Raw genomic sequence first — 266395 nt, 5'->3', positions numbered from 1 at the left:
ACGTCTGTATTTGAGTGCTTTTCCCCCCCGGCACTTTCGCTGCAAAAACTGCTCTTTACAGCTGAAATGGAGCAAATGGAAATAAGCAAAAAATCTGAATTGCCGTTTGTTCTGATTCAGCATTAAAGAGTGGGTTTTCCTGCCGAAAGCGGTGGGGCAAAGAAGAACAACAACTCAGGCATCAAGTAGGTATATGTGCTCCTGTGCCTAGAAAGCACAAGGCAAAAGGTTAAGTGTGGGGGAGCACAGAGTGCAAGTCACTGGGTTCAGTTCCAGTATCATCTCAGTCAGTGGCTTGTCAGCTAATAGCTTCCGGTAATTGTCTTAAGATTGCTTCCAGGTGACCTCTTTATTGAGCGCACATGCTGATTCATTTACACCATTGTTGCAAGGAGGATAGTCAACATCAGCTGCTGACTGAACAGCCATTCTGATTTGTTTGTGGGGAAGTTACAGGACTCTGCATCAAAACAATGCTTACCCCACACTTTCCAAAGCATTTCCATCTGGTTGATTGGGGTAATGGAGAGAGGCTTTGTTATGGAAGAGTGCCAAATGAATGTTCGATGTGCAATCAGAATTCCCTGGCATGCAGTTGGAATCTCACCCCAAAACACGGACAGTCTGGAAGTGCTCTGTGTTCCCCAATCAAAAAAGAAGGGGAAACCAAGTCATGGCTGACCTTATACCACAGCCTTCCTATGATCATATGATGAAATGGAGATAGCAATCAGCCTATCTGCATTGCTGCAGAAAATAAGTCGCGTGAGAGGAACAGGATGCTTTAATTCCAGCAGCATATAATTAATTTAAAGCATTAGGAAATGCAATTCACACACACACGCACACCACTTACTGTACAGTTCACATGGAACCATCCTAACTTTCAACAGGGCCTCTTCTTCAGAGTCTGAATTTTTCCATGAAAATTTAGGAGAACTATCAGCACAGTAACTGTGTGTGGCCAGCATGATAAAGGAAATAGAGTGGCAGAAAGATACAGAGGGAAGTGGTGGTTTTAAACAACAACAGAGGTTTGATTGACGCGCAAAGGAAGGAAAGAGAGGAGGGAAAGAGACAATTTCAAACTGTTGTGTAAGCTTGTTTTGTGTTAGCTTCTGTGTTGCACACATCTCTGTTATTTCTCCTTGTTGAGATTGGTTTGCTTGCTTGTTTGCTTCTTTATTTAATTTTTTTAAAAAAACCTTCACCATCCTTCCAAGGCTGGATCTAAACACATCAAAGAAGTGTTTCAGTTAAACGCATTGTAAACTTTGTATGAATAATCGGGTTGGCAAAAATTGAACTCCACAGCGGCATCTGGTGTCACCAGTGTTATAATGAATACAGTACACAACACATACTGTATAAAGCACTTTTTTTTTGCCAATGTGGCTGAGTTCCAAGCCTGCTTTACTCAAACCTCTGCTGTTGCTTAAAGCAACAGTGTTTGTCTCAGTGTCCATCCAATCGCTTTCCTCAAACTTATGCCCTTGTTTGAGTACAGGAAGAAGGTAGACACTGAAAGGGAAAATGAAGACTGTTTTAAATTTCTCCACTGCCTCATATTCCATTGTATCGTCCCACAATATATTTCACTCCAGATACCACATATTCTATTCAAAGTGAAGTTCCAGGTTCACAGTATTAATTTAGGAGAGCTATTTTGTTGACAAGCAAACACCCATATATGTATGACATCCATCAACTGAATTTAACCTTCTCTAACTGAACAAGCTACCGTAACCAATATTTGCAGAGCATAATTCTTTCTGAGATGGAAAATGCAAGATCCCTTTTCATATACAGTGGTACCTTGGTTCTCAAACGCCTTGGATCCCAAACGCTGAAAACCCAGAAGTAAGTGTTCTGGTTTTCAAATGTTTTTTGGAAGCCAAATGTCCAATGCGGCTGTCAGTTATTGTTTCCGGGGCACCTGCACCAGTCAGAAGCTGCACTTGGGTTTTCAAACATTTCAGAAGTCAAACGGACTTCCAGAACAGATTAAGTTTGGCGCCTTTGTTTTTGCTATTTATTTTTGTGGCTTTTTCAGTTAATTTGTTTTTGTGACTGTGTGGAACCCAGTTTGGCTACTGATTGATTGATTATGTGACTGCGGAAATGGATAAAAGCCCCCCCATCCAAACAATGACTATCATCAGTGCAGGTAAGAATTTTTTTTAATTTTGGATTTGAAGAAGAAGAAGAGTTTGGATTTGATATCCCGCCTTTCACTCCCTTTAAGGAGTCTCAAAGCGGCTAACATTCTCCTTTCCCTTCCTCCCCCACAACAAACACTCTGTGAGGTGAGTGGGGCTGAGAGACTTCAAGGAAGTGTGACTGGCCCAAGGTCACCCAGCAGCTGCATGTGGAGGAGCGGAGACGCGAACCCGGTTCCCCAGATTAGGAGTCTACCGCTCTTAACCACTACACCACACTGGATATTTTTTAAATATCATCTACAATACTGTCTTATTTATTTAATAGTGCAGTACATTGATTATTGCTTTCATTTTATGGATTAATGGTCTTGTTAGATAGTAAAATTCATGTTAAATTGCTGTTTCAAAGGTTGTTTTTAAGTCTGGAATGGATTAATCCATTTTGTATTACTTTCTATGAGAAAGTTTTGGAACCCTTGGATTTTGGAGCAGACTTCCAGAATGGATTAAGTTTGAGAACCAAGGTACCACTGTAGACAGATGCAAGACTGACTCCCCTTTGATTTGCTTGATTCCAGTTATACAATGCTTGCTAGAAACTTTCTGAGCCACAGGCAAGCCAATAAGAGAGGTGCTTTGCTATGCTGTTGCTTCTATAGGATGGTTAAGCATACATTTATTAAGAAGTCTATGGTGGGACGTGGGTGGCGCTGTGGGTTAAACCACAGAGCCTAGGACTTGCCAATCAGAAGGTCAGCGGTTCGAATCCCCGCGACGGGGTGAGCTCCTGTTGCTCGGTCCCAGCTCCTGCCCACCTAGCAGTTTGAAAGCACGTCAAACTGCAAGTAGAGAAATAGGTACCGCTCTGGCGGGAAGGTAAACGGCGTTTCCGTGCGCTGCTCTGGTTCGCCAGAAGCGGCTTAGTCCTGCTGGCCACATGACCCGGAAGCTGTACGCCGGCTCCCTCGGCCAATAAAGCGAGATGAGCGCTGCAACCCCAGAGTCGGCCACGACTGGACCTAATGGTCAGGGGTCCCTTTACCTTTACCTATAGGAAATGGTTAGCTATTGTGAGAACACTTTATTGTTTACATGCCTGTATAAAAGGGGTTCGGAAAACCCCAACTTGGGATGAAGCTCTGAACAAGCTTTTCTGGCGGCTTGTCTCACTGTCACCTTTCTCGTCTGCAGCTTGATATTAAAATCTGATTCTATGTCCGTTTGAAAGACGCGCTTCCTGGTCTCTCATCATTGCTGGGACAAAGTGACTTGGCTGTGCCCGGACCTCAGGTGGACTTTTGCCCACATCACTTCTAACACCTGGCTGCCCTATCACATCCATGCCACTGAGCCCAGCCCCTTGCCTGCCCTCCGTTTGGCCGCCATGGCACACGGCTATTGGCTTGGCACATCTGGCACCACTGGCTCCGTCCCAATGCAATTCCAGCTCAGGGACACTGTGGACGCAATTAAATGACAGGGCAGTTTGTTTGCTCTTGTGAAAGGCATTTCCCTCCCTTTAATGTTAATGTCTTCTTTTGTAAAACAAATTGCCCACCCCTATCTTGATCCACTATCTTTGTTGACTTAGGTTTCCTCAGTTTAGCAAGCAAGATATTATATAAGGCTGAATAAATAACACGAGAGCACAATCTCGCTGGCAGTGTGCTACATGATAAGGGGGTCGTCGAACTTTTCCTGAAAATGCAGATTGGGATCATGTTGTCTTAACTTTCTCTTGGCTAAATCGGAATATGCGTTCTCCCCATAATCACCCCATGTTGCTTCCACAAGCTCCAGCTCTATTAAAATGTTAGATGTGAGGTCAATCTTTGGCCGACCTGGTTCCCCTTCATAATGTAGGTATGTTATGGGTGCAACCTAGAATTATGGCCTGGCCAGTAGCACTGTTTCAGTTAACAAATGTCTTGGTGTCACAGAAAATTTGCAAACCTAGCTGTGTATCTTGCTGCAGCAGAGTACAGAAGGACCTGAGATTTAATTTGGAAGGCTTTCAGGTGGTGTAAGATAGGAAAATACGTCCCACAGGACAGTAGACTTTAAAAATAAATGCCTAAGTGTAAAGGTAAAAAAGGTAAAAGACCCCTGGACAGTTAAGTCCAGTCAAAGGCAACAATGGGGTGTGGCACTTATCTCGCTTTTCAGGCTGAGGGAGCCAGCGTTTGTCCACACACAGCTTCCCGGGTCATGTGGCCAGCATGACTAAACCGGAGGACTGTGACGAGTGCCAGAGTGCATGGAAACGCCGTTTACCTTACCACCGCAGCGGTACCTATTTATCTATTTGTGCTGGTATGCGTTCGAACTGCTAGGTTGACAGAAGCTAGGACAGAGCAATGGGAGCTCACCCTGTTGTGGGGATTTGAACTGCTGACCTTCCAATCAGCAAGCCCAAGAGGCTCAGTGGTTTAAACTACAGTGCCTCAGGGTAGGGAGTGTAATGGTGTAAAAGTGACCCTTGATAATATGAATGCATGCTATACTTCACTGTCAAAAGCACTTGTTCAAGTAAGAAGGGTTGATGTGCTGCATTCAGTTCGGAAAAGAAAAGCAGATGGTTTAAAGGTGGGCAGAAGGATGGATAGAAAAAACATATGTTGATGCCTGTCCTGCATCCTCCTTTGAAACAGCAGCAGAGTCCAGAATCTGCCATTTAAATTCCCCAGAATGCCTCTGAGTTACGCTATTCTGGGAGCAGCATTGTGGGAAATATCAGGCCCTGCCTCCAAGGAAACAGGACGGCATCCACAGCAGCCTGCCAGAGGGCAACTTGCCAAGGGCCTCGTCGCGCCTGGAGCTGGACACTCCTGGAGAAGTCTTTCTAAGATATTTTGCTGGAGAGAGGCTTCTTCGTGCAAAGTGTGTCTCCCATTGACCTGCCATGGCCCATTAATTAGCAAACAGTTGGAGGAAACTCACACACACACACACCTGCCTGAGGACCACATTCCTGTGTCAGCAACCAGCCAGAGGCAAAGTGTGCAGAGCAATAGATGTGACCTGTACCTTTGTACAGTAGGTTACGTTTCTGCCTTGCAAAAGACGGAGATTTCTGTACACACCTGTCTCCTCCTCCCAGGCAAACAAAAGGCATTACTACAGTTCAGGTGGGTTAAAGCACCCAGGGGAATGTGGGATGGGGTTGTGGTCTAGGGAGAGTCCTGAAGGCTACACAGAGACATCTGGAGGGTCCATGTTTTCTATGGGTCTGAGGTTCTCCCCACCCCCTGAATGAGCAGATTGCCCCTTTTCATATGTGTATCCAAAAGCTGTGTAGAAACCATGAAGCATCCTTAAAGCCATATTGTGATCCATATATTCCAACTTCCTGTTTTCCAAGTTTCCATTGCTCCTCTTTTTCACACATCTTTGGTGTTTTCTTTTGGAAGGGAAACCTTGTTAAAATTATCAGTGTGGAGAACTAGAGTTGCTCTTCCTCAGGGTTCACAGGCTGTCCAGGAAGTTAAATCCCAGAGCAGGGAGTGTGGGAGAGGGAAATGTATCATGGCTTCAAATTCCTATGGACGTAATGCACATGCAGACGCCTGCCTTCTCATACATTGAGGTCTGCTGTGAACTGTTGACAATAACCCTTTCCCAAACAATGATGTTTGACTAATGTGCATGTAGTCAAGGGAACAAACGGCAACACCCTCTGGGCTTTTAAATCCACAAGCGATAATAAAGGTCTGTTGCACAAGAGCAGTAGCCATGAAACGGGAACCAGAAATGAGAGACACCGAGAGGGGGAAAGTGGTGGTTCGAAAGAGAGATTTTAGTAAAGCAGGGATGGAGGAAACTGAGAGGAAAATTGGCTATTAGTCCCTGGGCCATAGATGATGACAAAGTAAGCATAGATGCTCTCACAATGAACAGCATGAACAGACAATTCAGAGATGAGAGGACCCCAATGGCAACTGCTCTTTCAACTGAACCAATGGAGCAGGTGGAGTGGGCTGTCTTGCCTCAGCTCTCCCTCTGCTGGATCTTCTCAATTATGGATCTTCTCAATTTTCTGCCCCCTTGGCTCGGCACCCTGTGCGGTGGAACTGGCCACCCTCAATCTGGTGCTGTGTGATGATGGACAAAATGGCTGTGATCCTATATGTCCATTGGTTCCAAGCTTCTCAAGTCACCATGCGGGGGCACTGTGCCCCACGGTTTGAGAACTGGCTCTAAAATAAGAAACAGCCCCAATAAGGTTTGAGTGGGCAATCCTGTGCAGGAAAAGGCCCAAAACATTTTGCTGCCTGAGGCAAAGGACAAATGGTGCGCACACCCACCCATTCCACCCACAGAAGCCAACAGAACTGGCAGGTGCACCTCACTGGAACACAGCCAATGGGAACAGCATTCCCCACCACATCAGGGTAGTGTAAGGAGACACAAGCAGACTGCGTGGCACACACAGCTCAGTCCTCCAATAGCTCTCCGCTCTTTGCCACCCAACATCCCATCTGCAAGGAGCTCAAGGTGCTGTTCCTGATTCTCCTGCTCCTCATTTAATCTTCACAGACTCAAGCAGTGGCGTAGCGTGGGGGGTGCAGGGGGGGCCGGCCGCACCGGGCGCAACATCTGGGGGTTAGGGTTAGGGGGCGCAAATCCACGGGTTAGGGGGCGCAAATCCACGGGTTAGGGGGCGCAAATCCAAGGGTTAGGGGGCGCAAATTACTTGCCTTGCCCCGGGTGCTGACAACCCACGCTACGCCACTGGACTCAAGGTCATACAGTGAGCTTCATGACAGAACCCTGATCTTCAGGTCCTCATCTGACACTCTAAACATCACACTGGCTCTCCATGCTGTTATAATAAACATACAGTAATAGCCATGCAGTTGACAGGCACAGATGCCTGTCTACTTTTTTGCCACCCTGGTGGACATGTGCAAGAAGGTGGCTAAAGAGCACGTGTTTGACCTGAGATTTTTCTCTCTCTATCCAAGATTTAGCTCAGGCTTTAGTTCCACTGGGAGAAAAAACAGGGCAGTTCCAGCTCTGGCTACCAGGTTTTAATCAGGTCGTTGACAAAAAAGAGGGTATTAGGGGATGGTGTAGGTTTTGCAAACTCAGTGCAGGTTGAAAGGGCTGAGCCTGTTTAGCCTGGAGAAAATTAAGAGATGTTGGCAGCTGCCTCCAAACATCTGAAGATGGAGCAGACTTGTTCTCTGTTGCTCTAGTGGTCAGAACTAGAATAAATAGGTAGAAATCGCAGAGATTTGGGCCAAAGTTTTATGGGAAACTTATTAACTGTAAGGGCTCTTCTACGGTGAAGCAGATTGCCTCGGCAGGTGGCTGTGGACTACAACTTCCATCATCCCTCACTGCTAGCTGCACTGGTTAGGGCTGATGGGAGTTGGAGTCCAATAGACTGTGCGCTGTTAACCCCTTTCAAGGACCTGAAATGAAGGGTTCTCGCCTTGATCTCGTCTCCCATCTGCGGGAGAATTATTGCACGTGTGAATCTGGGACCTCCGGGGGCCCTGCCTCCTCCTACTAGCGTTGCGGAGCATTTGCTTAGCGTAGCGCACTGGGAGCTGCGAAGAAGAGGAGCAAAGGAAATAGCCAGAGGCGGGCTTACAATCTCTCCCCCCCCCCCAGTTCAGAGGGTGGCGATGGGCTCCACGTGGGTTCTCTGTCTCCCCGCTTCCGTGTCTTTGCCCTGATCCAAGTTTGCAGCTGCAGAAACTCAAGACTGCGAGATGATGATGATGGTGATGATGAGAGGAAGAACCGGGGGCGGGGATTGGAGGGGGAAAGGCGGGGGGGGGGAGAGAGAAACTCCGGAGAGATTTAAACTGCAGCGCCTCCTCCTCTTTGATTATAGGCAACGAGAAAGAGGCAGAGAATCTAGAGATAGAAAAAAGGCAGCCAGCTCTCGACTTCTGGTTTTCATCCGACCACCTCTATATGCGGAAGGAACTCAAGCATAGGCATTTTAATAACAAATTTTAAAAAGCATTGCTTCTCTTTAAGAGCCTTGCTGGATCAGACCCAGCACCACATTCTTATCCCACAGAAGCCAACAGAACTGGCAGGTGCACCTCACTGGAACACAGCCAATGGGACAGCATTCCCCACCACATCAGGGTAGTGTAAGGAGACGCAAGCAGACTGCGTGACACACACAGCTCAGTCCTCCAATAGCTCTCCGCTGTTTGCCACCCAACAGCATCTGCCACCTGAGGTAGAGCCAGCCCCAGTCCTGTTGCCCAGCTTTGTCCCACTATACCCATCAATCCTCTTAGATTGCATACACACTATACATTTAAACCACATTTAAAGTACATGACTCACTCTTCCCAATAATCCTGGGTACTATAGTTTACCCTCACAAAGAGCAGCACTCTTAACCACAGTTCCTAGGACTCTTTGCAGAAAGTCATGTGCTTTAAATGTATGATGTGTATACAGACTTGCATTCCCAAGATGTTATTTGCCTTCTCTCTCTCTCACCATCTCTCATTCCTTTCATGCCACTGTCCCGGGCCTTCTTCACCCCAGTTTGGCCTTCCGTGCAATTCCTGTTGCCCCCCCTACCTTTTTCTCGAGGCGCCTCTATGTCTCCTTGTCTGGAGAGAGCAGACATTTCTATATCACACAAAGCAGAGTCATCTTGGGTGGGTTTCTCAGCTTCCCAAAGGGAAAGCCCAGTTCTCTGACCCATGGTGTAGGGAGGCTGGAGGATCTCTGACCAAAGGAGGACCTTCAGAGACTATAGTGCAACAAAAAAGCATTTAGTATAGACTCATTGAGCAGGGCTATAAGGAAGTGGCAAGCACACAGGTTAGCAAATAGCTTCTGAGGGAAGGAACAGCCACTGTCATCCATGCTGGGCAGGATCAGTCATCCCATTCCAATATCCTGTCTATTCCAGGAACCAAACACCTGATGAAGCCACAAATTCTCATTACAAGACTGAATCACCTGACATGATTCTGCCAGCCTTTGATTTTGGAAGGGCATTTTTGGTCTAATATGGGCCCAGATGATCCCATCAGCCACCAATTTGTTTGAAGCCTTCAGGCTATCTTCTCATCTAATTACACGCAGCAAAGTACAGTACAAAGAGGAAGGCAGAAACTGAATGCACGTGGAACAGGCCTTGTCCGGGGCAGTAGGAGGGTTAACTTTTCATTGTGCTGTCAGAAGTTCATGATGCGTTTAAACTAATTTGCTTCCCAGGAAACTGTTCCTAGTTATGAAGGGGGTGGGGACACACACAGCCTGTCGGATTGCCTCCTGTAATTCTCTACTCTGAACATAAAGGTAAAGGACCCCTGACAGTTAAGTCCAGTTGCAGACGACTTTGGGGTCTCAACTTGCTTTACAGGCCAAGGAAGCCAGTGTCTGTCTGCAGACAGTTTTTCTGGGTCATGTGGCCAGTATGACTAAGCCGCTTCTAGCGCAATGCAACACCGAAACCAGAGCAGTGCATGGAAACGCCGTTTACCTTCCTGCCGGAGTAGTGCCTATTTATCTACTTGCACTGGCATGCTTTTAACTGCTAGGTTGGCAGGAGATGGGACCGAGCAACAGGAGCTCACCCCGTCATGGGGATTCGAATTGCCGCCCTTCTGATCAGCAAGCCCAAGAGGCTCAGTGGTTTAGACCACAGCGCCACCCGTGTCCCTTATACTCTTGGACATACACAGAGGTAAAACAGAAAATAAGATCATGCATCGTTCTAGTCATCATGGACTCTCCATGCCTAAAGCTGAGCTAAGAGGTGACCCTTTCACTCCAACTGCTCTATTTGTAACTTTTATTTTTTAAGCACCTAGCATCCTAGGGCAGCTGAGGCCCAGTACCCTGGGCCTTTCAAATTGGACAGCCAAGACTCTGAGCATCCATTTAAATTTTCTATAATGCTCTGGATAGCACTATATCAAATGTTTCACCTGGCACTGAAAATACCATAAAGACAGGACCGTGAGGAGGAGGAGGAGGAGGAGGAGAAGAAGAAGAAGAAGAAGAAGAAGAAGAAGAAGAAGAAGAAGAAGAAGAGGAGGAGGAGTTTGGATTTGATATCCCGCTTTATCACTACCCGAAGGAGTCTCAAAGTGGCTAACAACCTCCTTTTCCTTCCTCCCCCACAACAAACACTCTGTGAGGTGAGTGGGGCTGAGAGACTTCAGAGAAGTGTGACTAGCCCAAGGTCACCCAGCAGGTGCATGTTATAAATGAGGGGTGGATAAAGACTCCAACACTGGACATCTGCCCAACTATAGCACGGGATATAGTTTGCATGGTCAAATTGACCAAAAGAGAGAGGGTACAGTCTTACAAAACTGAGTGTTTTTATCACATGCTGTGCAAGTAAATACAAATCCGCACTTTTTTTGGGAACATTGTGAAATTTTCATTAATGTGTTAAACTAATCAGTACTTGTAGTTTTAGTTATATTTTGTAGTATATAAAGTTAGTGAACCCCAAGCTTAGGCTCAGCTTGTATATATGTGTGTGTGTGTTTGTGTAAATAAAACTGTATTTCCCCCAAGTCCAGAAACCTCACAGGAAACAGAAACTAAGTATGAATAAGAGCCACAAACATCTCAGTGATTAGGCTGAACACGTTACAAATGAAAAGAGGGTTACTAGAAATGTTTCAGCTTTGAGTATCAAAATGGAAAAGGGACATGTACAAATTGGTTTTTTCGTATATACATTCCTAAGAGGATGGAGAAATATCTATCCATTTCAAGAAAACCAAGGCTGGAAGTTTTCTCAAGGTTCCAGCTTCCATGGGTGACTTGAAAATATTTGTATACACAAATTATCAGCGCTTTTGATCTTAATGAAATCTGAGTGGAAATTTTTAAGTGATGGAAGGTTTGGATGTGATAGAACAGAAGAGAAACAGGAGGAAAATAGCAACAGAAAGTTTGTTTGAAGTCTGAGGAATATGAAGTCCAAACTGTTGTTAACATCTATTATTCCTCCAGTTTGTATAATAAATAGTAATAATATTCTTATATGTATACCACGCATCCAACCAAATTGTCTGTACAGTTTACACAAACAATGAAATATGATTACTGAAAACCACAGCCAAGCACAATATAATAACTTGGACAGCAAAAAGAAAGTTCACACACACACAAACCACACACAAAACTAAAATCACCGTCTGGAAGACGATTCAAATTCCTGTTCTGCCATGAAGGTCGCTGGGTGACCTTGGAACAGTCAGTTAACCTAACGTACCTCACAGGATTGTCGTGAGGATAATAAAATGAGAGAGAGGAAGAACCATGAATGCCACCTTGATCTTCTTGGAGGAAAGCTGGGACATAAATGGAGGAGAGAGCTATCAATGGGTACTAGCAGGGCAGGCCCAAGATATTTGGGCACCTGAGGTGGACCCAAGCATGGAACAAGAGAAAAGATAGCTGAATAATAATAATAATCAGTGCTTTTTTCTGGGAGGGACGACGACGACGACACAGAGGTACGCATACCCCTAAACATTTTCTGAATCTTTGTACTTTTGTCCATTTACTGTATTTATTTTTTCCCGATCTGAACTATAAAATGGTGATTTTCTTGAGTCAAAATGAGAGTATCCCCTAAACATTTTTTTAGAAGAAAGCGATGATTACAGTACTAACAAACCAACAACCTAGCAAGGGGAATGAACACGTTGCCAGGGGAATTCCCCCGCGACGAGTCCTAACGTTCAGTGTCAGGTGTACGCGTGCATTCCTTCCGCTTTGTGTGTATTCACTACCCTCCACCCTCATGTCACGAGGAGCTTTGTCGGTGGAAGCCGCTTCCTCCTCTCCCCTGGTCTCCCGATCGCCACCCCCACCCAATACCCCCGGGGCCCCAGGAGCCGCCTTCGCCCCGCCTGTCCCTTCCTCCTCCTCCGCCGCCCTGGAGGGGAAGCCGGCCGGGGAGGAGGATGCTGGTGCTGATGCTGCCTCCTCGGGTGGGCAGGGCGAGAGCGGTCCAGGGCCGTGACGGGCGCCGGAGCCCCGGCGTTGCCAGGGGCAACCTTTGTGGCCTGCCTGCCGGCGGGCACACGAGCGGGCGGGCCCTCGGCAGAGGCTGGCGTCCCATTGGCCGGCGTGCCCGTGACGACACCGTCGCTCTCCCCGGAGGCCGGTAAAACGGCCGCCTCCTGCAGGGAGAAGCGCAGTTCTCCCGGGAGAAGAAAGAGCGGAGGGTCCGGACGAGGAAAGCACCGAAGCCCCCATCAGTCAGAATCCGACATGGAGAGAAGCGGAGATGAAAGGTCAGAATGATCCCGGTTGCGCTATATGTGGTATTATACACATATATGCACAAACACACATATATATTGCAATATATATAATATGTGGATTATGGAGTAAAACCGGGGAGATCGCGCCTGCACGTGGCTCTCCTTGGATCGGTTGCTTTGCAAAGGGTCAGGCGAGGTGGGGCGCGATCCCCCCATCTTTTCACCACCCTGCCTCCCCCCCCCCCCGAAGCCAGGAATTTAATAGCATGCCGCGTTTTCTACCTCGCATCTTTCTGTGTAGGGCTTTTCATTTTCTCTCTCCCTCCTCCCAGGGTCCTGCTCTCTTAGCGACGGCCCCGAAAGGTAGGGCGGTTTTAGTGTTATCCCACCCCCGTCCCATATTGTCGAAATAAGCTGAGGGGCTCCTTCAAGACGGGTAACAACGAAGCAGGGGAGTCCCTGATCTGCCAGCCTCGTGTCTCCTAGCGGTCAACTGGAGGTCCCCCTTTCTCCCTCCACTCCCCCCAATCCACTTTTGGGGGTTTTTCCAGATTTTTCCTTCCTTCCTCTCCTGGCATTTAGGGCTGTGGATTCTAGTGATGCCCCCACTGTCTGTGTTGGTGGGTGCTGGGGTGCCAACTTGAATAAAATTTTGGGGTGGGGGTGGCAAGCAAGCCCCACCACATATAATCGATAACAAGACACAGCGCGCGCGCACACACACACACACCCCATTTTAATGGCAGCAATGCCCATCAACTTGGGGGTGGGTGGACCCCGCAAATATTTTATTTGGGGGGGGGCAAAGGGACCTCAGTCCCTAGGAGTGGGCAGGGTGGGGGGTCTTGTAGGGAAGACCGAAGCTCGGACTATGGTTATGGTATTTGGGACACCTAGATGCCAAAGATGTTTGGGCCTGAAGCTCTTGGGACAGAGGAGCTGAAGGGGTCTTTTGTGTATACACAAGGGAGAGCTTGGACTGGTGGGGTCCAGTTGGGGGTCTGGAATAGGGATTTGTACTGAGAAATGGGATGAAGTGGGAGCTGATAGTTTACATAGTGTTTTAATAGGAATGCTTAGGGAGATTTGCACAGTTTTCCCTCACTCCAAAAAAAGTACTCCATCTCTCTCTCACACATACTCACACTCTTGCTTTCCTGTCTTTGCCCCACCCAGCCTACAAACTTCTCAGGTAGGTCTCCTCTTCTCACTTCTGTTTTCACAACAACCCTGACAGGTAGGTTAGGCTGAGAGATAGTGACTGAGCTCAAGGTAACCCTTCCCACCTGTGAGCTTTGTGACTGAGTGGGGGGATTTGAACCTGGCCGTCCCTGGTCCGCGTCCAATGCTCGAACCCTTAACAACAACCCTTTAAAGTAGGCTAAAATGATTTCCCTCCAGATTTCTGGGGGGTGAGGGAAAGAAGGGCTGAGATAGTGCTCAGTTTACTTAATTCCGCTGATTTCAAGGCTCAGGATTGATTGAATGGCATCTTCGTACTTTACACTATTAATAACTAGAGGGAAGGGTGAACAGGTCATGATCAAGAACACTAGTGCCTTTCTGAAGAGGAAAGGAAGTGGCTTTTTTACAGACACTGCATCTGGAAAGTGAGGTGTGGGTTTATAAAACGTCAGATCTAACTTGGGAAAGACCTGGACATAACACCGCTCGAAAATGAAATACTTTACAGCCTAGTTTCGTCATGACTCATGTTCCTCCAGCCATCTGCACTTCAAATGTTGTCTCATCTCACCCCCTGTGGTTTAGAAGCGTGGAGACTGCCTTTCCCCTTGTGGTTGTGGGGAAGCACTCTGCATGAGCTCTAAAGCACTGCTTCCCCCACATTCCAGGGCTGAGCTTTGCTATGGGAAAGTTGGATCTTATGGCCAAAGCCTGGGTGAAGTTTGATTCAATTCAGACTCTGGTTGTCCCAACCTCTGGAAGACAAATTTAAGGGGTTATCTTGCAGCAGTGGCTGGGGGTGGGGGCAGAGGTTCAGAGAGAGAAGCAGGTGAGAAATTGGATTTATGGGTTAGGAAGCAGGAAGGGTACATGACCTTCTCCCTGCAACTGTTGGCAACCTCTTGATTTCTCATTACTTCCATTTCTCTTACATCTCAGCTCATCTGTAAGTTCCTTACGCAGCCACACCTGTTTCCTTAAACGCCTTCCACTTTTTCTTTCAGAAGCAGAACGTCTGCACTGAATGGTTGTCAAGAACGACCATTTATTTTCTCTTTCATAAGTTCATTAGGAAAGTACACCAATGGCAAATTCAATAGTAGGCAAGCCTAGTGGTTTCCATATTGTTTAACTTGGTTTACCCAAATGAAAGTAAAATAAATAGGCTAATTCAGATCACTCTCTAGGGAAGAGGTAGCCAACATCTGCCACAGACAAAAAAACAACCCATCATCCCTGACCACTGACCATGCTGGCAGAGGCTGATAAAGGGTTGTAGTCCAAAACAGCTGGAGGGCACCACCTTGGCAACCCCTGCTGCAAGACATGAAAAAAAATATCAGGTGCAGACTTTGGCTACTGCCCTATGTACTGTATGTATGCTGCTTAGTATGGAAACATCTCATTGCGTTTCTCATTTCTCATTTCATTACAATGAAATCCACTGAAATCTAGCAACAGCAACATATTTTTTGGGTAGGTGGGTGGTGAGACCAGGGGGGAGAAACAGCTATGGTAATTCAGAGACAGCTCCCTTTCTTTGGTAGCAGAGCTGCTAAAGAGAGGGAGAGAATATATCTGGGTTGCAATATGGCAACTCTGCTTCCAGCTGTTCTTTTGAAACAGGGATGAGGAAACTGGTTCTTCAAATGTTGCTGGGCTATAGATCTCATTGTCCCTGGGCACTGACTGGGGCTGATGGGAGTTGTAGCCTAACAATGTTTGACGGGCAGCCAACTGATCTAGATAAAGACCACAGTGCTAAGAATGTAAGAACAACTATGGTGGGTTAGGTCAGGGGCCCAATCTAGGACCCCCTCCCTCCCGCCATTAGTTTCAGAAGTATTAATATCTCCAACTATGGAGGCAGAGCAAAGCCATCATAGCTGAGTGGCCATTGATAGCCTTGTGCATGCATTTGTCTAATCCAGGGGTCAGCAAATCTTTCCAGTAGGGGGCCAGTCCACTGTCCCTCAGACCTTGTGGGGGGCCGGAGTATTTTTTTTTAGGAAAAAAAAATGAACGAATTCCTATGCCCCACAAATAACTGAGAGATGCATTTTAAATAGAAGGACACATTCTACTCATGTAAAAACACGCGGATTCCCATACCGTCCTCAGGCCGGATTTAGAAGGCGATTGGGCCGAATCCGGCCCCCCGGGCCTTAGTTTGCCTCCCCATGGCTCTAATCCTCCTTCAAAGCCTTTCAAATTGGTGGCCATCACTGCCACTTTTAGAAGTGAGTTTCATAGTTTAAATGTGTGAAGAAGTACTTTACAGTGGTACCTCAGGTTAAGTACTTAATTCGTTCCGGAGGTCCTTTCTTAACCTGAAACTGTTCTTAACCTGAAGCACCACCTTAGGTAATGGGGCCTACTGCTGCTACCGCGCCACCAGAGCACGGTTTCTGTTCTCATCCTGAAGCAATGTTCTTAACCTGAGGTACTATTTTTGGGTTAGTGGAGTCTGTAACCTGAAACCTCTGTAACCTGAAGCATATGTAACCCGAGGTACCACTGTATTTCATCTGTCCTGAATCTTCCAGCCTTCAGCGTCATTGGAAGTTCTGGTGTTATGAGAGAGGCAGGACACATTTTCTACATTCACTTTCTCCATGCCACGTATAATTTTATAAACGTCGTATCATGTTGCCTTTTGCTCGCATTTTCTCTAAACTAAGAAGCTCCCCCAAGACTGCAACCTTTTCTCCCAGGAAATTTCCTCCTAAGACATTTCCTTAGGAACCCAATGACGTGGGAATTGGTCCCCATTGAACTGACTGGAAATGAACTCGCCTACAGGCATGTATAGAATTGCGCCATGAGGAGAGGCACACTTTAGTCCCGGGGGGGGGGGGTGGAGGGGACAAGTACGTTGTCATTTGCATGGAACCAAAGTGTGACTAATATAGCCTGGATCGTATGCAAAACGTACAGTTTGCATCATTTAGTGTTGGGGCCAGAATTTAGCACAGAGGATGCGACAGAAAGTTGTACGGTGTCAGTGTAAAATATTATCTGGATTGCACAACCTGGCTTACTTAAGAGGAGCTGACACAGTTCCACTGAAATTAGTGGGGGAAGCTAGTCATGATTAAGAGTCCTCTTGATTTGAAGGGATACTAAGTTCAACAATTTGTGCCAGAAACAAACCCAATAATCCATGGCTGAAGAGTCTTGCAAGATCCGTAAGCTTGCAACATTTTACGAGCAACCATTAGATAAGTAATAAATGTGAAGTTCTTCCATTGGAGAACAACATATTGCTGACTCAGTAAGGGCTGTTATTGTCCTACAAGGAAACAGATTATTGGACGCTCTGTCACCCTTTGGGGCAACTAGTTTAGTTTTCTTCTCTACCAGACATTGTTAATAAATAAGGAGACCTCATTTTCCTTTTGCACAACCTTCAATTCACTTCCAGAATGTCTTCAGTGAGTGAGGGTGGAGTGTTGGGTGAATGTACCGTTATTTATGGATTAACAGGTTTTCTACCCTGTTAGTCATAGTCGCTGAATAAGAAACCAGTTTTCTTTGGACTCTGCTTGGTAGGGCGAAGGTGATGGAAACTGCTGATCTGAGGGACCGGAAGGTGGGGTGTGTGTCTTTTCCAGGGGTGCTGTTTTGTAGAGTTTATATTATTGTAAGCTTGATCAGGGATGGCACACATGGGGAAAACAGAGGGGTTCAGCAAAAAGAATTTGGCCTCAGTATCTGGATGTGCCCTTTCCCCATAGCCTTTCCTGTGGTATATTCTTCAAAATGCCGCTACCAGTTCTTATTTTTTTGAGTGGTGATTCTTAAACATACAAGAAACAGCATAATGGAGTTTATGATTGTGCAGGAGGTCTGTGCAGTAGTCATTAAAGTGGAAACCTGTTTCTACAGCAGTAATTGTTGTTGTTTGTTGGCATCCGTCTGCAAGACAATGGAGGAGTGTGCCTTTGTGGGTGAAGTCAAATCAGTTGGAGAGTTGCAGTGCCTACAACTGTAGAGACCAATGCAGGAGAGACAAGTTTTGTTGCAGCTGGGGCAGATGAAGGCATCCGGTTGTGCTGCTACAGATGTGCCATGATGATCCTTCTTTCTGTGCTGCTCCCAGCAGTCATTTTTCCTCTGTGGAAACATGATCTGACTATCTGTCTCCAGGCCCTGTGGTTGTCTGCAAGGGTTTCCCACATGGTGGGGTTGATATTTCCACCCTTCCCTTCTGGTTTGCAGACATCTTTGTAACACACAGTTGATCTGCCTATAGGCCTAGTGCCTGAAGCCAGCCCCCTCCCCATAAAGCACATATTTGGGGCACATCCTGCCATCTTCCATTCTGTGGACATGACCAAGTCAGCGTAGCTGTCACTTGGATAGGAGTGCAGACATGGGAATGTGAGCTTGGAGGAGAACAACTTGACACGGAGCATGTGGAGGGCGTTGAGGTGTTGCTCCTTGACAGTTTTAAGTTACTTACAACTGACTTCCACAAAGCAGCATGCTCAACACACAAGCCTAGTAGATCTCCATCTTGGAGGCTTGCCTGGTTGAACAGACCCCTGTTGCTCCTTGAATGAATGTTCACACCACCTTCAGTTCAGCTGAAGGCATATGAGAGCCTTGGGGAGAGGAATATGCCAAAGAGAGTCAGGGCAAGAACACAGCCCTGTTTTACAACGCTGCTCTTTATAGGGAAGGCGTCTAAGGATCAACAGTCATACCGAACGGTGCCGTGCTTGTCCTCTTGGAAGGACGCAGTCATCTTGTGGACCTTTGGTGGGCATCCTATCTTGTGGAGCAGTGTAAGGGTCCTTTTTGGCTGATGAGGTCAAATGCCTTTGTAAGATCCACGAAGGCGACGCACAAGTGGCGCCCCTTCCCCCTGGCATTTCTCCTGCAGCTGACGCAGTGAGAAAATCCTGCCAACTGTGGACCTCTGAGCTCTAAATCTTCATTGTGACTTAGGTAGACCCTGCCAGCAAGTGACTGCAATCTGTTGAGAACTACGCAGGCACAGGCTTCCCCCACAGTATTCAGCAGGGAGATCCCGCGGTAGTTGTTACAGTCATTAAAGCGGAAACCTGTTTTGACAGCCGTTAATGCTGTGTAAACACAATGTGGGCAATGTATTGCTCATTATCTATCTGGTGTTTCTCCAGCACAAATCAGGCAGGGTTATATATATATTCCAGATAATTTTGAAAGGCAGTAACATTGTCCCTGCAAATAAAGAATTCTGAAATATGACTCATTTACACATTTGAAGGATTTTGAATATATTTGCTTCCTACTCATGTTAAATGCTACTTCTTGTTGTCATATGGGAGGGGCAAAGAATTATGCAGGTAATGGAAACACCACTCCCTTTTCCACAGAATCCTGCTCAGATCCTTGTCCACCTTCCCCTCCCAGCTTCTGAGATTTCACCTCTCTTGCCAATTAGCCTTGAGGACTAGAAACTTGCTGAGAGAGAGGGAGAGAGGAAATGGAAACAATTATTTTTCCAGCCTTCTCCACCTGGAACCAATTCCTTTCTGTTTGACAGGTTGCAGTTAGGAAATGGTACGTGTACATTCAACCTTGAGTGTGCAACTTCCTTGTTCCTTGTAGCTGTTGACTGACTAACCCATCGCTCTGATTGCAACCATGTTCATAGTAACCCTGTACGGTAGCAGTTTCTTACTGCACACTCATTTTATGCATTGTAAAATTAGAGGCTGAGAGATAATGATTGGCTCCATTGCATCTGATAAGAGCTGGAACTTGTGCCCATCAGTCTTTCTGGTGGATTGCGTTGGCTGCAGTCTTGCTTCCGCCTCACCTCCATCATTGCAGAGTCAATCACGTATGGTGTAGGAAGTTGCGTGTGAGTAGCCCATAGGCCTGAAAAGCCGTATTGGTGGGTGGGTGTGACCTGCTAGGTGCAGTTCTGACCGGATTCAGCAAAACAGTTCTTGTGTTCTTATGATTCCCTGGGATGCCCACTGTGGGCACAGGAACATTGTGTTTTCATTAGCAGGCAAAGGAGAACAGCCTTCTCCCAACCTGAAGCCCTACAGATGCTATTGAACAATACCTCCCATCACCCCTGACCACTGGCCACGCCAACGGCCCTTTGGTTTGATCTAGCTCTTACGACCTTTACAAGTGGGACCTGCAACAAAATTCTGCAGTACATTCTTAACCCTCTTCAGGGTGCCATCCATTCCCTTCTCCAGGATTCCGTAAGCTGTAAGACAGTCAAGTAGGCCAATTCCATCTTCCCTCCTCCCCAGTTCCTGTTTCCCAAATGACATTCAATATTATGTGGCTCAACCATGTTGTGCATTTCTGTATATCTTGGGCTTGCATGCTGATGCTACCTCCCTCTGGATTCTCCCGTGACCTGGGTTTGCTATTGGAGGGAACAATGGCTATTATTTGCTCATAAACTGGGTCCTCCTGGCATTCATCTCTTCTTGCTAAGAACAGGCTTGTTGGATTAGACCAAAGGTCCACCCATGCTCAGCATACTCTCACTGCCCTCCAACTATCCAAAGCAGACAATGAGGGCAGCAGGAGTGGTGCTGACGCAGAGATACAGCCTGTAACGCCAGCCCCGTTGGAGCAGGAACAATACCCCACGTTCCTGCTCCTTCCTGCTCAACTTGAAACCGGAGCATGACTAATGTCCTGGGCAAGGATGGCATTGCAGTTACAGTCATGGCGAAGGACTGCTTTGCTCCATTGAGCAAGCACGGGAAGCTTCCTGATCTGAGCATTCACATCCTCTCTCTGCTGTGCAATGGCACAATTTCCTGCTGGGCTCTCTGGCTTCCCCCTCCCCTTTCAATTGCATCACAGGCAGGCGGCCAACGAGGAGCTTCCCTGGCTCACACACCCCTCCTGCGGAGAGGCCAATCAGAAGCCAGAGATACTGCCGCAACCCCTTTCCTCCCCCTCCCTTCCAAGGCGAAATGATGATGCAAAGGCACTCGGATCTTGAGTCCTGATGTGAAGACATAACTTCCTGCAATTTCTTTTTGTTCTCTGACCCCACATTCCTCCCTAGTTTCCCTCCCCTTTCTGATGCCCTCAGTCTGAACCCACTGCCTCCTCTTTCTTCCCAGTGCTCTCGAGGCTTGTTCTGTAACCAGCCAAGCATGGATATTCCCATTTCCCCCATTCTGTAGAGACAGCCCCAGGCAACAAACTGAGCTACACGGGCCATTGATCTGACTCTTGCTATGGTTCTATGCCTTTGTGATGAGATTTCGGGAATGCCTTTTGGGGAAAAAAATGTTCCCAGCATGCTTGCTTCTTTTCCGCTGCCTCTCCAGAAATCTATTTTTTGCCCCTCCCCCCTACCTACCTCCAAAGAGGTTGGGGAGCCTTATGTGGCTCTCCCTCAATAATAATAATAATAATAATAATAATAATAATAATACCCAAGACCGGGCTCAGGGTGGCCAACACCAGGTATAAAAACAATTGATTAAAATACAACTTAAAAACAAGATTAAAATATAACATTAAAATGCAGCCTCATTTCAGTAGAAACTCAAATAAAAAACTTTTGGGGGGGATGAAAACATCAAATCTTCACCAAGGCCAACTATCCAGACTGGTCCTACGTGGGCCAGAAAAAAGCCAGGGAAGTCCCCAAATAGGAGTTCCATCACAGAAGGAGAAAGGAAAAGGGAAAGAGGGGGAGGGGGTCAACCTCACAACGACCCTGTAAAGTAGGCTACATTGGGAAAGAAAGAAAGAGTGTGTGAGCCTGGCTTAGGGTCCCCAGGGAGTTTTCCCCTGAGTGCGCCTGGCCACACTCACTGCTGGAAAGCGGCCCTTGACAGCTTTCCACTCGGGTAATCCAGCCCTCTGGTTGAACAAGAGCCCTGCTGTAACACAGCCTTCCTTTCTGCCATTGTGATTGGCAGCACACACTGGATCTCCTTCGTGCTTTCCCATCCAGGCACTGACCAGACCTGCTTAGCTTCAGCGAGATGAGACGGTGCCGTATGTTTATAGAGCATGTGCTGAGAATCAGACATAAAATGTTCCTGACTGGATTTGCAGCTGATTGGTAAGGTGCAGAGCCTGTTTGGTTTGCTGTGGCCCTTGCCCCCAAAGTCCAGGAACAGGCTGTTGTAAACAAGCAGGTGAAGGAGAGCTTTCTGTATTGTGTAAGGGACAAAGGGATATTGACTGTTGCTGTGGACGTGTGGGGTGAGGTCAGGTGTTTCCAGCATGTTTCGGTGGGTCCACCTGACTTGCTCACTGCGTGACCAGGAATGCACATTTGTGTGCTTTCATTTGGTTGTGTACTTTGAGATCTAACAGACCCCGGGATTTTCTGGGGAGCCCTTTAGGCTCTCTGGAGTAGTTTGGATTCATTCTGGCCACGCAACACGTCACCTGCTTCTGACTCCCTTCCAAAGAGGAGGCAATGACCCTGCAGTGTGGAGCAGAGTGTCCGGGCTTCAAGTTTGTGCGCAAAAGGGGCGGATCAGTCACGGCCGGCAGCCAGCCTCTGTCAGTTATTAATCTGGAAAGACACTGCGGAGGGAAGTTGAGTGATGAGCAGGTCTCTGTGTTGAACCAGCCCTGAGGTTAATGGGAAATCAGCTATGCCTAAACGGTGGGTGCAGAAGTCCTTGGGGTGCCCCCATCCCAAAGGCATACACCCATCGCCCCCTAGACCTCCCCTTCAGTGCTGGTCAAGGCATTAACTAACACACCTTAACTAGAGTTGACATTTGAAAAAAACGTGCTGGTCCATTTGGGCACCAGCTCCTGCTTTTGTCCATCTCTCCCCCTTGGTGATGCCTGAAGCAGGTTAGGACCATAGGAAAGGTAAAGGGTAAAGGTAAAGGGACCCCTGACCATTAGGTCCAGTCGTGGCCGACTCTGGGGTTGCGGTGCTCATTTCGCTTTATGGGCCAAGGGAGCCGGCGTGCAGCTTCCGGGTCATGTGGCCAGCATGACTAAGCCGCTTCTGGCAAACCAGAGCAGCGCACGGAAATGCCGTTTGCCTTCCCTATTTATCTATTTATCTACTTGCACTTTGACGTGCTTTCGAACTGCTAGGTTGGCAGGATCAGGGACCGAGCAACTGGAGCTCACCCCGTCGTGGGGATTCGAACTGCCGACCTTCTGATCAGCAAGTCCTAAGCTCTGTGGTTTAACCCACAGCACCACCCGTGACCCTTCGGACCATAGGAAGCTGCCTTCAAAACATTGGTCCATCTTGCACTGTCTACACACAGACTGGCAAGGGCTCTGCAGAATTTCAGACTTAGGGACATTCCTATCCCTGCTTGGAGATGCTGGGGATCAAACCTGTGACCTTATGCATGCAGAACAGATGCTCTACCACTGAGCCACCACTCTTTCCCTTTCTACAGCCTTTTTTTTTAAAAAAAAAGAGAGAGAAAAGCCCACCACCACATCCCGTAGCAGTGAATATCCTGCTGCTGCTCTGCAAGGCTAGCCCTGTTCTCTCCCCGCTCTGCTCTGCTAATCAGAGACACTTTGCACATGCTCAGAAACCCAAGGAAGCATATGATTTGGAAAGCTGGCTGCCAAGTAAATCCCTCCCCACCCCCAGCTTACTCATTCAAGCAAGAAGGACGGCCAATTCCTCCCTCTACCCACAAGCAGGGCACCTGTGTTTTTGGCAGGTGTTCAGCAGATGAAACTTTTTTCGGTTTGACTATGCCATTTCCATTATTTAGCTGAAACCCTGCCAGAAAATAAAACAGATTGACAGTCCTATGAGGAAGACAATAAACCAGAGTTACAAACTGTCATGGCCAGATAAGCGTTTATCCTTCTTCCTTTTTCTGTGTTTGCTTTAATCTGCCTTTATCCTCAAGGCTGCCCTATATTACCCTGATCTCATTACACGGCTGTGATGATCGGACATGGCTGTTCGGCGAGAGCCTGCTATCCTTCTGCATAGCTCACTGCAGCACGGTGGCTGACAGCGGGCCGTTCATTTCTGCAAAAGGGCGGGAAAATTATTCCCTTACCTAAAATGTTGGAGAAATTCTCCCAGTCAGTGTTTTGTAGACGGTAATGAACTAGATGGAGCAAGAGTCTAGACTCAGTGTAACACAACTTCCTTCCTATGTTCCCAAGCAACACAAAGCAGAGGAAGGTTTTTCCTCTCCTGAGACACTTCTGCCTCAGATGTGTTGCAGCCTCACCGTTTGTCAACAATTTTTTTTTTTTTAAATCTGCCTGTGCTCTTCTGCCTTTAACAGTGTGGCAGATCCTAAGCAGGTGATAACACTTAGCTCCCTGCCCTGAAATATGTCCAGTGCTGATTTCTCTGCAGATCAAACTGCCCTGAAAGGTACAAGGACAGTACAGACTTTCTTGTTGTCCCCCCACCAGTCAGTTTGTAAGCCGAAATGACAAGGATGATGGAGCTAACACACACAATTTTTACAGGTTCCTGGCACAAGTCTCTCTCTCTCCCCCCCCCCTCCCCAATACTCTGTGGTGTGTCAGCTGTTTAAACGGGTGGGAAAATGCTCTGCCCTTAGCAGGGGGAAGACATCAGTCACAAGACGTGATGAGCACAACTTTGCCCCCGCTACACCCCGGCCCGCCGGATTTCCTTTTGCAAAAGCCCAGCGCTGCTCCTGTACGTGATGTATCGTGAAAACATTGCAGACATCCTTTTTGAGAACTGTTTATGACTGTGTTAGGGACAGACATGAGAGCGGTGGGGGAAACGTAACATGCGGTTGGCAATCACTTCCTGTTGCACTCCTCCTTCCCCAGGTTTCTACATGAAAGCCGTGCTGCAAATCACTTTTCCGTTTATGGTTGCTGAGAAGGGCTTGTTGTTGTTGTTGTTACTGTACAAACCTATGAGTCAGCTGAGTTGAAGGTGCTGGACGTTTCCTTCGCTGCCTGTCAGGGATTCTCTAGCTGTGATTCCTCCACAGCAGTGGGTTGGACTTGGATGAAACCCTTTGGGTGTCCCTGACAATGGTTCTACGTGACTTTCTGCAAGTAGAGTCCATTCAGATTGGGCTCCTTTCATGCAACTCCACCAGCCGACTCCAGAGGAGAAGAAAAGGGAGCCCATCTAAGTAATACAGGGCAATCAGCTGGAAGAATAGCATACCCTTCAAGGGTCCTGGTTTTCCCAGGACATTCCTGGAATTGCAGAAGCTGTTCCCTGAAAAGTTAAAAAGAGTTGAGGAAGGGGGCACTTGCTATAAATAAAGGGTCTAGCTCTGCCCCTCTTATCAGGTGTCACCTGCAGTCTAAGTTCACACCGTACATTTAAAACTCTATCGTACCACTTTAACAGTCATAGCTCCCCCTCAAAGGATCCTGGGAATTGTATTTCGTTAAGGGTGCTGGGACCTGGAGCTCTTTGAGGGGTTAAACTACAGCTCCCAGGATTCTTTGGGGGAAGCCGTGACTGTTAAAATGCTATAAATGTGGTTGAAATATACGGTGTGACCTAAAATGGTTTGGCCCATCCTCAATAGTCTTTTTTTGCTGCGTGTGTGTGGATCAGGGTTCAGTTCTGCTTATTTGGGGGCTAAATGTCACTGTATGAGGCAGGTGTTCCTGCGCTGCTTGGCTTTCTAAGTGGGACAATAAGGCCGGCCTGTAATTTAAACCCCGTTTGAATACATCGAAATGGATACGTGTGTACAGAGCAGCTTAGATGGCCCCTAAATCCCATGTGGCTTTGCAGGAACATGTGAGAAGATCTGTTTGTGACCACGGGCAGAGCATCATTGTGGCCTCCTGGGACACATTGTTCATATTAAATTATAAAGAAAGGGGGAAATATCTCTGACCCACACTTAGTCATTGTCCCTTAACCACACACTCAATGTGGCTTCCAGGAGCCCCTGCCATGGATGTTCTGTTGGGTTGCCAATTTTTCTGTCTGGTTTCTGTGCCTTTAATAGTAACAAGAAGAAACATGCCGGGGAGGAGAGTTCTCCTGAGAAATCTGCCCGGGAATGTGGCCTGTGTCTGACCTTGCTTGATGAAATCTTGTTTGGAGAACTCCCGTCTGTTTTGGGGTTGTGTCCCTGCCTGAACCTGCTTCTTGCTCGAGATGCGTCAGGAATGCTGAGGATTCCAGGTTTTGGGTCAGGCAGGCAGGATTCCTGGGTCCTTCCTTCCCCAGCATGGTTTAGCAGTCAAACTTTCTTCCCAGGGAACCCTGGGAATTGTCTCTCTCTGAGAAGAAGAACAAGGGATCTTCTAACAGATCTCAGCACCCTTTGCCAACTACAGTTCCCAGGATTATTTTGGTGGGATCCATGACTATGCAAAGTGGTGTGACACTACTTTAAATGTGTAGTGGAGATGGGGCCCCAGATAATATAAAAAAACAAATAAATTATCATTACAGTTCATTAGGCCTCAAGTACAGCCATGTGTTTATTTCAGGTTTTTCTTTGCTGAGTGTCAGTGGGAAGTTTTGGCTGCGGCTGACTGTGGTTTGGGTGAGAATATCATTTGCCGTTAAAAAGGAATAGGAATATATATATATAGCAGGTCATAAGAGGCAGCAAAATAAAAGATTTTGAGTGTGTTTAGCCATTAGAGCAGTGGTGCTCTTGAGTTATCTGCAGAAGGGGAGCTTAGAACCTGAGACCTGACACAAAAAGGAAAGGGTTGGGGAGGAAAAAGGGAAAAAACCAAAACTCCAGGCACTGTTTCTTAATGACCAGCATTCCTGCAATAACCACCCAGAGCAGAGAGACTTTGAGGAGAAGAGGAGACAAAGGTTGCTGGTCCTTTTAGGAGGTGATACAGAGGCAGACTTTGGTCTTTCAAATTTCAGAGGCGCCCTGTGCAAGGATCTCTCTTGCCTGTGGGATTCCCCTTAGGAGGATGCTTGCCTGTGCTGTGAGATGCCCTTCACCTGCCTTCATAGGATGGTGCGAAGGGAAAACTTCAGTTACCCTCACAAAGAGACGGTAAATGCACAGGTGGAAGAAAGAAGCAGAGTCTTTCCAAGATCTGCACTGGGGCCAATGTGTGCCTTTAAAAACAAACAAAACAAAACTGGTTCATAAATGAGCGGCACCATTGTGTGCGTAGATGATGACGCAGTTAGTCTTTGGCAGGAGCCCCATGGAAGTCTGCCTCTTCAGAGAAAGGATCTTCCGCCATCCCTTAGGCTTCCCACTTTATTGGGCGTCCGCGGAGGGCAAAATATTTATACGAGATCTTGGGAGAAGCCAGAGGATAGCCACGGAGGGTGGCTTGCCAACCTGAGAAGTGTTTCTGCCCAAATAGTGCATTAACCTGCTGAGCAGAGACAGAAAAACATATTACTGTATAAAAGGCGCAACAGCGTCCTCAGGCAAGTCTGGCGCTGGGAGTTGTTAAGAGAAAGCTTTTTGTTTGCTTAGTCCTTTCATGCGATGCTCAAAGAATCAGTCACCTTGTCGTCGTCTTCTTCTTCTTCTCCTTCTCCTCCTCCTCCTTCTTCTTCTTCTTCTTCTTCTTCTTCTTCTTCTTCTTCTTCTTCTTCTTCTTCTTCTTCTTCTCTCTCTTTCTCTCTCTCTCTCTCTCTCTCTCTCTCTCTCTCTCTCTCTGTGCTGTTGTTCCCTGTTAGCTCAGTAAAGTTTTGGAGGGTGAATCCCTAAAACGACAACAAGATGGCATCCTAAGGGTTAGGGATACAGATTTCCCAAGCCAAGAAGGATCCCCAAAGAGGGTTGAAGCTTACAGTGAAAAGTGAGCGGGGCACCTGTCCTTTTTAGTTTGATAGGTGGTATGTATTATATTTATTTATTGCATTTTCTGGCCCAAGGATCTTTTCCCCCCCCATCGGCATCTCTCCCTGGAGACACCGTTCTTCTGAAGCAGCTGTGTGTGTTCTTGCTGCGGCTTTGTCCTAAGGCTTGGCGGGTGGTACTGAGAAGTCCTGCCAGCACCAAAAAGGCATTTAAATAGGTTTAAGCAAGCAGATTAGGAGGTGACGTCAAGGAGCAAGGCACGTGGATTTTCCCTTGTCTTTGAACCCTTTTGCCCAGGCTCCCTGGTCCTTTGACACAGCTCCACGACCCTTGTAGGTTTCAGGAGGGTCTTTCCTCATTTTTGGTTCTGTTTAAGTGGCTTCCTGGCCCAGCTGCTGCCAGGGGCTGGAGGTAGAAACCCAGGTCTCTTCCCTTGGCCTTAGGCTCAGGTTGCCAGGATTGGGCCCAGAGAGAATCCTAGTATGTTTCCAGTGCTGTGGAGAAGGGAGTAAGTTGTGGAGAAGGGAGATCTTTTCCATCACCACAGGTGATTTCCACCCTGTATGCACACAGAAAGGCATGGAAGTTCCCTTTTCTTATGCAGATGTTCAGGATCCCTAGAAGGGAAAATCAGTGGTTCGGAATTGTGGTCCTCAAATTTTATGCCATAATTAAAATGTAAGGTGCCGCAAGGCTTTTTTATTTTGCTGCAAAGGCCGTAACTGCTCTGAGGAGGGTGCCCAAAGTGTTGTTTGTGTGGCTGGGACAGATTTGAACCTGTGGCCCTCCAGAAATTGTTGGACTCCAGCTCCCATCAACTCCAGCTAGCTTGACCATTGGGCAGGGAGGGCCACAGGTTCTCTGCTGAGAATTGGTGTGTCACAAGCACGGAGCCCCACTCCCCCCTGGGAAACGTCAGCCGATGCAGCCAAAATGTTCCCCCGGAGGTTAAAATTCAGGGAAGGTTTATCTTTGGAGAGTTCTGTTTGCAGGTTGTCTCCTGCAATGGAAAGCTACAAAGGAAATTGCAACCTGGCCGGTTTGCCAACTGGAATTTTTTCAAAGCTATTGTGGCGCAGCTTAATTTGCAGGAATGGCCTGAGGGGAAGGGCGTTGGCATCGGCAGAGGAAGATGTGATTTGCGTGGAGTTTCATTGGCATATTTGGAAGAGGCTGGCACTGCCAGCTAAAATGGAACTCCCTTTAGATTATGGTATGGCAGCCCAAGATCTACATTTGGATCAGAGGAAGGAACTGTATATTCTCCAAAAAGTGGGGACTATTTGGTGGGTGTTGCCAAGGGCGCCACCAAATTCGCAAAGGGGACATGAGGAACGATAGAAGCACTGGGCATTCTTGAGAGTTGTTTGGGTTTTATTTTTGAAATGGAGTTTGGGAGGACAGTCGCAGAAAACTTTGTGAAAAGGATATCTGAAAGCAAACGGTAAACTTGCAAGTAAATTGATCAATGGTGTTTTTCATTTTTGAAAGCCAAGGTGGCCCGGTGGCTGGAACTGTGAGCCATGGTGTCTCGAATTCAAATTGCACACCAATACGAGAGCTGGAACAATGTAGTGGTTATGACTTTTGAATGAGGAGGGCTGGGGAGACCCGAGTTGATATTTTCTCAGCAGAGCCTACCCCACAGGGCTGTTGTGCAGTATGTGTGTATCTGGCCAGTTGTGGCATTCTGTCTTCCTCTGACGAAGGATGGGATGCAAAGATAGTATGTCAATCCATAAAAAAAAATTGGTCTTCAGCCATGCCCAACTTGGTGCCCTCTGGGTGTTTTGTATGTGGTGATAAATATTGTTCTACCTTCTATTGGAAGGATCCCTAGAGTTGTGTAGGCGAGGTGCCTCAAGCATGCAGTATGCAAATGGATTATGAATTAATGCAAATGCAGATTAATAATTAACAATAGGAATTGTTTGTTTTGTGTTTCTCCCATGGAAAAGGAATAATTTTGAAGGGGGCACCAGTTAATTTATTTTACTTCACTTTATCTCTTTCCCCCAGTGCCGGATTTACGTATAAGCTAAACAAGCTATTATAGCTTAGGGCCCCCACTCTCTTGGGGCCCCCCAAAAAAATTGAAGGAAAAAAAGCTGGATATACATTTCCAAAATAAAGATAAAAAACAAATAAAATAAAACCTACATACAGCAACAGTGTTTTGTGTTGTATAGGCTCATATTTTGTTAGGTGCAAATGGCTTTAGATAACTATTAGGTCCATAAATTACCATATAGCATATATTCAACACAAAAAAACAGCGACAATTTGTTGTGGACAAAGGACAGCTGGACATATAAAGGGCCCCATTACCTTCAGTAGCTTAGGGCCTCATCAAACCTAAATCTGGCCCTGCTTTCCCCCCAAGAGCTTAGTGCAGCGTGTACATCCTTTTCCTCCTGACCCATTCCACTTTATCCTCACAACAACCCTGCAAAGGTAGGGCAGACTGAGAGTTAGTGACTGGCCCAAGGGGACCCGATAAGCTGCATGGCTGATGTTTGTGCTTGGCAAAGCTTCAGGATTAATCTGTTTCTACTTTTTGTGTGTATTTAGTTGCTGCCCCCTAGTGGCATGAAGTCTGCCCTGCATACCCAGCCCTGCCAACCATGTGCATATGTGCATCTCTTTTTCTCAGGTACACGTATGAAGACTGCAAGCGGACGGCCGACTGGCTGCTGTCCCACACCAAGCTGCGGCCCAGGGTCGCCATCATCTGCGGCTCGGGCCTCGGAGGGCTGGCTGACCTCCTGAAGGATCAAGTGGCCTTTGAGTATGGCAAAATTCCCAACTTCCCTGAGAGCACAGGTAAAAATGCCACAAAACCACAGAACCAGGGATGGGGTCAGATGTACTGTACGGCAGCCACTAGGGGGTGCTGGTAAGCAGCAGCTGGAGGATGCGCTACTGTACAGCACAGTGGCCAGTAGGGGGCAGCAGCGAGTCCTTTAACACTTTGCTTGCCTCATTCCAGTTGTCGGCCATGCCGGAAGGTTGGTGTTTGGGAGCCTCAGTGGAACTCCGAGCGTGGTGATGCAAGGCCGCTTCCACATGTACGAAGGGTACCCCCTCTGGAAGGTGAGTCGCTACACAGAGCTGCAAACCTTTCGAAACTCGAGAGGTGTCCAGCTGATTACAATTCCAGGAGTGGGATAGTTAGTAGTAATGGACAGTGATAAAGAAGATAGTGCCTCTGAGCCTATGCAAAGTTCCTCTTCGTCTTCACTGGCCCAACACATCTGGGAATGGGATGACAGGTGAAGACGGTTCCACAAAATTCAGCCAAAATTTAGCCTCATCAATCCCTGTTTCATGGTTCCTTGGGCATGTGCAGAGTGCAGGGGGATCTGAGAGCTGAAGGGGAAGAGTTTTGGCTTAGGACTGGGTGTAAGGTCTGATTTCAAATCCCCGCTCAGCTGAGTGACTTTGAGCCAGTGATGGCCTCATCCTAGCCCGCCTTGCAGGGCTGTTGTGTGAGAATTCCATTGAATGCAGGAGGGCTGGCACTGCCCGGCAGCGTCTTCCCCTGACATCACAGTATTGGGCTTGAGGAACTCAGCAGAGAAGAATGCGGATGAAGCTAGAAATTTTTGTGTGTATGTATATTAATGCTTTATTAGAATTTCATTTATAAAAAGAAAGAATGATAAAAAAAGAAAAGCGTGAATGAAAATAGAAATAAAAGAAAAATACAGTGGTGCCTCGCAAGACGAAATTAATTCGTTCCGCAAGTTTTTTCGTCTAGCGAATTTTTCATCTTGTGAAGCATGAAATCCCATAGGAATGCATTGAAATTCAATTAATGTGTTCCTATGGTCAAAAAAAGTCCAAACAAAGCCAAATTTGGTACAACAAGAGTTTATTAAGTGCTCTTTAAAGTCACACATACTGTAAAGAGCATTTCAAAAATTGAAGGAACAATAAATTAAGTTTCTAAACATGACAGAAAAACATTTAAAAATCAACAAAGTGTACAGTACATTTTCTAAGACTCTGGGGGACAACTCGAAGAAGGTTCCTTTTCCACTCTTTGCTTCTTGCTGAAGAACCCCCTCCTCAACTGTTCCCCCAGCCACCCACCACACAAAAATTCAAATCCAGAATTTTTTTTAAAAAACAGCAGAGTGGCCCAATGGTCACAGAAAATCATAAAAATGCAGAAAAAACCACACAAGCTTCCAGATTCTTGCAAACCCCTCCCCAACACCAAGTCCTTGAATTCCAAACACTCCAACCCAAAATCCAACCCCCCCAATTTTTTTTTAAAAGTTTAACTTACCAAATGGCTGCAAAAGAAGTTTTGGAAAAGCTTAAAAAATCACCAAAGTCTTCAAAAACCTCAAAAAAGGCTACCACATGAGTTGCTCCTCGAAGTCAAATCACAACTGTATTAACGGTGTTAAGAAAAAGGAAACAAACTTGCAAGACGTTTTCGTTTTTCGTCTTGCGAAGCAAGCCCATAGGGAAATTCGTCTTGCAAAGCAGCTCAAAAAACACAAAACCCTTTCGTCTAGCGAGTTTTTTGTCTTGTGAGGCATTCGTCTTGCGGGGCACCACTGTACTCAATACCATTTCCATTCATTAATATACAGATATGTATAATTATCCTAGTACAAATATCTTTATCAATAACCTAATACATTCTGTGTAAGGTTGTTCCAAATATCACATTTATCCAAAGAAAGTCTGTGTCTATATGCAGTCCGTACATAAGTTGCTAGAATTTGTTGGTCCCCGCCCGTCACTGACTCCAGCTCCACCTACTGTACAGGCCCCAATGGGCACCAGCCATGGCTGGTCCCAAAGTGCCCTTCTACCTCTCCTGAGTGCTGCTTCTGTCCCTCCCTCCCAGGTGACCTTCCCGGTCCGGATCTTCCGTCTGCTCGGCGTGGAGACCCTCATTGTCACCAACGCGGCTGGGGGGCTCAACCCCGAATACAAAGTTGGTGACATCATGGTGATTCGCGACCACATCAACATGCCGGGCTTTGCTGGGCAGAACCCCCTGGTGGGGCCGAATGACGACAGGTAAGGTGGGGCTCTTGTCCTTCCTCTGTGAGGTTGGCCCCAGTAGACTCTAGAGCAGTGTTTCCCAACGTCGGGTCTCCAGCTGATTTCGGACTACAATTCCCATCATTCCTGACACTGGTCTTGCTAGCTTAGGGATGATGGGAGTTGTATTCCAAAAACAGCTGGAGACCAAAGGTTGGGAAAAACTGCTCTAGAGGCTCCCTTTCCCTCTATTATGGTGGTTGTGGAGAACTTGAGAGCCTCCCAATGCTGCTGGACTCCAACTCCCAGCAGCCTCCAACCAGCATGGCCCACGGCCAGGGATCATGGGAGCTGAAGTCCAGCAATATCTGGAGCCTTGCAGGTTGCCCACCCTTCCCTTCATAGCAACATGGGGGAGGGGGTGGTCCTCCAAGTCCATCTGTTTGAGCTTCCCTCCCAGAGGATGGGCTTTTAACTCGCCCAGCGCTGCTCCCGCTCACAACAAGTCAGGCTGTTTGGGAGGCAGCATAGCCCAATGGGTAGAGCTCATGCTCTCATGCAGGAAATTCTAGGCTCAGTCCCCAGCTGCTGTGCACAGTGGTTGGCTGCTGTGACAACAAGATGGTGGACTAGATGGGCCATTGGCTTGATCCAGCAGGCTCCAGTTATTATTATTTTTTAAAATAATTTTTGGGTTAACTGGCCAATCACATCAAATTAAATCATATCACATAAATTCCGAATTACAAAGCCGAATTTTAAATTTTGTTGGGGGGACCCATATTTCAAGACCCGAAGGGGGATTCTGATCATCTTCTTGCTGCTGCGTTAATGTCCCAATCAGTCCAAATCGGTCCAAACAAAGTTCATAGTTCTATCCCATCTTATCTTGCTGTTTCCACATCACATCTTGTTCATATATTTTCTCTTTTTTCTTTATGATCTCTTCTGATAGTCTCCTTAAGCCGATAAACACCAATAGTAATAATAGTCCTGTGTGAATTTTCCGTTCTTCCAATCCTCAAATCGAGATGGTTTCCATATATCGTCTCCTTCATAGATAACATCACTCTTTCCATCATAGTCTCGTAAAACTGTCGCTCTTAAGTCCCACTGAGGAGTTTAACCCACAATAAATAAACAGCTCTATTTCTCTCTTTCTCCTCCCAGACTCAAGACCTCCGACAGAACTTCCCAATATGGCGACAGCATTTTTAACTGCGTCATTCCCAAGCTCTTACACATTCCACGCTCTTCTTAAAACGTGCTTTGGTTCGAAAGTTTATGTCCACACAGCCTTAAATCCACAGCTTAAGTCCTTAAAACGACATTTCTGACTCATGAGGGGAGGGGATTCTTGTTTAATCACATAGGGAAAGAAGGAAGAGCAGGCTCCAGTTATTTTTTTAATGTTCCTTCTCCTCCCTCCCCTCGTCCACAGGTTTGGGGTACGTTTCCCGGCCATGTCGGATGCCTACAACGAAGACTTGAGGAAACTGGCCCACACGGTCGCGTCGGAGATGGGCTGCTCCGGGTCGGTGCGCGAGGGAGTCTATTGCGCCTTGGGGGGTCCCAACTACGAGACCATCGCCGAATGCCGCTTCCTTCAGCGCCTGGGCGCTGACGCCGTGGGTCAGTTGGGGGCAGAGCGAAAAGGGCTTTGGGGGGGGGAGAAGATGTACGTTGTGCCATTTTGAAAGGAGGCATTCTCTGGCACCGCATGCTGTTGGCTGCCTCTAACATGGGGTAAAGGTAAAGGGACCCCTGACCATTAGGTCCAGTTGTGGCCGACTCTGGGGTTGTGGCGCTCATCTCGCTTTATTGGCCGAGGGAGCAGGCGTACAGCTTCCAGGTCATGTGGACAGCATGACTAAGCCACTTCTGGTAAACCAGTGCAGCGCACGGAAACGCCGTTTACCTTCCTGCACTTTGATGTGCTTTCGAACTGCTAGGTTGGCAGGAGCAGGGACCAAGCAACAGGAGCTCACCCCGTCGTGGGGATTCTAACCACTGACCTTCTGATTGGCAAGTCCTAGGCTCTGTGGTTTAACCCACAGCGCCACCCATGTCCCATGGGGTAGCAGAGCCTATACTTGTGTTTGCCGTGGGCAACCATTTCCATGACCCCCTTACCCATGAAACAGGCAGCAATTAAGCAGGTGCAGTTTTACTTGGAGCTGCAGCAAATGGTGTGGGAAAGCCCTCTCTAGGGTGGGGCTGTGCAGAGCGCAAGTTGGGGTGAGCTGGCATGACCTAATGCACCCACATATTTAAATCCCCCCCTGATGTTGTTGGACTACAGTTCCCGTCATCCCTGACCAACCTGCCAGGGGGCTGATGCAACCTGCAATCCAATAACATCAGGAGGGCCACTGGGTGCCTGCCTCTGATGCAAGACCCCTGAGTTTTTTCACTCCAACCCAGGGGTGGGGAACTTCAGGCCTGGGAGCCGTATGCGGCCCTCAGGCCTCTCAATGTGGCCCTCAGAACTCTGCCCAGATGCAATTGCGGCCCTCTGGCTGAAAATTATTTTCTTCCCCCTGCTCTAACTTCTCAACCCCCCACTTTATTTCCACCTCAGGCATGAGCACCGTCCCCGAGGTGATCGTTGCCCGCCATTCCGGCATGCGCGTCTTCGGTTTCTCCCTCATCACGAACAAGGCCGTCCTCGACTACGAGAGCACGGAGAAGGCCAACCACGCCGAAGTGCTGGAGGCCAGCCGCCAGAGTGCCCGCACCCTCGAGAAACTGGTCTCCCTGATGGTGCAGCGCATTGAGCGCAACAACAACTTGGCCTAGTGGCGCAGTTTGCGCTGGCCCCCTGCCGATCTCTCGCCAGCAACGTCTTGCCAAGTGGGAGACCACACCCCGCTTGCTGTCTTGTGACGGAGGATTGTGCGCGGACCAGGCGGGGAAAGCATGATGACTGCCCCGTCCTCCCTGCCCCCCGAAATATTCTTCCTTTGTCGAATCCTGCTGCTGAGTCCTCTACTGTCCAGACGGTAGTTGGAAACATCGTTCCGCCGCAGTACCTTGACCGTCTCTGGCCGCCCGAGGGCTGCGCCTCTGTTTGTGTTTCTGATCTCTAGCCTCTGAGACGGTGCCGGTCCATCTTTGTGTGTTTGAGTGTGAGTCTTTCTCTCGTCTCTCCCCTCGTATTTCAGGATTTTGTGTACAAGCTCTTAGGTTTCCCTCCTCGTAATCCCTGCCAGGGCGGGAATAAGGTTGCCAGTTCCGGTCGTCTTTGATCTTACGGGCCTCTTACTAATTTACCTCTTTCATGGCACTTCGCTTTTTAAAGGTTGAGTTACAGAGAGCGGGCTTCTGAAACCCTGAAAGCTTCCGTTTCAAAATGGCCGCTCTCTCGTCAGCAGGTTCCTCAGGTAGAACCTAGCTAATACTGTGCTGCTCGCTTGATCGTGAAGGCCAGGATTTCAGTCCCTTGGATGTCAGGATGCTCACTTTGCCTTGAGGCGTCCTTTGTAGGATTTCTGGTTGAACTCGATGGGCCTTTGGCCTGACCCTGCAGGCTCTTAAGTTTGCTAGGAAATGGCGTCTTTGTCCCCCTCAGAGATCAGTACTTCCCCTCAGATCAAGCAATGGCCATTTCTCCTTCCAGAATATGTGTGTGTTTGTGTCTTCATTTAGTCCCCTTGTTCGTCTGTTTGAAGACTCTTTGCCTCTCCATAACTGTTGCCTCTTCTCGGCTTCCTCTAGAAGGGCTTTATGGATGGAGATGGTAAGGAACTTTTGTTCACTCGGAACACATTAAGGGGCAACCGGTCTTGCTTTGCCCCCAAACATATCAGCCCCAAAGGTGGCTAACGTTTGGACTCTCAATATCCAATGAATTACTCATCTGCGCACAATAAACCACCAAGGCCTCAATCTCACAAAGAGCAGCAGATTGGGGTAGCAAGCTTGTGTTTGGATCAGCTTCAAACGGCAGGTGCACAGCTGACACGACAGAATGCCCCTCCATGCGTAAACAATCCCTGCATGTGGAAAGCTAGCTCATCATGGAGTTAGCCGGCCTAGAATCCTGACCTGCTAGTTTTCTATATGCAATGATATTTTTTATTTTTTATTAGTTTGCACAGAGGAGCATTCAGTGACGGAAGCCTGAAACAGCTTTGCCACCTCTATCCCTTTGTGACAAGTTACTCCCAAGGTCCTGCAGTCTCTGTGCCCATCTCCAGCCTCTTTTAAACAAAAATATTATTAAGTGAACAGAGTTGGTTTTATGTTGCCACCCCTCTAGGAACCAAAGGAGCAACATTGTATGTGCTTCTCTGTCAACTCCAAAACCCAACAAACATTCCCATCTGGGTTTCCTCTGAAAGTGGCCAGTGGTAGTGTGGGAATGGATGATTGATTTCCTGCTATGACCCATGGGATTGACCCATGGATATTCCCCCCCCCAAAAAAAATCATTCTTTGGTGGAGAACATGGTTGGACCATTGCAAGCCTGCTGCAAGCGATGGGGTTCTGAGACCAGTCTCCGAACACTGGACATTTTGGCCTTTGAGACAAACCAGCTTCTAATCTAGAGGGTGACAATGTCACACACACACACACACACACACACACACACACACACACACATGTTCTTTTGGTGCTGGGATCAAGGATCCTCCTGGTCGCTGGCCGCCTCCATGCTGAGGAATCAGAGTACTTGTGAATGTATACTGTAGCCCCCTGGTAAGTCTGAATTTGGCTGCATTCAGAGCTTTGCTTGTGCCTTGCCACACAGATTTGTGGCAGCTTGGTGTTAGTGAAGGCGATCCCTTTATCTCTCCTTTCGCGTTCCAGGCCGGAGTGGTCCTCATTTTGGGCCTGATGTTATTCACATCTCAGTGACACCAGAGCAGTTTTTAAATTGGAGCGGATGACTAGAGGGCTTCGTAGTGCGGCTTGTGAGGGGTGTGTGTGAGTGAGCGAACAAACAAACAAAGGCTTAGTGCTAACTCCACAGAGGCCAGAATAAATCACTTACGCTCTCCACTCCTGCCAAGACTTGCCCAGGGCCCTTTTGGCAATAGCTTTGCTGCCTTGGCACAGTAGTGAACACCCCAGCTGCTGTTTCTGGTTTGAGAGAGAGTTGTTCCCGTAGCAGGAGTCAATTGCTTTCCTGTATTGCTTCCTGTATATGGTGTACTCCAGATGTTTTGGACTACAACTCCCATCATCCCCGGCCAGCACAGGCTGATGGGATTTGTAGTTGGCAAAAGTAAATTTGCATACTCGGTGTGGGGAATCTGTTGGCCTCCAGATGCTCTTGGACTACAACTCCCATCATCCCTGACCATTTGAACTAGGACTGGGTGGGGAGGAGCTGGAGTTTGACGACATCTGGAGAGCCATAGGTTCCCATATGCCTGGTTTTGGTGAACTTTACCCGACACCACAGAATTTTCGCAGCATGGAACCTTTCATCCAGTTTGGATGAAACCTTTCATCCAGTTTGGATGATTTGTCGGGCCTCATTTTGTCCTGTCCATTATTTCCGGTGGGTCTACTCTGAGTAGGACTAACGCCAGATCCCAACCCTCCCATCTCACGTCAAATTCCTGTTTTAAGGCCCAGATGAAAAGTTGCCCACAGCCCTCGGTCCTGCAGAGCAGAAGCCAGCACAGATGAGCTTTTGGTATCTTACATCTCTGCATGTGGGCTGCTTTAAAAGTTGGTTTCACTGGCCCTGTGTTAATCTGGGAGCTGTCCAATCCCGGATGGGCTTGATTTCCACATAAAGCGATACATGAACTCAGGTACAGCTGCTGTCCTGCTTTGCTGACTGCGCTCAATACTTCCTTCCTGGTTTCTGCTTGAAAGGCCTCTTCCTTGTCTCTCTCTTTTTAATTATTTTATTAGCAATATCAGTCCACGGACCAGGAAACTGCCCCCCTAAACCCTGTAGATGCTTGATGAGGCAAAGAGGAACTCTGGTATGAAGGACACAATGATTTATATCCGTTCATCGGCTCTGAAGGATTGGAAATGATATATAAATATATCTATATATTTTTGTAGAGCATTCTGCACTTTCTTTGTTTTATTTAAATGAATGAATGAATGGGCCTCCCTGTTTTAATTATTAAAACGACGTGAGTAAATAATAAAAGCTGGAATGAACAGATCTGACGTGCCTGGCTTTGTGCTTTTTTGTTGGATCAATTCACTGTGGGCAGCCCTGCAGTAAGACGGACGGAAGGAGAATCTCGCACCAAGTTTTCACAAATTGAGTCACCTACCTTGAGGAATAGGGAATCTTATACACAAGAAGTTGGCCAAATGTGAAGCTGGGATAAAGTACACCAGATCCAGACTCCATTCAGGAGACAGGGCTATTGTTGTTTTATTTTTATTAGGTATCTTGTGGTTTTATATACTGCCCTGAGACCCCCGGGTATAGGTCGGTATATAAATTCTAATAATAATAATAATAATAATAATGCTGCTGGCTGAGCTGGCGGAAGCCTGGCAGAGGTCAAACAAGAGTTTGAGTAAAGGGACCCCTGACCCTAATGGTCCAGTTGTGACCGACTCTGGGGTTGCGGCGCTCATCTCGCTTTATTGGCCAAGGGAGCCGGCGTACAGCTTCTGAGTCATGTGGCCAGCATGACTAAGCCACTTCTGGCGAACCAGAGCAGTGCACGGAAATGCCGTTTACCTTCACGCCGGAGTGGTACCTATTTATCTACTTGCATTTTTATGTGCTTTCGAACTGCTAGGTTGGCAGGAGCAGGGACCGAGCAACGGGAGCTCACGCCGTCGCAGGGATTCAAACCGCCGACCTTCTGATTGGCAAGTCCTAGGCTCTGTGGTTTAACCCACAGCGCCACCTGCATCGCCTGAGTTGGAGTTAGGCCACCCTTTTTTCCAGCTTACCTTGCACCATGGTAACAAGTCACATGACCATGCTAAATGGGCTTAGGATCTGGTCTAAGTCCTCCGTGCCACATCCAGTTTAAAATCCACCAGCCTTGGCTCAGCCAGCTGGATCTCAGTTCAGCCAGGATATGCCTAGCTGTGTGCCAGGAACCACTTGGCTCAGCTGGAGATCCACTGGATCATCTCATCCTGGTAGATCTTGGTTTTCTAGGTTTTCTCCCTAGATTTATTCCCCTCTACTTCATGGTGGATTTGAGATCTCTCTATGTCTGTGAGGTTCAGGAGAGATAGGGGGAGGATCATAGCATTGGAAGGGTCTGCGAGCGTCATCTAGCTCAACCCCCTTTTGCCCAACGTGGGGCTTGAACCCGCAACCCTGAGGTTAAGAGCTTCATGCTCAGTCTAGCCTTAACACATCAGAATTTGAAAGTTCCATTTCTTCCCCACCCACAAACCTCACAGCTATGAAACGACGGCAGTTTGGCCCTTAACAGATTTATCTATTGGGTGCACCACTGGTAGGCAATTAAAAACATTCTTAAGTTTTGTATATTGGATATAGGATTATAAATGTTGAGCGACAAAGTGTAACTTCGAATCTCGAAATGAAATAAAATATTAAGAATTAAAAAAGTAAAAGCCTATTCAGTCCAGCATCCTGTTTCTCAAAGTGGCCAAACCGGAAAGCAAGACCTGAGAGCAACAGCACACTCCCCAGTTGCAATTCCCAGCAGCTAGATTTCCAGGGCATTCAGTCTCTGATCCTGGTGCAAATCCTGTCGCTGCAGCAGCATACTAGGAGGGAAACACCACCGGTTGGATTTCAGCCTGTTTGCTGCACACATCTCTTCAAGGAGACCTTTCCCAAGCAAAGGGTAGCTTCTCTTGTTTGAAAAGGCACATCGGGGCGGTAAGAATCACAAAGTGAGGTTGGTGGAGGCTTTGGCCAAGTGTAGCTATATACTGGTGTCTTCCTAGATTAAGAAAATAAGATAAACTAAGCATTTCAGGAAAAAACGAAATCTTTCTCTTAAGTGCAGGATCAATATGTATGGGAAAGATGCGGGCTTGAGGCGAAAAAGTTTTGAACTATATAGTCTGCACTTTTTATACAGTGCAACGTATTTAAAAACAATTCAACAATTATTCCGAATATAGAAAGTAACAGTCCTCTACCGCTAGATGGCGCTGATCAGTCGTAGAAGCCAACAAGATGCTCAATGTCCTACAATTCCACGTGGCACATAGTGACAGAGGTTGGTAGATAAACTTTTTACGAACCCAATGCTCACAGCTGGCTCGTTGGTCTAGGGGTATGATTCTCGCTTAGGGTGCGAGAGGTCCCGGGTTCAAATCCCGGACGAGCCCTATATTTATTGCAATACTAAACCATGAGTGAACGTTCCTATAGTGTCGGTTTATCTCTTTTCTCCTAAGAAGAAAGTTGCGTACTATAAAAATTCCTTAAAAAACAAAGATTGATCCTGGGCAAAAAAATTCTGTGGTCTGTATTCTGAATCTCTGTAATTCTGTAACATTTTCCTGGTGGCAAGTCCCATGGAACATCTAAATAGATGTGTCTAGGATTGCACTTGAATGCTGTTTTCAGAATATCATGGGTTGAACAAATGAATGCATATTAACAGCATTAATAAAAATAAAACAAAATGTTCCTGACTTCAACTGTTATTAAAAATCCCCACCTGAGTTGTGACCGCCCACCAACTTGCTTTTCAGTTCTTAAACACAGCACCAAAGTGTGTGAAAAATAATAAAAGAAGAACCCCGCAAAGCATGTGCAGAGTGTTTTCCTACCCAACCATGTGAGACGCATCAAGGATGAAAAGAAAGGGTTTGCAGGTCGGAAGTTATGACCCCTTTTAAAAAATTAAAAAATAAACACACAGAGAATTATGCATATATTGCAACTCAACCAATCCTCCATTTCTTAAAAGTGTTATTAAAATCGGCGTCCATACATTATGGCATTAATTTAGAACCATGTATCTTCTAAAAACACACACACACAACACTGGGCATTTATTTTATTTCCTTAAAAACGTTATTTTCAGACAGTCAAATTTCTCAGGCTTTTTTTTTTTTAAGCAATAACAAACACATGATGACTCTTCTTCAAGCCTCTCCCTTCCTGCATGTCAGTTATGGAGTGGGTGGGTGGGCAGACCCTTTTCTGAAGCACTTTTAAAAATGAGCTTTCTGTGGCTATTCATACACTGATTATTATTATTGTTGTTATTAGCCTACACCAGACATGCTTTTGTGGTGGAAGTGGAGAAGGTTGATCCTCTTGGAGGTGCGGTACTGTGAGTGTCAGGGTTTAACTCTGGTCTCAGTAGTGTTTGGCCCCCCCAGATAGAATCATGGAGTTGTAGAGTTGGAAGGGACCCGAGGGCCATCTATAGTCCAACCCCCTGCAATGCAGGAATCTCAGCTAAAGCATCCATGGCAGATGACCAGCCAACCTCTGCTTGGAAACCTCCAAGGAAGGAGGGTCCACCGCCTTCCACGGGAGTCCATTCCATTGATACTTCCAATAGCCTCAGCTAGCGCAGCCAGGGAAGCTGGAGGCTAGCAACTTCTACAGCAGGGATTCGGCAACGTGCGGCCCATGGGCAGGGTGTGGCCCACGAAGACCGTTTTACGGGCCCACAAGCCGTCCGCAAACCGAGCCACCCGCTTGGCAAGTCCCCTGCGCACTGCGCTAAAGCAGCGCAGCGCGGGGACTCGCTGAGTGGCGCCAGAAATCGCGTCTGCGCATGTCCTGACACCGAAATTCGCTTCTGCGCAGGCGCAATTTTTGGCGTAGGGGCATGCGCAGAAGTGATTTCTGGTGCCACGGATGTGCGCAGACACGATTTTTGGCATTGCGCTGCGCCAGTCCGGCCCACAGACAATCTCTGTGGGAGTGATCTGGCCCATGGCCGCTAAAGCTTGCTGACCCCTGCTCTAGAGGGCTGTCGGTTCTCCATTCAATGGTTTAACCCTCTCTCCTTCCCTTGCACCCCCAATTTAAATAATTGATTGGGGGGCAACAGCAGTGGGTCCTGGCAACCGTCAAAGGAAGCTAAGTACAGTGGTACCTCGGGTTACATACGCTTCAGGTTACAGACTCCGCTAATCCAGAAATAGTACCTTGGGTTAAGAAATTTGCTTCAGGATGAGAACAGAAATCGTGTGGTGGTGGTGCGGCAGCAGCGGGAGGCCCTATTAGCTAAAGTGGTGCTTCAGGTTAAGAACAGTTTCAGGTTAAGAACGGACCTCCGGAACAAATTAAGTTCTTAACCTGAGGTACCACTGGCCCTATGTGTGTCTGGTGGGAACTGTCATCTCTACCAGATCTGGTCCTACCATGAGGTTGTGTGAGGTGACCTGCAAACACGCAATGTTTAAGATCCCATTCAAAGTCAGCAAGCAGTCAATTCTTTAGTTTTATTGTATTATTATTATTATTTAGTTTTTTACTTATACTTTTCAAATTTATACATTTAATTAATTTTACAATCCATTTAACTTTTCAAAATTTGACTTCCTTCCTCCTCTTTCTCCAGTTCCTTAAATTTATTTTTAAGGAAATAAATTTAAATTTATTTGGATATCTTATGCGTATCCAAATTCATTTAATTTACCCATTTGGTTATCAACTGCAAATATATACTCTTATAAAACTGCAGGTTATTACAATAATCCTGCTAATGTTTTTATCCGTCTACAATTTATCTGCAAATATTCAATAAGCCATTTCCATTCTTTTATAAAGTGTTTGCTATATTGATTTCTTATTCTTCCGGTAAGTTTCACCATTTCTGCATATTCCATAAGATTTTGTATCCATTCTTCCTTTGCTGGGACTTCTGCTTCTTTCCATTTTGGGGCAAGTACCATTCTTGCTGCTGTTGTAGCATACATAAATAAAATTCTATACAATTTAGGTAGCTCTGACCCTATAATTCCCTAAATAAAAGCTTCTGATTTTTGTTTTGTTTTTTTTATAAAAGTTATTCATTCACTTTTTTATAAAAGTTATTCAATTCATGATATATAATGGAAATGAAATGAGAAATGAAATGATTTATTGTAATATTTTTGATCACCCATGAGGCTATTATTGGTGCTTCTCAGCTGGGACATCAAGCCGTTTTGTGTGCAGTTCCGGCAACCACTTGGCTAAAACCCATTCCATTATCACCCTCTGGAGAAATCCCAGTGTGATCATTGCCCCTTCATTAAACACCACACCCAATGACCCAATACTTGGGGCAGGGATGGCATTACCTCCCCACCCCCAATGTCCTCGGAAAACCAGGACATACTGTTCTTTCACGCGAGAGCACAGCGATCATTGGAGGCACTGTGATTTCACATGATTTTGCCCTGAGATCTTGTCCTGAAAAGAAACTTTTTGGGGTGCCGCGATCTTGCACGGTGCCCCAAAACAAGCATTTTCAGATGCTGTGCTCATGTGTGAGAGTGTGCAACCCCAAGTGTGTCTTTTGGGCACTGTGATCTCGCCTGGGTCAAGTGACTTGTGCAGGAGCACAGCTGGGAAATCATGCGTCCTGGTGTTATAAGAAAAAACTGCTCCTTTATCCCTTATGGGTATCCTAGAGCCCGTATAGAGTCCTTATGTAGGTAGGAGAAAATAACAGAGGCCAACTAGAGGATACTAAGAAGCAAAGCAGCTAGTAAGCATGATCTTTATTAAAACTGTTGCAACAGGGCCCCCACTCACCACACGCAGGAGGGAGGAGAGGAACCCAGAACAATGGTGCGCAAACCCTTATATTGTATAGACCAAGGGTTGGCAAGGATTACCTCGCCTGGGCCGGTTCACTCCAGTGGAGATCCCTCTGTGGGCTGGATCGTGTGCGCATGAGCACGCGCACCTGTGACTTTTGGCATCTGCACATGTGCAGACACGATTTCTGGCTCCGCAGAAGTGAATCTCCGTGACGCACTGTGTGGGGGCTCACCAAACAGGCGGCTCAGTTCGTTGGAGGCTTGTGGGCCAGTTAAATGACTCCCGTGGGCCGCTTGTGGCCCATGGGCCTTAGGTTGCTGACCCCTGGTATAGACTTTTGAAGTTGCTCACCCTGTAGCCAGTGACCACCCCCCAAAACATCATACATACATCACAGAAGGAGGTGGTCCCCAGCAAAAAATTGAGTTTGTTGCTTCTCTCCTGTCTTCCAGGATACCTGATAATGCCTTACCTGGCTGCATTTTCTGGGTAGCCTGGCCATTCCTTTGAGATGGTAAATATAGTTCCTGAATCTTTTACTCATATTGATAGTGTGCTCCGCTTACAGTGGTGTCCAAACTTTTTTCAAAGAGGGACAGATTTTATGAAGTGAAAGGCCAACCAAAGTTGCTTAACTTTTTAAAGGATTTTACCCAAGGGGCCAGATTAAACCAACTGGTGGACCAGATTAGGCCCCCAAAACGGACTTTGGGCATGCCTGACTTAAAAGATACTTGCCAGACTGTATTTACAGGGAGGTGTAAGCCACTACAGTCCAAAGACAATTGGAAAGCTTTTCCAATTTCCTTCCTCCTTGCAGAGAAATATTTGAGGTCCATTTGGGAGAGTCAAAATCACTTCAGGATTGTTCTCCTGTACTATTCCAGACACGTGGTTTATATACTTATGCATGTGTTTGCCTTGTACATTTATGAACATTTATTTTTTACATATAAGACCTTAGAATTCCTAAAACACTGGTTTTTGGACTCAGCATGTTGGAGAGTGTGGGATGGGGACCCTGTAGCCCTCCAGTCGTTGTTGAACTTTCAGCTTCCAACCAGTGTGGGCTGATGGCCAGGAATGATGGGTGTTGTAGTCTAGCGACATCCAATTTCCATTGGCTCTGTTCCTGCTCCTTGACCAACAGCCTGAAATTAGCCAGGTGATGTTTTAACCATAACTTTATTTCAGGGCAAGGAAAGCTTCATAGGTTACATTTCCAGGCTGCAAGGCCTAGGATGATGATGATTATTTTTAATGTTAGCTATCCTGCTTGAAAGACAACCAACTAGAAATTGTTGCAAGGATGTCTTCCTGCAGCTCAGGGGATTTGCACGCTAATCTCGTAAACACGAGGCCATGTGTTCAAACCCCACTGGGGGCTGCTGTGGTGTTGTCACTGTTGCGCTGCGATTGGCTTTTGCTGTGGGAGACCTCCATGGTTTCCTGGGGAGGCTTTCTCCCGCCCCTTCTCTGTCCACCTGCTGAACAATTCAATTGTTCCTCAGCCCTGCCATTAGCCCAATTACAGATCCTGAGGGACAGAGAGGCGAGAGAGGGCAGAACTGCAGTGGCAGAGCCATCTGCGTGCACCACAGTCTCTGCCGCTAAGCAACTGGCCCGTAGTTGTGGGAAATGTCTGCTGAGCATTTTCAGCTTGCTTGCCCAGGCCTGCCCATTCAATTACCGGCCCCTGGGCTTTATTTAGCTCCTTTGCCACAGGTGGAAGGAGAAATGTTGCTGTTTTCATCTTGCCAGCCAGGCTAGACAAACTGTCAGTTCAGTGAACTCATTAACCCCAACTTTGTGTTAATGAGAAAGGAATTCGAGCAAAACTTCATTGGTTCTGTCTGTGGCTCACGCTGTGCAAAAAGGGAATCATCTATGCCAGGCATAGGCAAGCTTTGCCCCTCCAGATGTTTTGGACTACAATTCCCATCATCCCTGACCACTGGTCCTGTTAGCTAGGGATCATGGGAGTTGTAGGTCAAAACATCTGGAGGGCCGAAGGTTGCCTCTGCCTGATCAATGCTGACACACATGGCTCTGATCACAATTACTCAGTCATGGGCATTGAACATGTCCCCCACAAATAAAAACAATAAAAGTGTTTTAAAATGTGTGCTCGTAGCTTGCATTTGGGCTTGCAGTGCATTCCTGCAAATATAAATAAAAACTAAAATGAAATGTTTGCAGCCGACAGAAGGTCTGCACCATACATTTAAAGGACAACTGGCGCACATTTAAAGCACGTGACTACCCCTAAAGAACCATGGGAACTGTAGTTTCCCCCTCACAAGTTTCAATTCCTTAACAAACTACAGTTCCCAGGATTATTCGGGTGAAAATGATGTGCTTTAAGTGTATTGCATTGATCTGCTCTGAGCCACAAACATGAGGGATTATCTAATATTAGACACATTGAAATAAATGGACAAAAAAGTCCATTATTTCCAATGGGTGTACTGTGGATGCGGCTAACATTGGACATCAACTTTTGAAATTCACATTTCAGTTCCATGATTGAATCAGGCTGAAAGTTAGCTGTGTAGCCCAAGCAGAACATTAAGGCTGAACAAGCGTCTGAACCAGGGACAGGCGGGGGGGGGGGAGGGAGGGAGGTTTTTACAGACAATTTAAAACAAAATAAAAAACAGCTTTTCTCTCTTGTTTTTGCGCCGTTGTCATGCTAGCATCATCCAGCCGCAGGTGCACTCCAGCTCATATCCAGGTAACAGACGACAGCAGGAGCAGCGACAATTGCAGCACACCGTCTCAATTGTCTGTAATGATATTCATTTCCTCTCCCCAGAGAGTCGTGGGAACTGGAGCTTAGTGAGAAATCTGAGGCTCTCTAACAGAGAAATTCTCACCACCTTTGTCAGGCTATGAAGATTCCCAGGATTCCTTGGGAGTGGGGAGGCCAGATAGTTAAACTGCTATAATACAAATGAAATTAAATGAAACAAAATACAATCCTGCAGTAAAGCTGACCAAACTCTATAGCAGGCATAGGCAAACTCCGGCCCTCCAGATAATTTGGGACTACAACTCCCATCATCCCTAGCTAACAGGACCAGTGGTCAGGGATGATGGGAATTGTAGTCCCAAACATCTGGAGGGCTGGAGTTTGCCTATGCCTGCTCTATAGTGTAGAGTGGGTTGCAGGGAACCTCTAGCCTTCCAGATGTTCCTGAGCTACAACTCCCATCAACCCCAGCAAACATACCCAATAGCCAAGGATGATGGGAGTCGTAGTACAGCAACATTTGGAAGGCCAAAAGTTCTTCACACTGGCAGCTCACTGAGTGACCTTGTGCTAACCACAACCTCTCAGTCTAACCCACCTCTTAGGGTTGTTGTGAGGATAAAACTGGGAGGGACAGAAGCGTGAACACCCCACCTTGAGTTCCCTGCTGGTGTGATATAAACGGAGCAAAGAAATGATTTTTTACAAATGTGCCGTAACTGGCTGAACCAACTGTAAAAAAAGTACTGAAAAACCAAGACTGGGTGGGTGAGATGGGAGCACTGCATTTTAACCACCTAGAAATATTTTTTGCCAAACAAGGGCAAAGTTGCCTTCATTATATGTTTTTAGGCACCAGGTGAAAACATTCCTCTTCAGCCAGGTTAATACTCCACAGTCTTTTAAATGTGTCTGTGGGAAGGGGGGGGGCAATTATTGTTCTGGTTTTTTGTTTTAATTATTTATTTGTTTTTATCCTGTATTTTATTCTGTGAACTGCCCTGAGATCTTATGATGAAGGGTGGTATATTATTATTATTATTATTATTATTATTATTATTATTAATAATAATAATAATAATAATAATAATAATAATACTATCAGAACAAATCAGCCTGGCCTGTTCTTGTGCTTTTAACTGCAGCTTAGAAATCAGCAGCACCTGAGGGCATGTTGACAAAATATTCCCACTAGTTATTGCTGGCACATATCAAGCCTTTAAACCAGAAGGGGGGGACTTTAGCAGTCCAGATGTTCTGGTACTACTAGCCTTATCATCCTTGTCCCTAATGACCATGCTGGCAGAGTATCTATCTATCTATCTATCTATCTATCTATCTATCTATCTATCATCTATCATCTATCTATCATCTATATCATCATCATCTATTTATTCTTGATAGACAGATTACACTGTCTGCCAATTACCGTATTTTTTGCACCATAACACTCACTTTTTTCCTCCTAGAAAGTAAGGGGAAATTGCGTGTTATGGAGCGAATGCCTGCGGGTGGCGGGGGGGGGGGATCTGCTGCAGTCGTGAGCAGAGAATCCATCGTTCCCCTTCCTTCCCTCCTCCGTGGTTACAAAGCATGGATCCACATGGATCCTCAGGATTTTTGCATTGGGCTACTCCAAATTCACTGTCACATCACATGTCTGTGGCCACAGCATGAACCACAAAAATCATATATCCACTATTTCGTTTAGAATATTTTTTTTCTTGTTTTCCTCCTCTAAAAACTACGTGCGTGTTATGGTCTGGTGCGTGTTATAGAGCGAAAAATACGGTAGTTTATGGGCCCAATTCAAAATGCTGGTTTTCACATATAAAGCCTTAAACTGCTCAGGACTGCAATACCTCAGGGAGCACCTCTCCCCATATGAACTGATCTTGATCCTGTGGTCATCCTCTGAGACCCTTATTTGTGTTCCCACTCCATGAGAGGTCCGGAGGGTGGCAACAAGAGAACGGGGCCTTTTCTGTGGTGGCTCCCCATTTGTGGAATGCCCTCCCTGGGGAGGCTCACCTGGCGCCACCATTATACATATCTTTAGGTGCCAGGCAAAAAACTTTCCTTTACAACCAAGCCTTTGGCCTTTAACTATCTGTGGCCTTTTAGAAGTGGGTGAGATGTTTTTAAATGTATTTCTCTTTTCTCTTGGTTTTAATGTACCTATGTGGGGCTTATTGTCTGCCTGTCTGCTTGTAAGTCATTTCGGGTTGCCTTAGGATAATCTTTCCTGACCAGTAGTGGAAATACCAACACATTAGAAGACAGATAAACTGCACCAATAATTTGTTTTCTTATAATAATAATAATAATAATAATAATAATAATAATAATAATAATAATAAATTTTATTTATATCCCGCCCTCCCCAGCCGAAGCCGGGCTCAGGGCGGCTAACAACAATCAAATAATCAAACAGTCAAATAGTCACACAATCTAAAAATATTTCATTATAAAAATTAATTAAATCAAATTGATGGCAACCAATTAAGCAAAATTCTGTGCAGATTGCCAGAGGAGGGAGTCAGGCTGTGCCCTGACCAAAGGCCTGGCGGAACAACTCTGTCTTGCAGGCCCTGTGGAAGGATGTCAGGTCCCGCAGGGCCCTAGTCTCTTGTGACAGAGCATTCCACCAGATTGGAGCTGCAGCCGAGAAGGCCCTGGCTCTAGTTGAGGCCAGCCTAACCTCTCTGAGGCCTGGGACCTTAAGGATGTTATTATTTGCAGACCGTAGGTTTCTCTGTGGGGCATACCAGGAGAGGCGGTCCCGTAGGTACAAGGGTCCTAGGCCGTATAGGGCTTTAAAGGTTAAAACCAGCACCTTAAACCTGATCCTGTACTCCACCGGGAGCCAGTGCAGCTGGTATAGTACCGGATGAATGTGATCTCGCAGCGAAGACCCCATAAGGAGTCTCGCCGCGGCATTCTGCACCCGCTGGAGTTTCTGGGTCAGTCTCAAGGGCAGCCCCACGTAGAGCGAGTTACAATAATCCAGTCTGGAGGTGACCGTCGCATGGATCACAGTGGCTAGGTCAGGGCGAGAGAGATAAGGGGCCAACTGCTTAGCTTGGCGGAGATGAAAAAATGCCGCCTTTGTTATAGCTGTAATCTGCGCCTCCATAGAGAGGGAGGTATCGAAGATTACACCCAAACTCTTAACGGATGGTGCTGGCACTAATTGCACCCCCACAAGAGATGGGAGTTGCCCCCTCGATCCCATATCGTCCCGCCCCAGCCAGAGGACCTCTGTCTTCGAAGGATTTAACTTCAACCGGCTCCCACGTAACCATCCAGCCACAGCTTCCAGACATCTGGTCAGTGTGTCTGGGGCCGAGTCAGGATGGCCATCCATCAACAGATCAAAAGGCTTTTATAGCATCCACCATTGCTGCAGATCCCCCTCTCCCCAATTAAAAATGGATTTTATCTGAGGCTGACTGATAGCCTCTTCTAATGCAGCAGGTTTAAAAGCCACAGTTGTTGCTGTTTGTTTATTGTTAATGGAAAAGTGGCCTATAGATATTCTAGATATAGTCAAAGGGCAGAGAGGGTTGCCAAGTTTTGAACAATGCCCTGAACAATGTATTGAACAAAGGTTTGAACAATGTTATGCGACTAAAAGCGATTTGATGCACTGCCCATTTGCGGGTAGTAACATATCTTCTCACTCTGGCTTCATGTTCCTCATTGGCTGGGAAGTTGGGGTTGGGATTGATGGCCTTTGAGTACCCTTCCAACTCTGTAATCCTGGCACTGCTAATCTCTTATAAAGAGAAGGTTGAATCTGGCGCCTGCCCCCTTTTTTTCATGCCAGGTTAATACTGAAATGGCTTTACTGGAACAGAAACAAGAACACCAACTAATTCAATAAATAATAATTTATTTTTGCTGAATCGAAATTTATATTAAGTTAGGACAATGGCTCATGAGGCCAAAATGTCACAAAACAGTGTGCAAGCTTTTGAGTTTTCCAGAATTCTTCATCAGCATAGATGGCAAAAAAGTAGAAGTCGGAGGGAGGGGGAAGGGGAAGGGGGTGTGAAGCATCAGAGTCTGTCATCTATCCTGCTGAAGAGTTATGGGGAAGACAAAAGCTTGAACACTAGTATTTTATGATGTTTTTGTTAGCTTAACAAAGATATTGTCCTAATATGGACTTTGCATTCCTGCCCCCGCTTGGGCTAACACGACAACTTTTTGCTGGGAATATAACACTGCACAAAGTTTATGCAGGACACCCTCAGCTGAAATTAAGAACATCCTGGAGAGCAGAAGAACACGATTAGGGGCTTTAAAAAACCCCCCACTCTCTCTTAGTTTGGGTAAGCCATAAACAAGATTGCCAGCTAGCTCCAAAATAAAAAGTTGAGCCAGCTCTTGTGCCTTTAACCACAGCTTCCTATGAGGCTCTTCTGAGTAGGGAGATGACCACCTCTTTATGACCATAGACCAAGTTGTTGTCAAAGGCACTGCAAGCGGTCAGAAAAGTTGGCAATCCTGCCCAGAAATCAGTTGACCAAAGGAATTCCTCCTCCTCTGCAGTACTATAGATTCTTATTTCCCCATCTCACTCATGTCATTAAAGCTGGGCTCATCGCCAGTATTTCCCCAGGAGCCCAGAGCATATGATCAGAGCTCAGTGAGAAAGAGCAAAAGTCACCCCCCTCCTCCTTAGAATATCCCCAGTTGCGACAAAGTTTCCTGACTAACTTTTGCAAGATTTAATGAGGTCTCTGGGCTGGCATCAAAGCACCTGTTTGGAAGAGGGAACAATGATTGAGGGCCTGGTATCCCGGGGGGGACGCGATTCACAAGAGTACCAATTATCTCTCCTTGGTGCACTCCAGGGTGTGATTAAAGCCATGCGGCCTGTTCGTTTCCGTTGGGAATTAGGGGAATTGAGGAGGATAGTGGCTAGATTGTTAGCTACATAATTGCGCCTCTCTTGGGGTGTGTGAACCTGACTGCTGAGGTTAAAACAAACACACATACAGTACACAACTCAACTACAAGCAAGAATTGGGATGCCATGAACATTCATTATAGGATTATAGAAAGGTGACTTTAACAGAACTGGCCTGCCTAGACCAATACTTTGACTACTCCAATGGGCAGTGGTTCTCAAGGACACACGATCTATCTACATCTGTACTGCCTGCACGGACTGGCAGAAACTCTTCAGGGCTACAGTCAGGGGGGTCTCCCAGCACTACCTGCCAGGGGGTGAACTCGACACCCTTCTGGCATGCAAAGCAAGATGCTCTCTCGCTGAGCAACCATGGGCAATTCTTGGGGGGAAAGTGACTGGGCTTGGGAGCCGCCATTTAAATTGCCCACAATGCCCCAGTGTGATGCTACACTGGGAGGAATTGTGGGAAATGCAAATGGTAGTCTCTGGACCCTGCTGCATTCTGCCTCCAAGTAAGGCAGAGGGGATCCGCCGATGGAGTGAAGCCACTTTGCCAAAGGCCCCTCTCAAACCTGTGTCACATCCATCCCAAACATTTAACACACATGATTTCTCCCCCAAAATCCTGAGAACTGTAGTTCAGTAAAAGTGTTGGGAACTGTAGCACTGTGAGGGGGTCAACTACAATTCTCTATATTGTGGGGGGGGGGCACGCCACCACTATTTTAGTCAATGAAGACACAAGCCTAATCACTTAGTCCCGGCCCAGATATAAATAAGCTTTCCCCCCAACTAATGAAATCTTGCTCCCTGAAATATACTCGGAGTTGAGTGTTGATTTCATGTTCTTTATTTCAGCTCATGGTAAACCGTGAGTGCGTGAGTCCTTTCCCCCAAATCCTCTGGCTATATATACATTATTTACACAATGGGTCCTTTGTGATTGGCTGATTCAACTCCTCTCCTGGAGCCTGATTGGGCTGCTGATTCACTTCCTCCTGGACCCGGATTGGGCTGCTCCTGCAGAGCAATCAGGTTGCTGCCTTCTAGGATCTTACTTGTCTATTGTTCTAGGATCCAAGCTCAGTACATAACACTCCCACACCATAAATGTAAGCATAAAACACAGGGCTTCCACCAATGAATCCTGTGAACTATAAGCATTCCTCCCATCCACCCCCAGAAGTACAATTCCCAGCACCCTTAGCAAATAGTTCCCAGGATTATTTTTGTGTGTGTGTTTGTGTGCTTTAAATGTTTGGATGCCAATGCCAAATTTACAAAGATCCATAGAAAATAATTTGGGGGTGAGTCCCTGGGCAACCCGTGGTTTAATGTGTCCGTCCAAACTGTATAATGGCCCATATATAACCAACTCTCCCTATTTATCAGGGATAATCCTAATTCTCTGATCACTGTGTACATCATTATTCCCCCTCTTGCTCCTTTATGGAAGCCTCATTGAAATGTTGCCAGTGTGAACTGCCAGAGCTTCCCAGGTTCCCGAGAACCACAAGTTGGGGAAACAGACACATCATTTCTACCATCAGCATGTGCACACCCCAAGGTTGCAGGTCCGATCCCCATATGGGACAGCTGCGTATTCCTGATCCTCAGGGTCCCAATTTTACAATTCTCTCCCCCCTCCCCGTAAATACGACACCTAGGCTTTTATTATATAGTTCAAACAGATAACATGTAAACACATCCGTAAGCATACAATGGATAAATGTTTATTTCCCAAAGTATTTTGAATTGAAAGAGTATCAGACTATAATATTCAGAGCTGGGAACAAACAAAATTTGAGAAATAAAACAATTCTAAGGCACCACTCAGCCCATAGCATGTAATCAGCATTGGTTTATTCACGTGCTAATTCTGTGGTAAGCTGTGGTTGATAAATGCCTCAACATCCGAGGAAGTTTACATAACAAAAGCCAGCGTCTTTTCAAGGTGATTCACTAACAATTACCTAAATGGCTACTCCTGACTCAGCGGCACACAGCTTAGCATTTCATCATCAACAACATCATCACTTTTCCAGGGTAAGCTGTGCTCAGAAGTAGCTCAAAACCAGAAAAATGTTTACATGACGAAAAACAGCACCAATTCAAATTGATTCACTAACAACTACAAGGAATAATATATTGTAAATCGCAAGCAGAGGGTCCCCTGGGCATCTTATACTACAACTCCTATCAAAAATGGACCATGTTGGGTGATGGGCGTTGGAGTCAGCCCCCCCCCCCAAAGCTGATGGGCATCGCCATTCAGTATGCACGCGCCACATGTCATGTGATCAGTTATGTGGGAGGGGCTTACCTGGGCCCCCAAAATATTTCATTCAAGTTGGCACCCTTGATGCTGGTGATTCACACATGGGTGAGGGAGTTGTGCTCTGGACGTCCCCAGAGACACAATTCTTAATTACCGTTTTACAGGCCCTGAGTTGGGGGAGACGAACAGGGTTCTGACTCCCAGTTTGCTTAACAACAGCAACGGCCACAACAGACGGACTTTCCCCACCTAAATTAGGCTGCTGTAATATAGCTCAGTTGCTGGAAAGAGTGTCTGCTTGTGGACTTCTCTGCTTGGCCACTGAGACAAGATGCTGAACCAGATGGGCTACTGACCTGATAACACAGTGCTCTCCTGATGTCCTGATGTCAAACTGTCTCAGTGAGTTGCTGTGAGCCGCTACTATTTGTGTGGCTACGTAGGATATTGAGCAGGGGTCAGCAACCTTTTTCAGCCGTGGGCCAGTCACCGTCCCTCAGACCATGTGGTGGGCCAGACTATATATATATATATTGGGGGGGAATGAATGAATTCCTATGCCCCACAAATAACCCAGAGGTGCATTTTAAATAAAAGGACACATTCTACTCATGTAAAAACACATTGATTCCCAGACCGTCCGTGGGCCGGATTTAGAAGGTGATTGGGCCGGATCCTGCCCCTGGGCCTTAGTTTGCCTAACCCTGATATTGTGGAAGACCCACCAGGAATTTGTAGACAGGGTGATATCTGGCTGAGGGCACCAGAAGCCCGTTGGGTCATTCATTGATATGGGGAGCAGACAGATAATTGCAGGTACCATTTAGTATCTATAGGAAATTCAATTCAAACTATCCCATGTCCAATGGGAAGATTGGTTTCCATGCACCCCAATTTCTACAATTTTTTTTGCTCCATTTGTGCAGGGCTGAATGATGTGTGTGTGTATATATACAGTGGTACTTCTGGTTGCGAACGGGATCAGTTCCGGAGGCCCGCTCGCAACATGAAAAGAGCGCAACCCGCAGCGGTGCATTTGTGCACATGTGGGTTGTGATTCACCGCTTCTGCGCATGCAGGCGACGTCATTTTGCGCTTCTGCGCATGCGTGAACGGCGAAACCTGGAAGTAACCTTGTCTGGTACTTCCGGGTTGGCATGGGACATAACGTGAAAGAACATAAGATGAAGCGGACGTAACATGAGGTATGATTGTGTGTGTGTGTGTGTATACAGTGGTACCTCGGGTTAAGTACTTAATTCATTCCGGAGGTTCGTACTTAATCTGAAACTGTTCTTAACCTGAAGCACCACTTTAGCTAATGGGGCCTCCTGCTGCCGCCGCGCCGCCAGAGCACAATTTCTGTTCTTATACTAAAGCAAAGTTCTTAACCTGAAGCACTATTTCTGGCTTAGTGGAGTGTGTAACCTGAAGCGTATGTAACCTGAAGCGTATATAACCCAAGGTACCACTGTATATATCTGTAAAAGCAAGACCCCTAATTGTCAATTAGCCATATCCAATACTAATCCTACTGAAAGCAGACCCACTGAAGTTAATGGGCATGGCTAACGTTGACTCCTGACTTTCAATGGGTCTACTCTGAGAAGGATGAGTGTTGGCTACAACCCCACTGCCTCTTTATCTTACAGATTTGTCCAAGGACGGTCTTGATTTTGCAAATCATCCTCATGTGTTTGATTGCTGCTGGACAATATTTACATGCCAGGCCGATTTACAGAGGTAGAGCTAATCGAGCTCTTCAAACGCAGCGTTTATCTCTGTCCGCTCTTCTAGGTTGAGCTCCAAATTCCCACCAGTAGGCGGCGTTGAAGTTCAGTTCTCATAAGAACAGCAGCATACACGTGGAACGCAACCAATTTTCCAACTTTAAATAAAGGGTGCGGAACTTACTCGTCAGCTGGCTCGTTGGTCTAGGGGTATGATTCTCGCTTTGGGTGCGAGAGGTCCCGGGTTCAAATCCCGGACGAGCCCAACTTTTTCTCACGTTTAACAAATCACTTTGACATGGTGGCTGGGGGAAATAGCATAAAATCACTGGTTATGGATGGTGAACAGAATGGGTGTTTTCTCCCTGTTCTCTACAGAGGTGGGTATGGAGTTGAAAGAGAGTTTAAAGAAAAATAAAATAATTGCAATTTTAAACTCACGTACGAGGGAGCAAACTCTTGAACGAAGTGGCGCTTACTTCCGAGTAAGCCTACATAGGATTGCGCTGAAAGCAATGCTAGTCCACAGATCTGAGTATTTTTACACGTTTTTAAGGCAAGTTTTATAAATCTGTACTAAGCAATACTTATATACATGACTGAGCATATTATAATTTGCGTGTGTGATATTGTAGAAGATAGGGTCTCGGCTCTGGTGTGTTTTTGCTTTTATCAATTAGTTTGCATTAGCTTTCCCTTCCCGATTCAATCCCCCTCCTCTCCGCTGCTGTTTATCTAGGAAGTTTTAATTAAGTTATTTTTCTATTGTGGTTTTGAAAGTTATATTGCTAGCCTCCCTGGGGAGCAACTGTGTGTCGCGGGATCTATCATCCGAGTGATAAAAAAAATGTGCCAGAAAAATATTTGGAAGATTTCCTTCTGTCCAGCAAAACCCGGAAACCTCTAGACTCTAACCTTTCTAGAGCATTGGACTAAACAGTTTTTATGTACAAGGCTCCATAGCTCAGGGGTTAGAGCACTGGTCTTGTAAACCAGGGGTCGCGAGTTCAAATCTCGCTGGGGCCTTTGTTATGCTTGCACCAGCAATAAACTTCGTAAAGTCTCCAGCCATATCTATATAATCCAAATTGTTGTGCTGCTGCTATATTCGTCGTCGCTTCCAGTCTTTTGAATCTGGTTAAATGGGCTCTAATCTGACGGTCTTTTAAAAGGGCAATATAGTAACTTCCTTTCCCATAGTCCTGTGACAAGGCAGCTGGATGGTAAGACTGGGTTTTGGTTTTTTCACGATTTAGATCGCAATCCTCCCACCTCTTCTTTATTGTGGGGTTGTGTGTGTGGAAGGGAAATTAGATCCCGAGAACTAAAACCAGGAAAGAGAAGTTGATAATTTTGTGTGCTCTGCAAAAGGAACTGGAGGACGACTTACAGTGTTAAGTAGTGTGCATGTTTACTCACAAGTAAGGAGGATCGCTGAGTTCAAGAGCCAGCCCTGTTGACCCGGTGCAACGCCTATGCATGGTTTTACTCGGAAGTAAGGATCACTGAGTTCAGGAGTAAGCCGTGGTGAAGTCCCAGGGAATTTAAAAGGATTTACTTCCGTGTAAATATGCACCGCCGGATAGGCTTGCCCCGTTAAACCATTAAAAATATAAAAGGATCAGGCGTGGCATGGTCTCCTAGTGTGGGGTGGGGGGAGGCATTCTGTACATGTTCAGAGAAACTCATTTTTTATTTAAAAAAGTCCTAGGGTGAGTCAGTGTTATGATTCAAAACACATCCGGGAGTTTAAACTCAGGATTTCCAGGATTCATTGTATTTTTCTTCTGCATTCCCCCTACCCAAAATAGGCGTCTTGCTTTTCTACAACGGTGGAGGAGAATATCCAGTTCAATCTCATCCCTAAATAATCATCTCTTGTCCCATGCAGATAGGCTCGCATTTCTCCCACCTCTGTTACAAATGGGGGGGGGGGGGAATCACGGAGCGGAAGAAAGTTTTTGATCTAGCAATAGGTTGCTTTTTAAAAGCGACGACAGCAAAAAGTTGGCAGCAAACTCGCAGAGCAGGAAGGAGAACACGGCTGTTGCCACTAGGAGGCACCAAAACAGAAAAAGACACCTTCAGAGTTTTCGGCAAGTGGCCGGCTCGTTGGTCTAGGGGTATGATTCTCGCTTAGGGTGCGAGAGGTCCCGGGTTCAAATCCCGGACGAGCCCTGTTTTTTTGAAGTACTATCAAGAAACCTGCGGGAAAGGCATTAGAACCTCGGAATGGTGTTTTCATCAACAGATCGCGAGAGTTCTGCGTGCGGGAAAACTCACGCCTGGTTTACTCTAGAGATACAGAAATTGTAGGGAGCTCCAGGGACCTCCTGAGTTCCACCTGAGGGAGAAATGTCCCTAGTTTACTCTAAAGATGTACATTGCAAGGGGAGTCTTCTTTTTATGCTCTTGAAACTACTCATTGTCCAAAACTTTGTTGTTGTTGTTTTTAACCCCAATGCAATATTGAAACCAAAGAAAGGAAGCAAGTCAATATCAATTTCAGCTTATTTTTTTTATTTTCAACATAAAATATGTGAAAAGCGAGAATTTTGTTCTTAGCTAATGGAAGAAATGGTAGGAGGGAAACGAGAAAGAGAGAGAGAGAAATCTGAAGACTACATTCGATAAATTAACTTTTCTTCTCGAGGTAAAAGTGGAATAGGTGAACTAAAGTGAGATTTTCTTTTCAGTTAATAGAAGAAATGGTTAGGAGGGAAAATGAGAGAAATTATTTATATATGTGTGTGTGTGTGTGTGTGTGTGTGTGTGTGTATATATATATATATATATATATATATATATATATATATATATGGAGATACATGGATTGTTTTCCCTGGCTCCACACATCACAGGTCCTCCTGCCCCACATCAGCTGGGACTTCGGTTTCCAAATGGACAGGATATCCCCCTTCACAGGCTATGATGATCCTTTCCGTGTTATCGGTCCCTTTGTAACTGCAGTCTGGGGCCCAGGAGCCCTTCTGAAGTTGGCACAGCGTGAGGGGGAAGCTGGCATTGCTTTCCCGGAGGTCCCCTGTGGTGGGTACCCCACCCTCGCCACAAACAAGCTGGATCTTGGAGGTGTCCGCATGGACGAAAGTGTTGAGGTGCTTGCAGTGGTGGGAGGTGGCCAGGTCGCGGCGCTTCATCATAAGGTTGCAGTAGCTCCGGGGGTCGGGAGCCTCCGTCGTTGGGAAGTCAACGTGCTGCCTCAAGAACTTCTGGTAACTTTCCGCGCTGGCCATGGCCAAGCAGGCCGCCAGGAAGAGGAGTGGCGTGGTCAGCCCTGGACATGGGCCTCTCTCTGCCATTGCTGTCCCCTTTGTTGTTCTTTGTCAGGTGATGGATGGTAGCCAAGTGAGGTAGGAAGGATGGAGGTGGTCTCAAGAGGCTTGGTTCCTGAGGTGGGAAGAACAATATGGCACCCCCAAGGATGGTAAAAAATAAACTGGCAAATTAATGACTTGACAATGCCCCGATCTTTAATGCTGTACATGGCAATCTTGACCACCACCCATTTCAAAATAGAAGCCCCTTCTCACTGGAAAAACCAACCACCATAAATAATACCACATCATTGCCTGTTGTTGTCAGGGAAATTCTCAAGGGGTCCTTATAAGAGGGGCCTGCTACATCGTGTGGCGAGGTAGGTTCTAAAGCAGTGGTTCCCAACCTGATTTTGGCCATGCCTCACCTAAGCATCTCTAAAATCCTGATGCCCCTCTGTGACATATAATAATTATTATTCAAAAAGTGAAGTTCTATTCACGTGAAGGAAGCCTAAAAGGCCATTAACTTGGGCTAAAGAAGCTTCCAAATTGCCCCCCCATAAAATTCAAATTGCTCCCCCTGTGGGGCGTGTGCCCCACATTGGGAACCACAGTTCTAAAGGTTATTGGGAAGTGGAATTTGCCCTGAAGTGCTTATTTGAAATTTATATTTTAATACAGTTTTATCTCCATAGAAAGTCCCGAAGGCGCTGTGCTGCAATGTGCAATCCCTAGCAGGTGGACTCTGAAGCAGCTTCCTGATGATCAGTCAATTTAATAAGAACATAAAAATATTTCTGTTGGATCCAGCCAAGGGTCTTTCTCATCCAACACTCTGTCCTCACAGTGGCTGACCAGATGGCCCTTCAAGAGGCCTGCAAGCAAGGGCTGAGTACAAGTATTCAGAGGCATATCACCCCTGACAGTAGAGGCAGACTATAGCCATTGTGGCTAGGACCCTTTTCCTCCAGTCTAACCTTCTCACATGCCTTTAATCACTGTGATGGGCATAATAATGCCACCTCTAACTTTGTAAATAGTGGGACTGGAGACATCCCAGATTTCCTTGCCCCAAAATGCTCTACCCAGGTTGACGCTGAAGCTTTGGCACAAGCCGTGGCTGAGTTTTAAGATGTGGCCCGTCTGAGGACTCTTACATTGTTTCTGTCATGGATCAAGTCGAAGTCCGAGCCTTACCTGAGTTGGAGAACTGGGCCGGGCTCCCTCTGCCAAGAGCAATCTGCCCCACTCTGCTTTTATACAGAGAGCCCAGCATGACAAGGAATCAAGGACACTTTCAAGGAAAACTTTGCAGGTGACACAGGGAGGAACAAACCAACCTACATATTTCCAGCCTCTGACTCAACCCTGGCCTGGGGTGATTTGTAGCACAACATCTCAAGTGTGGCTTAGTCAGCCTCCACTCACTGACAAGTCAGTTAAAGTTGGTATCACTGCTTTTACATCATATTAGATCCAGATGGGTTAACACAACCAGGAATAGAAATGGTCTGGGGATCTTTTCCCTGCTTAATATAGGCAGCTTTCAAAACTGCTCCTCAAAAATGTTAACTGAGAACACAGCTGGGGTCTAGGCTGGAGCTGCTGATTTGCCACCAGCAACATTTGTGATTTTATTTAGTAAGAAACAAACAACAGTGGAGGCAGAACATACTCATCGTGGCTAGTTGCCATTGATATTCTCCATGAATTTGCCCAATCCTCTTTTAAAGCCACCTGAGCTGGTGGCCATCAAATCACTACCTGTTATAGCAAATTCTGTATAGCTGTCATGGTCTTTTGGCTGAAAAAAGTAACTCATGGATTTAGTTTTTGGTGTGCAGGGTTATGGGAGAATATACCATGCTGCTGCCCCCCCCCCCAGCATGGGTTAGTACTTAAAGGATTGGGAGCACAGACCCATGTCACATAATTGTATGAGTTGACTGTGGGCAAATTAAGGGGGTGTCTATATGGGATTTTACTGGCTCTGCACTCTGGGCGCACTCCCAGCTACCTTGTATGTGAAACCTTTTGAAAAAGCGTTTGTTTTTAAAAAGAGGAGGGATGGGGCAGTGGAGATGGGGTGAAGCAGGCAAGACCTGGGTCTTTGGCCCCTTGAGCCAGCCCCTAACAATGTTCCTCCTGCTCCCACCGTGGGAACTAACATCGGGGTATAGGAAGCATCACAGACAAACTGTGCATTGTATCCCTGTTGTATGGTGAAAAGTCATAGCTCAGCAGAACAGCATCTACCTTACATGCAGAAGATGCTATATTCAATCTCCAAGTAGGACTAGCAATGTCCCCTGCCTGAAACCTTGGACAGCTCCTGCCCTGCTGTGCAGACCATGCTGAGCTAGGTGGATCACCTTCCTATGTTCTCTTCATCCTTGAAGTGATGGAGTTCCTTCCTTCTCTCCATCCCTATCTATCAGCAATGCTTCAAGGTATTTCTTGTTCTGGAAGGCTTGTTTTGCTGGACACATCCACACCATCCATTTAAAGCAGTTTTGTACCGCATTAACAGCCACAGCTCCCCCCGCAAAGAAGCATGGGAACTGCAGTTAAGGGTCCTGAGAATCATTGGGAGACCCCTTAAAAATCACTGTTCCCAGCATTCCAGAGAGGGGAGGGTCATGATTGTTATCGTGTATAGGAGTGCTTTACATGGATTGTGCGGATGAACTCAGTTGTTTTTCCAAACCACTCTGAGTGCTTCCAGACTGTCACTATTCTTGAGTGGGATTGAGTCAAAAACCAGCAAGATCAAGTCACACAGTTATAGTGGATTGGGAGGTCTTGTGCCACAAACCAGCTTCCGTCAAAGATTGGACTTTTGGCGTGAAGGAAAGTGATGGGGAAAATGCTCTGGAAAGTGTGGGATAACACTTGCTCCAACGCAATGCCATCTAACCTCCCAGCAAACACATCAGCATGAATGCTCATTGGTAGCCAAATCTGTCTGGTTTCCCTGTAATCAGATCATGATAAATACTCAATAAAAATTATTATTGGAAGCACACCCTGGTCTGACATACATCGTTAAGCAGTTCCATTTCTTAAACCTTCTTTCTGAGTCTGCGCACACACCATAGAGATAAAGCACATTTAAATCACAGAGCTTCCCCCACAGAGCTTCCTGGGCACTGTATTCTATCCCTCATAGAGATATAATTCTTTTCTACAGCATTAGCATCCCACCCTTCCTTACCCTAACTACTTGGTCCTAGGACACAGGGCACTTTGCACCACAAATACACATTTTAACCCCTGGAGTTCTCAGTACTCACCTTGTGTCAAGATGTCTCCCGTCTGCTCTGACACCATCGCTGGCTATGAAAACAAGGAAACCAATAGCGCAATGGGCGGGGAGTGAGAGAGTTAATGACTCACGAATCGGCTGCCAAGTCAGAGCAACCGGAAATACCAGGGATGGTTCCTGAGACAGCAGCGCAGAACATTACGAAATCACCGAAGGTTTCCCCACCTTGTCAAGCATCTCTTTCTCAACATGAGGACTAGAAACTTTGTGTGTTTGTGTAAAATAGAGGCTAAGGCGAGGCTTGTTGATTTCCTAGAATTAAAGGGATGTCTAACACACAGCTTAATACACACGAGTCTTGATTAGAGTCTTAGATGTGGAAGTATGATACGCGGCTTTAACACACAAGCCTTAATTAAATTCTAACACTAGCTTGATCCAGAATTTAGTCTTGCACCCATGAACTCATTACACTATCTTTAGTAAATAAAAAGTAAAAAATAAAATACAAAATAACTCCCAAAGGGCAATTGATTGTGTGTGGAGAAAGAAAGAAAAGGGGGGGGGGAGGGGGGAATGAAATGGAATGTCTGCAACCCTCACAGTGCACATTTTATTGTTTATAGACCTGTCCATCATAGCAGACTCCCAAAATGAAGAACTGATTAAGTTTACTGGGATTTTATATGCAGCACAGAAAAGGCAAAGTTCCGCGCGCGTAAGGAAGAGGACAGAGACTATAAAAGAAAACAAACCTGTCTAATCTCGCCATTGGTTACCTGGCAAGATAAATGAATTTCAGCATGGATCCTAAAATAAAGGATAAGCTGTTTTACTTTCAAAACAGCAGCAAGCAAGCTTTCTTAGGGCAGGTTCTCTCTCCTTCTGCTCGTTAGGCAAACCGGGCAGGTAGAAGAGGGAATGCGCTTATCCAATCAACTTCCGGGAGGTGGAGCTAGGGATCCTGCTTCTATCCAATGGGCGACTGGTTTGCCCAGAGCCTTAACGTGATCAATGCAATGCACAGCCGAGGAAGGTTGTGTATCTGTCACCAGCAACTGATGAGCCTCGACATCAATCCGAAAGGAAGGTGGGAACGATCACTACCGATGGGGAGCAAGTTTCAGCGTCTGGATCTGGGACGGTTCTGGCCAGGCATATCTCACGTCTTCTGCTGGAACCTCCTTCACTGGAGGTGTTTGATCAGAGGTTGGATGGTCATCTGTCAGGGATTATTTAGCAGTGATTCCTGCACTGGGCTAGATGTCCCTTGGGAGTCCCTTCCAACTCTTTAATTTTATGATTCTAGGATGAACCAGTAGCTGATGGGAATAGGGAGGCAATTTACCCAGAAAGCACCTCAGGAATCAAAATCTAGGACATAAAACAAGAGTCTTTTTTATATAAAAAAACTTAGTTACCTGCTAGGGACTTTCTTTCTTTCTTTCTTTCTTTCTTTCTTTCTTTCTTTCTTTCTTTCTTTCTTTCTTTCCTTCCTTCCTTCATATTAATGATAATTAATAATTTTATTATTTATACTCCGCCTATCTGGCTGGGTTTCCCCAGCTACTCTGGGCGGCTCATAGAATATATAAAACATTATTGAATAATCAGTCTTTTGAATTATCAGTCTTTGAATTGTCTGTCTTGGAACTGAGAATCTAGTTTTGGACTGAATTTTGAAATGGCTATTGAAGGGATTGTTGTATTTTATTTCTCTCTCTCTCTCTCTCTCTCTCTCTCTCTCTCTCTCTCTCTCTCACACACACACACACACACACACACCCCTTCTCTCCCAGGACAAAACTAGGTTTTGGAGATTTATGATCAGATGTCCTGTCCCTTTAAATAACTTTTAACCTACCCGCTGCAATGAGCGCCCCCTGCCCCACCGCGCGTCATTTTAACATTGAGAGAGCACATCGCTTAATTTCAGTGCATGAAATTCGGATACACCCTCAATCCCAGTGATTCCGAAACATGCCAGCAGGGGAAGCTATTGCTTAAGCGTGCTCTGGGCGGCCGCACTTCCCTGGAGGAGAAAGTTTGAGAAAGTTGCTGTCTTCTACAGAGAAAGACCACCGGTCCGCCGGCAACCTCTGTACCGTCGACATTGACTGGCACTGGTTCTCCGGAGTTTCAGATATGTTGAGCCGTCGGGACCGTCTGCGTGCAAAGCAGATGCTCTACTACTGAGCTAGGACCCTTCGTTTCCCGAAGTCTGCATGTTGATTCATCCCAATATTTGGCAGGCATTTGCAAGGTTTTGAAAAGCTTTCGCGGTGGTTGTGGTGCATATGGTGTCTCTTAATGCAAAAGAAGATGCAAAAAAAGTGCTTTGGGGGCAGAATAAGAGCAGCAGACCTGATTCACCTCCCCATGAAAAGAGGGCACAAATTTGCATCTGGTAGCTAGACAGCATCTTAAAAAGCAGAGACATCACCTTGCCAACAAAGGTCCATATAGTTAAAGCTATGTTTTTCCCAGTAGTGATGTATGGAAGTGAGAGCGGGATCATAAAGAAGGCTGATCGCCGAAGAATTGATGCTTTTGAATTCTGGTGCTGGAGGAGACTCTTGAGAGTCCCATGAACTGCAAGAAGATCAAACCTCTCCATTCTTAAGGAAATCAGCCCTGAGTGCTCACTGGAAGGACAGATCGTGAAGCTGAGGCTCCAATACTTTGGCCACCTCATGAGAAGAGAAGACTCCCTGGAAAAGACCCTGATGTTGGGAAAGAGGAGAAGGGGACGACCGAGGACAAGATGGTTGGACAGTGTTCTCGAAGCTACGAACATGAGTCTGACCAAACTGCGGGAGGCAGTGGAAGACAGGAGTGCCTGGCATGCTCTGGTCTATGGGGTCACGAAGAGTCGGACACGACTAAACGATTAAACAACAACAACAACAGCTTATATGTATAGGTACAAATTTGGTGTGGTGGTGGTGGAATTCAAAAGGAAATACTGTACAGCCCGTCGTCCTGGGAAGATGCCAGGTGTCTTCTGTGCCTGCGTTGGCAATGCATGCATGTCGGGTTGCAAATGCACAAGGCTCATTGGGTTTTTTTTGCAGAGCGCTTTTGCACAGAGTACTTTGCAATTGTACATCTAACTTTGTGTGATAGTGTGGCCTGTTGTTACTATCCAGGGAGGAGGGGAGAGGGGAAATTAGGCTCTTCAGATGCTGCTGGACTCCAGCTCCCATCAACCAGTATGACCTACAATCAGGGATGATGGAAGTTGGAGTCCAATGCAATCTGGAGTCCCGCTGATTCCTTGCCCTGCTTTAACAATTAAGAAGAAGGAAATTCTAGCATTGTGTAGCCCAGGGTTAGCCAATGGAGTGCTCCCACAAAAGGTTCTGGACCTCCAGCAAGGCCAACAGCTGATGGCACGATTGTGACTACAGGTGTAGCATCCTGTGCAAGAGAGAAGGAAGCTGCAGTACCTCTCCAAATTCTCTCAAATGCACAAAGGAACGGAGAGTTTGTTCCTGCTGACCTCTTTCCCCCATGTGGCCATCCTAGAGGAGGCTGAGCGAACTGAGAGCCATCTGGAATTATAGGAGCATGCCAGGAAATAGAGATGCGCAAGAAAGAGTTTATTAACATTACACTGTACCTGCAGAGATACACTCACATACACGAAAAGGGTAAGGGAAAGAGGCAGAGAACAGAAGCAGCTCCTCAGAGATGGCACTGGAAACAGGATGAACAGGAGGAGCTGGTCTTTGGCTTTGTGGAAGGAGGGAGAGTAATGGCATCAGAGAGACACATCCACCAAGTCAGCCAATCTCTTGTAGCCGGGTCCAGTTCCATCCCGGCAGGCGCAGTCGGGCGATACAGTCTTCCCTACAGTTCATGCTTGCAGATGTAGGCGTTGAGTTTCCTGCAGGGGGCGTCGTTCCACTGTTTAAAGTCTAGGAGGCAGAAGATAAGGCTCAAGTTAGCCCTTTGGTTTGGCGGTTCTGTAACCTGAACTGAAGAGACCTGCAGAATGTTGTCAACCTCCAATTAAATCTCAGCTTTCACGTGAGCTTCTAGTTCCCACGATTAATATTTTTAAGGGGAAAAGCAAATAGAACTGATTCTAATGTTCAAACGTGTGAAGGCAAATAAAACGAAGGAGTAAGGTTTCAGTTTGTTTTCTGTTCTGTGTATTTCTTCCCCGAGAGTTTTTCCACATCTGAGGCTAGATATTTTTGCTCAAGAGCACTCTAGGAGAGGGGTAGCTAACCTTGTGACCTCTGGATTTTTTTGTACAATGACACTCATCATCCCTGACCCCTAGCCATGTGGACCAGAGCAGATGGGAGTCATAGTGCACATCTGAAGGGTGTCATGCTGGCTACCCTGACTTTGGAAAAAAAGGAGAGCATGCCTTCTCTGTGGTTTGGGTGTTATTTGTAGACACTGTGCGCACACAGCACATTCAAAGCACATCCCCCTGAAGAATTTTTGGAACTATGGTTTGTTAAGGTTGCTAGGAACTGTAACTCTGTGAGGGGCAAACTACAGTGCTCAGAATTATGTGAGGGAAAGAATGTGTTTCAAATCTGGCTTAAAGGTATAGTGTGTATACAGGTGCAAGCTATGGTATTCACAGGCAACTGAATTGCATAGATCAGTTGTAGCTCTCCATCTCATGGTATACAGTGGTACCTCAGGTTAAGTACTTAATTCATTCCGGAGGTCCATTCTTAACCTGAAACTGTTCTTAACCTGAAGCACCACTTTAGCTAATGTGGCCTCCTGCTGCTGCCGCGCCACCAGAGCACGATTTCTGTTCTCATCCTGAAGCAAAGTTCTTAACCCGAGGTACTATTTCTGGGTTAGCGGAGTCTGTAACCTGAAGTGTATGTAACCCGAGGTACCACTATATTCAGAACATGGCCAGCCATTGTGTCCCTAAATCAGGAGTGGTGAACCTTTTCCAGCCTGAGGGTTGCATATCTATCTGGACAATTTCCTGAGGGCCACATGCCATTGATGGGCAGGGCCAGAGGCAAAAGTGGGTGGAGCAGTGAATGTTAACTTTACCCTTGTCCAATAAGCTGGTTCATAGGCGCCGACTCCATGGGGCTTGAGGGGGCCCGAGCCCCCTCAAAAAATCGTTTGGGGGGGCTCTGCCCCCCCAATAATCTCCGGCGCCCCTCCAGCAGAGCGCCATCGCCGCCCCTCCCCCAGCCCAAAATGCACAGGGTCGGGCTGCATGCCTCCTGCCCTCCCTCCCGAGCAAAAGCTCCAATCAATTTCCTTCGGAGCTGATTAATAGGCGCAGCACGCTCTCCCCTATTCGCTCACGAGGAGGCGGCGCCACTTTATTTGCATATTCATGAGCTTATTTATTATTCATGAGCTTTCCCGCCCCCCCCCAATATTTTTTATAAGTCCGCGTCCCTGAGCTGGTTTCTACACACACACACTCCCACCTCCCTCTGCCTGCTCTATCCATACAAGCCAGAGTTCAAGGACACAGTCCAGCCAGGCACAAACACAAAGCAAGGGCATGGAGCAGAGTCAGGGAGGGTAGTCATGGCCAGGGGAGAGAGGATATGGCTGGGAAGAGTTCCAAGGGCCAGACAAAGTGGCATATTTGGCCCCCCAGGCTTGAGTTTTCCTATCCTTGTCCTAAAATGCCCTTGTCGTTTCTCAGACACTGAGAATGACTTGCTTACCTGTGGTTCGTCTCAGCTCCACACAGTACTCGGCGTTGCGGTAGTTGTCTGGCTGGTGGTTCATCCAGGCCTTGTAGTTGTAGGTGGATTCGTCAGCCCACCTCCATTTCCTGGTCTGCAGAAAAGAGACAGAATACATCATGTGATGGAAGGGGCCAGATAGAGAAACTGGATGAAGCCAACTTGCTGGAGAGTTTTCCCCATGGGGATCTGTTAGCAGCAGAGGAGGACTCTCGTGGAAAACAATGGAGAAGCAGCGGCGTGGGGGGAATAAATTTGGGAGATTGTTGAGGTAAGAGTGGGAAGGCATTGCCATGGAGCCACCAAACCATCAAACAGGAATGGAGCACCATTCTACTTGATCTGCATGAAAGAGACGGAACAGATCATGTGGTTAAGGAAGTGGGAGGAGCCCAGTGCAAAAGCTGAGCTGGAGAGTTCTGGTCAGCGGGCAGCTATGATGCAGGAAAAGAGAAGGACTCCCGTGGAAAATAACAAAATGGTGTATTTGAATTTAAGGTGAGCCTGTTGGATCAGACCAATGGCCTATCATAGCCCATCATCCTGTTCTTACAGCGGCCATCCAGATGCCTGAGGGAAACCTGCAAGCAATTAATCCAGAATGAGGCAGCTAGACTGGTGACTGGGGGCGGCCGCCGAGACCATATAACACCGGTCCTGAAAGATCTTCATTGGATCCCAGTATGTTTCCAAGCACAATTCAAAGTGTTGGTACTGACCTTTAAAGCCCTAAATGGCCTCGGTCCAGTATACCTGAAGGAGCGTCTCCACCCCCATCATCCAGCCCGGACACTGAGGTCCAGTGCCAAGGGCCTTCTAGTGGTTCCTTTGCTGCAAGAAGGCAAGTTACAGGGAACCAGGCAGTGGGCCTTCTTGGTAGTGGTGCCTGCCCTGTGGAATGCCCTCCCAGAAGATGTCAAGGCAATAAACAACTATTTTACTTTTAAAAGACATCTGAAGGCGGCCCTGTTTAGGGAGGTTTTTAATGTCTGATGTTGTATTGTTTTTAATATTCAGTTGGAAGCTGATCAGAGTGGCTTGGGAAACCCAGCGAGATGGGTGGGGTATAAATAATAATTTATAATTTTTATAATTTATAAATTTATAATTTATAAAATTTATAAAATTTATAATTTATAAAATTTATAAAATTTATAAAAAAATTTATAAATAATAATAATAATAATAAACGTCCTTAGGAGGACAACCAAATTTAAGCACAAATTCGACCCACAGCTGTGAGGCATTCGCGAGCTTTTTTGCGGAGAAAGTCCTGTTGCTCCGCCGTGACCTCCCTGCCAATTTAGATACAGTGACTGAACTGGAGGCCCCTCGACTGACTTCAGGTCCAGTGTTGGACCATTTCGATCGGATACTCCCTACTGATGTGGATAGATTCCTCCAAGTTGGTAGGCCCACCACCTGCCTCCTTGATCCGTGCCCGTCTTGGCTGATTAGGGAGTGTCCAGATGTTGCGCGGACCCCCCTGGTTGAAATTATCAATTTGTCCCTTGACACGGGGACATTCCCAGGGGAACTGAAGGAAGCAGTGGTGCGTCCACTCCTAAAGAAAACTTCATTAGATCCCTTAGACCTATCCAATTACCGCCCAGTTTCAAATCTTCCATACCTGGGTAAGGTAATTGAGAGAGCGGTTGCTGAACAGCTTGGTAGGTTTCTGGAGGAAACATCGGCATTAGATCCATTTCAGTCCGGTTTCCGTCCTGGTTTTGGGACGGAGACGGCTCTGGTTGCCCTAACAGATGATATCCGTAGACAACTGGATCGAGGCGGGTCAGGACTGCTGATCCTTTTAGATTTGTCAGCAGCTTTTGACATGGTCGATCATGATCTTCTGGACCATCGCCTTGCAGACGTGGGGATACAGGGCATAGCCCGTAACTGGTTGTGCTCTTTTATCTCTGGTCGGGGACAGAGGGTGGCACTAGGGAGGGAAATGTCGTCACGCCACTCCTTGGTGTGTGGAGTGCCGCAGGGCGCAATTCTCTCCCCAATGCTTTTTAACATCTTTATGCGCCCCCTTGCTCAGATTATCCGGAGCTTTGGGCTGGGCTGTCATCAATATGCTGATGACACTCAGCTCTACCTACTGATGGATGGCCACACCAACTCGGCCCCTTACACACTGACCAGATGCTTGGAAGCTGTGGCTGGATGGTTTCGTGGGAGCCGATTGAAACTAAATCCTTCAAAGACAGAGGTCCTATGGCTAGGTCGGGATAGCATGGGGATGAGGGACCAACTCCCTTCTCTTGCGGGGGCCCAATTAGTGCCATTACCTTCCGTTAAGAGTTTGGGTGTAATCCTTGACGCCTCCCTTTCCATGGAGGCGCAAGTCACAGCAACAGCCAAGGCGACATTTTTCCACCTTCGCCGCATCAAGCAGTTGGTCCCTTACCTTTCCCGCCCCGACCTGGCCACAGTGATCCATGCGACAGTCATCTCCAGGCTTGACTACTGTAACTCGCTCTACGCGGGGCTGCCCTTGAAGCTGTCCCAGAAACTCCAGCGGGTACAGAATGCTGCAGCGAGGCTCCTCACAGGGTCTCTGCCATGGGAGCATATTCATCCAGTGCTTTTCAAGCTGCACTGGCTCCCGGTGGAGTACAGGGTCAGATTTAAGGTGCTGCTTTTGACCTTTAAAGCCCTTCACGGCCTAGGACCCTCGTACCTACGGGACCGCCTCGCCTGGTATGCCCCACGGAGAGCCTCAAGGTCCATAAATAACAACACCCTAGTGGTCCCAGGCCCTAAGGAAGTTAGATTGGCTTCAACCAGAGCCAGGGCCTTTTCAGCACTGGCCCCAACTTGGTGGAACGCTCTGTCTCATGAGACCAGGGCCCTGCAGGATCTGATCTCTTTCCGCAGGGCCTGTAAGACAGAGTTGTTCCGCCTGGCCTTTGGATTGGAGCCAATTTGATTCCCTCCGCCCCCTTTTTCTTTTTTCTTTTCCTTCTCCTGCAATGAGGCTCCATTTTAATATTTTAATGTTCCATTATTTTAATGTTGTATTTTATTTTTGTTTTTAAGTTGTAATCACTCATCTTGTTTTTATTATTGCTTGTAAGCCGCTCTGAGCCCGGCCTTGGCTGGGGAGGGCGGGGTATAAATAAAAAATTATTATTATTATTATTATTATTGTTATTATTATTAGCAGGACCTGAGGGCAACAGCACATACCGTCCTGAAGTTTCCGGCATCTGGCATTCAGAAGAATTACTACCCCAGACTGGAGGCAGAGGATGGCCGTCAAAAGCCTTATCCTCCAGGAATTTGTCCAATTTGGGATTCTGCCTGGGAGGATATTGGAATAAAATTGGAGTGGCAATGCTAAGGAATCCCCACTCAGGGCTGACATGGACCAGGAATGGAGCACATGGGAGAAGCTCACCTGACGGACATCGTGGAGCCCAATCCAGACGTCGCTTATTTCTTGCTGGTAAGTGGAGATGTGCTCGGCCACCAAGAGTGTCTCTGCCTTTGTGAGGACAGAGGCGAGGTGGGCTCCACGGCCATAGCTCTGGCACTCAATCTGAGGACAGAGAAGAAAAGAGAGATGTACCGTATTTTTCGCTCTATAACACGCACCAGACCATAACACGCACGTAGTTTTTAGAGGAGGAAAACAAGAAAAAAAATATTCTAAACGAAATAGTGGATATATGATTTTTGTGGTTCATGCTGTGGCCACAGACATGTGATCTGACAGTGAGTTTGGAGTAGCTCAATGCAAAAATCCTGAGGATCCATGTGGATCCATGCTTTGTAACCACAGAGGAGGGAAGGAAAAGGAACCATGGATCCTCTGCTCACGACTGCAGCAGATCCCCCCTGCCACCCGCAGGCATTCGCTCCATAACACGCACAGATATTTCCCCTTACTTTCTAGGAGGAAAAAAGTGAGTGTTATGGTGCAAAAAATACGGTAATATCCTATCTTGTCCTACCCTATCAGCAGGGCTGGTGCAGAGCTGAATCCACCCACACTGGAATTTAAATTTTGTGGATTTTTTTTAAAAAAGTCACTTAACACCCCCCCCCCGGTTTGAGGGATACAGTGGTACCTCGGGTTAAGTACTTAATTCGTTCCGGGGGTCCGTTCTTAACCTGAAACTGTTCTTAACCTGAAGCACCACTTTAGCTAATGGGGCCTCCTGCTGCTGCCGCGCAATTTCTGTTCTCATCCTGATGCAAAGTTCCTAACCTGAGGTACTATTTCTGGGTTAGCTGAGTCTGTAACCTGAAGCGTATGTAACCTGAAGCGTCTGTAACCTGAGGTGCCACTGTATGTCTAAGAAACACAAGTCTTGATGGTGAGTTTTAAGGTAACATTGTTACTTATCAGCTTGTCATATTCAATATTTTTATACTAGCAGGTAGAGATGGGAGAGAAATTCAGGTCAGTACTCATTTTGAGGTGAGAGAAGGAGAAAAGAAAACTCCCCCTCCGATCCTATCCAACCAGCTGGATTGGTGCAGGAGCAAAACTTTCCAAATCATGAGTTCTGCTTTGTACAAGTTTCAATCATTCTCAAATTTTGCTTGCAAAATTGCAGGGATGTAACTGGTTGGGTGTCAAATGCTCCTTACCTCGGCCTCTTGCCATGTCAGTTTGGCATCAAAGTATGCGTAGCAGTTGCCCTGGTTTTGCAGCCACTCCCTGGCGCAGGTGTCGGCCTCAGCTGCATGGAGAGAGAGACAGAAATGGTGTTGGTATTGGGCAGATAGATTGCTTAGAAGTTAGCAGGGTGGATAAAAAGCAATGGTTTTTTTTTAAAAAAATAAAAATAAAAATGGATTTTTAAAATTAAAATTGGTTTTTTAAAAAATTTAAATTGAATTTTTAAAACAAAATGCTTTTGGAGGAAAAATCTTTCTAAAGATAGTTTTCTTTTTAAGTTACATTATACTCCAAAGGCTATTCATCAGGAAATAAGGATTTGTTTTAAGTTTTTCATTTGTGCTAAAACTTAGTCTAAGTTTTTTTTAATTGTTTAACCACCTCAGTTAACAAACATGGCTATATATGCTATAATGTTATTGTTTTAGTTAAATAAATTGCTTAAATTGTTATTAAGTGGCAGTTCCCTGACGTTAAGGAAATGAGTATTTTTCTCCTTCCAATAAAGTACAGCAGAAAGGTTGTCCAAATATAAACTACTCTGAAAATTTATTATTCCAAAAATGAAACCTTCATCTGGTTGTCAATATTAAGATTATACCAGCAAGAATGAGTCTTTCTGTAAAAAGAGAGAGATTTAAATCAAGTCTTACTGACTAGTGATTTAAATCAAATCCACCCTGGAAGTTAGGGGAGAATGTTCACTGTAAGGAAGAAAACCCTACCTCACCCCTAGATGACAGGTGGCATAGACTTGCCCCACAGAACTGTTTATGGAAGGGTATTCCAGGGGTAGGAGAATATCAGGCCTGGAGCCAAATATGCCCCTCCAAGCTTCTCTATCTGGTCCTTGGAACTCTCCCTAGGCCACGCCCCCTCTCACAGGCCCTGTTTTACACCCTAAACGTTTTTGCTTGTCAGTCCCTGAACTTTGATATTACATCTCACTTGCCTTTCGTTGATATACCACCAGTCCTCTCAGGAACTTGACGTGGCACACATGCCTCTCCCAACTACACAAGGATCATGCAAGGCAGGTTAGGTTGAGAGACAGTGTCCAGCCCAGGGCTGAGCTTAATGGCTGCATGAGGATTTGAACTTGGGTTGCCCCAGCCCTAGTCCAACACTTTCCATCCTACCCCAACCTGGTGCCCTCCACATCATTGGACAACCGACTCCCATCAGCCCTACCAAGCGTGGTCAACACTCAGGACCGAGGAGGAATGGAATTGCTCGAAAAAGATGTTCAATTATTTTTGTATGCCACTACGGTGGCAAGACTGCTGTTAGCTAAAAATTACAAATCTCAAGAAATCCCAACGTTGGAAGAATGGCAGATGAAGATGTTGGACTTTTTGGAGCCAGCCGACCTGACGGGAAGAGTCCATGACCAGAAAGAAGAGGAATATCAAGAAGATTGGAAGAAATTTAAGGATTATTTGAATAAATATTGTAATATAAATAATTAGAAGTCACTTGAAAGCACCAGATAGGCCTAGGATTAAAATAGGATTTAATTGTAAGTAAGCTGGATTTAGAACAGTAAGAAAAGAGAACAGGATAGTTAATTGCTGGAAATAATTTTAGTTTAAGAATGATATTGGAGAGCTGTTACACGCAGATACAATGAAATTCAGAAGGGAGGGATCTGAGGAAGTCAATTAACAATGTAAGAGAAATTGGGTTTTCAAGGGATATGTGTTTAAGATTTCTTTTTTGTTTTTCTTTTTTAGTAATGTGTTTTCTCTTGTGTGTTTTCTTCTCTTTTTTCTATGTTGTATTTGTTATAATTGTGGAAAATTTAAATTTTTTTAAACAAAAAAACAAAAAACAAAAATCCCCCACAACACTCAGGACCGAGGAACATTGTAGTCCAACAACGCCCACTAAACCACAGAGACCCACTAATGTTAAGGACTGCATGAGCCAGATGGAGATTTTGGGTTAGCCTTACCTCCAATATCTTTTGGAAAGACTAAAAAGATCTGGTGATAGGTATTCAGTCAAGTCCGTTTGTTAACTGATCATACGATGTCAGTATTTGTTAAGGGGAACTCACCTCCCAGGAAAGGATTTGTGACCAGGATGCCCAGGAGACAAAGGCTGAAGTAGGTGAAGAGTCCCATCTTCTGGTTGACCTTTGAGAGTGGAGAGTACAGTAAGTTTGAAACCTTCAATATGCAACTACCACTGAGCTACAGCCCTTGCTGGTACAACTTCCTGCAAGAACACATCATTCCTCCATGAACACATCATCTCATCTCAAAGTATTTGAAAGTTCCCCACACTCTAGGTCTGCGGTGGGAATCCTGTGGCCCGGGTTTGATCACATTTGACCCACAAAGCTGAGTAGGAAGAGGAGGGAGAGCTGGGGTGGCAGAGAAAGAGATGGGGAATGCTGCAACCAGATGTTTCCCCTGAATGACTTTCTCTATGTATCAACAACCCTTCAAAGGTAGTAGTAGTAGAAGTAGTAGTAGTAGTAGTAGTAGTAGTAATAATAATAATAATATTAATAATAATAATAAATACTTTTATTTATACCCCACTTTCCCCAGCTCAGGGTGGCTAACACCAGGTATAAAACAATTGATTGAAATACAACTTAAAAACAAGATTAAAATACAACATTAAAATGCAGCCTCATTTGAGTAGGAACTCAAATCAAAAACTTTTTTGGGGATGAAAACGTCAAGTCTTCGCCAAGGCCACCTATCCAGACTGGTCCTACGTGGGTCAGAAAAAAAGCCAGGGAGTTCCATCACAGAAGGAGAAAGGGAAAAGGAAAGAGGAGGAGGGGATCAAGTTGATTCCAAGCCAAAGGCCAGGCGGAACAACTCTATCTTAAAGGCCCTGCGGAAAGAAATCAGATCCCGCAGGGCCCTGGTCTCATGAGGCAGAGCGTTCCACCAGGCCGGAGCCAGCGTTGAAAAGGCCCTGGTTCTGGTTGAGGTTATTCTGACTTCCTTAGGGCCTGGGACCTCTAGGGTGTTACTATTTATGGACCTTAAGGTCCTCCGTGGGGCATAACGGGAGAGGCTGTCCCGTAGGTACGAGGGTCCTAGGCTGTAAGCATATCCGTACCCTTGATCTGCTGCCTGCAGGAACCCTCTCATCAAGACTTGGGGATCATCTCCCCAGCTACTCACCTTGTGTTGCTGTTTCCCTGGGTAGACAGATGTGGTCAAAGCTGAGCCGGGTTCCTCTCTGATGGTCTCACCTTTGCTGGACAGCTGTTATATAGGCCATTGGCAGAGATGGTGTAATACCAAGGTGAGATAATTGCTTTGAGGAAGTCCTGGCCCAGAGTCTCCAGTTTTGCATAACCAAAGACTGAACTTGTGGAAAGCGGCTTTTATCGCTGTTCATCAGCACTGCAGAAAGGACATCGTGCATTGAAATTTTTCTTTAGATGGGGCAATGTGTATTGAAAAATGTCTGGCCTTTTCAATCTGTACCCAAATTGGATGGGGAAATAACATTCAATATCAACCATGAAAACACTTGCTCCTTTTCTTAAGCTTTACATCCCAGGTAGCTGACTGGTCGTCTTCCATGAAAGTGATAATAATAAAATAAAATCCCTGCATGTTGCGTGTAGAAGGTCTTCACATCAAGGGAAAAGAAATTAGTTTGTTCTGTAGCCTGACATGTTATTTTTCAATCTGAAGTGTTCTCTCTCTCTCCCTTCACCCCAGTTTGATATTCAATTCATTTATTGCTCACATTTTCTCAAGGGAACTCAAGGTAGCATACAGCAATTTTTGCAGGTATTTATTCCATCTCTGCAGGGACAACACCCAGACTACTTCAACAAGCAAGGTGGCTGCATTATGGACCTACAGACTATGCACTGACCGGCATTCAATTGCAAATTTATTTACATTGCTCCTCTGACTTTATTCTGCCATGGAACCCTATGTGCATTGCATGTGATTTTTAGGTGGTCACCCATCCGCTCACTGTCCGAACTGAGGCCTGCTTAGCTTCAGCAAAGTGGTAACCTCATGTGCCTTTGGAAAGGGAAGGTAGCATCTTCTATGCCATGCACTTGCATGTTAGCGAAAGTTTTTAAAGGGTATATGTTGCCCTCAATTTGCAACAAAAGACTGGGGCGGGGGTAAGCAGAAGGGGGCTGGTCTTCTTACCTTTTGCGACAGCTCCTCATTTTTATTTGTATTTTTTTTCTTTTTTAAAGTCATTTTTATTGGTTTTGCAAATGCAAAGTACAAATAAACACTAACTAGTAAAAAGATATATGTATCAGGAGATTCTCCGAATCTCGAGACTTCCCCCCATCCTCTCCATGGAGTCTTATTTTAAACATCTACAACTGCATATTCATCCGTACTCCAATTTTTATATCAAACCTTATTGTCCATAGTGTTTTTTCCACTGCAAGTGAATCAAAATCCTGCTCTTGTTTCCATCTGCTTACAGTGGTCTCCTAAGTAACTTACAATTTCCCCCCATTCTTTTATAGTTTTTATCCTCTTGGTTTCTGAGTTTTCCGATCAGCTTTGCCTTCTTGGTATAGTCCATCAGTTTGGTTTGCCATTCCTCTCTGGTAGGGACTTTGTCTTCTTTCCAGCTCTGGGCTAATAACATCTGGGTGCCTGTTGTTCCATACATAAAGAGTATCTTCTGCTCCTTTGGTATGTCGGTACCTGTAATTCCTAATAAAAATGCTTTTGGTTTCTTAACAAAGATTATTTTAAGCATCTTTTCATTTCATTATATACCATCTCCCAGAAAGCTTTTATTACCTTACAAGTCCACCACATATGATAAAAGGTACCTTCTTTTTCTTTACATTTCCAGCAGATATTTGAATTTGTCTTATACATTTTTTTGCTAGCTTTGTAGGAGTCAAATACCACCGGTACATCATTTTTATATAATTTTCTTTCAATGTACAACATGCTGTAAATTTCAAATCTGATTTCCAAAACCTTTCCCAATCTGCCATCTGGATATTATGTCCCAAGTCCTTTGCCCAGTGTATCATTACCGACTTGACCTTTTCATCTTTTGTGTGCCACTCTAAAAGCAAGCTTTACATTTTAGATAGTACTTTAACCTTAAAGGTAAAGGTAAAGGGACCCCTGACCATTAGGTCCAGTCATGACCGACTCTGGAGTTGTGGCGCTCACAGTGGCGTAGCGTGGGTTGTCAGCACCCGGGGCAAGGCAAGTAATTTGCGCCCCCTAACCCATGGATTTGCGCCCCCTAACCCGTGGATTTGCGCCCCCTAACCCTAACCCCCAGATGTTGCGCCCGGTGTGGCCGGCCCCCCCTGCAGCCCCCCCGCTACGCCACTGGGCGCTCATCTCACTCTATAGGCTGAGGAAGCTGGCGTACACCTTCCGTGTCATGTGGCCAGCATGACTAAGCCAGAATCAGAACCAGAGCAGCACACGGAAACACCGTTTATCTTCCCACTGGAGCAGTACCTATTTATCTACTTGCACTTTGACTTGCTTTCAAACTGCTAGGTTGGCAGGAGCAGGGACTGAGCAACAGGAGCTCACCCCGTCGCGGGGATTCGAACTGCTGACCTTCTGATCAGCAAGTCCTAGGCTCTGTGGTTTAACCCACAGTGCCATCCGCGTCCCTTTAACCTTATTTTCTAACAAATCTTTTTGAAAAATTGAAATACCAGTAAAAATATTGATATTTCACAACCAAAACCTTTCTTTTTATCTATCCCAATTAAACAATATGTTTAAGATGAAAGGTTTTAGTTGTGAAATATCAAGATTTTTATTTGTATTTCATTTTTTCCAAGGCTACAGCAGAGCATGGTTTGGATAAAACTTAGACGGTCAGAAGGTGGAGCTAGGAGATTTTCTTAAGGGGTTCTCTACCTTTCCCCTCTGCTGCCAGAAAAAAACAGCAAAATAGGGACAAAATATGGGTAGCGATTTAGCAAGGAGCCAGAAAACAGGGGCTGTCCTGAAAAAAAAGGGGGACAGGAGGACATGGTGATATTTCCGCTTTCTAAGATGGCATCTGAAAGCTGTGTTTACCTGAACAGGATGTGAAGAGCATTAGGTCATTGTAACTACGCACTTAATGTTTTAAATGTCACACATCACTTGTAGTGATGATTCCTTGATGCTGCTCTTCTTAGGAAGAGCCCAAGGACATGCACACGTGTCTCTTGGGATCATCTGCTCCTCCAGGCAGCGTATTGGGTCAGATCTGCTTAATGTCAACAGAAGAATGGTGCCACCTGGCTGCAGAACCATTTATTATATTATTAGAGTGTACACAACCGCCCTGTAAGGGAGGCAAGATAGATAGACAATTTATTACAGTCAAAGACCAGCTCACGTAACATAACACAATAAAAACAGCGTTCATAAAGATAAAATATACAATCGGAGCAGATTGCAGCAATAGCTCATGAGTTAAAATTGAGATATATACATACACCCGTACAACGGAGATTTGGGCTACCATAAAAAATCGACCCTGAGGCACCCCAAAGAGCGACTTCAGCATTTCCCTAGTACAGTTGTACCTCGGGTTACATATGCTTCAGGTTACATACGCTTCAGGTTACAGACTCCGCTAACCCAGAAATAGTGCTTGAGGTTAAGAACTTTGCTTCAGGATGAGAACAGAAATTGCGCGGTGGTGGCGCAGCGGCAGCGGGAGGCCCCATTAGCTAAAGTGGTGCTTCAGGTTAAGAACAGTTTCAGGTTAAGTACGGACCTCCGGAATGAATTAAGTACTTAACCCGAGGTACCACTGTAAGCTATTTTATTCTAGAGGATGATCTGTGCCTACAAATCTGGGCGCAGAATCTGGCTACCAGCCAGGTCGTCTTGTGATCTTTGCCTAAGAGGAGAGAATTAAGTTTAGACTTGTCTGAAAGATCGGTGAGCCTTTCAGCAAAGGATCAATGGTTTCTCTATGGATCTCAACATAAAAAGAACCTCTAAAAAATATATGTTTGGGGCTTCCTAATGGGCAGGTGTAAAGTTTCTGTGCATACGAGACTCTTCTATAGGAGCCTTCCAGAACTGGTGAGGGCAAGGCTGAGCTTTTAGCAAGAGTGAAAGCCCTTCTTGAGTTTCTGGATGTGAGGAAATAGAGTTATGTTGTTGGAGCGGCTACGTATCTCCTGTTTTCTATGATTTTATAATCAGGGACCCTTGTACAGTCCTGTGGGAGGCAAGATCCTGATCCCTTTGCGTGGCCTTTCTGGAGCAAACTTGCCTCGGGAGCTGGTATAACATAGTAGCAAAAAGTGAGCCACATTTCTTTCCAGGTAACCTTCTAAGGGCCACATGGCAGTGGTGGGTAGGGGCATAGGCAATAAGGACTGCAAACAAGTGTTTTGATGGTTGATTAAGAATATGGTTCCTCTTCCTCTTCAGAAGGAAATAGATTCAAAATTCTCTCCCCCCTTCAATATGCTTTTCCCCATCAAAATCAAGGAGAGGTTGATGCCCTTTTTGCAATGCTCAAGGCTAGTGAAACAAATGACATTCCACTGATTTGGCCTTAAATTATGCAAAACTGAAGGCATCGGACCAGGATTTCCTTGCAGCATCTTGCTCATCTTGGTATTGCACCACCTCTGTCTGGGGTCTATATAACAGCTGCCCAGGCTAGGTGAGACCATCAGAGAGGCACCTGGCTCAGCTGACAACCACACTTGTCTACCTAGGAGAACAGCATCACAAGGTAAGTTCTGGGGAGGTGATCCATAAGTCTTTGTGAGTGAGTTCCTGCAGAGTGTAGAGCGAAATGCTTTCAAAATCTCTGAGATATGATGGTGGACTCTTCGGTGAGGACTTCTGTCTCAGAAGGTGGTGGGCTCTCCTTGGCTATAGGTTTTTGACCAAAGACTGGATAACCACCCACCAGGGATGATGTTGTAGTGGATCTTATGCCTCTGCAAGGTGTTCAATTAGATGACCTTGGAGGTCCCTTCCAGCTCTATGACTTATGGGAAATGTGGCAGGGTCTCAAATGATTTTTTTATGTCCCAGCCAGTAAGTAAAGCATTGATGAACTTAGAAATTAGTATAGTATAGTATAGTATAGTATAGTATAGTATAGTATAGTATAGTATAGTATTCACTAAATGCACCTTTTGAACATACTCTTCTTCCTCCCATCTCTACTTCCTCCCATCTCAAAGGTCAACCAGAAGATGGGACTCTTCACGTATTTCAGCCTATGCCTTCTGGGCATCCTGGTCTCCAACCCTTTCCTGGGAGGTGAGTTTCCTTTGCAAATACTGATATTATATGACCAGTTAAGAAGTGGACTTGGGTGAAAAGCAACTTTCTTCAAATGCCTTTAGTTGGCCAATTCAGTCTTTCAGAAAGATATCAGAAACCTTAGTCACAATTGAGCAGAATTTCAGACAAATGTAGGTGTTTCATTTTCAAGCAACGGCAATCCACTAAAATCTACTAAACCTCTGGCTCTTTAGAATGGGGTGGCTTGAACTGGGCTCACGTTAACAAGGATAAAAAATAATCTGGGCTTGCTCCATGGATCACATTGAGTAACATCCCTAGAGACAAAGTGGTGAATCAATTTAGCACTTTTAGGGCCTTTAAATAAGAGACTCTGGGTGGGCAGAAGGTTGCTCATAATCTAGGAGGAGGTTTCTGGGTGGTTTGCAGACAAATCCCTCAATTTTGGCTCTGCAAGTTTCTCATTTTTCCAATCTTAAATTCAGTCCTCCACATGCCTGCAACAATTTGCAACCTTTTTTTTAAAACAGGAAACAACCATCATGAAAAAAGTATCAATATTTTAGTGTCCATTTCTCCCAATGAACAAATTCTTAAATGCACTTTTGACTACCACACACACTTCTGCAAGGCATTTCTTCTAATGTAATGCATTTTGTATGTTATTTTCACCCATCTATGCAATTTTAACACATACTTTACCCCAGTATATGCATTTTTGATACATGTTACTCAACTGCAGAACTGCACTGAAAAATTCAGAAGAATGCAAAATTTAAAGGATGACTGAATTTTGGTTTGCACGTTGGTTGAGAAAATGTGAATCGGGTGGATTCGCTTTTAAATGCAAACCTGGTTGAATTTCTCCCTCGTCTCTATTTGCAGTAGATGAGCAAAGTTTTCAGGCTCCAATTCTTTAACAATCCCAGTCACTTAAAGCTTCCCTCCCAGCCCGGAATTAGGTGGTTGAAAAAGAATTTTTTTTGGGAAAGCCAGAAGCGAAAGAGCTTGTGAGCTAGGGACTGATCTCAAACAGGGGCACTGAGCATATGTTCAGAGGCAACCTGTCCATGCCACCTGTGGCATAGCTCAAGCTGGCTTTTCTTTCTTTAATACTGTGGTGGCTGCTGCTTATTGGGATTGGCAGAAGGGAGGTGGAGTCAGAGGTAATGGTACATCCAGAGCCAATGAGAGGCAGAGACAAGGGATGCTAGTTTTGCCTCCATCCTCCTTCCTGCTGAGTTCTACAAGGGGCAACTCTGAGACCAGGGAAGAGGAAGTTGACTGCCAGCGCCACCTACTGGACTGGGTGTAAGAGGGCAGGCAGGTGGGGGCTGGCGAAAGGGCAGACTGAGGTTGGGAGGGCAGTGCCCTAATGGACCAGCATCTACTGCTTTAAGGCAAAAATGCTTTGGACTATCTGCTGACTTTTTCATGCTTCTTTCCTTTCTACCCCATTGTCTCCATGCAGCTGAGGCCGACACCTGCGCCAGGGAGTGGCTGCAAAACCAGGGCAACTGCTATGCATATTTCGACAATAAGTTGAGCTGGCACGAGGCTGAGGTAAGAAGTGTTTCTCAGCCACCCAGATGTGATATATATAAGCTGTATAAGTCAGCTTCCCAGTTCCCATTTCAGGAGTTTGGCTGGAACAAGGGATGAGGAAGAAATTTAGGCCCTGTCTACTCTATACTTTGAAATAGTCATGGGTTCACCAAATAATCATGGCAAGCGTAGTTTGCGTCGTTAGGATACTCTATTCCCACCACAGATATGTAATTTTCAGAATGGTTTATCAGTCAATCCATATCTGGTGATTCTTTTTTTGTGTGGAAATAATTTTTATTTGATCTTACTAGTACAGTGGTGCCCCGCAAGACGAATACCTCGCAAGACGAAAAACTTGCTAGACGAAAGGGTTTTGTGGTTTTTGAGCTGCTTCGCAAGACGAATTTCCTTATGGGCTTGCTTCGCAAGACGAAAACGTCTTGCAAGTTTGTTTCCTTTTTCTTAACACCGTTAATACAGTTGCGACTTGACTTCGAGGAGCAACTCATAGAACGCGGTGTGGTAGCCTTTTTTGAGGTTTTTGGTGATTTTTGAAGCTTTTCCAAAACTTTTCCGACACCGTGCTTCGCAAGACAAAAAATTCGCTAGACGAAAAAACTCACGGAACGAATTAATTTCGTCTTGCGAGGCACCACTGTATAAGAATATAACAATACAACCACCCACACCCGTATTGATAGATTCCTTTGAATCTCTGGGCTTCCTACCTTCCCCTTGTCAACCCTTTCAACTGCATGTTATTCAGTGGTCAGTATTTTATATAACTCCATTGTCTCCATAGTATTTGCTACATTACAAGTGTTAATGCAATCCTGCTAATGTTTTCATCTGCTTACAGTGGTCTCCCGGATAAATTATAATTCCCCCCCACTCTGTTAAAGTTTTGGTCTTCTTGGTTCCTGAGCTTTCAGGTCAATTTTGCCAGGAAGACCACCTCTGGCAATTCTTGTTCTGTGAGGGAAATAGAGGTCTCCCAACAACTCTCAGCACCCTTACCTGCCAGGAAGCTAGTTGCGTGGCTCTCCCCCATCCGGTGAGCCACATCTGACCAATCCTGTTGATGAGATATGATCATTGGGGAAGAAACCACCACTCTTTCCTTCTCCATGTTTAGATTGAGTGCCAGAGCTATGGCCGTGGGGCCCACCTCGCCTCTGTCCTCACCAAAGCAGAGACTCTCTTGGTGGCCGAACACATCTCCACTTACCAGCAAGAAATAAGCGACGTCTGGATTGGGCTCCACGATGTCCGTCAGGTAAGCTTGCTCCATTCCTAGCTATCATCACTGAGTAGCAGCTGCACAGCATGGCTGGTGATGCAATGAGGTTGAGGGACCGTTCTTTCATATGTGGTGGACCTGTAAAAGGGTAAAAGAGTATTGGAAGATAATGAATTGAAGAAAAATGTTTAAAAATACTTTACAACAAAACCCCAGAGTTCTTTCTGTTGGGGATAACTCAGACTGAAATTCACAGGTGTCAGAAAAAGTTATTTATGTATGCTAATACTGCGGCCCGTGTTTTGTTAGCCCAAAAATGGAAAACAAGTGAGGTCCCAGCTAAAGAAGAATGACAACTTAAGCTGATGGAATATGCACAGCTTGCAGACTTAACATGTACAGTACAATAAGAGAACAAGAAGAACATTCATTTAAAGAAGATTGGAAAATGTTTATTGAATACATGGGGGGAAACTGTGTACACTTGAAAACGTTGGTAGCATTAAGATAGATTCAACAGTGTAAATAAGTTTTGGTGGATGTAATAATGGAATACTGAATGGTTTAGTTTATATAAAATATACAGGGATTGATGATATGTAAAATGAACCATGGAAAGAGAAGAAGGGAAGTCACTGATATTTTAAGGATGTTTAAATGAGTATTCTAAGTTGTAAAACAGAATATATATATATATATATATATATATATATATATATATATATATATTTATATATATATAAGCATGGCCGGTGACAAGGCTTGATATAGTTGGGCATCCACCAAGGGCCCATACCCAAGTGGGAGTGGCCCATCCATAAAAGCCTCCTAAACCTGTCCTTCCTTTTCATCACTGCAACTTGCTTGTTCACCTGCCTCTCACTCTAACCCAGGCAATATTGGTGGTTGAGGAAGGGGAGCAGTAAATGACACTGCCTGCTTGCCCCTTGGCTTTCTGCTTGGCAAAACAAGCAGGTGGCAAGTGGCAGCGGATAGGAATAGTGGTGAGGAGGAGAGGTGTCTATGATGGACGTGGCTTTGCCCAAGAGTTCCCCCAAATCAGAAGCCAGCACAGCTCCTTAGTAATGACATCCCTTCCTTATCTCACAACTCTCCCACATGTTGCTTCTCCATTGTTTTCTATGGGTGTCTGCATCACAGCTGATAACAGCTGCCCATTGGCCAACCTATCCAGTTAATCTTGCATTGGTGTCATCCCAACAGTATCTTCCTTCTTTCTGTTTTTTTTTTCAAGTTCAGAGGTTGTTTATTCAAAGTTTATTCCCATGAAAGCAGATGTGCTTCAAGAGTTAAACAACACACTACTGACAGATTTTCCCCCCCATTTTCACCATACTTTTCTGCCAAGCAGGCTCTCAACGGATTATTTAGATTAAGCTGATTATTTGGAGATTGATTTTTAAGAACCAATTACTTGGTAAAAATGTAACACATCATCTTTCTTTTTTTATAATTTTTTTTTATTGATTTTACAGAATTTTTAAAACAATACAAACATATAAAAAGACATACACACACGTATAGTTTCATAACCTTTTTTTCGTAAACCATGTTTCTCAGACTCCCCCATACCTCCCCGTTCTGCATCCCAATGTCCAAAAGTTGTATCTTCCTTCTTTCTGGGCCCTTCATGAACATGATCTGTTCTGTCTCTTTTCTGCAGACCCGGAAATGGAGGTGGGCTGATGAATCCACCTACAACTACAAGTCCTGGATGATAAACCAGCCAGACAACTACCGCAATGCTGAACACTGTGTGGAGCTGCGTCGATCCACGGGTAAGCAATCCATTCTCAGGGTCTGGAAAAGTACAAGGATGTGTGGCCAGTGTGGTTCTTAGCGAGCTGGCAAAGTCTGATAGCCACAGTTTTGAATGCACACCTTGCATTCTTGAAGTCGACAGATCCTGCCATCCCTAGTTAATTGTCCTGAAATGAAAAGGGGTTTAAGCAGTGGTAGCTAGTGCATCTACTGGGACTGGCAGGGAGGAAGGCAGGAAGGCCCACAGTAGACTGAGCCAGTGTCAGGAAGAGCCAACTAATTCTAGTCCCCCCACAATCCATGTTGAGTTCTGCAAGGGCAACATTGAGACTAAGGAGGATGCAGCTGACAGCCACAGCTACCCTCTGGACTGGTTGAAAGTAAGAAGGCAAATTTGGGAGCTGGCTGAGGCCAGAACAAAGATGGTGGGGCAGTGCCCCATTTGCCCATATGGACCAGCCCACATTTTTTTTTAATAATTCAGAAAGCAGAACTAGTTTGGATTTTTTGGGGGATACTAGTTTCCTTTGTTTTGAACCCTAGAATTCTTTCTATCATGCCCCTCTAAAAATCCTTTTACAAGTATGAGGACTAGAAGCAAAACTTTTCAATCACGGAAAGCAGAAATTTCTAAGTGGTTGGCAATATACTACAAGCCACTGACCTATCTGTGCCAGAAAGAAGAAGTAACACCTGCCTTGTCTTTTCTTTTTTGCATTCTAGACTTTAAGCAGTGGAACGATGCTCAGTGCAAGAAACGTAATGCCTACATCTGCAAGCACGAACTCTAGAGAAGACTGGAGTTTTCCCTTTGGGCTTGCTGGGATGCGCCTGGTTCAACAGCAGCGAGAGAGATCTGCCATTCAACACACCCTCCAACCACCTCCATTCAAAACACGCATCTCAGAAGAATTATCTTGTGTGGGCCTCTCTCTTCTCCTGCCTTTCATTAATGGCCACAGCACAGTGCAGTCTTAATAAACTATCTACCTTATGCATAAATATCTTGGCATGTTTCTGTTATTGTAGAATGATTTCAGTCTCCTTAGGCTGCTGGGTAGAAAGGAGGGCAGCAGAGGCTCCACTCGACCATTTGTGCAGAAGGCAGAGTTTCAGTAGGTACGTCTCCGAACTCTGCATGAAATTCCAGCTTTGCTACAGCTTTTCAACCAAGGGCGGGGAACCTTTCTTGATCCAAGGGCCATTTAGGAAACCTTTCCGGGGCCACAGGCCCCTTGTGGATGGTGCCAGAGGTACCAATGGGCACCAATTCTTACCTTTGTCTGGTAGACTACATCCCAGCTATGTAAGAGTCAGATGCTTCTACACTCAGCCACTCACACCTTTAATCTTGACTTGGACAAGCAAGAGTTTCCTTCCTTCCATACATTCCTTGCACACCATAAAGGACTTTAAAAGGTCATAGGACATGGTGGTGAGGGGTGTGGCCTCAGGAGAGTCCTGAGGGACAGGTGGAGAGGTCTAGCGTCAATTTATTTATATATCCACAAGTAAATCTCTGCTCAAAGTGGTTCACAGAAAAACCAAAGTCTAAATACAGTGTTACCTCTGGTTACGAACTTAATCCGTTCTGGAGGTCTGTTCTTAAGCTGAAATCATTCTTATCCTGAGGCACTCTTTCACTAATGGGGCCTCCTGCTGCACATATGCCTCTGGTGCGTGATTTCTGGTTGCATCCTGGGGCAAAGTTTGCATCCAGGAGCAGCTTATTTCTGGGTTAGCGGAGCTCATAACCTGAAGTGTTCGTAACCAGAAGCGTTCGTAACCAGAGGTACCACTGTACAGTATTAGACGAACAATACCAGAAACTGCAACGTAACATGAAAAACAACAACAATGATCAACAATTAGACATATCTAAACATTTAACTAAAGCATACAGCTTACTAATAGGTCAGTGCAAATTGTCCTGTAAGCAACTCCTTTTTGAAGGCTCCTAGGGTTGGTGGATGGGGTCACACTGGTGAAACCAACTGTCCCCTGATGGCAGCCGCCGAGTTTCTCTCCCCTCTCAGTTGTTCTTCTGGCAACGGCTCCCTTCTGAAGGCTCCTCGGGGTGGAATGGGGTGGGGGGTGCACACAAGGCAAGGGGGAAAAGCCATCCCCTGATGACCAACACCTAAAGGGACATATCTGACCCTAGTCTCTGTCACTGTTTTAAATGTACAGGCATCCTGCCCTAATTGGCAGCTGGTGGTCCCCAAGATCCTCTAATATCCTTTCATTTGTATGTATATATATCTCACACGTAATGTTCCCGCATCATTTCTCACATTAAAGGAGCTGCAAGTAGACTTTTTTCTGGAACCAACTAACATGGAAACGAGTGCTAAACATGAGCTATATTCCATTAGTTTTCCAGAAGTGTTATTTGCATTGTGTGAATGCTCAGATATAATGGAGAAATTAACAGCTAGGGAAATGAAATAAAGTGCTGTGTGAATGTAGTGCAGCTTGTAGAATAAACCCACAATCAAACACCAGCCTGGAGTCTGGAGGGGTCCATACAGAGGTGTCTTTCCCATAGGGCTTAGTGGTGCATCGCGCCAGGGCGCTGGCCTCTCAGGGGCGCCCCAGCAAGTGAGGGAGCTGTGTGACTTTGCTGGCAGCCTCCCCTTTCCCTGCACGCCCTCCAGCTGCGCCCCACCAACTATATGGCTGGCGGGTGTGCAGCTTCTCTCCCAAGCCTCCGTGGGGATTGCTCTCCCACAGTGGCATGGGGTGAGTTGTGCCCCCCCATGGCTGGCAGTGTGCAGCTTCGCCCTCCCACTTTCCATGGTAATTTGGGGGCGCTGGGCGGATATTTGCACCCCGGTGCCGCATCTGCTAAAGACGGCCCTGGGTCCATAGCTCACATTTGCTTCCTGTCTGACAGAACACCAGGGGGCGCCATCTCCAGGGGGGCCCTGGGAGCCCAGGCACCCACAAGCAATACCTATGGGGGTGTTAATACTGGGAGCCCCTCCAGCCTATGCTCAGGTTGTATATATGCTTAAATAAAACCATATATCTGAAAGACACCTTGTCTGTGCTGACCGTCATTCCAAAAGGAAACTGAACCCTGGGAAAAGCTCAGGTACTCCTGGAGTCTCTCATCGCTTGGAGATTCGGGGAGGTTGTCCATAACGGTAAGTTCGCCTCGAAAGTTTTGCAAGTCCAAACAGTCTTGAAAACAGGATCCCTTACAACCAGCCCAATACCATCAGGAGCACAGGTCCTCATGAATGCACGATAAAAATTGACACCAGGAAGGGCCCACTGTGCATATTTGTGAAGATGCTGAGGACTCAGTAGAAAAAGGGAAGACAATTTTAGCACACACTACTTCCTTTGGTGTTTTTGAACTCATTTCTCTCTGATGGAGAAGATAACCTGAAGGGGGTCAGAGGGCTTGAGGCTGCGGTATTTAGCCCAGTGGCATAGGATACCCAGGCTGATTGGATCTCTTCCTCTGCTACGGCTTCAATCTCAGTACTTGTCCTGTATATTTCAGCATGTGCAGGGCAGTTTAAGCAGGTCCTGTTGAAAGTTTCCGTGAGTATGACTCTCAGCTGCTCACATCGACCTGTTCAAACCACAATCCCCAGTTGTTTGGGCCTTAGGCCAAGGGGGCATTCAGGTTGAAGGGTATTTTTAGGGACTGGGGAGCTGTTGGGGGATTGTTGCGCACAATGCCAATTTGTCTTGGTTATGTCAACACTAAGAGGAATTTCCGTCCACCCAGGGAGTGCTGCATGACATTGTTGGTGGGTTAGACCAGTGTTTCCCAACCACTGTTCCGCGGCACACTAGTGTGCCACGAGATGTTGCCTGGTGTGCCGCGGGAAAAATTAAAAAAATCGAAAGATTTTTTTTTTTAAGTCAAATTTTCGATTGGGGTGCCGTCACTAGATAACCCCTGGGGTTCCCTCCCGCTCTGCGCCTCCCTCCTCCTCCTCCTCCGGGGAGGCCCTTCCTGGCTCTCGGCCAAGGCTTGGCGGCTGCCACTCACTCGCTCGCCCACCCGTCCCTCCATCCCTGCACCCGGCCTCTCCCCCTCCGTCCCCGGCGCGGGGGCTGCCGGGATCCGTAGTCCCCTCGCCCTTGGGCTCCGCGCCCGCGTGGGGTGCGCGAACTACGTTTCCCAGCGTGGCCTGGCGGGCCGGGCATTTTGTTTGAAGCGCTCTTCTCCCGGCCATGGAATAAGTGCAGCGGCGGCGGCGGCCGGGCGGGCAGGGGCTCTTCCGCGCAGACCCCGCGCAGCCTGCCTGCGCCCCCGCGGAGATCGGGCGGCAGGATGGAGCCCGGGGATCCCCGCGGAGGCAGAGCGGCGGAGGCTGCCCCCCAGGTAGGGCTGCGTCGGGGTTTTTTTTGCAATGCTTCATCCGCGCCGGAGGGGACGCATCGGACCGTGGGGAGACCCCTTGGCGGGCGTGCAAGGCAATGCATGTGTGCAGGCGTTGCATGGAGTGCAGTGCAATGCAATGGCAACACGGCGCCCTGCATGCATGCATGCAACTTCCACCCGCGCTCCGGACTTGGCAGGTGAGGGGGGTCCCCAGTGGGCGGCAGAGAGAGCCGGGAGGGCGAAGGGGAGCCGGGGGGGAGCAGCGCTGCTCCCCGAGCCGAGCCCGGGGGGAAACTTCGGCGTCGTTGCGCCGGGTGTTGGAAGCGGAGGCTGGCGGGGGCCCCTCACCTGCAAAACCTGGTCGCCTCTCATATATTTCGTGCATTGCATTCATTGCCCGCTTTCTCCTTCAAGGAGCTCCCGGGGGCGCGTGTGGTTCTCCCCGTGTTATCCTCGCAACAACAGCCCTGCGAGGTGGGTCAGGCGAGTGGCCCAAGGGAGCACCCAGGGATTGTCCTGGCCAGGTGGGGTGATTTGAACCCTGCTCTCTGCCCGGTCTTCGTCCTCATTTAGCCCCCACATGTGCATGACTGTGCATGACTGAGGTTTTCCCCCCTCGTCTTGGCTATGGTGTGAGTCTGTGCTGTTAATTAATGGGGTTCTGCCTTCGGAGAAGATGAGCCAGCCCTCAAGGAGGTGATTATGTAATTTGCTAGCAATTCATGTCCCTCCCGGCGTGACGCTGCGCGCTGACGTCACGGGGCTGTAATGGTGGTGTGCCTCGAGATTTTTTTCATGAAACAAGTGTGCCTTTGCCCAAAAAAGGTTGGGAAACACTGGGTTAGACCAACACTTTACAGAGTGTTTCTGTCAAGCAGTGAAGTGAAATCATCTGGATTTTGATCTGTGTGAAATTCAAGCAACATTTTTGCATTGCATTGCAGATTTAATTTGAAGGGCTGCTTTTGAAAGCAAATAACAACAAGAGGAATTGCTTGCTTGCTTTTTTGTATTCTATAAGTTGTCATTGCCAGCTGATATCAACAGTAATTGGATGTTTAGTCTTCCAGGCTTGCAGTGTAAGTCTCTTTCCATCCACAAGGTCTTAGAGAGTCCATTTTCACTGATGATCTTTTACTCAGATTCTTTAGTTGTGATTCCTTCATTGCAGGGGGTTGGATTGGATAACCTTTGGGGTTCCTTCCAACTCTACTATTCTGTGATTCCTCACACCATAGCAATCTTGATTGAATCAATCTCAGTTTTAAATATAAAGAAGCATTATACCCCCCAAATACAACAACATCCCATTGACTGAGCTTGCTTTAAAAAAATTCTTTTAAAATAGCCTCTGGCTTAACTTGCCTCTGGCTTGGGCAATAAGCAAACTCGTCCATCATGTGCTGCCTTAACCTTTCTGCTCCAGGTTTCAGCCAGATTCCAACCAGGTCTGGATAAAAGCTGCTCAGAATGAGACAGCCTGAGCAGGAAACAGCAGAGGCAGCCATCTGTTGAGGACAACCATCTTGGGAACGGGGACTTGGGTGAGTGAGGACATACTTTTGCTTGTTGATCTGTAACATACACGTTAGAGAGTTTCTACATCTTTTTATTGGATTTGTAAGGGACAGACATGCCAAACATTTTTTTAAAGAGTATTTAATATTCTGAGCCATGTGTACTTTCAGAGCTAAACTCTCTGTTATGTAAACCAGTGTACATAACACTAAGCCATCGTTTATTTAGTTTGATTGTGATTTGTTTGAATCAGTGAACCCTGTCCAACAGATGATCCATGGTTTGTTTTCTGTCAACAAAGCACAATGTTAAGCCATGGTTAGTTGTCGGCTTACAAACCACAGCTTGTTTTAACTATGTTTTGGTGTTATGCCCAAACACACCAGTCTCACTTAACCATGGTTTGTTTCAGCGCTACACCCAAAGGCAAGAGCATCTGGAAAACAAATCAAGCTTTGGAGAAGCAAGCTGTGGCATGATTGCTCATATGTGAGATAGCTCTTGGTTTGTGGAATAAACCATAACTTAGAGCTATGCGTGAACACAGTCAATGCGGCATAGTTGAAAGCTAGAGCTATTCTTGGATAGACTTGGTTCAATTGCATTCTCAGCCATAAAAACCCTTAAGTGACCATGGACCAGTCTCTGTCTTTCACATGAGCCTACCTACCAGGGTTTTGGTGATGATCAGGGTGCAATTATATATGCCAACCACTGGGCCCAACTTAAGCACTGTTTGTTTTCTATAAAGCTTCCTGTTGCCTGTACCTTCCCATTTCTAAATCCTCCAACATGGGAGAAGAAGCCATTTCCCTTTTCTTTCCAGGGCCAGACCCTCCACTATAAGGAAGGCAGAAGCAAATTTGGTAGAGATTCTCAAGGAATTCCAACCTTTATAAATCCCAATATGAACAGACCTCACCTGCACTTCCCAAACTAATGTGAGAATCAAAACCTAGCTTTCACGCTTCTCAAATGTTCTGCCACAGTTCTTTTGACCCCGCCCCAGCCTTCCTACGCCTTAGAGACCTGACAAACTTGGTTTTAGGAAGAAAAGTGCAAGCAGGTCTTCTTTATTACCTTTTCATGGCAATTACAGTTCCACCCGTGGCACTGCTGCACTCAAATCATGTTTGGTCCTAAACTGGACATATATACAACTCTGAACTCATCAGGGTGGATGTCAGGGCTGGCCCTATCATTGAGCAGAGTGAGGCATTTGCCTCAGGCGGCCAATGGCAGGTAGTGTGGTGATTGGCAGGGAGGTGCTAGAGAGCAGCTTGCCCTGGGCTTCCTAAGCTAGCTAGCTGCTCTCAGGAAGATGCTGTCCCATCACCACTGTCAAAATAAGATTCAGCTGCCAGTCCAATAAATGTATGTGAAACGGGGGGGGGGGGGCATTTTGTCCTTTGCCTCAGGCAGCCAAATGCCTCGGTCCAGCCCTGGTGGATGTGAGACAAAAGGGAATGATAAATACACCCTGCAGCAATGTGAGCCAAACACTGTAAACTTATGACAAGGAAATTTCTCCTTTCAAGACCCTCATTTCACAAGCGGTCTTGGTAACTCCATGTTTTCGTCATGCAACAATACCTCTTGATTTCTTCTTAGGTGAAGAAGAAAGATGGGGCGTTTGGCCTATGTTAGCCTATGTTTGCTTGGCTTCTTCATGAGAGGTGAGTCCTTATTGAGTTATAGTACCATTCTCTGTCCTATAGGGTGCATTCAGACTTGGGGAATGTTGCTCACTTAAAATGCAGAAATGTACAGCTAGGGAAACATCAGGGAAATGAAATAAGCTGCCATGCGAATGCAGCCAAAGACAGGTCTAGGGTGGCAAAGACTGCCAAATAAAGAGTGATAGACTTCAGGAATGATCTTTGAAAACTGAATATATATATCACCCTGGAGAGTCAGTTTAACCTGCCTAGCAATTTCTAAAAGCTTTAGGACACCAGTTGGAGATGAACCCACTAATACATTAAAACAGGGGCCACCAACCTAGTGCCCACAGGTACTAATGTGCACAGAAGAACTTCCTATGGCATCCATGAAAAGTGCCAGGAAATATTCAGGTAAAAATGCACAAGATGGGGTGAAGCGGTGTACGCCCGCACCATTTTGTGTTCCTGTTTCTTGTTTTGTACTTTTACACGTGGCAGACACATCAACACAGATGGCGTTTTGTGTTACGCCACACCCTATAGCTGCCATTTGTAGTACACCACAGCCGCCATTCCGGGTTACACTCCCCACATGCTGTTTTATGTTGTGCCATATCCTGCATGACAGGCTTTTTGAGTTACACCACAATCTGAAGCAGCCATTTTGTGCTGAGCTACACTCTCACAATTGGCATTTTGTTTTAGGTCACACAACCCACAGTGGCCATTTTGTTACGGACACCAAAATGTTGGCTACCCCTGCGTTATAACATGCAACTCTCCCACTGGTTTATCTGTGATGACTTTGTTCTTCATCTCTTTCACAATCTCCCCCACTACATCAACAAGCCGTTGAAGCGGATCGCTGCCCCAGGGGATGGCTGCAGTACCAGGGCAACTGTTATGGGTTTTTCCACAACAAGTTGAGCTGGCATGAAGCTGAGGTAAGACTACCATCCATTAACAGGTTGCAGAGAATGTCCAGTTGAATGATGAAGTTCTTGTGCATTTTCCCCTTCTCCAGATTGAGTGTCAGAGTTATGGTCGTGGGACCCACCTCGCATCCATTCTTGCAAGGGCAGAAACTCTGATGGTATCCAAACATATCTCCATTGACAAGAAAGAAACAGGGGTTGACGTTTGGATTGGACTCCATGATACTCACCAAGTAAGCATTTAGCCTCCTGAGCTTATTGATCCATCAATCATAGAACCATAGAATGAAAGAGTTGGAAGGGACCCTCAGGATCATCTAGTCCATCTCCTTGGAGTGCAGGAAATAATGCAGCTGACCCATACAGGGATTGAACCTGCAACCTTGGCGTTATCAGCACAACACTCTAGCCAACTGAGCTACCCTGTTCCTTCCTGCTGAAGGCTGAAGGAACACAACATTTGCAATTTCTGAGGAGAACTGGCCTGATCCATGGATCAGAAGTTAGATGATGATGATGATAATAATAATAATAATAATAATAATTTATTTATTTATACCCCGGCCCATCTGACTGGGTTTCCCCAGCCACTCTGGGCAGCTCCCAACCGAATATTAAAAACACAATAAAGCATTAGACTTTAAAAACTTCCCTAAACAGGGCTGCCTCCAGATGTCTTCTAAAAGTCAGATAGTTGCTTATTGCCTTGACATCTGATGGGAGGGTGTTCCACAGGGCAGGCACCACTACCGAGAAAGCCCTCTGCCTGGTTCCCTGTAACCTCACTTCTTGCAGTGAGAGAACCACCAGAAGGCCCTTGGCGCTGGACCTCAGTGTCCGGGATGAACAGCTGAGGCTGTTTAGGGCTTTAAAGGTCAGCACCAACACTTTGAATTGTGCTTGGAAACATACTGGGAGCCAATGCAGATCTCTCAGGACCAGTGTTATATGGTCTTGGCGGCCACTCCCAGTCACCAGTCTAGATGCCACATTCTGGATTAATTGCAGTTTCCAGGTCACCTTCAAAGGTAGCCCCATGTAGAGCGTGTTGCAGTAGTCCAAGCGGGAGATAACTAGAGCATGCACCACTATGGTGAGACAGTCCGCGGGCAGGTAGGGTCTCAGCTTGTGTACCAGATGGAGCTGGTAGACATTTGCCCTGGACACAGAATTGACCTGTGCCTCCATGGACAGCTGTGAGTCCAAAATGACTCCCATACTGCGCACCTGGTCCTTCAGAGGCACAGTTACCCCATTCAGGACCAGGGAGTCCTCCACACTCGCCCACCCCCTGTCTCCCCAAAATAGTACTTCTGTCTTGTCAAGATTCAACCTCAATCCGTTAGCGGCCATCCATCCACATTATCTGTTGGCTGCCATATGTCCTGAATGTTCTGACACAATCTTGAGATCAAAAGTTGATATCAAACTGTTTTAAAATGCATATTTTGAGATGAAATATATTTGTATTTTTTTAAAAATAGGATTTATATGCCACTAAGTGGGCAATCCTATGGGATGAGCAGTTAAGGATGCAGCAGACAATACTGAGCCAGACAGACTTATGGTCTGACTCAGTGTAAGGCGGCTTCCTGTGTTTCCGTGTTGAGAGCTGTCCCCCATCAGAAACAGAATGCTGAGCATGATGTCACTTTTCTCCCAACCAATCAGGGCTCTTGTTATCTCCCGTGTCATTGCAGAATGGGAACTGGAGGTGGTCCGATGAGTCCTCCTACAACTACAAGACCTGGATGCGAGGGGAGCCCAACAATCTTTGGAATTCCGAGTACTGTGTGGCTTTGAGGGCTTCCACAGGTGGGCATGTTACAGTCCTCCCACCGATGGGAAGTTGTGTAGCCTTGAGGTATACGGCAATGGTGAGACGTAAATAGAACAGAAAGGACTGGGCTGAGTTAAATAAAGGAGGGGGGCAAACAGTGGGGCAACAGCTTCCCTTGTGGGAAGGGTCACTTTGGTTGATGGCAGAGGCTGGACAGAGTTCTGTCAAGGATGCCTCAGATTTCTGCACTGAAGAGGGGAATTGAAGTAGATGACACCTAAGTTCCACTGAGTGCTAAAAGTCTATGACTTTATGAAATATTCACCTTCCTTTATCTTATGGTCACACACACACACACACACACACACACACACACACACACATATTTGGGGGGGGGGGCATGATTTTTCAGCTCTCTCCTAATAATAATAATAATAGTATTTTATTTATATCCCGCCCTCCCCAGCCGAAGCTGGGCTCAGAGCAGCTCCCTCTCCCCCCCTCTCTCTCACACACATTTGTAGAGGTCTCTTGCAAAGCATGCACCTCAGCCCCAAACACACATTCAAGTCTCTGGTGTCCTCCCATATATGTGTGGTATTCAGACAGGTAAATACACTTGGATCCATTAAGTTCTAAAGATCTACACTGAGTGGAACTTAACTGGATGCAACTCAGAATGCTGGCTTGAATCAGCTGTGGGGAACTTGCAACCTTCCTGATCATGTTGGACTACAACTTCTATCATCCCTGACCATTGCCCATCCTGAGGTTGATGAGATTTGGAGCAGAACAACATCCTGAGGGCCACAGCTTTGGGTTAGACCGATGGTTGGATCCAGCACAAAGCAGTACATAGTAAATACATAGCTCTTTACTCTGCCTTTTGAAACATGAGATGTATATTTTTAGGATCCACCTTGTTTCTGTGATTGTGAGTTGTTTTAAACTGTTTCTAACATTGTGCTTTAATGGCACTTTATGGTAAAAGGCAGGCAAATCCTCACCCTCATTTGCTCATGAGCTAATCAGACTATACCATGTCGTTATCTTCTAAAACATGCCAGGGAATTTTCAAAATGAGTTTGTTAGAGCAAAACAAATAGATTCATGGAAAGTTGTAAATTTCAGAAATTGCCCCCTGAATTAGGCAGGACCCCCACAAATATCCAGGGACTATAGCTGACAGATTTCTGGCCCATCCCTAGTGCCATAACAAACACAGATATATGCAAATAAAAAGAACAACAACTGTACCTTGAGATACTTTGAAAATGCTTGAAATGGAGAATGGATAAGAATGGACCTTGGATTCTCTTTTTCCATTGCAGAGTACAAGAGATGGATTGATGCTGTTTGCAAGAAACATAAAGCCTACATCTGCAAACATGAGCTCTAGAAGAAGGGAGACTGTCAGTCTAGGGAAGGTTGGGTTAGATGGATCAAAGCACATCTCCTTGGAATCAAGGGAGTCAGAAGATGATCCAGCAATGTTACCACCTCTACAGTTCATCCTTTGTTATGCCAAGAAGATCTTCCTTCAAAAGATGACATCTATCTAGTCACTCTCAGCCCTTATCCAGGGCTGGTCTCTGAAATACTGTTATGATCACCTCTGTTGCTTATGCTCTTGGCTCCAGGCAGTGCAAGGACATTAAAGTGAACAACCAGTTTCTCATGGGTGTTTATAATGAGAGAACACTTGATCTGGTTTTTCTTTGGTTCATTTTGATGGAACAAGGCATCGGTCTTGCTTGTTAAGGTATCAGGTTATGTGACCCTCAATCTTGTTTCTAACACAGAACACAATATGAAACTTCCCAACTCTAGAAGTTGCAAGAAGGCAGATGTTGACCCAAAACAGAAACACAATAGGGGAAAGCCCCAAACTAGCAATTAGCAGACACCTTGGAGAACAGATTTCCTCCAAACAGAGCAGTTATAACTTATTTCATCTCAGGTGGGATCTACACACATATTAAAAATGCTGAGAAAATGCTTTTTGAAAAAAACAGTTTTAAAAAAGGCATTGACTTTGGCATAGCTCACTGTTGCCTTCTAGTGTCACATTTGTCTATTGCACTTCACAACACATTTAAAACATTTTATTTGCAGCTGTATAGCTCAGAGTTAGTGAGACAAAGCTTGCTTACTCAGAATACAGGAACTCACACTCTGCATCTCACATACACAATATGACCAACTTTAAGTATACCTCCAGAAACATGTGAAGTCACACACACACACACACACACACACACACACACACACACACACACACGTAACATCTCATTCACTCTATGATGCAACCTTAGTTCCCACTGCCATTACTACCAGGTCCATCATTTTGACTGCAGTGGTCTCATCAAGTTATTGCCAGGAGCACATAATAGCTGCTGCAGTACAGTACAGGGAAGACAAGAGTGTTGTGACAATGTACTGACCCTTCAGCCAGATGTCACAAGATTTCTATTGCCCCTGGTGTTAAATTCTGTAGTCAGACCTGCTTGACCATCCCAATATCACACAGCTAGTTATTCTGGAAATGGCCTTGCATGCCCAAGGTCCCAATGTTCAGTCAGCAGCATCTCAGGTACACAGGATCAAAGTAATGCTGAGAGGTTGGAGACTTGTTAGTTAGCATAGATCAGCCTTTCTCAGATATTCCTATGGGATAACTCAATGGATAGCTGCTTCCTGATCTGCTCTTGCAGAGAGTGTTACATAGGAAGCTGCCTTACAGCAAGTCAGACCATTGGTCTATGTGGCTCAGAATTGCCTACTATGGCTGGCACTGCAGTGGTACTGTCACACTGTAAGATCAAGCCTGGACTGCCTTGTAAAATCTCTGCTTGAACGGCTAAGTTCAGAGTGGAAAATTTTGCTGGAGATCTGTCATGCACGTGTGTGTGTGTGTGTGTCCTTTCTCTTCAACATGTCATTTCATATTAGGGATCATTAGGAAAGGATTGGGATCAACCAACAACAGACCTTCCCAAATCTCTCAAATCTTAGGGAGTTTGAGATGAGTGGCTCTCAGTATGGAAACAATTAAGTTTCCGCAGCTCTTTCTCTGGGCAATCTCGAATCTCTTCAGCAGGGGAGTTAGAGCAAGATCTCTACATGTTTGGCAACAGATTGGCCAGGGTTTCTGACTCCCCATTAACAATGAGAGCAACTCATATTAAGGGTTGGTTTTGGGGTCAACATGTAAATGCAGAAACGCCAGGAACCCTATGCCCTTTTAAAATGTGGGGTTTTGGGGGGGGGTTATTGGGCTGTTGTTATTATTTTGATTATATATTTTGTGGTTTTATATTTTGATTTTGTCCTGTGAACTGCCCTGAGACTTCTGGGTGTAGGACGGTATATAAATTGTGTAAATAATAATAAGAACTTAAAATAAAACTGTCATTCTATAACACCACACACCTTCCCATCCAGCCCAAATTGTCCAGTCCAAGAGTAGGTGTTGGCGCAGCAGGAGGGTTGAGTACCTTGCAGTACAATAATAAGCATGTTGATGTTTTTGATGTAAAATGCTTAAATAATAATAATCATAATAATCATAATAATAATAATGTGCAAAAGAAAGCCCATGTGCAAAAGGGCCATAGCTCAGTAGCAGAGCACCTCTTCTGCATGCAGAAGGTTCCAGGTTCAATCCCTGGCCTCTTCATGTAGAACCAGGATTGTGTCCTGTCTGAATAACCCTGGAGAGCTACTATCGTTCAGTATGAGCAATGCTGAACTAGATGGACCAAGGGTCAGACTCAGTATAAACCAGCTTCCTATGCACTTCCTATCTGACCATCCTAGAGCAGGTTAGGTCAACTGAGAAGGACAAAAACGAACTAGAAAATATATGCATAAAAGAGCGTTTATTAAGATCACCATGTGCTGCATGCACAGAAAAATGGCATAGAGAGAGATCAAAGAGGTTGCTCTTCAGAGAGGGGATGAATGGGAGAGATGGTCTTTCACTCTGAGGGGTGGGAAAGGGGTTAATGCGATCAGAGAGAAATCCACCAAGCCAGCGTCCGAACAGGCACAGTTTGGGAACCACAGTCTTCTTTACAGTTCATGCTTGCAGATGTAGGCATTGAGTTTCTTGCACGGAGCGTCATTCCACTCCTTAAAGCCTAAAATGCAAAAAGACATAACAAAAAATTACTACTTCTTGCTCCAGTGGGTGTGGTCATCAATGATAGCCTCATCCTCCATAAATTTGCTGAATCTTCTTTTAAAGTCACTCAAGCTGCTGGCCATCACTGCCTTTTGGGGGGGGGTGAATTCCATAGTTTAACTATGTTCTCTCCTTTTGTCTGTCCTTGATCTTCCAACATCCACCTTCATTAAAGGAGGACTCAAAATGCTAAGGCCTTTAATACCTGCGCCGTCCAATGAAGCTGGATGTTGAAAGATTTAGGACAAGACAAAATGAGGTACTCTCCATCAGGAAAAGGTGCAAATGCTTTGCTTACCTGTGCTTAGTCTCAGCTCCACACAATGTTCAGCATTGCGGTAGTTGTCTGGCTGGTGTTTCATCCAGGCCTTATAGTTGTAGGTGGATTCATCAGCCCATCTCCATCTCCTGGTCTGCAGAAATGAGACAGAACAGATTGTGCAATGAATGGCCCAGAAAGAGGAAGATACCATTGGAATGACACCAATGCAAAATGAACGGGAAAGGTTGTCCAATGGGGAGCTGTTACCAGCTGTGATGCAGACAGTAGAGGAGGACACCCATAGAAAATAATGGAAAACAGCATGTGGGATTAAATTTGGGAGATTGTTGAGGTGAGAGTGGAACGGTATTGCTAAGGAGCCGCTGCTCAGTTCTGATAACCAGAAATGGAGCCCTATTCTATTTCTTGGTCTGCAGGAAGGAGACAGAACAGATCATGAGATAAAGGAAGTGTGAGGAGCCCAATACAGAGATGATTTGGAGAGGCTGGCCTGTGGGGAGCTAATGTCAGCCATGATAGAGAAGAAGAGAAGGACTCTCATGGAAAATAACAAAGTGGTGTGTGTATGATCCTGGGAGATGATTGGGATAAGGATGGGATGGAATTGCTCAGTATTGATGATAGCTAGGAATGAAGCACATGAGAGAAGCTCACCTGACGGACATCGTGGAGCCCAATCCAGACGTTGCTTATTTCTTGCTGGTAAGTAGAGATGTGCTCGGCCACCAAGAGAGTCTCTGCTTTGGTGAGGACAGAGGCAAGATGGGCTCCACGGCCATAGCTCTGGCACTCAATCTGAGGACGGAGAAGAAGCAGGGAAGTTTTGTCCCCAATGGTCATATCCGACCATCAAGATTGGTGCTGTCCCTTCTGAATGTTACCTAGCCTTCTAGGTGCCCAAGGAGACATATCACCAGAACATGAACAACTGTGGAGACTGAGATGCTGGCCAGATGCTGCCTCAAGGCAACTTACATTGATAACCTTACTTATGGAAATCTGATGAGAAACCCATAATAAGGTAGGGAACCCCTTTCAGCCTGAGGACCCCATTCCCTTCTGGGCAACCCAGGGATGAAGGAAGGAGAACTGGCACCTGGTGTGGGGGGTTGGGGCAAACCACATGTGCGTGCACCGTATGTACCGCACATGTGTATACGCCATACGTACAACAGTGGGATCCTTTGCTCACGGCTGCTGTACACATGGTGGTGGAGGGTGCAACCGTGAGCGGAGGATCCTCTGTACATGGCTGCAGCAATGCGACGGCGGTGGGGCGAGTCCCCCATGGGGTGCCTTCTTTTCACCCGCCTCAGAGGCGGCACCTGGGGCCGAACGCCCCCACCCCCTTTCCTCCACCACTGGGGCAACCTGTTGTTAATGGTGAGCAGGACCACAGGCAAAAGTGGGCAGAAGAATGAATGTAAATGATGCCTTTGTACCAAAGGCTAGTTTCCACTCACCCTTCTATCCCCTATCCAAGAAGCAACCTTGGAGTTCAAGGACACATTCCAGTCCAGCAAAACCCTCAGGGAAGGGGTGTGTGACTGGGGAGGAGATGTGGACTAGAGAGATCCTTGAAGGCCCGATCAAATGGGCTAGATTTAGTCTCCTGGCCTGTGTTTCACCACCCATGCACTGTAGCATCCCCACATTGACAACAAGAATCCCTTCTTACCTCAGCCTCTTGCCAGCTCAATTTATTATCAAAATACGCATAACAGTTGCCCTGGTTTTGCAGCCACTCCCTGGCGCAGGTGTCGGCCTCAGCTGTATGGAGAGAGGAGGGGGGGGAGATGCCCCAAGAAGGCAGAGCAGTGAGAAGACATGTCTTTAATGTGCTCTCTGAAATCCTACTTCCATCTACACCATATGTGTCATTTATTTATTTATTAAAAACATTTCTGCCCTGTCCTATTATGCAAAATAGGGCATTTATGTGTGGCTATGTCTGCTCAGGAGTAGGCAGCCCTGGCTTCCTTTCTAAACAGGAAGCTGGCATCCCTAGCCAGATGTAGGTCTATTCATGAACAAACAGACTTCTTAACCTTTCAAGAAACCCACAGGTGGCATTTTGGGACAAGGAGGGATGCCTTCTGGGTTTGCTGGAGAGGACACAAATAACTGCACATAGAAATCTGCCTTATAATGAATTAGGCCATTGGTATCCATTGCAGACCAGTATTGGTTACCCCAGGGATGGGGGATCTGTGGCCTTAGACTCCATTGAGAAAGGATAGATAACTTTAAAATCAATGAATTATGGTCTAATTTAAAACACTCTTCTGCTCTGTTCTAAATAGCCTACCGTCCTTTGAAAATATAACATGCACTTTAATTACAGCTCAACCCAACAACAATTTCTGGGTAAGCCTCAGACATTTATAAAATTGCTCACCTTCCTGGAAAGGACTGGAAATTAGGATTCCAAGAAGGCAAAGACTGAAGTAGGTGAAGAGTCCCATCTTCTGGTTGACCTTTGAGGGAGATGAATGTACAGCACGGTAAAATCAAAGTTACATTCATTGGTTGCCATACATACAATGGGAGGGAGAGAAGGAGGAAGGAAGGATTGCATTTCTCTTTTATTTGAACTTCCAAGAACCAGGAAGGTTCTTGGAAGGGAGAAACTGGGAAAGAACTGGGAAGAAGGGAGAAACTGAAATTTCGAATAGTTGCCAGTGTTATGAAAGGGTATATTGACATTGATTTAAAGGGAGCTTCATCAGCTTCAGTTAGGAACATTTTGTGATCTTTTTTTTTAGATGCTCGTGAAAATTCATTACTTTTTAGTGCAAATTTCTGTTAAGAAACACCACTTTGTATGCAGTTTTGAGTGATGTACACATTTTTCCAAGCAATTTCCCCATATATAATTCATTTTTGGAACCACTATTTGGTTGGAGAACTGTATCATAAAATTCAGACAAGTTTGAATTTCGAAAGGAGAGCTGTGTTTCAGTTTGCATATTTTTTTCGGAAAGTGAGAATCTGATATATTTGCCTTTAAATCCATTTTCTCTCCCATCCCTATATACACACCCTGGTGGTTATTCAGTCTACCTGTTTACTGGAAATCAAATTTCGATCTGCACACAAATGAGTCCATGCAGCTTTTCTGTTCAGCTTTTGTGCCAATTTTCTTCTCTGTCTGATCTTCTTTTTCTGTCTGATTTGTGAACTTAGGGCTCATCTGCACTTGCTCCATGCTTTCTAGGCAAAGGTTCAGGCTTTCCAAGTCTGTATCTGAGCAGGGTTTTTTATTTTTTTATCCCCCCCCCCCCCAGGGCTTTCCATGGGAAAAACAAAGTTTTACCACTGAATTGGAGCAAATGGCAGTCTGTGGAAAAGCCAATTGCTGTTTGCTCTGATTAAATGGTAAAATGTGAGTTTTCCCAGGGAAAGCTCTGGGATTAAAAAAAACACACAAAACCCTGATCAGACACAGACTTGGAAAGTGCAGTTCTGTGCATTGTTGTTTTCCACCAGTCAGTGGAGACTGATCCATTAGGGCAGTGATAACCAAACGTGGCCCTCCAGCTGTTTTGGGACTACAATTCCCATCATCCCTGACCACTGGTCCTGTTAGCTAGGGATGATGGGAGTTGTAGTCCCCAAACAGCTGGGGGGCCAAGTTTGGCCATCACTGCATTAGGGCAAATAGGAACTGCCCCACCAACCTCAGCCTGCCCTCAGCTAATCCTCATTTTCCTGCTTTCCTATTTACAACCAACCAGTGAGTGGCTCTGCCTGCCATTGGCTGTGGCTCCATCAACTGTTGGCCTCCCTGCCTTTGGCCCTATCAATTCTAGTGGGCACCAGCCACCCTCACCACAAGTCCTTGTTCACGAACCTTTCAACCATCTCCCTCACGGCCTTTGAAAAAAATCCCTTCACCGAGACTCGTAGATCACTTCCACAAGCTCTTACCTTGCGATGCTGTTCTTCTGGGTGGACCAGTGTGGTTGTCAGCTGAGCCAGGTGCCTCTCTGATGGTCTCACCTAGTCTGGGCAGCTGTTATATAGACCCCAGGCAGAGGTGGTGCAATACCAAGATGAGCAGAATGCTGCAAGGAAATCCTGGTCTGATGCCTTCAGTTTTGCATAACTTAAGGCCAAATCAGTGGAATGTAGCTTGCATCAACCTCTCTTTCAATTTGGTGGGGGAAAGCATAGTGTGTGTGTGTGTGTGTGTGTGTGTGTGTGTGTGTGTGTGTGTGTGTAGTTTTGAATCCATTTCCTTATGAAGAGGAACAGGAACCACATTCTTAATCAACCATGGAAATACTGGTCCGATGTCTTCAGTCTTGCATAATCCAGGGCTGAATCGGTGGAATGCGGCTTGTATGACTAGCCTTGAGCATTGCAAAAAGGGCATCATGATACCCTTTAGTTATCTATAAATTTGTTACATATGATCAAAAATAAATATTTAGGTGTAGAAAGGCATATGGTGTTGGGGAGGCTTTTTAAAAAGCGACATTATTAACTAGGAGAGTAGGAAAAGCATTTATGAAAATGATTATCAAATATGAAGAAACCTGCTCAATTTTCTTCTATGGGATTAAATTCCAGAGAGTGACTTTTTTTCTAGCCCAGAGCTTCAGCATCCGACCCTCCCCAACACAGCTTTTCTATGAAATTATTGCTTAGTATTCCTGTCCAGCCAGACCGCAGGGGCTTGGATAGTGAACATAAAGCTTGGGCAGGTGAGGATAACTACTTGAAAATGATTTACAGATGGTATTGCACTCCGAGTAGGCTTGCTAAGATGTATAAGACTGAATCAGAGAAGTGCTGGAGATGCAATGAGGTTGAGGGAACATTCTTTCACATGTGGTGGACCTGTAAAAGTGTAAAAGATGATAGGGAAATAATCCATAATGAATTGAAAAAAAAAATCTTTAAAGGTACTTCCCCCCAAAAACCAGAGTCCTTTTGGTTGGGGATAATTCAGATGGAAAGTCCCAGGTGTCAAAAAAGATTATATATGTATGACACAACTGCAGCCCGTGTTTTATTAGCCCCAAAATGGAAACGAGTGAGGTCCCAACTAAAGAAGAATGGCAACTTAAGCCGATGGAATATGCGCAGCTTGCAGATTTAACTTCTAGAATGAGAGAACAAGAAGAACATACATTTAGAGAAGATTGGAAAATGTTTATTGAATATATGGGAGGAAATTGTGTACACTTGAAAACGCTGGAAGCATTAAGATAAATTCAAAAGTGTAAATAAGTTTTGATGGATGTAATAATGGAATACTGAATGGTTTAGTTTATGTAAAATATACAGGAATTTATGATATGCAAAATGAACCATGGAAAGAGAAGAAGGGAAGTTATATATATATATATGCACATGCTTGGACAGGTGCATATGGATGTCGGCTATAGACAAATCTCACAGTTGTGAAGATGTGTTACAAACCCAAACAGACTGAATTCCATGTGTGGCAGTTAGCATGTACACAATGGGTTCAGCTTGTGAGAAGACAGCTGGACAGTCCACACCTGCAACAACTCGGCTACCATAGACACAAACCTTTGCATGAATTAGCCTGGGGGTGCCTTCAAAGAACACTTGTGACATAGAGCCCAGTTCAAATCAAAAACCAATCAAACCTGTGAGACATGAGTTCACCAAAGACCATTCAGTGAGGCAGCTTTCATTATGCATCCACTCTTTCCCTAGGCTGGCCAGCGGCTGCAGATGCATTGTGACAGTCGCACTATGGTGTGACCAGAGGCTACAGACACAAAACACTCGTACGCAGCTACCCCATGTTGAGAAACAATGGCAAAGACAAGATCAACCTGAGTGATGGTTTGTGAAACCTCTCCACTGTAGGAGGCGTCAAAGGAGAACCCTGAGGCCTATAGATTTCCTTATGGCCTGAAAAGGACAGCTGAAAGGTCTATGTATGCAAGGATATTTCAGATTTTTGACAGTTCAGCCATAAGCCTTTCTCCCTTAAGTCTTCCTTGCGAAATCTCACTTCTGCTTCGATCAGTGCACTATAGGGTGAGAACGGTAGTTTGGCTGATGACGGGCATGAGCAATAATATCAGCTGCAAATAAAAACCTGGGTCTCAGCATATGTCCTTGCATTCATTTTTTTAATTTTTTTTTAAGTAAAGTGTAGAAGAATACATGACCAAAAGATGCTCCAACAAGAATTTGTTGATATGTATAGACTTATTTCACAAAGTTAAGTTAAGCTAAGTAGATATATAAGATTGAATGTTTAATTATTAAGATACAAAATTACAATCTCAATAATAAAGTTACAAAATAAGAAGAAGGAAGTCAAGCACGGGTGGAGGGAAGACACAGGGCAAGAAATAAGAAATGGATAATGAAATGTGAAAATGTGAATTTATGAATATAATGTATATGTATCATTATGTAAAGATTTCATATATGTATTGCAACATTAAAAATAAATAAATAAATGGAATAATATATATATATATATATATATATATATATATATATATATATATGTAAAATCATGTCTGGCCACCATGTTGTTGATTCAGTCTTATGCACTCATCCTTGCCATCAGATATCCCCTAAGAACAAGAGGATAGACCTATGGGAAATACAGTGCCAGCTCCTTTTTAGGTTTTGAAGATCACAGGGGTAGTCTGTTGGGCATGCCAGTCTCTATATATTTATCTGTGTCCCCTGAGGAAAAGGGATGACTACAAAGAAGATGCGGCCAACCCTTTTGGGGCCAGTGGGCACATTTGTATATTAAGAGGAATTTGCAAAGAAATGCTAATGAATTTTTATAAAGACTTAAAACTCCCCCCAAACAACCAACCTCTCCTCTCCCACAAACTGAAGCCGAAATGTGGAAAACTAAACTTAAGAGCAGAAGAAATGAAGAACTGAGAGATCTCGAAATGGAGTTTCGCCCATCCCTACCTGTACACCACTAGTTCCCAAATCTTATATTTTCCAACTGCCCCACTGAACTTACTGCCCCCCATGCTTCCATGGTGCCACCTGAAACAGATCGTTTTGATCTGGTGCATGGCAGGGCTGACTCTGCTTCAAAGGGTTCCCAGTGTTCTTTGGGGGAGAATCCATGACGGTCTAAAACTGACAACAGTTTGTGGTGCATGTAACATGACCTTTTCCAGCCCAACCTTTCGTCAAAGGTTGCTGTGATTAAATTGAGCCCCAGGTATGACATTATGTGGTCCCTTGGGTAAGAGCAGGGTGGAAGTTTGACCCCAGAAGAATCTGAGCTGTTGACTAAGATTTCCTCTTTTCAGTGAAAAAAACTTTGCTAAGTAAGCCCATTTTATTAATTATTATAATTATTCCAGCTGTTCATATTTTATCTGCAAGCCACCTTGAGTCCCTGCCAGGGAAAAGGCAGGGTATGAATGAATGAATGAATGAATGAATGAATGAATGAATGAATGATATTTATTATTTGGACACTAGAACCCATAGACATCCAACAAAGCTGAATGTTGGAATATTCATGGCAGACAAATTTCTTCACAAGGCACACAGTTAAACTACAGAATTTGTAGTGATGGCCACCAATTTGGATAGCTTACAAAGACCATTGGGCAAATTCATAGAGGATACAGCTATCGGTGGCAACCAGCCCTGATGACTATGTTCTGCCTCCACACCACTGGAGGCAATATGCCTCTGAATGCCAGCTGCTGGAAACTGCAGGAAGGGATAGTGTGTTGAGCACAAAGTCCTGTTTGCAGACTTCCTATAGGCATCTGATTGGCTGCTGTAAGAACAGGATGCTACTAGACTGGATGAGCCACTGGCCCAATGTTCCATACAACCCCAGTGAGTCATTTGTGACAGAGGTCCATACCTTTTGGCCTCAGATAAAAATCTCCTGGCCCGGTCATCTCTTGTGTAATGTGAACAGTAGCACATCAAGTCATTTCCTTAACCTGCTGCCTGTGGTCTTTCATCATGTCCAGATGAGTCCTATATAACATCTTTCTGTGGAGCAGGAGAAACCATTCAGGAAGACTCAGCAGGTAGCTATACGCTTCTACCTTCAGAAGAGAATCAGTCGAAGGGTCCAGGTGAGCAGTTGAGCTTCCCTGATTTTTCTGTGTCATCAGTGCTGTTTTACGATGGATGCTATGCTTCTTGTGTCGTCAACCTCCAGACCTCTTATGGAGGAGGCACACAAAGAAGGACCTCAGATGAGGATTGCAGGATCTGGGTCTTGTTGCAGATGCCACTTGTAGCAAGAATAATACACTTTGGTTAAGATACAGGAGGATCCAAATGATGGAAATCTGAATTCCAGACCAAGCCACTATGGTTTCAACCATAGACACGTCACTGTCTGTTGGCCATCTGTAAAATGGGCACAAATTGGGCCTGCCTACCATGTTGGGTTGGACAAATGATTGGTTTGATTCCATATTATAGGAGCAACTACGAATGCAGGAAGAAGCCTTATACTGAGTCACATGACTGGACCATCTAGCTCAGTATTCTCTACACTGACTTGGCAGCAGCTCTCCAGGTTTCAGGCAGGGTTCTCTTCCAGCCTTTCCTGGAAATGCTGGAAATTCAACCTTGGTCTTTTTGCATGCAAAGAGATACTCTACAATGGACGCTATGACGTTTCCCCTAAGGGGGCTCTGGGGCTTCACCAGTAGAGCATCTGCTTTGCATGCAGAAGGTACTGGGTTGAATTCTTGGCAGCTGCAGGTAGGCATGGGAAAGGAACCTGTCTGAAACCCTGGAGATTTGTTTCTAGTCAGCAGGTACAATACTGAGCTTGGTGGACCAATGGTCTGACTCAGTATAACGCAACTTCTGAGGTTCCTATGATAGCTGATTGAATTTGCCTGGGACTGTGTGGTCTCAGGCAGAGTAAGCAGCAGAGATGTGTAACATTGCCATCTGCAATCTGCAGTGAACATGAGGCTGTTGGTTTGGTCTAAATATTGAAGACCTGTTCTGGCAAATAACCAATGGGATCCACAGTTGGAAAGTACATGCTGCAGATCTGAATTTGCCCAAGAATGCTCCAGCTTGGGGATTCTTATGTTCTTCTGGTCCTATTTCCTTATGTAATTTCAGGTGAACCAAGAAAAAAATGGGGTCTCTCACTTATCTAAGTGTCTTCCTGGCCAGTTTCCTGGTTTCAAGCTCCCTTGTGGGAGGTAAGTCTCTCCTGCATTCTTCAGCGCTAATGGAGCAGGCATAGTGGCAGTTCTTTAGCTGCAGAATTTTTTCAGAGTTAAAGCATATTTCATCTGTATAAGAGCATTTTTACCCTGGTCCTTAGCAGTGGCGTCGCGTGGGGGGGGGTGCAGGGGTGGGCAGCCGCACTGGGCGCAACATCTGGGGGGGGCGCGCTCACACTCTCAGCTCTCTGCCCCTACCTGGCTCAATCACTCTCTCTCACTGCAGTGCTGGCTGTGCAAATCCGATCCGAGCCGCCGGGTCACCGCCCACTGTGGAGGGGGGGGTGCCAGGCATGCGGTGCGGAGAGAGAGCGAGGGACTATCTGGGGGAGGGACAGTGCAGCGGCCGCCCAGCGCAGCGCTGAGCGCGGGAGAGAACCACACCAGACCAGCCCAGGCAGCAGCAAGAAGAAGCTGGCAGCGGCGGCAGGTTAGGGGTTAGGGAGCGCAAATTACTTGCCTTGCCCCAGGTTAGTGGGCGCAAATTACTTGCCTTGCCCCGGGTGCTGACAACCCACGCTACGCCACTGGTCCTTAGCCCCAAAGCCCCAATTCCCCCAGCAGCTTACAGATCTGTTTTAAAAAACATCAACCTTTTCCTGGTTTACGATCTAGAAGGCACAGCATGAAATGATATCCACCACAGCTGAAAGTTGAAAGATTCAGGAGAGGGCATAGTTAAACAATGGAACTCTCTCCCACTACAGGCAGAGAAGGCCACAAACCTAGAAGGCTCCAAAATGGGGCTGGACAAATTCATGGGATTTCCAAGTGCTAGCAGTCAGCTGATTGATAGTGGTTGTAGAACCCTGTGCCTTAGTTTGACATCAGACTGTGTGGGCTTCATCTGATGTCTTGGTTGTGTAAGTTGGCAGACAAGTCGATGGTCTCACCCACTTGCCAAAATGGCCCAACGGGGATTAGGAAAGGTCAGGACCAGCCCACTGGCCAGATTCAGCTCCCAAACCCTGGGTTTGAGTGTTGGAACAGGAACCAGGAGATCAGTCTTCAAATCCCCACTTAGCCAAGAAGCTCACTGGGTGCGTTATGTATCCAGTGGTCTGTGTTTGCCTGAGCTTGAGCCTGGACTAAGGATTCTGAGCCCCTGTGTTCTGATTCGATACCTGATATCCAGTCACAGAACATTTCAGGATTTGTGCCTCTGCCATTGGCCCTTAAACTCTGAGTTATGATTTGCAGCTTGGAAGTTTGGACAGCCAATCACGTTGGGAGTGGGAGTGGCCCAGGCCTTCAGAAATGTATATAAGCAGTTGCTTTGCCCCTGTTGTTCAGTTCTGTTAGTTCGATAAAGGTTCTTGCTGTTATCACTGTGTCTTGCCTCGTGGGAACCCACCTACACTTCATGGTGATCTTGGGCCTGGCACTATTTCTCAGCCTAACCTACCTCATGTGGTTCTTGTGAGGATGACGTGGGGGAGGGAGGGAACCATGCATGCTTATTGAAGAAAAAGGATGTAATAATAATAATAATAATAATAATAATAATAATAATAATAATAATAAGATTACTATTATGGTCTCACTCCCCTTCCTTTCGGTTTATCTCTCCCTCTGCTGAGCAGTTAAGGCTGACACTTGTGCCAGGGAGTGGCTGCAATACCAGGGCAACTGCTATGGCTATTTTGAAGCTAAGATGACATGGGAAGAAGCTGAGGTAAGAAACAGAGGGGGCATGAAGCCTTGGGTTAGGTGTTTGTCACTGAGGCCACTCTTGGGTAAGATGTTCCAATATGTTTGATGCTTCCCCACTTTCTAACTCTCCTTCTTTCCATCCTGTCAGGTTTGCTGACCTGAAGGCAGTGGAGGCTGTTCCATTTGGAGAAATGGAGCATTGCTCCACCAAGCTCAGTCTGCCCACAACCAGCCCCACTTGCTTACCCAGCTCCCTACTTATAGCCAGTCTAGGAGGAGGCACTAAGCACCATCCTCCTTCTTATGACGCTGGAGGAGAACAGTGGCATTAAAAGCCTTTCCTACCTTTCCCCTTTGTCCAGATCGAATGCCAGAGTTACCACCGTGGGGCACACCTTGCCTCTATCCTCACTGTTGCAGAGTCTCTCGTGGTGGCTGATCACATCTTCGCTTACCAGACGGAACCCAGCAATGTGTGGATTGGACTGCATGATATCCGACATGTACGTATCTAGACCCCTCTGTGCTTCTCCTCAGACAATCTTCCCAAGAGAAAACAGACGTCCTTGTATACAGCAGGGCACATTTCAAGAATCAGTGTGCAGTCTATTATGTGACACAGATTTGGGCTCATGTGAGTCTCAAAATCCATTCTTTTTTATTTTTTTAATTACTTTTTTACAAAGCAAATTAGCAAATAAGAAAGAAAGAAAAGCAAACAAAGGGGGGGAAGTGAATGAGAGACACCCCTGCAAATTCAATAATAATAATAATAATAATAATAATAATAATAATAATAATAATAATGTCATGTGTTGCTTTATTCATGGAAATGACTCAAAGAGACTTATGGATACAACATAAATACTAAAAGCAATTGCAATAAACACAATCAATAAAAACCTTTTAAAAAAAACCATTTACATAATTAACAGGTCATTCAGATCCTGTCCCATTAAAAGAGGCCACAAATACTTTAAAACCCTTCCAATTAAAGGCAAAAAGCCTGGATAGAAAGGAAAGCTTTTGTCTGGCGCTTAAAATTAGGTAAAGATTGTGCCTGGCAAACCAGCATTAAATTAAACATATGTGTCGGTATAAGCCATCCAGGAGCCCAAACAGGCATCCACACAAGACTGACATTCATAGAAAACATGTTAAATGTATCAAAAGGGGTGAGGTTCTTGGACCACTGTGTGATAGATGGTGGGTGTGACCCTTCTAGGATGGAATTTATTCCAGAGACAATAGGGAACCTGTAGATCTAGGTTCGGGGAAGACATTTTGCTACCCAAGGCAAGGTAGATATTAATCAGGGCTGGCCAAGTTATTTGTGGCACCTGAGTTTCAAAATCCAAATGTGTTTCCTTCCCCCTTTGGGTAGCAATAGAGTCATTATAAATTAAATAACAACTCAGAACTGAAAACTGCCTTATACTGAGTCAGAACATTGGGCTATCTAGCTCAATAAAATCTACACTGTCTGGCAGCAGGTCTCCAGGGTTTCAGGCAAGGTGCATTCCCAGCCCTACCTAGAGATGCTGGGGATTGAACCTGGAATGCAAATCAGGTGCTCTACCATTGGATTATGGCCCTTCCCCAGTTTTATGTCCTTCACAACATCCACAATCTGCTGCTTGAAGTGGCCACCTCACTTTGCCCATTGGGTGTACTGGCCTTGCACCAGATCCTGAACTGAGGCTTTTGCTTCGCCTCCACACTTATTTCCATGTTCCTTTCTCTCTTCGCCTTCCAGAACGGCAAGTGGAGGTGGTCAGATGAGTCTACCTACAACTATAAAGCATGGATGCTGGGGGCACCCACCAAACGGGGCGGAAATAAATATTGCGTGGAGCTGCTACGTTCCGTGAGTGGGGCAGCTGTTCCTGATGCTGACTCACCTCAACAACGGGAAGAAAGAGTCATCATTAAACGTTCAGGTGAAGAGTTTTTGGGAGCTGCTATCCAGGAGGGAGGCTGTCCTGTTCAAAAGCATCTCGGTATCTCCTACGCTGTGATACAGAGGTCAACCTGAGAGGGGTAACTAGGTCCAGGAGAGATAAAAAGCCTCAGCTGAGTTCCTGATGCCATTGGAGCAAGTTGTCTTCTTGGAGCTATCCAGGGTTCTGAAATGCCAGCTTGATTCTACATATTACCCAACCAATTAGGCCACTCTGGAGTGTCTTCCATAAGCTGTGAATCCCCACTTGAGGAGCTGTATGCTTGGAGCTATCCAAGGTCCTGAAACTTCAGCCTGACCCTACTTGCCACTAACTGAATAGGCTTCTCATGTCTTTTCTTAACCCGTGAGCCCTCACTTGTGGTCAAGACAGGACCCCCATCCTTGCTCCATTTAGTACCACTTCACCGCTATGTAGAGGAAAAAGTGTGATTCCCAGGTGGAAAAACCCCACTGACTGGATTGGGGTAGCAGAATAATTTTATACTTTAGAGTAGGAGGTAATGCTACCTATTGTGTAGCATGGACCTCTTGTCTGTTTTTGAATATTCCTGCCTTGATCCATAAGAAAAGCCCTGCTGGATCAGGCCTAAGGACCATAATAGTCCAACATCCTACTCTCAAAGTGGCTAAACAAATGCCTACGGGAAGCCCGTACGTAGGGCCCAAGTACAACAGCACTCTCCCCACTTGTGCTTCCCAACAACTGACATACTGCCTCTGACATCCCAAAAGTATTGGGACCCAAAGCTGTTGACTGTTATACCATCCCATAACAGGTGACTGGTTCTCCCTCTAGATTTCTCAAAATGGAATGATGCAGCATGCCACAAACAGAATGCCTACATCTGCAAGCACGAACTGTAGAGAGGGCATTGGCTCAGCCGTCATTTCAAGATGGAAGGAACTCAGATGAATGGGACTCCCGATGGAACTTCTGCAATTCCAGTACATCTTGAAGACTTGCCTTTGCAAAGGAGAAGGTCTTCTGGGACAACCTACACAGAATCTTCTAAACCCAAATGATACTGTACCCTTTCAAAACAGTCTCTGGGCATTTGTCTGCATTAGAAACTTTAAGTGGTTTAAGTCATTCTCTCTCTCCTGGGGAACCCTGGGAACCACAGTTCTGTGAAAGGGATCCTTAATAGAAAGCATCCTATTAAACATAAAACAGCATAAAACTAGAGTTCCCAATATTCTCTGAGGGAGAGCCATGGCAGTTAAAGTGGTATAAAACCTGTTTAAGTCCATAATGCAGACATGCCCTCTGATGTTAAACCTTAGTTATCCATATGTTTTGCCTACACACCCTTCAGTGGCTACAGCACAAACAAATGCTAATAAAATCTTCCTTAAGTGTATGAATTTTCTGGTGAGTGATTTCTTTTAATATTTTCTTGCCTCTCAGCTGGCGACAAATTCCAACACCTTGGGTCTAGATTTCTGCTTTGGGGAATCCCAGTTCCCCTTTGTTCTTTGTTTTAAATCAAGTGTCTGGTACATAGGGATCCTCCATATGGCCTCTTTATTCCACACTCATCCTGATTTGTTTGCAGAAGGTTTATGCGGTGGTTAGATTATGTCTGGCCTTTCTTGAGCATTCAGTCTGATTTGTTTATAGGGCAGTTATATGACAATGAACATTCACCGTCATTTGCTCACATGTCTGCCCATTAGTAATTCGTCTGTTCAACACCTTTCAGTACATTTCCCTGTCACTTTCAAAAAAATATTTCTGCAGATAGTCAGTTTTTTAAAAAGTGGATTTGTTATGCAAAGGTGACAGAGTGGCACATTCCACTTTCATCATGCAAACCTAAAGTTCTAGTATGTGCTGGAATCTCTCCCACAAAATACTGATAGTCGAGAGCATGGGTAGGCAAACTAAGGCCCGGGGGCTGGATCTGGCCCAATCGCTTTCTAAATCCGGCCCACGGACGCTCCGGGAATCAGCATGTTTTTACATGAGTAGAATGTGTCTTTTTATTTAAAATGCATCTCTGGGTTATTTGTGAAGCATAGGAATTCATTCATATTTTTTTTCAAAATATAGTCTGGCCCCCCACAAGGTCTGAGGGACAGTGGACCGGCTCCCTGCTGAAAAAGTTTGCTGACCCTTGGTCTAGAGTTCTTATTAGGCTGCAGAGTGCTTCATAAAGTTGTGCAGACAGAACTGAAAGTTTGTGAGGAAAAAAATGGAGAAGGGGTCAATCCTAGGGCAAGAGCTCTAGGATGAGCAGATTAGGTTGCAACAGGTTTCCAGCTCAACTGAGTAATGGGCTCAGTGAGCATTAAGTACCCAACCCCTAACCAGCCAAACATATGCCAGTGTAACTTGTTCACCCATTCTGATTCTGGGCTCAGCCAGCTGAGCTGAAGCTGTCTGAGTTGAAGCTGGTACAAGCCCCTCCTCATTGTGTTTTGGTGTTTAGTGGTGGGTGAGACCAGAGAGTGGAGACTTAGGATGGATTCTAAGCTGGTTCACCTTGGTCATGTGACCTGACAGCATAAAACATTGTGCAACTGCTCGGAAAGGTCAGTCGGTAGAGCACAAGACTCTTAATCTCAGAGTCATGGATTCAAACCCCACATTGGGCAAAAGAATCCTCCATTGCAGGGGGTTGGACTAGATGACCCTCATGGTCCCTTCCAACTCTACAATTCTATGATTATTTTTAAAGGCTTGTTTTTCCCTCTGCTGGGACGCGGGTGGCGCTGTGGGTTAAACCACAGAGCCTAGGACTTGCTGATCAGAAGGTCGGCGGTTCGAATCCCTGCGACGGGGTGAGCTCCTGTTGCTCGGTCCCTGCTCCTGCCAACCTAGCAGTTCGAAAGCACATCAAAATGCAAGTAGATAAATAGGTACCGCTCCGGTGGGAAGGTAAACGGCGTTTCCGTGCACTGCTCTGGTTCGCCAGAAGTGGCTTAGTCATGCTGGCCACATGACCCGGAAGCTGTACACCGGCTCCCTTGGCCAATAAAGCGAGATGAGCGCCGCAACCCCAGAGTCGGTCATGACTGGACCTAATGGTCAGGGGTCCTTTTACCTTTACCTTTCCCTCTGCCAGGCTTGGGCAGAGCAGCAGCAGCAGACCCACTGCCGAACAGCATCTCTATCTGGTGTAACTTTATGCCAGCTTCAGTCACAATGGTTTGCTTTACACCAGCTTCTTGAGCACAGCATTGTCCCAAAATCTCAGAGGCTGGAGGGGTGGCTGAATAAAGGCTTGGTCTGCACAGGCAACAGAATGAGGTGGTAGAATTGTGTAGTGGTTATAATGGAGTGCTCCATTTCGGATTGCTCTCGGAGGAATCATATGGGAGCTGACTGTGTCAGACCAGTGGTCTATCTAATCCAGTAGGAAAGAGAGTAGTTCTGCAGGGTCTCCTGTACTATTCTTGTAAGTAGAAGGCCAGCACACAGTGAGTGTATTGGGGTGGATCAATTCTCCTTGAATTCCTAGCGGAAGGGATGGCTAACTGATGGTCCTCCATGTCGCTGAACTCCCAACTCCCACCAGCTCCAGCCATCAAAGCCAGTGGCCAGGAGTGATGGGAACTGTAGTCCAGCCACACCTGGGCAAAGTATAGCCCCACCTGGTCTAAGGGTTCTAGTGATCTGGGACAGAGTGGGTGTTTCAGTGTCCTGCATCTCTTTGCTCATGCCTGCGAGTAGCAGAACTAGAATTAATTACAGGAAACAAGCAATTATAAGCCAGATCTGCTGTGCTACATCATGCTGGCTAAGCCAAACTAAGGCAAGATGGCTGATGGGAGCTATATTGGTCATATGCATCCATATCACTTTTTGAGCTATTGCTGTCAGTTTCAATATCTCCTTCTTTTGCTTCTTCACATTTGCCGTCATAGTTATCACAGATAAAACACAAGGCTTGGCTGGATTTAAATAAGCATTTCTACCCTTTCGCAAGCGAAGGAAGGCATCAAAATATTCTTGTTGACAACGGCAGTGCCCCCTAGAGGCATAAATGCACCTTGCTCTTCCATTTCAGAGTTGTAGTCTCAAATTACCACGCAGGACTTGCTTCTCCTCGTTGTATCTGATGCTGTGCACTGTCTTACATAAAAGTCTTCCTATCACATACTTTTTCGAAAGCATTAATGGGGAGTAAATATATGCACACCTTGTTTTAAACATTTTATACATCATTCTAAAACAATATATTCTACAACCCCTCCCCCATTCATTTTTTTCATGGGGGGGGGGGTAGAATTTGGAAAAAAACAATAGGGAAAACGATTCTGTCCCCACCTAGAGCCTTCACATCTCTACATAGGGTAAGGTTGGGAAATCTTTTCCAATTTATGTTATAAACAACTTGGGGTGGGGTGTCAAATGCCTGTAGTGGTGGGGGGTTCTGATGTAAAGTGAGCAGAGCAGAACATGTACGTTTTATCTTTGTGCAGTAGGCTAGCTTTTCCACACACCCCTTGCTGTTACTGGGTTTCAGGCAGCATTACAGTGGTACCATGGGTTAAGAACTTAATTCATTCCAGAGGTCTGTTCTTAACCTGAAACTGTTCTTAACCTGAAGTACCACTTTAGCTAATGGGGCCTCCCGCTGCCGCTGCACGATTTCTGTTCTCATCCTGAAGCAAAGTTCTTAACCCGAGGTACTATTTCTGGGTTAGCGGAGTCTGTAACCTGAAGCGCATGTAACCTGAAGCGTCTGTAACCCAAAGTACCAATGTATTAGAGTTCAATGAGATATTCCACCCAGACAAAAACACACATGGGGCCTGGGAAGAGAGGTTGTGACCAGAGAAAGGATGCCACCAAGGGATAGCCCCTAGAGCCAGGGCAAGAGGATTGAAGGGCTGCACTGAACCCCAGGTCTGAGGGTCTCTTCCCTTGTCAAAAGTAGGTTGTGCACATGGTTCTGTCCTGCAGTATCTTGCGGCAACCCACACCTCTCGGTATTCACTGCCTAAGGCAGCTGCCTTGCTGTGCCTAATGGTAGGATTGGCCCTGCAATGAAGTCACAGATGGTGAGTCTTGAGAGAATTGCTGGTGCAATGTAGAATATGTGTGTATGTGTTTAATAAAAGGCTCCTGTGAATTTGACGTGCTCACCCATAGATCCAAGTTGGCCACTGGGTCCTCTTGGACATAAACTACTGCAAGAGGCCTTCTTGTTCATGCTCCTCAATCTTGCCTCCTCATTTGCCTTCAGTTCTGACTGATTTCTCAGTCCCTGACTCCTGGTTTGCCCCATTGCTTGTGGTCTCTGGATCTAAATTGGCTAAAAGTGCCACTGACTAACAATAACAAGCCCTGAGGGACGATTTATGAAACTTTGCTCTTTTAGGAGGCTTCTGTGGAGTCCCCCAAGCCCTGAGGGTTTCCTTGAAAGCGAGATCTAACAGGGGGGGGGGAAAGGGTATTTCATGTCAAGAACAATATTTGCATATTTTAGTCCTCCAACAGCTTAACCTGAGCGCCTTTGGCCTGGTTGGCAAAAACCCACTTACTTTTGCTTTTATTTGTGTACTGTATTATGAGGGTTCTGTTCTTACCTTCAAGGCTGTGTGTTCAGACAGTAGCAAAAACACCAACTGTGACAATTACATTAAATTATATATATGTGTGTGTAAAATAAGTACAAAGCAGTGTTGATGATAACACAAACATCCTGACATTGGTAAGCCAATTAACACCTCCAGTGGAATGAATACCCATGATCTTGATTCAGGCTACAGGTGAAATAATTGAACTAAAACAAATAAGATTTGTATTTTACCACGGGCTTTTGTTGAGTGTGTGTGAGTGTGAGTGTGCACGCGAGTGTAGCCATGACATTTGCCCATTTGGCCACACACCCTTTGCCCCTGTTAGCAAATAGTCATCAAGTACAAGAGTGAGGGAGGTGGGTGGCACTGTGGTGTAAACCACTGAACCTAGGGCTTTCCGATCGGAAGGTCAGCGATTCAAATCCCCACGACGAGGTGAGCTCCCGTTGCTTGGTCCCTGCTCCTGCCAACCTAACAGTTCGAAAGCACGTCAAGTGCAAGTAGATAAATAGGTACTGCTGTGGCGGGAAGGTAAAGGCCTTTCCGTGCACTGCTCTGGTTTCACCAGAAGTGGCTTATTAATGCTGGCCACATGACCCGGAAAACTGTCTGCAGACAAATGCCGGCTCCCTTGGAGAGATGAACGCCGCAACCCCAGAGTCGTTCATGACTGGACTTAACTATCAGGGGTCCTTTACCTTTTTACAAGAGCGCAACCCCAGACTGAGAAAGTGACCCAATGAAAACCCAGATCCAGTTGTCACTGGGTTAGTTTGGGGCATGCCACTCCCAGTACTAATAGCAACCTCAGGGTTGTGTGAGTGCTGATCATTATGGCACCATCTATGCACAAGAGGGAAGTATCAGCTGGCTCAGGGAAACCCCAGGACTGACATTATTTTAAAAGGAAAAAATCCTTAAGGAAGGGAAATCCCCCAAAACATCCCATTGAAGACAGAGTATGCTCAGTGGTCAAGAAACGCTGACTGATTATTGAGGAAGTAGAGGGGTGGAGAATCATGTGGCAGGTTATTTATTTAAAAGGTTATTTATGTATGCCACTACAATGGCCCATGTTTTGTTAGCCCCAAAATGGAAAATGAGCAAGGTCCCAATCAAAGAAGAATGACAACTTAAGCTGATGGAATATGCGCAGCTTGCAGATTTAATTGATAGAATAAGAGAACAAGAAGAACATTCATTTAAAGAAGATTGGAAAATGGGGGAAAATTGTGTACACTTGAAAACGCTGGAAGCATTAAGATAAATTCAACAGTATAAATAAGTTCATATATAATATGCAGGAATTTATGTTTTGCAAAATGAACCATAGAAAGAGAAGAAGGGAAGTCACTGTTATTTTAAGGCTGTTTAAATGAATATTTTAAAATGTAAAACAGAAAATTTAAATATATATATATATATATATATATATATGCAGGTTTTGGTGTCTTCGGGTGTCTTCCCGTGTAAGAGTTGGGGTGTCTAGGCGACGTTTCGACGAGGTCTCACTCGTCATCTTCAGGTTGGTGCTTTCGGCTTCTTGTTACTGGAACAGAGCAGGATCTCAGTGTTTGAGTTCCTATAAATACTGTTGAGGGGGTGTGGTGTATAGCCTCCAACGTTCTGGGCAGAGAGGGAGTTCCCAGGTTAGTGTGCCTTTTCTTCTTTTGTTCCTTAATTACTTGAGGGATATCTTGAGTGATTTCTTGAGTGATATTCTGAGTACCACTTAGGAGGGTCATTAGGTGTGGATTAGTTGCTAAAGCTTTCGTGTCTTGACCTCTTGAGCTAGTGAAGAGTTTTTTTGAGAAGATGGCTGTACTGCACTTAGTTGTGCTCTGGCTTGGCTTCGTGTATAGGGGCGAGCTGTGGTTTTGTGCCCTGTGCCAGCCAGATCTGTGTAGGGATTGCAGGGGGGTGCAGCATCCGGAGGTGCCACTATGGTTTGGCTACTGGATGGTGTCTGTACTTTATCTGTGGAGAGGGTCTGGGTTTGGGTCTGGTGTGGTTGATTGGAGATGGCGTTCTGTGTGTCTCTGGTTCTGGTGTCGGTTTTTGTGGGGAGGGCTAATTTCCAGATGTCTGGCAGGCGGGACGTGTCGTCACGCTTGTTCATGTTGTGAGGGTGTTTCTCTATCTCGATGGCTTCCATGATTATTCTCTTGTGGTGATGTTCCATGTTAAAGAGCAATTTGGAATCTGCAAAATTAATTTCGTGTCCTGTTTCTTTCATGTGTTGGTAAAGAGAGGAAGTTTTTTCTTCTTTTTTGACGGCATTCTTGTGTTCTGCGATACGTGCATTTATTCGTCTGTTTGTTTGTCCAATGTACGTGGCTGGGCAGACTTTGCAGGGTATTTCATAGACCCCTTGGTTTTCTAACTGGATTTTATCTTTTGGGTTTCTGAGGATATTGGCTATTTTTTGGTTGGTGCAAAAGGCTGTTTTGATATTGTGTTTATGGAGGATTTTGCTAATTTTATCTGTAGTGCCCTTGATATAAGGAAGGAGGGCCATGCCATTGTTTTCTTCTGTGTCTTGGTTTTTGGGGGGTGTTTCTTTTTGGATTAGCTTCGTAACCCTGTTTTGTTGGTATCCGTTGGCGATTAACACATTTGAGAGATTCTGTAACTCAGTTGTCAAGTGGTCTTTGTCAGCCAGGCGTTTGGTTCTGGAGATGAGAGTCTTGGCTACGGAGTTTATTTGTGCAGGGTGGTGGTGTGATTGTGCATGTAAGTAGCGGTTGGTGTGTGTTTTTTTCCGGTAGATAGTGTGTCCTAGGGAGCCATCAGGTTTTTTGTAGATTAGGACGTCAAGGAAGGGAAGTTGGTTGTTGGCTTCTATTTCCATAGTGAATTGTATTTTGGGGTGTAGGCTGTTGAGATGTGTGAGGAAGCTATCTAGTTTTTCCTTCCCGTGTGGCCAAATTACAAAGGTGTCGTCAACATATCTGAGCCAAAGTTTGGGTTTGTGTTCTGACTTGTCTAAAGCATTGGTTTCAAAGTGTTCCATGTACAGATTTGCGATGACCGGTGAGAGGGGTGATCCCATAGGTGCTCCTTCTATCTGTTTATATCTTTGTCCATTGTGGATGAAGTACGTGTTGGTTAGGCAGTGGTTGGTCAGGTCCAGGATGTATTCGGGGGGATTGTATTTGTTTTGAATGGCTGTCAAGGCTTCATTAATGGGCACTTGTGTGAAGAGAGATACAACACTTGTGTGAAGAGAGAAATTAGCCCTCCCCACAAAAACCGACACCAGAACCAGAGACACACAGAACGCCATCTCCAATCAACCACACCAGACCCAAACCCAGACCCTCTCCACAGATAAAGTACAGACACCATCCAGTAGCCAAACCATAGTGGCACCTCCGGATGCTGCACCCCCCTGCAATCCCTACACAGATCTGGCTGGCACAGGGCACAAAACCACAGCTCGCCCCTATACACGAAGCCAAGCCAGAGCACAACTAAGTGCAGTACAGCCATCTTCTCAAAAAAACTCTTCACTAGCTCAAGAGGTCAAGACACGAAAGCTTTAGCAACTAATCCACACCTAATGACCCTCCTAAGTGGTACTCAGAATATCACTCAAGAAATCACTCAAGATATCCCTCAAGTAATTAAGGAACAAAAGAAGAAAAGGCACACTAACCTGGGAACTCCCTCTCTGCCCAGAACGTTGGAGGCTATACACCACACCCCCTCAACAGTATTTATAGGAACTCAAACACTGAGATCCTGCTCTGTTCCAGTAACAAGAAGCCGAAAGCACCAACCTGAAGATGACGAGTGAGACCTCGTCGAAACGTCGCCTAGACACCCCAACTCTTACACAGGAAGACACCCGAAGACACCAAAACCTGCATTCCTGTACCCGTGAAAATCTACGAAAGCAAATATATATATATATATATATACACACATAGAAAGAGAATCATGTGGCAGAATTTGAAGGGAGAGATAAATTTGCATCCTTCTCTTTTTTCAGGAATCTGTTCAATTTGTGTTTGTTTTAATAATATTTTTTATTGCTTTTTTCCCAAGGTCAGAATACATCGTCAATAACACAACAAAAGCGATTTTACAAAAAGAAAGAAGAAATTAAATAAAAGAAAATTCACTTTTCCGAATCTTTTTTCATAATCAACTGGACTTCCCCACATCTTCCATCCCCTGCTTTCTTTACAATAAAAAATAAACAGCAAATTGATACCTTGTTTCATGTGTTTTTGTACTGTCATCTAATTATATACTCTAAAATTTAAACTTTTCACAGTCATAACTTAATTTCCATCATTTTCAGATCTCAATACTGAAGCATGTTTTTCCCAAAACTTAGCAAATTCTCAACATTCATATAACTTATAATGTTTTTGTAGATAGTCCTTAAATTTTTTCCAATCCTCTTCCACTGCCTCTTCTCCCAGGTCTCGGATTCTGCCAGTCATTTCGGCTAGTTCCATGTAGTCCATCAGTTGCGTATGCCACTCTTCCAGCGTGGGTAGCTCCTGTGCCTTCCAATATTTGGCTATAAGGATTCTTGCTGCTGTAGTTGCATATAAAAAGAAAGTTCTATCCTTCTTTAACACTCTCTGGCCTACAATGCCCAGGAGGAAGGCCTCTGGTTTCTTATGGAAGGTATACTTAAATACCTTTTTCAACTCGTTATAAATCATTTCCCAAAAGGCCTTCACCCTCGGGCATGTCCACCAGAGGTGGAAGAATGTTCCTTCAGCCTCCTTACATTTCCAACATTTATTATCAGACAAATGGTATATCTTTGCGAGTTTGACTGGGGTCATGTACCACCTGTACATCATTTTCATAATGTTTTCTTTTAAGGCACTACATGCCGTAAATTTCATACCGGTGGTCCATAACCTTTCCCAGTCTTCAAACATAATGTTGTACCCAATGTATTGTGCCCATTTTATCATCGCTGATTTAACTGTCTCATCTTGGGTGTTCCATTTAAGCAGCAAGTTATACATTCTTGAAAGCACTTTCGTCTTAGGTTCAAGTAGTTCTGACTCTAATTTTGATTTTTCCACCTGGAAACCAATTTTTTTATCCTTTTTAAAGATCTCTAGAATTTGGGCATAGTGAAACCAGTCTCGCACCTTTCCTTTCAATTTTTCAAAACTCTGCAACCTCCAAGTATCACCAACTCTTTCTATTATCTCACAGTATTTTACCCAGCCACTCTCCATGTTAAGTAGTTTTCTGGCCTTAGCCTCCGTCGGTGATAACCACCTCGGGGTCTTATTTTCAAGTAAGTCCTTATATTTAGTCCAGACAATGAATAAAGCTTTCCTGACAATATGGTTTTTGAACAATTTGTGAATCTTTACCTTGTCGTACCACAAATATGCATGCCACCCAAAAGCATTGTTAAACCCTTCAAGATCTAGGACATCAGTGTTTTCTAACAAAAACCAATCCTTCATCCAGCAGAAATCTGTTCAATTTGCACACGGAGTTCATTTATCTTCACAACAATATTGGGGGACAATTTGGGCTGAGAGGACGAGCATGTCTGCAGCACAAATGGATATCCATTTCATATCACCCTCACAATCATAATATCTGCCAAATCATCGTGGGAATTGTAGTCTATTGAGAGTACTAGGAATAATTGCTTGCAGGATTTGGTTAAAGTCAGAATCTGTTCTACGGCCCCACATGACACCCTGAAGCAGCAAGTGATCGAGTCAGCACTAGTTTCCATTGTCATTTCCCAGTTCATTTACAGTGCTGCTGGGCAGCATTATTTGAAAGCAGAAGTCCACAAATTTGCATTCCATGCAATATCAATTCTTCCCCTTTCTAGTGAAAAGGTCAACCCATAATCAGCCTCTAATTACCTCGTGTGAGCCGGATAGATGTTATTGTCGGCCATCTTCCAAGGCGCCCCTAGCGGCCCCCTGCACAGCACAGATTGTGTCCATGATGGGCACCTAGGGAGGCTGCAGACTGCTGGTGAAAAGTTCATCAGGAAGAAACACATCCCCAGCCTTCTAACACAATAAGGCATGCCAAATCCATTCTCACTGAAATTCTACAGCAGAAATGAGGCAGAAAAAGGGAAGCCCCATTCCTAAGGGAAGAACAGTCAACTAGAGGGCATATTTTGGCCCATCACTCATAATTTGTGAATGGGATTGTGATAAAAATCACCTTTCTGCTGGCTGGGCCCCCTGTTATGCAATGTTGCCAATAGCGTATCAAGACATTTCCTTAAAGCTGTAACTTTTTAATATTTCATCATGTTCACCTGAGCTCTATATTAAAGCCATGCATGGCCAGGAGACCATCCAAGCACCTACAGACTTAGCAGACAGCCCCAGCATATCTTCCAAGGAAGAAACCTCAGCAGCAGACTCAGGTGAGCAGCTAAGTGACCAAGTCTCTCCCCCTTGGTTAACAGAACGGTATCTTTTTGCCTGGTTCACAGCTTAGAACCCTAGAAACTGAACCCAGTAATCCCAGGATATTAGATACCCACTGCAGGTTTGAATTTGACTATGGATACTCATGGTATCAGCATCTCCCTGGTATCCAGCTTCATGGTTTTTCTCCCAGGGCCCTTGGGCAAGACACCTTCCATGGTCCCCTTTCCTTCAGTGGGTCTACCTCCTGAATGCAACAAGTTCAAGGTGCGTTGTCAGTTTGGTTCAGTCCCCAGTGTCTCTGGGTAGATCTGGGAATATCACCTGCCCGAAACCCTGGAGAGTTACTGTCAGCCAGTTCAGACTACAAATGAAAATGCTGTGGCCCTCCAGATCTTGTTGGACTACAGCTTCCATCAGCCCCAGCAAGCATGGCTAATATCCTCCCCGTACTGAGCCAGATACTGACTCGGTTTAAGGCCCTATACTCCAAATGCCCTACCATGCTAATCCTTGATGCTGACCCTGTCTGTGCTTTGCTGCTGCCATCTCTATGCCTATATTCACAGGTGAATAAAGGAAATGAAGTCTGTTGCTTATCTTAGTGTCTTTCTGGCTGGCTTCCTGGTTTCAAGTCCCTTAGTGGAAGGTGAGTTTCTCCTGCCAACAGAGTGGAAGTTCTCTTGTGATGGGACACTTTCTCAGAGCCAAAAGATGTCAGACTCTCCTTGGGCCTCTTCAAAAAAGAAGAAGTATGAATTGTAGCAGGGTCCTTGCTGTTTGCAGGAAATACCCCCCGTGAAATACCTTTGTTCACTCCCCCCCCCCGGGTCACCCCTCCTAGCAGTGCCCCTGGTGCCAATTAAAGAAGCAAGGGGCGCTGAGTGCCTGTGGTTTGGAAAGCAAACTTCTCTCCGTCCTTGTCTCACTCCTCACAATCATTCCTGTTTTTCTTGTCTCTCTCCTGAGCAGTGAAAGCTGACACCTGTGCCAGAGAGTGGCTGCAATACCAGGGCAATTGCTATGGCTATTTTGAGACTCAGATGACCTGGCATGAGGCAGAGGTAAGCGGCCAGCTGGTTTTGCCTAAGTTAGGTAAATGGATCTCAAAATATGGAGGTCCAAAAGGAGGTTCAATGTTGCTTTTCATGGTTCTCCATCCTTATGGCAGCCGGAAGAATCCCAGGAGACAGCCAGGAAACAGCTAGCTAAAGACAGGAAAGAATTACAGTTTTACCTCGGGTTACAAACACCTCGGGTTACAAACACTTCCGGTTACAGAATCCGCTAGCCCGGAAGTAGTACCTCGGGTTAAGAACTTTACCTCAGGATGAGAACAGAAATCTTGCGGCGGCGGTGCAGCGGCATTGGGAGGCCCCATTAGCTAAAGTGGTACCTCAGCTTATGAATGGTTTCAGGTTAAGTACAGACCTCTGGAACGAATTAAGTTTGTAACCAGAGGTACCACTGTATTATCCCTTTGTTTTGTTTTAACGGGGTGCTGCTGCCTCTGCCATCCTCCCGACATCACAGCCCCTATGTGGCATGGCTGCTTGTTGTCTCTGGCAGTCTTTCAAATCACCTCCCTCCTCCCTGCAGATGTGTTTTCCTGATGGCAGCAGCAATTATTCTGGGAGTTGAGCTGAAGCTTGGGTCCATATCGTGGTGGGTTGATGCAATGTGTGGATCCCACAGTGCCCAGTGTTGGAATCTTTATCACAGTTGGTTTGGGAGGTTTGGCGACGAGCCCTTCCATACATCTAGGCCCTTGGCAGGTGTCTGACCTGACACTGTTCTTGAGGCAATCTTGTGAAGCCGTGGAAGAGTCAAGGTTTTCCCTCAGGCTGGGGTGAGGAACCCTTTTCGGACTGAGGGCTGTATTCCACCCTGGGAACCCCCGGAGGGCCACATGGCAGTGATGGGCAGGGCCAGAGACAAAAGTGAATTTTACCTTTGTAGTATTTCTACACACCCTTCTCTAGCCAGGAAAGCAAGAGGTATTATCAGAGTTCAATGATACATTCAAGCTAGGAAGAAAACACTTGGGGTGTGAAGTAGGGCCAATGAGGGTGCTCACCTGGGAAGAGGGCATGAGGCCTAGGAATAGTTTTGTGGGCCGGATAAAGTTTTTAAGGGCCCCCATTCAACCTCTGGGCCTGAGGTTCTCAACCCTGAAAAGTTCCTTGTTCCAACAGCAGCATGGATGCTATTAGCTCAGAGATGGATAGAAGACAAAGTCCCTACAAGAGAAGAATGGCAAATTAAATTGTTTTACTATGCCAAAATGGCAAAATCGACCAGAACGCTTAAAGCCAAGAAGACCATAACTTTAATAAGGAATGAAAAAAATTATAATTTATCTTGGGGACCACTGAAAACTAATGAAAACATTAGCAGGATTGCAATAACACTTGTAAAGTAATGGGTACTATGGAGATAATAGAGCTAAAAAACAACAACAGAACCCTTGCAGGGGAAGGTGGGAAGTCCAGAGATTTGGGGGAATCTTTTAATCGTAGCTGTGTGTTGTAAAATCAAATTTCAAAAATTTCAAAAAAGGAAAGAAAAAGAAAAAGAAAAGTTCCTTGTTCATCACAATTCTTCTTGCTTTAACCCACATGATGTCCCACGAAAGAGTAGCAGAATGTGGAAAAAACCAGCCTTTGTTCTTGTCCTTGTCTAGATTGAGTGCCAGAGTTACAGGCGTGGGGCCCACCTTGCTTCCCTCCTTACCCCCGCAGAGACCCTCGTGGTAGCCAATCATATCGCTGCTTACCAGATTGACATCAGCAATGTCTGGATTGGTTTGCATGACATCCGACATGTGAGTATCTGGAAACTGCTACATTTCTGCTCTGCCAGTGTTCTCCATGGGAAAGGCACCTTCTAGCAAACGTTGTTCACATGGAGTGCCATTGCATCCCTAACGTCTTCCTCTCAGCTGTGAATTTTGGAGGCCGCTCCCTGTCAGCCATAGAGGTTGCCTTGGGTGTTAGTAGTGGATTTGTAAGGCCTGCCCAATCAATTTAGGGCTGTAGACATCTTAGTTATGGAACAGGTCCTCCAGTTTTGCAGTGTTATGTAGACTACCATGATGTACAACCGTTATTTAATGGTTGATGGGTTGTTTCTGGGTTGATAGGCTCCAGGATGTAGGCCCCATGAACTGAGGTCATAGGAGAACCAGTATCCCTTCACCTCCAAACTTTTTATGGTTTTTTTTTTTAAAAAGTTATTAATAATTTATTTACAACATAGTCCACAACAACTCATACATACAAACAAACCCACCACCATTGACAATTTAATTATCAAAATTAAACTCCTATCCCTTTACATAAAGAAAACAAACATAAAAATAAAAGACTTCCTTTATCCTGTAAATGGCCTCCTTATTTACTTCTTGTATACTGTTTCTTTTATATGTGATTATTACAATTTTTCCTAGTTATGACTTAAAAAAACACAAAGTCTCCTGTAGAAATTAATCGAAACAAGTCCAGGTATATATTTTGGGGCACTGTTCTCTGCATTTCCCCCATTCTTTTTGAAATTCTTGTCTGGGTTGTCCCCTTAGTTACTTTCTCTCGTCACTCTACAGAGTGGAAAATGGAGGTGGTCAGATGAGTCTACCTACAACTACAAAGCCTGGATGCCGGGGGCACCCAACAACTTGGGGAAGGACGAGTATTGTGTTGAGCTGAGGCATTCTGTGAGAGAGGAAGTTGTTCCTGGTGATGGCGCACCTGAGCAAATAGCAGTAGGAGCTCCCATGGGAAGTGCCCATGAAAGAAGATGCCATCCTGAAGAAAGAGTTCGCAGCGAACGTGCAGGTAAAAAAATTGATTTAGTACCATCCAGAATCGAAGACTTCCCTGTTCAGTTATATTAACTTCACACGTTGTTGTCAAGGGCCTATTCAATAGTCTTCAGTGACAGGATACTTCTATCTGTGTATTTTACCAATTGCGCATTGCTTTCAGTTATTTAGCTTTTTATATTTTGTGTCTTTTACTATGATTTGTAAGTTGTTTTGAGATGTTTGTACAAATGACTAAGAAACGTAAAGAATGACAATAACATTAGAGCATCATTATTACTTCTTGTTTCAATTTATATCCCACCCTGCTTCCCAAAGGAGCCCAGGATGGCAAACACATCAATAATATTTCTAAGTATTATAAAAAGAGTTTAAAACCTTCTAAAACAGTTTTTAAAAAGTCCCTTAACCAGTGATTCCACATTTGAAAGGAACAGTACCCTTCTGCCACCAAATGCCTGGGTAAACAGGGGTGTTTTAAAATTCCTTCTGAAAGTCAGTAATAAGGGAGACAGATGCACCCCGCTTTGTCATAGGCCGATGCCAGCGGGGTGACTTTAATAGAGGACAAATTCATGAAGGATGAAGCTGTCAGTGGCTACTAGCCACAATGGCTGTACTCTTCCTCCATGGCTAGGGAAGCAGTATGCTTTTCAATAGGGACACAGGTGGCGCTGTGGTCTAAACCACTGAGACTCTTGGGCTTGCTGATCGGAAGGCTGGCGGTTCAAATCCCCATGACAGAGTGAGCTGCCACTGCTCTGCCCCAGCTTCTGTCAACCTAGCAGTTCAAAAGCACACCAGTGCAAGTAGATACAGTGGGAAGGTAAACAGCATTTCCGTGCGCTCTGGTTTCCGTCACAGTGTTCCATTGTGCCAGAAGCGGTTTAGTCATGCTGGCCACATGACCCAGAAAGCCATCTGCGGACAAACGCCAACTCCCTTTGCCTGAAAGTGAAATGAGCGCCACAACCCCATAGTCACCTTTGACTGGACTTAACCATCCAGGGGTCCTTTACCCTTACCTTTTCCCATGCTTTTCAATATCAGTTGCTGTAACATGCAGGAGGGAGAGCCGCTGTTGTGTTCCTGCTTTTGGGTAACTAGTCATTGACACCATATTAGTATCTTAGTAGTGTATTTGTACAAGATCATCCACACAAGGGAGAGGAATATGTCAACTGTTGGACTTTTCTTTTGCTCTTAGAATTCACCAAGTGGAATGATGCAAAGTGCCACAAACTGAACGCCTACATCTGCAAACATGAACTGTAGCAAGGGCCTGGATTCAACTGTGCTTGGGAGATACTTGGGATGCAAAGGAAGGGGACTCCCCAGTGGATCTTCTCTGATCTCCAGGACATCTTGGGGGCTTTCTTTTATTAAAGGACCAGGCCTTCCAAGACAACGGACACAGATCATGCTCAACCCAAGGCCATTGTCCTATAACAGAAAAGTCGTACTTTATGTTATATAAAGAGCTTTCCTTGCTGTCTCCAGAGAACCCTGGGAGTTGTAGTTCTGTGAGAAGGACTGCCAAAAACTCCCAATTTTTCCCCAAACTACAATTCCCAAGAATCTTTGAGGGGGGAACCATAGCCATGAAACACAGCTCTTATAAGGGCATAGTATGGATGTACCCTTTGAAATCAAACATTGTTATCCATACAGTATATTTGCTTTGCATGTGCTTCAATAGCTGCAAGTGTAGAAGATAAATGCTAATAAAACTTTCCTTAAGATGTAAGTGTGAATTTATTTGTGGCGAGGTCATATTTCATTGCAATGGTGACAGGGTTCACTATTTGCCTTGTTAATCATTTGTGCATTTGAATAACATCTACACCATCTTTTCTGTCCAAAAAGAGACATTTAAGATTGCTTACACCTTTGGTGAAGTGCAAAAGAATACAGGTCAATGAAATGACAGGATCGTTTTTTGAAAAAGAATTGAAATGAGTGGGTCCTGCAACAGAATGTTTCATGAAGAGTGCTTTGGTTAAGGTTTTCCGGCAGCCAGTTAGCCAGGCATGGCCTCATCCAGGAGACTCCATTGCATTTGCTTCCCCCCTGGTTTTCCATTTCACCGCATTAATTAGCATTTTGTGACCACTGAGCAGCATCAGTTCTCCACACCTTGAGTCAAAGTCATTTAGGGCTTTAAAGATTAAAAACAGCACTTTAAATTGGGCTCAGAAATGCGGTGGCAACCAAGGGCACAGTAATGGCTGCAAAAGCCCCCACCTCCCCACAAAAAACTAATGTGGGAACCTCGACTTGGGCCTGGAAATGAACTGGCAACAAGTTCTGGAAGCTTGTCAGCTTGGCTAGTGAAACAATGACCTTGGCTTGCTCTGGTGCATATCTGGAGTGATATACAGAAATCAGCAGGTGTAGGCAAACATTGCCCTCTGTTCATTTTACCACCACACCTCTTTCTTATCAGTGTTACATTCTTCTTCCTTTTTTTACAGAGCCATGTTGCATAATTGTTGGTTAACTTTCAAACATTTCCGATTCAATTTTTTTTTATTTATTCTCTGGTAAACTCCTATTGCGCAAGTGGCTTGAAGTTCATTTCTTCTTTTCCCTGCCCCTTTTAAGCTTTGGGCAGCAGCAGCTTGAAGGACAGACTCGCCTCTTCGAAAAGTCGCACGCATAACTCAGGACTGGATTGAACTTGGGTAAGTTGTGTTTTTGTATATCCTGTTGGTGCAACCCAGTCCAGATGAGCAGCATACAATAATTCATTCATTCGCATTTGGGGTTCTGGTTCCTCTAAGCAGCTGATTTGCACCCAGAGGAGTCTGAAATGAGATCCTTCACAAATAAGGAAGCACAGCCCTTGAGGAAATGGGGGCCTGTTCCCTATCTCTTTGGTAGGCAGAGGTGAAGGGAATGACACCAGGCTTCTAACTAAGCATTCTGTTGCTTTCTCTCAATGGCTATTCTCTCAATAAAGCTCATTCTATCAAAAGCAAAATGTGTGTCTCTGTGCCTACATTATGCCTATGAAGAGCTCAGAAGCTCTTTACGAGTGAAAGCAGGAAATCAGAGAAACTTGTTCTTTTCAGAGAGAATTAGGCAAATCTTTAACAAACTCCTGCATAACAAAACACTTTCTTTCCACAAGAACTGGAATATACAAAATGATGAACATAATAGACATTGTCTGTGAACAGATATTCTTTTTTGTTTTGTTTTTGTTTTGTTTTTGTAAAACATAGCTTGGGTTGGGGGGTGCTTTTCATCAGGAAAGTTGCTCATGTTCCTTTTGGGAGTAAAGTGACAAGGCTTGCAATATGCTACCTGAACCAATTAGGGGGTGATGGATAATAATAATAATAATAATAATAATAATAATAATAATAATAATAATAATAATAATAATTTATTATTTATACCCTGCCCATTTGGCTGGGCTTCCCCAGCCACTCTGGGCAGCTTTCAAAAAAATATTAAAATATTGTAAAATACATCAAACATTAAAAGCTTCCCTAAACAGGGCTGCCTTCAGATGTCTTCTAAAAGTCTGGTAGTTGTTGTTCTCTTTGACATCTGGTGGGAGGGCGTTCCACAGGGAGGGCACACTACCGAGAAGGCTCTCTGCCTGGTTCCATCTAACTTGGCTTCTCGTAGTGAGGGAACCGCCAGAAGGCCCTCGGTGCTGGACCTCAGTGTCTGGGTAGAACGATGGGGGTGGAGACGCTCCTTCAGATATACTGGACCGAGGCCGTTTAGGGCTTTAAAGGTCAGCACCAACACTTTGAATTGTGCTTGGAAACTGGGAGCCAATGTAGGTCTTTCAAGACCGGTGTTATATGGTCTCGGCGGCCACTCTCAGTCACCAGTCTAGCTGCCTCATTCTGCATTAGTTGTAGTTTCCGGATCACCTTCAAAGGTAGCCCCACGTAGAGCGCATTGCAGTAGTCCAAGCGGGAGATAACCAGAGCATGCACCACTCTTGCAAGGCAGTCCGCAGGCAGATAGGGTCTCAGTCTACGTACCAGATGTAGCTGGTAAACAGCTGCCCTGGACACAGATTTGACCTGTGCCTCCACGAACAGCTGTGAGTCCAAAATGACTCCCAGGCTGCGCACCTGGTCCTTCAGGGGCACAGTTACCCCATTCAGGACCAGGGAATCCTCCACACCTGCCTGCCTCCTGTCCCCCAGGACAGAAAGAAAGGCAACCCATTCTTCCCTCTCTTTTGGTAACTACTGGTTGGTAAAGTACATTACTTCCTCTCTGGCCTTCCTTGTTTTCTTCTTTCCTGCTTCATGTTAGTCCAAATATGACTTAGCATGTGCTGAGATAAGCCCTTGGTCCACCTAGCTCACCATTATGTTCGCTGATGTGGGGAATTTGCCTCCCTATAATGTCCTCAAAATCACATAGTTTTGGACCACTTAAATGGTCCCCCCCCAGGTCTCTCTCACTCAAAATTACCATCTTCCTAGCCAGGCAAACATTTGTAGAACTGTAAGTTTCTGATATTTGGAAATCTAATACAGTGGTACCTCGGGTTAAGTACTTAATTCGTTCCAGAGGTCCATTCTTAACCTGAAACTGTTCTTAACCTGAAGCACCACTTTAGCTAATGGGGCCTTCTGCTGCCGCTGTGCCGCCGGAGCATGATTTCTGTTCTCATGCTGAAGCCAAGTTCTTAACCCGAGGTACTATTTCTGGGTTAGCGTGAGGCATCTGATGAAGATCTGCATTTTAAAATGAGCTTAAAAATATATATTTGTAAATGTTTGTATCTCTCATGCCAGGCAGCTGGGTGCTTTGGCAGATGTTTATCTTCCTAAACAGGGCCCCTCTGATTTGTATTAGCATTAGCAGGAGACGAGTGCCTCAGGGTTGTAAAAGGAAATTACAGGCTAGGAGCAAAAGGTCACACTGACCATACAAATTACAGAATACAATCAAGCTGCAAAGACACAATTAAGAGTTGGTAAATAGTAAGAATTATTGTGCCTCCCATTAAAACTTGAGCCACATTTTCATAAGGTTAAAAGGGCAAATAGAAACAGCAGCTGGACTAGGGAAAGAGGCTTCTCTCTGAAGCTGCTTTGAAGCTTCAGAGAACTTAGTAAAAGCTAAGTTCTCTAAGTTCTCTAAGTTCCTTTTCTTCTAAAAATCTATATATGTTATGTATGAAATATATTGGCTTAAATGTAATTATGCAAAGGATTTAGAAAGTAATAAATGTTAGATTCTTATGTTAGATTCTTATTTCATTGATGGTGTGTGAGAAGGTGAACCCAAGATCTCTGTTTAAGATAAAATTAGAACAATTAGCCATCTGTTTTGCAGTGAATAGGGCAAGAGGGCAAAAGGTGAAATGTTAATTAAAGTGCCTGGTCGAGGTAGCTGTAAGATATATGGCTACTTGTTTGCCATTTATAGATAGAAGGAAATATAGCTCTTTGTCTCCCATAAAAGGTAATAGGAAATGGGTGTATCTTTTATGATTGGTTCTAGCAAACAGCCAATAGGAATTTCAACCAGGCTGATTGGACAGAGGCAGCCAAAGGAGGAGCAAGGGGGCTGGACTGAGGGAATATAAGCGCTGGCCATCAGGGCTGGAAGGGCAGAGCTTTGGTAACCATATACCACTGTGTCTCTCATTTATTTGTCTGACAAATAAATTATTATTTTAATTTCTCTATTGCTGCATTGAATATTTCATTCCAGCTAAGCGTTAACCACAAGCAGGGTGCTACAAGCAGAGTCTGTAACCTGAAGCGTCTGTAACCTGAAGTGTATGTAACCCGAGGTACCACTGTATTTGATACCAGAGACTGTTGGGTCTGCAATGAAGTTTGATATTTGGTCCCTGGGATTTTATGCAGCTGAAGAAATGATACCAGCTGAATAACTGATATGCAGGATATAAACAAATATACTAATCATAATCATACTCATTATTTTTGCCAGGTTTGAATGCATCCTTTGATAATGCCTCTTGCATACTCTGTCCTGCTTTGAGCTGGACACCCCGGTATTACAGAAGCCATCCTGGCTTCTGATTGGCTCCTGGGACGTCCCATTTTGGCTTCTGTGAGAGTGTGGCCCTGAAAGACATGTACTTGCAGGAGTACAGGCCTGAAAAACACGCACCATGATTTCCATCTGCAGCATGTTGGAGGATATTCTCCTGCTTGTCTGGATGCAACACAGAATGGAGAGCGCATGAATCCGTGCAGAAGATATCATAGTAAAATTTACATTTGCTGCTTTGACCTCTGGCCCTGCTCGCCTTTGGCATGTGGCCCTCAGAAGGTAGCCCAGAAAGGAATGTGACTCTTGGCTTGAAAAAGATTCTTCATAAGTTGCTGCAGTAGGAGGCATTGTGTGTGTGTGTGTGTACTATAAAACATTTGGCAATCACAACAGCCAACCAGCCCCCAGATTTCCTGAAAGAAAGAAGGGGGGAAACATAATGGTGGGACATAGGTGATTACAAAGGTTCATTTAACAGGTGGAGGGGTGGACGCAAGATGATGATTATGATAGTTACGCAGTTTAAGGTAGGTTCTTAAGCAACAAAGGAGGAGAGGATGGAGTCTAACATTTGAGTCATCCACATAGTTGAGTCTCTGAGTTTCTGTTGCTGGGGATGGGATGCAGCTGTTTGTCTCAGGTCTTGCCAACACTTCCAATTGTGCCATGCTTAGAAAGCAGAGGTCCGAGTGGTTTTCCACTTGACCCACTCCTATCCAAGGGAGAGCTCGTTCTTTAGTGATACATCACAATACATGGAAATTAAAGTGTGGCTAAGCCCTCAGTCTCCTTAAAGCCCCGGCTGTGGATCTGAATGAAGGCTGCTCTGTGAACACAGCTGGTGCCAGCGCCTGGTGCAGCTCTTAAGAACCCCAGATTCCCATCATTAGCAGGGTTATCTGAAGATTTGTAAGATGAAATTGCTACCTGTTCAGGTTGAGTAATATAATATTTTAGGTAATACTGTAACAAGGATAGGAAACGAAGCAAAATGTAAAGATGTAAAGTTTAATTTTGGAAACCATCAGATTGGATGGAGCGAAGTCGTTAGGCTCAGTTGAGCCAAAGAGATAAAAAAAGAGGCTACAATGTTACGTAATGTGATTATATGTAAAACCAATGAATTCATTTATATACAGTGGTACCTTGGGTTAAGTACAGTACTTAATTAGTTCCGGAGGTCCGTTCTTAACCTGAAACTGTTCTTAACCTGAAGCACCACTTTAGCTAATGGGGCCTCCTGCTGCCACTGTGCCACCTCCGCCCAATTTCTGTTCTCACCCTGAAGCAAAATTCTTAAGGTACTATTTCTGGGTTAGCGGCGTCTGTAACCTGAAGTGTATGTAACCTGAAGCATATGTAACCCGAGGTACCACTGTATATTAAAAAATAAGAATCCTGGCAGGGCCCATTGACTAATTCCTGCCCTGAGGTCCCCCTTGCTTAAATATATTTTGTCATTTATCCATATGAATAAGGTCAATTGGGGCAGGACCTCCCATTCATGCCAATCATATTTAACTTTGTTTCAATAGAGGCTTCCCACAAATGCTTCATATTCTACCACCACATTTCCTATAAGGAAATGTCCTATATAGGTGTATTTCCTGTAAGGTGTATAAGATGCCTTAAGAAATAGGCATTTCCTTAATGTTTTCCCCTTTTCTTTCTCTTCTTTTTCCTACCAGAAAATTCTTGGACGCCACCATGCTGGTCTCTAGCTGCCTGCTGGTTCGTCTGGCCATCCTTCTCAGCGTCGTCCTGGTGCAGTCCTGTGAAGGGCAGTCTTGGGAAGCTTTTCAAAACAAGCACATTGATTATCCCCAGACCCCAGCCTCCAACCCCAGTGCCTACTGCAACCTCATGATGGTGAAGAGGAATATGAACCCAAGTAGATGCAAACCGAGGAATACTTTCATTAACCATGACAAGGAGTCTGTCCTACAGGTCTGCGGCAATGGTGGGAAGCATTGGCAAGGTAAATTCTATGACAGCAATGAGAACTTCCCCATGATTGACTGCAGCTACACCGATGGTAAACCTCCTAAGGACTGCAAATACAAAGGCACAGAGACCTCCAAACTCATTCGTGTGACCTGCGAAAACAAGAAGCCCGTTCACCTGGAGAAGGTGCTGTGATAGGCAGAAAACCACGCAAGCCACACTCTGTCCATTGAAGCCGGAATGCTTCTTTGGCCATTTCTCCCTGCAACGCAACCACATCATTGAATTTCCCCAGTTTAACAGTCATTTGCCCTTTTCAGGGGACCCTGGGAGCTGTGGCTCTAAGGACAATGACGCCGGGCTTCTAACTACGCATTCTGTTGCTTTCTCTCAATGGCTATTCTCTCAATAAAGCTCATTCTATCAAAAGCAAAATGTGTGTCCCTGTGCCTACATTCTGCCTATGAAGAGCTCAGAAGCTCTTTATGAGTGAAAGCAGGAAATCAGAGAAACTAGTTCTTATCAGAGTGAATTAGGCAAATCTTTAACAAACTCCTGCATAACAAAACACTTTCCCCCCCACAAGAACCAGAATATTCAAAATTATGAACATAATAGACACTGTCTGTGACCAGATATTCTTTTTTTTCCTTTTTCTTTTTTTTTGTAAACCACAGCTTGGGTTGCAGGGTGGCGGGTGCTTTTCATCAGGAAAGTTGCTCATGTTTCTGTTGGGAGTAAAGCGAGAAGGCTTGCAATATGCTACCTGAACCAACTGGGAGTGATGGATAGAAAGGCAACCCATTTCCCCCTCTCTTTTGGTAACTGCTGGTTGGTAAAGTACCTTACAGTGGTACCTTGAGTTACATATGCTTCAGATTACATACGCTTCAGGTTACAGACTCCGCTAACCCAGAAATAGTACCTCGGGTTAAGAACTTTTCTTCAGGATGAGAACAGAAATCGTGTTCCGGTGGCGCAGCGGCAGCAGGAGGCCCCATTAGCTAAAGTGGTGCTTCAGGTTAAGAACAGTTTCAGGTTAAGAACGGACCTCTGGAACGAATTAAGTACTTAACCCGAGGTACCACTGTACTTCCTCTCCGGCCTTCCTTCTTTTCTTCTTTCCTGCTTCATGTTAGTCCAAATATGACTTAGCATGTGCTGAGATAAGCCGTCGGTCCACCTAACTCACCATGATCTTCACTGATGTGGGGAATTTGCCTCCCCATAAGGTCCTCAAAATCACATAGTTTTGGACCACTTAGAGCTGGCCAGGCCAATACCCAGGACATTTTGTGGAGAGGATTTCCTAAGGACACATGGCAAAGGAAGGAGATCAGTGCAGAAGTGGCAAATTGGGGGTGGGGAGACATCAGCATCAGGGAGCTAATAATCCCTCTCTTATCTGGCACATGAGAATGTCCAAACCCATGTCTCCTCCCCAGAGTAGGAGAAGATGTGGCACTTATATATTGCCCGCTCAAATATTTTCGTATCTTGTACATTCTGGGTGTTAACTTCTTATTTATGAAGAAATTCAGCCTCAAAACTGGAGGTGGGGAACCTCAGGACTGGGAGCCAAATGCAACCCCCCAGGTGTCACACACTTAAAATCGCCATCTTCCTTGCCAGGCCAACATTTGTAGAACTGTAAGTTTCTGATGTTTGGAAATGTAATATTTGATACACAGACTGTCGGGTCTGCAATAAAATTTGATATTTGTTCCCTGGGATTTTATGCAGCTGAAGAAATGACACCAGCTGAATAACTGATATGCAGGATATAAACAAATATACTAATCATAAACATACTCATTGTTTTTGTCAGGGTTGAATGTGTCCTTGAGCTCTGATAATGCCTCTTGCATACTCTGTCCTGCTTTGAGCGGGACACCCTGGTATTACAAAAGCCACCCTGGCTTCTGATTGGCTCCTGGGATGTCCCATATTGGCTTCTGAGAGAGTGTGGCCCTGAAAGACATGCACCTTGATTTCCATCTGCAGCATGTTGGAGGGTATTCTCCTGCTTGTCTCGATGCGACATAGAAGGGAGTGTGCATGGATCTGTGTAGAAGATATCCCAGTAAAATTTACATTTGCTGCTTGACACACTTTGACTTCTGGCCCTGCTTGCCTTTGGCATGTGGCCCTCAGAAGGTAGCCCAGAAATGAGTGTGGCTCTTGGCTTGAAAAAGATTCATCATAACTTGCTGCAGGGGGTGGGAGTATAAAACATTTGGCAACCCCAACGGTCAACCAGCCCCCAGATTTCCTGAAAGGAAGAAGGGGGGAAACCAGTGGGTAATTTAATGTAATGGTGGGAGATGGGTGATTACAAAAGTTTATTTAGCAGAGGAAGGGGTGGAAGCAAGATGATGAAGCAAGATCATGCAGTTTAAGGCAGGTTCCTAAGCCACAAAAGGGGAGGGGATGGAGTCCAACATTTGAGTCATCCATACAGTTGAGTCTCTGCTGCTGATGACCCCACTGCCATGGGATGGGATGCAGCTGTTTGTCTCAGGTCTCGCCAACACTTCCAATTGTGCCATGTTTGGAAAGCAGCTGTACGAGAAGTTTTCCACTTGACTCGCTCCTTTCTAAAGCTGGAGGCAGCCCCTGCCATTCTTGGGCAGCTGTTAAGAATCCCAGATTTCTGGCAGGGCCCATTGACATTAGTCAATGCCCTGCCCTGAGGTCCCCCTTGCTTAAATATATTTTGTGAGCACCACATTGGCAGCCCCTGAACTTTGACCAGAAGAGAGTCCTATTTTTTTCCTGCAGTGAGATATATACTGTCTCCAAAAATGGAGATATGAATTCTCTGTGTGTCTTTGTGGAGTGGGCAAGGGCAGGCTTTTACCCCAGGTGGAACTCACCAGAACCCAGTCCTAGAACCTCTCAGATGGTGCCGTTGCCATTATAAGAGAGCAAGGGGGGTGTTCGTGGTGCATAGCTGTCAACTTTCCTCTTTGTATAAGGGAAATTCCCTTATTCCGAATAGGATTCCTCGCAAGAAAAGGGGAAAGTTGACAGCTATGTCGTGGAAGGTTCCAGCACCTCTTTTTCAAGAAAAATAGCCCTGGGAAGGAGAATCGCACTTGTAAGATGGAATTTCTATTTAGCTGTCCTGATAAATAGAAATGAAGAGGTAGTATTGCATATCATACCCAGAACAACAAAAATCAGGAGTATAGCCACTCCATCCCTACCTATGACTTTCCCCCAGGTAACTGTGCATACATGTCACACACCAAAATAAGTCAGATACTATTTTGCAAAATGGGTCTGAAGATTTTGTGGATATATGCTTGTTACCTTGATAATGATACTAATTTTAACATATTCAGGTATAAACTGAGTATAAATGACAAGCGAATAAGGTGATATTTGAAAGGTCAAGCTCTGCAAAGTTGCCAAAGAGGAGAAGCAAGTCCCAGTGACTGATGGCCATCTCAAAGAACCAGGACTTTGTTTTAAGAAACAATATTCCTTGGAAGGAGAAATGCCACGTTGCAGGACCACGTTGTGTCCTTTTGCCTAGAGACACTGAGACAAGGCCAGAGATGATTATCTTTAATTTGTGTAGCCGGAGGAGGGGTTCATAATTCAAAAGACATACAATGCACAGTACCAGTCTGCTTGTCACAGACAAGATGGAATGCAGCTGTTTATATCAGGTCTCATCCAATCATATTTAACTTTGTTTCCATAGAGGCTTCCCACAAATGCTCCAAATTCTGCCACTGCATTTCCTATAAGGTGTATAAGGGTTCTTGTCCCCCTCCCCCACTTAAGAAATAGGCATCTCTTTAACTTCTCCCCTTTTCCTCCCTTTTCCTTTCCCTCCCAGTAGATTCTTAGACCCCACCATGCTGGTCTCTAGCTGCCTGCTGGTTTGTCTGGTCATCCTTACTGGGGTCCTACTGGTGCACTCCTGTGAAGGGCAGTCTTGGAATGCTTTTCCAAACAAGCACATTGATCCCACTTAATATTTTCTGCAGACATCAAGGGTCCCCCTGAGCAGAACGAAAATTGCCACCCCAGATGATTCTGAATGGCTGGAATGTGCCCTTAAACTCTGATCATGTCTGCTGCTTCTCTGGAAGGAAGATAGGGTGTTTGTATGACTGGATGAATCCCAAGCCGGAATTAAGATTGCCAGAAGAAATATCAACAACCTTTGATGGCAAAAAGTTAGGAGGAATTAAAGAACCTCTTAATGAGGGTGAAAGAGGAGAGCACAAAATATGGCCTGAAGCTCAGCATAAAAAAACCCTAAGATCATGGCCACTGGTCCCATCACCTCCTGGCAAATAGAAGGGGAAGAAATGGAGGCAGTGAGAGATTTTACTTTCTTGGGCTCCATGATCACTGCAGATGGTGACAGCAGTCACGAAATTAAAAGACACCTGCTTATTGAGAGAAAAGCAATGACAAACCTAGACAGCATCTTAAAAAGCAGAGACATCACCTTGCCAACAAAGGTCCGTATAGTTAAAGCCATGGTGTTCCCAGTAGTGATGTATGGAAGTGAGAGCTGGACCATAAAGAAGGCTGATCGCCGAAGAATTGATGCTTTTGAATTATGGTGCTGGAGGAGACTCTTGAGAGTCCCATGGACTGCCAGAAGATCAAACCTATCCATTCTGAAGGAAATCAGCCCTGAGTGCTCACTGGAAGGACAGATCCTGAAGCTGAGGCTCCAATACTTTGGTCACCTCATGAGAAGAGAAGAGTCCCTAGAAAAGACCCTGATGTTGGGAAAGATGGAGGGCACAAGGAGAAGGGGACGACAGAGGACAAGATGGTTGGACAGTGTTCTCGAAGCTACAAACATGAGTCTGACCAAACTGCGGGAGGCAGTGGAAGACAGGAGTGCCTGGCGTGCTCTGGTCCATGGGGTCACAAAGAGTCGGACACAACTAAACGACTAAACAACAACAACAAGTGTGTAGAAAATAACCTACAACACAAAGATAAGATTTTTATTTGTTGCTATGCCCACTGCTGGCAAGGAGCCCCTGGAAGCTTGAACAGAAGGAACGGTGGCCCCCTAGGCTGATAAAACACCCCCCCCCCACTCCTGGTCTAAAATGTATATGCCCCCCACTTCCAGTCTTGACTTTATTGTCTCTGATGCGGCATGCAAAAATAAAAATAAAAATGTCAGTCCATTTGTTTTCATAAATAGAAAAATTGGTTTTAAAAACCTGGTTTTGTGAATGAAATGAACCAAGCACAGCACTTATTTGTGGAAATGCAACTGTTCATATTTGTATGCTGATCAACATTCTTGATGATTCCCCAACCAACACAGAATTCAATCCTTGCTTTCTGCTGCCACCTAGTGACAAAGAAACGTTAGAGGCACCCTGTTCATTTTCTTGCTTTCTATGGCTTCTTCATCTCTGTGCGAGAGCAAGCATTGTTGCCATACCAGGATGGCTTCAGGGAGACATTACCAAACTCTCATCTTGCTTATCTTACTGAGATACCAGACCTTTAAAGTAAAGATTACTTTAAAACAGGAAACTGGGGCTTTCTCCTTCTCCATGCCTCTTACCCAGCTCAAAATTCATTTTCTTCCACCCACAATCCAAATTTAATCCCACCGCTTTTCTCTGTCTCTCCCCATGCCTACAAGGGACAGTAGTTCAGTGGCAGAGCATGTGTCTTCCATGCAGAAGGTTCTGGGTTCAATTCCTGGCATCTCCAGTTAGGACTGGGAAAGACAACACATCAGTGGAAATGTTGCTGTCTGTTGCATTTGTGTTCTTTTGGCTAAAGGCAGAACAGAAAAACACAATGGTCTCCAGTAGGGGTTCCCAAATGGTGGTCCTTGATTGGTGAGCTTCATTCAGGTGGTCTGCAAATGTAGGCACCATCATTTGAGCAAAGGGTAATAATGGCCCTTTAAAACCTCCCAGCAACAACGACAATAAAAAACCTTCCAAGGCTCTGTTGCTTCAGGTTTATCATTTGGCAGGCTTTACTGACACTGCTCTTATCTACTCCCCAAGAACTATATGCCCAATTTCCAAAGAAATTCACACCTGAAAAACAACTGCAAAGGGTTCTGAGTACAAGCACTTCTTAAAAAATACTTAAAACATGAACATAATGTTGCTGTGTAGTCATTGGCAGCCCATATAATGGTCTCAATGAGGGCAGAAACCAAGACTACTACAACGATGACTATACTACTAATCTTGTTTATACCCTGCCCATCTTGCCGGGTTTACTGGCACACCTTCCAGGACATTCCTTGGGAACATTATCCAGCACTAAGGGCCCAGGAATGGTATAAAAGCAAGTGACTGGGAGTGCTGGAAATTTGAGGTGGCCAAGCGACCAGCCCAGCCCAAGCTAAAACCAGGGGTTGTTCACCTCTCAAGGCCTCTTAAAGGGGTTGCCCTTTAGCTGTCTACCCAGCAGTTTCCACCAGGTTCTGACAAAGAACAAGGGTGATCTAGTAAAACTCCTGCTACTCACTGAAAGAATAGCAAAAAAAAATTCAGCCTAGAGGCAACTGTTGTAGGGAGTTAAATTCCTTTCTGGCTCTGATAACCGGTGGCGACTACAAGCCCCAGAGAGAGCCTCTAAACCGAGGAAGGGAGGGAGAAATGGGTAATGAGGAAAAGGAGGAAGGAGGCCGGGCAAGGCAGCAGCTGGTCCTTTTAAAGGTAGCTGGGATGGGCAGCAAACACTCTTGTGGTAGAAATGGCATTGGGTAGCGCAGATGGATAAAGCTTTGTAAGGAGAAGAGCCCCCAGCGCTAGCTTGGGTGGACTTGACTGGCCGGTCACCATCTCAAGTTTCTAGCAGTCTCAGTTGCTTGGTTTTGTTGAAAAACGAAATTGCCACCAGATGAACAGCTTCTAAAGCTGTGTTCAAACCCCCAATCATGAGCAAACAGTCGACACTCTTAGTGAAGGGCATATTATCACACACAGCTATCCCAGGAATTCCATGACCCATGAACATAGCTTTAAACTAAGGTTTCCAGATGTCCCCGTTTCTCAGGGACAGTCCTCAGATTTACAAATCAGTCCCCTGACAAAATCCATCTATTTAGTAGGAAGTTGAAAAGTGTCCCTGGATTCATTGGGGGGGGGGGAAATCTGGTAATCTGACTTTAAACTTAACAGTCACAGTTACTGCCATATTCCAAAGCAGCCTCAATGTTTCTCAATATTGAAAAACATCAACCACAAGAAGAAAAGGGGGAGAGCCATGTTCAAGTGCATCTACACCCAACATATTCCATGGTAATTCAGGAACCACCTGTGGTTTATGTGGTTCCCTTTGATTACTCAAAGCAAGCCTAGCAGAAGCGCAACAACTTCCACCCACCTTCTAGTTATCACTGGATATGCCAGCTTGCATATCAATCCTCTTGCTCTAGCTTTAGTTATCTGAATGTCCTGATGAGTCATAAGTTGCAAGAGGATACTCTGTCTTTGAGACACTCTGTCTCCCAAATAAAAGTTTACATTGCCCTCATGACAATGATTAAGTGATAGAAAATGTAGAGGGGGAGAGCACAGATGATCACCTCTGGAACAGTCTTGTTGGAGTCAGGGAGGTCCTAGGAGACTGGACTGAGGAGGAATGGTGGAGACCGCTCCTCCCTTTTTCTGCCCTTCCAAGAGGAGACAGCATAGGTTTAGAAGAGTGGTTTGCAGAAGGTAATAATTCGGAGGCTGCAGAGGGGAGAAGCTGGGAGATACTGGATGACAAGCAGCAGGAGGAAAAGAACTAGGGGAGAGACAGCTGACAGACTCAGTGTCTTTAGGAAGCATTCCTGAACTCCCCTCTCAGGTCTCGGTGGGCATTGAGAGTAGGAGAACAGAAAGCTTTAAGATGGAAATATTGTTTTATTACTTCCTGCATAGTAGCTTACCCTTCTGGCTGTATGGCTGCAGTCACTGTCTGGCCCATGCACTTCACAGATTCAGGTTTGGACTGAATCTCACCCTTTTTAAATATGATGTTTGTAGTATGGACTGCCTCCATAACTTGATGGAGAATCTGATCATTCCCCTCAGATGTCTCTGCAGAGCCAATTCCACAATTACTATCTTTGAGTTTGAGTTCAGAGACAAACTATTCAAAGGTATCTCAATGTACTGTAGCTGTGCATGGTTCCAAAAGGAATATACTGTTCAAACACCATGTTCTTACAAGGAGTGCCATTTGTCCTAAATCATTCAAGGACTTCTGCTGTGTCATTTAGCCTTTCATTAGGAAAAATATTGTTGTGAGTTTCAGTGAGGGCGGGGCAGGTAGGGGAGTTGTATACCTGAATTAGACAGTTCTGGGATTTCTCTCTCTCTCTCTCTCTCTCTCTCTCTCTCTCTCTCTCTCTCTCTCTCTCTCTCACACACACACACACACACACACATATTTTGGAATATTCATTTAAGCAACCTTAAATCAATGACTTCCCTTCTTCTCTTTCCCTGGTTCAGTTTGCTTACAATAAATCCCTTTTTACATAAGATAACCATTCAGTATTCCATTAGTACAGAAATCAAAACTTATCTACACTGTTGAATTTATCTTAATTCTACCAGCGTTTTTAAGTGTACACAATTTTCACCCATATATTCAATAATCATTTCCCAGTCTTCTTTAAATGTATGTATGTTTGAAGTTTTATTCTGTTTTTAATGCTCTGTTGAAAGCTGCTCAGCCTAGACAGGGTATAAATAAATAAATAAATTCTTTTCTTCTTCTTCTTCTTCTTCTTCTTCTTCTTCTTCTTCTTCTTCTTCTTCTTCTTCTCCTCCTCCTCCTTCTTATTCTATATGTTAAATCTGTAAGCTGTGCATATTCCATCAGTTTAAGTTGCTGTTCTTCTTTGGTTGGGACTTCGCTCTTTTTCCATTTGGTCTAACAAAACACGAAGATTTCTAGCCTGCCTAGACTTAAGTCAGAGCCTCATCGCACATTTAAAGCACTCTTATACAGTGGTGCCCCGCAAGACGAATGCCTCGCAAGACGGAAAACTCGCTAGACGAAAGAGTTTTCCGTTTTGGAGGTGCTTCGCAAAACGAATTTCCTATGGGCTTGCTTCGCAAGACGACAATGTCTTGCGAGTTCCTGCTGGTTTTTTCCCCTCCCCCCCTTCTAAGCCGCTAAGCCGCTTATCAGCTGATCCGATCAGCAGATAAGCAGCTAAAAGCCGCTAATAGCGCTAATAGCGCTAATCCGCTAATCCTTCAATGGGCTTGCTTCGCAAGACGAAAAAACCGCTAGACGAAGAAAATAAGCTCAGAGGCAGAACACACAGATTAGCTGATGTAGGAATGATGTATAATAGGAGAGACGGAGGGGTGGGACTTATTTGGAGCAACACCATTATCTGAGAGGCGACATCCTATGTCTTTGTGAATATTGAATAAATTATCTTGGTAAGAACACCTTGTTTTCCCATTTCTGGCAGCCAGCCAGGAGGGAAGGGGGGATCGGATTCCCTGAAACCTGACAGGTAGACATAGTAGACTTGGTCTCTCTGATTTCCCCTCTTATCTTAGGTTGCATTCAGGATATACATATTATAGAGAAAAATACCCCATTGAGGGACAACCTAGGGCTTCCCCTTTGCTGGGTTTGCTACTGTGTAATGGGTGAAGTGGCCCTACAAGATTGCCAGCATGCACTGTTTTGTCCTTTTGCCTAGAGGCAGAGACACCGAGACAAGGCCAGAGATGAGCATCTTTAATTTGTGTAGCCGGAAGAGGGGCTCATAATTCAAAAGATATACAATGCACAGTATCAGTCTGCTTGTCACATGGAATGAGACTATGTGTAAGAACCTCAGAGACAGATCCATTTGAGGTTGAAGACCTTTGCATAGCAGCCCAAAAATCAGTCTAACAACCCTCTGTGCTATTAGACTGGGAATCTATTTGGGCAGCCCAAACACAAGGAGTTTAATTCATTAGTTTTACTGATCAAAAAGCCAGTTCTTTTATCCTGTTTTCTCATGTGCTCATGCATCTGTAATCTGCCATGTCCAGCTCAATTTTATTCACACCAGTAGTGCTCTGCAAGCAGTTTTTCTAAAAGAAAGTCTTCTAGTGGAGCTTCATCTATGCCCATTGAGCAAACTGTTGAAAGTCGATCTGGTGTGTCTGTCTGTGTGTGTCTGTCTCTGTGTGTGATGCTCTGCAAACATCTTTCTTTTGTGAAAGGCACTTGTGGAGCAACTTGCATGGCCTCAGGTGGTGCGTAGCCCTAAACAGACTTCCAGACTTGCAAGTGGATTCCAGGCTTGCAAACATATCTTTTTTCCCCTCAAAGGAAATAGCACAAAAATAAATGTTAAACTTGTGGTTTATTCCACTAGATTTCCAGAAGCATGCAAATGCTTGAATGTAACGTACAAGCTTGCGTGCTCAGTCTCTAAAGGTCTCTGAGGCTTGAGTCACAGTTTTGATTCTGTTCCAAGAACTGGAGTTTGCCCGGCTGCTGGCCGGTGGGCTAGAGCCAGCTGGGGGCCTGCCAATTGCCCCCATCTCCCCGGAGGCATCTCAACAGTCACATGCTGTGGGGACCTCCTGTAATTTTCCCTATCCTCACTTTATGGCTTCCACAATTCTGGTTATAGTATAAACCGTGCTGAGGAGCTCTGAGAAAAGGAGTGTGCTTTAGGATGGGAATTTGTAGCTACGTTGAGGTATGAATGCTCTCTTTGTTGTGAGCAGCGGTGATGGTAGAAGAAGTGTCCCTAAGGCAGGCCAGCACAAGGCATCCTGGCAACTGAAGCAAATGAGAAAATTGCACCCCCAAGAATCATAGTTAAGAAGTCTAAAAGACAATGGGCCTCCTTTACATGGTAGGGGATGCTGTTCTTTCCTGCTTCACCTGCCTGCCCAAGAACTACACACCTTGCAAAGGAGGAACCAATCCTCTACAGCCTTTCTTGTCAGATATGCTGAAAGTCAGGCTTATCCTAACTAACAGCAACATGCCAATGTTCCTGACTCCAGTACCTAGTAAATGGCTTCAGGAAGGGATTGAGCACTTGGGTTTGTGGAAGAGGTAAAGGCAGAGCCAGGATAACCTTCTCTCCTCCTGTGACTTCAGCTCCTGCCACCCCATGCAGTTCCAGCTCACATGACACCCCTGTCACTCACCCCCAGGTCCCCACTTGTGGGCAGCTGGCACTCACCCAGAAAAGGCCTTCCAGTGCCAATGCCCTCATCATCATTCTCTTTGCCATTCCCTCAGGGCACATACATAATGCACCCATGTAAAAGAGGCAGGTCTCTCCTATCATCTATGATGTCCTTGCATTATAGGAGGGAATGTGGATGCAAGCAGGGCAGGCTGGTGGAGACGGAGGAGACAGTCAACAAGAGCAGGAGGCCAATCTGCTACCCATCCCAGCTTGCCGTCTGAGGCAAGAACTTCACCTTGCCTCATGGGTGGGGTGGCCGTGCTTGTAAGTATGGATGGACAAAGCAGAACAGCAATGCAATAAGGAAAATATGCATGGAAGAGAATTTATTAAGATGATGCTCTGCTGCAGGTCCAAGAAAATTTCAAAGGGAAGGGGGAAATTGAAGAGGCATCTCTATAGCAATGGCTATTTTGAAAGTGATGAGAGAGAGCAGAAATAATGTCAAGGCAGCTTCCCAGCCAACACAGTGGAGAAGGGAAGTCTCCTTTAGAGTTATCGCTTGCAGATGAAGGTGTACGTGTTGTTGCATTTTACATCATTCCACTTCTTAAAACCTGAAATTCAAAACAAAAATTATAATTCAAGAAATAAGGAAAGTTACTTCTTATTGCCTATTATTCCTTTCCCCAATGTGTAGGGGGAATAAAATGGATTCAGACTTTAATAATATTGAGGGAACCACCAGAAGGCCCTCAGAGCTGCACCTCTGTGCCCAGGTTGAACGATGGGGGTGGAGACACTCCTTCAGGTATACTGGGCTGAGTCCATTGAGGGCTATCAAGATCAGCACCAACACTTTGAATTGTGCTCAGAAACGTAGTGGGAGCCAATGTAGGTCTTTCAGGACCAGTGTTATATGGTCTCTGCAGCCACTCCCAGTCACCAGTCTAGCTGCCGCATTCTGCATTAGTTGTAGTTTCTGGCTCACCTTCAAAGGTAGCCCCAAGCGAGAGATAACTAGAGCATGCACTACTCTGGCAAGACAGTCTGCAGGCAGGTAGGGTCTCAGCCTTTATACCAGATGGAGCTGGTAGGCAGCTGCCCTGAACACAGAATTGGCCTGTGCCTCCACGGACAGCTGTGAGTCTAAAATGAGTCCCAGGCTGCACATCTGGTCCTTCAGGTGCACAGTTACCCCATTCAGAACCAGAGAGTCCTCCACACCTGCCATCCCCCTGTCCCCCCAAAACAGTACTTCTGTCTTGTCAGGATTCAGCCTCAATCTGTTAGCTGCCATCCATCCTCCAACTGCCTCCAAACACTCAAAAAGGACCTTCACCGCCTTCACTGGTTCTGATTTGAAAGAGAGGTAGAGCTGGGTATCATCTGCATACTGATGAACACCCAGCCCAAACCTGCTGATGATCTCTCCCAGCAGCTGCATGTAGATGTTGAAAAGCATGGGGGAGAGGACAGAACCCTGAGGCACCCCACAAGTGAGAGCCTCCCACCACCACTTTCTGAACATGGCCCAGGAGGAAGGAGCAGAACCACTATATAACAGTGCCCCCAGCTCCTAGCGCCTCTAGACAGTCCAGAAGGATGTCATGGTTGATGGTATCAAAGGCCGCTGAGAGATCCAGCAGAACTAGGAAACAGCTCTCACCTTTGTCCCTAGCCCACCAGAGATCATTGACCAGCTTGACCAAGGCAGTTTCAGCCCCATGATGAGGCCTGAATTCCAATTGGAAGGGATCCAAATGGTCTGCATCCTCCAGGCGTGCTTGGAGTTGCTCAGCTCAGTCACTTTGCCCAAGAATGGAAGATTTGAGACTGGGTGATAGTTGTCCATATTGGCCATGTCCAAAGATGTTTTTTAAAGACGTGGTTTAATAACTGCCTCTTTCAGCGGTTCCGGGAAAGCTTGCTCACAGAGGGAAGCATTCACTATCCCCCGGAGCCCATCACCCTGCCCTTCCCGGCTCACTTTTATGAGCCAGGATGGGCAAGGATCGAGGAGGCAGGTGGTCAGTTTCACTCATCCAAGCAGCCTGTCCACATCCTCGGAGGTCATGCAACTGATCCCATGCAACTGGAATAGACAGGAATCTAGCACTCTCCTGTCCCAGCCCTGCTCCCATGATGGCGTCTACCTCTTTCCGAATCTGAGTGGCTTTGCCTGCAAAAAAGTTGCAAAATCATTGCAGGAGATCTTGGGGTCCTTACCAGGCCCCAATGGTGAAGGTGGTTCTGTTAAGAATGTGAACCACCTGAAAGAGTCTCCTGCTGCTGTTTTCTGCAGATGCAATAGAGGCAGTGAAGAAGGACCTCTTCACCTTCGCTATTGCCACCTGGTAGGCTCGGCATTGAGCTCTAACCTGTTTCTGGTCCGATTTCCACCACTGGCGCTATTGCCACCTCAGTGATTGTTTCATCACCCTCAGCTCTGGATAAAACCATGAGGCTGCTAGGCTCCATGCAGTTGGAGAGAGCGCTTTGGAGCCAGACAGTTGATAGCTCTGGTTAACTCTGCATTCCAGTGGGCCACCGGGGAATCAGCTGAAAGGCCATCAACATGGGATAAAACATCCCCTACTTTGGCCACCTCATGAGAAGAGAAGACTCCCTGGAAAAGACCCTGATGTTGGGAAAGATGGAGGGCACAAGGAGAAGGGCATGACACAGGACGAGATGGTTGGACAGTGTTTTTGAAGCTACCAGCATGAATTTGACCAAACTATGGGAGTCAGTGGAAGACAGGAGTGGGAGGCAGTGGAAGACAACAACACCACTCTCTGCAAACCATTTGAATCCATTAAGTGGGGTGGAGGAGGATCCAAATCGGTCCCACCTCCCTGCAGAGGGGAAGGGTCAGGACACCAGGAAGTGATCTGACCATGGCACTTCTTTCTTTTTGCTTTCTTTTTGCTTTTCTTAGTGTCATATCACCCACATCCATAGAGGTGAACTCCAGGTCTAAGACATGTCTGCGACTATGAGTTGGGCCAAATTCATTCAGGGACAGCCTCATGGAGACCATGCTTTCCACGAAGTCCCAAGCAGCCCATTATAAGGTTGTGTCAGCATGGATGTTAAAATCCCCTAGGACAACCAAACTAGGTGTCTCCAGGAGACCATCTGCCATGACCTGAAGCAGCTCGGCCAGGGAATCCTTGGTACAGTGGGGAGGTCGGTACACCAAAAGGAATCCTGTTGTCCAACTTCCAGAACACATGCTCAGAAAACTGGATCTTCCCAATAGGACACCTGGTGCAAGCTAATGAGTTCCCAAAACTCACTGCAACCTCGCCTCCCTGCCCATATGACCTGGGTTGCTGTGTGTAAGAGAAACCTGGTGGACAAGCAGCGACAAGGACAGGCCATTTGCTTCATCCAACCAAGTCTCTGTTACACATGCCAGGTCAAGTCCTCCATCCCAATCAAGTCATGGATGGCAGTGGTCTTATGAATCATTGACCTGGCATTGCACAGCAGCACCTTCAGGTCATGTGGGTCTCCCTTGTTTATTCCAGTAACCTTCCGGTCAAGACCAGACCCAGAGGCAGGGATAGTCTTCAAACAATGACTAAACCTGCCTCCTCGGTAATGACATGGTCTGGTCTTAGCGTAACTCCTCCTCCTACCCATGATCACTGATATTGGGTGTCCCAGTGCAACCCCACCTGTGGAACCTGCCTCAGTCATTCTATTGGCTGGGGCCCACTCCCAGGCAGCCCTGACCTTCTCTCCTTCAGAACAGAATACAAACTATACAATGAACCAATAAAACAGTAGAAGCTAACAACAACAACCAAATTACAATTATACTAAAATTAAACTAATCCCCAGCCCCAACTAAATGTTTATCCCACCCCCAACAGAGAAAAACAAAACAAAAAACCATAATTTAAAATGCCACAGATTAAAAACCTATTTTAAAGCATTTAAAAACATTTTCCACAGTTTGTTCCAGTGAGTCTGGCCTTTTCAGGACTCACAACAGGGCTGTGACCCAGAACTAACCAAACATATGAAGGTCACTCACTGATCACCTGGCTTCAAAGTCTTAAATGTTTTATCATGCTATTAATATACTTTTGAGAGACACCCAGATAGAGAATGAATGAATGAATATTATTCTTAGTATTATTAAGTGCTGTTTGAGCCTAATCATTTTGTTAAGAAACATGATAGAGTATAAGATGGCATAACCCAGATCTTACTTTGGCAACCACTGTTTTCTGAACAAAATATGTGATCACATGCAACCGAAGAATGAAGGCTGACTGCAGAAAAAGATTCTGCTTCATGGTATGATTGGAAGTTTCCTTAAAGGATCAATACGTAGTACCACTTCTGGTCAGATCTCCAGAGATTTGTGAACCTTAGTACAGACTTGTGAACCTTAGTACAGAGAAGCACCAGGCTGAGAGTGTATCCAATCAACTAATACCCAGAGTAAACCTTTTCAAATGAATGGACCATCAGTAGCAATGACTAACCAGAGTATTTTGAGTTTGATTTTTCTGATTTTTAAAATCAGATACTACCCTTTGAAATACTTGAAACTGATGGAGTGATAGGCATTTTTTTAGTCAGTCCCTACAAATTGCTTGCTTACCTGTCTCCTTTCTCAGATGCACACAATATTCTTCATTGTTGTAGTTGTCTGGGCGATTAAAATCCCAGCCTTTGTAATCGTAGATCTCATCGTCCGACCACCTCCAATGCCCTTTCTGCAGCAATATGATGGAACAGATCATACATTCATTTGATACGAGGAGGCCAATGCAAAGGTCACATGGAGAGTTGACCAGTTATGAAGCAATTGCCAGTTATGATGAAGTTACAGTCGTACCTTGGTTCTCTAGTGGAATCCTTTCTGGAAGTCCGTTCGACTTCCAAAAACATTTGAAAACCAAGGCGTGACTTCCCATAGGCTGCAGGAGCTTCCTGCACTCAATCAGAAGCTACGTCAGACCTTCGGGTTCCAAAGAATGTTTGCAAACCGAAAAACTCACTTCTAGGTTTCCGGCATTCGGAAGCCAAAACATTCGAGTCACAAGGAATTTGAGAACCAAGGTATGACTGTATTTGTAAGAAAAACTCTGGGACCTAATTTGAATAGTAGAGTGCTTGGTATCTGGTGGGTGGGGCTTGTGTGTTTTGCTCCGGAATCAGCCCGTCCCTTCAGTATCTGTGTTCCGTTAAGAATATCCGTTAAGAGGGACCAACTGCTTCTTCTCGCTTCTTGACTCAGACTTGCCTCAAGTTGTTGTGTTTAGTTTCTCTTATTTTGTATTTTTGTTACAGTTTTCTTTATTATTCAAGCTTAGTTTACATTTATGTGAGCCACTTATTTTCCTCAAAGAAAAAGAAACTCTGCTGAAGAATGGCGGAATATCCTAAACTTGGGTGAGTGAGGGGATATTATTCCCAGTTTGCCAGGAGGATTGAATATGTTAATCATCTCCCCACTTCCACAACAATATTAGAGGAGGATTCTATTAGAAAATTGTGGAAAAGTCACATATTGGAGTCATCTGGGGAGACGATTCGAGTAAGGTTGGAATGGTAATGCTAAGAAGCCATTAGTCAGTGACAATGGCCTGAAATTGAGAAAGTAAAGGCAGCTCACCTCAGTGGGATCATGCAGCCCAATCCAGACCTCACTTTCCTTTTTCTGGTTCGCAGAGATGTAACTGGCCACCACATCTGACTCTTTCTCATTGAGGATGGAGGCAAGATGGGTCCCACAGCCAAAGCTCATGCACTCATTCTGAGAATAGCCAAGCAAGTAAATAAGCTCCACCACTATTGCTAACACACACACACACACACACACACACACACACACACAGACACTTTCCCACAAAGCTTTCCCAGAGTGGTTCAGAACTTGTAAAATAAGTAATAACAATTATTTAAAAATCATAAAACACCAGTGGTGGAGAGTTGGAAGTTTTTCAAATGGGAACTAAAGCAGCTGAGGAAGGAAGAGAGAAAAAGGGGTGAAGAAAATGCAGTGAGTGAAGCCAGGCCCCTTTCTCCATCCTCTGGACCTGCTGGGAAACTAAAGAAACCTGCTGGATCTGCTCCACATGAGTGCAATTAAAGGTGCTTCAAGCACTCAAACTTGGTGCAAGAAAACCACCTTGAAGCTCATACACAAAAACTGGAATGAATGCAGGAAGAATGCTCATAGTCATGATTTGGCTGCACTCTTTTCAGAAGCGGGTGGCGCTGTGGGTTAAACCACAGAGCCTAGGACTTGCCGATCAGAAGGTCAGCGGTTCGAATCCCCACAACGGGGTGAGCTCCTGTTGCTTGGTCCCTGCTCCTGCCAACCTAGCAGTTTGAAAGCCCGTCAAAGTGCAAGTAGATAAATAGGGACTGCTCCGGCGGGAAGGTAAACGGCCACATGGCCCGGAGGCTGTCTGCAGACAAACGCCGGCTCCCTCGGCCTATAGAACGAGACGAGCGCGCAACCCCAGAGTCGGTCACGACTGGACCTAATGGTCAGGGGTCCCTTTACCTTTATGCAGGCATGTGGAATGTTGACCTGTGTTTTAATCTGGTTTTGTAGCTTATCCTTGAATTTTACTATTATCTTAATGTTGGAAATAGTTGTTCTTAACTGTATATAGCTGGGTGATGTCAGGTTTTCAACACCATGATGTGTCACCAGCCAAACATCACAATCTGACGATACACCATGATGTTGAAAGAACAATCTGTATTGGCCCCAGCCCTCAAGGCATGGGGTGAAATGGCCACAGCTCTCATTGCAAGAGATGAGGCACTTTCATCCCAACACCCTGCAGAGCTGAGGATGACACAGCTTGTTTGGGGTTCTTGGCTTGGGGGTGGGAAGGCTCCACTCCCCCCCCAGCTGAGTGAGCCCTGAGGTCCCTCCTGCTCACATACAAGCTGGAGGGACAAAGGGGCAGAGATAGCTTGTATCTTTTCACTTGTGAGGTGGTACCTTCTTGCCAGGCCATCTCTCCTGACTGTTAATTAAGCTTTCTTGGCTCCTGTGGAAACAGGTTACTTGAACACAATGGGTGAGCAACTCTCTTTTGATTATACCAAGATGCTGGCCAGGTATTGTCTCCCAACAGCTCACACTGATAGCCCTCCTCACAAAAATGTCATCTGAAACCCATGACAGCACCTGATGTGGCAGCTTGGTTGGTGAGAAACAGCTTCTTACCTCAGCTTCAGACCAAGTTTTCTGAGAGTCAAAATATGCATAGCAGCTGCCCTGGGATTTCATCCAATTCCTGGGACAGGATCTGGCCTTTACTGTATGGAGAGAGGAGTAAAAGAAGAAAAAGATGGGGGAGGGGGACAAAAGCTGTTAGAATGCAATTTTCAATGTGGAATCCTACTTCACCTACAAATGGGCACATATAATTTTAAGATTAATGAATGCAGACCTAATTTAAACATTCCTGCTTCCATTGGTGACTGGTACCCCATGGCACCAATATGAAATTGGGACAGAAAGCAAGGAGGCAAACAGTAAGTGGATTCAGAGTAAATGACAGGCAGCGCCACTCCCTGACTGGTTGTCAATATGAATATGAGGAGTGGTTCAGAGCAGATTGAGGTTGGCAGGGCAGTTTCCTATTCACCCTAATGGACCTGCTTCCATTGCCTGGTTATTTATTCCAACAGCCTTGGGTGGATTACCATCACCTGGAAATCTGACAAGTAGTTTTGTTTTTATAAATGCTTAACCCCAATTAAAATTTCTGGGGAATTCCCAGATAATTGTTAAAGCACTCACCTGCTGGGAAAGAATAGGAGACCAGGAAACCAAAAAGGCAAAGGTAGGTGACAACCCCCATCTTCCGGTTGACCTTCAGTGGAAGGAAATGTGCAGCAAATTAAAAACTTATCCTTACTTATTGACATTGCCAATGTGGGGATAGCAGGAAGAAGTAAATCGGTATTTTCTGTTCTTAAAATCATAAATGGGAAGATTAGAGAAAGAAGAGAGAACCCAAAACTTAAAGTTGGTGATTGTTGAAGTATCATGGAGTCAAATAAGGTTCGTGTGCAGAGGCACCTAGTGCTGACCATGTTCCATCTTCTGGTTGACCTTTTATGGAAGGTCAAAACCTATCCCCACTGGTTGCCATTTCGTCCATGTGGTGATGGCAGGAAGAAATAAAACAGTATTTTATACTCTTAACATCACAATTCTCCTTCATGTGAATTTCTAAAAAATGAGAAGAGAAGGAAAAGAATGGAGAAAAACGAGAAGGTTAGGGAAAGAAGGGAGAACCTAAAGAGTTTGCCATTGTTGAGGAATCACAGATCCTGGATTCTGGACCAGTGGAGGCTGGTGTCCATTGGGACAGGTAGGATTTGTAGGGCAGAAGGCAGCAAAACCAATGGTAAGTGGCGGCAGAGTCAATGACAGGTAGAGCCAAGCAATTCTGGTTTTGTTCTCTTTCCCCTCCAGGAACAACAGGTAGAAGGAAGGGACAGATGTAAGAAAGAACACACAACACTGGGACTTTCTGAGGGCAGGTGGAGCTTTGTGGGGCTGTGCCCCATTCGTCCTAGCATACCTGCCTCCACTGTTTCTAGTCCAGGGATGCTAACTTGAATAAAATATTGAGGCAAGTAAGCCCCGCTCCCATAATTGATCACAAGATGATCACACAGATAGCAGTGCCCATCAACTGGGGGAGGGCTGGCCCCTTCAAATATTTTTGGGGGAGTGAAGGGGCCTCAGCTCCTAGCAGTTGGCTCCGATGTTCTAGACTAAAGCAGCATTAACATTTATCGAAAGCCTTTTAGTTGTTAATCTGTTGCTCTTGTCCCTCTTTTGTTTTATGGGAAGAACAATACAGTGGTACCTCGGGTTAAGTATTTAATTCGTTCCGGAGGTCTGTTCTTAACCTGAAACCGTTCTTAACCTGAAGCACCACTTTAGCTAATGGGGCCTCCTGCTGCCGCTGCACCGCCGGAGCACACTTTCTGTTCTCATCCTGAAGCAAAGTTCTTAACCTGAAGCACGATTTCTGGGTTAGCGGAGTCTGTAACCTGAAGCATATGTAACTTGAAGCGTATGTAACCTGAGGTACCACTGTAATAACCCTCAGGTTGGTGGGCTGCCTTAAGAAAGTTAAGAAGGAGTGGAGGTGCCTCTGTGTCAGGCTGCTGTCAGTGGCTCCAAGCTAGTTGCCCAGAAAAGTATGAAGGCAAGGAAAAGTTTCTTACAGTCCTTTTTTATTTCAAACTTTACAGAGAGAGCCTCTTGGATAATGGAGTTGTCCTGAATGAATCTCCACCTCCTTCTCTCCCACTTCCTCATTCATCATCATCATCTTCTTCTCTACAGGTGCCACTAAGTGTCCTCTGTCCTTCGAGCTCTTTGATCTCCCACTTTTAAGGCCTGCCTGGTTCTGGGAGGTGGTGGATCTGGACTGCTGTCTAATGACAACGTGTCAGCCAGCGACTGCTCTGGCTCTGCCTGCTCCTCTTCTCCCATTATTTCCCAACTTTTCCCCTCTGGCTCGGAGCTCTGACCTCCCACAAACCACTATTGGAAATCTAGATTGTCTCCCTCCTCCTTCTCCTCCTCCTCCTCCCTGGAAGAGACAGGATGGGAAGGTGGTCTCCACCCCTCCTCCTCCTTTGCCCAGTCCCTGACACTCTATTCTGGAAGAGAAGATCTTTGTTGGCAGAAGGGAACAGGGAGCAAAAGGTAATTCCCCGGTGGTAGCCCCAGAAACAGGCAAAGGAAGGACAGAGATTGCTTTGGATTTACTTGATCCAGTCTTATTGATACATGCAAGAGGCCCCAGGGGCGGGACACCATCAGAACCTGCCTGGAAATGGTGTAACTAATTCTCCCCTTCCACTGGAGCCAATGAAGGACAACAAAGAAAACTCCCACAAAACCTTATGCCCTGGGCAGTGCCAGGATTCATGGTGGCAGGTCATCTGCCATGTCCCACCTCACAAACACACTTATGATTCTGCTGGAAAGCAATTGATAGTAATCAATCGAGCTCTGCTGGCATAAGAATACAGATAATTCATTGAGTGCATAGAGTGCAGTACAGATGGCAGCCCCCAAATTAAGTGCAAATCAGCAGCCGCATTGTCAGGAAATCCTCCATTGGAGCCAATGAAGGGCAACAACGTACAAGTTAATAGTTAGCAAATGGTCAGGAAAATGGAATAAACTGCCTTGGGAATGCAGTCACACACAGAACAACTGTGTCTCAGGCTGCTGGGCTCATTCTTATATAGAGCTGGGCTAGGGCAGGGCATGGAAAGGCAGGAAGAAAGATGAACCATTTACCCATATATGGACTGGTGGAATGAATAATGCAGCATCCCAGGCCTTGTCAGTGGTCACTGCTAGGATATAGTTTCGTTCCACCTTTAGAACAGGCATGTAGAGTTGCTGTATGTCACATGCCAGTTTACTTCCAGCACAGTCTGCTGGGAACTTCCCTTGTATATAGCTTTTGCCTATGCTGTTTGCTTGGACACAAAGGGAAGCAGACATGTTTTTTCCTTTGTCCTGATGCTGAATAAATGCTTGCAAGTATGCTTACATATGCCTCTGTCCGCTACTTCTGTTGCAAAGAGTTCTTATCTCTGCTAGCTTGCCCTTATTATTATTAACTCCTGGAACCTCACACTGCTTGGAGAGTAGAGTGGTGTGCAACAATTTCAAGCCTGAACTGTTTGCGGCTACTTTTCCTGAGGGATCAATGCTCAGTGCATAGATTGGAAAACACCTAGGGCTTTTTAAAATAACTTTTATTAAAACAACAACAACAACCAGAAGCTTTTTTATTAGGAATTGTAGGTGCTGATATTTCAAAGGAGCAGGAAAGACTTTTTATGTATGCAACAACAGCCACACGGATGCTACTAGCCCAGAGATGGAAAGAAAACAAAGTCCCTACCAGAGAAGAATGGAAAACTGACCAGAAAGCTCAGGAACTAAGAATACCAAAACTTCAATAAAGAATGGAGGGGAATTTTAATTTACTTAAGAGACCACTGTAAGCAGATAAAAACATTAGCAGGATTGCAATAACACTTGTAATGTAGAAGATATTATGGATAAAATGGAGAGACCTAAAAAGCAGAGACATCACCTTGCCAACAAAGGTCTGTATAGTTAAAGCCATGGTTTTCCCAGTAGTGATGTATGGAAGTGAGAGCTGGACCATAAAGAAGGCTGATCGCCAAAGAATTGATGCTTTTGAATTATGGTGCTGGAGGAGACTCTTGAGAGTCCCATGGACTGCCAGAAAATCAAACCTATCCATTCTTAAGGAAATCAGCCCTGAGTGCTCACTGGAAGGACAGATCCTGAAGCTGAGGCTTCAATACTTTGGCCACCTCATGAGAAGAGAAGAGTCCCTAGAAAAGACCCTGATGTCGGGAAAGATGGAGGGCACAAGGAGAAGGGGACGACAGAGGACAAGATGGTTGGACAGTGTTCTTGAAGCTACAAACATGAGTCTGACCAAACTGTGGGAGGCAGTGGAAGACAGGAGTGCCTGGCGTGCTCTGGTCCATGGGGTCACGAAGAGTTGGACATGACTAAATGACTAAACAACAACGAGTGTGTAGAAAATAACCTACAACACAAAGATAAGATTTTTATTTGTTGCTATGCCCACTGCTGGCAAGGAGCCCCTGGAAGCTTGAACAGAAGGAACGGTGGCCCCCTAGGCTGATAAAACACCCCCCCTACTCCTGGTCTAAAATGTATATACCCCCCACTTCCAGTCTTGACTTTATTGTCTCTGATGCGGCATGCAAAAATAAAAATAAAAATGTCAGTCCATTTGTTTTCATAAATAGTGAAATTGGTTTTAAAAACCTGGTTTTGTGAATGAAATGAACCAAGCACAGCACTTATTTGTGGAAATGCAACTGTTCATATTTGTATACTGATCAACATTCTTGATGATTCCCCAACAAACACAGAATTCAATCCTTGCTTTCTGCTGCCCCCTTGTGACAAAGAAGCGTTAGAGGCACCCTGTTCATTTTCTTGCTTTCTACGGCAAGCGAACTCCCTTAATATGCTTTGTAAGGAGAAGAGCCCCCAGCGCTAGCTTGGGTGGACTTGACTGGCCGGTCACCATCTCAAGTTTCTAGCAGTCTCAGTTGCTTGGTTTTGTTGAAAAACGAAATTGCCACCAGATGAACAGCTTCTAAAGCTGTGTTCAAACCCCCAATCATGAGCAAACAGTCGACACTCTTAGTGAAGGGCATATTATCACACACAGCTATCCCAGGAATTCCATGACCCATGAACATAGCTTTAAACTAAGGTTTCCAGATGTCCCCGTTTCCCAGGGACAGTCCCCAGATTTAGAAATCAGTCCCCTGACAAAATCCATCTATTTAGTAGGAAGTTGAAAAGTGTCCCTGGATTCATTGAAAAAAAAATCTGGTAATCTGACTTTAAACTTAACAGTCACAGTTATTGCCATCTTCCAAGGCAAGCTCGATGTTTCTCAATATTGGAAAACATCAACCACAAGAAGAAAAGGGGAGAGCCATGTTCAAGTGCATCTACACCCAACATATTCCATGGTAATTCAGGAACCACCTGTGGTTTATGTGGTTCCCTTTGATTACTCAAAGCAAGCCTAGCGCAAGCGCAACAACTTCCACCCACCTTCTAGTTATCACTGGATATGCCAGCTTGCACATCAATCCTCTTGCTCTAGCTTGAGTTATCTGAATGTCCTGATGAGTCATAAGTTGCAAGAGGATACTCTGTCTTTGAGACACTCTGTCTCCCAAGTAAAAGTTTACTTCTAGGTAAAGGTAAGGTAAAGGATCCCTGGGCAGTTAAGTCCAGTCAAAGCGGACTATGGGGTTGCGGCGCTCATCTTGCTTTCAGGCTGAGGGAGCCTGTGGTCTAAACCACGGAGCCTCTTGGGCTTGCCGATCAGAAAGTTGGCGGTTCAAATCCCCATGACAGAGTGAGCTCCCGTTGCTCTGCCCCAGCTTCTGTCAACCTAGCAGTTCAAAAGCACACCAGTACAAGTAGATAAATAGGTACCATTACAGCAGGAAGGTAAACAGTGTTTCCGTGCGCTCTGGTTTTGTCACAGTGTTCTGTTGTGCCAGAAGCAGTTTAAGTCATGCTGGCCACATGACCTGGAAAGCTGTCTGCGGACAAATGCCGCTCCCTCGGCCAGAAAGCGAGATGAGAGCCGCAACCCCACAGTCGCCTTTGACTGGACATAACTGTCCAGGGGTCCTTTTCCTTTACCTTTGCTTTTCAGACCGAGGGAGCGTTTGTCCACAGACAGCTTTTCGGGTCATGTGGCCAGCACAGAGAACAGTTACCTAACTTCTAGACAACATAAGGAGTCATTTACATGCTAAAAAGGTTTTTGCAGCAAGGACACATCTCTCAGATACTGTGGCCATCCATGCTTTATGAGCGCTTCCCCTGCTTTAAGATGGAAATCTTGTTTTATTACTTCCTGCATAGTAGCTTACCCTTCTGGCTGTATGGCTGCAGTCACTGTCTGGCCCATGCACTTCACAGATTCAGGTTTGGACTGAATCTCACCCTTTTTAAATGTGATGTTCGTAGTATGGACTGCCTCCATAACTTGATGGAGAATCTGATCATTCCCCTCAGATGTCTCTGCAGAGCTGATTCCACAATTACTATCTTTGAGTTTGAGTTCAGAGACAAACTGTTCAATGGTATCTCAATGTACTGTGCATGGTTCAAAAGGAATATACTGTTCAAACACCATGTTCTTACAAGGAGTGCCATTTGTCCTAAATCATTCAAGGACTTCTGCTGTGTCATTTAGCCTTTCATTAGGAAAAATATTGTTGTGAGTTTCAGTGAGGACGGGGCAGGTAGGGGAGTTGTATACCTGAATTAGACAGTTCTGGGATTTCACACACACACACACACACACACACACACACACACACACACACACACACACACACACACATTTTGGAATATTCATTTAAGCAATCTTAAATCAATGACTTCCCTTCTTCTCTTTCCCTGGTTCAGTTTGCTTACAATAAATCCCTTTTTACATAAGATAACCATTCAGTATTCCATTAGTACAGAAATCAAAACTTATCTACACTGTTGAATTTATCTTAATTCTACCAGCGTTTTTAAGTGTACACAATTTTCACCCATATATTCAATAAACATTTCCCAATCTTCTTTAAATGTATGTATGTTTGAAGTTTTATTCTGTTTTTAATGCTCTGTTGAAAGCTGCTCAGCCTAGACAGGGTATAAATAAATAAATTCTTCTTCTTCTTCTTCTTCTTCTTCTTCTTCTTCTTCTTCTTCTTCTTCTTCTTCTTCTTCTTCTTCTTCTTCTTCTCTTATTCTATATGTTAAATCTGTAAGCCTTGCATATTCCATCAGTTTAAGTTGCTGTTCTTCTTTGGTTGGGACTTCACTCTTTTTCCATTTGGTCTAACAAAACACGAAGATTTCTAGCCTGCCTAGACTTAAGTCAGAGCCGCACCGCACATTTAAAGCACTCTTATACAACTTTAGTAGTCATGGCTTCCTATAAAGAATCCCGGGAACTGCTGGTGCCTTTAATAGACTAAGTTGGGGCCACCAATATTTTTGGCTTACTGGACATATCTGTAATTATGAGATAGGGCCATGGGTGCCAGTCACAAAATGGCTGCTGAGCTGCATGTGATGTAACACAAAATGGCTGATAAAGGCATGGCTTTTTTTCAGCCAGAACTCACTCGAACGGAGTTCCGGCACCTCTTAGGTGGGTGCCCTTCCCCATTATAGGAGAACAATGGAGGCATTCATAGTGAGTTTTGGCACCTCTTTTTCTAGAGAAATAGCACTGGAAAGGTATAATAATAATAATAATAATAATAATAATAATAATAATAATAATTTTTATTTATATTCCGCCCTCCCCAGCCGAAGCCGGGCTCAGGGCGGCTAACAACAATAAAACAGTACAAACACAAAATGGCTGCCATGAGGGGCAGGACATAACAGAAAAGGCATTGGCAGGCAACTGGTGCCTCTGAGCAACCCCTGAACTCTGACCAGAAGAGAGTCCAAATTTTTCCTCTTCTTTTTTGGCAATGAGATATATACTGTCTCTAAAAATGGAGATTTGAATTCTGTGTGTGTCTTTGTGGAGTGGGCAAGAGCAGGGCTTTCTTCCAGCCAGAACTCGCCAGAACTCAGTTCCGGCACCTCTCAGATGGGTGCCATTGCCATTATAAGAGAGAAAGGGAGGTCTTTGTGGTGAGTTCCAGCACCTCTTTTTCAAGAAAAATAGCACTGGGGAGGAGGATCTCACTTGTAATCAGAAGTCTACTGACCCTTAAGACGGAAGTTCCATCTAGCTGTCATGATAAATAGAAATGAAGAGGTAGCATCACATATCATACCCAGAACAACAAAAATCAGTAGTATAGCCACTCCATCCCTACCTATGACTTGTACTGAGGTGCATACATGTCACACACCATAATAAGTCAGATGCTATTTTGCAAAACGAGTCTGAAGATTTGGTGGATATATGCTTGTTGTCTCGATAATGATACTAATTTTAACATACTCAGGTATAAACTGAGTATAAATGGCAAGAGAATGAGGTGATATTTGAAAGGTCAAGCTCCGCAAAGTTGCCAAAGAGTAGAAGCAAGTCCCAGTGACTGATGGCCATCTCAAAGAACCAGGACTTTGTTTTAAGAAACAATATTCCTTGGAAGGAGAAATGCCACATTGCAGGACCACATGGTGTCCTTTTGCCTAGAGACACTGAGACAACGCCAGAGATGATTATCTTTAATTTGTGTAGCCATTTGTGTATTCAAAAGATATACAATACACTGTATCAGTCTGCTTGTCACATGGTACGAGACTAAGTGTAAGAACCTCAGGGACAGATCCATTTGAGGTTGAAGACCTTTGCACAAGCAGCCCAAAGATCAGTCTAACAACCCTCTGTGCTATTAGACTGGGAATCTACTTGGGCAGCCTGAACACAAGGGGTTTATTTCATTAGTTTTACTGATCAAAAGGCCAGTGCTGCATGTGCTCATGCATCTGTAGAAGAAGAAGAGGAGTTTGGATTTGATATCCGCTTTATCACTACCCGAAGGAGTCTCAAAGCGGCTAACAATCTCCTTTCCCTTCTTCCCCCACAACAAACACTCTGTGAGGTGAGTGGGGCTGAGAGGCTTCAGAGAAGTGTGACTAGCTCAAGGTCACCCAGCAGCTGCATGTGGAGGAGTGGGGACATGAACCCGGTTCCCCAGATTACAAGACTACTGCTCTTGTATACACCACACTGTATACTGATATGTCCAGCTAAATTTTATTCACACCAGTAGTGCTCTGCAAGCAGTTTTTCTAAAAGAAAGGGTATAGTGGAGCTTCATCTATGCCCATTGACCAAACTGGTGTGTGTGTTTGTGTGTGTGTGTGTGATGCTCTGCAAACATCTTTCTTTTGGGAAAGGCACTTGTGGAGCAACTTGCATGGCCTCAGGTAGTGCATAGTCCTATACAGACTTCCAGACTTGCAAGTGGATTCCAGGCTTGCAAACATATATTTCCCCCCTCGAAGGAAATAGCACAAAAAGAAATGCTAAACTTGTGGTTTATTCCACTAGGTTTCCGAAGAATGGTACACTCCTTCTATCTGCGATGGTCGTCCTCTTCCACCGAGCGCGCAGCTTTGGGAGGGACGCACATGGAGCGGTGAGGGAGGAAGGGGACACCCGCCTAGCCAGCCAGATCAGCTGAATCAACCCTGGCGATCAATGGGGTGACAGATGTCGCAGCCAGATTGCCCTCACCCTCAATGGGCTGACAGATGTCGCAGCCAGATCAGCCCATCCTTGCCTGGCTTCACTCCCTCAAACACAGCTTTAACTTCTCCAAAACCCAACCTGATGGGTCTACCCGGCACAAGCATCCCCTCGCCTGGCCTTCCCACCTCTGGATTACCAAATAAACAACCTTCGGCCTCCCTGAGCTCCCCCACCCCAGCACAAGCCACAGCGGCCACGGTTCCACAGCCACCACAGCCTCAGCCACCGCCTCGGAAGGACAAAGAAAGTGAGAAGACAAAAGAGAAGGACAAAGCACCCAAGGGGGGGAAGGGGGATTCCCTGCTGGCACCCAAGAAGGACAAAGTAGAGGTGCCTGCCCCATCTGCCCTCTCTGCCACGCTGCCTGCCATGGAGTACTCTGTGGACCCCATGCAGCTCCAGGCTCTGCAGGCAGCTCTGAACTCGGACCCCACAGCTTTGCTGACGAGCCAGTTCCTTCCCTACTTTGTCCCTGGTTTTTCTCCCTACTATGCCCCTCAGATCCCAAGGGCCTTACAGAGCGGGTACCTTCAGCCCATGTATGGCATGGAGGGGCTGTTCCCTTATAGCCCTGCACTGTCACAAGCCCTGCTCGGCTTGTCCCCTGGTTCCCTGTTGCAGCAGTACCAGCAATATCAACAGAGCCTGCAAGAAGCGTTGCAGCAACAGCAGCAGCAGCAGCAACAACAACAACAACAGAGGCAAGCACAACAGCAGCAGCAGCAGCCCAAAGGAAGCCAAACCCCAGTCCCCTCAGGGGCTGCTACCCCAGAAAAAGACCCTGCCAAAGAATCCCCCAAGCAAGAGCAGAAGAATGCACCCCGCGAGGTGTCCCCCCACCTGCCCAAACCCCAAGAAGAGCCTGAAACGGAAAGCACTAGGTTTCCAGAAGCTTGCAAATGCTTGAATGTAATATACAAGTTAACAGTTAGCAAATGGTCAGGAAAATGGAATAAATTGCCTTGGGAATGCAGTCATACACATAACAACTCTCCTTGGGTACTATATCCCCGCAGAACATGTGTGAACATGTGGTATGATTGAGAGCTCCTGAGTAGATTCAATCAATACTTTATTTTTCAGAAATGATGCCTCGGCCTTGGTTTTCACCTGGAAGAACATTTCAGGATCAAAAAGGGGATTGTCGCACACCATACCAGGTATTATTTTCAAAATAACAAGTCTCCACTACACTCATCACATGAATTATTTTTAATGTAATTCATTGCAACTTGTATGAATGAGAGAAGGATAGATGGATGTTTGGAATGAAAAGTCAATACCTGCAAGGTTGCCAAAGAGGAACAGCAAGTCCTGGTGACTGATGGCTATTGCAGATCACCAGGACTTTCTTTTAAGGAACAATATACCTTGGAAGAAGAAATGTCACATTGCAGGACCATTGTGTCCTTTTTGCTAGAGACACGGGGACAAGGATAGAGATGGATCACACTGCCAGAAAAGGGGCACATAATCCAAAAGCTCTGCAATCAACATATTCATCCACCTGACACATAATAAGAGATTGAGCAGAGAGTATAAGAACTCTGGAGACAGACCCGTTTTGGGTCGAAGACCTTTGTAGCAACACCTGGAGGTCCTGTCCATTGACAGCCATCTAATCAGACAGAGCAGCAGTCTTTGGTAAATATATATCCCTACAGAGCATGTGTGAATGTGATAAATGTTTGAGAGCTCCTAGATAGATTGAATTAATAAAAAAATTCTGAAGACTGGTGTACCATCTGGCCTTGGTGTATGTGCATTGCCCCTTTGATCCCAGGTTGCCCTCATGACAATGATTAAGTGATAGAAAATGTAAAGGGGGAGAGCACAGATGATCACCACTGGACACAGTCTTGTTGGAGTCAGGGAGGTCCTAGGAGACTGGACTGAGGAGGAATGGTGGAGACCGCTCCCCCCTTCTTGTGCCCTTCCAAGAGGAGACAGCATAGATTTAGAACAGTGGTTTGCAGAAGGTAATAATTCGGAGGCTGCAGAGAGGAGAAGCTGGGAGATACTGGATGACAAGCAGGAGGAGGAAAAAGAACTAGGGGAGAGACAGCTGACAGACTCAGTGTCTTTAGGAAGCATTCATGAACTCCCCTCTCAGGTCCCGGTGGGCATTGAGAGTAGGAGAACAGAAAGCTCAGAGGCAGAACACACAGATTAGCTGATGTAGGAATGATGTATAATAGGAGAGACGGAGAGGTGGGACTTATTTGGAGCAACACCATTATCTGAGAGGCGACATCCTATGTCTCTGTGAATATTGAATAAATTATCTTGGTAAGAACACCTTGTTTTCCCATTTCTGGCAGCCAGCCAGGAGGGAAGGGGGGATCGGATTCCCTGAAACCTGACAGGTAGACATAGTAGACTTGGTCTCTCTGATTTCCCCTCTGATCTTGGGTTGCATTCAGGATATACATATTATAGAGAAAAATACCCCATTGAGGGACAACCTAGGGCTTCCCCTTTGCTGGGTTTGCTACTTGTGTAATGGGTGAAATGGCCCTACAAGATTGCCAGCATGCACTGTTTTCCTCCTTGTGGCACTACATTTTAATAATAATAATAATAATAATAATAATAATAATAATAATAATAATAATAATGATGATGATGATGCAACATTTTCCTTCCAGTTTGGATTAAAAAAAACCTCTCATACATCCACATGCTGACATGATATTAGTTTTTCTTTGAAAACAGGACATAACTATGTCAACTCAGGTGTTCCCCCCATAAATGAAGATTAAAGAGATTAAGCATAGCAGCGTTCAAATATCTGAAGGGCTGTCACAAAAAAGAGCAGACTTGTTCTCCCTTGCACCATAGGACAAAGCTAAATGGGTGGAAATTTCAGGCGAGTAGATTTTAGCTGAAGAATAGGAGACAATCCACAAAGGTATGAGTTCTTCGACAATGGAGCAAAATGCATAGGTATATAAGCAGAGGCTGGGATTATTATCTGCTGGGGACAATCAGAGATGGTGTAGATTCCTGCCCTGAGCAGTTGGTCTTCAAGTTGGTCTTTCCAGATCTTAACATTCTGTTAAGTTCAGGTTTTCTTTTCTTTCTTTAAGCTTCTCAGTTCATGGAAGTTCAAATAAAGGAGAAATGTGATTATAGGATATAAAATATTTATCTCTCCTTCCTTCCTTCCTTCCTTCCTTCCTTCCTTCCTTCCTTCCTTCCTTCCTTCCTTCCTTCCCACATTGGCTGAATGGCAAAACTGACAACACACCACTTGAATTGACTGTACATTCCTCTTTTCCAAAAGGTCAGTCAGAAGATGGGATTTGTCACCTACTTCAGCCTTTGCCTTCTTGGAATCCTGGTCTCCAGTCCTGGTGAGCATTTTAGCAAACACCTGAGAATTTCCCAGAAATCTTCACTGAAATTAAGCAGTCATGAGAATGAAAGTACTTAGTGGATTTTCAAGGGATGGCAACCCAGCTAAGCCTATTAGCACACGGAAGCAGGAGAGTTTAAATTAGACATAATTTATTGGAGTTGGTCAGCGGAATCCCTGATCTGGACCTTGTGCAGAAATAAATGAGCTTTCCATCCCAAGAATTAGTTTCAAAGCTTTGCTGCAGAGCAGTCTAAAAACTAGTAGCATATAAATGTTACAAAGAACATTGCACTCAAGTAGCAGCAATGCAGTTCAGTCTTTTAAATCCTTTAATACAGTCCAATCTCAGAGACATACTCCATTATGCTGGAGGCTCCTTCTCCCAACACGCTGAGGTGGCAATCTCTCTGCTGGCTTCCCACAACACAAAGATACTGAGTTTCTCAGGTTTCAACTTCCTGCTGATGAGGGATCTACTTGGGTTTCCAGAGAAGAGTGATCAGGTAAGCCAAACCCTCTTAAATGGAAAAACACCAGCATTCCGCTTTCAGCTAGAGTGAAACCTCTTGCTTAATGCAAACTTCCCTGCTTTGCAAATGCAAACATTTACAGACGTTTAAACTTCAATGCATACATTTTATGCAAATTAAACTTCTAATATTAACGAGATCTCTAGTCACTGGTTTCTAAATAACTTGTGCTTTCTAAATGAAATCACCAATGGTATACGTAATGTCGCACTCAGAACAACCTGCTTACTGTTTTAATCCCTTATTTCCCCTCATTTCCTTCTCTCTAAAACAGCCAAGGCTACCTGTCCTAATGGATGGCTGGAAATTCAGGGCAACTGCTATGCATATATTGAAAAGATGATGACATGGGCTGATGCTGAGGTAAGAGGAGTTTCTCACCAACCAAGGCATAATACAATGAGAAAGGCAATCAGCATGGGCAGTCCCATGACAATGTCTAGCCGATACTTTTGAATTAACAAAAGAGGGCTGACCACAAAAGGAAGGGAACTCAGCTGGTTAGATGGAGTCTGATCATCTGAGTTGCAGAGCTCAAGCAGAAACGAAGCAGACACAGAGGTGGAGCTAGGTGCTCTGGCACCTGGAGTGGCACACATGCTGTGCACCCGGGGGTGGGGCTAGCCATGAGCATCCCAGGGGGCTAGCCATGCTCAGGCGCTAGTCGCCAACCCGTGACTCTCCCCCGAGCCGTCGGGGGAAGGGGGAGAGCTGTGCCACTTTGCTGGCGGTCTTCCCCCTTCATATTGACAGCTCAGGAGTTGGAGGAGGCTTGACACACCAAATGTCACCCCCCTCAGGATGACACCTGGGGCGGACAGCCCCCACGTTGCTCTTCTACTGAGCAGACATTCCAAAGCCAATCCCTCAAGGTCAAGTTTCATTGTATATATCCAACCATATGTTCTCTTTCCCTGAAGTGTTTGTAAAATTGCAAATAAAGATGCTTCTGAATCTGGGGTTGTACAAAGACAAATTTAAGGCTCTTCCAGATGACCTATCCATTGGGTATTCATCCTGATTCTCTTGCAGTTTGCATGAGGGTTGGGTTGCATATTTTTCACCCATTCATTCTGATTTGTTTGCAGGGAGATTATAGAACACTGAATATTCATCCTGAGTTGCTTGTGGGAGTGTTTATACATCTTCCAAAGATCCCATATTTTTCAATCCACTTCCCCATCACTTTCCTAGCCACAATTCTTTTTTGTTTCTTTTTAGAAGTAGATTTATTGTGCCACGATGATGCTTTAAAGCACTCTAATTGTGCAAACGTAACATTTTCTGGTATGTGCTTAAATTCCTCCAGCAAAATACTGGCAGGCTCAATAACATTGTATCACACAAGTTAGTATGGGACAGCATTGCCTTATAATATTCCGGGAAGACCTGTTCATCTTAAAAATACTCAAGAAAGTCTAATTCAGAAAATATTAAAAACTTCGATGCAACGAAATTGATCTGACACTGGCAAGCTCCAACTCTGCAATAATCTTACTGGTGAGATATGATAATAGTAGCAAAGCTTCTCTAATTCCTTTTCCATTTTTAGGTTGACTGCCAGAGCTATGGCCGTAGGGTCCATCTTGCCTCCATCCTGAATCAGAAAGAATGTTCCATTGTAGCAAAGTACATCTTAGCACAACAGAAAACACGCACAGATGTCTGGATTGGACTCTATGATCCTTTGCAAGTGAGCTGCTTTCACATAGCTTGTTCCTGATTGTCATCAGAGATGGGGCTCTTTAGCAACGCAATTATCTCAACAATTTCCTAGTCTGAACTCCATACACAAATTCTCCTTTATTTTCTATGTCTCCGCCATAACAAACAGTAATTTCCAGTTGGTCAAACTCTCCCGTTTTTGTGGTGGGCTACTCTCTTCTTTCAAACATGAGTCTGACCAAACTGCGGGAGGCAGTGGAAGACAGGAGGGCCTGGCGTGCTCTGGTCCATGGGGTCACGAAGAGTCGGACGCGACTAAACGACTAAACAACAACAACTCTCTTCTTTAATCACACAATCTCTTCCATCTCATTCCTGCAGAACAGAAAGTGGAAGTGGGCTGATAATTCTCCCTTCAATTTCGCAAGCTGGAATGTAAACCAGCCAGGCCTGTTTGTTCCAGCTGCAAATAAGTTTTGTGTAGAGCTGAAGGAACCGAAAGGTAAGCAAGCCATTTGCAGGAACAGATAAAAGGTTTTGGATTCTCCACTACCTCCTGCTTTCTCCATCAGTCCCAACTTTTCTTAGGGTTGTTTCTGACTAAATCAGGGTTTCCCAAACTTGGGTTTGCAGCTGTTTTTGGACTACAACTCCCACCGTCCCTGACGTCCTGCTAGCTAGGGATGATGGGAGTTGTAATCCAACAACAGCTGGAGACCCAAGTTTCGGAAACCCTAGACTAAATCATAATAGAAATATGCACATTAAAATTAAAAGACAAGCTGGTAGTCACAAAGGCCCATTGATTTCAGTGGTTAATTCTGAATGCAACTAAGCTGGTGACAACCCTTAGCCAGGTGTTTATTTGCAGCAAGGATCAGAAGTAGGTTGCACTGTTGACAGATGAGCAGTTGTCCAGTTGTTCAACATTTAGGATCACCTCCAAATACACTAGGAGCTGAAGGCTTCGGCTACAGCCAATCTGCATAATATAGTGTAGGATTACTACACATTTTGAAAGCATTGGTTGCTAAAGTCTGGGTTACATTATATTTTTTTCTAGTGTATTCCTTTAAGAAATTGTTAGGGCCAAATGTGGGGAAACTGGGGAAAGTCTTAAGTAAAGGGTGCCAAAATTGTATAATCGGGAGCTTCTGAAACTCAGCATGATTTCTATATTATTTTTCCTTTACAAAACTAATTTCAGCCATGAGGGCTAAAAGCTTTTGCTTTTCATAAATGAAAACAGATTCTAAGAAACTTACTTCCTCCAGACGAGGGGCGGGGAAGGTTTCGCCTGGAAGTCTAATTAGTCCTTCCAGGCGTTGGAGTTTGCCCTGGCCAGGCTCTTTGGTGTAAACCATGCCTGCTTTTCATGGGCCTGATATCGTATGTCAGGCATTGAAAGAAAACTTGGATTCAAGCTGAGGCTCTGAAGGAAGAATTATAAGCAAACCAGTGATTGGAAACTTCATTTTTTAAAAGGAACTAGTTCTTGTTCAGTTTCATTCTTTTGCACAACAAACTAGTTCAGTTCAAGTTCATCCAAATCAACTTTGCAGTTCATAAATAGTTCACCCTCAGCTATTTTTTTTAGTGTTCAGAATGTTATAAAGTCAAAAGGTAAATCAGGAGCCACATACATGAAATAAGATGTCCCACAGGCAAAAGGTCAACAGGTTAAACATTTCCATACTAGAAAAACCACACAGTATAAGGCATGAAACATAATTTGCTTTGTTCATTGGTCTGTACTTCTTGCTGAAAGCTGCTCCTGCTGGAAGACAGCAAATATCATCAGCAGGGAAGATACAGGAAATGTCTTACACTCCTCCTTTTTGACTGCATATCAACTGTGATTAGTTTATTGGTGTCCTTAGTAACAGCAGCACCTCCTTAGAACATTGTCTCCACATTTCACTTTCTAACTTTTTTCCAGATGTCTGTCTGACTTTTTTTTTTTTTACTGAAAGCTAAGAGACTGATAGGGTGGGGAAAGGAGGAGTGAACTTGAAGATAAATTAGAAATGTTACAAAATTCTGCCTCAAAATGAACTTAATTATGGAAATTCAGGTGCAGGGATTATGGGAATTCAGGTGCAGTTCAGAGATTTTTGAATTAATAATAATAATAATAGTTTGGATTTGATATCCCACCTTTCACTCCCTTTAAGGAGTCTCAAAGCGGCTAACATTCTCCTTTCCCTTCCTCCCCCACAACAAACACTCTGTGAGGTGAGTGGGGCTGAGAGACTTCAGAGAAGTGTGATTGGCCCAAGGTCACCCAGCAGCTGCATGTGGAGGAGCGGAGACGCAAACCCGGTTCTCCAGATTACGAGACTACCGCTCTTAACCACTACACCACACCAATAATTCATTGAACTTTGTTCAATTGATCTACCGGTAGTTCATTCTAAACACTGAAACAAACCAATTGGGCCAAACATTTGCAGTTTTTGAATTTGGTGCCTTTTTCTGTTTCCATGAACAGTGATATAAAAAAGGTGCAATATTCAAAAAAACGCTGAATTAGTTGCATATTTAGGATCAGGAGTACACTTAGAGTTTGATGTCTGGAGATCAACAGGTGGGCCACCCACTTCAAGTGACCTGCAGAAGGTGGGCCTCCTGGATGGATCTGATTCTTCCTGTTTGCTCTAGACCACATGGAACAGGTCGTTAAATAATGAGCAACAAGAAATAATTTCTGCCATGTCTTTTGAATTTTAGATTTTGAGAAGTGGAATGCTGTTACCTGTAAAGAGAAAAATGCCTTTGTCTGTAAACAATCACCCTAAAGAAGATTGTAGTTCCCTTCACTGTGTGCGAGGACACTAGCCCACTGGAAATCTTTCTGATCTCAGTACTTCCTCTTCCAGTCCTCAAAGTGAAAGAGGGGTTCTCATTCATCACTTTAAAAATGACCATAACCAAAGGGCTGCCACTTTGGTTCCCCTCTTCTCTACGAACTTTTCTTGTGCCAGTACCCCACTATGAACTTAATAAATTCTCTCAGATGCACATATTTCCTGGTGTGTTTCTGTCCTTTGCAATTCATTCAGACTGCTCTAAGATGATCAGTTAAGAAATATATAGGAAGTTGGCTTATACCAAGTCAGACCATAGGTCCATCTAACTCAGTAATAGGCACATTGAATGGCAGTGGATTTCCAGGTTCATTCAGACAGGGGACATTCTCTGTCCCACCTGTAGATGCTGGAGATTTATCTTGGGACACCTAAGGTGGACTGCAAGGGTCTCCTTTAATAAGTGTGAAAGTACAAGAGAACATTTCACTAGATGGTGCTTCGATTGAAGCAACCCTACATTGCCAGCTGCACCTATGCAATTTCCTGTCCTCTGTGGCATACACACTATACCACAGACATTGACATCTGGCACCAAGGTCACTTCAACACCATACATTTAAAGCACTCTTTACATCACAGTTATAGCTTCGTCCAAAGAATTCTGGGAAATGCACTTTGTTAAGGGTGCTGAGTTATTAGGAGAGTCCTCACAGTGTGGGATAACCAGTCTTCTATAGCCACATTTTTGCACGGCCAGATCTAGGAAGAGATTTATATGGAACAGCCCCAATGTTTTATCAAACCAAAGTGCATCTAGTATGCAAACTTCAGAAGGGGCTTTATGGCTTAAAATATGCTGCTGGAGCATGGAATGAGAAACTATAGAGGATGCTCAAACAGCTGGGGTACACACAAGGTCATGCAGAAATGTGTGTGTAAACCAAGTGCAAAAAATGAATAGTTTTCTTTGAGAAGTACAAAATAAGAACTGAAATAAGGTAATAAATTGCTGTTTATAACTTTACTACTGAGAACGCAGGGAAGGGAGATGTGAGGAAGTCCAGTTAGTTATGAAGAAATGTGTTATGAACAGTTATGATTTTTTTCTATTTTATGCTTATGTTTTTGTTTACTTATGTTTTTCTTTGTTCGTTACTTTTTGGTGAAGGTGTTGTATATGTTTGGTGATTTTTCTTTGTTTGAAACTTGCAATAAAAATATTTAAAAAATAAATAAATGAATAGTTTTCAAACCAGAGGCCTTTCTCCTGGGCATAGTCGGCCAGTTGGTGTTAAAGAAGGACAAAGCTTTCTTTATGTATGCTACAACAGCAGCAAGAATACTTATTGCAAAGTATTGGAAGACACAAGATTTACCCACTCTGGAAGAATGGCAGATGAAAGTGATGGACTACATGGAATTGGCAGAAATGACTGGCAGAATCCGAGACCAGGGAGAAGATTCGGTGGAAGAAGATTGGAGGAAATTTAAAGACTATTTACAGAAATATTTCAAAATTAAGGAATGTTAGAATGATGTTGGATTGAAGTTAAGTGGTTTCTAGCTGTAATGGTTTAAAAGAATATGGAAAAACTGGATTTTTAATAGGTAAAAATTTAATGTTATAATATATTAAGATTAAACATCAGGATAATAAGGAGGGAAAGGAATTGCTGAACTAATAAATTGAACTGGAACACAAAAAAGGGAGGTATGAGGAGGTCCGGGAAACAAGTAAATGAAAGATAAGTGATGTAAAGATGGAATTATTTTTAACTTTTTTATTTCCTATTTTTTCTTTTTTCTTTTTCATTATGTAATATTGTGAAAACTTTAATAAATATTTATATTAAAAAATGAATAGTTTTCTTACGTTTTGGCATTTGTGGATGATCTAATGATTGCAACTAAGAATAACCAAGACTACACAGAGGTTGTGGAATACCTGAGCAAAGAAGTACAGTCGTACCTTGGAATTCGAATGGACTCCATTCCAGGAGTTTGTTTGACTTCCAAAACATTTGGAAACCAAAGCATGGCTTCTGATTGGCTGCAGGAAGCCGCAGAAGCCCCGTCAGTCGTTCAGCTTCCAAAAGAATGTTTGAAAACTGGAACAGTCACTTCCAGGTTTCGATCGTTTAGAAGCTGAAATGTTTGAGAACTAGGCTGTTCGAAAACCAAGGTAGAGCTGTAGAGGTAAAGGAAATGGGAAGTGTTTCTTTCAAATAGTGAGAGAAGAGCTTGGATCTTATCTCCTAAGTCAAAGGCAAAAGGTTATTGATTTTCTTGACAGCCTAGGGCTGAAAGAAACCAAGCAAGTAGCCACTCCAATGGTGACTGATTTTCTAGAGGGTAAAGATGAATCTGAACTCTTGCCAGACCACAGCCAATACAGGTCAGCTGCAGCACAGCTCCTGTACTTGTGTGGTCAGGCACCCCACCCCCATCGCCCGACTTCCAGAAAGAATCAGACAGGACAAAATTACCTTTTGGATTAAATCAGGCCACAGCTTTATGGATTACAGATGTAAGAGGGCCAGCCCTAGTCCAAAGTAAGACCCTCCGCATTCCACCAGCATTGAGTGATTTTCATTCTAGCTGCCACACACAAAAAAAGCTCCATAGGTTTTTATGTGTAATCTTGGAGGTTTATCTTCCCATAACCCAAGTAATGCCAACATAAGAGGCATAGTAGCATTTGTATTGAAAATGGGGCTTATTTCTCTGAACGCATCGGGCGAATAGTTGAGCATTCAACTACGACTCCACCACAGATGAAGATAAGATCCTTGAATCCTGTACCCCCTCCAGCAGCTGGGGTCTACATTATTAGTCAGGCAGGACAATCTTGGAGGTGTGGAGATACCATCTCTGAAGAAGCCTTAGCAAAGTTTCCCTCATTTTAGCTGACACTGATTTTAACAGGCTCTCAAATCTCCTTAGGATTTGACACCACCCACAAATAAGCTTATTTTGTGTGTCCTGTCCTTTATTTTCGTCTTGCGAAGCAAGCCCATAGGAAATTCATTTTGCGAAGCACCTCCAAAACGGAAAACCCTTTCATCTAGCGGGTTTTCCTTCTTGCGAGGCATTCGTCTTGCGGGGCACCACTGTAGAATGCCAGCTTTTAACCTGCGTGTGAAAATCATCAGAGATCGCAAAGAAAGGAATTTATGATAACAACAAGAAGAGAAAGGAAGTAATAAAGGACTATCCGGATCAAACTGGACAGAACTGTCTAATTAAAGCAGTAAGATAAGTGATGCTGTTTTGGACTCGTGCGGAGCTTGATGTATGGGTACCCCCAACAAAATCTAAAATTTGGCTGTATAATTTGGAACTAATGTGATATGGATAATGTGATGTGATTGGCCTGTTAATAAAAATTATTTTTTTTTAAAAAAAGAAATCAAACATGGCTCTCAAACTTTGCTCTGACTCTCTCTCTGGCTTGCTTCTAGGTCACACAACTCCCAAACTCTATTCCAAATTCTATCTTTGTCTACTGAGCTGGGAGAATGGCCCCACCTATTTTCTGGAGAGTAGGGCAAAGGGAAAACCACTTGGACATGTGCCTAGAAAACAAACAGAAGTTTGGATAAGCCTGCAGTGAACATGTCTCTAGTTGCAAATTGGCAAGCATTGCAGATCTCTAAGCAGTGGAGCTGCTTGGATTTCTGCAATGTGCTCTACGTGGGGCTACCTTTGAAGGTGACCCAAAAACTACAACTAATACAGAATGTGGCAGCCAGACTGGTGACTGGGAATGGCCACCGAGAAGATATAACACCAGTCCTGAAAGAGCTACATTGGCTCCCAGTACGTTTCCGAGCACAATTCAAAGTGTTGGTGCTGACCTTTAAAGCCCTAAACAGCCTCGGCCCAGTAGACATGAAGGAATGTCTCCACCCCCATTGTTCAGCCCGGACTCTGAGGTCCAGCTCCAAGGGCCTTCTGGTGGTTCCCTCACTGCGAGAAGTGAGATTACAGGGAACCAGGCAGAGGGCCTTCCCGGTAGTGGCACCCGCCTTTTGGAACACCCTGCCATCATATGTCAAGGAAATAAACAACTACCTGACTTTTAGAAGACATCTGAAGGCAGCCCTGTATGGCGAAGGTTTTAAAATTTGAAGTTCTATTCTGTATTTAGTATTCTGTTGGGAGCCGCCCAGAGTGGCTGGGGAAACCCAGCCAGATGGGCGGAGTATAATAATAATAATAATAATAATAATAATAATGAGTCAGCAACTGTGCTGCAGCATTTTGCAGTAACCACCTTCCAGCTCAAGTGTGAGGGAAGCCTTGAATATGGTGCATTGCACCAACCCACTGTTGAACCTGTTGTTTTCTGATCAACAGGGGATATCTGGGCTTCCACTGAGAAAGCAGGATCAAGGAGCATCCTCAGACTGCATACCTGCTCCTTCAGAGGAAGTGCAACTCCACCCATTCGGATACAGGAACCACTTACTCACAGTGCCTTCACCTTGCTCAGATTTATATTCCCCAAACTATGGATATATCATACTGATATCCCACCTCTCAACCATCCAGAACTGTTCTTTCAGAGGGATCCAAGTTGCCAAGGTACTCAGAAAGTGTAAGGTAGGATGCGTCTGGGATTTGGGCAGCAGAATGGCGCCCATGCAACTCTAGGGGGCTTTAAGGATTAGCAGCAAGGCTAAATTCATTTATTCATAAGGTGCATTTCTATGCAAATATGGAGATAAGAACACTGGGGAACATTGCAGGGATTTTGTAAACTATTATCTCAATCTGACCAGCAAACCATCTGCCAATATTTTTCAACCAGTGTGACTTAGCTATGATGGTGGCACACGCATTGGCAACCATGACGTTGGTTTGCAGAGCTTGTGCAATGAGCTGCAGCTGCTCAAGTTGTTTCTTCTGCAGAACTTAGATGCACAGGACCAATGGCAGACCTTGGGGGTCTCCCATTTCAGCAGTGCCTTGTGTGATGCCAAAATCCGGCACCCCTTTCCCCTCCGTTCTACATCATCATTGTGGGCCAAATCTGAGGTGCCCCCAGGGCTCCATGCTCAGGGTGACTGAACCAGTCATGCTCCCCCAAACCAGCCTCTGGCAGGAGCCCAGCCAACTTTTGCATCCGGCCACCATAAATACTTTTTAGTTTTCTGCCATTTATTTCCTTCCAGAAGTGCCAGCTCGGTGTGTGTGTGTGTGTGTGTGTGTGTGTGTGTGTGTGTGTGTGTGGCTAAGCACTTTGGGGCCCCTGAATAATTTTGGGGCCATAGCTGAGCCCCTTCAGTGTTCAGGGGGGTGGAGGAGGTTATGCGCAGAGCAGTGACGTCTGTGGCCGCCTCTCCTTCTGCAGCTGCCAGAGAAAGCCAGCTCCTCCTGACTTTGTGTACTCCAAGCAACCCAAGCACCAGCTTCTTCTCCTCCTCCTCAGCACTCGGGATGTTAGGATCACACTGCTTGGAATGCACAGTGCTAGGCATGTGTTTGATGTCACAGGCATGCACAAAATGCTGTTAGCCCTACAATGGAAGCAAATGAGAATTGGCACCAATAAGAGATTTTCTTCTGGGCTCATAGCTGTTTGGTAGGCAGTGCTGGTGTTAGGCTATTTGTGCCCTAGGCAATGCTAACTATATGCAACTCCCTCCCCAATTTCTAACTTCAATTTTCAAATACAGATGGGTAGCCGTGTTGGTCTGCCATAGTCAAAATAAAAAAAATCCTTCCAGTAGCACCTTAAAGACCAACTAAGTTAGTTCTTGGTATGAGCTTTCATGTGCATGCACACGAAAGCTCATACCAAGAACTAACTTAGTTGATCTTTAGGGTGCTACTGGAAGGATTTTTTTTATTTCAATTTTCAAAAACATTTCTTGTAGGAAAACCGGAAAGCACAATTTGCCAATTCTTTCAGGTAAAGTTCTGATGCTTGCGCACAGGGGTCAACAAACTTTTTCAGCAGAGGGCCAGTCCACTGTCCCTCAGACCTTGTGGGGGGCCGGACCATATTTTGAAAAATAAAAATAAAAAATGAAGAAATTCCTATGCCCCACAAATAACCCAGAGATGCATTTTAAATAAAAGGACACATTCTACTCATGTAAAAACACGCTGGTTCCCAGACTGTCCGCAGGCCGGATTTAGAAGGCGATTGGGTCAGATTCGGCCCCCAGGCTTTAGTTTGCCTGCCCATGCTTTAGCAGGTTCAGTTGATATAGTTGCCAAGCTAATTAGTCTACTGTTGAGTGTATGGTCATTCTTGTCAGCCATAGCTCATTAGAACAATGAATGCATTTCCTAAACAACATTAAGATGTGACTGTAAGAATTATGGCTAATTGCATTTTCCACTTTTTATTTACAGGTATATTATGTAACCCCCAATCAACTCTAGGGATTATCAGTGAGGGGGAAACAGATCTTCATTAGGGCCACACCAAAGGACAAAAAGGTCAAACCTGATATCCTTGCAGATTTTGGTTCCAGTAAATACAGGGGCTTGTCATGCTTGTGTAGTAAGGCACAACTAACATGGATGGGACTGGGGTGGGTCAGAGTGGTGGTGAGTTTGTGGCAATGTGAATGCAGCAGCAGAAGGAACTTGACATTAGGATAAACATATTAGCAACCAGACGTGCTAAGTTGGGCCAAACATTGGGGGGGGGGGACGAGATCCCACCCGTCGGACCACACCTGCTGTGGGCACCTGCCAGGACGCTCTGGCGATCACAGCGGGGGGCACACAGAGGGCAAAAACTGCCCTCCAAGCCTCCTGCCCGGTGCTCTGGCGATCATGGTGGGTGGCACCTAGAGGGGAAATTGCTTTCCAAGCGAAATGCCCCTGCCTGGCATGGGAGCACTCACCTGGGGGCAGTGGGGGATGGCAGCCACCTCAATATTGGGGGGGGGGGTCCTCAAAATATCAAGGGGGCTGAAGCTCCTTGCACCCGGTGCTCCTGTTAGCAATTACTCTGAATATCCATCCAATCAATTTGTCTGTGGTTTTCGGTGGAATTTGAAACCTGCCTTTTCTCTCTTAATCTGTAGTCCATATATGGGTAAGTGGTTCCTCTTCCTTCCTGCCTTTCCATGCCCTGCCCTAGCCAAGCTCTATATAAGAATGAGCCCAGCAGCCTGAGACACAGACCTGCCACTGTAGGAAGCAGCATCCATATCCTCAACAGGACGGAGCTTGGGTAAGTTGCAGGTCGGGATGAGCGAATCTGACAATTTTGGTCTTTTCCAGTCTTTCACATCAACTGGCAATTTTCTATTTTAAAAACCAGGACATCAGTGAACTTCTTCCAATGTACACATTTCTGGAATCCTTTCTCTTTTCTGTAATGCACTTCTAATGCTATTTTCATGTATATAGGCATTTTTATACATGCTGTATCCTAGTACAGTGGAAACTCGGAAGCTGAACGCATTTGAACTCGAACTTTTAGGCTCCTGAATGATCGAAAAATGGAAGTGATTGTTCTGGTTTTCGACTGATTTTCAGAAGCCGAATGTCCAGCGGCTTCCGATTGGCTGGAGCATGCTCCTGCAGCCAATTGGAAGCTGTGCCTCAATATTTTATTCAAGTTAGCATCCCTGGTCTAGAAACAGTGGAGGCTGGTATGTTAGGAGGAATGGGGCACAGCCCCACAAAGCTCCACCTGCCCTCAGAAAGTCCCAGTGTTTGGGTTCTTTCTTACATCTGGGTGGCACAGGCTGTCCCTTCCTTCTACCTGTTGTCCCTGGAGGGGAAAGAGAACAAAACCAGAATTGCTTGGCTCTGCCTGTCATTGACTCTGCCGCCACTTACCATTGGTTTTACTGCCTTCTGCCCTACAAATCCTACCAGTCCCAATGGACACCAGCCTCCACTGGTCCAGAATCCAGGATCTGTGATTCCTCAACAATGGCAAACTCTTTAGGTTCTCCCTTCTTTCCCTAACCTTCTCGTTTTTTTCCATTCTTTTCCTTCTCTTCTCATTTTTTAGAAATTCACATGAAGGAGAATTGTGATGTTAAGAGTATAAAATACTGTTTTATTTCTTCCTGCCATCACCACATGGACGAAATGGCAACCAGTGGGGATAGGTTTTGACCTTCCATAAAAGGTCAACCAGAAGATGGAACATGGTCAGCACTAGGTGCCTCTGCACACGAACCTTATTTGACTCCATGATACTTCAACAATCGCCAACTTTAAGTTTTGGGTTCTCTCTTCTTTCTCTAATCTTCCCATTTATGATTTTAAGAACAGAAAATACTGATTTACTTCTTCCTGCTATCACCACATTGACAATGCCAATGAGTAAGGATAAGTTTTTAATTTGCTGCACATTTCCTTCCACTGAGGTCAACCGGAAGATGGGGGTTGTCACAAACCTTTGCCTTTTTGGTTTCCTGGTCTCCTATTCTTTCCCAGGAGGTGAGTGCTTTAACAATTATCTTGGAATTCCCCAGAAATTTTAATTGGGGTTAAGCTCATGAGAAGAGAAGACTCCCTGGAAAAGACCCTGATGTTGGGAAAGATTGAGGGCACAAGGAGAAGGGGATGACAGAGGACGAGATGGTTGGACAGTGTTCTAGAAGTTACTAACATGAGTTTGACCAAACTGTGAGAGGCACTGGAAGACAGGAGTGCCTGGTGTGCTCTGGTCCATGGGGTCACGAAGAGTTGGAAATGACTAAATGACTGAACAACAAATATTTATAAAAACAAAACTACTTGTCAGATTTCCAGGTGATGATAACCCAGCTAAGGCTGTTGGAATAAATAACCAGGCAATGGAAGCAGGTCCATTAGGGTGAATAGGAAACCGCCCTACCAACCTCAATCTGCTCTGAACCACTCCTCATATTCATATTGACAACCAGTCAGGGAGTGGTGCTGCCTGTCATTGACTCTGGATCCACTTACTGTTTGCCTCCTTGCTTTCTGTCCCAATTTCATATTGGTGCCATGGGGTACCAGTCACCAATGGAAGCAGGAATGTTTAAATTAGGGCTGCATTCATTAATCTTAAAATTATCTGTGCAAATTCGTAGGTGAAGTAGGATTCCACATTGAAAATTGCATTCTAACAGCTTTTGTCCCCCTCCCCCATCTTTTTCTTCTTTTACTCCTACAGTACAGGCCAGATCCTGTCCCAGGAATTGGATGAAATCCCAGGGCAGCTGCTATGCATATTTTGACTCTCAGAAAACTTGGTCTGAAGCTGAGGTAAGAAGCTGTTTCTCACCAACCAAGCTGTCACATCAGGTGCTGTCATGGGTTTCAGATGACATTTTTGTGAGGAGGGCTATCAGTGTGAGCTGTTGGGAGACAATACCTGGCCAGCATCTTGGTATAATCAAAAGAGAGTTGCTCACCCATTGTGTTCAATTAACCTGTTTCCACAGGAGCCAAGAAAGCTTAATTAACAGTCAGGAGAGATTGCCTGGCAAGAAGGTACCACCTCACAAGTGAAAAGATACAAGATATCTCTGCCCCTTTGTCCCTTTGTCCCTCCAGCTTGCATGTGAGCAGGAGGGACCTCAGGGCTCACTCAGCTGGGGGGGGTGGAGTGGAGCCTTCCCACCCCCAAGCCAAGAACCCCAAACAAGCTGTGTCATCCTCAGCTCTGCAGGGTGTTGGGATGAAAGTGCCTCATATCTTGCAATGAGAGCTGTGGACGTTTCACCCCATGCCTTGAGGGCTGGGGCCAATGCAGATTGTTGTTTCAACATCATTGTGTATCGCCAGATTGTGATGTTTGGCTGGTGATACATCATGGTGTTGAAAACCTGACATCACCCAGCTATATACAGTTAAGAACAACTATTTCAAACATTAAGATAATAGTTAAATTCAAGGATAAGCTACAAAACCAGATTAAAACACAGGTCAACATTCCACATGCCTGCATAAAGGTAAAGGGACCCCTGACCATTAGGTCCAGTCGTGACCAGTGGCGTAGCGTGGGTTGTCAGCACCCGGGGCAAGGCAAGTAATTTGCACCCCCTAACCCGTGGATTTGTGCCCCCTAACCCTAACCCCCAGATGTTGCGCCTGGTGCGACCGGCCCCCCTGCACCCCCCACGCTACGCCACTGGTCGTGACCGACTCTGGGGTTGCACGCTCATCTCGCTCTATAGTCCGAGGGAGCCGGCGTTTGTCTGCAGACAGCCTCTGGGTCATGTGGCCAGCATGACTAAGCGCTTCTGGCGAACCAGAGCAGCGCACGGAAAAGCCGTTTACCTTCCCGCCGGAGCAGTCCCTATTTATCTACTTGCACTTTGACGGGCTTTCAAACTGCTAGGTTAGCAGGAACAGGGACCAAGCAACAGGAGCTCACCCCGGGAAAGAGTCGTGTGTGTGTGTGTGTGTGTGTGTGTGTGTGTGTGTGTGTGTTAGTAATAGTGGTGGAGCTTATTTACTTGCTTGGCTATTCTCAGAATGAGTGCCTGAGCTATGGCTGTGGGACCCATCTTGCCTCCATCCTCAATGAGAAAGAGTCAGATGCGGTGGCCAATTACATCTCTGCAAAGCAGAAAAACGCAAGCCAGGTCTGGATTGGGCTGCATGATCCCACTGAGGTGAGTTGCCTTTACTTTCTCAATTTCAGGCCATTGTCACTGAGTAATGGCTTCTTAGCATCACCATTCCATCCTTACCCGAATCGTCTCCCCAGATTACTCCAATATGTGACTTTTCCACAATTTTCTAATAGAATCCTCCTCTAATATTGTTGTGGAAGTGGGGAGATGATTAACATATTCAGTCCTCCTGGCAAACTGGGAATAATATCCCCTCACTCACCCAAGTTTAGGATATTCCGCCATTCTTCAGCAGAGTTTCTTTTTCTTTGAGGAAAATAAGTGGCTCACGTAAATGTAAACTAAGCTTTGAATAATAAAGAAAACTGTAACAAAATAGCAAAATAAGAGAAACTAAATACAACAACATGAGGCTAGTCTGAGGCAAGAAGCGAGAAGATGCAATTGGTCCCTCTTAACTGATATTCTTAACGGAACACAGACTCTGAAGGGAGGGGCTCCAGACTTGTGTCCGGAGCAAAACACACAAGTCCCGCCCACCAGATACCAAGCACTCTACTATTCAAATTAGGTCCCAGTGTTTTTCCTACAAATACAATTGTACCTTGGTTCTCGAACACCTTGTGACTCAAACGTTTTGGCTTCTAAACACCGTAAACCCGGAAGTGAGTTTTCCAGTTTGTAAACGTTCTTTGAAACCCTAACGTCTGATGTGACTTCCGTAGCTTCTGATTGAGTGCAGGAAGCTCCTGCAGCCTATTGGAAGCCACACTTTGGTTTTTGAACGTTTTCGGAAGTCGAACGGGCTTCCGGAAAGGATTCCATTAGAGAACCAAGGTACAACTGTATCTCCATCATAACTGGCAATAGCTTCATAACTGGCCAACTCTCCACGTGATCTTTGCATTGGCCTCCTCGTTTTAAATGAATGTATGATCTGTTCTATCACATTGCTGCAGAAAGGACATTGGAGGTGGTTGGATGACGAGATCTACAATTACAAACGCTGGGATTCTCATCGCCCAGACAACTACAACAATGAAGAATATTGTGTGCATCTGCTAAAGGACGCAGGTAAGCAAGCAATTTGTAGGGACTGATAAAAAAAAGGTTTTATGCCTATCGCTCCATCAGTTTCAAGTATTTTAAAGGGTAGTATCTGACTTTAAAAATCAAAATGATCAAACTCAATATACTTTGGATAGTCATTGCTATTGATGGTCCATTCATTTGAAAGGTTTACTCTGGGTATTAGTTGAGTGAATACAGTGGCAGAGCTTCATGCTCTGGCACCAGGGGGGGCGGAGAGCAGGTGGGGGAGGAGCTGGTGCACATCCTGGGGGCAGGGGGCTCTGCTTGCGGGGCTGGGGCACCCAGCACTGGTGGGGGGAAGCCACGATGGCACCCTGCCCGGATCGCCCTGCCAGGGGCAGGACACTCCCCTCTCACTCCTCTTCCTCTGCCAGTGAGTGGATACACTCTCAGCCTGGTGTTTCTCTGTACTAAGGTTCACAAGTCAATATTACGCTAAGACCAGACCATGTCATTAACGAGGAGGCAGGTTTAGTTGTTGTTTGAAGACTATGGAGGACTTGACCTGGCATGTGTAACAGAGACTTGGCTGGATGAAGAAGATGGGCCTGTCCTTGCCACTGCTTGTCTACCAGGTTTCTCTTACACACAGCAACCCAGCTCATATGGGCGGGGAGGCGAGGTTGCAGTGAGTTTTAGGAAGTCAATAGCTTGCACCAGGCGTCCTATTGGGAAGACCCAGTTTTCTGAGCGTGTGTTCTGGAAGTTGGACAACAGGAACAGTACAGGATTCCTTTTGGTGTACTGACCTCCCCGGTGTACCAAGGATTCCCTGACTGAGCTGCTTCAGGTCGTGGCGGATGTTCTCCTGGAGACACCTAGTTTGGTTGTCCTAGGGGATTTAACATCCATGCTGACACGACCTTACAAGGCACTGCTTGGGACTTCATGGGAAAGCATGACCTCCATGGGGATGTCCCTGAATGAATTTCGCCCAACTCATTGTTGCGGACATGCCTTAGACCTGGAGTTCACCTCTATGGATGTGGGTGATCTGACACTAAGTAAAAGCGAAACAAAAGAAGTGCCATGGTCAGATCACTTCCTGGTGCTGCAACCCTTTCCCTCTGCAGGGAGGTGGGACTGATTTGGACCCCCCCCACACTTAATGGATTCAAATGGTTTCCAGAGTGTAGTAGGGGATGTTTTATCCCATGTTGATGGCCTTTCAGCTGATTCCCCTCTGGCCCGCTGGAATGCAGAGTTAACCAGAGCTATCAACTGTCTGGCTCCGAAGCGCTCTCTCCAACTGCATGGAGCCTGGCAGCCTCATGGTTTCCCCCAGAGCTGAGGGTGATGAAACAATCACTGAGGTGGCAATAGCACCAGTGGTGGAAATCAGACCAGAAACGGGTTAGAGCTCAATGTTGAACCTACCAAGTGGCAATAGCGATGGTGAAGAGGTCCTTCTTCACTGCCTCTATTGCATCTGCAGAAAACAGCAGCAAGAGACTCTTTCAGGTGGTTCACAATCTAACAGAACCACCTTCACCATTGGGGCCTGGTAAGGACCCCAAGATCTCCTGCAATGATTTTGCAACTTTTTTGCAGGCAAAGCCGCTCAGATTCGGAAAGAGGTAGACGCCATCATGGGAGCAGGGCTGGGACAGGAGAGTGCTAGAGTCCTGTCTATTCCAGTTGCATGGGATCAGTTGCATGACCTCCGAGGATGTGGACAGGCTGCTTGGATGAGTGAAACTGACCACCTGTCTCCTCGATCCTTGCCCATCCTGGCTCATAAAAGTGAGCTGGGAAGGGCAGGGTGATGGACTCCGGGGGATAGTGAATGCTTCCCTCTGTGAGCAAGCTTTCCCGGAACCGCTGAAAGAGTCAGTTATTAAACCGCGTCTTTAAAAAACATCTTTGGACATGGCCAATATGGACAACTATCACCCAGTCTCAAATCTTCCATTCTTGGGCAAAGTGACTGAGCTGAACAACTCCAAGCACGCCTGGAGGATGTGGACCATTTGGATCCCTTCCAATTGGGATTCAGGCCTCATCATGGGACTGAAACTGCCTTGGTCACGCTGGTCAATGATCTCTGGTGGACTAGGGACAAGGGTGAAAGCTGTTTCCTAGTTCTGCTGGATCTCTCAGCGGCCTTTGATACCATCAACCATGACATCCTTCTGGACTGTCTAGAGGCGCTAGGAGCTGGGGGCACTGTTATATAGTGGTTCTGCTCCTTCCTCCTGGGCCATGTTCAGAAAGTGGTGGTGGGAGGCTCTCACTTGTTGGGTGCCTCAGGGTTCTGTCCTCTCCCCCATGCTTTTCAACATCTACATGCAGCTGCTGGGAGAGATCATCAGCGGGTTTGGGCTGGGTGTTCATCAGTATGCAGATGATACCCAGCTCTACCTCTCTTTCAAATCAGAACCAGTGAAGGCGGTGAAGGTCCTTTTTGAGTGTTTGGAGGCAGTTGGAGGATGGATGGCAGCTAACAGATTGAGGCTGAATCCTGACAAGACAGAAGTACTGTTTTGGGGGGACAGGGGGATGGCAGGTGTGGAGGACTCTCTGGTTCTGAATGGGGTAACTGAAGGACCAGATGTGAAGCCTGGGACTCATTTTAGACTCACAGCTGTCCGTGGAGCCACAGGCCAATTCTGTGTTCAGGGCAGCTGCCTACCAGCTCCATCTGGTATGCAGGCTGAGACCCTACCTGCTTGCAGACTGTCTTGCCAGAGTGGTTCATGCTCTAGTTATCTCCTGCTTTGACTACTGCAATGCGCTCTGTGTGAGGCTACCTTTGAAGGTGAGCCAGAAACTGCAATTAATCCAGAATGCAGCACTAGACTGGTGACTGGGAGTCACCGTGCAGAGACTGTATAACACTGGTCCTGAAAGACCTACATTGGCTCCCACTACGTTTCTGAGCACAATTCAAAGTGTTGGTGCTGATCTCAATGGTCTCAGCCCAGTATACCTGAAGGAGTGGCTCCACCCCTATTGTTCAACCTGGGCACAGAGGTCCAGCTCTGAGGGCCTTCTGGTGGTTCCCTCAATATTATTAAAGTCTGAATCCATTTTATTCCCCCTACACATTGGGGAAAGGAATAATAGGCAATAAGAAGTAACTTTCCTTATTTCTTGAATTATAATTTTTGTTTTGAATTTCAGGTTTTAAGAAGTGGAATGATGTACAATGCAACAACAAATATGCCTTCATCTGCAAGCGATAACTCTAAAGGAGACTTCCCTTCTCCACTGTGTTGGCTGGGAAGCTGCCTTGACATTATTTCTGCTCTCTCTCATCACTTTCAAAATAGCCATTGCTATAGAGATGCCTCTTCAATTTCCCCCTTCCCTTTGAAATTTTCTTGGACCTGCAGCAGAGCATCATCTTAATAAATTCTCTTCCATGCATATTTTCCTTATTGCATTGCTGTTCTGCTTTGTCTATCCATACTTACAAGCACGGCCACCCCACCTACGAGGCAAGGTGAAGTTCTTGCCTCAGACGGCAAGCTGGGATGGGTAGCAGATTGGCCTCCTGCTCTTGTTCACTGTCTCCTCCGTCTCCACCAGCCTGCCCTGCTTGCGTCCACATTCCCTCCTATAATGCAAGGACATCATAGATGATAGGAGAGACCTGCCCCTGTTACATGGGTGCATTATGTATGTGCCCTGAGGGAATGGTAAAGAGAATGATGATGAGGGCATTGGCACTGGAAGGCCTTTTCTGGGTGAGTGCCAGCTGCCCACAAGTGGTGACCTGGGGGTGAGTGACAGGGGTGCCATGTTAGCTAGAATCGCATGGGGTGGCAGGAGCTGAAGTCACAGGAGGAGAGAAGGTTATCCTGGCTCTGCCTTTACCTCTTCCACAAACCCAAGTGCTCAATCCCTTCCTGAAGCCATTTACTAGGTACTGGAGTCAGGAACATTGGCATGTTGCTGTTAGTTAGGATAAGCCTGACTTTCAGCATAGCTGACATGAAAGGCTGTAGAGGATTGGTTCCTCCTTTGCAAGGTGTGTAGTTCTTGGGCAGGCAGGTGAAGCAGGAAAGAACAGCATCCCCTACCATGTAAAGGAGGCCCATTGTCTTTTAGACTTCTTAACTATGATTCTTGGGGGTGCAATTTTCTCATTTGCTTCAGTTGCCAGGATGCCTTGGGCTGGCCTGCCTTAGGGACACTTCTTCTACCATCACCGCTGCTCACAACAAAGAGAGCATTCATACCTCAACGTAGCTACAAATTCCCATCCTAAAGCACACTCCTTTTCTCAGAGCTCCTCATACTGTTGATACTATAACCAGAATTGTGTAAGCCATAAAGTGAGGATAGGGAAAATTACAAGAGGATCCCACAGCATGTGACTGTTGGGATACCTCCGGGGAGATGGGGGCAATTGGCTCCAGCCCACCGGCCGGCAGCCGGGCAAACTCCGGTTCTTGGAACAGCATCAAAACTGCCACTCAAGCCTCAGAGACCTTTAGAGCACGTAAGCTAGCAGAGATAAGAACTCTTTGCAACAGAAGTAGCGGACAGAGGCATATGTTAGCATATTTACAAGCATTTATTCAGCATCAGGACAGAAGAAAAAACATGTCTGCTTCCCTTTGTGTCCAAGTAAATGGCACAGGCAAAAGCTATATACAACAGAAGTTCCCAGCAGACTGTGCTGGAAGTAAACTGACATGTGACATACAGCAACTCTACATGCCTGTTCTAAAGGTGGAACGAAACTATATCCTAGCAGTGACCTCTGACAAGGCCTGGGATGCTGCATTGTTCATTCGACCAGCCCCAGCAAAAGCTGCCTAGATCTTCCAGTGCAGCCTGGGATAGAAGGAGAAATACTCTTAAGCATTCACAGTTACACACAAAACATTTTTGCCAATCATGATAAACAGAAAATTACAACCCATGTGTTTAAGTAAGAATTTTAACTTGCTGCACCTGTGAGATGTTTGATGGCTTTATGGTTGTATTTCTGATTCATTTTATATTTTTTGTTTTGTGCAATGGCTACGGTATATCAACAAGCAACAGCCCCGTGGTGACAAGCAGACATGGCAAATGGGGTGGGGCATAGGCGTTTCACAAATGTTTTCTCAGTAGGAAGAAAGCCTCGATCTTTCAAGCAAGGTAATTCTGAGTAGCCACCCAATTGCCTTTTGTACTGCAAAGGCAGTACTGTATACTGTACTTGGGGAGTGACTGAAATAATGTTGAAGCGGAGGAAAGTGCTTTAACAAACCTATCTCAGTACAGAAGCAGACTCTTGTCCTTTGCCTGATGTCAGGGCTAGCAGCATATATCACCAGCTTCCCCTGTTCCTTTTCTGCTGCTCTGGGAGGCTCCTCTCCAGAGTCCCAGGTTCCTTCCTCTGATTGCTTAGCAGCAGCAATTATGTGATTAAGGATCCTTAGCAATGATGCTGCCTGTCAAAGGCTCAGATGGTTGCCTCTATGTTCCTTTTACCCCCCCCCCCGCCTGGTGACCCTGTTTGTACTTTAAATGTATTAAGAGCTGTAACTCAACCGGAATGGTACGGATTGCTGTCTTATAATGGTGACATTGTACCAGGACTGCCTGCAAGCATTCCAGAGTCTGAACTTTTCTTTTCTTTTCTTTTTTTTAAAAATATTTTTATTGCATTTTTTTCAGACATAAACAGAAAACAGAAAGAGAAAAAAGAAAAAGAAAAATGTAAAAGAAGATAAAAAAGATCATAACCCTTCAACAGCTTATTCCAATGAACTTTTCTTTTCTTAAAGTAAATCTTTTCCTGCCTAGAAGCAAACCTAGCAGTTTCTCAGACAGACAACTAGCATGCCAGCAATTTGTAGCTATTTTTAGGTTTGACTGCAGTGAGCCGCACTGCTGGGGGCAGGTCCCTTAGGTGCTGTGCTCCTCGTCCCCTGCGACCACCACCTAAACTTGAGTTGGTGCTCTTAGACCTTGAGTTGCAAAGATGGATGGACTGAGAAGGTCATAGTCACGGGTTGCAGTGAATGGCTGCAGAGAGCAAGCCTTGAAGGTTCAATTGTTGAAGGGGTAAAAACAAGGGTGCTCTGCACCCCTAAAGAAAACTCAAAAGGGAGTTTTGGGTGCAGGGTTTTGGCAACGCCAAATTGCGAGCTCCCCTGATAACCCCACCACTCTGAAAGGGGAGGTGGGGGGGAAAGACAGGGTTGAGCCAAAGCACAGGAATCCATTGCTAACCCCTCCCCCCAATGAGAAGCCTCAGGCTCCGGCTGTAAAGCGGTTAATGTCTGTTGAGGGAGGGGGCCCAACCCATTTGCCGTCTTGCCCTGAGCCCCCTAGTCCCACTTCACCTCACCGGGAAGCGAGCTTTGCTTGATTACATTTCAACACTTGCTGGATGCAGGGATTAGAGGGGGTCTGGCACCTCGCTCCCAACTCATAACATTACTATGTCAAATTGACCTCTGCACCAACTATTTCTTAACAACTATTTCTTAACAAATGCAACTATTTCTTAACAAGGGTGACTTGGCTATAGAGGTGGAATAGGCATTAGCAACCACGCTTTGGGTTTGCACAGCTTCCACAAAGAGCTACAGTTGGTCAAGTTCCTTCTTCTGCAGAACTGTTACATTTGCAGGATCCTTTTCACCTTTTGCACCAGGTCATACTTATTATCTACTTGCAAATTTCTTCCACCTCTTTCCTTCTGATTTTATGTGCCTCTCTGCCAGGGGTGCCAGCTTGGGGGTGGGGCTGAGCTCTTTGGGCGCCCCAAATGATTTTTTTGGCTGGGGCGGAGCTCACATAATATTCAGGGGACAGAGGAGGCTGGGCACCAAGCCGCAGTTCCCATGGCTGGTTTCTCCCCCCCCCCCCGGATGTTCCTCTTTTCTGTGTGTATTATTTTTATTAATTTTTTCTATTTTACAATTTAGTATATTCATTTAAACAACCTTTCCTAGTTTCCTAGTTTCCTAGTTCTGCTGGATCTCTCAGCAGCCTTTGACACCATCGACCATAACATCCTTCTGGACCGTCTAGAGGTGCTGGGAGCTGGGGGCACTGTTATACGGTGGTTCTGCTCCTTTCTCCTGGGCCGTGTCCAGAAAGTGGTGGTGGGGGATGAGTGTTCAGACCCCTGGGCTCTCACTTGTGGGGTGCCTCAGGGTTCTGTCCTCTCCCCCATGCTTTTTAATATCTATATGAAGCCGTTGGGAGAGATCATCAGCAGGTTTGGTGACCCGGAAACTGCAATTAATCCAGAATGCGGCAGCTAGACTGGTGACCTGGAGTGGCCGCCAGGACCACATAACACTGGTCCTGAGAGATCTGCATTGGCTCCCAGTATGTTTCCGAGCACAAATCAAAGTGTTGGTGCTGACCTTTAAAGCTCTACTCGGCCTCGGTCCTGTGTACTTGAAGGAGCGTCTCCACCCCCATCATTCACCCCGGACACTGAGATCTAGCACCGAGGGCCTTCTGGCGGTTCCCTCATTGCGAGAAGTGAGGTTATAGGCAACCAGACAGAGGGCCTTTTCGGTAGTGGTGCCCGCCCTGTGGAATGTCCTCCCTTCACCTGTGAAGGAAATAAACAGCTATCTTCTTTTTAAAAGACATCTGAAGGCAGCCCTGTTTAGGGAAGTATTTAATATTTAATGCTGTATTGTTTTTAACACTTGATTGGAAGCAGCCCAGAGTTGTTATGATGATGATGATGATTATTATTATTAACCTGAAAATGTCAATGACTTCCCTTCGCTTTCCATGGTTCATTTTGCATATTACAAATCCCTGCATATTTTACATAAACTAAACCATTCAGTATTCCATTATGACATCCATCAAAACTTGTTTACACTGTGAATTTATCTGAATGCTGCCAACGCTTTCAAGTGCACAGAATTCTCCACCCATACATTCAATAAACATATTCCAATCTTCTTGTTCTCTTATTTGATAGGTTAGGTCTGCAAGCTGCACATATTCCATCAGTTTAAGTCGCCATTCTTCTTTAGTTGGGACCTTGCTCGTTTTCCAGCCCCTGGCTCCTCCTCTTGGCACAATGCCAAGCATCATGCAGCATGTGAGACACTCAAGACATGATGCCCGTGATATCATTTGTATGGTGTCGGGGGCAGTTGGGACCTCTTTCCCCGACAGCCACAGGAAGAGGAGGAGAAGAAGCCAGGGTTCAGGACACTTGGCCAAGTGATGTCACAAATACATACACACCAACTATTGCAGGCATAGTAGCAGGCATAGAGGGTCCCAATTTTCCTCTGGACTTCAGTGCATGCACAGAGAAGAGAGACACCTTCCCTTGTCCACTGCAGTCTCAACAGAAGTTGTTCTGCCAGAGCTGCTATGATTCCTAGAATGGTAGCCAATGAGAGTGGGGAGCAATGACAGATTTCCTTCTGGGGTAATAGTTGTTTGGTGGGGTGATGTGGGGCAGGGGGAGCAGAGCTTAATCAGGGCTAGACCAAGGGACAAAACTTTGGTTCCAGTTACTACAGGGGCCTGCCATGCTGGTGTTGTACAACACAGCTAATGTGGATGGGACTGGGGTGGGTCAGGGTGGTGTTAAGTTTGTGGCTATCTGAATGCAGCAGCAGCAGAGGGGACTTGGCATTAGGACAAGCATAATAGCAATTGCTCTGAATATTCACGCAATCAAAATGTCTGTGGTTTTCAGTGGAATTTGAAACCGACCTTTTCTCTCTTGATCTGTACTCCATATATGGAAACGTGGTTCATATTTCTTCCCTTTTTTTCACACCCTTCCCTGGCCAAGTTCTATATAAGAATGGGCACCACAGCCTGAGAACCCAACTTGCCACGGCAGAAAGCAGCATCCATCACCTCAACGGGACGGAGCTTGGGTAAGTTGGAGGTCGGGATGGGTGAATCTGACAGCTTTGGTCTCTTGCAGTCTTCCACATCAGTTGGCATTTTTAAAATTAAAAAAAATAATCAGCATTTTAGTAAATTTCTACTAATTGACACATTTCTGCGAACATTTCTCCTTTTTATAATGCATTTTACATGCTATTTTCATATACATATGCATTTCTACACACTGTTTCCTAGTCCTTGCATTTCTCTTCACATTACTTGGCTGGTGAACTGCACTGCCAACCTGAAGAAACACATGCAAACCAGGTGGATTTCCCTTTGTATGCAAAGTGGAATGTATTTTCCCCACGTTCTTAGTGAAGGTGGCCACCAACTCTGTTCTGACATCATGGCTGCTGTTTCACACTTAGAGTAACGGAAACCAGATTTTTCACATATAAGGAAGCTCAGCCTTTGAGAAAACAGGAGTCTAGCGGCACTCCTTAGATGCTAGAACTCATGGCAATTTGTTCTATGAATATTTCCTCAAAATCATGCAGCAGTTGTCTTCATAGAGATGACTCAGCCAGCCGTAGTCCATCATTTAGTCTCTAGTGTGTCCTAAGGAAACACTACAGAGGAAGGGAACTCTGCAGGTAAGAGGATGGGGACAAAGTTAGGATTGGTTGGCTCTGCCTGTCCTTGACTTTGGCTCCACCTATCACTGGTCTTCCTGCCTTCTGCCCTATCAGCCCCAATGGACACCAGCCTCCACTGGTCCAGAAGAGTCAGTGGTCAGCACTAGGTGCACCTACACACTAACCTTACTTGACTCCATGATACTTCAACAATCGACAACTTTAAGTTTTGGGTTCTCTCTTCTTTCTCTAATCTTCCCATTTATGATTTTAAGAACATAAAATGCTGGTTTACTTCTTCCTGCTGTCACCACATTCGCAATAAGTAAGGATAGGTTTTTAATTTGTTGCACATTTCCTTCCACAAAAGGTCAGCCAGAAGATGGGGGTTGTCACCTACCTTTGCCTTCTTGGTCTCCTGGTCTCCTATTCTTTCCCTGGAGGTGAGTGTTTTAACAATTATCTGGGAATTTCCCAAAAATCTTAATGGGGCTAAGCATTTATGTAAATAAAAAGTAATTGTTATATTTCCAGGTGATGGTAACCAAGCTAAGGCTGTTGGAATAAATAATCAGGCAATTGAAGCTGGTTCATTAGAGTGAATAGGGAACTGCCCTACCAACCTCAGTCTGCCCTGAACCACTCCTCATATTCATATTGACAACCAGTCAGGGAGTGGCACTGCCTGTCATTGCCTCTGGATCCACCTTCTGTTGTCTCCCTACCTTCTGTCTCACCAATTCAACTGGATACTAACCACCTCTGAAAGCACAAAGGTTTAAATTACCTGTGCTTCCTCACTGGAATAAGCAAAAGTACAAGTAAAGTGAGATTTCACATTAAAAAGAGTCTTCTTACAACTTTTGTCCCACCCTCTTTTTCTTCCTTTACTCTTCTTTCCATACAGCAAGGGCCAGATCCTGTCCCAGGGGTTGGCTGAGAGCGCTGGGCAACTGCTATGCATATTTTGATAGTCCAAAGTCATGGTCTGCAGCTGAGGTAAGAAGTTGGTTCTCACCAACCAAGCTGTAGCATAAGATATTGTTGTGGGTTGCACATGAGATCTTTTTGAGGAGGGCTATGTATGTGGGTTGTCCTGAGACAATACCTGGCCAACATTTCAAATTGAGTTGCTCACCCAACATGTTCAAGGGATGTGTTTCCATGGGAGCCATGAAGGCTTAATTAACAGTCAAGACTCCTCAAGAGTGGCAACTCAAATAAAATAAGGGGCGTGGAAGTGGCTGGTAAGCCCTGCTCTGCACAATCAATCACAAGACATGGCACCCCCCGTTGGAATGGCAATGCCCATCACCTTTGGAAACCCGCCCCCTCAAATATTTTATTGGGGGGCTAAAGGGACCTTGGCCCAAAAGAGTTTGATCCTGTGGTCAGGAGGGATGGCCTGGCCAGAATGTATTCACTCACCATTAGGAAGAGGCAAGTCATCTCTCTTTTTGAAAAGAATACAGTGGTACCTCGGGTTAAGTACTTAATTCATTCCGGAGGTCCGATCTTAACCTGAAACTGTTCTTAACCAGAAGCACCACTTTAGCTAATGGGGCCTCCTGCTGCTGCCGTGCCGCCGGAGCACAATTTCTGTTCTCATCCTAAAGCAAAGTTCTTAACCCGAGGTACTATTTCTGGGTTAGAGGAGTCTGTAACCTGAAGTGTATGTAACCTGAAGTGTATGTAACCCGAGGTACCACTGTAATGGTCTGCAGTGCCAAAATGGAATGTGGTAGGTTTGTTTGTTTGGTGATTATCTGTGTTGGAGCAGAGGTCAAGCTAATATGAATTCAACATTCCAAAGCAAATCCCTCCAGCTCAAAACTCCTTGCATACATTTAAATGCCTATTTTCCTTTTCTGAAACAATCTCAACATTCTGTATGCAAAGGCTTCTGAATTTGGAGTTGTGAGAAAACCAACTTTGGTCTCCTCCAGAGGACTTATTTCGTGAACCCTCATCCTGATTTGTTTGCACAAAGCTTACACAGAAGTTATGTGACAGCCATTCTTCACTGAACACTCAGTCTGATTTGCCTGGGTAGAGATTAATATTCATTCTTTCATTCATAAATTTTACAAGACTTATACACTGTTCGGTTTTATTAAAACCCAAAGTGATTTACAAAAAATAACAATACAATAGCACTGTCAGTAACAAACAGTTAAAAACAAGTATTTGAAACATTCAGGGGAAAATAGAATCAATGAGAAGTCTAAAAACCAGTTTAAAACATACACCAACATTCTACATGTCTTGACAGGGTTGTCTAAAGAAAATGTTTTTAGAAGGTGCCGAAAAGAGTACAGGGAAGTCACAGCAACAAGCATTCATCCTAATTTTCTTTTGGAGTTTTTAGAAGTGGGCTTTTCTTTTAAAAAGTAGGTTTCTTGGGCCACAGATTGGTCAAAGATAGACAAATGGACAAACAGACGGACCACATTCCAAAAGATAGAATAGATTAAGAACTTTGACATTACACATGGTTATTCACAGTTGCATAACTCCAACTGGGTGGGATATCACTTTTGAATTCTTACCTTAGTATGTTTCCGAGCACAATTCAAAGTGTTGGAGTTGACCTTTAAAGCCCTAAATGGCCTTGGCCCAGTATACCTGAAGGAGCATCTCCACCCCCATCGTTTAGCCCAGACACTGAGGTCCAGCTCCAAGGGCCTTCTGGCAGTTCCCTCACTGCAAGAAGTGAGGTTACAGGGAACCAGGCAGAGGGCCTTCTTGGTAGTGGCACCTGTCCTGTGGAATGCCCTCCCATCAGATGTCAAGGAAATAAACAACTACCTGACATTTAGAAGACATCTGAAGGCAGCCCTGTTTAGGGAAGTTTTTAATGTCTGATGTTTTATCATGTTCTTAATATTTGGTTGGCTTGGGAGGTCCGGTCAGATGGGTGGGATATAAGTAATAAGTTGTTGTTGTTGTTGTTGTTGTTGTTGTTGTTGTTGTTGTTGTTGTTGTTGTTGCTGTTGTTGCTGTTGTTGTTGTCTTGTTGTCTTTTTGATACATTGTGAACCACTTTGGGCACCATTATGTGGGAAAGTGACCTAGAGTTAAGTGTATGATGATAGTGGTGGCAGAAATACTTTAGTGCCTTCTCTATTCTCAGATTGCATGCCAAAGCCATGGCCGTGGGACCCATCTGGCTTCTATACTCACAGAGCAAGAGTCATCCTTGGTGGCCAATTACATCTCCTCAAAGCAGAAGAGAAAATATGATGTCTGGATTGGTCTCTATGATCCCTATGAGGTGAGTTCCCTTCAATTACTCTATTCCAGGTCATCATCACAGCACAGTGGCTCCTTAGCAATGCCATCCTATCATCTCACAGGCTGCATCCCATAATTATTTCTCCAATATTTTACATAGGGGTCAGGCGTGCTGGGTTCCATCCCACACTAGGGGTGCCCACACATGCAACACTGCCAACCCCCCACAGTGAACATTTTGCCTCAGCACCCATGGCCCTGCATAGATGCTGCTTATGGTAGGGGCTTCTTCTCTAACGTCTCCATCATAGCTTGCAAGAGCTTCCTGCTGAGCAACCTCCTCTGAGCTACAAAGCTCCTCTGAGCTACAAACCTCCTTGGTCAAATGAGCTGTTCCTTCTCTTTCCTGCAGAACCGAGATTGGAAGTGGCTTGATGATTCAGTCTTTAATTACAGCAACTGGAACGGAGGGGAGCCAAACAACACTGGCGGCAAGGAGTATTGTGTGGAGCTGCTGCGTAGGACAGGTAGGGAAACTATTTGCATGCCTGAGAAAAAAGGCGTTTACACCTTGAATGCTACATTACCCTCCAATTCCCTATAAATTTCCAACTTGTCTCAGGGTTGCATCTCACTAAATTGCACTGAAAATACAGTACATCTGTCAACCATCACTAATTAAAGTCTATTGATTTTAAGGGATCCAATTATGAGTCATATTTAACCTTCAACCAGGTGTTCGCTTGTAGAAATGTTTACAGATCAATTACTCTGGCTAGCAGTGGTCCATTCATTCAGCATTTAGTGTCACTGTCCAACATACCAGGAGGCTTCAGCTGTAGCTCATCTGCATAGTTTAGTTGCATATGTTTTATTGCATGCATACTCATTTACATATTATATTCTGGAAACAGTGGTTTTTCAAGTGGGCCATGTCATATTATTTTCTACAGCATTTCTCTAAGAAGTGGTTAAAGTCAGATAAAGAAACAAAAGAAGGCATCACTTTAAAAAAGACCTGATTACAGCTGCAAATTTTGAATCAGGAGCACACTTATGAGGTTGAAGTCAGGCAACTGTTGGATGGGCAATTCACATGGGGTTCGTCAGTTCTGGATCAGTCCATCCTGCCCAATCTAGGGTTGCCATACGTCTGGATTTTCCCAGACATGTTCGGGAATCAGGGCCTGAAAATGGCGTCTGGGCAGCAAAGCAGCAAAATGTCTGGGAAAACCTGGACATATGGCAACCAGGACTATTTTCAAAGGAAAATGTTTCAAACATGCTTTAAAAGCTGGAATTTTGGGGTGGGGGTGGAAGGGAGATTTTTTTTTGGGGGGGGGAGCTCAAAAAAAGAAAAAAGCTCAGGTCGGCCCTCACTTGTTCCTGGTGCACCTTGCAATTTCAATTTGAAGTGAGGCTGAAAGTTAACTGGGCATGACCTGCGTGCGCATTTGCCCAGATGGATGGCATGTGCACAGAGCCAAGCACCCCGGGCTCAGTGCAAGTCAGGAGGAAGCCCAGTTGGTGAGTGTCCCAAAGCCGCTTACCTTGAATAGGGGCCTGAACAGGGTTCAGGGAGGGAGGCGGTGCAAGGCCCAAGCAAAAAGAAAAGAAAAGAGCTCAACATGTTTGTCCGGATTTTTAGTATCTGAAATATACCGTAGTCAAATCCAATTCCTAACCCTTACTCCAAACCACATCCATTTGGTTATGTAATAATGGGCAAGAAATAGTAACTTTTGTCATGTCTTGAATTTTAGGTTTTCGAAAGTGGAATGATAAACCTTGTAACCTTTTGTGTACCTATATCTGCAAACAAGAGCGTTAAAGGAGACCACACCTCCCAACTCTGCCTGCTTAGTGGATGTGTCTCTGATCTCATTCCTTCCTCTCCCATCCCTCAAAGGGGGAAAAACAGCTCTTCTTCATTTTCAAAATAACCTCCTCTATAGAGCTACCTCTTTGGTCTTCCCATTCACTTGGAAGTTTCCTTGTTACTTCTGCAAAATATAATCCTAATAAACTCGCTTATGTGTATTCTCTTTTCACTGAATCCATCCTTATTGCTCCAGTTCCAATACCATATATCTGAAGTTGGGGGAAGGAGCAATTCTTGCACTGGAGTTCCCAGGGAAAAGAAGCACATTGTACCTCTGGGGCTCCAGTCCAGCATTGTCGCCGATACCTGACAAGGCACTCAGGGCAACATGTAGGTGAAACTTCCTATTTCAAACCCAACTTCTTTACTCAGGGGTGCTCAGCAGAGCTGATACTAAAGCTGGAATTTTGAGAGCTGGGGACAGGGGAAAGCGTAAGGGGATCCCAGGCTACCTGACCAGTGCCAAATCCTAGGATGCTAAAGGTTAGAGAAAAACCTACCTGGTTAATCATTAATGGAGCTGGGCCTGGACTGTATCTCTGTGGGCTTAGTCACAAGATGATCAGCTCACAGTCACATGAAAGGGATTGTATTTCAGTTCTACGCATATGTTAATTGCAGGCATCCATGTCAGGTGTGGTGCCTTCTTTTAAGTTCTGTGAGCAAAGCTTTTGAACCACATTTTTGGACTGGATAATTTTTATTTCAATGCTGTTTTGTCTGTTTTGTTCTTCCAGTGGCTTCCACGTGTGTCAAATCAACAATCTCAGCAGGTCATCTGTGAGGAAATGTTGCCCTCAGTTCTGGTTTCTCTTGATTTCTCATTTCTCCAAACTTGAGTTCCTCACATTTCCACAACTATTGGTGAAAGGTTTGGGGGTTTTTTTTGGCTGGGGCGAGGAAATTCACCAGCACTTTCACAAACATTTCTTCTAACGTGCACATGTCGGCATTCAGTGTTTCCCAACCTACAAAGTATTGATCTGAAATATAATATAGTTTTGCACATTATTTTCACCAACACATGTTTTTTAATGTGCTGTCTTCAGTTATATATGCATTACGCTGCTTGGCCACCAATCTGCATTTCAAAACATGGAGAAGTGCCAAGGTCTAAAGGATGGCTGTTTTACAGTTGTTGTATTATTTTGGAAAGTGCAAATTAGGGAGATATGCTTCACACATAGTGTGAATTGAATGTCTTCTCCATCCCTTCTGCAGTCAATCCTGCAGTGGTACATGTGGATATCAATGAAGGTACAACCAATGTGGGCTTCCTCAGCTCTGCCCTGCTACTTCTCCTCATGCAGTTCAGCACAGGATCTTGTGTGTCTTGTTCAGGATGTGGGTAAGGTTAAACAGGTGTGCCAGTTTTAATTTCTGTCTGTTTCTCATTTCCACCCCATCTTTAATTCAGCTCTCCACATCTGCACATCTTTGGTGTTTTAAAAAAATATTTATGTAGATTCACCAGCATTTTAGTGTGAATTTATCCAAATATAAACATGTTTTTTTAAAGCAATTTCCCCTAATGCAATGCATTTTTATAGTAATATATGAATTTGTATGGACAATAGTTTTGGGATTTTTTTATATACGTTACTTGAGAACAGCATTGCAAAATTCAGAGAAGTGTGAGTTTCAAAGGTTGGCTGTGTTTCAGCACATTAATTGTTTTTAGAAAGTGTGTGTAGACCTGGTTTTCATTATGAACTGAATTGAACTTCTCCCCCATCCTCAGTCTTGGTTAAGCAACAGGCAAACGGGGGGTGGCTGGAGTGATGGAGTGACATCAGGCAGAGGCATAAGACTATAGACTTCTAGAGGTGTAAGAAAAATCTAACCCAGGGAAGCTGCTCAGGGAGATCTTTGGCACTGATGTGTGTGTCTGTCTCTCTGTGCATAAATATTAGAGTTTGCTGTGACATTTAGGGATAATAAAACCTGTGACCTGAATATCCTAGTGATTGTGACCATTTATGCAAAAGAGAAGAGAGCTAGGATAATGGACATGGGGCCATTAGATGCACCAAGTCCATGCAAGCAAAGTAAAACAACATGGAGGATGTCCAGATAGTGCTCAGTATTGTCCCTTATTCATGTCTGTTATGTTCAGTTAAAACAAGTCTGTGAAAGGATTGGGTAACTTGCTATTGTTGAATTGCCATCTTTTGATATTGCTTAATGCTTCTGATCCTTGAATTTGCATTTGTATGTTAGCAAATACTCATTGTCAGTTCCTCATTTCATAGAATCATAGAATCATAGAGTTGGAAGAGACCACAAGGGCCATTTACTGTCAGGAAGTTCTTCCTAATGTTTAGGTGGAATCTTCTTTCTTGTAGTTTGGATCCATTGCTCCGTGTCCGCTTCTCTGGAGCAGCAGAAAACAACCTTTCTCCCTCCTCTATGTGACATCCTTTTATATATTTGAACATGGCTATCATATCACCCCTTAACCTCCTCTTCTCCAGGCTAAACATGCCCAGCTCCCTTAGCCGTTCCTCATAAGGCATCGTTTCCAGGCCTTTGACCATTTTGGTTGGAAACACTGACTTTGGGGTGGGGCGGGGATTGTGTGCCTGAGAATATTGAACAGCTTTTTCTTAACTAGAAGCTCTAGGCAGCATTTTCCTGGGGCAGGAATCTGGTTTAAAATTTAGTGTAGCATTCCAGAACATGGTGCTGGTCAGGTTAAATGGGATTCCCTTGCAATTTCCCTGTGTTGTAGTGGTTAGGAGTGCTAGTCTCGTAATCTGGTGAACTGGGTTCGCGTCCCCGCTCCTCCACATGCAGCTGCTGGGTGACCTTGGGCCAGTCACACTTCTCTGAAGTCTCTCAGCCCCACTCACCTCACAGAGTGTTTGTTGTGGGGGAGGAAGGGAAAGGAGAATGTTAGCCGCTTTGAGACTCCTTAGGGTACTGATAAAGTGGGATATCAAATCCAAACTCTTCTTCTTTCCCTGTCCTCATTTTGTGGCTTCTAAAATTCTGGATTTCATATCAACTGCGCTGAGCAGCTCTAAGGAAAGGTGTTTGTTTTGGGGATGAAATTTGTGGTGACGTCTGGATTTGAGTGCCTTGTGTGTTGTGAACAGCAGTGCTAGACACAGTGAGAGTTAGACACAGCACCCCCTTGTTCCTGGGACTCTCATGCAAGGAGTGCCTCCTCATCATGAGATTTGTGCTCTGAGAATTGGTGCTGTAAGGACTGATGGGATGAGAAGGACAGAATCATGACAAGAAATATATGCATAAGAGATTATTAGGATTACATTGTATTGAAACCTATCTTGGAAATAATGGATGAGAGTTGATCACTGAGGGATTGGAGAGGAGGTAATGATTCCAGAGAGCTGTCCATCAATCACAGAAGACACTGTTGGGAATGACAGTTGCTGGCTTAGAGTTTTTTCTTGCAGATGTAGCTGTTGAGTTGGTTGCAGTTTCTATCATTCCATTTCACAAAACTGTAAACGGTTTCTTTAAAAGAGAACAAATGACAGAATTAGGTCCAGAAGTTAGGAGGCACATGAAGAATAAATAGTCCAGATTAAGTTTGCTTTCTGATCTTAGATTTTCTACATCCCTTAGTCAACACTTTCCCTATGGTGAGGAGAATACACAACTCAGACTTTAGCCTGGCAACCAGCTTTCAGAATACAACATGAATGTGATGGTGGTGGTGGTGGTGGTTGCTACAAATTGCATACCACCCTTCACCCAAATATCCCAGGGCAGTTGTCACGTACAATTTACTATGCAGATAGGCTGTAACTGAGCCCTTCTACATTGTGGTATGCTGGAAGTGACCCTAAATGCTGAACACATAAGTCACTGCTGTTCCACTCTACGGAGTAATTATCTTTGCTGTAAAGAAACAAATACCTGACCAACAGTTGTATCCAACTAACTCATACTCAGAGTATACTCCTTAAAATCAATGGACTTTCATAAAATACTAACCTGGGTCTGTTGATTTTGATGGAACTATTTTGAGTATGACACAATCCTGAGAGAAGTAGGACATTGATGGAGAAGTGTGTGGCAATGTGGAACTCAACATCTAATTGTTATTTTGTCAGACCTTGCAAATGGTTTCCTTACCTGGAAAATATAGGAGCTCCACACAATGCTCATAAGGGGCCCAGTCGTCTGGTGTGGTTGGGTACCAGGATTTGTAACCTTCGTCGAACTTGTAGACTGATCCATCAGGCCACCTCCAACCCCCATTCTGCAAGATTAAGACATTATAGATCATGTAAGTAAGGAAATGAGGAGCCTGGTGTCAATATTATCTGGATATGTTGGTCAGTGGGAAGGTAGTGCCAGCTATGAATGAGTCAGAGGAGGATCTGCATTGAAAATAATATTGATGTAGCATGTGGGGTTCATTCTTGGATATACGGAAGGAGTGGTGATGCTAAGAAGCCACTACTCTATGACTTGGAATAGAGCAAGTGAAGGCAACTCACGTAATGAAGCCCAATCCATACGTTGCTTTGTTCTTGCTGGGACGTGGAGATGTGCTTGGCAATCAGGGCTGTCTCATCCGCATTAAGGATAGAGGCAAGGTGGGCCCTATGGCCATAGCTATGGCATGCAGTCTAAGAATGGAGAAAGAATGAAAGACGTTTTGTCACAACCGCCATCGGAACATGTTTCTTTATATACCACTTTTACAAAAAGTCATTCCCAAAGTGTCTCACAACACATCAGATAACAACAGTTCAAAAACCATATCTCACTAAAAGGAATGATGCAGAGTTTGTGGAATATCAACATTTTTATTTATTTCTCTGAAATTTGACTTTCAAGAGGCAAGTCTTACTGGTAGACTGTAAGAAATTAGTGTCACATACCATGTTGCTGGGCTTAAACTTTTGTGCACTAATGGCACCTCCAGATCGACAGCATTTCACATGAGGAATTCAAGCACATAACAGGAAGTGTAGGCTTGCACAATTAATCCACTTAAATAAATAAATAAATGAACAAATGTAGGAGCATGTTCTTGCCCCCTCATCTAGGATGAATGCAGGATGAGTGGTCAGTTAAAAGGTCATCTGGAGAAACCCTAAGCCGGTCTTCCAACAAACCCATTTTTTTTTTATGTAGAAATTTTAGGTGGAAGCATTTTTATGTGGAATGTTGAAAAAGCTGCAAAAGATTACATTTAAATAGAGGCAAGGAAATTTGAACTTGGGAGATTTGCTTGCAATGCCTAATTTATTTTAACTTGAGTTCTGGAACCCAAATGATCAGCACTGCATCCAACCTGCTGCATTCCTTTCACAACACTGCAGACCACACAGCATACACTCTTATGTCACCCTTGCACTGAAAAGTTCCAGGGGTGCAGTACATACGTAATGTTTGGTAAATTCCCTTTGGAATTAGGTCACTGGGTGCTTTTTGACATTGTAAAAATACTATTCTGCAAATATATAGGCTGAGCATAGGCAGAGGATCAAACACTCCCATAAACTGCCAATATCTACAGTTCATAGATGAGTTCTCTAGGGAGACAGGCAGAGCCATGAAATGTTTTGCGAACCCAGACTCAGATCTGTTTCAGAACTGCAGTCTATTCTACTTTTCCACACAAAGATTACTTCCCTCTTCTCCTGGTGGGAGGGGAGGATTTGGCATAACTGTCACATTCTCAGCTCCCACGGAGACGCTTCACTGGAACATAAAGTGACCAACTCTCTTTTGTCAAGTCTGAGATGCTGGACAAGTATTGTTCCTGGGCAAGGATAGCCCTACTCACAGAAATCTGATAGGAGCCCAAAAGATGTAAATTATAAACATTAGGGAGAACTTTCTGTCAGCAAGATCTGTTTGACAGTGGAAAGCTGTGGCCTCTCTTTCCTTGGAGGTTTTTAAGCGAAGGTAGGATGGCCATCTGTCATGGATGCTGTGGCGATCACACAGGGTCCCCGAACGTTTGATGGTCTATTGACCCTGTGCCACCACTGAGATTGCCTCTTCGCTGCCACCACCCTGTTTCTCTTCGGGGACACACGGAGTCCAGACAGTTGTTAACATTAACAAATAATCAAGTTTATTTGTATAAGCATGAACAAATAACAACTTCAAACTGATTATTCCAATTATCTATCTGACTCCGCCTAACAATTCCTCTCACTCTCTCACCACACAACTTGACCAACCCATAGGCTATTCCTCCCTCTTACTTCTCCAACTCCCAACACTCAACTCTCAATTAACTTTCACACACCTCCGACTCTAACTTTTACTCCTCCCCTTGCATTCTCTCTGGCCAATCACATCACACTCATTTAACCCTTTCCTTATGACCCACCTAGGAGGCAAATGCCACAGATGCTTTAGTTGAGATTTCTACATTGCAAGGGTTTGGACTAAATGACCCTTGAAATACCTTCCAATTCTATGATTCCATGATTCTATTACATTTTGCTTGAGGAGAAATATTTCTTACCTCAGCATCTCTCCATGACAACTTGGTATCAAAATATCCATAGCAATTGCCCTGGTTTTGCAGCCAGCCATCAGGACAGGACAGGGCCTTGGCTATGAGGAGAAAGGAACAAAGTAATAAGATGGTTGTTCTTTATGTGAAATCTTATTTTAGCTACACTGCTAAAAGGGGTGACTGCTTTGAGCAATCACAGATAATTTTGAAACCAATGGATATAGGCCTAACCTAAACCATTGCTCTAATAGCCTTAGCTGGGTAACCATCGCTTGAAAATATAACAAGCACTATTGATATAATGCCACTTAACCCAGATAAAGATTTCTACAGCTCCTCTCATGCTTTTTTGGTCTCATGGCCTGCCTCAAATATGAGCTATGTAGACTGAAAGGGGCAAGGCAATGTAAAACTGCAGAAAGAGAGACATGCAGGCAGAGGATAAAAGTGTGTCTGGCAGAGTGTGAAAGAAGGAATGTCCCCAAGGAGGGAATAGAGAACTGGCTGGAGACACCAAGGAGAAACAACAGCTGAGGATAAGAAGAGCAGCACAGGTTAAAAGCGTGAAACAGAAAGATAAGGAGGTGGAGGAGGTTATATGCGAGGGAGGTTATATGCAGAGGTAAGGGGGAAAGTGAAGAAAGGAGAGAAATAGATTGAGAAAATAAGAGAAACTTTTTTACTAGGAATTCTAGGTGCAGAAATACCAAAGGAGCAGAAAAGACTATTCATGTATGTGACGACAGCTGCACAAATACTATTGCCCTAGAGATGGAAGGAAGATAAAGTTCTGACCAGAGAAGAATGGTTGATAAAGATGATGGACTACGCTGAAATGGCGAAAATGACTGGGAAGATCAGGAATCAAGAAGATAATACATTTAATAAAGAATGGGGGGGATTTATAAGTTGCCTTGAAGAATACTGCAAACAGTTAAAAACATTGGCAGAATTATAACAACACTTGTAACGTAACAAGTGCTATGGTATGAATTGAATTTTAAGAATAAATGGAGAACATTATATGATGCAGGTGGGTAAAGATTAACAATGGAAGCCATGGAGGAGTAGAGGGAAGTCTAAGGATTCAGGGAATCCTATATTTTTATGATTTTGATTTATATTTGAGTGAAAATGTTAAATTTAAAACTGAATTATTATTATTATTATTATTATTATTATTATTATTATTATTATTATTATTATTTTAAAAGAGAAAACAAGAGAAGCAGAAAGATGGTAAGGGCAAGAATAAGCAGTAGCAAAGGAGGATTCTTATTCCAGGAGAGCCCAGATGTGATGAATGGCCAAGATGGCTCTTCAGTCACTGAATGGAGAACCAAAATATTCAAAGAGTGCAATAGGATTGTCATTTGGTGAACAGTGCTCTTTCCTTGAGGATATGTTTGAAAGACAATATTATCTTGGAAGCTTTCTCAGAGTAACATTATCTCAAACTTGACATTGCTAAGCAAGCTTGAATTCCTGAATTGTGATAGTAACTAGGATTACAAGCCCAAGAAGGGTTGATATAAAGACTAAGATAGTAAGGGAATATTAATCATAATTCTCTTGTGTCTGCATTCTTGATTGCCTGCCTTAATATTATGACTTAGACTTAAAAAGGGGGAATAAATGAATTAATTATATTTATATGGACACCTGAAGGACTAGGGGTAAATAGTTTGCATTGGGTAATTCTCAAAAATTGGTTAAAATGCTCACCTCCTGGAAAAGAACTGGAGACCAGGACTCCAAGAAGACAACAGGCAAAGGAGGTGACAAATCCCATCTTGTGGTAAACCTTTTGTGGAAGAGGAATGTACAGTGAATTCAACAAATACCTCCACTGATTGCCATTCATCCCAAGTGGCGATGGGAGGAAGGAGGACTTAAACATTGTCTACTCTTAAAATCACAATTCTACTTTATTTGAACTTCTAAGAACTATGAAGATTAGAGAAAGACGAAAGAAACAAAAGGTTGATGTTTATCAGTGTTGACGATTCATTGAGCTATAGAATGTTGAGATTAGAAGGGACCTTGGAGATCATATGCTCATTTGAGGAATCTCCAACAATATGTATTTCTATTAACACCTTCCCCAAGTACATCATTTTTGTATGTGTTACACAGCTGAAGAAATTCCATGAGAAATTCAACTGTGTTGAAAAATTCAAAGAGATACAAATTTCAAAGGGTGGCTATGTTTCAGCTCTCATATTGTTTCAGATAGTGCAAATTCAGTAAGTATGTCTTTAAATGGAATCTGAACTGAATTTCTCCCCCATCCCCAACCCCACCTCCAACTTACCCAGGTTCAGTCCTTTTGAGGTGATGGATAACTCTTTCCACAGGCAAGCCTGACTCCCAAGTTGGCTGCCTTAATTATTATATGAAGCTTTGTCAGGTCAGAGGCAGGGGAAAGGAGGAAGGAATTTCAACCTTTTAGACATACATAAAGTACAGATGACGAAGGAAAGGCTGTACTTCAAATACTCATAAAAACACATGATTGGTTGCATGAATGTCCCTAGGTGAAAGGTGGTGGAAAAGTAAATATTCTAAATACAATAATAAAAGACTTAACTAGAATCAAAGAACAGGTCTACCATCTGGAGATAAACCCAAATTCGGGAGGGACACTTCCTTCACCACTTTCTATTTTGAAACTGAAAGGTGTCAGTGAAGGGGAGTGCTGAGTCTGCTCAAAAAGCACACCCTCACTTCAGGTAGTGCAAAGTTGACCTGTAACAAGACTGGCCCGCATCCTTCATAAAGGGAGAGACTGCCTTGGAATATTTCCCAGAATCCTCTGCCACATGCAAGACGTTCCCTAGCAGATGAGTCAACGTGGCAAGAATTCCATAAAACCCAAACTGTGGAAACCACTCATGTTATTCATGTTTAAAATTGGGACTTGGCGAGGTCTAGTTTTTACATGAAAATGGGAAATATCTGAGGGGAGCTAAACTCCTCCCTCCTCTTTGCTTCCTCATGCTATTTAACTCCCCCCTCCTTGGCTCATTTCTGAGATTGGGATATAAGTACCTGTGGTGATGGAGGGTGGGGAGCTTAGACTGGGGACTGTTCTTTTTCTTCTTCTACACACACACCCTTGTTTTCTTCTTCTTTAGATGCTATTTTTCCTACCTGGCTTATTTGAGGGCAGCTCCAGCAGAGTGGAAGGCAAGGTTCCATCCAAATGGAAGCTGGAGACACAAACTGGGTTTCTGGAATGCTTTCTTTGGTTGTGCACCTGGTAGCTCTCAGTGACAGCCATGTTGTCTCCATAATACACTAGGACAGGCATGTCCAACTCTCTACAGACTGTGATCTACTCCCAGTATATAAAGAAAACTGGCAGTGATCTACCGATTGTTGTTGAGCTTTTTTTTAGGGGGGAGTTAGCAGAGTTCCTGAGCTTTTTTGGAGGGGGGCACCACAGTTGTTCAGCTTTCTTTTTAGGGGGGTAACAGTTGTTCAGCTTTTATGGAGACGGATTGCATAACATTGATTGCACAACAGTCCGCTGACCTTCCTCCTTTCCCCACTCTGATGCCAATGCTGGAAATACAACCTTTCAAAGCTGTACTGGCAGCAAAAATGGGACACAGTGCTGGGGGCGGGGCGCGTTATGATCTCTCAGGAACAAACGGGTGATCACTTCTTTTACTCCCACGATTGACCTGGAGCACACCGACAATCTACCTGTTGATCATGGTCATCTGATTGGACATTGCTGCACTAGAAGTTTCATGAACAGACATGGTCTTCTGTAGAACACCACAAAAACATTGACGTTTCCATGATATATATATTATTTTGGGGGGGAGTAGTAATCCCTACCCCCACCCCAAATGTCCTTTATCCTCTGGGGCATTGTAGAAAAAAGAAGAAGGCTGGTGGCCACTGGGGCCAAAAGACTTTTTAAAATTGGGTATCCTTAAGGATATTAAATGTGGGTACAGGGTTGACAATCTGTTTTACTGAGATGTCAACTGTATTCTAAAATCTGGGTTTACACAACAATGCACACTCCACAGATGACTTAAACACTGTTTGATGTCTTGCATGTCTTAATGACCCATCAAGGATAGAAAGAATATAGCCGATGTTTCAAATTGTCCCAAAAGCAGTATTTTTTAATGGATTCCATATTTAGGCAGTACCAGAGGTCCTGCAGTAGGGTACATTCCCCAAATAGAGTTTACCCTTTGGGTCATCGCTTGGGGGAGTTGCAGGGGCAATACTGTGTCACTCACCGTCAGTTAGAAATGGAATTGTTATTCAGGTCATGGGAGAAAAACAGGTCTGATTCAAGGTGCACCTGGGTGAAGGAAGTTTGGTTTTACATGGTCTCCCTGGGTGGGAGGTAGGGGGAAGGAGAGTATTTATAGAGCTAATATATTTTGATGGTTTCAAGGAAGCATGCTGGGAAGAAAGCAAATAGGCTGGACTAATACATTTAAGAAGGATTGAAACCGGTGCATTTGATCACAGTGTGTTCTTTCCTCCTCTTTGTTTAAAGGACTTGGCACCACTTTCATGAGTTACTTACCACTTTTATGGACTTTATACCATCTTGGCAGATGTAGATAGTTAATGTTTTAACTGCTGTTTATGGCTTAGGGCGTTCATCAAATATGGGCTAGACTTATGAATACTGAGGCACACATGGAGGCTATGCCGTCAGAGCACCTATAATGCTTCCTTGTTGAAATAGTCAGAGTCTAAAGGTTAAGACCTTTTGGCAGGCTAAAAGCCTGACTGGTAAAGGAAGTAGTGCTAGAACCTTTTGAGATCTCCCTCTACCTGCATGAGGCTTGGGGTCACATCAACCCTGAAAACAATGGAGAATTGTTTCTGAAAGGGTGTGTCCTGTTTCATTTTACCAGTACGGAACTGAATTCTGAGTGAGGGGGAAATGGCAAGCTGTGAGAGAAAAGGACAAATCAAAATGCAGAAAATTTGGCATGTTGGGGGTGGTGGTCAAAAAGAGATCGGCTGACGGTGGGGGCGGGCTTAGTAGGGGGCATTTAAGGTCAGGGCAGCCCGTGCTCACCCCTTTCTTTCGCAATTCATCTATGGGCCGAGCAATTTAGAGACCACAGGGTCTGCTTTTGGGCGGACAGCCAAGCAGTGGTGTCTGTTTTAAATAAACAATCTTCCTGTTCGCCTAGAGTAGCGTCGCTTTTACGGAATTTTGTCCTTTCCTGCCTTTGGCTAAATTTGCCAAATTTGTACCGGGTATTGATAACAACATTGCGGATGCTCTGTCTCGTTTCCAGATGGATCGCTTTCGCTCATTGGCGCCGGATGCACAGCAGCTGCCTCAGCTGTTTCCGGAGCACCTCTGGAGTATTGGGAATGAGAAGTAATAAAGGGAGTATTGTCAGCAGTTGCTCCCTCAACCCTAAGATCCTATAATAAGGCGTGGTCAGATTTCACATCATTCCGTCGGAAAAAAGGGCTATTTAAGCCGGGCAGGCCCCCGGCTAAGTCGGAGGTTTTAGAATATCTAGTGCACCTCCGCGACTTAGGGCGGGCTCCCAAAACACTCAATATTCATTCCGCAGCAATATCGTTCTTCTGCAAAGCTCTGTTCTCAGTCGACCCCTGCGCACACTTTGTGGTGCGGAAGCTTTTGGAAGGCTGGCGTAGGTCACAACCTCCTAGCCCCGATAGCAGAAGACCCATAACTTATGACATACTCATGCAAATACGTAAGAAGCTCAGGGTCATCTGCTGGTCTAGGTATGAGGCCAGGCTATTTCCCCCAGCTTTTTCATTCACCTTCTTTGGCGCCTTGCGCATAGGCGAGGTGGTCTGTGAGGACCAACCGGATAGAAATAACAGGGGGCTCCTGTTAGAGGACGTGACCTTGTCAAGCTCAGAGGTAATCCTGAAAATTCACAGCTGAAAGACCGATCAGCTTGGTAGAGGGGCCATAATCCGCCTGCAGGCTACTCAGAAGGCTGGCCCTTGCCCAGTAAAGGACACAAGAAAGTTCTTGTGCTGAAGACCAAAAGCCAGTGGCCCTTTCTTCATACACGCAGATGGTTCTCGCCTGTCAAAGCACCAGTTCACGAGGGTCATGCGCAAGGCAATCGCTGCCATTGGGCTCCCATCTGAGGAGTACGCCGCACATTCTTTCCGCATCGGGGCTGCGACCAACGCCGTGCACATGGGTTTACTGGCGGAGAGGATAATGGATATGGGACGGTGGGAGTCGAACGCTTACAAGGGATACATCCGGAAACCATGGTAACGTTCCTTTCCCCATCAGCCCCCCTGACCCGGCTCTCTTGCTCTTTTATTTTCAGGTGTTGGGGCGGTGCGTCTGTGGATCATCGGCCACAGCATTGTCCACCTGGCAAGATTGTGTGTGGGCTGGTGCGACGATCTGCAGCTCCCAAACAATGTTGAAGTTTCCTGGATCACGCGTCGGGGAATGCGTTGGGAGGAATTCTTCCCAGCAGTTACAAAAAGAATTGCTTCTGAAGGCCCACTGGAGGTGGTGGTCATCCAACTGGGCAAGAACGACCTAGCTTACAGAAAGGGGGTGGACTTAATGTGGCATATTTTCAATGACCTGGGGGAGTTGCGGGCCTCCTATCCAAATCTAACAATTATCTGGTCATCTTTGCTTGAGAGGCGCGTGTGTAGGGATTCCAAAAATCCTGTGGCTGTGAATAGAGCCAGGAGGATCCTTGAGCGCTCGGTGGCATGTAGAGTGGCTGCGATGGGTGGCCAGGTCATTGAGCACCCAGGCATCCAGTTTAGCAAGGAGGCCCTCTACCGCAGGGATGGCGTGCATCTCTCCGATGCTGGTAACAATATTTGGCTTGCTGACATTTTCCAGGGAATCAGGGATTGGTTACAGGTCTGAGGGTATTGGCGGTGAGCCTGGCTCATGTGGCGGTTAGGAATTGGCAGGGGTATTATTATGCAAATGAGTTGGGGGGAGGAACGCCATCACCTCTCCCAAATGTTGAAGGGTAGTTCGTTAAAGGACTCTGGGGGGCGTCGCCTCATCCGAAACCTATGGAGGCTAGGGCCTAAAGCGTGCTCCCGAGCGGTAACCCCTCGGGGAGCACCTAGGGATGTGCATCTCGGGGGCTCCCCCTGTTGGCGCTTAACCCTTCCCGGTTTTATACTAGTTAGTTTGATAGGGCCAATGCCTAAAGCCAATACCGCTCTTACCTGTAATCAATAAAGTTGTGGCCATTTTTCGCCCATTAACCTAAATTCTGGTGTCCTGTGTCTTTATTTATTCCATCTGGGGGGGGGTCGGGTCACCACGCAATTGGATGTCTTTTTGAATCAGAGTGGTGGACTGAATCTTGAAAAAACTGCACTGATGTTGATGTCTTGCTCGATGCCTTGCATGATATAAGCAGCAGTGCAGGGATGATGCTCCTTAGGTACAATGTTCCTGCTTCCCTGGGACTTCCATGAAAGGAGTGCAACTCACCCACCCCCATCGTGTTGAGATTTGCAATACTGGAAGTGGAGTTGTAAGTACGGCTGGATGGAGGAGGATAGCAGTGCACTAGGACGTATATGCCTATGAGAGAATTTATTAGGATTACACAGAGCTGAAGCCACAAGAAAATGTCAAAGATGGAGACTGAAGAAGACAACGCTATAGACATGAATGTTTATTTTAGAGTCATTGGAGACAGCTGGTCTTTCTCTTTGAGGGATATCGGAGGAGAAAATGATACCAGAGGCATCTGACTTCAGTCAAAGCTCCCAGCTGGCACTGTTGGGAACTGTAGGACTGCTTTACAGCTCTTGCTTGCAAATGAAGGTATTCATTTGATCACAGCTTTTATCATTCCACTTCCGTAAATCTGAAATTTGAGATAATAGACTCATACATCAGTTTGGCAACCACTGTTTTCTGGATAAAGTATATAAATGAAGATAATTACATGCAACCAACCTATGCAGATTGGTCAACAAATGGACCCCTGCTGATTTGGTGTACAGAGTAATTAATTTGTGAACCTTGGTACAGATAAGCACATGGCTGAGTGTTGTATCCAACCAGCTCATCCTCAGAGTAAACTCTTTAAATTTAATGGATTGTAGGAAGTGATGAGGTATGAGTGATGATTGTAGGTAGTGATAAGAGGGACATGGGTGGCTCTGTGGGTTAAATCACAGAGCCTAGGACTTGCTGATCAGAAGGTCGGTGGTTCGAATCCCCGCAATGGGGTGAGCTCCCGTTGCTCGGTCCCTGCTCCTGCCAACCTAGTGGTTCGAAAGCACATCAAAGTGCAAGTGGATAAATAGGTACCGCTCCGGCGGGAAGGTAAACGGCGTTTCCGTGTGCTGCTCTGATTCGCCAGAAGCCGCTTAGTCATGCTGGCCACATGACCCGGAAGCTGTACGCTGGCTCCCTTGGCCAATAAAGCGAGATGAGCGCCGCAACCCCAGAGTCGGCCATGACTGGACCTAATGGTCAGGGGTCCCTTTACCTTTACCTAGGTAGTGATGACTAAGTACAACTTTGTTAGATACAATCTGGAGAAATATTGGCAATGGATGGAGAAGCAGATGGCAATGTAAAATCCATGTTGCAAATGTCTTTTTCTCAACCATGGAAATGTTTTCCTTACCAAAGGCGTGCAGCAACTCCACACAATACTCCACGCCACCCGAGTTGTTTGGTTCCCCTGTTTTCCAGCTTCGGTAATTGAAGGTTGATTCGTCAGCCCACCTCCATCGCCCATTCTGCAGGAATGATATGGAAGAGATCATGCAGTCATTTGAAATGAGGAGCTCCATTAAAAGATCACGTGGAGCATTGAAACAAAATAAAGAAATTCCTTCCAGTAGCATCCAGTAGCAATAACCAACTAAGTTTGTTATTGGGTTGTTATGTGGAGCATTGGTCAGAGCGAAGCGATTGGCATTTAGGATGGAGATAGTAGAGGACCCCCATAAACATAATGGTTGCATATTGGATTAATCCTGGGAGATTATTGAGATAAGGACAGAATGGTGGTATTAAGAAGCCACTATTCAATGATTTATTCAATGAATAAAATATTGGGAAGGGAGCAGGTAAGGCAAGGCCCCTATAATCTATCACACATTTGAATGACAGTGCCCAATAATGGGGGGAAGGGGCTGACCCCCTCAAATATTTTAGGGGGGAGGGACCTCAGCCCCTAGGAGTTGGCTCCTACATCACTGACAATGGCCTGAAATAGAATAAGAGAAGACAACTCACCTGACGGGGATCTTGGAGCCCAATCCAAACATTACTTGGATTTTTCTGGTATGTGGCAATGTGCTTGGCTACCAAGGCTGCCTCTTTCTCAGTGAGGATAGAGGCAAGGTGGGTCCCACGGCCATAGCTCTGGCACTCAATCTAAAAATGGAAGAAATGAAGGTTGCTTTGTCACAATTTAATGCCCCACTAGCATGGGCGGGGGATGAATTCAATTCAGTTCCCATTTAAAAGCCAATCCCTCACGTTCAAACTGTCCAACAAGAAGAAAAAAAAAGATAAGGAAGGAAGGAGACTGAAACACAAGCATATATTGAAATTCACACTTAAAGAGCATGCATTAGGGGAAAGTATGCATTAAAAGGAATCCATGGGTGAAGACAACATGTACAATGAATCATATGAGGGAAAGGTACAAAACTGCATAGAAAACTGTGTTTGCTAGGATAGATTTGAACTAAAATGCTGAAGAATTTTCATGAGAAACAAACAAACAAACAAACAAACAAACAAACAAATGACAGATTGCTGCAGAAATGTGAGGAACTGAATGACATATTGCAAGAAAAACACACACCACGTATTCGTACCTCCCAATTCTCAAAATGTGAGGTCAGATGCAATGTTACTAGTCTGACAGCACCTCCAGACTGAGTATTTTGCATGAGGAATGAAGGACATACCAACGTACAATTAGAGGGAATAAAAGTGATCTGCGATTCTAGGGCAATAAATCTACTACAGAAACAATAATTTTTGAGGTTAGGAAAGTGATGGAGAAATGCTTAGAAAAGTGTGGGATGGATGGACGATTAATAGGAAGTTATATAAACACTCATGCAAATTAAGATGAATGTTCATTGTTGTATAATCTCTCTACATTCTAATAGCTACTTCTGGGGACCCACAGGTTGAGAACCGCTGAAACCAACCCCTTCTCTAAAGCTATGAAGATTTGCAGGAGTGTAGCATTTACCTTGGGTTGGTAAATCTCTTTGGCAGTCACAGGAAGCTAACTGGCATATTGTAATATCTGAGTCCATTCACAAATATGCATGTTGAGCAGAGGTGGAGGGTCAAAACAAACACTTCAATAAGCCCAAGTTTGCATATTCCAAATGATCTCTACAGAGGCAAACAATGTCTGACCCCCCCCCCCCTTTTTAGCCCACATGCCTTTTCCTAAAACTGCACACTATTGTTCTTTTCATGCACAGATGACTTGCTTCTTCTCCTGGGTTGGTAAACTACTTCACCTTATCATAACAAATCAAATCTCTTTTGTTGAGTCTAAGATGCTTCTCATGTACTTTCACATAACATTTCGTAGGAGAGCGATGTGCCTTACCTCAGCATCTTCCCATGACATCTTAAAATCAAAATAAGCATAGCAGTTGCCCTGGTTTTGCATCCAGTCCCGGGGACATGAGCTGGTCTTTGCTGTATGGAGAAAGAAGGAAGAAAAGAAAGAATACAAAAAGAACTAAGAGGTTTGCTCTTTAGCTATATCATTGGTGATTCCATGAGGAAAACACAGAATATTTTAAAACCCTGCCCTTTTGTCCCAATAGGATTAGCTGGGCTGCTGTCCATTCAAAATCTAAGGAGTACCTTTTAGTGACTGCTTAGTCCTATGTAAGACTTCTGGATGATTTGGTATAATGCTCACCTCCTGGGATAGAACTGGAGACCAGAATTCCAAGAAGATAAAGGCTGAACTTGGTGACAAATCCCATCTTCCCTTGTTTACCTTTGGAAAAGAGTAATGTACCATGAATTCAAGAGGTGCATTCATTGAATGTCATTGATTAAAGGGAGGGGAAAGTATTTTTCTGTATTTAAAATAACAATTATCTTTTATTTGAACTTTTATTTGAAGATTAGAGGAAGAAGAAAGAATTTAAAGTTTCAAATTGTCAGGGTTGATGAATCATACACACTAATGGGACTTCCACACTAGGAATTTAAATGTGGAATTGCCATTCTTTGCCTGGTAAAAGTGGAGTCAACTGTAAAAGTGGAGCTGTTGAAATGTAGAAAGCTTTATAGAGAAAGGTTGGAGACCATTGAGCAGGTGACTGTAAAACCCTCCAGTTGGAAGCACCTTAAGTATTGATGAAAAACAACAGCACTTGCTTTCTGGTATCTGTTTTCTGTATGGCAGGGGTGGCCAACTCCCAAGAGACTGCAATCTACTCACAGAGTTAAAAACTGGCCGTGATCTACCCCCCTTTGGGGGGTTTAGATCAAAGTTGTTGAGCTTCTTTGGAAGGAGCCAGTGATCTACCAGTCATCTACCACAGACATCCAGTGACCTACCAGTAGATCACAATCTACCTGTTGGACGTGCCTGCTATATGGAAAACGATTTACTCCCAAGCAAATGTGATGATTCAATATCAGGGTTGTTCTCCCCCTCCAATGATCTTAACCTAGATTTCAATCTACTTTCTGCATTGTCCAGGCAGCTACACGTAAACAAACGGTTTTGCATATTCCTTATGTTAGAGGTATGTCATGTGGCCCTTTCAGAGGGTGTTGGACTGGAACTATCATCATTCTCAACCGTTAGACATACTTTCTGGGGCTGATGGGAGTTGGAGTCCAGCAATATTTTGAGGTCTCTGGATTTCCCATCCCCTCCTAATGCAAACTCCAGGATGTCAGCAAGAGTTGTAATTTGAACACACACACCTCTCTTTCTCAAACAATCTCCATCTAATTGGCAGTAATCTAAGCAATCTGGATGTAGTGGGGATCTCTCCTGGATTTGAGGGCATTGGTCTCTTTCTTTTTTTAAAAAATGCTTCTCCCTCTCAAAGTCTCCCAGTCATTCTTATCTTCTGAGCATCTATCCTCTTGCTCCCTTTCCAAACCAGCCTCAGAAACAGTGTCTAGTTTAACGTAAAATGCAGGCGGCTTTAGTCCCATTCCTTCCTTAACTGTAGTAACTGTGTAAATTAAGATTTTATATAGTGCGAACAAAATAGGAAACCCCATTAATACTTCATCCCTTAGTGCAGCCATAAGTTATGAGAGAGAAGAGCACACCTCCTCTGTAAGAGTATCCTGTAAGAATAGTAATGTACAGTATTGCTCTCAATCACACCATCAACTCATCTTTTTTTGCATATCTAGCAAAGCAAATAATCATGTTTGAGAAAGTTTGATGTCGTGTGTGTTTATTTCCTGTGGCTTTAACCTGTGATTGGTTGCCTCCTAAATATGATGGAAAGGATATTGGAAAATTCTGCACCTGTATTGGTTGAGGCACTATTTGGTGATGGTGCCTCTCCTCTGGCAGAGGAGGCTTTGGTTGGAAATGGAATGGTTGTTTGGCTGGTATGGGGTAGCCCACTAGCATTATCCATCCAAACAAGGAGATATGGAGGGGGAGAGGCAGGACAGAGGTGGCCTTGCATGTGCTGAATAAAAATCACTGGAATTATCAGGGTGTTTCCCTCCCCCCTCTTTACCGATCTTACCCAGCTGGAGAAATTCAATGGGAAATTCAACTGTGTTGAAAAGTTCAAAGAGGAACAAATTTCAAAGGGTGGCTGTGTTTCAGCTCTCATATTGTTTCAAATACTGCAAATTCAATAAGTTTGTCTTTAAATGGAAACTGAACTGAATTTCTCTCCATCCCCAACCTCAATTCCAACTTACCCAGGTTCAGTCCTGTTGAGGTGATGGATTCCTCTTTCTACAGGCAAGTCTGTCTCCCAAGTTGGCTGCCTTAATACTTATATAGAGCTTAGTCAGGTCATAGTCAGGGGAAAGGAGGAAGGAATATTTAAAATTGGGGCTTGGCGAGGTCTAGATTTTAGAAGAACATGGGAAGTGACTGAGGGGAGCTAAACTCCTCTCCCCTCTTTGCCTCCTCATGCTATTTAACTTCCCCCTCCTTGGCTCAACTGGAATATAAGTAACTGTGGTGATGGAGGGTGGGGCACTTAAACTGGGGAGTGTTCTACTTCTTCTACTACACCCATGCCCTTGCTTTCTTCTCCTCAACTTCTCAACCCACAAACCCACATAGTATATGTATACTCACTTACCTGCGAGAACTGAATGGGACTTTGCTGGAAGAAGGATGTGGACAGATATGTGGGTATAGGGTATAATGCTAGCGAGAGCCCCCCAAAACAAAATATAAATCAGTAGCCATAGCATCAGAAGTGAGGTTGTGATTGCCTCCAACTTACCCAAGTTTCGTCCTGTGAGGTGATCGATATCGCGTTATGCAGGAGCGAGCTGCTGCCTCAGTTCTTATATAGATTTTGGTGAAGTTGGGGGTTGGGGCAGGGAAGGGGGAAGGATGAAAGTTCAGTCACTTGCCATATGTTGAGTAGATATCGATAGGAGAAATATGTTTCAGTTTCCTGAAATTACCACAATTAATCAATTCGCTATACAGTTAGGTTTCTGGTAATGGGTTGGGAAGCAAATACCCTAAATAAAATACCCATCTGGGGTTTAGTCCATATCTAGGCGGAGTACTTTTTTCAATATGTTTGATTTTAAAATGAAAGGGGAACAGAGTGCACGTTTTGCTCAAGGGCACAGACTTTGCATTGTTGATACCCAACAAGAATGGCCAGCTTCCTTCAAAATGGAGCGTTTACATTGGAACATTTCCCAGTATCCTCTGCTACATGAAGGGATTCCATGACAGGCAAATCCATGTGGCAAAGATTTAATGAAGCCACAACGGTGAAAATAGCTTCTATAAATTAAAACTAGTTTCTTTTTTTAATCTACATTTAATAATGGAGCTTGGTGAACTCCATTTTTTCCATGAAAATGAAAGATGATTTCTTTCATTCTTTCAGGGAGAACTGAGATCTCAATCTCTTTGCTGTCCATGCTCTTTTGCTTTAGGTTTTCCTCCTCCCTGGTTCAATTCCAGGATTTCCAGGATTGTTTTTTGATAGAGAATAACTTAGATAGAGCTAAGCTGCCCAGAGTGGCTGGGTTGTTGTTGTTGTTGTTGTTGTTGTTATGGTTGGGAGACAATCTAGACAGGGATAAGGGTGGGTTTCAGCTCTCATCACCCCCCCCACTAGCATCTAGTTGACTCAATTATTTATTATTTATTGAAATTATGTACAGCCTAATACCCAGAGGTCTCAGGGTGGTTCACATAAAAAGATCACAGTGTGTGTGTGTGTGTGTGTGTGTGTGTGTGTGTATGCATGCCATAGCTCAATAGTACCTCCTCCCAAAGAGCCACATACCCAAGAGTATGGTATGGGATGTTGATCAGGTCAACCAAAGGCCTGGTTAAAAGCGAATGTTTTTGCCTGACACTTAAAGGTTTTTGATGAATGCGCCAGGTAAACTTCCCTGGGGAGAGCATTCCATAGACGGGGAGCCACTGCAGAGAAAGCCTGTTCTCATGTTGCCACCCTCCAGTCCTCTCGAGGAGGTGACACACGAAGGAGGGCCTCAGAAGATGTTCTCATGTTCATATGGAAAGAGGCTGTTCTATCACTAGAATATTATGGAAAGAGGTGGAACCTACTACTAGAGTATTGTGTAGATAGCCCCTGGTATCTGCTACTAAACCTCTGTGGCCACTGCATTTTTCTGGTGACAGCAGTTTCCTCACAAACAACCCCTCACAGCACTTGGGTTCTTATGGAAGGATGACACTCACTTGTGCAGAGATGGTTTATACATATGTATAAAGAGTATCTAGTGTGTATGTAAGTAGGGCTGCTGGTCTGAATATATTTTACAGGAACACAAAAAATATTCTCACAGCATCCAGAAGTCTGAGTTTAAACATGTATGTCCAATGTCAGATGATTTATATTACGCTTGATGCTTTGCATGTTTGTATGGTCCGTTGGGGATTTTTTTTCTTAACACACACACATCACACGTCTTTTGAGTATAAAGTTTAATTCAGACTTTTCACAATACAATAAAAAGAAATTATTCAAAACAGAAAAGGATAAAAAGAAAAGAATGAAACAAAAGAAGAAAAAGAGCCAGATGAATATAAAGTTCTCTCTCACATATATCCTAACTTTGAGCAATGAAATTTGTTTAAAAGATACATTTATTATGTAGGAACTGTATAATTATGGGCTTCCTGGCATCAAGGTCATGTCCCACCAACTTCTAATTTATTTTGGTAAGCAGAATGGTAAGCTAGCACGAATTAACAAGAGCTCAAATGATTTTGATGTCCTATTTTTCAATCACTCAGCAGCTACTCCATTTTCAATCCTGTTGCAAATTGCTTCCACATAACATTCCATTTGGACAACACCCTGGTGAAGCAGACCCCTGTAAGTAACAGTATTATAGCCTCAGTCTAATGTGTAGCGATTAGCGTGTTGTTTTAGGCGCTGGGAAACTAGGGTTCAGATCTCCATTCAGCCATGGGTCAGATGCCATCTCTCAATCTAAGCTTCTTCACAGAGTTGTTGAGAAAACAATAGCAAGAGAGGGAGAATTATGTGCTCCTTGGATGGCATAGAAGACGGAATATAAAAACAAAGGAAATAATATCTCCTTGCCACAAATTAAGGTCCCTGACTAATGGCATCTCTTTCACCTTCTCAACTATGGTCATCCTTCTTCCTTACTAACCTCTCTCTACTGTTCATCTCAGGTCTAAGTATAATGATGAAGATTTTAGGGAGGAAGATGCAACCCAATAAACCAGCAGTAGAGGCCAAGATGGAGAAGATCTCCACAGCCACCATGTATTTCCCTTTGGTGCTCAGATAAGTGGGGACAAAGGACAGCCAAACACTGCAGAAGACCAGCATGCTGAAGGTAATCAACTTGGCTTCATTGAAAGTATCAGGCAACTTCCTGGCAAAGAAAGCCACAGAGAAGCTCACAATGGCCAAAAGACCCATGTAGCCGAGAAGAAGGTGGAACATGATGTCGGAGCCTTCATTGCACTGCACTATGATCTGCCCATCCTGGGAGTGCAGGTCAAACTCTGGGAATGGGGGAGAGGATGCCAGCCACCCAAGACAGATGCCAGCTTGAATGAGAGAGCAGAAGGTGATAAGGGATCCTGCCAGCCTCTTCCCAAGCCATTTCCTCAGGCTGTTCCCAGGCTTGGTCACCATGAATGCCAGAACCACAGTGAGGGTTTTGGCTAACACACAAGCAACAGCAATAGAGAAGACGATGCCAAAGACGCTTTGCCTCAAGACACAGGTCACCTTTGTAGGCCTGCCAATGAATAAGAAGGAGCAGAGAAAGCAGAGAAGCAGAGAAGAGAGCAAGGTGCAGGTGATGCCCCAGTTGTTGGCTTTGACAATGGGAGTGTTCCAGTGCAGACCAAAGGTCCCCATCACAACAACTGTGACCAGAGAAAGCAGGAGAGTCAAGGAGGCCAGAATTGCCCCCAAGGGCTCCTCATAGGATAGGTAGCTTATTTTTTTCGGAATACATTGGTCCTGAAAGGCATTTGGGTAGTGATCATCTGGGCATTTCTCACACTGATCTGCATCTGAAAGTGAGAAGCATTCTTTTAGCATTTCTTGAAGCGATAATTATTAATATTATTGATACCGTCTATTATGCGGTACACAAAACATATTACTGAACTGATGAACCAAAGTCTACTTTCACAACTAAGTGATGGTTCCTCCATGAGCACCTCAGCTGTACTAATCAATCCATTCATATTTATCTGTCATGGTTAGAGTATACTGATTGATTTCAGTGTTTCCCCCTTAAACATGCCTATCTCTCCATCCAGCCCCATGTCTTTGCATTTCAAGGCTTGCAGCCCAAGTGTTTCTACACTTTCCGTAATTGAGTTTGGGAGTGGATGAAACAGCCAGGTAGCCTGCCATTTGCTCACTGGGAAGATCTATATTTGACAAGAAATAACTTTTCCTAAGGACTGAAACTGTGTGGATACAATAGAGAAAATTGTTCACTAGTTGTTAATCACAGAAGTTGAAAATCTGTTGGCTGCTGGTTCAATGCTGACAAAAAGGGAATCTATGGAGTGCAATCCTAATTATTTCTTCCCAGATGTATGTCATCCTGATTTCAATGGTGGTTATTCCCATGTGGACATTATTTCACACAATATACTCTTGAATGGCTATCCAAAGGGGAGGAGAAAGGAAAGGGCAATATGTATCAGTAACATATAAACACATGTGCTTGGGATCTATGACAGAAAACAAGCAGACACAGTAAGACTGAAACATGAATGTCTGTGTTGGAGAGGAAGATGGGAATTCCAGTTGACTTGGGTTCCTTCACTTACCCTTCTGGACTGAAATCCTCCCTTTAGGGCACTGAACACAGTCATAGCAACAGATTTGCTTTCCCTGCTGGGCAAACATACTCTGTCCAGGGTGGCAGCTTTCAACACAGGTGGAAATGGGCAGCATCTAATGGTAATGACAAGCAAGGGATTTTGAATGGAATAAGCTTGCTTCTCTACATAAATCTTATTGTCGTCTATGTCCGCTTTGCAGCAGAAAGGTCACAGGACTGAAATTAGAGGATGGCTGTCAAGCATTTGCTCCCTGGGCAAGCATCAGGCCCCCGAATAAAGATGCTTTGTGCTGTCACTTAACCATTTGGCCAGCACAGCACATGTCTGAATGGTAAAGAGAAGCTAGTGCAAACCTTCTCCATAACCCATAACCCAATGCTGATTCCCTCTTGGAGGGAGAGGAGAGCTGAAATAAGGAGACAGTTGCTTCTCTTTCTTACCAACTTTCAGATTAAACTATACAATGCATATAGGTGTTACTTACATTGCTAATACATCTTATATAGATTTTTATCTAAGATAAATATTGTTACAGACTGACAGCAGCACAACATAACATTCCTGCTGCTCTGTTTAGATTGCTCATAACTGGCAAAGCTGTAGAAATTTATATAACTATTCCCTCTTATGTGTGTTTTTTGTGGGGGGCCATTGGTTTTTTATTTTCATTATGTTTTATGTATGTATTAATTATGTATTTTGTGGTTTTATATGTTGATTTTACTCTGAACTGCCCTGAGACCTCCAGTTATATAGCAGTGTATAAACTCATTCATTCATTCATTCATTCATTCCATCCATCAATTTCTTCAGGCATATGACAGCACAGCATTCTATAGCCTTCTGAGCATTAGCCCTTTCATTAGCCTTTTGGATGCTTTCATCCCACAAATTATGGCCAAGCCTGCATGGAGTTTGGCCTCACCAACAGCCTGATGGAGACCAACATCCTGGGACAGGATATCACCGGCACTCCATCCATCAACATTAGTGACCACACACTTCAGGTGGTAGATGATTTTCTTTCTACCTGGCTCCACATGGTGGGACAGAGTCTGAAACAAATATTGTTGCCAACAACGCATTTTGGAACACAACAATCCCTCTTCAAGAGCTTTAAACACTTGCCAATTCCTCACTCAGAAAGACCTTGTTCTTAACCCTAAGCTCCCAATTAGCTTCAAACTAGCCCTGGATCAACAAATTTGAACAAAGTAACAAAGATAATACCGCATTTTTCGCTCTATAGGACGCACTTTTCCCCCTTCAAAAATGAAGGGGAAATGTGTGTGCGTCCTATGGAGCGAAGACGCCATAGCCCCGCGATCCTCTCCCGACTGGAGAGGTGACACGCGGCTATGGCAGGAACCTCTACAACCCCGTGTCACCTCTCCAGCCGGGAGAGCACGCGCACGGGGCTAAAGCAGCCCCCGCGACCCTCTCACGGCTGGAGTGCTGAGCTCAGCACGCCCCAAGCTTCTAGGTGCGGGCAAGCAGTCCGCTGCCGCCCCAAGCCTCGCGCACCCGGTGGGACCTCCTGCCGGGTGCGCGAGGCTTGGGGCGGCAGCGGACTGCTTGCGCGCACCTAGAAGCTTGGGGCGCGCTGCTTCTAGGTGCGGGCAAGCAGTCCGCTGCCGCCCCAAGCCTCGCGCACCCGGTGGGACCTCCTGCCGCGTGCGCGAGGCTTGGGGCGGCAGCGGACTGCTTGCGCGCACCTAGAAGCTTGGGGCGCGCTGCTTCTAGCTGCGCGCAAGCAGTCCGCTGCCGCCCCAAGCCTCGCGCACCCGGTGGGACCTCCTGCCGGGTGCGCGAGCCTTGGGGCGGCAGCGGACTGCTTGCGCGCACCTAGAAGCTTGGGGCGCGCTGAGCTCAGCACGCCCCAAGCTCCTGGTGTAGCGCAGCGATCCGCTAGCCCTGGGAGAGCCCCGCGGCTCTCCCAAGACTAGCGGACTGCTTGCGCGCACCTAGAAGCTTGGGGCGCGCTGAGCTCAGCACGCCCCAAGCTCCTGGTGTAGCGCAGCGATCCGCTAGCCCAGGGAGAGCCCCGTGGCTCTCCCAAGGCTAGCGGACTGCTTGCGCGCACCTAGAAGCTTGGGGCACGCTGAGCTCAGCACGCCCCAAGCTCCTGGTGTAGCGCAGCGCACCTGGGGGGGGAAAATAAATTTTTTTCCCTTTATTTCCCCCCCCAAAATATAGGTGCGTCTTATCGGCCGGTGCGTCTTATGGGGCGAAAAATACGGTATTTGATCACTGAGTACTAGAGCTTTCCTCCCCACACTTCTCCTTTGTAGCCCTCTGTGTTTTCCTGGATCCCCTGATCTTCTCATTAAAGATGATGATGAGATAATTAAAACAAAAAAATGGCCAAACCCACCTTCTTGAACTTGGGATTCCATGCGATGGCACTTCCATCCACTGTGAACACTTTTCCTGGGGGGGCCTGAGGGTCCACCCTCCCCACTCGGACTCTCTGGAAGGACTCATTGGGAAATGTGACCAAATTGAGGAGATCATAGCCACCTGCCTGCTGCCCCTTCTCATCCAAAGAGATTTCTTCCCCAGCACTGTTGTTGAAGTGGATGTTTTTCAGGAAGGAGTGGAGCTAGATTGCAGGAGAAAAAAAGACACAGACCTTGGAGGCTAATACACTCTCTCTTTTCGATTTCCCAGTTGGACCTTTGGCTTTTTACTACCATTCATCAGTATGTTCTAGGATGCTGAAAGCTGCCTTACTGTGAGTGAAATCATTGCTCTATATAGCCCAGTCATTTCTACACTGGTTGCTATTGGCTCTCTAGGGTTTCAGAGTCTTTCCCATCATGATCTTGAGATGCTGGGGGTTGAACATGGGACCTTCTGAATGAAAGCAGATGTTCTGCCATTGAGCTGTAAGCCTTTCCAGTTCCAATATTAAGAGACATGACTTGGTATGCTTTTCGACTTGCCATGGATTCTGGGTAATTCAGAAACCTCCTCCATTAACACCTGAAACTGCCTTGTGCTGAATCAAACCATTGTTCTCTGTAGCCCAGAACTGTCTACTCTGAATTGCCACAGTTCTATTTGGCATACATTCAAGGTTTCAACCGAGTTCTTATAACAGAGGACACCCCTCATCCTTGTGCAGCCCCAAGTAGGAGAATCCTGGATGGATTAATTTAAAGAGCTTTGAATGTGTAGCTTCCAAAGCATGTGGCCTTTAACTGAGATCAAGTCCCTCCCAATGATAGAGCTCACCAGTGAAAATCCCCAAGGCCTCTCCTCCACACCAAAGCTCAGCTGTGAAACATATGAACCAGTAATAATAACTCCTGTGCTTCTAACACAGATGAGAGTAGTTGACAATACCTGCCAGGGCTTAACTTTTTGCTGTCTCCCTTTCTCACCCAGTACTTTCCGTTTGGCTCTTGAGGAATACATGCTATGGAGAGCATGTGCTATTGCATGGACGGCATTGTAGATGGTGTAGCTCTGGCTGGACATTTCCATTTCAAACACGGGTCCAGTGAGTTTCTCCAGCTTCTCCCTCCCAGTGCAGGGTTCCTGAGTTGTGTGAATTAGATTGTGATCTGGGAATGAACAGAGGAATGCACTGGCCCAGAACTGCTGGATGAAATAAAGATTTGGCTGCCATGGATTTATGGTCTGTAAAAAGTCCTGAAACCCTGGAACTGGATTTGAATGGAGTGTAAATGACAAAGTGCCATTGAAGGATTTTGAAGGAAATTTGCCTTCAACCAGCACTGCAGTGAAATCCCATTGAGCTGTTGTAATCCACACCCTCTCCAGGGGGTACATAAAGGAAACCTCACAGGAGACTAAAACCAGTCTCAAAGCCTCTAGAGACTGACTGTCTCCGTAGACAAGAATCACATTCATTTCCCTCCTTGTGAGAGCAAACATGATGGGATTCAATTTTTTTAGAAGTAGCTCCTTAGGTAAAAAAAATGTGACTAGTGGGATCACCAATGTCCAAGAAATGCAGAGATTTTTCTGGGAAAGCCTTGGTCTGAGAGTACGAAGGAAGGTTTCTCCACTGTCATCATCTGAAACAAGGAGGCCAATCCAGTTCCACCCAAACTTCCTGAGTAGCCAGACAATGCCATCACACTGAGCTTCTTCATTTGGGACCATTTGGAAGAAGGAAGGGAAGCGCCTTTGGTCACTCAGCCCTGGATCCAAGGAGCCATAGCTGAGCTAAAGGGAAAAGATTTATATTTTTAAGAATTCAAAGACCATCTATTTGTTCAAATAAAGAATACTTCTCTATTGTTGTGGTTAACCATCTGCTCTTACTTTTCTAAGTATACACCACTGACATTATTACATCTCAGGTTAGGAGAAGTTTCTAAGCAGGAGGCTGCATGCTCCCATGATTATAAACTTTGCGGTATGAACAGGTTTGGAAGAATCAGAGATTGCATGATTAGTATTATGGGTTTATTCCCCCCCCCGCTGAAATCCCAATTGTAATTGAGATGGCAGTGTAGGCAACACATCGCTAGGAGGCTTTAACACAGTGACAGTACCCAAAGAAAGTCTAATGTAGGACACAAGTGTAGAAAACATGATGTAACGGGACTGAAAGCTAACCTGGATGCTCTTTTGGGGTTTTCTGTGTATGTCTGCCCTTGTGGTTGTATCTATGTATCTACACACATACCTGTGGAATCTTGTAGGTGTTTAATATATTGGCCATCTGAATGGAGTTTTGGGAGGTGAGCCCTCCAATGACGGCAATTAATCTATCTTCCCCATTACAGTGGTAATTGGGGGGATTTCGTTGTCCCATGAAAAGAAGAGCAAGAGTGTTCCGACAAGTTTGCGAAGGATTAAAAGCATTCTCATAAAATGTTGATCCCAGTGTAATGTTGGATAAGAATTTGGCATTCTTGTTGATCTCTTGCATGGCAAAGACGAAGGCAAGAACATGCTGGTAGTTTTTCGGGATCACACTGCAATGAGACAAAGAATGACTGCAAACATGACAGAACAGAAACTGTGTTGAAGTTTTCATTTTGATTCATGCATGTCTTTCACTTGGATGTTTCAGCCTACAGGACAATAACATTTTATTCAAACTAATGATACTACAGCAGTTTCCTAAGATATTATTATTAGATGTTCAGTATGGAAATAGTAGATTCAAGGAGATCCATTGTTGTGCTCTTAATAATAATAATAATAATAATTTATTTATACCCTGCCCATCTGGGTGAGTCTCCCCAGCCACTCTGGGCAGCTCCCAATCAAGTATTAAAAACAATACAGCGTTAAATATTAAAAACTTCCCTGAACAGGGAAGCCTTCAGATGTCTTTTAAAGATAGGATAGCTACTTATTTCCTTCACATCTGAAGGGAGGGTATTCCACAGGGTGGGCGCCACCACCGAGAAGGCCCTCTGTCTGGTTCCCTGTAACCCTACTTCTCGCAATGAGGGAATTGCCAGAAGGCCCTTGGCGCTGGATCTCAGTGTCTGGGCTGAACAATGGGGGTGGAGACACTCCTTCAGGTATACAGGACCGAGGCCTTTTAGGGTTTTAAAGGTCAGCACCAACACTTTGAATTGTGCTTGGAAACGTACTGAATGAAAGAATTGTGCTTGGAAACGTACTGAAGAAAGAAAGTAAATTAATGTTGAATTATAAAATATCTGAACAGGAAGTAGAAGGTGCCATTCAAAATATGCTATTAGGCAAATCTCCAGGACCGGATGGGCTGACTTCTAGATACTATAGATCCTTGAAAGAGTGGTTAGTACAACCTTTAAAGGAAGTCTGCAATGAAATATTGGAAGGGAAAAGGGCACCAGAGTCGTGGAAAGAAGTGTATATTACACTTATACTGAAAACAGAGACTGAAAAGACTCAGCTTAAGAACTACCGCCCCATATCATTACTTAATGTGGATTACAAAATTTTTGCAGACATTTTGGCCAAGAGATTGAAAAAAGTGTTGATGGAAGAGATTCATAAAGACCAAGCGGGCTTTCTCCCGGGAAGACACTTGTCTGGCAATTTGAGGAATATAATTGATATCTTGGAAAAACTAGAAGTGAACATAAATACTAAAGCAGTTTTGATATTTGTGGACGCGGAGAAAGCTTTTGATAATATCTCTTGGAGTTTTATGAAGAAGAACCTACAGGGGATGGGGGTAGGCCAAGGTTTTGAAAACGGTATAAGTGCAATTTATTCAGAACAAAAGGCTAAACTAATTGTAAATAATGTGGTGACGGAATAATTTAAGATAGAAAAAGGGACACGACAAGGTTGCCCAATTTCCCCATTGCTTTTCATATCGGTCCTGGAGGTTTTGCTGAATATGATTAGAAGGGACCAGTTGGTTAAAGGTATACAAGTCGGAGCCAAACAGTACAAATTGAGAGCATTTGCAGATGACTTAGTATTGACGTTACAGGAGCCAGAATCTAGTACCAAAAGGGTTTTAGAACTGATTCAAGAATTTGGTCAGGTTGCAGGATTTAAACTGAATAAGTTAAAAACCAAGGTTTTAGAGAAAAACTTGACACCGATTGAGAGAGAGAGGTTTCAGAATGAGACAGGTTTAACAGTGGTTAAGAAAGTGAAATACCTGGGGATTAACATGACAGCAAAAAATGGGAATCTATTTAAAGACAACTATGAAAAATGCTGGGCTGCAGTCAAAAAAGATTTAGAAATTTGGTCAAATTTGAAGCTTTCACTGCTGGATTGTATTGCTGAAATAAAAATGAATGTATTGCCTAGAATGTTGTTTTTGTTTCAAACATTGCAAATTGTGGACAAAATGGATTGTTTCAAGAAGTGGCAGAGAGACATTTCTAGATTTGTCTGGCAGGGCAAGAAGCCCAGAATAAAATTTAAGATATTAACTGATGCAAAGGAAAGGGGTGGATTTGCCCTGCCAGACTTTAAACTTTATTATGAATCAGCAACTTTCTGCTGGCTGAAAGAATGGCTGCTTCTTGAAAATACAGACATTTTGGATTTAGAAGGTTTTAACAACGTATTTGGATGGCATGCATATCTGTGGTATGATAAGGTTAAAGCACATAAAGCATTCAAGAATCATATTGTCAGGAAAACATTGTTTAATGTTTAGATAAGATATAAGGATTTATTGGAAAACAAAACCCCAAGGTGGTTGTCACCGATGGAAGCAAAAGCACAGAAAAAGCTCAATATGGAGGCCAAGTGGCCGAAATATTGGGAAATTCTGGAACAAGAGGGAGATAGACTGAAACTGCAGAGTTTTGAGAAACTAAAAAACAAAGTGCGAGATTGGCTTCATTATTATCAGATAATGGAGGCATATAATTCGGACAAGAAAATTGGTTTCCAGGTGGAAAAATCAAAATTAGAAACAGAACTGTTAGAACCCCAAACTAAGATTTTGTCAAAGATGTATAACTTGCTGTTGAAATGGAATACTCAGGATGAAACGGTGAAATCTGTTATGATTAAATGGTCACAAGATGTTGGACATAACATAATGATGGCTGACTGGGAACAGTTATGGACCACAGGTATGAAGTTTACGGCATGTAATGCCTTAAGAGAGAATATTATGAAAATGATATACAGGTGGTACATGACCCCAGTCAAGCTCGCAAAAATCTATCATTTGCCCGATAATAAATGTTGGAAATGTAAAGAAACTGAAGGTACATTCTTTCACCTTTGGTGGACGTGCCCAAGGCTTAAGGCTTTCTGGGAGATGATCTATAACGAATTGAAAAAGGTATTTAAACATACCTTCTTGAAGAAACCAGAGGCCTTTCTCCTGGGCATAGTCGGCCAATCGGTGTTAAAGAAGGACAGAACTTTCTTTATGTATGCCACAACAGCAGCAAGAATACTCATTGCAAAGTATTGGAAGACACAAGATCTACCCACTCTGGAAGAATGGCAGATGAAGGTGATGGACTATATGGAACTGGCGGAAATGACTGGCAGAATCCGAGACCAGGGAGAAGAGTCGGGGGAAGAAGATTGGAAGAAATTCAAAGACTATCTACATAAATATTGTAAAATTAATGAATGTTAGAATGATGTGGGATAGAAATTAAGTGGTTTTCAGCTGTAATACTATAAGGAAATATGAAAAATGGATTATTAATAGGTAAAAACTTAACGTTACAATATTTTAAGATTAAAGACTAGGATAAACAAAGAGGGTAAGGATTTGCTGAACCAACAAACTGAACTGGAATACAAAAAAGGGAGGCGTGAGGAGGTCCAGGAAATAAGCTAATGAAAAATAAGTAATGGAAAGATTGAGTTGTTTTTAACCATTTTTATTTTGTATTTTCTTCTATTTTATTTTTATTTTGTAATATTTTGAAAATCTCAATAAATATCTTATAAAAAAAAGGAAATTGCATGAATTGGTGAGGTTGAATTTTGGAAACCTAGAAACAAAAAGCAGTTAACCTGCCAATTTCAGTCAGGCTCTAATTCTTTCCCCACTTAACTAGGTTCAAAATCACCAACACAGTGGGATTTAATACTGAGTAAATCATTGCATGTTCCCAACATTCCCTTTGCCTCTTTCTTATACGCAATGTTCGTGGCTACCTCTTGTTCTGATGCTTTGTCCACCACCTCCCTTCCATTTCTGAACCATGAAGTATTAATGGGAATGTGTTCTCAATTCAACCTGGGAAACAACTCTTTAGTATATCAGGGTGCTTTAACACACAATGTCTTTTTAGCAGCCCTTGAATCTAAGCCTTATAGATATGCTTTCCTTTTTTTAAAAAAACCTAAAAACAACTTGGGAAGCAAAACCTTCCTCTTCTTTTTTTATTCAATGGGATTCACTTCCCATATAATCGTTCGTGGGATTATAGGGTGTATCACACAACCTTCCATCGGAAATTGCTTATTCCCATGTAAACATGTGTTAAGGAAAGCTCTCATTGATCCCAAATATTTGAGAGGAAGCATCCCATTGGGCTCTGTGGAACTGCCTTTCATGCAAATCCGATTTAAGCTGCAATATGGCTGCAGCCACTTACCTGGGAGTAAGCACCACTAAGCTCAGTGGTGATTACTTCGAGTAGGTATGCCTAGATTTGCCCTGTCAGGCTAAAAGCTGATGCATGTTTGGGGTGTGGAGCAAAGCCCATGGAACTGAACAAGGCTTACTTGCAAGAAAATTTTGGCATAGGAATGAGTTGCAACATCTATGTGTCTGAAGTAGCTTGTAAACTTCAGCTGGGTTGTGGATGGGGCTCATATGGGCAAAAAGCAGAGGTAATCTAGTAGCCACACTTATGCACTTTGGAATCCCCATAGATTTCAACAGGATTCTGGCCCTGTACCCACTGAACACAACGAAGGGACTTGTTTTCAAGTTAATGTGTCCCTATTGCTGGGCTTTGATCTTTGAGGGAACTGCAGTTTATCAGACTCAAAATGAAAAGGTGAATTTTTCGGTATCATCTAAAATAATATCAAGTTGTAGGTAGTTCCACTTCAGTGTAACAATACAGAAACACCACAATTAACTGTGTGTGGGGGGGAGTAGAATAGCATTTCAAGCAAGTCCAAATTTGTATTGTAGGACTATGAATATGTACTTCTTAATTCTTTTCACATGAATGAATATCTTACTTGAAAGACAACTCTGAAAAATATTGTTTACCTTGTGGTGTAGAGGGATTTGATTAGGTTGCATATGGTCCCTTAGACTGATGATGTTTATTTCTGCTAACTCAAGTGGTGGGACAAAAATCTGAATGTTCCCTGTGAAGGCTGACAGGAGAACCAAAGACAGAACCCGATGCAGTCGTTTATTTCATCAAGTCATGAGTAATCTGTGGACCCAAAAGAAAATTCCCCTGTAAATAAGTAACTACTTACTGAGCAGATAATGCAGAGGATTGTGAGTTCTCCATAAATTTCTGCATTTTGAAGTTTGCTAGGGTAATGGATATGAATTCACTGATGATCATGTCTGCTGGAGGAACATATGAATTGGTTTGAATTGTTTTTGTCAATCTGCAAGAGCTCAAATGCTTGCTAGAAGAACAATGCAGCAGCAACAGCAGGAAAAGCAGGTGGCGTGCTGACCATTCTTGGGCTGAACTGGAAGCCATCATGTTTACCTACAGTCACTAACAGCATTTCAGTCTTGGCTGAAGTTATAAGGAAACTTGGCTGCATGGAGGCATGCACCTGCCTCAAATCTACCTCCCTTACTGGATTCATGTAAGGTGATAGGACGGGCGCCTATATAGACTACAAAACAGGAACATCACATTTGGAAAGGGCTGTTTCTGTGGCTTATATTGTGCCTGGCATCTGATTTGCCATGGGACATTTAAAAGTAGTGATGCTGATCAATAATTATAAAAATTACAGGGTGAAGTATTTGTTTTGCTAAGGTCCTCAGGTCTCAGAACAAGCAAAGTTATTACCCTTTAAAATATGGCTCTTTTGGGGGTGGGTGGTGGTGTTATTGCAGTATTGTTTTTATTTTTATTTTATATATTGTGATCTTTTTTGTGAACCACCCTGAAACCTCTGGGTATATGGTGGTATATAAATTCAATAAATGAACTGAAATGGCTTCTTAGAAGGGGGTCCAGGAGGGCACAATGACTGCTCCCCACATTAACTGGGGGGGTGGCTTTTGCGTGGTCGCGCGCAGCCTCCCCCAGGACTATGAGTCTCCTGGCAAGGTAGCTTGGCTTCGCTGCTCCCCCCCCCCCCCACTGAGCTGGATACCTTGAGGTTCCCGCCTAGCCTCAACAATTAGCCAATTACGGTCAGCGGGTGGTGCCAAAAGGGGGCCTCAAAAAATGGTCAGGGGGATACCTCCTGCAGAGACACACCTGACCTTTGGGTTAATGTTCTATTGATAACAATACCACTTGAAGATTTCTCTCTCTTAGTTTCCAACAAACTTCCAAGCCGACTTGGAAGCTTGATTCCCATGTGGGTCTGAATATCCCCATAAACATTCAAGGGGTATATTTGTCCCCCAAAGAAGGGAGTGTACATTCTCCATTATATTTACTCCCAGCCTCAAAGCACCCACAGAGCCACAAACGGCAAGACGACTATTTGTTAGGCATCCTGTGGAATGTGCTCAGAAGCAGCCCTGGGGCTGTGGTGCCTGATCACATGATGACAACTGGCTGTGTCTATAAACATGAACTCTGCACACTGGGACAGAACTGAGTGGGGAACCAGAGTTGCAAAAGTGTTGGGGGAAGCATTCCAAGCTGCCAGACATTAATGCTGAACCATATGCGCTCTATATTGTGAATACCCTATGGGTGGGTGTTAAATGGAAGGAGAAAATCTAGACATTTGGGGGATGGGGAAATGGAAAAAAGGAGAAAGGCAGTGGTGACAGCTCCCCACCCTAATATTTGACTGCTATACCTTTCTTGCTGAAACCTGGTTTTGCTGCAGTCATGAGCTTCAAAAAACCTCCTTTCCATCTCCCAGCAGACACCATGTCCCCCCCAACAATGATTCACTTGGAATAACTATATGCCACCGTGCAGTATAATTCCTGGAAGGAAATGGTTGTAGCCTACCTGCTCTCATAAAACGTGTTGCAGACACTGAGCACTAATTGGATCTAGCCAGGACCTCAACTTTTATCGCCAATGAATCATCCAGGTACTCTGCCTCCCCTATGGTATGTCTAGCTAAACTTGAAGTGGCCCTTTACCTTGGCCCTTCAGCTGTCCTTGAAGGCCGATACAGGAAGATTACTTACCTGGAGAGACAATGCGCCTGTGACTCTGGATAAATGGAAACAACAGAGCATGTGCTTCTCCATTATCTTTATTATAGAGACATTTGTACCAGCCTCATCTTACCACTACTGCATAAGTACCCAGGGCACAGGACAATTCTATACCTTCCTGCCACTTTCAGATATCAATCCTGCTACAACATACGTTGCCAGATTCTGAACAGCATTGCTCAAAATTAGTCGGATGATGACCTGTGTCACAAACTAGATATAATGAACACTCGTATTAGAGTGCTCTGTAGACTGACAACCATAGTCATAGACTCTCTTATTTTCTTTTGGATTCTGATAGACTTTTATATATACTTTCTGTTTTAACTCCTTTTAAAAAACGTTTTTTGATTTTAAATGATTGTACCCTTCCCTCCTTACGCTGGTCTGTGACTGTAATAAAGATTTGATTTGGTTGTAGCCTACTACCCATGTGGGCAGAAACATGAAAGAAAATCTCGGACAGTGCAGTACTGCATTCCACATTCCCTCCCTTGGATGCAATAAGATAAAGAAAAGGAAATGAAATTAAACACACATCAAATGTTATGCAACTTTCTCCTCAGTTTAATAGTGACAGACATTGCTGGTTTAACAGAATCAAAGCATGATTGTTTGCCACTATGGTTTAAGGGTGCTTTGTTTGTTTGTTTGTTTGTTTTAATTGCAGTAAAGCAGAGCTGGACAGAATGGCAGCAAAGGGGGGTTTTCAGTGGAGTTGCAAGGGATGGCATAATTGTTAAAAAGCTGAATATTTGGATCTGGGCGTTGGAAATCTTACGCTGTGACGATGATGCTTTCATCAAAGTGCACAGGCTCATTATTCTGATTACAGGCAATGACAATGTATCTGGACGATCTGTTATCGGAGTACTTGCAAGGTGGGCGAGTTGAGTCGCCTTTGTGCTTGCAGGTGGTGACAGTGAAGGGGCGGAGAGCGATTCTCAGCCCGTTCCCATAATCCTCCCCTCCAGATTCAGTGCACACAGATTTGATGTTATTCTTGGTGCCGTGGATGAAGGTGTTCACTTCCTTGCATGGTCTGTCCAGTCCGCGTCTTCTCATCATGTCGTCACAATACTTCTTTCCATGGCTGCTCTTGGGATTATCGTAGTGCTGCCTTAGGAACGTCTCATAGGGGGTTTCACAATAGGCTCCCAGTGCCAGAACAGACACCAGAAAGGAATTTACCAAACATCATGTATATACTGCACCCCCACAACTTTTCAGTGCAAGGTTGACCTAACAGTGTATGCTGTGTGGTCTGCAGTGCTGCTAAAGGAATGCAGCAGGTCAGATGCAGTGCTGGTCATTTGGGTTCCAGAGCTCAAGTTAAAATAAATTAAGCATTGCAAAGCAAATCTCCCAAGTTGAAAATTCCTTGCCTCTATTTAAATGTAATACTCCCTTTCTGTAACTTTTTGCAGCTTTTTCAACATTCCACATAAAAATGCTTCCAACTAAAAGTTCTATATTTAAAAAAATGGGTTTGTTGGAAGACCATCTTAGGGTTTCTCCAGATGACCTTTTAATTGACCACTCATCCTGCATTCATCCTGGATGAGGGGACAAGAACATGCTCCTAGATTTGTTCATTTATTTATTTAAGTGGATTAATTATGCAAACCTACACTTCCTGTTATGTGCTTGAATTCCTCGTGTGAAATGCTGTCAACCTGGAGGTGCCATTAGTGCACAGAAGTTTAAGTCTGGCAACTTGGTATGTAACACTAATTCCTTACAATCTACCAGTACGACTTGCCTCCCGAGAGTCAAATTTCAGAGAAATAAATAAAAATGTTGATATTCCACAAACTTGTTCACATTTGGAAAGCTCCAACTCTGCATCATTCCTTTTAGTGAGATATGGTTTTTGAATTGTTGTTATTTGATGTGTTGTGAGACACTTTGAGAATGACTTTTTGGAAAATGTGGTATATAGAGAAAGAGGTTCTGATGGCGGTTGTGGCAAAACGTCTTTCTTTTTTCTCCATTCTCAGAATGCACGCGTTAGCTATGGGCATAGCGCCCACCTTGCCTCTATCCTTAATGTGGATGAGACAGCTCTGGTTGCCAAGCACATCTCCGCGTCCCAGCAAGAACAAAGCAACGTATGGATTGGGATTCATTACGTGAGTTGCCTTCACTTGCTCTATTCAAAGTCGTTGTCATAGAGTAGTGGCTCCTTAGCATCACCACTCCATCCTTATATAATAATATCCAAGAATGAACCCCACATGCTACATCAATATTATTTTCCATGCAGATCCACCTCTGTCTCATTCATAGCTGGCACCCCCTTGCTCTGCCCCTGGGTAGCCCACTAGCAATATATATAAAAAAGGAGACATGGAGATGGCAGAGGCAGGACAGAGGTGGCCTTGCATGTGCTGAATAAAAATCACTGGAATTATCAGGGTGTTTCCCTCCTCCCTCTTTACCGATCTTACTCAGCTGGAGAAATTCAATGGGAAATTCAACTGTGTTGAAAAGTTCAAAGAGGAACAAATTTCAAAGGGTGGCTGTGTTTCAGCTCTCATATTGTTTCAAATACTGCAAATTCAATAAGTTTGTCTTTAAATGGAAACTGAACTGAATTTCTCTCCATCCCCAACCTCAATTCCAACTTACCCAGGTTCAGTCCTGTTGAGGTGATGGATTCCTCTTTCTACAGGCAAGTCTGTCTCCCAAGTTGGCTGCCTTAATACTTATATAGAGCTTAGTCAGGTCATAGTCAGGGGAAAGGAGGAAGGAATATTTAAAATTGGGGCTTGGCGAGGTCTAGATTTTAGAAGAACATGGGAAGTGACTGAGGGGAGCTAAACTCCTCTCCCCTCTTTGCCTCCTCATGCTATTTAACTTCCCCCTCCTTGGCTCAACTGGAATATAAGTAACTGTGGTGATGGAGGGTGGGGCACTTAAACTGGGGAGTGTTCTACTTCTTCTACTACACCCATGCCCTTGCTTTCTTCTCCTCAACTTCTCAACCCACAAACCCACATAGTATATGTATACTCACTTACCTGCGAGAACTGAATGGGACTTTGCTGGAAGAAGGATGTGGACAGATATGTGGGTATAGGGTATAATGCTAGCGAGAGCCCCCAAAACAAAATATAAATCAGTAGCCATAGCATCAGAAGTGAGGTTGTGATTGCCTCCAACTTACCCAAGTTTCATCCTGTGAGGTGATCGATATTGCGTTATGCAGGAGCGAGCTGCTGCCTCAGTTCTTATATAGATTTTGGTGAAGTTGGGGGTTGGGGCAGGGAAGGGGGAAGGATGAAAGTTCAATCACTTGCCATATGTTGAGTAGATATCGATAGGAGAAATATGTTTCAGTTTCCTGAAATTACCACAATTAATCAATTCGCTATACAGTTAGGTTTCTGGTAATGGGTTGGGAAGCAAATACCCTAAATAAAATAAGCACACATAATTGACATCAGATAATGCATCTACCATCTGGGGTTTAGTCCATATCTAGGCGGAGTACTTTTTTCAATATGTTTGATTTTAAAATGAAAGGGGAACAGAGTGCACGTTTTGCTCAAGGGCACAGACTTTGCATTGTTGATACCCAACAAGAATGGCCAGCTTCCTTCAAAATGGAGCGTTTACATTGGAACATTTCCCAGTATCCTCTGCTACATGAAGGGATTCCATGACAGGCAAATCCATGTGGCAAAGATTTAATGAAGCCACAACGGTGAAAATAGCTTCTATAAATTAAAACTAGTTTCTTTTTTTAATCTACATTTAATAATGGAGCTTGGTGAACTCCATTTTTTCCATGAAAATGAAAGATGATTTCTTTCATTCTTTCAGGGAGAACTGAGATCTCAATCTCTTTGCTGTCCATGCTCTTTTGCTTTAGGTTTTCCTCCTCCCTGGTTCAATTCCAGGATTTCCAGGATTGTTTTTTGATAGAGAATAACTTAGATAGAGCTAAGCTGCCCAGAGTGGCTGGGTTGTTGTTGTTGTTGTTGTTGTTGTTGTTGTTGTTATGGTTGGGAGAAAATCTAGACAGGGATAAGGGTGGGTTTCAGCTCTCATCACCCCCCCCACTAGCATCTAGTTGACTCAATTATTTATTATTTATTGAAATTATGTACAGCCTAATACCCAGAGGTCTCAGGGTGGTTCACATAAAAAGATCACAGTGTGTGTGTGTGTGTGTGTGTGTGTGTGTGTGTGTGTATGCATGCCATAGCTCAATAGTACCTCCTCCCAAAGAGCCACATACCCAAGAGTATGGTATGGGATGTTGATCAGGTCAACCAAAGGCCTGGTTAAAAGCGAATGTTTTTGCCTGACACTTAAAGGTTTTTGATGAATGCGCCAGGTAAACTTCCCTGGGGAGAGCATTCCATAGACGGGGAGCCACTGCAGAGAAGGCCTGTTCTCATGTTGCCACCCTCCAGTCCTCTCGAGGAGGTGACACACGAAGGAGGGCCTCAGAAGATGTTCTCATGTTCATATGGAAAGAGGCTGTTCTATCACTAGAATATTATGGAAAGAGGTGGAACCTACTACTAGAGTATTGTGTAGATAGCCCCTGGTATCTGCTACTAAACCTCTGTGGCCACTGCATTTTTCTGGTGACAGCAGTTTCCTCACAAACAACCCCTCACAGCACTTGGGTTCTTATGGAAGGATGACACTCACTTGTGCAGAGATGGTTTATATATATGTATAAAGAGTATCTAGTGTGTATGTAAGTAGGGCTGCTGGTCTGAATATATTTTACAGGAACACAAAAAATATTCTCACAGCATCCAGAAGTCTGAGTTTAAACATGTATGTCCAATGTCAGATGATTTATATTACGCTTGATGCTTTGCATGTTTGTATGGTCCATTGGGGATTTTTTTCTTAAAACACACACACACACACACACACACACACACACACACACACCACACATCTTTTGCGTATAAAGTTTAATTCAGACTTTTCACAATACAATAAAAAGAAATTATTCAAAACAGAAAAGGATAAAAAGAAAAGAATGAAACAAAAGAAGAAAAAGAGCCAGATGAATATAAAGTTCTCTCTCACATATATCCTAACTTTGAGCAATGAAATTTGTTTAAAAGATACATTTATTATGTAGGAACTGTATAATTATGGGCTTCCTGGCATCAAGGTCATGTCCCACCAACTTCTAATTTATTTTGGTAAGCAGAATGGTAAACTAGCACGAATTAACAAGAGCTCAAATGATTTTGATGTCCTATTTTTCAATCACTCAGCAGCTACTCCATTTTCAATCCTGTTGCAAATTGCTTCCACATAACATTCCATTTGGACAACACCCTGGTGAAGCAGACCCCTGTAAGTAACAGTATTATAGCCTCAGTCTAATGTGTAGCGATTAGCGTGTTGTTTTAGGCGCTGGGAAACTAGGGTTCAGATCTCCATTCAGCCATGGGTCAGATGCCATCTCTCAATCTAAGCTTCTTCACAGAGTTGTTGAGAAAACAATAGCAAGAGAGGGAGAATTATGTGCTCCTTGGATGGCATAGAAGACGGAATATAAAAACAAAGGAAATAACATCTCCTTGCCACAAATTAAGGTCCCTGACTAATGGCATCTCTTTCACCTTCTCAACTATGGTCATCCTTCTTCCTTACTAACCTCTCTCTACTGTTCATCTCAGGTCTAAGTATAATGATGAAGATTTTAGGGAGGAAGATGCAACCCAATAAACCAGCAGTAGAGGCCAAGATGGAGAAGATCTCCACAGCCACCATGTATTTCCCTTTGGTGCTCAGATAAGTGGGGACAAAGGACAGCCAAACACTGCAGAAGACCAGCATGCTGAAGGTAATCAACTTGGCTTCATTGAAAGTATCAGGCAACTTCCTGGCAAAGAAAGCCACAGAGAAGCTCACAATGGCCAGAAGACCCATGTAGCCGAGAATAAGGTGGAACATGATGTCGGAGCCTTCATTGCACTGCACTATGATCTGCCCATCCTGGGAGTGCAGGTCAAACTCTGGGAATGGGGGAGAGGATGCCAGCCACCCAAGACAGATGCCAGCTTGAATGAGAGAGCAGAAGGTGATAAGGGAGCCTGTCAGCCTCTTCCCAAGCCATTTCCTCAGGCTGTTCCCAGGCTTGGTCACCATGAATGCCAGAACCACAGTGAGGGTTTTGGCTAACACACAAGCAACAGCAATGGAGAAGACGATGCCAAAGACGGTTTGCCTCAAGACACAGGTCACCTTTGTAGGCCTGCCAATGAATAAGAAGGAGCAGAGAAAGCAGAGAAGCAGAGAAGAGAGCAAGGTGCAGGTGATGCCCCAGTTGTTGGCTTTGACAATGGGAGTGTTCCAGTGCAGACCAAAGGTCCCCATCACAACAACTGTGACCAGAGAAAGCAGGAGAGCCAAGGAGGCCAGAATTGCCCCCAAGGGCTCCTCATAGGATAGGTAGCTTATTTTTTTTGGAATACATTGGTCCTGAAAGGCATTTGGGTAGTGATCATCTGGGCATTTCTCACACTGATCTGCATCTGAAAGTGAGAAGCATTCTTTTAGCATTTCTTGAAGCGATAATTATTAATATTATTGATACCATCTATTATGCGGTACACAAAACATATTACTGAACTGATGAACCAAAGTCTACTTTCACAACTAAGTGATGGTTCCTCCATGAGCATCTCAGCTGTACTAATCAATCCATTCATATTTATCTGTCAAGGTTAGAGTATACTGATTGATTTCAGTGTTTCCCCCTTAAACATGCCTATCTCTCCATCCAGCCCCATGTCTTTGCATTTCAAGGCTTGCAGCCCAAGTGTTTCTACACTTTCCGTAATTGAGTATGGGAGTGGATGAAACAGCCAGGTAGCCTGCCATTTGCTCACTGGGAAGATCTATATTTGACAAGAAATAACTTTTCCTAAGGACTGAAACTGTGTGGCTACAATAGAGAAAATTGTTCACTAGTTGTTAATCACAGAAGTTGAAAATCTGTTGGCTGCTGGTTCAATGCTGACAAAAAGGGAATCTATGGAGTGCAATCCTAATTATTTCTTCCCAGATGTATGTCATCCTGATTTCAATGGTGGTTATTCCCATGTGGACATTATTTCACACAATATACTCTTGAATGGCTATCCAAAGGGGAGGAGAAAGGAAAGGGCAATATGTATCAGTAACATATAAACACATGTGCTTGGGATGTATGACAGAAAATAAGCAGACACAGTAAGACTGAAACATGAATGTCTGTGTTGGAGAGGAAGATGGGAATTCCAGTTGACTTGGGTTCCTTCACTTACCCTTCTGGACTGAAATCCTCCCTATAGGGCACTGAACACAGTCATAGCAACAGATTTGCTTTCCCTGCTGGGCAAACATACTCTGTCCAGGGTGGCAGCTTTCAACACAGGTGGAAATGGGCAGCATCTAATGGTAATGACAAGCAAGGGATTTTGAATGGAATAAGCTTGTTTCTCTACATAAATCTTATTGTCGTCTATGTCCGCTTTGCGGTAGAAAGGTCACAGGACTGAAATTAGAGGATGGCTGTCAAGCATTTGCTCCCTGGGCAAGCATCAGGCCCACGAATAAAGATGCTTTGTGCTGTCACTTAACCATTTGGCCAGCACAGCACATGTCTGAATGGTAAAGAGAAGCTAGTGCCAACCTTCTCCAATGCTGATTCCCTCCTGGAGGGAGAGGAGAGCTGAAATAAGGAGCCAGTTGCTTCTCTTTCTTACCAACTTTCAGATTAAATTATACAATGCATGTAGGTGTTACTTACATTGCTAATACATCTTATATAGATTTTTATCTAAGATAAATATTGTTACAGACTGACAGCAGCACAACATAACATTCCTGCTGCTCTGTTTAGATTGCTCATAACTGGCAAAGCTGTAGAAATTTATATAACTATTCCCTCTTATGTGTGTTTTTTGTGGGGGGCCATTGGGTTTTTTATTTTCATTATGTTTTATGTATGTATTAATTATGTATTTTGTGGTTTTATATGTTGATTTTACTCTGAACTGCCCTGAGACCTCCAGTTATATAGCAGTGTATAAACTCATTCATTCATTCATTCATTCCATCCATCAATTTCTTCAGGCATATGACAGCACAGCATTCTATAGCCTTCTGAGCATTAGCCCTTTCATTAGCCTTTTGGATGCTTTCATCCCACAAATTATGGCCAAGCCTGCATGGAGTTTGGCTTCACCAACAGCCTGATGGAGACCAACCTCCTGGGACAGGATATCACCGGCACTCCATCCATCAACATTAGTGACCACACACTTCAGGTGGTAGTTGATTTTCTTTCTACCTGGCTCCACATGGTGGGACAGAGTCTGAAACCATGACTGTTGCCAACAACACATTTTGGAGCACAACAGTCCCTTTTCAAGAGCTTTAAACACTTGCCAATTCCTCACTCAGAAAGACCTTGTTCTTTAACCTGAGCTCCCAATTAGTTTCAAACTAGCTCTGGATCAACAAATTTGAACAAAGTAACAAAGGTAGTATTTGATCACGGAGTACTAGAGCTTTCCTCCCCACACTTCTCCTTTGTAGCCCTCTGTGTTTTCCTGGATCCCCTGATCTTCTCATTAAAGATGATGATGGATGATAATTAAAACAAAAAAATGGCCAAACCCACCTTCTTGAACTTGGGATTCCATGCGATGGCACTTCCATCCACTGTGAACTCTTTTCCTGGGGGTGCCTGAGGGTCCAGCCTCCCCACTCGGACTTTCTGGAAGGACTCATTGGGAAATGTGACCAAGTTGAGGAGATCATAGCCACCTGCCTGCTGCCCCTTCTCATCCAAAGAGATTTCTTCCCCAGCACTGTTGTTGAAGTGGATGTTTTTCAGGAAGGAGTGGAGCTAGATTGTAGGAGAAAAAAAGACACAGACCTTGGAGGCTAATACACTCTCTCTTTTCAATTTCCCAGTTGGACCTTTGGCTTTTTACTACCATTCATCAGTATGTTCTAGGATGCTGAAAGCTGCCCTGAAGGGAGTCAAATCATTGCTCTATATAGCCCAGTCATTTCTACACTGGTTGCTATTGGCTCTCTAGGGTTTCGGAGTCTTTCCCATCATGATCTTGAGATGCTGGGGGTTGAACATGGGACCTTCTGAATGAAAGCAGATGTTCTGCCATTGAGCTGTAAGCCTTTCCAGTTCCAATACTAAGAGTATTGGTATGCTTTTTGACTTGCCATGGATTCTGGGTAATTCAAAAACCTCCTCCATTAACACCTGAAACTGCCTTGTGCTGAGTTACACCATTGTTCTCTGTAGCCCAGAACTGTCTACTCTGAATTGCCACAGTTCTATCCGGCATACATCCAAGGTTTCAACCCAGTTCTTATAACAGAGGACACCCCTCATCCTTGTGCAGCCCCAAGTAGGAGAATCCTGGATGGATTAATTTAAAGAGCTTTGAATGTGTAGCTTCCAAAGCATGTGGCCTTTCACTGAGATCAAGTCCCTCCCAATGATAGAGCTCACCAGTGAAAACCCCCAAGGCCTCTCCTCCACGCCAAAGCTCAGCTGTGAAACATATGAACCACTAATAATAACTCCTGTGCTTCTAACACAGATGAGAGTAGTTGACAGTACCTGCCAGGGCTTAACATTTTGCTGTCTCCCTTTCTCACCCAGTACTTTCCGTTTGGCTCTTGAGGAATACATGCTATGGAGAGCATGAGCTACTGCATGGACGGCATTGTAGATGGTGTAGCTCTGGCTGGACATTTCCATTTCAAACACGGGTCCAGTGAGTTTCTCCAGCTTCTCCCTCCCAGTGCAGTTTTTCTGATTTCTGTGAATTAGATTGTGATCTGGGAATGAACAGAGGAATGCATTGGCCCAGAACTGCTGGATGAAATACAGATTTGGTTGCCATGGATTTATGGTCTGTAGAAAGTCCTGAAACCCTGGAACTGGATTTGAATGGAGTGTAAATGACAAAGTGCCATTGAAGGATTTTGAAGGAAATTTGTCTCCAGCCAGCACTGCAGTGAAATCCCATTGAGCTGTTGTAATCCACACCCTCTCCACTGGGTACATAGAGAAAACCTCAAGGGAGACTAAAACCAGTCTCAAAGCCTCTAGAGACTGACTGTCTCCATAGACAAGAATCACATTCATTTCCCTCCTTTTGAGAACAAACATGATTGGTCTCAATTTTTGTTGAACTAGCTCATTAGGTAAAAAATTTGTCACTAGTGGGATCACCAGTGTCCAAGAAATGCAGACATTTTTCTGGGAAAGCCTTGGTCTGAGAGTACGAAGGAAAGTTTCTCCACTGTCATCATCTGAAACAAGGAGGCCAATCCAGTTCCACCCAAATTTCCTGAGTAGCCAGACAATGCCATCACACTGAGCTTCTTCATTGGGGACCATTTGGAAGAAGGAAGGGAAGCGCCTTTGGTCACTCAGCCCTGGATCCAAGGAGCCATAGCTGAGCTAAAGGGAAAAGATTTATATTTTTAAGAATTCAAAGACCATCTATTTGTTCAAAGAAAGAATACTTCTCTATTGTTGTGGTTAACCATCTGCTCTTACTTTTCTAAGTATACACCACTGACATTATTACACCTCAGGTTAGGAGAAGTTTCTAAGCAGGAGGCTGCATGCTCCCGTGATTATAAGCTTTGCGGCATGAACAGGTTTCGAAGAATCAGAGATTGAATGATTAGTATTATGGGTTTATTCCCCCCCCCTGAAATCCCAATTGTAATTGAGATGGCAGTGTAGGCAACACATCGCTAGGAGGCTTTAACACAGTGACAGTACCCAAAGAAAGTCTAATGTAGGACACAAGTGTAGAAAACATGATGTAACGGGACTGAAAGCTAACCTGGGTGCTCTTTTGGGGTTTTCTGTGTATGTCTGCCCTTGTGGTTGTATCTATGTGTCTACACACATACCTGTGGAATCTTGTAGGTGTTTAATATATTGGCCATCTCAATGGAGTTTTCGGAGGTGAGCCCTCCAACGACGGCAATTAATCTATCTTCCCCATTACAGTGGTAATTGGGGGGATTTCGTTGTCCCATGAAAAGAAGAGCAAGAGTGTTCCAACAAGTTTGCGAAGGATTAAAAGCATTCTCATAAAATGTTGATCCCAGTGTGATGTTGGATAAGAATTTGGCATTCTTGTTGATCTCTTGCATGGCAAAGACGAAGGCAAGAACATGCTGGTAGTTTTTCGGGATCACACTGCAATGAGACAAAGAATGACTGCAAACATGACAGAAAGGAAACTGTTGAAGTTTTCATTTTGATTCATGCATGTCTTTCACTTGGATGTTTCAACCTACAAGACAATAACATTTTATTCAAACTAATGATACTACAGCAGTCTCCTAAGATATTATGATTAGATGTTCAGTATGTGAATGGTAGATTCAAGGAGATCCATTATTGTGCTCTTAATAATAATAATAATTTATTTATACCCTGCACATCTGGCTGAGTCTCCCCAGCCACTCTGGGCGGCTCCCAATCAAGTATTAAAAACAATACAGCGTTAAATATTAAAAACTTCCCTGAACAGGGCTGCCTTCAGATGTCTTTTAAAGATAGGATAGCTACTTATTTCCTTAACATCTGAAGGGAGGGTGTTCCACAGGGTGGGCGCCACCACCGAGAATGCCCTCTGTCTGGTTCCCTGTAACCCTACTTCCCGCAATGAGGGAATTGCCAGAAGGCCCTTGGCGCTGGATCTCAGTGTCTGGGCTGAACAATGGGGGTGGAGACACTCCTTCAGGTATACAGGACCGAGGCCGTTTAGGGCTTTAAAGGTCAGCACCAACACTTTGAATTGTGCTTGGAAACGTACTGAATGAAAGAATTGTGCTTGGAAACATACTGAAGAAAGAAAGTAAATTAATGTTGAATTATAAAATATCTGAACAGGAAGTAGAAGGTGCCATTCAAAATATGCAATTAGGCAAATCTCCAGGACTGGATGGGCTGACTTCTAGATACTATAGATCCTTGAAAGAGTGGTTAGTACAACCTTTAAAGGAAGTCTGCAATGAAATATTGGAAGGGGAAAGGGCACCAGAGTCGTGGAAAGAAGCGTATATTACACATACCGAAAACAGAGACTGAAAAGACTCAGCTTAAGAACTACCGCCCCATATCATTACTTAATGTGGATTACAAAATTTTTGCAGACATTTTGGCCAAGAGATTGAAAAAAGTGTTGATGGAAGAGATTCATAAAGTCCAAGCGGGCTTTATCCCGGGAAGACACTTGTCTGACAATTTGAGGAATATAATTGATATCTTGGAAAAACTAGAAGTGAACATAAATACTAAAGCAGTTTTGATATTTGTGGACGCGGAGAAAGCTTTTGATAATATCTCTTGGAGTTTTATGAAGAAGAACCTACAGGGGATGGGGGTAGGCCAAGGTTTTGAAAACGGTATAAGTGCAATTTATTCAGAACAAAAGGCTAAACTAATTGTAAATAATGTGGTGACGGAAGAATTTAAGATAGAAAAAGGGACACGACAAGGTTGCCCAATTTCCCCATTGCTTTTTATATCGGTCCTGGAAGTTTTGCTGAATATGATTAGAAGGGACCAGTTGGTTAAAGGTATATAGGTCGGAGCCAAACAGTACAAATTGAGAGCATTTGCAGATGACTTAGTATTGACGTTACAGGAGCCAGAATCTAGTACCAAAAGGGTTTTATAACTGATTCAAAAATTTGGTCAGGTTGCAGGATTTAAACTGAATAAGTTAAAAACCAAGGTTTTAGAGAAAAACTTAACACCGATTGAGAGAGAGAGGTTTCAGAATGAGAACTTTTTTTTATGTATGCCACAACAGTAGCAAGAATACTCATTGCAAAGTATTGGAAGACACAAGATCTACCCACTCTGGAAGAATGGCAGATGAAGGTGATGGACTATATGGAACTGGCGGAAATGACTGGCAGAATCCAAAGACACAAGATTTGCCCACACTGGAAGAGTGGCAGACGCAACTGATGGACTACATGGAACTGGCTGAAATGACTGGCAGAATCCGAGATTTGGGCGAAGAAACAATGGAAGAGGACTGGAAAAAAATTAAGGACTATTTACAGAAACAATACAAGTTGTATGAATGTTAAAAAGTTACACGACTCGGAAATTATAGCTTCAGCAATTAGATTTGGGTAATAGGAAATTATGTTTTAGGAAAGAAAAGGTCAAAATCCAAGGTAATACTATGTTTAATTCAAGATATAAGTAATTGATGAAAAGTATCTCAAATTTAGAGGTATAGTATTTGAAAAGTACAAAATAAGATATGAAACAAGGTAATAATTTGCTGATATCTTTATTATAAAGAATGCAGGGTAAGGGAGATGTGAGGAAGTCTGGTTAGTTATATAAAGAATGTTATGAAAGGTTGGTTTTTTTCTTTTTTCTTTTTCTTTCTTGTTCTTCTATTTTCTTTTTCAATGTATGTTTCTAAATTTGTATCTGGAAATTTAATAAAATATTAAAAAAAAAGGAAATGACTGGCAGAATCCGAGACCAGGGAGAAGAGTCGGTGGAAGAAGATTCAAAGAATTGGAAAAAATTCAAAGACTATCTACAGAAATATTGTAAAATTAATGAATGTTAGAATGATGTGGGATAGAAATTAAGTGGTTTTCAGCTGCAATACTATAAGGAAATATGAAAAATGGATTATTTATAGGTAAAAATTTAACGTTACAATATTTTAAGATCAAAGACTAGGATAAACAAAGAGGGAATGGATTTGCTGAACCAACAAACTGAACTGGAATACAAAAAAGGGAGGCGTGAGGAGGTCCGGGAAATAAGCTAATGAAAAATAAGTAATGGAAAGATTGAGTTGTTTTTAACCATTTTTATTTTGTATTTTCTTCTTTTTTATTTTTATTTTGTAATATTTTGAAAATCTCAATAAATATCTTATATAAAAAAGGAAATTGCATGAATTGGTGAGGTTGAATATTGGAAACCTAGAAACAAAAAGCAGTTAACCTGCCAAGTTCAGTCAGGCTCTAATTCTTTCCCCACTTAACTAGGTTCAAAATCACCAACACAGTGGGATTTAATACTGAGTAAATCATTGCATGTTCCCAACATTCCCTTTGCCTCTTTCTTATACGCAATGTTCATGGCTTCCTCTTGTTCTGCTGCTTTGTCCATCACCTCCCTTCCATTTCTGAACCATGAAGTATTCATGGGAATGTGTTCTCAATTCAACCTGGGAAACAACTCTTTAGTATACCAGTGTGTTTTAACACACAATGTCTTTTTAGCAGCCCTTGAATCTAAGCCTTATAGATATGCTTTCCTTTTTTTAAAAAAAACCTAAAAACAACTTGGGAAGCAAAACCTTCCTCTTCTTTTTTATTCAATGGGATTCGCTTCCCATATAATCTTGCGTGGGATTATAGGGTGTGATCACACAACCTTCCATCGGAAATTGCTTATTCCCATGTAAACATGTGTTAAGGAAAGCTCTCCTTGATCCCAAATATTTGAGAGGAAGCATCCCATTGGGCTCTGTGGAACTGCCTTTCACGCAAATCTGATTTAAGCTGCAATATGGCTGCAGCCACTTACCTGGGAGTAAGCACCACTAAGCTCAGTGGTGATTACTTCGAGTAGGTATGCCTAGATTTGCCCTGTCAGGCTAAAAGCTGATGCATGTTTGGGGTGTGGAGCAAAGCCCATGGAACTGAACAAGGCTTACTTGCAAGAAAATTCTGGCATAGGAATGAGTTGCAACATCTATGTGTCTGAAGTAGCTTGTAAACTTCAGCTGGGTTGTGGATGGGGCTCATATGGGCAAAAGGCAGAGGCAATCTAGTAGCCACACTTAAGCACTTTGGAATCCCCATAGATTTCAACAGGATTCTGGCCCTGTACCCACTGAACACAACGAAGGGACTTGTTTTCAAGTTAATGTGTCCCTACTGCTGGGCTTTGCACTTTGAAGGAAAAGGAGGGAACTGCAGTTTATCAGACTCAAAATGAAAAGGTGAATTTTTCAGTATCATCTAAAAGAATATCAAGTTGTAGGTAGTTCCACTTCAGTGTAACAATACAGAAACACCACAATTAACTGCCGGGGGGGGGGGGGAGTAGAATAGCATTTCAAGCAAGTCCAAATTTGTATTGTAGGACTATGAATATGTACTTCTTTTCACATGAATGAATATCTTACTTGAAAGACAGCTCTGAAAAACATTTTTAACACTGTGGTATAAAAGGATTTGTTTAGGTCACATATGGTGCCTTAGACCAGTGTTTTTCAACCTTATTTGGGCAAAGGCACACTTGTTTCATGAAAAAAATCACGAGGCACACCACTAGTGTGTGCGGAGAGGGAGATGTCAGAGCCCCGCTGCTCTCTATGGGGAATCGGATGAGAGCGGACCGCCTGTCTGCTCTCATCCGATCCCATCTGATCTGATCCCCACCCAGGACAGATGGAAAATAGGGTGAACACAGTCCGGCGCCCACCTAGTGGGCGAAAATTTGACTTTTTTTTTTAATCTTTCAAATTTTTCAATTTTTCCCATGGCACACCAGGCAACATCTCGCGGCACACTAGTGTGCCGCGGAACAGTGGTTGAAAACACTGCCTTAGACTGATGATGATGAGTTTATTTCTGCTAACTCAAGTGGTGGGACAAAAATCTGAATGTTCCCTGTGAAGCCTGACAGGAGAACCGAAGACAGAACCCGATGCAGTTGTTTATTTCATCAAGTCATGAGTAATCTGTGGACCCAACAGAAAATTCCCCTGTAAATAAGTAACTACTTACTGAGCAGAAAATGAAGAGGATTGTGGGCGCTCCATAAATTTCTGCATTCTGAAGTTTGCTAGCGTAATGGATATAAATTCACCAATGATCATGGCTGCTGGAGGACCATATGAATTGGTTTGAATTGTTTTTCTCAATCTGCAAGAGCTCAAATGCTTGCTAGAAGAACAATGCAGCAGCAACAGCAGGAAAAGCAGGTGGCGTGCTGACCATTCTTGGGCTGAACTGGAAGCCATCATGTTTACGTACAGTCACTAACAGCATTTCAGTCTTGCCTGAAGTTATAAGGAAACTTGGCTGCATGGAGGCATGTACCTGCCTCAAATCTACCTCCCTTACTGGATTTATGTAATGTGATAGGACAGGTGCCTATATAGTCTACAACACCGGACCATCACATTTGGAAAGGGCTGTTTCTTTGGCTTATATTGTGCCTGGCATTTGATTTGCCATGGGACATTTAAAAGTAGTGATGCTGATCAATAATTATAAAAATTACAGGGTGAAGTATTTGTTTTGCTAAGGTCCTCAGGTCTCAGAACAAGCAAAGTTCTTACCCTCTAAAATGTGGCTCTTTTGCGGGTGGGTGGGGGCATTATTGCAGTATTGGTTTTATTTTTATTTTGTATATTGTGATCTTTTTGTGAACCGCCCTGAAACCTCTGGGTATATGGTGGTATATCAATTCAATAAATGAAATGGAATGGTTTCTTAGGAGGGGGTCCAGAAGGGCACAATGACTGCTCCCCACATTAACTGGGGGCGGCTTTTGCGTGGTCGCGCACAGCCTCCCCCGGGACTATGAGACTCCCGGCTAGGTAGCTTGGCTTCGCTGACCCTCCTCCCCCCTAAGCTGGATACCTTGAGGTTCCCGCCTAGCTGCAACAATTAGCCAATCACTGTCAGGGGGCCATTGCCAAAAGGGGGTCTCAAAAATGGTCAGGGGGATACCTCCAGCAGAGACACATCTGTCCTTTGGGTTGATGTTCTATTGATAACAATACCACTTGAAGATTTCTCTCTCTCTTGGTTTCCAACAAACTTCCAAGCTGACTTGGAAGCTAGATTTCTATGTGGGTCTCAATATCCCCAGACACTTTCAAGGGGAACATTTGTCTTCCAAACAAGGGAGTTTACATTCTCCATTATATTTACTCTCGGCCTCAAAGCACCCACAGAGCCACAAACGGCAAGATGACTATTTATTAGGCATCCTGTGGAATGTGCTCTAAAGCAGCCCTGGGGTTGTTGTGCCTGACCACATGATGACATCTGGCTGTGTCCATAAACATGAACTCTACACACTGGGACAGAACTGAGTGGGGAGTTACGAAAGTGTTGGGGGAAGCATTCCAAGCTGCTAGACATTAATGCTGAACCATATGCGCTCTATATTGTGAATACCATATGGGTAGGGGTTAAATGGAAGGAGAAAATCTAGACATTTCGGGGATGGGGAAATGGAAAAAAGGAGAAAGGCAGTGGTGACAGCTCCCCACCCTAATATTTGACTGCTATACCTTTCTTGCTGAAACCTGGTTTTGCTGCAGTCATGAGCATCAAGAAACCTCCTATCAATCTCCCAGCAGACACTATGTCCTCCCCAACAATGATTCACTTGGAATAACCATATGCCACCATGTAGTGTAATTCCTGGCAGGAAATGGTTGTAGCCTACCTGTTCATAAAACGTGTTGCAGACACTGAGTGCCAATTGGATCTAGCCAGGACCTCAACTTTTATCGCCAATGAATCGTCCAGGTACTCTGCCTCCCCTATGGTGTATCTAGCTAAACTTGAAGTCCCTAAGCACTGGAGGGCCTTTACCTTGGCCCTTCAGCTGTCCTTGAAGGCCGATACAGGAAGATTGCTTACCTGGAGAGACAATGCGCCTGTGACTCTGGACAAATAGAAACAACAGAGAATGTGCTTCTCCATTATTTTTATTATAGAGACATTTGTACCAGCCTCATCTTACCATTACTGCATAAGTACCCAGGGCACAGGACAATTCTATACCTTCCTGCCACTTTCAGATACCAATCCTGCTACAACATACGTTGCCAGATTCTGCACAGCAGTGCTCAAAATTTGTCAGATGATGACCTGTGTCACAAACTAGATATAATGAACACTCATATTAGAGTGCTCTATAGACTGACAGCTGTAGTCTTATATATACTAACCTTTTACGCTCTTTTACTCTGGTTCCTAACCCTTCTTTTAGACTCTCTTATGTTCTTTTGGATTCTGATAGACTTTTATATATACTTTCTGTTTTAACTCCTTTTTAAAAATGTTTTTTGATTTTAAATGATTGTACCCTTCCCTCCTTATGCTGGTCTATGACCGTAATAAAGACATGATTTGATTTGGTTGTAGCCTACCACTCTCGTGTGCGGAAACACGGAAGAAAATCTCGGAGAGTGCAGTACTGCATTCCACATTCCCTCCCTTGGATGCAATAGCAAAAAGAAAAGGAAATGAAATTAAACACACATCAAATGTTATGCAACTTTCTCCTCAGTTTAATAGTGACAGACATTGCTGGTTTAACAGAATCAAAGCATGATTGTTTGCCACTATGGTTTAAGGGTGCTTTGTTTCCTCATTTTTTAATTGCAGTAAATCAGAGCTGGACAGAATGGCAGCAAAGGGTGGTGACAGTGATGGGGCGGAGAGCGATCCTCAGCCCGTTCCCATAATCCTCCCCTCCAGATTCAGTGCACACAGATTTGATGTTATTCTTGGTGTTGTGGATGAAGGTGTTCACTTCCTTGCATGCTGGTTTGTCCAGTCAGCGTCTTTTCATCATGACGTCACAATACTGCTTTCCAACGCTGCTTTTGGGATTATCGTAGTGCTGGGTTAGGAATGTCTTACAGTTGGGTACACAATAGGCTCCCAGTGGCAGGACAGACACCAGAAAGGTGAGGAGCACAAGGCCAGATCACTTGAAAGGCATCATCGTGGGCGACCGCCGCCTGAAAGAGATACCTGGGGGGAAAGTAAAGTGGGTGTGTAAATGCTTTCATTCTGTTTGCCACCAGAGGGTGCTTTGTGAAACAGCTTGGAGTTCTTCAGATTGGCAGTGCAGTTCACCAGCCAAGTAATGTGAAGGGAAATGCAAGGACTAGGATACAGTGTGTAGAAATGCATATGCAGATTCATTGGTTTCAAAATTATCTGTGATTGCTCAAAGCAGTCAACCCTTTTAGCAGTCTAGCTAAAATGAGATTTCACATAAAGAACAACCTTCTTACTGCTTTGTTCCTTTCTCCTCAGAGCCAAGGCCCTGTCCTGTCCTGATTGTTGGCTGCAAAACCAGGGCAACTGCTATGGATATTTTGATACCAAGTTGTCATGGAAAGATGCTGAGGTAAGAAATGTTTCTCCTCAACCAAGATGTAATAGAATCATGGAATTGGAGGGTATTCCAAGGGTCATCTAGTCCAAACCCTTGCAATGTAGAAATCTCAACTAAAGCATACATGACTGATGGCCATCCTACCTTGGCTTAAAAACCTCCAAGGAAAGAGAGACCACAGCTTTCCACTGTCAAACAGATCTTGCTGACAGAAAGTTCTCTCTCATGTTTATAATTTACATCTTTTGGGCTCCTATCAGATTTCTGTGAGTAGGGCTATCCTTGCCCTGGAACAATACTTGTCCAGCATCTCAGACTTAACAAAAGAGAGTTGGTCACTTTATGTTCCAGTGAAGCATCTCCGTGGGAGCTGTGAATGTGACAATTATGTCAAATTCTGCCCTCCCACCAGGAGAAGAGGGAAGAAATCTTTGTGTGGAAAAGTAGAATAGACTGCAGTTCTGAAACAGATCTGAGACTGCGTTCGCAAAACATTTCATGGCTCTGGCTGTCTCCCTAGAGAACTCATGTATGAACTGTAGATATTGGCAGTCTCTGGGAGTGTTTGATCCTCTGCTTATGCTCAGCCAATATATTTGCAGAGAGACTATAGTATTTTTAAAATTCCAAAAAGCACCCAGTGACCTAATTCCAAAGGGAATTTACCAAACATTATGTATGTACTGCACCCCTGCAACTTTTCAGTGCAAGGGTGACATAACAGTGTATGCTGTGTGGTCTGCAGTGCTGTGAAAGGAATGCAGCAGGTCGGGTGCAGTGCTGATAATTTGGGTTCCGGAGCTCAAGTTAAAATAAGTTAGGCATTGCAAGCAAATCTCCCAAGTTCAAATTTCCTTGTCTCTATTTAAATGTAATACAGTGGTACCTCAGGTTAAGAACTTAATTTGTTCCGGGGGTCCGTTCTTAACCTGAAACTGTTCTTAACCTGAAGCACCACTTTAGCTAATGGGGCCTCCCACTGCCACCGCACTGCTGGAGCACGATTTCTGTTCTCATCCTGAAGCAAAGTTCTTAAACCGAGGTACTATTTCTGGGTTAGTGGAGTCTGTAACCTGAAGTGTCTGTAACCCGAAGCGTCTGTAACCCGAGGTACCACTGTACTCCCTTTCTGTAACTTTTTGCAGCTTTTTCAACATTCCACATAAAAATGCTTCCACCTACATAAAATAAATTGGGTTTGTAGGAAGACCGGCTTAGGGTTTCTCCAGATGACCTTTTAATTGACCACTCATCCTGCATTCACCCTAGATGAGGGGACAAGAACATGCCCCTACATTTGTTCATTTATTTATTTAAGTGGATTAATTATGCAAACCTACACTTCCTGTTATGTGCTTGAATTCCTCGTGTGAAATGCTGTCGATCTGGAGGTGCCATTAGTGCACAAAAGTTTAAGCCTGGCAACTTGGTATGTAGCACTAATTGATCACAGTCTTCCAGTAAGACTTGCCTCCTGAAAGTCAAATTTCAGAAAAATAAATAAAAACGTTGATAATTCCACAAACTTGCTCACATTTGGAGAGCTCCAACTCTGCATCATTCCTTTTAGTGAGATATGGTTTTTGAACTGTTGCTATCTGATGTGTTGTGAGACACTTTGGGAATGACTTTTTGGAATAAAGAAAAGAAACAGGTTCTGATGGCGGTTCTACTTCTTCTACTACACCCATGCCCTTGCTTTCTAATTCTTAACTTTTCAACCCACAAATCCACATAATATATGTATACTCACTTACCTGCGAGAACTGAATGGGACTTTGCTGGAAGAAGGATGTGGACAGATATGTGGGTATAGAGTATATTGCTAGTGAGAGCCCCCAATACAAAATATAAATCAGTAGCCATAGAATCAGAAGTGAGTTTGTGATTGTCCCCAACTTACTCAAGTTTTGTCCTGTGAGGTGATGGATATCGCGTTATGCAGGGGCAAGTTTGTCTCTGAAGCTGCTGCCTCAATTCTTATATAGATCTTGGTGAGGTTGGGGGTTGGGGCTTGGAAGGGAGAAGGATGAAAGTTCAATCACTTGCCATATGTTGAGTAGATATGGATAGGATAAGTATGTTTCAATTTCCCTGGAATTCCCTCCAGTGTGGGCTTAATTTACATGTTGAGTAGATATTGATAGGATAAATATGTTTCAATTTCCCTGGAATTCCCTCCAGTGTGGATTTAATTTATGGTTATGACCACTATACAGTTATGTTTCTGACAATGGGTTGGAAAGCAAATACCCTAAATAAAAAATAAGCACACATAATTAACATCAGATAATGCATCTGCCTTCTGGAGCTTAGTCCATATCTAGGCGGAGTACTTAGTTCGATATGTTTGATATTAAAATGAAAGGGGAACAGAGTGCACCTTTTGCTCAAGGGCACATACACACTTTGCATTGTTGATACCCAACAAGAATGGCCAGCTTCCTTCAAAATGGAGTTTTTACACTAGAACATTTCCCAGAATCCTCTGCTACACAAAGGGATTCCGTGACAGGCAAATCCACATAGCAAAGAAGCCACAACTGTGAAAATAGCTTCTGTGAATTCAAGCTGGGTATCATAGAATCATAGAGTTGGAAGAGACCACAAGGGCCATCGAGTCCAACCCCCTGTCAAGCAGGAAACACCATCAGAGCACTCCTGACATATGGTTGTCAAGTCTCTGCTTAAAGACCTCCAAAGAAGGAGACTCCACCACACTCCTTGGCAGCAAATTCCACTGTCGAACAGCTCTTACTGTCAGGAAGTTCTTCCTAATGTTTAGGTGGAATCTTCTTTCTTGTAGTTTGGATCCATTGCTCTGTGTCCGCTTCTCTGGAGCAGCAGAAAACAACCTTTCTCCCTCCTCTATGTGACATCCTTTTATATATTTGAACATGGCTATCATATCACCCCTTAACCTCCTCTTCTCCAGGCTAAACATGCCCAGCTCCCTTAGCCGTTCCTCATAAGGCATCGTTTCCAGGCCTTTGACCATTTTGGTTGCCCTCTTCTGGACACGTTCCAGTTTGTCAGTGTCCTTCTTGAATTGTGGTGCCCAGAACTGGACACAGTACTCCAGGTGAGGTCTGACCAGAGCAGAATACAGTGGCACTATTACTTCCCTTGATCTAGATGCTATACTCCTATTGATGCAGCCCAGAATTGCATTGGCTTTTTTAGCTGCCGCGTCACACTGTTGGCTCATGTCAAGTTTGTGGTCAACCAAGACTCCTAGATCCTTTTCACATGTACTGCTCTCAAGCCAGGTGTCCCCCATCTTGTATTTGTGCCTCTCATTTTTTTTGCCCAAGTGCAATACTTTACATTTCTCCCTGTTAAAGTTCATCTTGTTTGTTTTGGCCCAGTTCTCTAATCTGTCAAGGTCGTTTTGAAGTGTGATCCTGTCCTCTGGGGTGTTAGCCACCCCTCCCAGTTTAGTGTCATCTGCAAATTTGATCAGGATGCCCTTTAGTCCATCATCCAAGTCGTTGATAAAGATGTTGAATAAGACCTGGGTATACACACACCCACACCCACACCCACACTTAAAAATGGAGCTTGGTGAGGTCCATTTTTTTCCGATGAAAATAAAAAAGGCTGAAGGGGGAACTGAGATTTCAATCTCTTTGCTGTCCATGCTCTTTTGCTTCAAGTTTTCCCCCTCCCTGGTTCAATTCCAGGATTTCCAGGCTTGATTTTAGATATGCTATAAGCCACCCAGATTGGCTGGGATGTTGTTATGATTGTGATTGTGATTATTATGGCTGGGAGAAAAACTAGACAGGGGTGAGGGTGGGTTTCAGCTCCCATCACCCCCCATTAGCATCCAGTTGACTCAACTACCAGAGGATTGTGTAGCTAGTCCCTGATATCAGCTACTAAAACTTTGTGGCTGCTGTATTTTTCTGGTGACAGCAATTTCCTCTCACAGAACCCCCCACAACACTTGGGTTCTTATGGAAGGATGACACTCACTTGTGCAGAGATGTTTTATATATATGTATAAAGAGTATCTAGTGTGTGTGTAAGTAGGGCTGCTGGTCTGAATATCTTTTACAGGAACACAGAAAATATTCTCACAGCATCCAGAAGTCTGAGTTTAAACATGTATGTCCACTGCCAGATGATTTATATTACGCTTGATGCTTTGCATGTTTGTATGGTCCACTGGGGATTTTTTTCTTAACACACACACACACACACACACACACACACACACACACACACGTGTCACACGTCTTTTTTTGTATAAGGTTTTATTCAGACATTTCACAATACAATAAAAAGAAACTATTCTAAACAAAATAATAAAAAGAAAAGAACAAAACAAAAGAGGAAAAAGAGGTAGATGAATACAAAGCTCTGTCACACATATATCCTAATTTTGAGCAATGAAATTTGTTTAAAAGATACCTCTATTATTTAAGAACTGTGTGGTTATGGTCTTCCTGGGATCAAGGTCATGTCCCACCAACTCCTAATTTATTTTGGTAAGCAGAATGGTAAACTAGCACGAATTAATAAGAGCTCAAATGATTTTGATGTCCTATTTTTCAATCACTCAGCAGCTACTCCATTTTCAATCCTGCTGCAAATTGCTTCCACATAATATTCCATTTGGACAACACCCTGGTGAAGCAGACCCCTGTAAGTAACAGTATTTCAAATTGTGCTCTCCTTAGTTTGTGTTCTGGGGGTATAGAAAGGTAGGCCAAAAAACAAAGATTAAGTCAACAAAACAACATACATAAAAATCTCTCAGTCTAAACTACCTCACAGAGTTGTTGTGAAGGCAATACAGAGAGAGGAGAGCCATGTATACCACCATGAACACTTGGATGGCATAGAATAGGGGTTTCCAAACTTGGGTCTCCGGCTGTTGTTGGACTACAATTCCAAACATCCATAGCTGGCAAGGCTAGTTGTCAAGGATGGTGGGAATTGAAACCCAAAAACAGCTGGAGACCAAAGTTTGGTAACTGCTGGCATAAGGAGAAAAAGATAGAAGCAAAGGAAATAGCATCTTCTTGCCACAACAGAAGGTCTCTGGCTAATGGCATCTCTTTCACCTTCTCAGCTATGGTCACCCTTCTTCTTTACTAGCTTCTCTTTACTGTTCATCTCAGGCCTAAATATAATGATGTAGATTTTGGGGAGGAAGATGCAACCCAATAAACCAGCAGTAGAGGCCAAGATGGAGAAGATCTCCACAGCCACCATGTATTTCCCTTTGGTGCTCAGATAAGTGGGGACAAAGGACAGCCAAACACTGCAGAAGACCAGCATGCTGAAGGTAATCAACTTGGCTTCATTGAAAGTATCAGGCAACTTCCTGGCAAAGAAAGCCACAGAGAAGCTCACAATGGCCAAAAGACCCATGTAGCCGAGAATAAGGTGGAACATGATGTCAGAGCCTTCATTGCACTGCACTATGATCTGCCCATCCTGGGAGTGCAGGTCAAACTCTGGGAATGGGGGAGAGGATGCCAGCCACCCAAGGCAGATGCCAGCTTGAATGAGAGAACAGAAGGTGATAAGGGATCCTGCCAGCCTCTTGCCAAGCCATTTCCTCAGGCTGTTCCCAGGCTTGGTCACCATGAATGCCAAAACCACAGTGAGGGTTTTGGCTAACACACAAGCAACGGCAATGGAGAAGACGATGCCAAAGACGGTTTGCCTCAAGACACAGGTCACCTTTGTAGGCCTGCCAATGAATAAGAAGGAGCAGAGGAAGCAGAGAAGCAGAGAAGAGAGCAAGGTGCAGGTGATGGCCCAGTTGTTGGCTTTGACAATGGGAGTGTTCCAGTGCAGACCAAAGGTCCCCATCACAACAACTGTGACCAGAGAAAGCAGGAGAGTCAAGGAGGCCAGAATTGCCCCCAAGGGCTCCTCATAGGCGAGGTAGCTTATTTTTTTTGGAATACATTGGTCCTGAAAGGCATTTGGGTAGTGATCATCTGGGCATTTCTCACAGTGATCTGCATCTGAAAGTGAGAAGCATGCTTTCAGCATTTCTTGAAGCGATAATTATTAATACTATTGATACCGTCTATTATGCGGTACACAAAACGTATTACTCAGCTGATGAACCGAAGCCTAATTTTTCAACTAAGTGATGGTTCCTCTCTGAACATCTCAGCTGTATTAATCAATCTATTCATATTTATTTTTCATCGTTGCAGTATACAGATTGATTTCAGTGTTTCCCCCTTAAACATGTCTATCTCTGCATCCAGCCCCATGTTTTTGCATTTCTAAGCTTGTGGCTCAGTGTTTCTTTTTTACACTTTCCGTAATGGAACTTGGGAGTGCATGAAACAACCAGGTAGCCTGTCATCGGGAAAATCTATATTTGACAAGAAATAACTGTTCCTAATGATTGAAACTGTGTGGATACAATAGAGGAGATAATTTACTATTTGTTAATAACAGAAGATGAAAATGTGTTGGCTGCAGTTTAAATGGTGAGGAAAGGGAACCTATGGCATGCAATCTTAACCATTTCTACCCAAATGTATGCCATGCTGATTTGAATGGTGCTTACTCCCATGTGGATGTAATTGCACATAGGATATCCCTGAATAGGCGTGCAAAAGGTAGGGGAGAAGAAAGGAGAATATGTGTCAATAACATAAACACATGTGCTTGGGATCCATGACAGAAAATAAGACTGAAACATGAATGTCTGTGTTGGGTAGGAAGATGGGAATTCCAGTTGACTCGGGTTCCTTCACTTACCCTTCTGGACTGAAATCCTTCCTTTAGGGCACTGAACACAGTCATAGCAACAGATTTGCTTTCCCTGCTGGGCAAACATACTCTGTCCAGGGTGGCAGCTCTCAACACAGGTGGAAATGGGCAGCATCTAATGTTAATGACAAGCAAGGGATTTTGAATGGAATAAGCTTGCTTCTCTACATAACTCTTATTGTCATCTACGTCCGCTTTGCAGCACAAAAGTCACAGGACTGAAATTAGAGGATGGCTGTCAAGCATATGCTCCCTGGGCAAGCATCAGCCCCCCCGATAAAGATGCTTTGTGCTGTGACTTAACCATTTGGCCAGCCCAGCACATGTCTGAATGGCAAAGAGAAGGTAGTGCCAACCTTCTCCCTCTTGATTGATTGATTCCTCATAACCCAATGCTGATTTCCTCCTAGAGACGCTCTCTTTTAAAGTTTAAATAAGAATAATTTTTTATTTAGTGTACTTGAAGTTGCAGATTAATATATACAATGCAGGTAGGTGTTACTTACATTGGTAATACATCTTATATAGATTTTTATCTAAGATAAATACTGTTACAGACTGACAGCAGCACAACAGAACATTCCTGCTGCTCTGTTTAGATTGCTCATAACTGCCAAAGCTGTAGAAATTTATATAACTATTCCCTCTTATGTGTATTTCTTTGTGGGGGGCCATTGGTTTTTTTATTTTCATTATGTTTTATGTATTTATTCAATATGTATTTTGTGGTTATATATGTTGATTTTACTCTGAACTGCCCTGAGACCTCCAGTTACATAGCAGTGTATAAACTCATTCATTCATTCATTCATTCATTCATTTATTCAGGCATATGACAGCACAGCATTCTATAGCCTTCTGAGCATTAGCCCTTTCATTAGCCTTTTGGATGCTTTCATCCCACAAATTATGGCCAAGCCTGCATGGAGTTTGGCCTCACCAACAGCCTGATGGAGACCAACCCCCTGGGACAGGATATCACCAGCACTCCATCCATCAACATTAGTGACCACACACTTCAGGTGGTAGATGATTTTCTTTCTACCTGGCTCCACATGGTGGGACAGAGTCTGAAACCATGATTGTTGCCAACAACACATTTTGGAACACAACAGTCCCTTTTCAAGAGCTTTAAACACTTGCCAGTGCCTCACTCAGAAAGACCTTGTTCTTAACCCTAAGCTCCCAATTAGCTTCAAACTAGCTGTGGTTCAACAAATTTGAACAAAGTAACAAAGATAGTATTTGATCACGGAGTACTAGAGCTTACCTCCCCACACTTCTCCTTTGTAGCCCTCTGTGTTTTACTGGATTGCCTGATCTTCTCATTAAAGATGATGATGGATGATAATTAAAACAAAAAAATGGTCACACCCACCTGCTTGAACTTGGGATTCCATGCAATGACACTTCCATCCACTGTGAACTCTTTTCCTGGGGGGGCCTGAGGGTCCACCCTCCCCACTCGGACTCTCAGGAAGGACTCATTGGGATATGTGACCAAGTTGAGGAGATCATAGCCACCTGCCTGCTGCCCCTTCTCATCCAAAGAGATTTCTTCCCCAGCACTGTTGTTGAAGTGGATGTTCTTCAGGAAGGAGTGAAGCTAGATTGCAAGAGGGGGGGGGACACAGACCTTGGAGTCTAATACACTCTCTCTTTTGGATTTCCCAGTTGGACTTTTGGCTTTTTACTACCATTCATCAGTATGTTCTAGGATGCTGAAAGGTGCCTTACTGTGAGTAAAATCATTGCTCTATGTAGCCCAGTCATTTCTACACTGGTTGCTATTGGCTCTCTAGGGTTTCAGAGACTTTCCCATCATGATCTTGAGATGCTGGGGGTTGAACATGGGACCTTCTGAATGAAAGCAGATGTTCTGCCATTGAGCTGTAAGCCTTTCCAGTTCCAATACTAAGAGTATTGGTATGCTTTTTGACTTGCCATGGATTCTGGGTAATTCAAAAACCTCCTCCATTAACACCTGAACTGCCTTGTCAAACCATTGTTCTCTGTAGCCCAGAACTGTCTACTCTGAATTGCCACAGTTCTATTTGGCATACATTCAAGGTTTCAACCCAGTTCTTATAACAGGGGACGCCCCTCATCCTTGTGCAGCCCCAAGTAGGAGAATCCTGGATGGATTAATTTAAAGAGCTTTGAAAGTGTAGCTTCCAAAGCATTTGGTCTTTCACTGAGATCAAGTCCCTCCCAGTGATAGAGCTAACCAGTGAAAATCCCCAAGGCCTCTCCTCCACGCCAAGGCTCAGCTGTGAAACATATGAACCAGTAATAATAACTCCTGTGCTTCTAACATTGAGGAGAGTAGTTGACAGTACCTGCCAGGGTTTAACTTTCTGCTGCATCCATTTCTCAGCCAGTACTTTCTGTTTGGCTCTTGAGGAATACATGCTATGGAGAGCATGTGCTACTGCATGGACTGCATTGTAGATGGTGTAGCTCTGGCTGGACATTTCCATTTCAAACACGGGTCCAGTGAGTTTCTCCAGCTTCTCCCTTCCAGTGCAGTGTTCCAGAGTTGTGTGAATTAGATTGTGATCTGGGAATGAACAGAGGAATGCACTGGCCCAGAACTGCTGGATGAAATAAAGATTTGGCTGCCATGGATTTATGGTCTGTAGAAAGTCCTGAAACCCTGGAACTGGATTTGAATGGAGTGCAAATGACAAAGTGCCATTGAAGGATTTTGAAGGAAATTTGCCTCCAACCAGCACTGCAGTGAAATCCCATTGAGCTGTTGTAATCCACACCCTCTGCACTGGGTACATAGAGAAAACCTCAAAGTAGATTAAAACCAGTCTCAAACCCTCTAGAGACTGACTGTCTCCATAGACAAGAATCACATTCATTTGCCTCTGTGTGAGAGCAAACATGATTGGTCTCAATTTTTGTTGAAGTAGCTCATTAGGTAAAAATTTTGTCACTAGTGGGATCACCAGTGTCCAAGAAATGCAGAGATTTTTCTGGGAAAGCCTTGGTCTGAGAGTACGAAGGAAGGTTTCTCCACTGTCATCATCTGAAACAAGGAGGCCAATCCAGTTCCACCCAAACTTCCTGAGTAGCCAGACAATGCCATCATATTGAGCTTCTTCATTGGGGACCATTTGGAAGAAGGAAGGGAAGCGCCTTTGGTCACTCAGCCCTGGATCCAAGGAGCCATAGCTGAGCTAAAGGGAAAAGATTTATATTTTTAAGAATTCAAAGACCATCTATTTGTTCAAAGAAAGAATACTTCTCTATTGTTGTGGTTAACCATCTGCTCTTACTTTTCTAAGTATACACCACTGGCATTATTACATCTCAGGTTAGGAGAAGTTTCTAAGCAGGAGGCTGCATGCTCCCATGATTATAAGCTTTGCGGCATGAACAGGTTTGGAAGAATCAGAGATTGAATGATTAATATTATGGGTTTATTTGCCCCCCCCCCGCCCTCGCTGAAATCCCAATTGTAATTGAGATGGCAGTGTAGGCAACACATTGGTAGGAGGCTTTAACACAGTGAAAGTACCCATATCAAGTCTAATGTAAGACACAAGTGTAGAAAACATAATGCAATGGGACTGAAAACTAACCTGGATGCTCTTTTGGGGTTTTCTGTGTATGTCTGCCTTTGTGGTTGTATCTACACACATACCTGTGGAATCTTGTAGGTGTTTAATATATTGGCCATCTGAATGGAGTTTTGGGAGGTGAGCCCTCCAACGACGGCAATTAATTTATCTTCCCCATTACAATGGTAATTGGGGGGATTTCGTTGTCCCATGAAAAGAAGAGCAAGAGTGTTCCAACAAGTTAGCGAAGGATTAAAAGCATTCTCATAAAATGTTGATCCCAGTGTGATGTTGGATAAGAATTTGGCATTCTTGTTGATCTCTTGCATGGCAAAGACGAAGGCAAGAACGTGCTGGTAGTTTTTCGGGAGGACTCTGCAATGAGACAAAGAATGACTGCAAACATGACAGAAAAGAAACTGTGTTGAAGTTTTCATTTTGATTCATGCATGTCTTTCACTTGGATGTTTCAGCCTACAGGACAATAACATTTTATTCAAACTAATGATACTACAGCAGTCTCCTAAGATATTATGATTAGATGTTCAGTACGTAAATGGTAGATTCAAGGAGATCCATTGTTGTGCTCTGGATAATAATAATAATAATAATAATAATAATAATAATAATAATAATTTATTATTTATTATTTATACCATGCCCATCTGGCTGAGTCTCCCCAGCCACTCTGGGCAGCTCCCAATCAAGTATTAAAAACAATACAGTGTTAAATATTAAAAACTTCCCTGAACAGGGCTGCCTTCAGATGTCTTTTAAAGATAGGATAGCTACTTATTTCCTTCACTTCTGAAGGGAGGGTGTTCTACAGGGTGGGCGCCACCACAGAGAAGGCCCTCTGTCTGGTTCCCTGTAACCTTACTTCTCACAATGAGGGAACTGCCAGAATGCCCTTGGCGCTGGATCTCAGTGTCCTGGCTGAACGATGGGGGTGGAGACACTCCTTCAGGTATACAGGACCGAGGCCGTTTAGGGCTTTAAAGGTCAGCACCAACACTTTGAATTGTGCTTCGAAACGTACTGAATGAATTGGTGAGGTTGAATATTGGAAACCCAGAAACAAAAAGCTGTTAACCTGCCAAGTTCAGTCAGGCTCTATTTCTTTCCCCACTTAACTAGGTTCAAAATCACCAGCACAGTGGGATTTAATACTGAGTAAATCATTGCATGTTCCCAACACTCCCCTTGCCTCTTTCTTATACGCAATGTTCATGCCTACTTCTTGTTCTGCTGCTTTGTCCATCACCTCCCTTCCATTTCTGAACCATGAAGTATTCATGGGAATATGTTCTCAATTCAGCCTGGGAAACAACTCTTTAGTATACCAGTGTGCTTTAACACACAATGTCTTTTTAGCAGCCCCTGAATCTAAGCCTTATAGATATGCTTTCCTTTTTTAAAAAACCAAAAAACAATTTGGGAAGCAAAACCTTCCTCCTCTTCTTTTATTCAATGGGATTCACTTCCCATATAATCGTCCGTGGGATTATAGGGTGTGATCACACAACCTTCCATTGGAAATTGTTTATTCCCATCCCATGTAAACATGTGTTAAGGAAAGCTCTTCTGGATCCCAAATATTTGAGAGGAAGCATCCCATTGGGCTCTGTGGAACTGCCTTTCACGCAAATATGATTTAAGCTGCAATATGGCTGCAGCCACTTACCTGGGAATAAACACCACTAAGCTCAGTGGTGATTACTTCGAGTAGGTATGCCTAGATTTGCTCTGTCAGACTAAAAGCTGATGCATGTTTGGGGTGTGGAGCAAAGCCCATGGAACTGAACAAGGCTTACTTACAAGAAACTTTTGACACAGGGATGGGTTGCAACATCTATGGGTTGAAGTAGCTTGAAAACTTCAGCTGGGTTGTGGATGGGGCTCATATGGGCAAAAAGCAGGGGCAATATAGTAGCCACACTTAAACACTTTGGAATCCCCATGGATTTCAACAGGATTCGGGCCCTGTACCCACTGAACACAACGAAGGGACTTGTTTTCAAGTTAATGTGTCCCTACTGCTGGGCTTTGCGCTTTGAGGGAAAAGGAGGGAATTGCAGTTT

The 266395-nt window shown here is 44.6% G+C and overlaps 15 protein-coding genes across 25 annotated transcripts; 9 read left to right on the top strand and 6 right to left on the bottom strand.

The window, feature by feature from the left end:
- Positions 1 to 12273: 12273 nt before the first annotated feature.
- On the top strand, positions 12274 to 38423 carry PNP (purine nucleoside phosphorylase). Its single transcript, XM_081165947.1, has 6 exons — positions 12274 to 12418; positions 29933 to 30102; positions 30269 to 30372; positions 32147 to 32322; positions 33728 to 33918; positions 34868 to 38423. The coding sequence occupies exons 1-6, from the start codon at positions 12396 to 12398 to the stop codon at positions 35083 to 35085; spliced, it is 882 nt and encodes a 293-aa protein (XP_081022073.1). The 5' UTR covers positions 12274 to 12395; the 3' UTR covers positions 35086 to 38423.
- A 19998-nt stretch (positions 38424 to 58421) lies between these two features.
- Positions 58422 to 63086, bottom strand: RNASE12 (ribonuclease A family member 12 (inactive)). 3 transcript variants are annotated; one of them, XM_081167642.1, is made up of 3 exons: positions 62920 to 63082; positions 62193 to 62235; positions 58422 to 59029 (listed from the first exon to the last, which is right to left on the bottom strand). In XM_081167642.1, exon 3 carries the CDS (start codon positions 58939 to 58941, stop codon positions 58477 to 58479), a length of 465 nt encoding a protein of 154 aa, XP_081023768.1. In that variant the 5' UTR covers positions 58942 to 59029; positions 62193 to 62235; positions 62920 to 63082; the 3' UTR covers positions 58422 to 58476. The 3 variants fall into 3 exon arrangements, with proteins under 3 accessions (XP_081023768.1, XP_081023769.1, XP_081023767.1); XM_081167643.1 differs by having other exon boundaries at positions 62193 to 62231; XM_081167641.1 differs by lacking the exon at positions 62193 to 62235 and having other exon boundaries at positions 62920 to 63086.
- Positions 63087 to 65599: 2513 nt separating this feature from the next.
- LOC308570909 (C-type lectin-like) lies at positions 65600 to 74631 on the bottom strand (the record flags this gene model as incomplete). The annotated part of the gene is made up of 5 exons (XM_081165984.1): positions 65600 to 66084; positions 67843 to 67957; positions 71276 to 71416; positions 72475 to 72566; positions 74565 to 74631. The coding sequence occupies 5 exons, from the start codon at positions 74629 to 74631 to the stop codon at positions 66017 to 66019; spliced, it is 483 nt and encodes a 160-aa protein (XP_081022110.1). The 3' UTR covers positions 65600 to 66016.
- Positions 74632 to 80666: 6035 nt separating this feature from the next.
- LOC308570917 (C-type lectin BpLec-like) lies at positions 80667 to 86246 on the top strand. The gene is made up of 5 exons (XM_081165996.1): positions 80667 to 80742; positions 82199 to 82290; positions 83411 to 83551; positions 85200 to 85314; positions 86021 to 86246. The coding sequence occupies exons 1-5, from the start codon at positions 80676 to 80678 to the stop codon at positions 86086 to 86088; spliced, it is 483 nt and encodes a 160-aa protein (XP_081022122.1). The 5' UTR covers positions 80667 to 80675; the 3' UTR covers positions 86089 to 86246.
- Positions 86247 to 92787: 6541 nt separating this feature from the next.
- Positions 92788 to 96959, top strand: LOC308571828 (C-type lectin-like; the record flags this gene model as incomplete). The annotated part of the gene is made up of 5 exons (XM_081167445.1): positions 92788 to 92839; positions 93677 to 93771; positions 93852 to 93995; positions 95463 to 95577; positions 96874 to 96959. The coding sequence occupies 5 exons, from the start codon at positions 92788 to 92790 to the stop codon at positions 96939 to 96941; spliced, it is 474 nt and encodes a 157-aa protein (XP_081023571.1). The 3' UTR covers positions 96942 to 96959.
- Positions 96960 to 99481: 2522 nt separating this feature from the next.
- Positions 99482 to 104054, bottom strand: LOC308570905 (C-type lectin BfL-2-like). Its single transcript, XM_081165980.1, has 6 exons — positions 103942 to 104054; positions 102410 to 102488; positions 101690 to 101781; positions 100666 to 100806; positions 100027 to 100141; positions 99482 to 99684 (listed from the first exon to the last, which is right to left on the bottom strand). The coding sequence occupies exons 2-6, from the start codon at positions 102474 to 102476 to the stop codon at positions 99617 to 99619; spliced, it is 483 nt and encodes a 160-aa protein (XP_081022106.1). The 5' UTR covers positions 102477 to 102488; positions 103942 to 104054; the 3' UTR covers positions 99482 to 99616.
- A 6745-nt stretch (positions 104055 to 110799) lies between these two features.
- On the top strand, positions 110800 to 114188 carry LOC308572604 (regenerating islet-derived protein 4-like). The gene is made up of 4 exons (XM_081168800.1): positions 110800 to 110886; positions 111227 to 111367; positions 112621 to 112804; positions 113624 to 114188. The coding sequence occupies exons 1-4, from the start codon at positions 110866 to 110868 to the stop codon at positions 113689 to 113691; spliced, it is 414 nt and encodes a 137-aa protein (XP_081024926.1). The 5' UTR covers positions 110800 to 110865; the 3' UTR covers positions 113692 to 114188.
- Positions 114189 to 125730: 11542 nt separating this feature from the next.
- On the top strand, positions 125731 to 129935 carry LOC308570910 (C-type lectin BfL-2-like). The gene is made up of 4 exons (XM_081165985.1): positions 125731 to 125818; positions 127438 to 127578; positions 128356 to 128587; positions 129782 to 129935. The coding sequence occupies exons 1-4, from the start codon at positions 125798 to 125800 to the stop codon at positions 129847 to 129849; spliced, it is 462 nt and encodes a 153-aa protein (XP_081022111.1). The 5' UTR covers positions 125731 to 125797; the 3' UTR covers positions 129850 to 129935.
- Positions 129936 to 131140: 1205 nt separating this feature from the next.
- Positions 131141 to 136962, top strand: LOC308570912 (ribonuclease pancreatic-like). The gene is made up of 2 exons (XM_081165986.1): positions 131141 to 131258; positions 136272 to 136962. The coding sequence occupies exon 2, from the start codon at positions 136291 to 136293 to the stop codon at positions 136720 to 136722; it is 432 nt and encodes a 143-aa protein (XP_081022112.1). The 5' UTR covers positions 131141 to 131258; positions 136272 to 136290; the 3' UTR covers positions 136723 to 136962.
- An 11062-nt stretch (positions 136963 to 148024) lies between these two features.
- Positions 148025 to 255963, bottom strand: LOC308570901 (C-type lectin BpLec-like). Of its 3 annotated transcripts, none has more exons than XM_081165972.1 (6): positions 255893 to 255963; positions 155451 to 155523; positions 154872 to 154963; positions 153297 to 153437; positions 152280 to 152394; positions 148025 to 148272 (listed from the first exon to the last, which is right to left on the bottom strand). In XM_081165972.1, exons 2-6 carry the CDS (start codon positions 155509 to 155511, stop codon positions 148211 to 148213), a joined length of 471 nt encoding a protein of 156 aa, XP_081022098.1. In that variant the 5' UTR covers positions 155512 to 155523; positions 255893 to 255963; the 3' UTR covers positions 148025 to 148210. The 3 variants fall into 3 exon arrangements, with proteins under 3 accessions (XP_081022098.1, XP_081022096.1, XP_081022097.1); XM_081165970.1 differs by lacking the exon at positions 255893 to 255963 and adding an exon at positions 199549 to 199609; XM_081165971.1 differs by lacking the exon at positions 255893 to 255963 and adding an exon at positions 183690 to 183885.
- On the top strand, positions 152523 to 173619 carry LOC308570898 (regenerating islet-derived protein 4-like). 7 transcript variants are annotated; one of them, XM_081165963.1, is made up of 9 exons: positions 152523 to 153073; positions 155431 to 155493; positions 156923 to 157016; positions 165610 to 165686; positions 167813 to 167882; positions 168692 to 168780; positions 169970 to 170110; positions 170464 to 170584; positions 172813 to 173618. In XM_081165963.1, exons 4-9 carry the CDS (start codon positions 165612 to 165614, stop codon positions 172878 to 172880), a joined length of 564 nt encoding a protein of 187 aa, XP_081022089.1. In that variant the 5' UTR covers positions 152523 to 153073; positions 155431 to 155493; positions 156923 to 157016; positions 165610 to 165611; the 3' UTR covers positions 172881 to 173618. The 7 variants fall into 7 exon arrangements, with proteins under 7 accessions (XP_081022089.1, XP_081022088.1, XP_081022086.1 ...); XM_081165962.1 differs by lacking the exon at positions 156923 to 157016; XM_081165960.1 differs by lacking the exons at positions 155431 to 155493; positions 156923 to 157016 and having other exon boundaries at positions 172813 to 173617.
- Positions 180029 to 187895, top strand: LOC308570907 (C-type lectin BpLec-like). Its single transcript, XM_081165982.1, has 6 exons — positions 180029 to 180090; positions 181244 to 181316; positions 182020 to 182111; positions 183326 to 183466; positions 184387 to 184501; positions 187643 to 187895. The coding sequence occupies exons 2-6, from the start codon at positions 181256 to 181258 to the stop codon at positions 187702 to 187704; spliced, it is 471 nt and encodes a 156-aa protein (XP_081022108.1). The 5' UTR covers positions 180029 to 180090; positions 181244 to 181255; the 3' UTR covers positions 187705 to 187895.
- LOC308570906 (C-type lectin-like) lies at positions 193244 to 199206 on the top strand. The gene is made up of 6 exons (XM_081165981.1): positions 193244 to 193341; positions 194303 to 194375; positions 194840 to 194931; positions 197066 to 197206; positions 197579 to 197693; positions 198930 to 199206. The coding sequence occupies exons 2-6, from the start codon at positions 194315 to 194317 to the stop codon at positions 198995 to 198997; spliced, it is 477 nt and encodes a 158-aa protein (XP_081022107.1). The 5' UTR covers positions 193244 to 193341; positions 194303 to 194314; the 3' UTR covers positions 198998 to 199206.
- On the bottom strand, positions 202288 to 208200 carry LOC308572771 (struthiocalcin-1-like). Its single transcript, XM_081169151.1, has 6 exons — positions 207823 to 208200; positions 207234 to 207312; positions 205515 to 205606; positions 203524 to 203655; positions 203156 to 203282; positions 202288 to 202531 (listed from the first exon to the last, which is right to left on the bottom strand). Exons 2-6 carry the CDS (start codon positions 207298 to 207300, stop codon positions 202452 to 202454), a joined length of 498 nt encoding a protein of 165 aa, XP_081025277.1. The 5' UTR covers positions 207301 to 207312; positions 207823 to 208200; the 3' UTR covers positions 202288 to 202451.
- Positions 213160 to 219049, bottom strand: LOC308571608 (C-type lectin-like). The gene is made up of 6 exons (XM_081167247.1): positions 218961 to 219049; positions 216425 to 216505; positions 216104 to 216195; positions 214756 to 214896; positions 214139 to 214253; positions 213160 to 213367 (listed from the first exon to the last, which is right to left on the bottom strand). Exons 2-6 carry the CDS (start codon positions 216489 to 216491, stop codon positions 213300 to 213302), a joined length of 483 nt encoding a protein of 160 aa, XP_081023373.1. The 5' UTR covers positions 216492 to 216505; positions 218961 to 219049; the 3' UTR covers positions 213160 to 213299.
- Positions 255964 to 266395: the final 10432 nt, after the last annotated feature.

Source organism: Podarcis bocagei, assembly GCF_964188305.1.
Source record: "Podarcis bocagei genome assembly, chromosome: 13".
Lineage (NCBI taxonomy): Eukaryota > Metazoa > Chordata > Lepidosauria > Squamata > Lacertidae > Podarcis > Podarcis bocagei.
This window is presented reverse-complemented; position numbering and strand designations above follow the sequence as displayed.

Excerpts from the sequence above, each read along its gene's own strand:
- PNP (XM_081165947.1), top strand. The coding sequence starts at position 12,396 with ATGGAGAGAAGCGGAGATGAAAG. Across the intron at positions 32,323-33,727 it reads GTGGGGCCGAATGACGACAG|GTTTGGGGTACGTTTCCCGG; the intron begins GTAAGGTGGGGC and ends CCTCGTCCACAG. Across the intron at positions 33,919-34,867 it reads CCTGGGCGCTGACGCCGTGG|GCATGAGCACCGTCCCCGAG; the intron begins GTCAGTTGGGGG and ends TTTCCACCTCAG.
- RNASE12 (XM_081167641.1), bottom strand. The coding sequence starts at position 58,941 with ATGGCAGAGAGAGGCCCATGTCCAGGGCTGACCACGCCACTCCTCTTC.
- LOC308570917 (XM_081165996.1), top strand. The coding sequence starts at position 80,676 with ATGGGACTCTTCACGTATTTCAGCCTATGCCTTCTGGGCATCCTGGTC. Across the intron at positions 82,291-83,410 it reads TGAGCTGGCACGAGGCTGAG|ATTGAGTGCCAGAGCTATGG; the intron begins GTAAGAAGTGTT and ends CTCCATGTTTAG. Across the intron at positions 85,315-86,020 it reads GGAGCTGCGTCGATCCACGG|ACTTTAAGCAGTGGAACGAT; the intron begins GTAAGCAATCCA and ends TTTGCATTCTAG.
- LOC308570905 (XM_081165980.1), bottom strand. The coding sequence starts at position 102,476 with ATGGGACTCTTCACCTACTTCAGTCTTTGCCTTCTTGGAATCCTAATT. Across the intron at positions 100,142-100,665 it reads GGCTCCACGATGTCCGTCAG|ACCAGGAGATGGAGATGGGC; the intron begins GTGAGCTTCTCT and ends TCATTTCTGCAG. Across the intron at positions 99,685-100,026 it reads GGAGCTGAGACTAAGCACAG|GCTTTAAGGAGTGGAATGAC; the intron begins GTAAGCAAAGCA and ends TTTGCATTTTAG.
- LOC308572604 (XM_081168800.1), top strand. The coding sequence starts at position 110,866 with ATGACATGGGAAGAAGCTGAG. Across the intron at positions 110,887-111,226 it reads TGACATGGGAAGAAGCTGAG|ATCGAATGCCAGAGTTACCA; the intron begins GTAAGAAACAGA and ends CCCTTTGTCCAG. Across the intron at positions 111,368-112,620 it reads GACTGCATGATATCCGACAT|AACGGCAAGTGGAGGTGGTC; the intron begins GTACGTATCTAG and ends TTCGCCTTCCAG.
- LOC308570910 (XM_081165985.1), top strand. The coding sequence starts at position 125,798 with ATGACCTGGCATGAGGCAGAG. Across the intron at positions 127,579-128,355 it reads GTTTGCATGACATCCGACAT|AGTGGAAAATGGAGGTGGTC; the intron begins GTGAGTATCTGG and ends GTCACTCTACAG. Across the intron at positions 128,588-129,781 it reads AGTTCGCAGCGAACGTGCAG|AATTCACCAAGTGGAATGAT; the intron begins GTAAAAAAATTG and ends TTTTGCTCTTAG.
- LOC308570912 (XM_081165986.1), top strand. The coding sequence starts at position 136,291 with ATGCTGGTCTCTAGCTGCCTGCTGGTTCGTCTGGCCATCCTTCTCAGC.
- LOC308570898 (XM_081165959.1), top strand. Across the intron at positions 165,687-167,812 it reads ATTGTCGCACACCATACCAG|GTCAGTCAGAAGATGGGATT; the intron begins GTATTATTTTCA and ends CTTTTCCAAAAG. Across the intron at positions 167,883-168,691 it reads AATCCTGGTCTCCAGTCCTG|CCAAGGCTACCTGTCCTAAT; the intron begins GTGAGCATTTTA and ends TCTCTAAAACAG.
- LOC308570907 (XM_081165982.1), top strand. The coding sequence starts at position 181,256 with ATGGGGGTTGTCACAAACCTTTGCCTTTTTGGTTTCCTGGTCTCCTAT. Across the intron at positions 181,317-182,019 it reads CTCCTATTCTTTCCCAGGAG|TACAGGCCAGATCCTGTCCC; the intron begins GTGAGTGCTTTA and ends TTACTCCTACAG. Across the intron at positions 184,502-187,642 it reads GCATCTGCTAAAGGACGCAG|GTTTTAAGAAGTGGAATGAT; the intron begins GTAAGCAAGCAA and ends TTTGAATTTCAG.
- LOC308570906 (XM_081165981.1), top strand. The coding sequence starts at position 194,315 with ATGGGGGTTGTCACCTACCTTTGCCTTCTTGGTCTCCTGGTCTCCTAT. Across the intron at positions 194,932-197,065 it reads AGTCATGGTCTGCAGCTGAG|ATTGCATGCCAAAGCCATGG; the intron begins GTAAGAAGTTGG and ends CTCTATTCTCAG. Across the intron at positions 197,207-197,578 it reads GTCTCTATGATCCCTATGAG|AACCGAGATTGGAAGTGGCT; the intron begins GTGAGTTCCCTT and ends TCTTTCCTGCAG.
- LOC308570901 (XM_081165970.1), bottom strand. Across the intron at positions 154,964-155,450 it reads CTCCTATTCTTTCCCAGCAG|TAAAGGCCAGATCCTGTCCC; the intron begins GTGAGTGCTTTA and ends CTCTCCATACAG. Across the intron at positions 152,395-153,296 it reads GGCTGCATGATCCCACTGAG|AAAGGGCATTGGAGGTGGTC; the intron begins GTGAGCTGCCTT and ends ATATTGCTGCAG.
- LOC308572771 (XM_081169151.1), bottom strand. The coding sequence starts at position 207,300 with ATGGGATTTGTCACCTCCTTTGCCTGTTGTCTTCTTGGAGTCCTGGTC. Across the intron at positions 203,656-205,514 it reads TGTCATGGAGAGATGCTGAG|ACTGCATGCCATAGCTATGG; the intron begins GTAAGAAATATT and ends CTCCATTCTTAG. Across the intron at positions 203,283-203,523 it reads TATGGATTGGGCTTCATTAC|AATGGGGGTTGGAGGTGGCC; the intron begins GTGAGTTGCCTT and ends TTAATCTTGCAG.
- LOC308571608 (XM_081167247.1), bottom strand. The coding sequence starts at position 216,491 with ATGGGATTTGTCACCAAGTTCAGCCTTTATCTTCTTGGAATTCTGGTC. Across the intron at positions 214,897-216,103 it reads TGTCATGGGAAGATGCTGAG|ATTGAGTGCCAGAGCTATGG; the intron begins GTAAGGCACATC and ends TTCCATTTTTAG. Across the intron at positions 213,368-214,138 it reads GGAGTTGCTGCACGCCTTTG|ATTTACGGAAGTGGAATGAT; the intron begins GTAAGGAAAACA and ends CTCAAATTTCAG.